Source organism: Eretmochelys imbricata, chromosome 1 (genome assembly GCF_965152235.1).
Source record: "Eretmochelys imbricata isolate rEreImb1 chromosome 1, rEreImb1.hap1, whole genome shotgun sequence".
Taxonomy (NCBI): Eukaryota; Metazoa; Chordata; order Testudines; family Cheloniidae; genus Eretmochelys; species Eretmochelys imbricata.
In genome coordinates, this window is record NC_135572.1 from 14,446,306 (window position 1) to 14,716,625 (window position 270,320).

Here is a 270,320-nt window from a genome sequence, read left to right on the forward strand (position 1 = left end):
ATACCTAACTCTGCCAATGTTTTGAAGCCCTGTTTATACAGAAACTTTCATTGTAAAGAATCACACAGCACTTTTAAATTAACTGTGCCATAATTTGCATATTGACAAAAAGGTCAGGATTAATAGCCTTGGAGAGTGAAAACCTTGGTTCATGCACAGAACGGGTACAGCTCAGGTACCTCAATGCAAGTACCAGAGGCAAACTGGGACACAGAGGAACCTTGGCAAAGGTTCCATGGCAGCTGGAGGCTGTGAGTGAAATAAATTGGGAGCCTTCCAATCAGTCTGAATGAAGCTGTTGCCAGGAGCGCTAGGAAGGATTGAGCGCAGAACACTGTAATTCATTAGTCCTGCTGCTGTTCAGGAGGTAATTCTCCCAGTCACCCTGAAAGACCAGTAAGTGATCGCAGCAATGTGCTGTTTCCACCTAAGGGCCGCCAAAGTCAGGGACACCTGCTAGCGAAAACACACAACAGAGACAGGTGAAGATCTGAGAGGGATTTAGTAAGAAAGCCTCCCTACTTCCAAGCCCCTTATAGAATTAGTGACTACTTCTCATTTACACAACTATCTAATCAGGACTCCCCTCTTCAGATCCCACTGTTGAATCCCCTTTAGGGCACCATAAGTGTAAACACATCTTTGCCTTAAAAGCCTTTCACAGCTCTACTCCTGCTTATATCTTAGACCTTGGATCGCCCCCATCCAGCCCTCCCATGGAAACCAGTGCCAATACCTCACTCGCCTGCTGCTCTCATCTCTGCACAGCCTTTTCCCACACTGCTGTCTTTGCGCAGAATTCAGAGGAACAGCCGTGTTAGTATTCGCAAAAAGAAAAGGAGTACTCGCGGCACCTTAGAGACTAAATAAATTGGTTGGTCTCTAAGGTGCCACAAGTACTCCTTTTCTTTTTGCGCAGAATGCCCTTCCCATCCCCACCGGACAAGCCACCAGGCCTCCCGCCAGAAACACACTTTGTCCCTAAGGCCCTGGCCTACGAGTGAGTTTACAACAAGCCACAACATTAAAACAGAACAAAACAAAAAAACAAACACCTTTCCCAATTAAGGTTTGGTTTCCCACTGCGTCCCACATTCTGGGCGCCTCGCTTTAGCCCGAAAGCTCACTGGACCAGGGATGATCTTTCCGTTCGCGTAGCTGAGCGCACTGCCCTCGGGGCAACCCTGCTCACCGCCAGCGGACAAACGGCAGCGCAACTTGCTGACCTGGGAGAGAGCAACCAGCGCTGCTCTCTCCGTGCCTGCGGCCTATCCCCCGCCCTGACCCTTCGCACCGGGTGAGTAAACAGCTATCCCATCACTAGGGCGGCCGCTTCCTCGGACACCCCGGTAGCTACAGCTCGCCTGCCCCGCTCCCAGGAGCGCTGCTACGCCGGCAGCTCCTCCGCTCAGGTGGGGCCCGGGCCCCGGCCACGGCCCCGGCTACCGCTAGCTGCGTCTGCAGCTCCCCCCTCCCGCCCCGCGCGCCAGCCGCACGTGCAGCCCCAGCCCAGGGCGCTCGCGGCACAGAGGCACCAGGAGGGGCGCGAGCGAGGGCCGCGCGGCCCGCGCGCGCGCACACGCGCCCCCAGCCGGCCGCGGCCTCTCGCGCGCTAGCCGCTGAGCCGAGCCCCGCCCCCGCCTGGCGGGGAGGCGTCCGTCCCGCCCCGCTCTCTATGGTTTTGCCCCCACGTCTACCCGGCTGGGCGGACCGTTGCCTGTGGCTGCCGGAGGCGGGGCTGGGGCCGTCCGGCGGGGTCTCGGCCGCGCCGCGGCGCCATTTCCCCACTGGCCTCCAGGGAGCGCTTCCCCCCCCGCGCCGGCGGCCGCGGCGGGGCGCTGCGGAGCCGCCTTCCCACCCTCCCCGCGGCCGGGGGCTGGCTGGGGGCCGGCCGTCCCCGCCTTCCCCGCTCCCCCTCCCCCGGGCCGGGACTCGCCGCCGCCGCCTCCTCCCAGAGCCGCTCGGTGCCTCGCCGCCGCCGGGCCATGGAGTCCGCGTGAGGGAGCCGCCCCCGCCCATCCCCGCCGGGCGCCGCGCGCCGCGCTCGCCCCCGCCCCCGCGCATCCCATCCCGGCGCCGGCTCCTCCCCGCGCTGCGGGGGCCGCGTCCCGCTGCTGAGCGGGGATTGATGCGGAGAGCGACGGCAGCGCCATGCAGCCCCCGCCGAGGAAGGTGGGAGCCGCGGGGAGCCGCTGGGGCGGGCTGCATGTGGGGGGGGTGGCACCGGGGTTCAGGGACCGGGGTACTGGCTGTGCGGGGGGGTTGGGGCTGGGTGGATTGGGGTGTAGTGGGGGTGGCACTGGGGTTCAGGGACCGGGGTACTGGCTGTAGTGGGGGGGTTGGGGCTGGGTGGATTGGGGATTGGGGATCGGGGTGGGGTGGGGGTGGCACTGGGGTTCAGGGACCGGGGTACTGGCTGTGCGGGGGGGTTGGGGCTGGGTGGATTGGGGATCGGGGTGGGGTGGGGGTGGCACTGGGGTTCAGGGACCGGGGTACTGGCTGTACGGGGGGGATTGGGGCCGGGTGGATTGGGGATCGGGGTACAGTGGCGGTGGGGGTGGCACTGGGGTTCAGGGACCGGGGTACTGACTGTACTGGGGGGGTTGGGGCTGGGTGGATTGGGGATCGGGGCATAGTGGGGGTGGCACTGGGGTTCAGGGACCGGGGGACTGGCTGTGCGGGGGGGTTGGGGCTGGGTGGATTGGGGATCGGGGTGGGGTGGGGGTGGCACTGGGGTTCAGGGACCGGTTACTGGCTGTGCGGGGGGGTTGGGGCTGGGTGGATTGGGGATCGGGGCATAGTGGGGGTGGCACTGGGGTTCAGGGACCGGGGTACTGGCTGTACTGGGGGGCTTGGGGCTGGATGGATTGGGGATCGGGGTGGGGTGGAGTTGGCACTGGGGTTCAGGGACTGGGGTACTGGCTGTACTGGGGGGTTGGGGCTGGGTGGATTGGGGATCGGGGTACAGTGGCGGTGGGGCTGGCACTGGGGTTCAGGGACCGGGTACTGGCTGTACGGGGGGGGGGGGTTGGGGCTGGGTGGATTGGGGATCGGGGCATAGTGGGGGTGGCACTGGGGTTCAGGGACCGGGGTACTGGCTGTACGGGGGGCTGGGTGGATTGGGGTATAGTGGGGGTGGGGCTGGCACTGGGGTTCAGGGATTGGGGTACTGGCTGTACTGGGGGGTTGGGGCCTGGGTGGATTGGGGTATAGTGGGGGTGGGGCTGGCACTGGGGTTCAGGGACCAGGTACTGGCTGTACTGGAGGGTTGGGGCTGGGTGGATTGGGTATAGTGGGGGTGGGGCTGGCACTGGGGTTCAGGGACCGGGTACTGGCTATACTGGGGGGTTGGGGCTGGGTGGATTGGGGTATAGTGGGGGTGGGGCTGGCACTGGGGTTCAGGGACCGGGTACTGGCTGTACTGGGGGGTTGGGGCTGGGTGGATTGGGGATCGGGGTATAGTGGGTGTGGGGTGCCACTGGGGGGTTGGGGCTGGGTGTATTGGGGATCATCTGGGTGTGGGGTGGCACTGGCAGTACTGGTGGCATTGGCTGTATTAGGTTTGGGGGGCTACACTGTGAGCATGTGGGGTGCTGGGTGTATTGGGGTAGGGGCATTAGCTGTACACAGGTTGGTGTATTGGGATGTGGGGGGTTGGTGTGGAGGTGCCGGGTGCCACAGGCTGTATTGGGGTGGGGCGCTGGGGGCTCGGGTGTATTGGGAGTGAGGAGTTGGGGGTTGTTTGTGTGTAGAGGTTGGGGTATGTGAGGGTATGTTTTTATCTGTATTGGGGGGTTTGGGTAGGGCTTGGCTTGTATCGGGCTGGAGGTATATCAAATAGGATTGAGAGCTTAATTCACCTTGCTGGTTGTGTGGATGCATGTTGGAGTATGGGGGATTTGGAATTGTCTGTATTGGGGTGAAAAAGGGGCTAGGGTTAGGGAATGGTCTCTGCTGAGGTACTGAAGTGAGCTGTAGCTCACGAAAGCTTATGCTCAAATAAATTTGTTAGTCTGTAAGGTGCCACAAGTACTCCTTTTCTTTTTGCGAATACAGACTAACACGGCTGTTACTCTGAAACCTGAGGTGATAGAGTATGGCTGGATTGTGTAGATGAGGGTTGTTGAAGTGGGGGAGTTGTGTTTTGATGGTTGTATGGAGAGGAGGTTCATTGGATTGATGTGGGAGATTGGGGTTGGAATAGTTTACAGTGGGACTGATATGATGATTATGTTGGTGTGGAGGGTTGGAGTTATATAGATTGGGGTTGAGAGGGTTATTCTGTGAGTAGAAGAGATTATGGGGGTTAGCATATGGAGTGGGATAGAGTTAATTGTGTATGTAGGAAATGGTTTGTGGGTGCCTGTGTGGAGGGAGTTGCGTGGGTGAGGGTTATTGGGTGGGGGTGTCTGTGTTGTGTAAACAGAAGGCTGCTGTTTGTCCATCTCCTGTCATTCTCTGGGCTCCCTGGCTGCTCTGGGCATCCAGCTGCAGGGGACTCCTAATGACTCTGCCTCTGTTGTTGTGAGGATAGACTCTGCTTCCTTTGAAGGATTCTTATTTATGTTTCATGGGATTTTAGTTTGCATTTGGCATTTCATTTATATTGCATGTGTGCTTTATGCTTTGCCTCTTGTATTTTTTACATGCAATTTTATTTTCACTATGTAGGTTTCAACATTTGTATTGTTTTAAAAAAACCTAAACCCCTTTTCTGCTTAATCAGAGCATAGGGTTTGTATGTTTTGCTGTATCTTGAAAGGAGCTGAGGTGTGAAACTTATCTTGCTGTAGTGCTAGGATTGGGGGTTCTTGTTGCTGGGGGATTATTTTTGGTGTTGAGGGGGAAGCTGTTGCTAGCAGATGAGATCTGGAGGGTTGTTTTGCTTTGAGAGAAAGGGGAGGTTTGTGGCAGATCCTTTCCTTCACCTCGTCCCTGTCTTTCTCTCTTCCCCTCCCCCATAGCAGAAACTGTTATTTATTTCCCCCTTCATGCATGCATCAGATTTTTAGATGCGTGGATGCTGTTTCTTTTTTAGGCTGGTACATAGATGCATCTTGGCATTTAACACGTTGATTGATCGAGATCTCTTGTTTTAAAAACCCCATGTTTCTGTGGCCAAGTCAGTCCTTTTCTGGGGTTAATGTTTATCACAACAATCCCTCCCCCACCCACTGCCATGCTATCAGCTATCACTCTGGTACCCAGGCTGTTGAAATCTTAATGCCATAAGATTCAAAACATAAAGCAGGTATATTATAGTGATAAAAAAAGGCACAACCTTTCTGAAGTCATACTGTTAAGGAGGGAGACTTTTGATCTGATATACTGGCAACCACATGACTGCGTTTAAAGGCATGTTCATGAAACCATTGTAGGAGTGTTTAATCAATGCACATTTCATGAATGTGTAAATTGTTTTTATTAAGTGTTAAATCTGCAGCAGGTTATTTCTTTCCCCCAACTCCTTTATTTGTTTCAAGCTGAACCTCTTTTGTTGTAGACAGGTTTATCCTCAGAGGTTTGGAAGAAGAAAACATGCATATTTGTTGTCAACAAGCAAGACACAGCTCTGAGGTGCTTGATGTATGAAATGCAGACACTGCAGGGTTAGATCCAAACAATATATAGTAAAATCAGTCTTTGGTTAAGTAGATGCATAGGGTTATGTTAACCAAGCAAAACAGGTTTACACATACTGAAAATGTTTAATTTGCACATTCTGATGGACAGTTAGATTATAAAGTTAGATGAAGGAAATCAAATATTTTTCCCCACTGAAATGACAGCTGGACCCTACATAAAATATATGATCTGTCTTTTTTGTAGGTAAAAGTTACACAAGAGCTAAAAAACGTTCAAATTGAGCAGATGACAAAACTTCAGGCCAAGCATCAGGGAGAATGTGATCTACTTGAAGATATGAGGTAAGGTTACAGCAAATGCTACCAAATTCCTGTAAGATCTCCTTTTGGAAGAACATTGGGTTACAAAACTCCAGGAACTGACGATGGAATTTCCTCTTGGATTTCCTGCTTTTAGGCTGTTAAAGTTTTGACACAGCTGGGAATTATAACGGGGACTAACACAGCGCAAATAGTTTTTTCTTCTCTTCAATGGGGCAAGTGTACAAATGTGTCATGAAGAAATCCAGAAAGTATTGGTCTGTTCAGCACTATTTTTCTTTGGGATAGACTCACAGTTCAAGTGATGTCTCTAGTGTTAAATACATTTTTTATAAATACTTTCATAAAGGTAGTGATGATTTATAGTTAGCCATAGGAAGTTTTAAAGAGCATTCACTACATGAATTTATTTTTTTGTGCAGAAAATATGAGTAAAAATATTTGCACTAGTACTTATAAAGCACTTTTGTTACATAACCTTGCACATTGAAATCAACAGAAAAGTTCTGCGTGTTTCATACGGTAGTTTCATTATTTATCCTTAAATAATGTGAATGTTTGTCTTTATCATTTATGTATGTTATGATCAAAGCAGGACTAATGGGCACCTGGAATTATGTGGCGAATGAATCACTAACCCTGTTTAGAAACTGTCAGTTTCTACAATGGGCATGCTGTGAAATAGTCAAATGTCATCAATACACCTATTGCTTTCCTTCTTTTTGGCTCCTTGTGCTTCACTCAGTAACTGAAAATCCAGTAAGATTACTTATCAGTAGAGAGCAAGTGAAGTGCCAGCTCAAAGTTTTAACTTCACAAGAGATTAGAATACAGTGAAGTTCTTACAGTTTCAGTCTGTCTCCTTACATCCCATGTCAATAAAACTTGTCAGATTCAGAAATGTATGCACTTTCCATCTTTGTCTGAACCCTGCTCTCTTTCATGGGTAGTGAAACAAGCTTCTGTACGGGAAGGATCACCACATCTGTTATTTTACAAGTAGTAGCTATACATTATTTGGAAAGTAAATACTGGTTAATGAGTAGCAGATTGGTATGTGAGGATTTTTTTCCTTAGATAGAAACTTAATTTTATTATATCTGCACCTGGTAACGCTGCTTTAGTTCAGGTTCTGTCAGCATTTCCTTTCTAGACACTTATTTTCAGAGGTTTGTAGTTTAAGCATTTATACTTGTTTTCTGCTGAAACATGGCATAAAATCTTATTGTCTCTGGTCACAGAAAAGTTACAGGAGAGCAAAAATGTTTTCTTGAATTAATATAATTTTTAAAACGTTAGTGTTACAAATTAAGAATCTGTATTAAGAGTCTGGTCACTGAGTAGACATAGTAGAGCCTTTCCATCATATGCTATGTATTACACATTTTATCTGTAAAAATCTGTTTTTTCAAAAGAACGCTCTTTACCACTTAGGTACAATAGTATTAAAAAGAAAAACATTTTAAAACAATTTTTTCCGTTCTTTACTCTTACGGTTTGCATGCAAGAATGGAAATGAAGCTCCTAAAGGGGGTACACCTGCCATTCTGTGACTTGACTAATTTTCTGTCTATGTAAGACTTAAATAGGTGTCTTTCCTATAGTATGAATATGTGGATTCTGTGTTGTCTTCTAAACTGGAGTTTCAGTTGACAGTACAGTGCCTTATTGGAATGCATGTGTGAAAACAAACACAGCAGGTTTTTAAACAGCAAGTTAGTACTCGGTCCTTTCACTTATTGGGGTCTGGGTTCAATTTTTGATTAGATTTGATGGTAAAAAACTTTGTGCATTTGATTCAGCATAGTCTTTTAATGGCATTTGACTGACTAACATTACCACCACACAGCTTTTGCAGTCTTTGCAGAAGAAGAGCTGGTATTAGAATAGCAGGGATGGTGTATGTTTGAGATGAATTTAAGCATGGTGAATAATGCACAGTGACTGATGCCTAGCTTTTGTGAAGGTTATCCGTGTATCTCCTTCATGAATTTGTCACTGTCCTTCTATCAAATGTCAGGGTTTGGAGTTGGCCCTTGAGCTCTGGCAAGTCAAGGTGTAAAATTTGTTGCTGACTCTTATTTTGTGCTTCAGCCACTCCTTAAATCTAGCAACTTTTAACCTTTTCCCTTATTTTTGACCTCTTCCTCAGAACATTCATTTGTAGCATCATCCTCTCTTCTGGTTTTGTGTTTCTTGAGCATTAAAATGACCAGCTTTCCAAGAGTAGAAGTAATTCTTGTGTTTGTGTCACTTTTCAAATATAAGGCAGTTAGTTGAGTGTGATTTTATAGGGACTATGCCTTTTCTGCAGCTCATGCCATGTATATGTAATTTCTCATTTGGAGATGGATGTCATTAAAAATAGTAATTGAAACTACAGAACTTCAATAGCAAGTGCAAACTATGCAATTCTTTTGTTATGGCTAGGCTTGGAGAATTCATTTTTTAAATAATTTGGACAGATATCACCAGTGTTTGTTTTAAACCATTTAAAATGATTTGATTTGCATTTTCACAATTGAAGGAAATTATGGGGCAAAGTCAGACTATGTAATGACAGTAGACATTAAGATTCAAAAAGTTAAAGCTTTATAATGGTTAAAACACAAATTGTCAACATCTCATGTCAAAACATACAAAAGTATCTTTAAACTCCAAGTTCTAAAGCAGCATTTTTTTCTTTCTTTGCCTATCTGTACTTTTCTGTTATGGATGGAAATATTTTTTCCTTGGTTTATGTGTGTGTATGGTGAAATTGACACCAATAAAACCTAATCCTTCCAAGTATATTAAAGGTATACAAACAGTCCTGTAGTTAGCCAAATAGAAATGGGGAGGCAAAGGCAATGTGAACTGGTGGGAAAAGGATGTGAGGTCAAGGGGACTTTCTCCACAACAGTTTAAAATGCTAAATAAAAGTTCCTGTCTAAAAGACTTTAAAACATCTCAAAACAAATGTGTGTGGACTGGGCGGATGCAGCAGGGGAAGATGGCTGCCTAAACCTGGAACTGCTGCTCAGCTCCACTAAAATCTGCTAACATCTGCTAAAGTAAGGCAAAGTTTTTGCCTCTGGGTGGTTCATCCTGCTTTTAACATCTTAGTAGCAGATGGATCTCATTTTGAACCCCCCTTCCTCCTGGGACTCCCCACAAATTGCAGAGAAGCAGAGGCTCTCTGACAGCCTTGTACAGTGCAGCATGGCACCACTCACAGTGGAGACCCTGATAGGCCTGTATCAGATCTATAAAATGCTAAAGCAGGTATCAGAAGAACAGATTATGCTTCAAAAAATATCAGAGGATATTTCTGAAATTAAAGCCACAGCTGCAGCACAACAGGTCAGTTTGCAGGAGCTATCCTCCAGGATCAGGGAGGGCTCTGTTAGGATCATTGTAGATCAGCACCTTGAATGAGGTCTTGCAATATGCGTTAACTACTTATGCTAAACAATCTGTTACACTTTGTATTCAGGTGACACTTTGACGACCTTTCCCAGACCTGTAGAATAGCTCTGTGTAGCTCAAAAGCTTCTCTTTCACCAATGGAAGTTGGTCCACTAAAAGCCCACCTCGTGTCTCTAATAGATGAGCAACAAAGTCTGATCCAAAATCTACAAGATAGAGTGAATGATTTGGAGAGCTGGTCCAGAAGAAATAATTTGAGAGTGGCTGGGTTCCCTGAAGATGGGGAAGAAGAGGGAAGTCTAGTAGAATTTTTGTCTAAAACCTTACTTGGGATCTTTCCTTACATCCCAACAGAGAGTAGGACAGAGAGAGTGCCCACTGCTTCCTAGCCACCAAACGCAGGGCATTTATATTAAAATTCCTAAAATACAGTGTGAAAGAATCCATCTTTAAAAGAGCCTGAGAAAAAGGAAAGTGAGCTGGAATGGGCACAAAATAAAGATTTTTTTCCCCACTGCAGCTGGGATGTAGTTTAAAAAAAAAAAAAAAGCCCTGTTTACTATGGCAAGGAAGCTGGCGAAGGAGAAAGGCGAGGCGTGACCTAATTTTATAGCCTTTCCGGTTATTTTTAAGGTCGGGCAGGGTGGCCAGCTCATTAGCTTCTCCAAACTGAGAAGCAGCAAAGTGCATTGCCTCCATATAATAAAACACATTAACCATATGTTGCCTTGGGATTTACCTTTGCTATTCAGCAGTTGTTGCCAGGCTGTTGTCACCAGCAGTAAAGGAGAAACACCCACCTCAGCTCTGCATCCCTATATGTGCCATCTTCCCTGTATGTAAAGTAAGGAGGAACCATCTGATGCTCAGACTCAAATCCCTCTGATTTTTTTCCAGCAGATTCTTCAGTAGTATCTGTCTTGTATGATCCTAACCTTTGATGCAAAGATATGTGTATTTTAGCCCCAAACCCTTTTTAAAATGTGCTCAAGATGTTCACCCTTCTTTCTCCCTTCCCCCAACCCCCCATCTCTGCTTTTGTAATGGAGAGGGGTTGGGGAATAATCATTTATTTTGCATTCGACATGGATACAAAGAGGATACGTTCATTTGAGCTGCCCCCCCGACCTGATATTTTTTCTCCCACTCTGACTTGAGAGCGTGGCTGTCTCACATCTTCCTTTTTTTACAGCCGACCTGTCGTATCTCCTCTCAACTCCTTTCAGAGTAACAGCCGTGTTAGTCTGTATTCGCAAAAAGAAAAGGAGTACTTGTGGCACCTTAGAGACTAACCAATTTATTTGAGCATAAGCTTTCGTGAGCTACAACCCCCTTCATTACATGCATGAAGTGAGCTGTAGCTCACGAAAGCTTATGCTCAAATAAATTGGTTAGTCTCTAAGGTGCCACAAGTACTCCTTTTCTTTTTTCTCAACTCCTTGTGCATTTGGCACTTACCCTCTTGCCACTCTGTTTTCTCTTCTCCCTCCTCTCCACCTAAACTCCTTTTGAATTTCCAAGAATACCCTTCATCCTGAACTCCTCACCCTAGTTATACCCCCAGGGTCTCGGTGGCATGACATAAGATGCATTTTGGGTTACTTCCCCCCCGTGAGTACCTGTGGCTAATTTCCTTACATGTGTTTCTGGGAACATAAAAGGAATTGCTTCCCTGTTACATACCTGTGAAAATTATGGCTGCCCTAGGTGACATGAAATTGGGTCAGACCCAGGACAGCTGCAATATGGTTTTGCCGCTGAATTTTACGTCTGGTTCAAAGACACCCTGCCTGACTCCCAGAATGGCTGAGGCTTTTGATGGAGGCACTCTGTGCTCTTTAGTGAATGAAACCCCGATCTCAGTCATTCTTAAGCCTGACAGATGCCCAGAACGTGCTAGCTATCAACCAATATCCTTAATCAACTTTGATATTGAAGTATTGTCTAAAATCCCAGCTGGGTGATTAGAAAAAATGAGCACAATACATCTGGACCAGGTGGGTTTTATACAAAAGAGACATGGGTCAGACAATACTCATTGGTTTATCAGTATGTCATCCTACTACCAAAACCCCTTGAAACTATTGACTATTTTGTCACTGAATGCAGGAAAAAACCTGCATCAGAGTTAATTGGAAGTAATTTGTTCCTCATTCTACAAAAAAATCAGATTTTGTCCATTTTTTGTGTCTTGGATTAGACTTTTGTACTCCAATCCTAGCTCCCATGTTGTACCCAATAACTACATCTCCCCTCTTTCAGTCTTTACCATGGTATGAGACAGGGCTTTCCCCTGTCCACACCATCTGTTTGATTTTTTTCCTTATTGCTATCGGCAGTACAAATTAAAGCAGTGGTTCTCAAAGCCGGTTCGCCACTTGTTCAGGGAAAGCCTCTTCCGGGCCGGGGTGGTTTGTTTACCTGCCGCATCCGTAGGTTTGGCTGATCACGGCTCCCACTGGCCGCTGTTCGCAGTTGCGGGAAGCAGCACGGGCCAAGAGACATGCTGGCCACCCTTCCCGCAGCCCCCATTGGCCTGGAGCGGTGAACCGCGGCCAGTGGGAGCTGCGATCGGCCGAACCTGCAGACACGGCAGGTAAACAAACCGGTCTGGCCCGGCAGGGGCTTTCCCTGAACAAGGGGCTGACTGGCTTTGAGGACCACTGAATTAGAGTATACCATGAATCCAGGGTCTAAAAACAGTATCCTAAGAAATTTAAAATATGTTTTCATAATTCTATACATCATCAACCCCCTTCAGGCAATCTCCAATGTATTACAAACTATTAAATTCTTTGGGAAAATCTCAGCATACAAAATTAATTTGCAAAGGTCAGAGGCTCTCAGTATCTCTTGAAGGGTGCATAATGTCTCCTTCTTAGAATTACCTTTTGCTGGCAGCAAGTGTAAATCGGGTAGTTGGGAGTCTTCTTTCCTAGAAATATATAAAAAAGTAAAAATTAGTCTTTTTATCACACAGATGGCTTTGGATTTACATAGATGGCAGGCCCTTCCTCTATCCCTTCGGGGCAGAGTTAATATATTAGAGATAAATGTCCTCCAGAGAATTCTATTTGTTCTTAATTCCTTGCAAGTTTATATTTCCTGGCTTCTGTTTTCCCCTGCCCCAGAATTAACATTTTTAAAACTTTCTTGTGGGGTATGGGCAACAATCCCAGGTTATCCTTTTAAAAATGCAACTGCCTATGAAGTCAGGTGACTTTGGGCTTGACTGTATTTCCTCAGTCTTGAGCCAAGTGATACAATGGCTAGCACCCCCAACACTCACGCCCTCCAGCCTGGCTGTACATGGAGAAAGCAGTTGTAGCCCCTTGCCACTAGAATCTGTTCTAAATAAATAGTAAGGCTATATTATCAATTTTTCCTAGAATAACTTGCCAGTTGCCACTGGGAATAAGATATTATGTTCTGTTAATTACCAGCATATAGGATTCACCAAAACCACAGGGCCCTAAATGCACTTGTGTATTACATAGAATCATAGAAATGTCAGAGTGGAAGGGACCTTGAGAGGTCACCTAGTCCAGCTCCTCACACTGATGCAGGACCAAATATACCTAGACCATCTCTGACAGGTATTAGTCTAACCCGTTCTTATAAACCTCCAATGACAGGAATTCCACAATCTCTTTGGAAGCCTATTCCAGTAGTTAACTATTCTTAAAATTAGTTTTTCCTAATATGTATCCTAAATCTCCCTTGCTGCAGATTAACCATATTACTTCTTGTCCTACCTTCTGTGGATATAGAGAACAATTGATCTCTGTCTTCTTTATAACAGCCCTTAACATATTTGAAGACTGTTATTAGGTTCCTCATCAGTCTTCTTTTCTATGACTAAACATGCCCAGTTTTTTAAACATTTCCTCATAAATTAGGTTTTCTAAACCTTTTACCATTTTTGTTGCTCTCCTGGGCTCCCTCTGGTTTATCAACATGGTTCCTCAAGTGTAGTGCTCAGAACTGGACACAGTACCCCACCTGAGGCCTTACCAGTGCTGAATAGAGTGGGACAGTTACCTTCCATGTCTTACATATCACACTCCTGTTAATAAACCTCATAATAGTAACCTTTTATGCAACTACATAACATTGTTGACTCATATTCAATTTGTGATCCATTATAACCCACAGATCCTTTTCAGCAGTAATTGCTGCGTAATCAAGTTATTGCCCATGTTGTGGTTGTGCATTTGATTATTCCTTCATATGTATCATACTTTGCACTTGTCTTTGTTGAATTTAATCTTGTTGATTTCAGACCAATTCTCCAATTTGTCAAGGTCGTTTTGAATTCTGATCCTGTCCTCCAACGTGTTTGCAATCCATCCCAACTTGGTGTCGTCTGCAATGTTTATAAGCATACTCTCCATTTAGTTGATAGTACTGGACCAAGGACAGATGCCTGAAGGACCCCGCTACTTATGTATCCCCACTTTGACAGCGAATCATAGATAACTACTCTTTGAGTATGGTCTTTCAATCAGTTTTGCATCTACCTTATAATAATTTCAACTAGACCACATTTCCCTAGTTTGCGTATGAGAATTTCCCAGAAATGTACTCAAGTATAATATATGAAAACGTTCGCCTCTTCCTCCATCTCTTTTGTCTTCCTTCCTCTGTTCTTGAAGTCTTTCCACCCTAACTTCTCTTCTTTAGTCTTCCCTTGCTTACTTAGTTTAGTCCACCACTCTTTAGTCCATTTCTATTCATCACTCCCGTGGTGTTCTTTCTTTCCACGTTCTTTCACCTTTTCCCCCTCATACAGTATGTTCTGGGTTCCTCCCTTTCTCCAAAATCCATTCTGTAGTTCGTCACACTTGCCCTCCATACTGAAAATCCATTCTCCACTTATGATTTCTGCATGACACAGTTCTATCTGTGTTTCATTTGTGTCCTTTTCCCCCAGTTCATCAAATCTTGACCTTGCATTTTTCTGCCATCAATCCAGTTCTGGTATCGCACACTCGAGTTCACTGTTCTTGTTGTCTACTCCCCTCCAAAGGTTTACCTCAACCAGCTAATATGTGTTAAGGCTGCAGGCTACATTAGCATTTTAACAGTGTTAGCAACCACCTTCCTATGTAGACAAGGTCTTTGTGTCTGCTTGCTCAACCCTTCCTGGCCAAGAGGCTCCTCTTTTGAGCATTCCCTGCCCTCTTGAGCTCTGTTATCCCATGTAGGATGCTGCATTTACTACTGCATTTACTACTACATGTTGCTCTTTCAGCTCCTCAATGGACTTTCTTCCACTTGTGCTCCACTGAGATGCGCAACTGGGGAACAGCTGAAGTAAAAGCTGGTAGTCTTCCTCATGGAGGGGAAGAGAGGAATTCTTGAAGGGGAAAGGGAAGGGTACTTTGGGGCAGAGAGGTAGAGGAGGGTAGCACAGGGTGTGGGAGAGGAGATTCTGGGGGCCGGAAAGAGAAGTGGATATTATTATTAATCATGTTTATTATGCTAGTGCCTAAAGACCAACTCGAAATGGGGTTCCATTTTGCCAGACACTGTACAATTGGAGCAGACACTCCCTCCGCCAAAGAGCTTACAATCTAAATAGATAAAACAGATGCAGGCTGGGGGGGAAGGGATATAGCAAATAGCAGAATGAACAACGTGATGACCGCATATGTCATGCTAGTTCTAGAGAAGAAATTGATTGCGGGTTTTCTGGTTTGGGGGCTGGGTACAAGGAAAGGGAGTAGCTGCAGTCATACGGTGGTGATGCTCCCTTGTAGTGACAGGACTAAGTATGACTGAACATTACAGATCTCAAGAAGATAAATTTGCATTTATGAATGCATAGTTATATCTGTAGATGTCTGGTTACCACTGATATTAACATGACATTTTATGTATTGAATTGTGTTCTGCTTAATGAAGTTGCATATAACCTTTTACTGTGATTTCACTTTACACTCTCCAGGGAACTCAGCTACACTTCTGTAATCTCTCGGATTGTTGGTAGCTGTGTGATAAGGTTTTTCGCAACTGGGGCTGAGAGTTAAACCTACTGAAGTAGAAACAAAGTACTAATTGCAGCTTCATGTATATTTTAAACATAGAGTATCTAATACAGCAGTTACAACTCAGATCATCTAAAATATTCTGATGTTAGGAAAATCCAATCATTCTATAACATACTGTGTTGCAAAACAGAAGCTGAGAAAAACAGGCCTTGAAAAAGCTGCAAGAGGGCTAAACCTTCTAAACAGAGGGAAGTGCTGTGCGGCCCACTATCCAGAGGCAACATAGTGATGAGAGGATTGGGCCAAAAGAAATCTGATGAGGTTCAACAAGGACAAGTGCAGAGTCCTGTACTTAGGACGGAAGAATCCCATGCACTGCTACAGACTAGGGACCGAGTGGCTAAACAGCAGTTCTGCAGAAAAGGACCTAGGGGTTACAGTGGACAAGAAACTGGATATGAGTTAACAGTGTGCCCTTGTTGCCAAGAAGGCTAACGGCATTTTGAGCTGTATAAGTAGGAGCATTGCCAGCAGATTGAGGGACGTGTTCGTTCCCCTCTATTTGGCATTGGTGAGGCCTCATCTAGAGTGTGGTGTCCAGTTTTGGGCCCCACATTACAAGAAGGATGTGGAAAAATTGGAAAATGTCCAACGGAGGGCAACACCAATGATTAGGGGGCTGGAGCACATGAGTTACGAGGAGAGGCTCAGGGAACTGGGATTATTTAATCTGCAGAAGAGAAGAATGAGGGGGGATTTGATAGCTGCTTTCAACTACCTGAAAGGGGGTTCCAAAGAGGATAGATCTAGACTGTTCTTCGTGGTACTAGATGACAGAGCAAGGAGTAATGGTCTCAAGTTGCAGTGGGGGAGGTTTAGGTTGGATATTAGGAAGAACTTTTTCACTAGGAGGATGGTGAAGCACTGGAATGGAATGGGTTACCTAGGGAGGTGGTGGAATCTCCACCCTTAGAGGTTTTTAAGGTCAGGCTTGACAAAGCCCTGGCTGGGATGATTTAGTTGGGGATTGGTCTTGCTCTGAGCAGGGGGTTGGGCTAGATACCTCCTGAGGTCCCTTATAACCCTGATATTCTATGATTCTGTGGTGAGAAGTCCAATATCTACCAGTCCCTAGTTGTTGAGAAGATGGATGATGCTGGGATTCCCACTAGGATCTCGTTCCCGAATCCTGTTTGAGGCTCCATCTTTTGCTTTAGTCTCTGGCTTTTAGGAATTGATACATTCTTAAGGAATGTATCATCAACTCCTAAAGGAGAACACTTCAATCTTCCTGGACATTCTATAACAGATTTAAAAGTAGTCATACTTGAACAAAAAAACTTCTGAAACAGACTTCAAAGAGAAACCGCAGAACTAAAATTCATTTACAAATTTAATATCATAAATTTGGGCTTGAATAGGGACTGGGAGTGGCTGGCTCACTACAAAAGCAACTTTCCCTCTCCTGGAATTGACACCTCCTCACAATTACTGGGAGCGGACTACATCCACCCTGATTGAATTGGCCCTGTCAACACTGGTTCTCCACCTGTGAGGTAACTCCCTTCTCTTCATGTGTCAGTATAATAATGCCTGCATCTGTAATTTTCACTCAATGCATCTGAAGAACTGGGTTTTTTACCCACAAAAGCTCATGCCCAAATAAATCTGTTAGCCTTTAAGGTGCCACCAGACTCCTTGTTTTTGTGGATACAGAGTACCACGGCTACCCCCTGATACTTGATTCCTGGAATGACTCCTGGAAAGGAGAAGCAGTTCTTTACACAGACACAGACACTCCGCTGTCCAGAGGCTCCTGGCAAGGAGGTGTAGTTGTCTTTGCTACTCTACTGCTCCTCAAAATTCCTGAGTGCTGCAGCAGGGAGGCTGTATCTGGACTACTTTATTCCATCTCCAGGGTTGTCATCTCCAGTGAATAGCTTTGTTGCTTGCCTCTGCTTCTCATAGATGTTTCTAAGCATCAGCAGAGTGAAAATTACAAGATTCATGTTCATTTCACTGTTCCCAGAGGTTCCAAATAGTATCAGTTTTTACTATCTTGCTGCTTGGGGAAGTGAGCAACAGCTGGAGCTCGCTAACTGCAGACTCGGGAAGAGTGTGTTGCTTCATTTTGCTTGTAGCTCACCATGAGGCGAGAAGATTTAATCTGGAAGTTTAGAGTCTTTAGCTGTTGATGGCATTTCTTTCCTCACCAGAGAGATTCCTTTTCGCTAGTGATGAGTATGTGTTGATATTTTTCAAGCTGTGCCTACTTAAAATCGTTCAGTAAGTGCAGCATCGTTCATTTGGTGTTCTAACATGAAAACACTTTCTTAGAAGGCAGTGTTATTGCTTCTGAATATTCTTCTGCCTAAAGTGCTGCAGAATTTGTGGTCTAGGTATGTTATCTATAATTAGGCAGTCATTTAATAACATACATTCTTGAAGGAATTAAAACCTGGTGATGTTTGCACTGGAACTGTTTGAAGGACTGGAATACACTGAAATAATTTTGCCTACCAGGCATGGAAATTTAGGTTTGCAGCCTGGAAAAAAAAAAAATTTCAATATAAACATAGCAACAGTGTAGTCATTCAAGCCAATCTTGGCACAGTGATATGAGCGACAGTTCTTTTAAAATTCGTGTTCTAACCTGGTATGAAGCAGTAATGGATTGCCTGCTTTAATACCGGTAGGTATCATCATAACTTTGACTAACTGACAAAGTTCTAGTTAATTCTGGAGTGCATTTTTTTTTTTTTTGTGATCTGAAGTGGAAACAATAGTAAAATACAGTTATGTTTATAGGAGGAAAAAAATAAAATGTATTTATTCTTCCATTTGGACTTGAACTTTGTTTTTTATAAGAAAGCTTTATTTAAATCTACTACACAGTGTAAATGGGGTTAGGTTAATGACATTTATTTTCCTAACAGCTTGCAGGAAAGCTCAATATTTTTCCATTAGTAGCGAGTGAGCAAGACACTTTTCGTCTGCTGTTGTGTTGAGCAATGACTGAAAATGACTCAGACTACTAAAGACTGATAATGTTTTGCTATTGGTTACATTTACAGTCTTGACTAGAAATTACTTCTCTTATAAAAATTATTCTCCATTCCTTAAGTCATTGATTCTCTTTGCGGCTTAACCTTTATAGGAGTAAAGGAGTAAGACAAATTCTCCTTTTTTCCTAAGATATTATTTTACTAGCTTTCTGGAGCTCTGACTTAGTTTTCAGAGTAGCGGCCCGGTTAGTCTGTATCCGATGAAGTGAGCTGTAGCTCACGAAAGTTTATGCTCAAATAAATTTGTTAGTCTCTAAGGTGCCACAAGTACTCCTTGACTTGTTCGTTCTTCATCCAGTGAAGTTGTGCAGAGCCTTCACTGTTACAGTATCCACAATAATAATGTGAAGTGCCCTCAAGTGAGCATATTTATTTATTTTTGTTTTGTAAAAGCTGCTTTCAAGCATTTAATATGGTTTGGGTGCCAGTTACATGAATTAGGATACATAGTACAAATAATGATACAATGCAGAGAAATGTACTTCCTTTTCCCACCACCCATTAAAGGACTTGATCCTGTAAGATGCAAGCAGTCTTTAGAAGTACTGAATATCCTCAGCTCCCACTTGTTTCATTGGGAGTTGAAGGTGTTCACCACCCTTCCTTTTCACTATCCTTATTATGGGCTTAATCTGGAATTGCACACACGTTTATTAAGGGAATGAATGAAGGCTGGTTTGATTTCCTGTTTTGGTAGAGATTCTGTTTGTTTTCCAGTTTTTGTATCCTAAGCTGGCAGTGCTCTCAGCTCTTTGCACTTTGTCTACATTAAGGAAATTTTCTAAACAATTCCCGCTGTTGCTTAGGAGACTTAATGTAACTGTTTTTAAACAATGTGTCTACCCTGGTCAGAGCAAGTCTAATTGACATGGTGCTGAAAACGGCTGCTGGAGTTTGAGAGCTGCCAACATTAGAAACGGTGGGAATTTTTTTGTACAAATTCCATAGTGTAGATTATGCTACAGGGTTAGAGAAGAAAGACTTCTCTGCACCAGGAAATTTATCTGTAAAATGTGTGACAGTAGCTGGAGTATCTGAAGTGATGATGAAAATAGTTAAATGATCAATGTAGACAGGACCAGTATGTATTCAGTAGAGTTTCAAGAAATGTGGGTGGATTTTAGGTTGACGTAGGTTAATGCAGGCACTTGATGGTGCAGTGTGTTGCTATGCCAGTCTTTCTTTTAAAATTTGGATTCCTGGCCTGGGTTCAAGTCCAGCTTTGGAGTCAAAAGAGAAAATGCGTTTGTCCTTGTCTCTAGTCAGGGCTTGAAAAATCTACATGCCTTGTCAATGCTGATGAATGGGAAGCTCGTCCTGGTGAATAAGGGGACCTACATCAAATTCTGCAGAATGTATGGCTTCTTCATGGGAGGAAAAATTCTGTCTGTCTTTGGTTTATATTCAGAAGGTTCTACTAATGTTGGGCTGTTTTCTTGAGCCAGCAGACGAACCTAGTTTGCTGCATCTACTGCTCCTGCTTTTCCCACTTTGCCACTGAATTATATTAATTCTGGTCAGTGTTGCTTTTGCTATTCCTAAGGAACCCTCCACTCAAATCCTCTTTTATGGCTGGTGGGTTTAGTTTTCTGTCTGGTAGGTGTCTGATACATACATAGATATTAGGGCTCTCAATTAAAAAATAATAGGATACCATTTATTTAAATATTTTTGGAAGTTTTCCATATTTTCAAATATTTTGATTTCAATTACAACACAATACAAAGTGCACAGTGCTCACTTTATATTTATTTTTGATTACAAATATTTGCACTGTAAAACAAAATAGTATTTTTCAGTTCACCTCATACAAGTACTGTAGTGCAGGTTCTTTATCATGAAAGTTGAATTTGCAAATGTAGAATTATGTACAAAAATAACTGCATTCAAAAATAAAACAATGTAAAACTTTAGAGCCTACAGGTCCACTCAGTCCTATTTCTTGTTCAGCCAAACATTCAGACAAACAAATTTGTTTACATTTTCAGGAGATACGCTATCTGCTTCTTGTTCACAATGTCACCTGAAAGTGAGAACAAGTGTTTGCATGACATTGTTGCAGCCAGCGTCGCAAGATATTTAGATGCCAGATGTGCTAAAGATTCGTATGTCCCTTCATGCTTCATCCACCATTCCAGTGGGCATGTGTCCACGCTGATGGTGGGTTCTGCTCAATAACAATCCAAAGCAGTAAGAAGAAAAGGAGTACTTGTGGCACCTTAGAGACTAACCAATTTATTTGAGCATAAGCTTTCGTGAGCATAAGCTTTTCATGTGATGCATCCAATGAAGTGAGCTGTAGCTCATGAAAGCTTATGCTCAAATAAATTGATTAGTCTCTAAGGTGCCACAAGTACTCCTTTTCTTTTTGCGAATACAGACTAACACGGCTGTTACTCTGAATCCAAAGCAGTGCGGACCGACGCATATTCATTCTCATCATCCAAGTCAGATGCCACCAGCAGAAAGTTGATTTCTTTTTTGGTGGTTCGGGTTCTGTAGTTTCCGCATCGGAGTGTTGCTCTTTTAAGACTTCTGAAAGCATGCTCCACATCTCATCCCGATCAGATTTTGGAAGGCACTTCAGATTCCTAAACCTTGGGTTGAGTGCTGTAGCTATCTTTAGAAATCTCACATTGGTACCTTCTTTGCATTCTGTCAAATCTGCAGCAAAAGTGTTCTTAAAGTGAACAACGTGCTGGGACATTATCTGAGACTGCTGTAACATGAAATATATGGCAGAATGCAGGTAAAACAGAGCTGGAGACATACAATTCTCTCCCAAGGAGTTCAGTCACAAATTTAATTAACACATTTTTTTTTAAATGCAGCTTTGAAGCATTTCCTCTGGAATGGTGGCCGAAGCAAGAAGGGGCATAGGTTTAGCATATCTAGCACCTAAATAAATAGCTTCAATGCTGGCTACAAAAGCCTCATATGAACGCCTGTTCTCACTTTCTGGTAACATTGTAAATAAGAAGTGGGCAGCAGCATCTCCTGTAAATGTAAACAGACATGTTTGTCTTAGCAATTGGCTAAACAAGAAGTAGGGCTGAGTGGATTTGTAGGCTCTAAAGTTTTTCAGAAAAACATCCAAAATATTTAGTAAATTTAAATTGGTACTGTATTCTATTGTTTAACAGTCCAAGTAAAACTGTGATTAATCGTGATTAATTTTTTAAATCACGATTAATTGAGTTAACTGTGATTAATTGACAGCCCTTCATATAAAATATAGTTTTTTTAACTTGTGTTAAGTACATAAGTATGTCCAGTTTTCCATGGCTTGTCCTCTTCTTGTCATTCTTGGTAACGTGAAAGGGACTTTGCATTTCACATTTTTATTCTGAAATGTATGAAAAATGAACTGTAAAACAAAACAGCAAAACCTGATCAGCTCTCAGCAATGACTTGAATGACTTGCAAAATTATCCTAGCTAGGTAGCTGCATGTATTGCAAATATACTTGGCAATGCATGTCTGATTGTGGTAGCTCTTAAAAGGACAACTGCCAAGAAGTTTAAACAATCAATGTAGGTTTTAAAAGTTTAGTACAAAATTACCAAACTGAATGTTAGAAAAGTTTTTATTAATTTAAAAAAAATGAAAAAGGAATGTTCACTTGCAATATTTGTAAACCAAATTTTACACCTTTATTAGTGCATAAGTAACTAGAAAGTGAAACTCACTAAAGAGTCCAGTCTCTTCTTGTACATGCTGACTGAACTGTGAAAATTAGACATAGTAGCTTAAAAGTTAGATTTTAAAGTTTTTCCGCTTTTAATACTCTTAAGGGGTTGCTAGTAACCACGTAAGGATCTTTTAAAATCTTTTATCCTGAGTATTCCTTCTCTCTGTGCCTCTGAGAATGTATCTAGGTCCAGTCTCCACATTCTACAGCGTGTTGTTCACACAAAGTCTCTATCCTCCTTCACTCTGTGCAGCAAGAATCCTTTTAATGTGGGAGAAAAAAGGCATCAGTGTCTAATTTTATGAGAATAGCTTGGCCATGCAGAAGACTGAGGAAGATTTATGGTGGTAGAGCCATTATATATAGCTCATTTCTAGCTCAAATGCCAGATGCAAGTCATTCAAGGATAGTGAATAAAATGTTTTCGCACTTGGGAGCATGTTTAAATACATATAATACCAAACATAAATTTGTTGTTTATTGGGTCTGGTATACTCTCTGTGCATATCAAAATAAAGAATTTCCTTTGAGAGCAAATACCTCATGGTGATCTCAGTTGAAAAGTATGTTTTTACTGGTCTTTGAGTGTAAGAATTTGTGAATTAATGAATGCTGTGTGAGAGCTTCCTAGCAATGTTTGGCAAATTTGGGCATTTATTAAATTGCTTAAAAACAAATGTATGAAAAACAAGTGTAAACGAGGTGTTCATTGGGCTTGAGTTGAGGATCTGCTAGAAATTGAGGTGAGGGGTTCAGTTTGACTAAACAGACTAAAAATGACACTAGAATATTAAAGTTTCTGATACCGTGCTAAAATAATTAAAATAGTGTGTCTTTCCTTATGGTGAAGTAATTGAGATGTAGGTTGTAGAGTTGAGGTTTTTATTGTGTTTTTGATTTACGTGTATTAGTGCTGATGTAAGGTTCTCTCTATCTTCTTCCATTTTTTCCTAAAAGAGAATGGGGGGGGACGACACAAGATTTCTGGATTGTAGCGGCTACTCGGGGAAAGATGCAAAACTGTTGGCACAGGGATTGTGGTAACTAAATTCAATTGTTGCCTACCTACACTAAATGCCAAGGTGTAAATTGGCTTATGATACAAGCAAAGTGGTTGTGAATGAGCGGGTGACTGGTTTTATAGCTGAACTGGGAGCTGTTGCTGTGTGAGTTAAGGTGTTTTGCTGTATACTTTCCTTTTATCTAATTATACTTCATCTCATAATTTATACTTTTGTTTTATCTAATTGTTTAATAATTCTGCAAGAAGCAGGAACAGTTTCCTGAACTTCACTTCACGCTTAGCTTCCCCTCCTTGCCACCCTGCAAAACACCTCCTTCGTGCTGGGTAATCTTTTAGATTTTCCTTTCTTTTCCCCAAACTGAACTATGAACTCAGAACAGTTACGTTTTTGAAATATATTGGTATTGGATCGCTTGCTCAATCTGCAGTTTTTCTGGCCCTATTGCTGTATACCCAGACCATTTCCGGATTGCTGACCTCTAAATTGCTTTTGCTTTTTTTAGGTGTGTTTTCATTAGTGAAACAAGGTTTTAGAAGACTGGTTTACAGCCATTATATAGTTTTAATTTGTTTACTACTTAACAGATTGCCTTTTGTATGGATGAGTTTGTATGTGACTAGAAAAGGTTATCTAAAACAAATAACCTAGTTGACAACAGTTGTATGCAGCGATCTTATAACAGTGGTTTCCTTTGCTTTTCCTGGCCTTTCCTCCTCTATTTGTTATGTAGCACTCTTGTGGCACTTCATTTCACTGTGTCCAATGGTTTGTAGGGTAAACTTTCTAAGTTTTCTGCATGAACTGTGTAACAGCGTGTGTGTATACGTAAAGGAGAGGGAAGCAGTCATGTTACTTTCAGTTAATTGTTAAGTGGTTACACAATTTTCAAATGTGACTTTCAATCATTTATTTAAATAAAGAAGTAAATATAATCGGGAAAGGTATAGTCAAAAAAGACACATTCAATATAAGTAATAAGAACTTAGTAAGCACAAGTCAGAAGTTCTGGACCCTTTTGGTTTTTAAGTGATTAATCATAACTACTTGAAATACGTCAGTGCTATTGTTGCATTGAAATATAATCCAGTTTACAAATGGCAAGATTACTCAATCTACTATACTAGTAGCTAGAATAGGCATTAAATATGCTTCAGTAGTACCTTCCCTGGGTCACCTAACCTGTAGGAATTTCAAATTCTGACGCACTATCTTCTGTGCCATAATTATTCCCTTAATGTCAACTTCTTTTCCTGAAAGACAGCAATATATAGCAATTACTAGGGCTGTCAAGCGATTAAAAAAATTAATCGCGATTAATCATGTGATTAATCACGCTGTTAAACAGTACCATTTAATTTTTATACCATTAAATAGAATACATTTATTTAAATATTTTTGGATGTTTTCCACATTTTCAAATATATTGATTCAATTACAAGACAGAATACAAAGTATACAGTGCTCACTTTATATTTATTTATTATAAATATTTGCAGTGTAAAAATAAGAGTATTCTTCAATTTACCTAATACAAGTACAGTAGTGCAATCTCTTTATCATGAAAGTTGAACTTACAAATGCAGAATTATGTACAAAAAATAACTGCATTCAAAAATAAAACTATGTAAAACTTTAGAGCCTACAGGTCCACTCAGTCCTACTTCTTGTTCAGACAATTGCTCAGGCAAACAAGTTTGGTTACAATTTGCAGGAGATAATGCTGCCCGCTTCTTGTTTACAATGTCACCTGAAAGTGAGAACAGACATTTGCATGGCACTGTTGTAACTGGCATCACAAGATATCTAAGTGTCAGATGTGCTAAAGATTCATATGTACTTTCATGCTTCAGCCACCATTCCAGAGGACATGCGTCCATGTTGATGACGGGTTCTGCTCGATAACGATCCAAAGCAGTGCGGACTGACACGTTCATTTTCATCATCTGAGTCAGATTCCACCAGCAGAAGGTTGATTTTCTTTTTTGGTAATTTGGATTCTGAAGTTTCCGCATCGGAGTGTTGCTTTTTTAAGACTTCTGAAAGCATGCTCCACATCTCATCCTGATCAGATTTTGGAAGGCGCTTCAGATTCTTAAATCTTGAGTCGAGTGCTGTAGCTATCTTTAGAAATCTCGCACTGGTACCGTCTTAGAGTTTTGTCAAATGTGCAGTGAAAGTGTTCTTAAAACGACATGCTGGGTCATCATCATCTGAGACTGCTATAAAATGAAATATATGGCCGAATGCGGGTAGAACACAAAGCAGAAGACATACAATTCTCCCACAAGGAGTTCAGTCACAAATTTAATTAATGCATTATTTTTTTAACTAGCGTCCTCAGCATGGAAGCATGTTCTCTGGAATGGTGGCTGAAGCATGAAGGGACATACGAATGTTTAGCGTATCTGGCACGTAAATATCTTGCAATGCGAGCTACAAAAGTGCCATGTGAACATCTGTTCTCATTTTCAGGTGACATAGTAGTGGGCAGCATTATCTCCCGTAAGTGTAAACTGACTTGTTTCTCTTAGCGATTGGCTGAACAAGAAGTAGAACTGAGTGGACTTGTAGGCCCTAAAGTTTTATATTGTTTTGTTTTTGAGGGCTGTTATGTTTAAAAAAAGGGAAAAAAAAGTACATTTGTAAGTTGCACTTTCGTGATAGAGATTGCACTATGATTCTTGTATGAGATGAATTGAAAAATACTATTTCTTTTGTTTATAGTTTTTACAGTGCAAATATTTGTAATACAAATACTATAAAGTGAGTACTGTACATTTTATATTCTGTGTTGTAACTGAAATCAATATATCTGAGAATGTAGAAAAACTTTCAAAATATTTAATTTCAATTGGTATTCTGTTGTTTAACAGTATGATTAAAACTGTGATTAATTGTGATTAATTTTTTTGAGTTAATTGCATGAGTTAACTGTGATTAATCGGCAACCCTAGCAATTACCTTTGCTGCATGAAGTTGAGGGAGGTAGATTATGATCTGGGCTACAATGCTATTTTACAGCTAACCACTAAGGTGTATTTCATGCAGAGCAGTGTAGTCTGCACCCCTCCAAATTAGTCTGAGAGCACTGGCTCAGTGACATCCCAGAGTGTGAGATTTGTGATGATTGATGTGAACCATAGTGACTCTCACAGTTCTACTACCAAAGCTTATTGAACTGGCTTAGTTTTTTTTTTTTCTTTTGTTAGTCTCTATCTTTGTGGTATTGGAAAAAATAAAACTTCCAAATCATTCATTAATAAGGCTGATTTTAGTTGATTTCTGGACCTGCCACTCTCGATCTCCACTTCCACTTGGAGTCTTATTGTGAATTTTCAAACTCATTTACATAGCATTAATGACAATACCAAGCCAATTTAAGTACTTTGAGGCAGGAGACTACAAAAAATCATTTCTCTTTCCTTTCATTATTATCTCTTGGTGCACTGCTGATGACAGAAATATAGACTACGTTTCTGGATGTTCAGTATTCAAGCAGAATATTCATGCAAAGTGCAACTGAGCAGGGAGGACCTGCTCTTTGGAGGATGCAGGGGTGTGTGTGTCTGTGTGCGTGTGTAGCAATGGGTAAACGGAATTTTTTCAGTACTTGGTTGCAGAGAATTTCTTTGAGATTACTAGAGCCCTAGGTTGAAGAGGGTTTGTATCTAGATCATGTCTCATCCTCTTTCTCCCCTTACAACAACAGCTTGATCAGCATACTAGAGGTGAGCTTTCTACACTTTGCCTTTGCAAAGTAACCTGTGGAAATCCAGAGAGGCAAATACAAAATAATTCAGCTAACAAAATTGTTTCCTTTTTCAAATGTGGATGTGGTGGGGATAACAGAAAAATATGCATATATGCAAGCAGAATAGATTTCAGTAGTCTATCTAGGTAAGCAAACTGTAGCAAAATATTTAGTACTTCTCTGAAAATGTAATTATTTTTCCAATCTTATCTGAGATTCCTCTGAAGCTTTGAGAAGGTGTAACAAATTGCTTAGTCACAGTGACATGCTGTGGGCTACGCTGGAGTCCAACAAACCATGTCATTTTATAAGAAATTTGAAAAGTCGATGCTTGCAGAGATGAAATAAAACTGAAATGCAAGCAACTAGATAAAGTCAGAATTATGTAAAGATGTTTCTTGGGTTTACTGCGTCTGTCCAAAATAGAAACGGGTGTAACTGTTGTTTGTTTTGATATACATGAAGAAAATGTTTTTCTTAATATAATTAATGTGTTAAAAGCATACACTTAGATAGCACTTACCTATCTAGTTGTTGTGTATGTTTTAAGCATACACTTAAATAGCAGGTTTCAGAGTAACAGCCATGTTAGTCTGTATTCGCAAAAAGAAATGGAGTACTTGTGGCACCTTAGAGACTAACCAATTTATTTGAGCATGAGCTTTCGTGAGCTACAGCTCACTTCATCTCTCTAGCTTGTGAGAATCCTTTTAAAGCAATACCTACTAAAGAAGAAAGCCTGGAACATACTAGTGGGTATATGATGAGTATTGTCCGATATCTTCAGAGTTCTAGGGAAAAAAATATTAATAGCTGCCTTTTAGTCAGCAGAGGAAACAAAAACACAATTTTTTGCAGGCTTCCACAAAAAAGTTATTAAACTTTTTTAACACTGCAGGAGTCTTTTATTTTAAATCTGGTTTTCTCCTAAGCTAGACCAAACATTAACTAAAACCTTTAAGCAATCCCTTTTTGAATAAAAATAGCCTGTATCTTTTAAAAATTGATTATTAACATAGCTTATTGAATATCGACTGTATTGTTCAGAGGTTAACTTCTGAATCAAGACAGTGAAGATTGGTTACTTATTATTTAGCAATTTTAAAGCTGTTTCTCCCCTTGCATGGGATAGATCCACTAAAGTAAATCAGAGAATTGAGCAACATATTGTCTTAGTTATGTAGAAATTATGAAGTTACTAAATTAGAGTTCAGGTTTTGACCCAGTCTATAGTTTTCAACCATAGCTGTGAACATACAAATAGCAAATGTAAGTATTTCAAGCAGAAACCAATAGTTCTTCACTAATGCCAAACTTAGTGTGTCTCTACTGAAGAATATGTCAATGGTTCTGTTTTGCTTGTTGACAAAAATTTTCAATTCATCTGTACTGTACAACTGTACTGTACTGTAGTTCTTAGTATGTAGTCAAACTAATGAAGGTTATAGTCCTGATTTTTTTCCCCTCATGTGCAATCCTTATAATTAATGTATTAAGTAATACAAATTCTTAGTGTAAGTCAGTTTATATCTTCTTTTTTCCCCACATGCATTCCCATAAACAAGTATTTTTATCAGTTTCATAGGTTGTTTCACAAGTTTCTCGCCATCTCTGCAATAATTTCTATCACAATAATAGGCAGTGAACAGAGGTTAGGGAGGGAATGCAGCAAACGTTTTGCTACCTACATTTATAATAATCTTGGCCCAGAAGGAACTCAGTTTTAAAGAAATACTATTTTTTTATTGGTGTGTGATTAATCTTGTTGGAATTTTTAGTACTAGTTACTAAAATAGTTATCAGTACTATTAGTTCTTCCCAGACAATGGCCGGTATATATTTCATGTTAGAAAAAGGTGATTTCTATGACCTTGGAATTAGCCTCAGAAGAGCATGGTAAACATAATCATATGACACATTGCAGCACTACTTCACACTTAAGATTACCCACTTAAGCAGTTAATTTGCACAGTTAAACATATATGTAGTACATTGTATCAATTAATGCCCAGTTTCACAGCTTTTAAAAATCAAAATACAGTTGTATGTACTTTTTTCCTTTCTATAAAACCAGAATGACACTTTTTAAGCCTTCTGTTTCTCACACTAATTGGTGAAATCTGCCGGCTTCTGTACACTTTGAATCACTGCATCCAGGAGTAGGATACCTGCAGCACTTTTTCTGCAGCTTGTTTCTCCATTCTTTTCTCCACAGAGAAATTACATATTTCTTTATATTAAGAAAAACATTCCTTTCTTGGCCACTTGTTGGTTAACTTTCATTGATAGACATCAGGTTGGTGTCGAAAAAATTCTTATGCTTCTGTGTGTATGTGCACTAAAGTTTCTTCATCTAGTCACTTGTGAAAAAATTCCTTTCTTCAGTTTCAGTGTTAATTATCTTATCTCACTTTACCATCACAGCAGTGGATAAAAGATGGGGAAAATATTTTAATTTCTACAATCTCTTATAGCACTCTGAATAAAAACTAACTTGTGTTTGCTAGCAAAACTCATGTACGTATTTGGAGCGGGAGTGAGGAGCCTAAAGATATCATGACCTTCAAGAGCGGAAAACAGGTTTCAGGTGTTTCAAATCTCATACTCTACGTGTAATAGACTTGTACAGTACAAGATACTAATTCGTATACATCATCCTTTTTGCTTAATGATTAATTCTTTAGTTTGCACTTCTTGTTTTCGGGCTGCTTAGCCAAAGGGTACAGTAGAAGCACTTCAGTGCCAATGGTTAAGGTTGACCAACACTTCTGTATTATAAGATCTTGTTTTCAGTTGTTTATACCCGCCAGATTTAAGCTGTTAAGGCTGAAAATCTCCATGTTGGGTTTCTGCCTGGGGCTGAATTTTTTGGGCAAGTTTCAACGAAAATGGTTCAGCCATTTCCAAGAGCGAGGTCAGGGTAAAATACGTTGTTTAGCCCTTGTTTAAAAATGTGTGTGTGTAATTTTTTTACAACTGTTTTCTTGAGAAGCATTTGTGCGTCTGTTCTGTGGAGGAGGGACTTAAAATTTGGCAGAGGCAGGGGTGTTGCTTATGAGTCTGGGATATGCCTTTTGCCGTCTGTGTGGAAATCTGCCCAAACTATAAGCCTCTGAAAAATCTCACTTCTCAAATGCTCAGTGGAGATTTGTTAGAGTTTTAGCTAAGTTCTTGGAAGATTATGTTTGCATTGAGCATGCTCCCTCCCCACAGCTCTTATGTGGTGACCAGACTGCACATACACTGTTTCCACAGTGTGACTGAGCATGCTCCATCCCAGGGCAGTAAGGGCTTAGCAGGACTTTCCCTGCAATTGCTCTTTCCTTAGGGGATTTGGTGGTGTTATGTGTATTACCTTAGTGCCTAGAATCCTTAATCATGGACCAGGACCCTTTGAACACAGAACAAAAAGATGGTCCCTGCTCCAATGGGTTTACAGTCTATGTTACATAGTCTACTAAGGACCATTGCACTGGCCAGAGTGACCACAGGTGGTGGTGTTGCACCAGGCATCATGTAGTGAAGTTTCCAGATTTGACTCAATCCTATGAATCCCTGAATCTCTGGGGTGGCCTTGTGGGTGGCACATGGTAGGGTCAGTGTCTGCACTCCTTTGCACGTTGATGGAAAACTTCTTGTTACCCTTGGTTCTGCATTACAGAAATGCTGAATGGTACAACTGCAACTGAGTTCAACGGGAATGGGATGTTGTTCTAAAAGAGCTGCTTTAGGAATTATTTTGGGGTGAGTTCTATGGCCTGTGCTATACACGAGGTCAGACTAGATGTTCACAGTGGTGGGGTGTGTAAAACAGATAAAAATAAAATGTTTTAATGAAATTCAGTTATGTCAGGGTGTCCTGAGCTTCACCTAGGCACCTTTTAGTTTTTGTAAATTGTGGCAGGGGAAACGTTTCTATGGATTGTTGGAACAAAAATAGCTGATACTGAAACTCAGTATGGCAATGGTCCTCGCTAAGGTTTAGTGTCTTTTCTTGGTATGAACAAAATAAAAATTTATTTAACAAAGTGGTCATCATTTGAAAATTGACAAGTAGAAAATGTAAGTCTTTGGATAAAAACTCATAAATGTGCATACCCAGCAGATCTAATTAAGACTCTGATTCTACAAGCGACTATAGCCATGCAGTGACCTACTGAATCAGCTTTCAGAATCACAGACTGGTAAATTCTAAGGCCAGAAGAGACCACTTGAACATATAATCTGACCTCCTGTATAGCACAGGCCACAGAGTTTACCCCCAAGTAATTCCTAGAGCAGATCTTTTAGAACATCATCCAATCTTGATTTAAAAATTGTCAGTGACGGAGAATCCACCACGACCCTTGGTAAATTGTTCCAGTGGTTAATTATTCTGACTGTAAAAAGTGTACACTTTCTTTCCAGTCTGAATTTGCCTATCTTAAAGTTTCAGACATTGGATCATGTTATACCTTTCTCTGCTAGATTGACGAACCCATTATTAAATATTTGTTCCCCATGTATGTATTTATAGACTGTATTCAAATCACCCCTTAATCTTCTCTTTGTTAAGCTAATTGTTAAATTGATTGAGCTCCATGAGCCTATCGCTATAAGTAGGGCCCTACCAAATTCAGGGTCCATTTTAGTCAATTTCACGGTCATAGGATTTAAAAAATTGTAAATTTCATGATTTCAGCTATTTAAATCTGAAATTTCACGGTATTGTAATTGTAGGGTTCCTGACACAGAAAGTTGTTGTGGGGGGGTGGGTGGTTGCAAGGTTATTGTGGGGGGGGGGTTGCAGTACTGTTACCCTTCTGTGCTGCTGCAGGCAGAGCTGCCTTTAGAGTTGGGCAGCTGGAGAGTGGCTGCTGCTGGCCCGGAGCCCAGCTCTCAAGGCAGAGCTGCCACCACCAGCAGCACAGAAGTAAGGATGGCAGTCAGGGCCGTCCTTACCCATACGCAAAGTATGCAGCTGCATAGAGCACCAGGAAACCTGCGCAGCTATGTGCTGCTCCAGCCCCCGCCTCTTCCCCGCGCTTCCTGCCCTGCCCCACCCCCGCCTCTTTCTGCCCCTACTCCGCCCCAGCCCTGCCCCCACTCCACCCCTTCCCCAAAGACCCTGCCCTGCCCCCTTCCTGCCCCTGCCCTGCCCCTTCCCCACCCCAGCCCCTGAGGAGTGCAGCAGGGCCGGGCCTGCACTCACTGGCAAGTGGGGGGGATGGATAGCTCAGTGGTTTGAGCATTGGCCTGCTAAACCCAGGGTTGTGGGTTCAATCTTTGAGGGGGCCATTTGGGATCTGGGGCAAAAACTGTATAGTATAGAGTAAAGGCACACAAAAGACCAGTTTTCACGGGGGACAACGAGATTTCACTGTCTGACACGTGTTTTCCATGGCCATGAATTGGTAGGGCCCTAGCTATAAAGCATGTTTTCTAGTCCTTTAATCATTCTCCTGACTCTTCTCTGAACCCTCTCCCATTTATCAACATTGTTTTTGAAATGTGGGTACAAGAACTGGACACACTATTCTAGCAGCAGTCACACTAGTGCCAAATACAGAGGTAAAATAACCTCTCTACTCCTACTCAAGATTCCCCTGTTTATGCATCCCAGGATTTCATTAGCTCTTTTGGCCACAGTGTCACACTGACAGCTCATGTTCCGATGATTATTCACCACAACCCGCAAATCTTTTTCAGTCACTGCTTCCCATGATAGAGTTCCCCAGCCTGTAAATATGGCTTACGTTCATTTTTCCTAGATGTATACATTTATATTCTTTGAGTGCTTGCACATGTCCATTCCAAAGTAGGTCTGTGTGCACCTGGAGCACAGTTGCTGGATTTTTTCCCTTAGTGTTATCCGTCGGGTTGGCTCCAACGCCCTCTGGTGCTGCGTGCTCATAGTGTCGGTATAAAGGCCCTGCTAACCCCACACCCCTTCAGTTCCTTCTTACCACTCATGACAGTTGATGGAACTTCCTTCATTGCTAAGGTAATTTCTCCCAGTGTTTTTTCTTTTTCTCGTGTATATAGTTATTGTAGTTTACTTAGTTTGTTAATAGTAGTTTTAGTAGTTAGTGAGTTTTGAAAGCCTCCGCACTTGGTTGGAGAGGCTTGTCTGCTCCCCAGTGCCAGGGTATGCCTTGGTCACCAGGCTTCAAGCCCTGCACTTCCTGTGGCAAGTTGATACCCTTGAGCAACCCACACTTGAGCTGTCTCAAGGGCTTAGGGGAAGCTCATTGGAAAGACGGTTGCCAGATCTTCAAGGATTTCAGACCCCGCACCAAGAAAGGCTGGAAGGTGAGATTGAAGATCCTTCTCATGGAGGCAGCCCTAAGACCAGTGTCAGAGCCATGCTTGGACTCGGCACCAAGAGAGTCCTGGCACCAGTCCTTCTCCATAGTGCCTAAGAAGCAGCACCGTAAGCACCAGAAGAAAGAAGAGTCATTCCCAGCGCTGAAAGGAAGCGGGCAAGGGGATCTGGATAGAGCGAGACCTGTGTCAGGCCACTCTCCCTTTCCGGTGCCTCAGCAGCCACCCACAGCAGCTTCGGTACCCTTGCAGGCTCTGCTAACTCCAGCATGGGAAATGTCATCTTGCAGCAGAGCAGACAAGCGTACCAGTCAGTTCATGGTACTATCAGCCCCAGAGGCATTTGTGGCTGCTAGAGACCTGCTTGGTCTCCCTGTCCCATGGTTCCTGGAGATTCCGGACTTGGCACAGCTGGTACTGATGAGCAGCAGAGAGCCAACCCCCAGCTTTTGCACAGCACCATGACCACTCCCAAAAGTCCAGTTGTTATTAAGCCTGTTGTGAATGTGTACCAGTGTAGTAATTCTGGGTATCCCCTAGGAATCTCAGCCTCCATTGGCACAGGTCTCTGTGTTTGGAACTGGTGTCCACAATTCAAGAAGGATGTTGATATATCGGCGAGGGTTCAGAGAAGAACTGCAAGAATTATGAAAAGATCAGAAGACATGCCTTATAGCGTTAGACTCAAGGAGCTCAATCTGTTTAGCTTAAAGAGAAGATTATGACTTGATCAGTCTGTAAGTACCTACATGGGGAACAAATATTTGATCATGATGGGCTAATCTAGCAGAGAAAGGTATAACAAGATACAATGGCTGGAAGTTGAAGCTAGACAAATTCAGACTAGAACTAAGGCATACCTTTGTACCAAAGGTTGTGGTGGATTCTCCATCACTGGCTATTTTAAAATCAAGTTTAGATCTTTTTCTAAAAGATGTTCTAGTTCAAACAGGAGTTACTTTGTAGAAGTTCTATGCCCATGTTATGTAGGAGGTGAGATTAGATGACCAGTCATCCCTTCTGGCCTTAGAATCTGTGAATACCTAGGTTCACCAAATTCTGCATATAGGTTATCCAGTCTTAGCCAATCCCATTTCCTATTATGAGCAGAACTCTTCTCTATGCCTTAGTGTCCAGAGGAAGATGAACAAGATAATCTACTTCATTTTGGAGGCCCATTTTAAAGGATGATCATCTTCCTGTTCTGGAGGCGTGCTTGTATGAAAGTCCCATTGTAATGGAACTATGGACCTTAGCACAAAGAATAGGAAAATGTATCTCTGCTTATCTGAAAATTTCCTTTCTTCGAGTAGTAGGGCCATAAACCTGGCCCATCTTAGAGACAAATGGATCATCTAGAATAGAGCTGGAATTTGATTCCCAAGTGTTTGGGTTTGATATTAGGTGGAATTTCCCATGCTCTGCAGTAGGAGAAGTTGTATTTTTCCTCAAAGAATATTAAACATAATATAATTTAGGAATTAGATTTGAACTGTCGTGGCTGTGGAAATTCTCAGCTTGAGGGAAGGTCAGGTGGCGGAGCACTCGTCTGCTGCCAGTGATGGACAGGTCTAGTTCTGCTCCCAAACTGCAGGCTGATGTACCCATTGTAATGAATCTGTGGATGCTGCACCAAAAGTGGGCAATGGAAGAAAATAAAACCCATTATCTACATGATAAAGTCCGGGTGGCACTTCCAGTATTCCTAAAACATGTGACAAATTAACCAGGTAAGAATTCTAATATTGCTACCTGCCACTAAATACTATACAGATCCAGGGTATAAGTAAACTCTGTTAATGAAGAACTTTGGTTTGAGTTCTGCAGGGAGCAATTAAGTAAAGTGATACTGTTCTGAGACAAAATCCTTTGAATTTCTGCGTCAGCATTTTCATAAATAAGATTATTATGGTTACCAGTCTTCTATCTCCCAAACCTTGACAATGAGGAGGATCAGTTTTGTGTAAGATCTAAAAATTATATTTGAATTTGTTGAAGTTGGATCATTTTCTTATTTCTTAGTTAATGATTTGTGTATTAACAGACAAACCTGATTCAGCTTACTTAAAATGGCCCTAATCAGGAAAACCAAGTCTTGGTGTTTTTGGTAAAGTCTAATACTGTAGCAGTTGTATAGAGCAAAGAGGGGGACTGATGTGAATCGCTTTTGTTTCCCCCAGCAGCTTTGTTAGCTTTTTTCCCCCTCTCTGAATAGGAAATGCTGTTGGCCTGTTGTTTTAGGGTTGTATTGTGTCTGGGTATGATGTCCCTCTAATCGTGTTCTGGACACTGACGTCTGTGTGACTGAAACTGGAATTGCAGCAAGGATTTACTACTTTTGGCGTTAAGAGAATTCTAGATACACAGGAACAGAATTGATTTTTTAGCTCTGTTGCTAATGGCAACTCATTCTAATCTCTAACTATATAGTAAATGTGATTTACAAGGAGTACAATGCTTGCTGTTTAATTTTGTCTGGAATATTTTTTTTCCTTTGTGTTCACATGTATTGTTAATTAAAGGAGCACTGTTCATGCAGCTATAGTAAAGAGATCTTATATCTTCTGAAAATAGTATGTATTAAGGGTAGCGTGGATTAGAACAGATCAATTGACAAAGCCTTAACTCGGAAGCATATTTAAAATGAAATTTCAAAGACAATTGCTTTAATCACTTTTGTGAAAGGACTATCCAGGAAAGGGAAGCTACTGAATTTGGATGCATTTTTCTGCTGCTGTAACCTCAAAAGGAATTCATTTTAAATTGCACTTTGTGAATTTGTGCATTTGTGCTTCTGTTTACTATGTATGCACTAATATTTTCCCATTTAAATCTTAGAGTATTTTTTATTGGATGGACTTTTATGCTCTGCATTTAGAAATAACCAGGTGTTAGAGCACTTAAGTATTTATACAGCAGCAGCTCCAAGTGACGCATAAGTGTTATCTGGACGAAAATATCAGTTCTTAGAGAATTTTTAATTAGTTTTGCATATGCTGTAAATATTTCAGTTAAACTACTACACCAGTGGGGAAGTGATTTAGACTTTTTAAAAAAAGTATAAGCTTTTTAGTAAGAAATGTAATTCTTGCACATAAGAATGAAGTGTTCGAAAACCTCCAAAATCCATGAAACTCAGAATTGGAGTGAAACTGCCTTAAATTCATTGGGTGGCTAGATGTAACATCTGATACAGACAGGTATCACAGGGCTTCAGAATAGAGAATCATTTTGTATCACCCTTGTGAGCTGAAGATCTATAGATGACTGTCTTGACTAAGGATGACTCTGGATTTTGTGGCTGAAGCAAGGTCCTAAATGTACTTTACTTTCTTTTTAGTAACTTTTTTGTGTAAATAGAACTAGTGCTTTTGGTTCCCAGAATTTATTCTGCCATAAAATTAAGGTTTGTTTCATCAGACAATTCAAAAGCACAGTCTTTTGCCCATTTTTCTTGCACCAGGCATTTTTAATGATCGGTTTTGTGCTGCTTTTAGTCAGTTCATTGGGCCACTACTACGGCCTGGAGGAGGGGAGAGAAGCAATTGGTATCACTGATGCTCTGAGTCCCTTCCACCTCTTAACCAGAAAAATGTCTTGGATTAATGAGAGTTTCCGTCTGAAAAAAGTGATGAAATTGTTTCAAGCTGTAACCCTGTTCATTGTATACAGTGTTGTAGCTATTGTGATCCAGGATATTTGAGAGACAAGGTGGGTGAGGTAATATCTTTTATTGGATTAACTTCTGTTGGTGAGAGAGACAAGCTTTCGAGCTTACACAGAAGAGCTCTGTGTAAGCTCGAAAGCTTTGCTCTCACCAACGGAAATTGGTCCAATAAAAGATATTACCTCACCCACCTTGTCTCTCTAAAACCCTATTCATTGACGGTCATATTTCATAGTGAAGCAATTGAGAAGTTTTGGCTTCTTCTAAGACAGTTGCCACTTATTCCCCCTTAGAGTGTTAACCCTCTGTGGCTTAATTACCTCTGCGTCCATTTCAGAACAACAAAGTCTTTGTCTGAGAAGAGTGTGGCAATGATCAGTAAGGTTATTCACTGGTTCTAGACATAGCTATACCTAATGAGTCTCTTGAGAGCATGGCTCAAGGTCATGTTCAGGCTTGTTTCTGACTTCTCCAGGAGTTTTAATTTCTTTGGAGCCTATGCATATAATTAATCGTTCAATTCCCATTTAGAAACCCTTCCTGTAGTCACCTATTAAAAAGGATTTCTTTGGCAGAACCCAGCTGATACATGATGACACAAATATCCGATGCCAGAGCTGATGCGTAATGACATTTTTCCAATATTCCCACACTCCTTCACAAAATCATCTGAATTTTTCCATCCATTTGAATGGGGCCAGGAAGAGAATGGGGTGATGAGAGCTGCTATTTGAGCTGACGCTCTCCCAGTACCAAATACTTATCAGCTGTAGAAGAGCATTAGGGCAACGCCTTCTCAGCAGATGATCCTGCCATTTCCCATTTTCTTGCAAAGATGTCCAGTACAACTAGTTTTGAATTTCAGCAGGTCCAGGAATCTGCGAGGGCCACTATAGAGCAAATGTCCAGTAAGGTCTTGGCACCCTATTTTGGACAGAATGATGAAAAAACATGGAAGATTTCTTAAATAGCTGTCCTTAAGAAAATAGAAAAGAAACACAAGGTTCTTGAGGATGCCACCAGCTACATCTCCCGCCCTTACCATGTGAGTCTGGTGGTTAAGGCTGCCATGGCCCAAGAGAAGACTGACTGCACTCATGGTACTGTCCCCCAGAATCCAAAGCCATGCTATTAGAATAGAATTTGGTGAACTTTATATCCTCCTGTATCTGATACCCTGTGAGTTATGGAACTATCAAACCTCATGGCTATGTTCAGGTAGAGTTGTGGGAAAAGGCTTCCAGTGTGGTCCATTTCATATCCTAGGAGAAATGCCAGGAACTTGAGAAGATTTTTGTCATGAAATCATAACATAGACTTCACCTGGTATCAGGTTCAGGTGGTCTTTAGTATAAGTGATAGTGGTAAGGCAAGCTGCCTCAGGTGGCCAGCAAGCAGGGCCAGAGGGTGTTGTGTAGTAGTTTTCACATAAACATACATCTACAAACCTGGGCTCTAAGATGTAGAGAATACCTTTGCTACATAACTGAAGATCTGATTTAACCTAGGAACAGAGTAGAATGAACAAGTTTGTTGCCACATGGTAGGAACTTGTTCCGTCACACTCTCCACTCAACAGGTCAACTTTCTTTTAATTAGGTGGTGTGACAGGGTTGGGCCAGATGGCTACAGGAGAGTGATAGAAGGCAGATATATTTGCCCCAGGTTAAGTAGGTCCCTTTTCCCTGGGTAAGGTAACAGGGAAGGTTCCAGAACAATCAGGAACTTCCTGGAAACAATTAAGGCAGACAGGCTGATTAGAACACCTGCAGCCAATCAAGAAGCTGCTAGAATCAATTAAAGCAGGCTAATCAGGACACCTGGGTTTAAAAAAGGAGCTCACTTCAGTTTGTGGTGTGCATGTGATTGAGCTGGGAGCAAGAGGGACTAGGAGCTGAGAACGCATACTGATGGAGAACTGAGGAGTACAAACATTATCAGATACCAGGAGGAAGGTCCTATGGTGAGGATAAAGAGGGTGTTGGGAGGAGGCCATGGGGAAGTAGCCCAGGGAGTTGTAGCTGTCGTGGAGCTATTCCAGGAGGCACTCTAAACAGCTGCATTCCACAGGGCTCTGGGCTGGAACCCGGAGTAGAGGGCGGGCCTGGCCCCCCCCCCCCCACCCCAAACCTCCCAACTCCTGATCAGAAACAGGAGGAGTTGACCTGGACTGTGGGTTCACGAAAACAACCAAACTGAGGGCTGCCGTGAATCTCCGAGGTGAGCCAATCCGCCAATAAGTGCAAGACCCACCAAGTTAGAGGAGGAACTTTGTCACAGTGGATTATCTTTGAGTTAAAATGCTTCATCTTAATTGAATGTCCAGTAGCTAATTACAGGAAAGCACATAGCAAAGTTTAGCAAAACTGTCCTATAGCAGCAGCGTTTAGCTGAAGGAAGGGGAAACACGTTAGAAGCTTTTAATTGCAGTATTGCCTTTTCAGGTCTAAAGCAGACTGTAAGAGTCATGTAAATGCTATCATGTTACACAAATGCGTAGACAAGAGGTAGCAAGATTTTCTCTTGTGATATTAATATTGAACATAAAATGTCACTGTTGCAGTGCCAGGATCCAGAAAGGGGTTTGTAAGTTTTGTTTGTTTAAAAAAAGGAAAAAAGTCATGACCTTCTACAGTGTGGGGGACAATGCTTTATGAAAATATTGGTATATTTTGCAATATTTTATTGTACCTATGGAAGAGGAAAGTCTTCCAAAAATATCAAGATATGTGGTCTAAATAATCAATCTGTAATAACTTTTATACTGTCAAAACAGCTAGCTAATTTATATTAATGGTCATAAGATCATCATATGTAATTATATGGGAGATAGTACAAACAGTACGTGTGTTAAAAGCAGGGCTTGAAAAATGTGCCAGGCATATTTTGGTGCTTGCCCAGAGTATTAAACACAAAAGATGAATGGGTTGGCCCACCAATGAGTGGAAACTGACTTGTCTTAACTTCATACTGCTGAGGCTTGAGGAAACTGAGCAACAGCAATGGCACGGAAGCTGAATGCAGACTTGGGAACCAGCACTGCATTTCTTCATGTTTGGAAGGTTGTCTTTGGATCCAAGAGGCAGAAATTTGTTTTCCAAAGAAGGCTTAAATTCTTCAGAAATTGATATATACATCTTCTCATCTGGCAGAACAAACATCCTCTTGTTAGAGAAAAGTGGATTTTTCAAGACCCATTTAAAGAATTTAAATACAAACTGATATTTTCAAGGTATACGTGATGTCAAAATCCCCAGGAAAGGTATTTAAAATATTGCAATTAAAAAATATCCTATTTTTCTTTTAAAAATGGAAAAGAATCATGAAAGTTTAAAAGTAGCAACAGTTAAGCTTTTTGCAATTAAGAAGACAAAAAAACTATAACTGTGCGTTAAAGTTTTGATAAGGCTGTACTGCATGTTATAATGTAAAGCTGTGCTTAAATTACAATGTATATTTAAAGATAGCTCTATTACAGCAATGTTGATTTCAGCACTAATCTCCTCGTTGGGGAGGAGTACAGAAATCGGTTTTAAGAGCCCTTTATGTTGGGGAAAAAATGGCTTCGTTGTGTGGTCGCGTGCAGGGTTAATTTGATTTAACACTGCTAAATCCAACATAAACTCGTAGTGTAGACCAGGCCTTAGTTTGTTTTGCTGTAACTACTAGTGGTATACATCTTCTCGCAGGACTGAGGATGAGCGTGCATGTGAGCTTCCCTCAAAAGTGCATGGGCAGTGTCCTCCTGCTAATGTGTGAGACAGGAAGCTTAACTGACCATCAAAAAAACCAAACTGTGAAACTATGTACACAGTGCGTAAAATGTTCAAGGCAATAAACAATTTTTTCTTGAGTATCTTTCAACAATTGTAATCTTAGATGTTACTTATAAGAATAGTAGGTACAGAATCTTGAGACAGAGGTGGTTTTAATGCTGATGGTGTCCCTTAAACTTAGCATATAATTATACGGTAGGTAATACTGAATAACAAACGTGTTTCTTGCAATGAAAGTTGGCAATTATTTCTACTCTTAAGCAAATATGGTTGTAGAGTAACAATGTACTACAGTGAAACACTTTTATGGAATCAGATGATGGAGCTGGAAAAGACCTCTGGAGTCATTAAACACAATACTCTGTACAGAGTTCTATATTTTTATTGTCCTAATGCCTCAAATATTTCAATTCACGATAATTCAGTATGTGGCACTCTTTTTTTTTTTTCCCCCCCTTGTTGTTGAATCAGTGCCTCATCTCGACTCTAGTAAGGCTTTTGATACTGTCTCTCACATGATGACAGGTTTCAGAGTAGCAGCCGTGTTAGTCTGTATCCGCAAAAAGAAAAGGAGGACTTGTGGCACCTTAGAGACTAACAAATTTATTTGAGCATAAGCTTTCGTGAGCTACAGCATCCGATGAAATGAGCTGTAGCTCCCAAAAGCTTATGCTCAAATAAATTGGTTAGTCTCTAAGGTGCCTCCTTGACTCAAGTCGTCCTTGTCTCTCGCATGACCTCATAAACAAGCTAGGGAAATACAACCAAGATGGAGCTACTAAAAGGTGGGTGAATAACTGGTTGGAAAACTGTTTCCAGAGACTGGTTATCAGTGGTTCACAGTCAAGCTGGAAGGGTATATCAAGTGGGGTCCCGCAGGGTTCAGTTCTGTTCTGGTTCAGGTACAGTCTGGTTCTGTTCAATATCTTCATCAGTGTTTTAGTAATGGGATAGAGAGTACACTTATAAAGTTTGCAGATGATACCAAGCTGGGAGGGGTTGCAAGTGCTTTGGAGGATAGAATTAAAATTCAAAATGATCTGAACAAACTGGAGAAATGGTCTGAAGTAAATAGGATGAAATTCAATAGAGACACATGCAAAGTACTCCACTTAGGAAGGACCAATCAGTTGCGCACACACACAAAATGGGAAATGACTGCCTAGGAAGGAGTACTGCGGAAAGGGATCTGGGGGTCGTAGTGGATCACAAGCTAAATATGAGTCAACAGTGTAACACTGTTGCAAAAAACAGCAAACATCATTCTGTGATGTATTAGCAGGAGTGTTGTAAGCAAGACACAAGAAGTAATTCTTCCTCTCTACTCCACGCTGATTAGGCCTCAACTGGAGTATTGTGTCCAGTTGTGGGCACCATGTTTTAGGAAAGATGTGGACAAATTGGAGAAAGTCCAATGAAGATTAACTAACAAAAATGATTAAAGGTCTAGAAAATATGACCTATGAGGGAAGATTGGAAAAAATTGGGTTTATTTTGTCTGGAGAAGATTGAGGGGGGGCATACCAGTTTTCAAGTACATAAAAAGGTTATTACAAGGAGGAGGGAGAAAAATTGCTCTCCTTAACCTCTGAGGAAAGGACAAAAAGCAATGGGCGTAAATTGCAGCAAGGGCAGTTTAGGTTGGACATTAGGAAAATCTTCCTGTCAGGGTGGTTAAGCACTGGAATAAATTGCCTAGGGAGGTTGTGAAATCTCCATCATTGGAGATTTTTAAGAGCAGGTTAGACAAACACCTGTCAAGGATGATCTAGATAATACTTAGTCCTACCCTCAGTGCAGGGGACTGGATTAGATGATTTCTTGAGGTCTGTACCAATCCTATGATTCTATGATTAAGCTAAGATACAGTGTGATGAATGAAACTGAGTTCTGATCCCTTTTGACATCTAAAGTTCTTACGCTGTTCTTTTTGAAAGAGCATTAGTGGTTTAGTCTAAGGTACAACTTGGTGAGGGCATTCTGGCTTTCATATGTATCTTTCATTTCCCTTTATGTTGTGTGTATAACCAGGTTTTGAAAAATTTGCCAGACATGTAATCAGAGGAGTAATCCAACTAGCCAGGGGTTGTACTCTGTTAAAAACCCAGGCCCCTCATGACTTCGAGTTGGTGTGATTGGAGAATGTTGGAATTTCTTCCAGGGCGCTGTCCTGTCCCTATTTGGGGGCTCCATCTTTCATATCTTCTGGTTATTAGGTGTCTAGTAATTTTGAAGCTTCATCTATCTCTAGCTTCTGGAAAAGATGAACTTTCTGCCCTTGGGAGCATCCTGGTTGTTGAATGGGGGAAGGATCTCTGCTCCATTAGCCCTCCTCCAGAATCTTCAGGCTGCTGCAAGGAGAAAGGGTCTGTTACTTCACCCCGTGTTCCTCAGCCTGCATGCTGAACAGGGGAAGTTCTTTTTCCCCCTTACTCCTGCTTGCTGGCAGGGAGAATGCAAGTGGTTTTTTCAAGCCCTATTGACGACATTTGTAACATACACTATGCTTTTCTGTCCTTGTGCCAATAATTACACATAAAACCATACAGAAACATTAAATTAATGTCTGTAAATTGAATACATATTTTTAATAATAGCTTATTTAATGTGGAGTTGGATGGATCGGTAATGAAACAATGGGAAACTTGAATTGTAGCCACACTAAATGTAAATGCCTATTTTCTAGTGGCATAAGACTAGAGAATCCTTGCAAAATTATGCTTATATGTTTATCCCAGATGAGTTCTTTTTGATGCACAAATACTTATTCTTGATCAGTATTATGGTCACAGTGGGCAAATGGATCTTGTGCCTGTTCCCATAAATTTAGTTCTGCAAGATTAAAATAAGAGGAAATGTGACATAAGGTTGCTGCTGCTGTAATGCTACTTCCCTGTAATTTTTCTGGACATGGTTGCTCAGCTGGTTCCTTTCGAAATGTTTGTTAGGGACTGGTCTGTTTGTTAGTTTTTGCATTGTTTTCTTGCAGTAACCTTCTAAAACCCTACACCAGACCAATACTGTATTGAATTTCAGTTACCCTTGCTTTACATTTCAAAATAAGTAGCAGCAGGGATCATTTGTGAATTTGAGACTGAGAGGTACTGAAAATAGGATGTGCAAGTAGATGCGCCAAGTTTAATTTCAGCTAACCTTCATAATCTGCCGAACAACACCAAAAGAGTCGTGTCTGAATAGTTTTAATGCTTCAAGTCCAGTCTCCAGCTTCCCTGACATTACTTTTTTAAAAACTCTTCTCTCCCTGTTTACCTATCTCTGCTTTGTTTTTCCTCTACCTCCCACCAGTTGTGAAAAATAATTCTGACCGAAATGTTCCTGCTGCATAATCCTTCCTCAGATAGGGGTCCAATCCAATACCCATGCAAATCAATGGGAGTCTTTTAATTGACTGTTGTGGGCTGTGGTTTAGGAGAGTGAAAATGACATTGGCCTCATTCTTTTGCCTCTACTACAATGCAGGACAATGTCAAACTGGGGAGGCAAGAACCCCAGGAAACAGAGAGGGAAAAAAGACCTTATGGGTAATCTGAGCAGTGGTGGATCATGCTCTGTCTACCCATCTATCCCTTGGATCCAGGGGAAGATGTTTTTCTTTTCCCCCATCAGATGATAGTGTTGGAAGTACTGCTGCTCCATGCCCTGATGCTCTGGTGAGCTCCAACTGCTTCAGTGCTTGGCCTGCTGCATGTGCTGTTTCTTGCTATTTCCAGCATTTGTGGGGTGTCTCAGATAACATCCAATAATGCCAGGTGTGTTTTGTGAAATGCTTAATACACTTGTGTCTAAAAAATCAGTGTTAATAAAATTACACGTTGCCCTTCTAGTGCTTGCATAATTGCCCAACACAAGTTGTATCATGTTCAGTAATTGCTGAAAAAATAGTATAAACTGCAAGAATTTATACTGTTCTACACAAAAAATATTTTCCCTGAGTTCTGTAGATAAAGCAGGTTCTCACAATACTCTGCAGGAAACCACAAACGACAGAAACAAGACCAGAAGGACCATGTTATTTTGTTGCCTATTGTATTGGAGATATTTTATCATTTGGTTGTTTTTTAATATGTGACTCTGGAAATTCTCTCTTTACGTTAATTTTAAAATACTTTAGTTTATATACATTTGAAGGAATATTCTGTTTAATATTTAGCAATTTGTATATATGTAACTTCCAAACTTGATTTTAGTAGAACATTTTGTTACTTAAAAAGAAACAAAATATTAAACACTTTAAAGCCAGCAAATTCATAAATTGGTTTAATAAACAACCTTAAAATCTTGTTATACCTGTGATTTACTTAGCAACTCTGTTATAGCATGGCTTTTGCATTCTTTCAAGAGGGGATGTAGGCATAGCATAAATGAGCAAGTTTCACGTGAGGTGGTAAACTGGCCAGAAAAGGAATAACTCTGCAAACTGAGTATAATCTACCTGGTGAGGGAATGGAAAGAGCGGGTCTCTCCTCTCACTTGTATCCTCCTGTTAGTTGCTTTACTTGATGTAACCGCTAACCCTTTCCATCTTGTCAGTGTTGCAAGGCCTGGTCTACACTATAAAGTTTTGCTTATGTAGCTGTGTCAGCTAAGGGTGTGGGGAAAAAAAAATCACACCCCCTAGCCAATGCGGATGTGCTGGCAAAAACGCTAGTGTAGATGCACGTATGCTGATGGTGTGTTGGCTTCTGCCTGCTTATGCTGCATCTACTCTAGGGGGCTCAAAACAGACTCCAACGAGAGACTGCTTAATTGGAATTAATTTGCAAACTGGATACAGTTAACTTAGGCTTGAATAAAGACTGGGAGTGGATGTGTCATTACGCAAAGTAAAACTATTTCCTCTTGTTTATTTTCCCTTCTACTGTTCTTGTAGAGTGCTGGAAATGGCCCACCTTGATTATCACTACAAAATGTCCGTGTCGTCTGTCCGTCCGTCCATTCCCCACCCCCCCCCACCCCCCGGCTGGTAATAGCTCACCTTTCCTGATCACTCTTGTTACAGTCTGTATGGTAACACCCATTGTTTCATGTTCTCTGTGCATATAAAATCTCCCCACTATATTTTCCACTGCATGCATCTGATGAAGTGAGCTGTAGCTCACGAAAGCTTATGCTCTAATAAATTCGTTAGTCTCTAAGGCGCCACAAGTCATTCCTTTTCTTTATACTGGCTAAGGCTCTGTAGTGTAGATGTGAATTAAGCTGTATTTGTTTAGCACATTCACCGAATGCTAATTTTTAGTGAAAGTTCTACTACTTTTCTAGTTTAGATGCTTCTTTTTTCTACCAGCATAGGCCCTGATTCTGCTTTCACAGGCCTTAACTTCCACATGTAGCTTACGCTATTGCTTAGCTCACTTCTGAATTTGTCCAAGACTTCCATGGGAGATGCGGTCACTTACAGCAGGTTTAAATTTGTCTCTATGTATTTTAACAGAGAATTATATGTGAATGAGCTTGACCACATATTTACTATGTACGTTTATTTTTTCTGCATTCAGATAAATTAACAGTTAGTAGACGTGCTTAGACATATTTGAACTTCCGTCATGAAACATGACCAATGTAGTTGAGATTAGCACTTATTGTATAACTACTTCAGCTTTTTTTCACTGTGCAATCCGTTTGTGAAAGAAACACATCCTCATTTATTATGTGATCAGGTGACATTGTCAATTACAGTATTCCTTAAATGTCTGTTATGATACAGCCTCATAATTCTAAAATGTGAACAATTCCATACTTACTGTGGATCTAGAACCTTAAAAATGTAATGTATTAGACTGTAGCACTAGAGGAGGTTCACTGGCTTGACTGATACTTTGGTAATGCTGGTGCAACAATATAATTCTAGAGCCACCTTTTGAATGTTTTCATTCCATCTTTCTTGTTGGGAAGCAAGGGTTCTGGAGAGACTTCTTGACACGACATTCTCTACTGATCCAGCTCCTTGCTTAATTCTCTTCGTCTGATCTATAACAAAAATGTTAAAATAAATCTTAATACAGCATAGCAGCCATTACTTTAAATTAGCTGTCGTCACATTTCTGGAACTTGACTTTCAATTGGCAGGTGGTACTCAAATGTGGTAAATAAAACCATAGGTCTAGTAGTATTGCAAGAGCAGAGTATAGTTATTGTTGTAGCTTTATTATCCTTGAGGTGGATTCCATTGTTAAAAAAAAAATCAAAAGAAAAAAGATAGATGTTTGTTTTAATATTGAGGAGGTGGTTTAAATGTTATCAGGGAGGCAAAATACAGGTAATGTAGAATAGAATAAAAGCCAACTCTCCCTCATTCTCAGATGTTCTTGTACTGTGTTTTTTAGCTTTATAAATAAGTAAATTAAAAATGTCGGTAGGAGCGTGAGAAGTTTATAAGGATAGGTGTGTGAAAGGTGGAACCTAGAAGGAAAGTAGTACATTTTGGAGGGCGGGTGGGGAGGACAGCAGTAATTTCCCTCTCCCCTGTTGTTTTCCCAAGTACTCGGTCACATATACAAATCACTCAGTTTTTTGGTGGAAGTGTAGAGGCTCTTTATGTATCCATTGGAGAGTGTGCACAGCTCTATACCTGTGTTAACTTTGCAATGCTGCAGGCTTTGGTTGTGGGGGAAGAATAATCTCAGGGCTCGTAATGTTTAAGTGGTAGTTCATTTGTTTTAATTATTACTGTAATAGACTGATTTTTTTAGGTGGATTTTAGGTGCCAGTGCTACAGTCACTGCTGTCAAACATTCACTGTTACTTAATTGTTGTCAATAAATTAGATTCATGATAGAATATTTCACTTTTTCATTCTCGTAATGATAGTAATATCATTTTGCTCTGAAAATGAATACAGGAGGCAGTTACTAAAGTTAAGTTAAATAGACTAAAATAAAATGCAGGAAGGATTGTTTCAACTCTCCAAGTATTGCTGATCCCAAGCATTCAAAAGCATGAGTCAGATCTCAAAAAAGTATCAGACTAACTTAAAAATCATAGGAATTATAAAAGAATAAATGTTGGGTTCTTTTATTTAATTTGAAAGCTTCAAAAACCAAAAGGCAGGTTTCATACTTTTCTTCGTAACCATGAAGGCTTGAAACTTCTTTTTTAAAAAATGAAAGCTGAGAGATTTACACAATAACATCATTCCATCAGTTGGGGCAAATATCAAACTTGCAATAAAATTGCAAGTGTTCACAACTCTATGATACATAGCTCCCATGTATCTACTGAATTCAGGTGTGCTAATAATTCTGTTATTTTATGTTCAGGAATTTTGAATGTATTAATTTATATTAGGCTTATTTCTGACAAATGTAGGGCCTCATCCTGAAATACGTATTCATGTGTATGCTTGCTTCTACATATACTCCTATTAATGTTTATGGGTCTACGTTCAGAAGTGAGCATACTTCAAGAGTTACTGTTTGTAGGACAGAGTTAAGTTTTACTTGCTAAATCTGTTGAAGATAGGAATCACGTATGCTCAAATAAATTGGTTAGTCTCTAAGGTGCCACAAGTACTCCTTTTCTTTTTATCTAGAAATAAGTAATTGAAAGAAAAATTTTAAAATATGCTCTCAACTCTAACCTACTTTCTTTCCTTTGTAACAATTACTTGATAAATGCATAAACAGGGCAGGGGGAAAGGGACAGTTTGCTCTGGGCCTCCATTTGAGAGGACCCCCACTTGCTGGGTTGCATTGAAATTTGGCCCAGCAGCCCTGCTGTCACAGTTGAGGGGCTGCTGATCCAAAACCAGGTGGCTCTGCCACGTGGGGCGAGTGCAGTGCAGGCTTGTGCTCCAGCACATGCCCTCCCCAGCCTCCTCTCAGGGTTAAATTTTTTGGAAGGTTGTAGGAAGGAGAGGGAGTGAAGTACTTCAATTTCAGATTTTACCCCGGGCCCCACAAAAACCTCTGTATAGCCCTACACATAAAAATAGTAATTGTAAATGCATGCCCATTTTTTAAAAACTACACAATACATTTATCTTTTTTCAGGGAACTAGCTTGTTTTCTTTCAAGATTTTTCTCACAATGTTGACATAACCCTTGACCTTATACAAGTGTATACATGGAAATTGTCACGTTTGTCAAGGTAGGAAGACATCAAATACTTTGTCAGTCAGTCTGCTTTGTTTCCTAGCAGAAGTTCTTTGCTCTCGAAAAAATTTGAGAACGCCATCTTTAAAGAACAATCTCAGATACTTACTCTTTTCCCACTAACTCTACTGAAACTCAAAAATTGAATCACTCTGTAAATTTAACTCTGATGGTCTAAAATCTGTTTATACTAAAGTGAATTAAATATTTTAGAATAATAGAATGGTGGGGCTTGAATAAAATCTAAAATTGCTTTTAAATGTTTCTTGCTACTGTACAACCCTTTTTCTCCAGCAAACTAGAGATTACAACCATTTCATTTGAAAACAAACTTCAGTGTTTCTATCAGTGTACAACTCATTCAGTCCAAAAATACTAAATTACTTTTGTACTAAATTCCACAAAAGTTGGTTTCAGTTTAGAATGAACGATAGTGCATATACTCTTTTTTACATCTAGATCAGACTGTAAATTTTCAAATGAGGCTGCCTGAGTAGAAACTAGTAATGGCATATTTTTGCTCTTGATTTTGAAGCTTACACTCTTTATTTTTGAAGGCTTAAAAACAGTAACTTGTTTCCCACTACCTCTTAAATGTTTATAGATTTCAGCAGTTCCTGTAACAGCGTTATTGAAGTCAGTCGCACTTGTTGAAGAAACATAAGTCATTTTGGAAGAATATTGCATTTTTAATAGGGCCATCAATCGATTAAAATATTAATTGCGATTAATTGCACTGTTAAACAGTAATAGAATACCATTTATATGAATATTTTTGGATGTTTTCCACATTTTCAAACGTATTGATTTCAGTTACAACACAGAATACAAAGTGTACGGTTGCTCACTTTATATTTATTTTTGATTGCAAATATTTGCACAGTAAACAACAAAATAAATAGTATTTTTTAGTTCACCTAATACAAGTACTGTAGTTCAATTTCTTTATCATGAAAGTTGAACTTACAAATGTTGAATTATGTACAGAAAAACCCGTGCACTCAAAAATAAAACAATGTAAAACTTTAGCACCTACAAGTCCACTCAGTCCTACTTCTGGTTCAGACAATCACTCAGACAAACAAGTTAAGTTACAATTTGTAGGAGATAATGCTGCCCGCTTCTTGTTTACAATGTCACCTGGAAGTGAGAACAGGCATTTGCATGGCACTGTTGTAGCTGGCATCACAAGATATTTACCAGATTCACTAAAGATTTATACGTCCCTTCATGCTTCAACCACCATTCCAGAGAACATACATCCATGCTGATGATGGGTTCTGCTTGATAATGATCCAAAGCCAAGCGGACCGACACGTTCATTTTCATCGTCTGAGTCAGATGCCATCAGCAGAAGGTTCATTTTCTTTTTTGGTGGTTCAGGTTCTGTGTTTCTGCATTGGAGTGTTGCTCTTTTAAGACTTCTGAAAGCATGCTCCACATCTCGTTCCTCTGAGATTTTGGACGGCTCTTCAGATTCTTAAATCTTGGGTGGAGTGCTGTAGCTATTTTTAGAAATCTCACATTGGTACCTTCTTTGCTTTTTGTCAAATCTGCAGTGAAAGTGTTCTTAAAGTGAACATGTGCTGGGTCATCTGAGGCTGCTATCACATGAAATATATGGCAGAATGTGGGTAAAACAGAACAGAAGACGTATAATTCTCCCCCAAGAAGTTCAGTCACAAATTTAATTAATGCATTATTTTTTTAACGAACATCATCAGCCTGGAAGCATGTCCTCTGGAATGGTGGCCGAAGCATGAAGGGGCATATGAATGTTTAGCATATCTGGCACATAAATACCTTGGAAACACCTGTTCTAACTTTCTGGAGATATAAATAAGAAGTGGGGAACATTATGTCCTGTAAATCTAAACAAACCTGTTTCTCTTAGCGATTGGCTGAACAAGAAGTAGAACTGAGTAGACTTGTAGGGTCTAAAGTTTTACATTGTTTTGTTTTTGAGTGCAGTTATGGAACAAAAAAAATCTAAATTGGTAAGTTGCACTTTCACGATAGAAATTACGCTACAGTATGTGTCTGAGGTGAATTGAAAAATACAATTTCTTTTATCATTTTTTATAGTGCAAATATTTGTAATACAAATAATATAAGGTGAGCACTGTATACTTTGTATTCTCTGTAGTAATTGAAATCAATATATTTGAAAATGTAGAAAAACAGCCACAAATATTTAATAAATTTAAATTGGTATTCTATTGTTTAACAGTGCAATTAATTCTTTTAATCACAATTAATTTTTTTGAGTTAATTGCATGAGTTAACTGTGATTAATCGACAGCCCTAATTTTTCGATATGCTTGTTATCATAGATGGAAGCTTGGGCTTTGATAAGAAAACTACTAAAGTATGTTGGTCCAATGTTACCTATAACAATACCTTAATGTACTATGTAGCATCTTTCTTCCAGAAGGATCCTAAACAACAATATGCAGGGATGATTTCACTTAGTTCTAAAATGGAGTCACTTATACGCAGCTGAAACTGCCAGGGAAATTTAGGTAGACCGGATGTGATAACCAGAGTTGGAATGTGGCCAAGCCCGCAGAGCTAATATAAACCTTACTCTTGAAAAGAGTTACATGGGTTCTTTAATGACTACAATTGGCCAGGACCTCTGTTTTACATCTTATTTGAAATATGGAACCTCTAACAGTGTGTTCTGCTGGCAGGAATAGAAGGCACCATTGGTGCTTATTCTGTTTTGACATTCTAATTTCAACTTTATGGGATGTTATTACAGGATACAGTAGATGATTATTAGTAGAAACATATCTGTGCTCTTCTGCTGTGTTGCTCCTAAGCGGCTTTGCTGTTATTGGGAGTGTCGATAACTTACAGTAGGGAAAGTGTTCCCAGGGGAAATGTTGTTCGTAAGAGGCTGTTGCTCTTATAAGGTGTTGCAGCAAACGGGCATCCGCTGTATTTACATTAACTTCTAGCTTGTCCCCATAATTAATTGTTCAATCTGTTTAAATAGAATTAAAGTCATGTGTTTTGTGCATAGTGCATTATTAATCTTAGTAGAAAAATGTGGAAATGCAGACCAAGGAAAATCCTATTGCTTGGTTGCTTGAGCGTAAAAAGAAAATGACTTAAACTATCAGAGCACTACTAGGAGTCTTGGTATGCCTAGACAGTTCTAAATCTGAGGAGGGTTAGCTATGGTTCAACCATTCTTCCTTTTCTTTGTGCTGCTGTAGTTTGGTTCTCCTAGTGCTACAAAGTACAGAGACCTACTGTATTTAGAGGGAAAGGGGTAGCATAATCTGTTTTTATTCTACAGCAAGATTGCTTCAGACTTGGAGCTTATAATGCAAAAGTATATTGAAAGCTTTGCGAATCCCATTTTTGCCAGAACATGATTGAGTAAAGTCACAGTGCCAAATTCTGCTGATATATTGTTATAAACTTGGCATGACTCATTTGAAGCATTTGTAATGACTCCAGGTTTATACTGATGCCCAAAGAGCAGAATTTGGCCCACAAAGCCTTGGTGTAAACCATGGGAAATGACATATACTGATTCTTCTGTTGTCCTTCTGTTGTTTTGCCCATCTCTAAAATCAATAATACTTGGCATTCACTTACACTGAGTGCTGGCCTTAGTTCAATAGTCTGTGGCAAGCAATTGGTGTAGCTGTACCACTACTGACCCCTTAGTATAGAAAGAAAAGGAGGACTTGTGGCACCTTAGAGACTAACCAATTTATTTGAGCATAAGCTTTCGTGAGCTACAGCTCACTTCATCGGATCCGAGCTTATGCTCAAATAAATTGGTTAGTCTCTAAGGTGCCACAAGTCCTCCTTTTCTTTTTGCGAATACAGACTAACACGGCTTTTACTCTGAAACTTAGTATAGAAAGTAATATAGGGGTTTAAACCAATTGAGCTAACTGTGTCCACGCTGATGTAGCTACACCGATTGCTAAATCAGGGCATTCCTGAGTGAAGATGGTGCATGAAAGTGAGATGACTCCTGCATCTGGAACAATTAGCCTGGTATGTTCAGATGCAGTCAGGGAGAGATGACTTCCCAGAAAAAAAGTTTAGATGCCTGAAGGCCAAATTTTGTTCTCTGATAAACCAATGTAAAGCTGAAGAGACTTTAATGAAGTAAATGGAGCTTGAGGGAAGGAGCTCTTAATCTATGGTGGCCACATGCAAGTGGTTGTTAGGCATTTAATACACAATTGTCAAACAGTTCAGCTCTTCTTTTGCTCTTCTGTTGGCTGTAAAGGCTGCCTGATGGTGCATTTGAACTGAAGTTATATAAAACTCCTTTTTAATTATTGCATTTATAGTATATGGTTGTGTGTGTTAATGGACTTCCCCCCCTGTTTTTTGTAGGACATTCAGTCAGAAGAAAGCTGCAATTGAGAGAGAGTATGCACAGGTAAGTCCTAGGATAAATTTGCCTTTATTGTCTAAGCCATTGTTCTCTGTATGTAAGGATACATTAACTGATTAGGAAATCTCCCACAACATTATTTTGCATTTTACATTGGCTGTCTTGTGTGCATCAAGAAGTACAAAATATCTCTCTTTATAATTTGGATCAGATATCCCTGGCTGTGCTGAACAGTCTCTATTCTGCAAAAACAACAAGGAGTCCTCCTTGTTTTTGCTGATACAGACTAACATGGCTACCACTCTGAAGCCAATCTCTATTCTGTATCCTGCTCTGAAGCCTGACTCGGGAAAGATCTAGGGAGGAATTGTTGGTCTTGGAAATGGTCCACAGCCACTTTTTTCAACTGTTTTCCGGGGTAGGAGTGGCAGCTATGTAATTAGTGGAATCAAATTGGTTAGAGGAAACAGAGGAAAAATCATTGTAGCAGCATCATTGCAGTAGCATCTTTGCATACTTGCGTTAAATATAGCCTTGTTAAGACGTGCTTCCCTTGGTCAGAAACAGACCAAACCTAGTGAGCTTCAGAGCATTCTGCAAGGCCCATCTATTTACCCAGGCTTTTGGTGAAGAAGAGGCGTGGTAAGGAGTGGGATGGGTATTGATTTAATGGATTTTGATTCTCCCTTTTGTCAGATTCCTTCTGGTTTGGGGACAAGGAGCATCTGCTGGTTTAATTTGTGACTTCTTAATTTATGGCAAAAGTTCTTAGAGCCTAGGTTGGCCTCTTTAAAATGTTATAAATCTTAAGAATAAAGAAACATTGAACAGGAGAACTTGCTATATTTCTATGTAGAGTGACTTTTGTAATAATAGGAGAGGCTAATTTTTCAAGACTTTAAAATTCTACCATACAAATTTTACTCATTGTGAAACCCTGCACATATAGTCTCATCCTGAACTAAATGGAAATGAAGCCTTTTTTATTTCAAAAACGTTGTATTTAGGTCAGTCTTTTGCTGTATATTCCAACAATACCTGTGTGCATATCCACAAACTGAAAACTAATGCAATAGCTCTGGATTTTATCAAAAGTCAATAGATGACTCTGATGCTATATGAGTATTCATTGATACATTAGGCTTTACATTACTGTGTCATTGATCACTTTGGCAGTTACACTAAAGTAACAACTTTTGAATAGTAGGATCAATATATTTTGTTTTAAGGCTTGGCATTTTTAACTAATGCTCTAGACCCAGGTTTTTAAGCTATTTTAAAGCTTAAGTCTCCTTTTCAAAAGGGATTTAGTTATTTAGGAGTCTAAATTCCACTGACAGTCAAAAACGAGATTTAGACTGTGTGAGGGAATGCACCCCTGTATTCAGACCTTATGTCGTAATCATCTTTGTGAAAAATATGTCTTGTGAGGCATCATTTGAAAAGTAATAACTCACTGGTGAATCATAATGAAATGTGTGTAGTAACATTAGATGTAAAGTTATTAATTCCACATTAATAGTGTTGGAAGCACATGTTCAAACCCATGTAGCCCTGATTAGTCAGGACTGGTCAAGCAGGTCTTAAACAAAGGAATGTGTGTGTACCTCAGTTTACATATAAGTAGTAAACAGGGTACTTGAAACAGTAAGAGGGAGACCAGATAAATCTGCATTTTAGCAAACAATAGCATGAAACCTCTTTCATGATGAGACCCCATGTCTCCCTCACAGCTGGAAGGAACTTTATCTAGGGATAACCCTCAGGAAAATACATTTTAAAGGGTGACTGAACTATAAAAGTGAGGGGCAAGTTCTCTCTCCTTTACCTAAAACAACAAAAGAATCAGCCTATGGAATTCGGGAGCAGATCCTGACCTGAAACTTGGTCAGCAGTGTTGCTGGGAACCTGTGGGGTAAGAATGTCACCTTGAACCAAGTTTCGTTTAAGTTTTATAAAGCATTTTATGTTTATTTCTCTTGTAACCATTTCTGACTTTAATGCCTTGTACTCACTTAAAACCTGTGTCCTTGTAGTTGAATAAACTTGTTTTATTCTTTAATTAAAACTAATCCAGTGTTGTAAATTGTTTGGGTAACTCAATTTAAGATATTGATCACCTCAGAGGGACAACTGACTTAATATAGTTGGACTGTCCAGGAGAGGGCTGGACAGTGTAGAACACATGTTTTGGGGAGAAGTTCAGGACTGGGAGTGTGTTTGGCATCACCCTGCAAGTAGTAACCAAACGCTGCTGAAAGCCAAAGCGTGGCTGGTGTTTGCTGACGGGCTGCTGGGGTCAGAGTTGCTGGACCAGGGCTGTAGCTATATACACACACTCAAGGTGTGACCTGCATGCTGTTTGGATGTTTGTGAGCAGCCCAGGTGGGACCTACAGCAGCAAAGCATTGTGGGGGACCCAAAGTTGCAGGGTAGGGGTGATGCAAGACTTCACTGGTCAGGATTGCACCCTGGAATGTCATAGACTCCTAAATCAATTGCGATGCTGAGTGCAGCAATGCCTAAACATCTGTAAAAATCTAGGCATTTGTGCCTAAGAGATGCTGGGAGTCTGAGCTCAGATCTTAATATATTTCTCTGCATTATCTAAATACAATGGTGAGTTATGTGTTTTTGTACTCATGAACATTTTTAGCATCCATTCTATATGGGGTGAAATCTTAATGAACTTAGGAAAATGAACAATTGCATTCTCAGAGTTCTGGAGCTATAACACCTGAGGTTTTCAGACTTTTTAGTAAAAAATGCAAATTTCCAGCAATGCAGCTGGCATTATTGGTTTAGTGACTGCCTAATCATATGAATAAAAGTTTGCAGGATTGCATCCTTGGTTTGGTGATAGGTGTATTGCCTGAAAACACTGGATAATTGACATTTAGAGCTTTAAAAAGATTTCTCTTCTGTGTGAAATTTTCTGACAATGTTTCCCAACAATACAAATTGTCATTGAACTAAATATAAACGCTCTCCCATAATGTGACATTTGTCTTTAAAACAAAGTTTTATAAAAGAAGCTGAGAATTCTCAGTAGTTTATTTTTTAAGTAAAACTTGGAAGGGCTTGTCTACAAGGTGAGTTACTGTGCAGCAAGCCAGGATATGAATCAACATTGCACTAGCTCACTGCACAGTAACATGCCATGTGGACACTACTACGGTGCGTTGAAAGCCCTGGAGTGCAGTGCTTACTGTGCCATAGCAGTGTCCACATGGCACGTTACTGTATGGCCATGCTGGCGTGCTGGAGATTCATGCCCTGGCTTGCCCACAGAAACTTGGTGTGTAGACAAAACCCTAAGCTGTTTTAATGTATTTCTTGCAAATAATCTAGTACAAATATCCAAATGCCTTTTGACACTTTAGGGGACCGACTAATGCAAGATTAAACTTTGACATATTTGCCGAGCTAGTCTATAGGAAAGAGTAGGCAAAACTTTAAAAACAATATTTGCACTCCTCCCATCATCTTGTTAAAAAGACCATTTTTGTATGATTTTGAAAAACTCTGTATGCTGATATACTGTACTTGTGTGCCATGTTTCTGCACAATACAGCTTTATATCAGGATGGAACCTGGATAGACCATAGTGTCTTGCAGTGGTGAGCAGTTTTTGCGGGTGTAGTGAATTATGCTACATATCTGCATAGAAATAGCATAAAACTTGATTTTCTAATATTCTTACTCCTTTTGTTTACGTGTTATACCTGCCCTTTCGCTAGGGGGTCTCACGAGAAATGTTTTGGTGGCCTCAGAGTGTGACCACCAAATCTTGCTGATGGCCGTTCTGACAATTTTTCCTAAAATACTTAATTAACTCTAGGAAAAACAAAAAAACATGCATTTGAGAAACACATTTGAATCTAAGCGCTATAGAGCAGGGAATGCCTTAATTACTTGTCTGTATGATGCCTAGCTCAGTGGACCCTTTATTGGGACTCTTAGAATTTTATTTGTATTATGGTAATGCCTGTATGCTCAGTCAGCCCTGTCACTACAACTTTGCAGCATTAAATAGTGCAGTACTCTGCGAAACAAAAACATATACATTTAAAAGTTTACCCTAATGGTCAGAACTGGAAGTGTTTACACAAATCCATTCTGCTAAAGAGATATCTAATGATATTGTTTGGAAGCAACAATGTTGCAAACTCCCCTACAGTGAAATCCTGCTGTGCTGGCTAATAGTCATGACTCGTGTGCTGGCTGCATTGTACAAAGTTATTCAAATACCGTTTCACTGAATGGAAGTGCAATTTTGTGAGAAGTTACTTTGGATACTATCCATAGAACATCTACTTTACTAATTCCTCTGAGCATCTGAAAGAAAAAATATTTTACCTTGTTGAGATCATAGTTGCGTCTCTACTGTACTTTTCATTATTATTTACAATTTATAACTCCATAGCACAGCTTTTCCCAGAGATTGTGGCATATGACCCTGCACAAACAGACCTCATTTGTTATTCAGAATATCTGCTTATTTTTAATTAATCTTTAGCCATTATAATTGCATAGTAAACCTTCAGAATGTGACCTTAGTGTAACCAGTTCAATGATATCTGCCTGAGTTTGCAGAGAGCCTGAAATAATAGCTTGAGCTGCAAACCACACCATTTAAATGAGTGCTAATTAAGATGCCAGTTATAATACTTTAACCGTCAGCATTATTAACTATTACAAGCATGGAAGAAAGGTGAGGAAGTACCATACCATGAAGGTCTACACCAGCATTTTCAAATGTGGGAGGCGCTTGTAATTGAGGATCTTAATTAAATGTAATGTATTTTTATGAATTTTTCTGCCTGAGTGTCGTAAGACCAAATTAATGTTTAGGAGGCAATATGAATACTGTCTAAAAGTTGTTCCCAAACTGTGGTCTGCAGAGCACTAGCAGGTCATATGGTGTTGTCCTCCTTGGAAACACATTGATACCTCTAAAAGCATCTGGAAGCAAAGAAGAGGAGGACACAGTTTAGCTTGTCTCCACTGTGGCCTGTTTGTACATATAAGTGAACATCCCTCAGAGACTGCAGCCACCAGTGAGACTGGTGTTGTGAATGCCAATGGGAGCTGTCAGTAGAAGATAAACCAGCAGGTGCCACTTGGAGAGGAATGCCCAGAACAGAGAACCAGGCAGCTAGACAGCCTTTCCAGGATACCAGAGGGAGAGGAGGACCCAGGTGGTTGGTCGTCATAGCCACAAGAGGAAGAGAAGTAGGTAATTGGATTGTATGGACAGAGGGGAGGAGGAACAAAAGGTAGAGAAGTGTGTGCAGGGGGAAGAGTGAAGGACCAAGTGCCAGAGACACATGTGCAATGTGGGGCAGAGGAATAGAAGTGATGGGAGGGAAGATGGAATTTAGAGCAAAACTAGTGTGTTAAAGTTTTTTATTTGTACGTTTTTAAAGTTAAAAACCACTTAGAATCATAGAACATCAGCGTTGGAAGGGACCTCAGGAGGTCATCTAGTCCAACCCCCTGCTCAAAGCAGGACCAATCCCCAATTAAATCATCCTAGCCAGGGCTTTGTCAAGCCTGACCTTAAAAACTTCTAAGGAAGGAGATTCTACCACCTCCCTAGGTAATGCATTCCAGTGTTTCACCACCCTCCTAGTGAAAAAGTTTTTCCTAATATCCAACCTAAACCTCCCCCACTGCAACTTGAGACCATTACTCCTTGTCCTGTCCTCTTCTACCACTGAGAATAGTCTAGAACCATCCTCTCTGGAACCACCTCTCAGGTAGTTGAAAGCAGCTATCAAATCCCCCCTCATTCTTCTCCTCTGCAGACTAAACAATCCCAGTTCCCTCAGCCTCTCCTCATAAGTCATGTGTTCCAGACCCCTAATAATTTTTGTTGCCCTTCGCTGGACTCTCTCCAATTTATCCACATCCTTCTTGCAGTGTGGGGCCCAAAACTGGACACAGTACTCCAGATGAGGCCTCACCAATGTCGAATAGAGGGGGACGATCACGTCCCTCGATCTGCTCGCTATGCCCCTACTTATACCTCCCAAAATGCCATTGGCCTTCTTGGCAACAAGGGCACACTGCTGACTCATATCCAGCTTCTTGTCCACTGTCATCCCTAGGTCCTTTTCCACAGAACTGCTGCCTAGCCATTCGGTCCCTAGTCTGTAGCTGTGCATTGGGTTCTTCCGTCCTAAGTGCAGGACCCTGCACTTATCCTTATTGAACCTCATCAGATTTCTTTTGGCCCAATGCTCCAATTTGTCTAGGTCCCTCTGTATCCTATCCCTGTCCTCCAGCGTATCTACCACTCAGTTTAGTATCATCCGCAAATTTGCTGAGAGTGCAATCCACACCATCCTCCAGATCATTGATGACGATATTGAACAAAACCGGCCCCAGGACCGACCCCTTGGGCACTCCACTTTACACCAGCTGCCAACTAGACATGGAGCCATTGATCACTACCTGTTGAGCCCGACAATCTAGCCAACTTTCTACCCACCTTATAGTGCATTCATCCAGTCCATACTTCTTTAACTTGCTGACAAGAATACTGTGGGAGACCATGTCAAAAGCTTTGCTAAAGTCAAGAAACAATACATCCACTGCTTTCCCTTCATCCACAGAACCAGTAATCTCATCATAGAAGGCGATTAGATTAGTCAGGCATGACCTTCCCTTGGTGAATCCATGCTGACTGTTCCTGATCACTTTCCTCTCATGTAAGTGCTTCAGGATTGATTCTTTGAGGACCTGTTCCATGATTTTTCCAGGGACTGAGGTGAGGCTGACTGGTCTGTAGTTCCCAGGATCCTCCTTCTTCCCTTTTTTAAAGATTGGCACTACATTAGCCTTTTTCCATTCATCCGGGACTTCCCCCGTTCGCCACGAGTTTTCAAAGATAATGGCCAATGGCTCTGCAATCACAGCCGCCAATTCCTTTAGCACTCTCAGATGCAACTCGTCCGGACCCATGGACTTGTGCACGTCCAGCTTTTTTAAATAGTGCCTAACCACCTCTTTCTCCACAGAGGGCTGGCCATCTAGTCCCCATGTTGTGATGCCCAGCGCAGAGGTCTGGGAGCTGACCTTGTTAGTGAAGACAGAGTCAAAAAAAGCATTGAGTACATTAGCTTTTTCCACATCCTCTGTCAGTAGGTTGCCTCCCTCATTCATTAAGGGGCCCACACTTTCCTTGGCTTTCTTCTTGTTGCCAACATACCTGAAGAAACCCTTCTTGTTACTCTTGACATCTCTCGCTAGCTGCAGCTCCAGGTGCGATTTGGCCTGGAGCTGCAGCTAGCAAGATTACATTACACTTATTACATTCAAATACATAAATATTTTCCCTTGAAAGTAGTTTATTAGTTGCCCCAGTAACATTGTGCAGTTTTGTGTGTACATGCATATCTGTATACCTTTCATTCTTTTGCATCCAAATACTTATTTGATTTTTGCTATGTTGCCTAGTTTCTGGATCTAAAAACCAAAGAAAGTTTCCAGTAATTGAGCTCAAAAAGGAAGTTTCCATTTATACATCTATCAGTCTTGGACAAGGAAGAAGTATTTCTAGGAGTTAAAACCCAGTTGCACTTTTAATGTGGATTTCAGGTTGACTGTTTTTGAATTGGATTGTAAATTCTTTGGGCAGGTGTTAGGAATCAGGAATTGTGTGCCCCACTGTCTCCCTAACTTGTGTGACTTGAATTTAAAATGTCCTTTGGTGCTCTTCATCATAGTATCTGAATACCTCAGAACACCCCTGTTAGGTAGGGAAGTATTATCTCTGTTTTGCAGATAGGGAATGCAGTCACAGAGAAACCTGAATGATTTTGGACAGAGGTAGGATGTCTGTGGTGGAGCTGAGTGTGGATCTTGGATCTTTCGAGTACATTTCCTTAACCACAAGACAGACCTTGGGCATGTAATTTAACCTCTGTTTTATCTGTTAAATGGGAATTCTTACCTTGTTTTGTAAAATGCTTTCAGATATACAGATGAAAAGCCCTGTATAGGCACATATTAGTACAGTGCCCACAGTGTAATACCAGAAAGAAACAGGCAAAGGATAACTTAAAAGATTATGAACAGTCTGCTTAAAAAATCCTAAAGCCCCCCTTTGCAGGAGTAATGTACAAGTTCTAAAACCTGAGATAACTTACAGCATTTAGGTAGTTTAACTGTCTTTTTTAAGTCTTAGGTGCATTGTAATAAAGATAACTGCAATGGGACAGAAGACACTGCAAAAATGAATATGAATGTATCTGTAATTGTAAAAAATTACATAGCCCTGTATAGATGACAGATTATCACTTTAAAACAGGCGTTATAAATGTCATCAGTTCAGTGCTGAACACAGGAGTAACTTCACTGATGCAGACTTTCTGCACAGATAAAACAACCGAATCTTAGAGAACACATGCCTTATGACAGCTGTTCAGGACTAATTAATTAATAGGGTGAAATCAAGTCTGGCCCCGGACTTAGCGGTTAGCTAACCGCTGGGGTGTCAGTAAAATAATTGGAGGTACTTGCCTTGACAGTGTTTACAAGCAACTTTTTCTCTCTTAGTTCATTCCATGTAGTCCTGGCAAAATGTTCCTCCTGGAGAAGGATACAAAAGATTATTGTGGCTGTAAAAAGAGGAGGAAAAGACTGCAGAGTAGAAGGGCGGATCTCTTCCTGGGGACAAACAAGAAGTAGACATGGATCCATTGGCCAATAGCCCTGATGTTAACTGATGCATTTCAGTAACGTTACCTATTTTTGTTCTCTAAAGAAATAATTTTATTATGGAGTTGGATGTACCACAGTTGAAAATTCATCATTAGGCTGTTCCAGCATAATTTAGCTATGCCTGCTTTGTTTTTATTTGTATGTCTATTAAATGCTCAGTTTATTTGAGTGGGAAGATAATTTTTAAAATGCATGCATATCACACTATTTTAAAATGTGGGGGAAATGGCCTGTCATTAAGACTCCGACGTGTGCTTCCTTTTTTAAGGAATTTTAAGGATTTTTTTTTTACTTCTCTCTATAAGCGATGCTAGCAATTTACTTGATAATAGTGAGCATTCATATGCAAATTGTAGTGTCTACCATGCTTGTAGGTTGTGAAGAAATTTGGCTATGATCCTGCAATCTATGCCGGCAAGCCTCTCACTCAAGTAAATTGGAGGCTTGCCTGTATAAGAATTGCAGTGCTGGGCTCTGAGAGAAACCCTTGACCATAGCATATTAGAAATATTGTAAAATATATTCCTTGCCTTTTAAAATGTTTGGGGGTTTTTTTTTTTTTTTTTTTTTTTTTTTTACTTTTTATAATAAACTCTTGGAAGCTTAAAAGTGACATTTGTTCCTGAAAGTGTTTTGTTGCATGTATACACAGGTTTTTATTTATGGGGTCTTCTACAAAGGCTGGTCTGCTCTTGTCTATTTTTTTTTAAACCGAAACAAATTTTAAATGTATTGTTTTAGTGAAACACTTCTTTTTCTGGGGACTTTGTGTGTAATCTCACTGATGGGGTTCAAGGCACCGGCACCATGGTGTTCTGGAAAGCCATGCCCAGTGAGCCTCGCATGAGCACCACCTCACGCCACCAGATGTTTTGGTTCCAGGCTATGTGGAAGAGTTGCAAGCCCTAACTGTCTTCCTTTCTTTCTGGCCACTATAGTCTGTGAGCATTAGAGTTATCTGTGTAACTTTTAGACAGTTTTACCTTTGTCTTATGAATAGTTTTATATATTGTTTCAAATAATTTTTCAATAGTTTTAGTGTCAGTGTAGCACAGATGAGGTTAAATTACCCATTTTTGCCCACACTTTTCCCAGGTCAATGCCACAGTTACCCACGGTGGAACTTAATGAAAATTTTAAATGGTCCACCTCCTGGTCATTGATATTTCCCTAGTCAGTTTGCTGGTGTATGATGCCTCTTTTGCTTAGGAGAAGTTTGTTTCTCACTTTGGACAGAAGTAACATTTGTTGGGCTTTTACACCGAAAGTCTCAACTTAGGTTCCACGCTTTCTTGCCCTATGGGCAAAATCAGCAGACCATGGGTTCAGGCTGGGGCTTTTGTGCATAGTCAGAATGGCTTTTGTTGGCATCAAAACCCTCCACCTCTCTGAGTTCCATAAACTGACTCAAGCATCACTGTTACTTTCTGTGGGAAAAGACAGGATCTGAAAAGGCTCTGAATCCAAAATCAGGGATGCTGAAGTCCTCCGGGACTACTTTCCTGGTTAGACTCCCTGAGCACTGGAGAGTTCCAAGTTTCTGCTCTCTCTCCAGCTTTTGACTCTTGCTCTGGATGGGCTCAGTTGATACCAAAATAGTTCTTGACACCCCTCCCCTTCTCCAAAGCTGACCAGAGCTCTGGACTTTGGGGTCAGTGCCTCACCTCAGAGGCCTAATGTGACTTCTAACTGGTGCTCAGACACTGGTGCCTATGCTGTGGTGCTGAAGATAAGCTGTATAGAACTCTCTCAAGACCATCTCCAACTCATCTGCTAGTGCCGAATGTCTGGACCTGCAGCCGTGCCGCCCCACGCCCTCCAAAGCACAAGGAGAGTTCATTGAAAAGGCCCTCCCAGTACTGAGTGAGAAATGCCATAAGGCAGAGGTTATCTATTAGTTACCATACACAGGATTTTTTATTAGTGGTGTCTTTTGCGAAGGCCGGGCTGCTGGTCACTAGTAGTTTTTTTTCAATTAAAAAACAATTTTGAATGATTTGTTTGAGAAGTGATAAATACTCAGTGTTTTCCAGACAGATTAATAAAGTTGGATCAAATTTTCACCCTGTTAACTTGTACAGTTATCTAGACTTACTGTGTTCTAAAGCATGTGTTATGCATAATCTTAGATTTTTTTGAAAACAGTGTATTTTCTTAATATTTTAGTTAGGGAATAAAAACCAATACAAAACAACCCAAATAAACGAACATTGAAAATCAAGTTCCCTTGCTGTAGTAGTTTTATAGAATATTTACTGAAACCACATCAGTGAGATTGCTCTGAAAAAAAAGGCACTTTAAGTGTTAACTTCTGAACAGATGTAAAGTAAGGTAAGGAATTGGACTGTTGTAGGACAGAGAGACTTACTCTGACAGTGAATTGCATATGTCACTGGCATGAAAACAATCACATTTCAGCATTTAATTACTCAAAATTGCCTCCAACACCCAATAATTGAGCTCTTAAAGCAGTTTTACGTTTGGCCTATTCTAAATTTGAGGTTAATTTTAGAATCCCCATAGTTTTAGGACATTGTTTTTGTTTCCAAATTGTGAATGGTGGAAACAACATCATGCTAATTAAAAGTTGTGCATAAGTATCTGGAAAAATCAAATGATTCTCTGACTTGTGAAATAGATCACGGCTGATTGTAGAAAGTTTCATGTAGGATTTGCATATTTCTTTACAAAAAAAAGAAATGATTAATAAAGATTTCATAGAGGCAATTCTGTCAGGAGGTCAGTATTTTTCAGTCAGCTCCTTCAAAACCAGGTCCTGGGTTATATGTGTGTTATACCATTTCTAAAAAAAACCCGTAAGTTATATGTATTGTTTCATTTGCTTTATATTGTCACTTAATACATATCTTTAAATTATCACTAACAGGTAGTATTTTACATTGAGATTATGCATGGTGAAAGAGTACTTCTCTGTGAAGCTCAGATTATCCATGAAGTGGAAGTCTATGCAGAATGCTTTTAATGAATCTAGGTTAGGAAAAAATCAAAGAAGAAATTTTTTTTTTTTTGTAATGAGTTTTGGAGAAAATGGCTGGGTATCAACCAGTACCTGAGAAAAATTGTTAATGTTGGTTTAGGTGAGTTTTCTTAAAAATCTGTACATATGAGGACCATGTTAGATCTGCTCAGGGGTTGCTTTTTGCAAACTTCTTAGTTTGACAGCATTTTGATGAAGGGCCTGCAAACTACTTCCAAGTCATTACATTGCTGTGTGAATTATGCTTATTGATTGGTCTGATCTGTTGCATTATACAACTTCATAGTCCATCAACAAAACTCCACTGGCTGCAGAAAAAACACTTGCTTGATACTACCTTCATCCTATAGTCTGTTATATTCAACCACCATATGCAACACTAAGAAGTTCAAGAAAATAAACTCTAGGACCTTAGTGGTTATTCACTTCATTCTTTCCAGCAAATCATGGAGAATGTGTCCATGAGCACTGCAAAGACATGATCTGCCTCATTTCATAAATGGTTAAGAGTGCTATTGTGAATTTTAGAATAACTTGTACAGACAAATTTGACAAATCAGATAGTATAGTAGGATTGATACCATTCTGCACTTGTCACAGTTCAGCTGCTTAGTGCATGTTTCCCCCAAAAGATCTTTAGAAACAAGATCTTTAGACCTCTGTATATGTAATTTGTTTAAATTTAAGATAAACTATGCACATAACAAAAAGATTACAGTTCCATATGTGGCAATCTAAACAGTATTCTTATGCAGACATGTCCATATCATCTTTATACTCTGTGAAGAGGACTGCATCAAGAAATATTTTAGTGTATATTAAAATGTCAAAGTATTGGTAATTCAAGAATCATTTGCTGGTGTTATGTGAAATGGACATCTCCTTTGACAGATCATCTCTTCCTCTTAGCTATAGAGATGAATTTTTTTAAAAAATACAAAATTAAATCAAATATCTGGTCTGCATGAAGAGGGGCCCTTTTGCACTGTTACACCAAATTTTAAAATGTATAACATTTAAGTATTTGGCCATTTAAAAAAAGAATCCTTTAAGGAGCTCACCTTTTTAAATACAAAACACCATACTATCCGCTACAGTTTTTGTGGAATCATTTAACTTAAAGCAATATTTCCATAAGAACAGAGGCATACTGTCAGCTTCTATTTTTTGTGAAAACATTTAAATTCCTTATAAAGTGATATGTAAACTTAGAACTACAGTATTTGTACAAAAAACAAAACCATAAAGAAACTACATTTTATACTGAAATGATGCAAGCAAAATTTCTTTAGCCTTCCTTAGTCATTTTTCTTTCCAATTAGTGCTCTCACAAAACAGCTTCTGCTTGGAATTTTGGTAAACTTAGGTGCTATACTTCCATCCTAAACATCTTGCTCTTTGAAACTATTCCTTTTTGCTTATTCTTCAGATTCCTGTGGGCATATCTGTCCTGATTTCTGCCTTGATTTGGGAAGATGGAGAAGCATGGGGAGATTCTTGCCTTCTCTGAAAGTCTTGGCTTGGGGCCGCTAAATAGGGACAAATGCCAACACCAGTCGTTCAGCCCACACCAGGAAAGTGTTCCTGCAGGCCTTTTCCTTCATGTTTTTCATCTCTCGCTGGGGTTCTTCTATATATCTTCTCTTTGAACCTTTTCCACAGCCCCTCCTGAACTGTGTGTTTCCCCGGCTCTCCTGATGTGGCAATGCCACTAGATCTGGTCTTGACTCTGTACGGGGAAGGCTGCTCCTTATTATTACCTGACATGCCTTACCAGTGTGTGTCTCAGCAGCCTACAGTCACATGACCTCTGGGGACTCCTACTAGAATGCTGGTCCTTAAAGGATCAGAACCTGGAGTAGGCCTGTGTTGGCTCACGCTTTCCATAAAAGGGACAGTGTTATGCAGAAGTAAATACTGACTTTCACCTAACCCAAAATATTGTATATCCATTTCTTCTGTCTCAAATCTAGTAACAGCTGTAATGTATCCCTACGCCAGGCGTGGCCAACCTGTGTCTCCAGAGCCACGTGCGGCTCTTCAGAAGTTACTATGCGGCTCCTTGCACAGGCACCGACTCCAGGGCTGGAGCTACAGGCGCCAACTTTCCAGTGTGCCGGGGGGTGCTCACAGCTCAACCCCTGCCCCTGCCACAGGCCCTGCCCCCACTCCTTCCCAGCCCCTCCCCTGAACCTGCCATGCCCTTGCTCCTCCTTCCCCTCCCCCCCCCGAGCCTCCTGCACGCCACAAAACAGCTGATTGGGAGGTGCGGGGAGGGTGGGGGAGGCACTGATCGGAGGGGCTGCCGGTGGGCAGGGTGTGCTGACGTATTACTGTGGCTCTTTGGCAATGTACATTGGAAAATTCTGGCTCCTTCTCAGGCTCAGGTTGGCCCTCCCTGCCCTATGCTATCTTGATTGGTTTGCAAGATGGAATCTTCTAGCATATGTTTAAGATTGATGATTAAGACAGAGCTTACATTAAAAGAGCCAGGATCCTTCACAGAAAACTAAGATCGCCCACACTCTGGGGCACTATAACCCAAGTGGTGCTTCCCTGCCCACACATCAGTTTCAGAAGCAGCCATAGCAGGCACCTTTGGACATTGAGAACTTTCCACAGTTTTGACTGGACTTTATCTCTCCCATGCTGAGTGGCTGTTTGCTCTTACACTCTCTTTCCCCTTTTCTCAGTCTCTTCCCCTTAGCTTCACTCCTCCACACCTGTCACTCTTACCATTTTTCCCCTTGTCCTGCCACCTTAGACTTCTTCACTTCAGTGTCCTCTCTCCCTTCATTTTTTTCCATTTAGCTTATCTCCTCCTAACTTAACCTGCTTCTCCCCTCTGCCCCCCATCATGGAACTAATATGACATTTGCTGCCATCGCATAGTTCACTCTGTTTCTGTTATACTTCTTTCCCCGACTCTGTGTCTGTCTTGACTGTTTACATTGTAAGCTCTTGGGGACAGGGACTCTGCGCTACTATGTGTTTGTACAGTGCCTAGCACAATGAGATCCCATTTTTGGTGGTTCCTTAGGCAGTAGCATCGTTAACATGATTGATTATTACAAAGCTAAAAGCTCTGAAGGCAGACTGACGTTTATTCTCAGCAATTTATTCTAGTGTTTTCTCTTTCCACATTTGGAGCATCAGTATAACTTGTTTGGAATAGACGAACTCCAACTAGCGGATGCTGTAGGAATGCATTTTTCTTTACTGCCAGTGAATTTGGTAACGGAGACAACCTCTGACCTCATGCATTTCCTGTTCCCACCCTCAATTTGACCAGAAAATTCTTTGTACTGTACATGTTTACACAGCTCTTATTATACTGTTTGTGGAAAAGTGAAAGTAACAAACCAATTGCCTTCAGTTCTGTATCAGATGGATCCCTCATTACACTGTTTGTCCCCAGCCACTCCTCCCTCTTGCACACACACCATATTACACCCAAAGAAAGTGAAAAGCTCTTGTCTGTTTTGTGGTGTGTGTGTTTGCACTCCCTCTTGTAAAGTAAATTAACATCCCCATGTTCATTCTGTAACCATCATAAATATCACAGTCTTTCATATTCCACTCCAAGTCCTGTTTCTTCCCACAAATCCTATTTCTTTTCTATAATGAGTAGTACCTTCTATAATGAATTAAAAGGTGAACATTTAGAAAAGTGAAGTCAACAAGTTACTTCAGACTCACTCTTGAGGGGTAATCAAAATGAAATTAATTAGTTGAAAATTCATTTTGCCTGAAAGAACAAAGATATACATAGCTGCACTGTTAACCTGTCAGAGTGAAAGAAGCTTATCTTGAAGTTCAGTTGGTCATTTCTCTTTTAAGTAAACCCCTCTGTCTTAATTGAAAGTTGTGCCATTTTCTTCGAAAAGCTGTTTGAAAAGCAGTGATTTGCTTTCTTAGTAAACTAAGCCAGTTTCCCCACAATAGGAAAACGAAAGCTATCATTAGGTTTCTAGTGTCAGTAAACAATGTTGGTACACCCTGATGCAAATACTTTGCAAACATCAGGTGGAATGAATGAGAGAGGTTGTGTAACTTCTCTTTATTCTTTTCTTCTGTCTGTAGCACTTGAAAGAACTTAGGGCTTGGCTACGTGGCTCTTCCCTGTGAACTAGACTGATTTAAATTATAGAGTGCTCTGTGTTGCATACTAACTGCCCCACGTAGAGCTTGCTGGTGTGAACTAGAAGGTACCTAGTTCACATGGATGTAATCATGTTTCAAACAGCGCTATATTAAAGGCCACTAGGTACCTTTTAGTTTGTGCCAGCAAGGTCTACATAGGGCAGTTAGAGTGCAACATGTTAGAGGATTCTACAGTTCACACAGTCTAGTTCATACTGTGATGCCATGTAGACAAGCCCTAAGTAAGTCTTCATTCTGTGCAGCAGACTAAAATGCTTTTGGACTATGCCTAAAAAATGTATTTACTTCTCTACATTTTTAGTTAGTGGTGTTTTAGAGGTATTAATATTTCTGAAGGAAAAATTCAAATACTATAATTTGTTTTTATACTCATTGAGGCATACCGACAGTCAGTCCCCGCCAAAGCTTTGCATTGCTTGGCATTAGCAATTAGGAAGTAAACAGGCACTGTAGGGCTCATTGAACCCTCTGCAAAAATAGTTAATTTACATTATGTTCAGTATATACTTCATAAAAAGTTATTTTAAGTTTTTTGCTTGAGAGGGATTTTATCAGCTTCAATCTGAAACTATCCCTAACTCTGTGAGCATGATTTTATAACTGGCACTAGCAAGTTCTTAGGTGGATGTAAGCAAAACTGGGCACAATAAGACCGCTTGGCTAATAGCACCATTTGTTGTAGACTGAGGATTATTTTAAAGGGTACAATAAATGTGTTCTTTACTGTTTTTAAACATTTTTCACTCTTAAAAGTGAGAGCTAAAATAAACAGAGAATGTTTGTCAAATGTACTATAAATGATTATTCAGTATAAGACTCTAAATATACAGTAGTTGACTTGTTTAGTTTCATACAGATAAAAGGCCTTTTATCAGCCAGTTTGGCCCTCCTCTCCCAAGAGAAAGCCAGAGGGAGGAAATGTAAGGATAGTCAAGCCAGTTGAGTAAACCAGTCCAAATGCCAGCTGCAAAGTAATAAAAGATGTGCTACTCGTCTGAGAAATATTTGCTATCAACAGAGAAGTGTTTCTATAGGACCTAAGATGCTCTTTGTACAGGTCACTACACTGGTAAATATATACATGAAATGCTAGTATGTTTCTTACCCAGTATAATATAAAAATGTCATCTGTAATATACAGTGTGTATAGTTCCTTTTGGTATGCTTTTATGAAAATGAGGCTGTATAACCCTTTCGCTCACTTGGATGTTGCTTAGTGCCAGAGCACACAGAGTACCTCTGTGAACAGAGTTTAAAAAAAAATCTCTGCACCCACTTTCTAGGGCAAGTAAAAAAGAAAAATATCACTGTCCAAGCCTGCAAAATCTAAGCTTTCATTTAAGAAAGTAAGTTAGTTTGTAGCCCTTGTTTTTGTGAAAATAATCTTCAAAATACAAATGAAGCTTAAACTAATGCCTTTCTAAATCTACAGATGGACAATTCTGCTGCTCTGCTACAGAGAGCTTCTGTAATCTGTGGCATTGTGAAAACTGGCAATGTTATACTAGTTTTCACTGTTTTTCAGATTCATGTGTTGGCAGCAAGGCAACTGGGTCAATTTCATTTGCTACATGTTGGAAAAATAATGAGTTATGGCCAAAGAAGAAGAAAAATCTTAGCAATACAACCTCTGAGGGCTAGTTCATGAAGTGGGTTAACATTAGCTACTGATCTCTGAAGATCTGGGTTCAAATCTTGTTTGGTCACAAGGAAAAGTAAGTTTATTGGTTTATAGTGGACAGCTAGCTGCACAGTTTATCATGACTAGCAGTCCCTACTAAGAGAGACCATGGAATGGTAATGCAAATCATGTTCTAGCCCAGGTTTTAGTCTAGAATATGGTTTTTAAAATACAATGCTAACACTGTTTAGGTCCTTCTATACACTGGCTTGCCCAGACCAGATTAAAAACCCGTTGTTCTTTGTTTTTGTTTGAACTGTAGTAAAACCTAGAGGCCACTGAATAAGGATCCAGGGCCTATGATGCGAGGCATTGTATGCATATGTAATGAAAAAATAGTCCATGCCCCAAAGAGCTTACAATGTAAGTATAAGACAAGGGATGACAAGTGGATAAAACAGACAGATAGGAGGAGGACAAGCTCATGTATATTAAGGGCTGGGACTGCCTTACAATAATTAGGGCATTAATGTTTTAAATCCTTTTCTTCCTTAGCCCAGAGGTATGTCAAAATATTGTGGAGGGATTACTACAAGATTGACAAAAACACTTCTAAACAAAAATCTAGAATGCTTCAGTGAGGACTCATTACAAAAACTTAATATACTACTACCGGCCATTTTCTAGTTGTACTAGAAGTATTATCTACTTTAATGAAAGGTACATTAAGTCTAGATTCTACGAAGCTGTTAAGCATGTGCTTTAAGGGCTTTGAAAAATAGGGATAGAGTTAAGGATGTGCCTGAAGTTGTTCTTCGATTAATTGAAGCCTATGTGAACAAATACATTTTGTGGTATAGATTCTTTGCTATTTTTATTTGTTCACTCTTTAGTTTGCAAAATTCTACATTTGTCAGTGGAGCTGCTAGTCAGCGTGAGTTAGTGATGATCTACTTAGTTCAGAGTCCTTTCATTTTTAAAAATATTTTCAGGTTTAATAGAGGTTTTTCTCTTAGAATTTTGAAGATCATCTCTTTACGTACTGATCTTGTCTTCCATGTGCAACTCTATGTAGATATTTTTATACCTTGCCAATCGCAATAGTATTAGGGTGCCTAGTATACTTGAAAATTCAGAGCTAACTTTTAGGTGTTCCCTAACAGTCTATAACAATTTGGCATGTGACTGTACTATAATTTATACAAATTAAATATGTAATATATTTGTTAGGGAAAACTCCATATATTTTAAGATAAAAAAATAACTGTGCACTTTTGTTACATAGGCAAACATGCTTTTGTATCAGTTGGTAGTTACTCAGTGACCTGGTTGTGAGTAGCACTATTTCACAGGAGTTAAATCTAGCATAAGTACTCAGGTACCAAACATTTACACAGGTCATGAGTTGTATTTTAATTTATATGTAAAATGTAATTTATGTGAATTCACATACTTACGATTTTGGTAAGTTAATAGTTTGTGTTCAACAGACTCTCTCTCTCCTTTCAAGTTTGACAGATATCCTTATACAAATTTTTTTACTAGCAGCATTCATAACACAGTGCCTTTTCCAATTTATGGTATCATTAGGTGGGTGACAGATTTTTGACAGGAATGAAACCATTTTTTATATTGATCGCAAACAAACTAATTGAATGGGAAGAAGTTAAAGTCTGGGGATTTTGAAAGAAGCTGAGCAGTTCTTTGATTGTGTGCAAACATAACTATTAGTAACACAACTCAAAGTTTTCATTTACTTTCTCAAAGTGTAAAGGGCTGAATTACAGGAAAATAGATGTTCATGTTCTTCTGAGATATAAGAAACTTATGAAATACTTGGATACCCATGATGTATTTCCAGTGGGATGTGAACTAAATTTCCCCTTTTTCTTCCAGGCCTTTTTTTCCAAATGTGCTCATGAGAAGATTGCATTTCCTTACCAGATTATTTTGCTTCTGTTTCAGTAATGTGTCCTGAAAGATAGGCATTATAGCTTTCAGTTGAAAATGTATGGAGTATTTTTACACCATATTATTTAAATGAATGCCCTCCTCTTAGTGTAGGTGGGGGCAGAGTTGTTGCAGTGTACTTGTAGAAGTCATAGCTGGTTAAGGAGAAAACAAAATGGCTATCTTTCTTCTTAGGAAAAAAGAGTGTAATTCCTTTAGTGTGCGCTTTTGTAATTTTGGAAGGCACTTAGATACCATGGTGATTGGCATGTGGAGGATGGGAGATAAAACGTAAAGTTGGACAAAGCTCTTCAGGTGATGGTGGTTGTTACAGAAAACTAATGAATCCAAAATAGTGTCCTGCCCCTTTAAGAGCTGAGCCAAATAAAGCCCTCCAAAGAGGGGTATGTACATAAAACAAAAAGGATGCTTGGCTTCTCCTATCCTGCCTTGACCATGCTAGGGCTTCCTCCACTTCAGGATTCCTAACCCAATATTATCTTTCACTTCCTCTCTGAGCCTGTTTTCTCTTTGGAGGGAGACTTGAGAGAGTTGCAAATTCCCCACTGCTGACCCTTATTCTTGTGCAGATCCCCGTGCAGCAAAGTTCTCTTGTGCCCCAAAGACTGACTTGTCCTTCCTTCATCTTAGTCAGAAACAAAAGATTGGGATAGCAGTATAGAGGGACAGGAGGGTTCCTGAAAAGATTTGTGGACCAAAGATCATGAAAAGTTCCCATAAGTGGCTTGATATTTTTTTCTGTTGCTTTGTGTGCTGTTAAATGATGTGCACAGTGTCAGCTTGAAGAGCATTGTTACTTGCTTATCCTTTGCTTTCTTAGAAAGAGATTCCATAGAGATCAAAAGAGGGAGACTAAAACACAACTGAACTCTTATCAAAATATTTGCTTTCTGTCCGATGATTCCTGTAGTATCACTAGATACTGTGTTAGACCTCTCCTCTTGTTTGGAAAACAAAATGTGGTTCTAGATATAGACACCACTTCCAGAAGCAAACTATTTCAAAAGTCCTTTGATGAGGTAAAACTCTTCAGCAAGGCCTTAGAAATAGCTCTAAGGATTCCTGTGATGTGAATAATAATATACCCAACCAATTTTTGGCAAGAGACGCTCTAGGAGCTTCAAGTCATTTCACCGTAACTTCCAGCTGTACCAAATCTTTCCAGTTTTCCACCTCTTTCAGTGCACCAAAACCAGGAAATGCTTTCCCAACACGAGCTGGGAAATCTGCTCCACAAGACTTTGTGACGGTCTGCTTTATTATGTCCATCTTTCCCTCGGAGGAAGATTCAAGAACTACTTCTCAACTTCAGCTAATAACACTTCTAATGGAGTTTCTCAGATAAAGCCTCAAACATTTTCAAGATCCACCCTTCTTAACTTTCCGTTGTCTACTTCCCCTCAAGCTAATGTGAAAAGACCAGGATTTATAGACTGAATAGCATCTCCTTTCCCTTTTATCAATAATAAGGTCCCATCTAAAGGGAGAACCTCTGGTTTCTACTCCAGATTCTTCCTGATGATAAAGATCTAGGACCTATCCATGCTCAGCTTCTCCATGCTCCAAACTGTATGATTCTTGAAATCATTCCCACCCCAAAGGTTTCTTAAAGTCTGACTGCAATCTCTAGAATATGTTTCATTTTTCTAATATGTACCAGTCACCGATGTGTCTTATGGGTAAGAATAACAAATGTCTGTAATATCTTTGTTACTGTATTATTTAGAGCAAACTGTTCCATAATATGTTTTTTAAAAGGGTATAGACTAATAGGATTCTGTAGTGACAGGAGCCAGTGTTATGGGAGGGGGGGGTTAAAAAGGCTTTGCCTTACAAGTATACCAAATGTTTCTTCTGTTGGTTATTCACGTAAGTCTACAGTTTTCATAAGCAAAGTCAAGATCTGATATTTCTTTTTTTTTTAATTATCTTTTTTGGCTTTGTACATATATTTTCTATTGTGCTTTGCAGTTCTGACTCTCTGACAAATACAAACAGCTACTATTATAAATTTTATTTTTTTTAGCACAGAGTATGTTTCTTCGGTAATTTTCTAATAAAGGAAGAAATGGACCCAGTCTGATCCAATATGGCATTTTACATTGCTAATAGGCAAATATGTCAACTCTTCAAAATGTTATTTTTAAGAAATCCCTTTCAAATTCATAAAAGACATTCCAGTGGTGTATAGTGTTCCATTCTTTGCTACATATATTTCAAATAGCTCAGAAGAGGAATTTAAAGATTAAATGAAGGACCACGTGATTGATAAGTTGTGTGTGTAGCTGGAACCTGCAAAGGATTGATGTAAATGTATTTGAGTACTGGCTCTTGTAAAAGGTTGTTGAAATGTTGACATAACTTCTAGAGGTAAGAAAAAATCAGTTGACGTTGCTTTGAAACTAGCTTTCTAGAATTAGAAATCTGAGAAAATTTGAGATTACATAGCAGTTTTACTAAAGTAGGCATAGATAGTATGTTTTGCTGATTTATTAATGAATTAGGTTTAAAGCCATCTAGCTTTAGATTCTGAAGATTGCATATGTTCAGGTAAAATGTATAGCTTTGTATGGAAGCTTTTGAAAAGAAAATAACCATGAACGCTGCAACCCACTGTATGACTCAGTAGAATCAGACAATTGCTACCTTTTAAACTTGTTGCATAACAGGAGGGCATATTTTAATGAAAATTTTGTGTTTGTAGTCATTTTTCACAATTCTCTGTCAAAGAATCTTGTTTAGATATCTCTTCTAAAGATATGATATATAAATACTTCCAGATAAGATTTTTGCATTGGAGCAGAGTGGTAGGCTCTCTCTAGTGCTGCTAAGATTTTTTTCCACAGACAGAAAAGTCAGAATTGCTGAAAGGAAAAGTGGTTCTTTTTAATAAGCAGAGACTGCTACTCAGTATGGGACCTGCACTCCATCAGTGCTCCAGAATTCACTGCTGGGCATCAGAGCATTAATTTTGTTCTGTGGGTTTCCATGCCTGGCATCACCCTACCTTAATGTAACACATTCCTAGGCTTTGCTGCAAAGCTTTCAGCCATGAAAGGTTTAAAGTCATTAATTCAATTTTTTACAGCAGTTTGTAGTGACAAGTATTCTTAAAAAGAGTTGTTCATTCTGACTAGCTGTGTTCCTATTTGGAGATTGCTTTATACGCCCCACAGTAATAGGAAATTGTCAGGCCATGTCAGAAGAAAGCCATGAGGCAACAGATATAGTTTAATTAGGCCACAACTTTCTTCAGCTAAAATATCTCAGTGTACAAGAGAATAAATTGTACAGTGCAGGTTGACATTCTTTCCTTAACCATTTCCATCTATTTGAGGGGGGACTGCTGCCAGCCCCTCTCCCTTTCCAGCCTGGTCCCAGTCAGCCCAGTGCTGGGACCCCACTGCCCTCTCCTCAGACTAGGGTAAAGGGGCTGAATGAAAAGGAAGGGGGCTCAGCTCCCTGATGTACCAGACAATAGGAGCCCTGAATCCCATCCGCGGCTTTCTTAAGGGATGCTTTCCTCTAAATCCTCTTCCAGTCCATTTTATCTGATCACTGTGTTCATTCCATAGCAAGTATTTGTGCTGGACATGGGCTACATTTTTTATTTATTTACTAAGTTGCAACATTTAAACCTAACCTCCCTTCCCACCTCACTGGGTCCCTCATGCACTGTGAGGAAGGCAAAAACACTCATTCCACTATGGCCAATCTGGGGGTGAGGGGAAAAATTCCCAGCCTAAAGGAAAAAGGGTGATTAGCATAATGCCCACAGTGTGGATCATGAAGAAACCCAGTTCTACTCCGGTTCCATGAGTAGGAGGGTGGGTGTGAACAGCCCAGTTGCGGATGGCTTCTCCAGAACTGCCTGAGAAATAAATACCTCCTCTCCGTGGGTCATCTGGAAGGGTAGCGTCCCCCACACCGGGTCTGGCCACTTCCTGTTCCACCTTGCCTCATTCATGTGAACCTTCCCGTCCTTCCCCTTTTGCCACGAATTTTAGAGGGAGCCCTTATGGGGTTCCCAGCCCGCACAGTGCCAGCTGGACAAAGGACCCATTGCATACAGTTGCTGTGAGCATGTTTTAGTTGTATTCCTATTCCATCCCTCACAATGGGTTTGAGTCTCTGTTTCCAGCAGGCAGGCAGGCAGAGGAAAATATAGAAATATTAATATCACTATAAGTCATTTAATTACAATAGAAACCAAAGGCACTAATCAGGATTGGGACCCAATTGTGTGATGCACTGTAGAAATGGATAAATGGACAGTGAGGGTGGGGGGGAGGTGTCAGAGAGCAACAGCAATAGATTACAAAGAATAAAATGCACAACTTAATGGTTCTGAATACTGTAAACTTTTGGAACAATATTAAAAAATTGCTATCAAATCATGTCTACCTGTGCCCCATTAACAGTCCCTTCCCACCAAAATTGTGAAAGAGTGACCCTGGGCTCACTTGCTATTATCCTAATGTTAATGCATTCCACTGCCTACTCTCTAGCCTGTCCCCAGCTACCCTCTACCTAGAATTATTAGATCTTTTAAAAATATCCATCCCACAGCTCTATCAGCTGATTGGGCCCCCTTCATCTACAGAAACACTCCTGCGTCTGGGGTGTTTGTTGTAGATCGAACTGAGAGACAAGCAGGTCCACTACTAGGGTTCTCTCTGATTTATGTTGATGAGAGGCATGGATATGTCCTTTCAGGTGTCAGTTTGAAGGGAGCAGAAAGTCCATTGATCAATCATGAGTGCACATTATGATGCCACTGGTATCCAGGGCTGTGAAAATACCACTGGGGCCAAGTCATTACTTAGCAACCCTGTTACCCCTTCTCTCCCACACCTTGCTCACCCAACCATCAATCCTGCAACCCCACAAAACAGCTGAGAGTCTGGAACTGCTAATATCATTGGTTCTCCTGAGGCTGGAAAAGTGCTACTGAATATTTCCTACCTGGACATTCTAGAGCTTTCTTAAAGGGCCACTTCCCCATGGAAACTCTTTGGAGGGCTCTAGCCCAAGTGGTATTCCTGAGAGGGAAGAGAATGGCTGCAAGACTTTTGTGCTCCCAAAGTCCTTTCTCTGTTTCGTCCCCTTATGATGGCAGCAGTCATTCCTTCTGAGTCTATACTGGGGACAGGACCAGCTCTAGGCACCAGCAAAGCAAGCACATGCTTGGGGCTGCACATTTCCAGGGGCAGCATTCCAGCCATTCCCCGCCCCCCACCTTTTTTTTTTGAAAATCCACCAATGTACAGGGAAAAAAACAAAAAACATGAAGATCAAAAAATCTCCAGTAGTGCGATAGCAGCATGATGTGAAAAATATCGTGTCACGTTGTGACACGGTCACTCATCATGTGAATGTACCTAAATGTGTAAATGTTAATGGTATTGATTAATTAAAAAAGGAATCACGGTTACTTGTGTGTACTGTGCCGCCCTATCAGCATCATTCACGCCAATTTCCTTGTCGCTAGTGGTTTTAGGGCTAAAATGCCGGGACGAAAACGACTTTCCGTGCTGCCTTCCAGCAACAAAGAGAGAAACGGCAAAAAGAATTAGAAAAACTATCTCGTACTTCAAATAAGTATTTTTAAAAAGTCGATAAGGAGAAAGCTCTTTTGAATTTTTATACAATATTGGAAATATTAAAAATCAGTTTTCCAAAGACGACCTCATGAAGCACTGCCAAGACCTACATTTAGCGCTCAGTACTGATAACGCTGCTGACACTGATGGAGTAGAATTGTATGATGAATTAACAGCTTTATCTGAGCTAATAAGTCCTAAAACTTCTCCTCTAAAAGTATTAGAATTTATAGCAGGAAATTTATTTTTTCACTCCAAACACTGCTATAGCATTACTCATTCTTTTAACATTACCAGTATCAGTGGCTTCTGGTGAGCGCAGTTTCTCAAAACTGAAATTACTAAAAAATTATTTGAGGTCCACCGTGTCTCAAAATCGTTTGTCAGGACTCGCATTAATTTCAATTGAAAGTACCATTGCAAAAAATTTAGATTTCACTGAATTATTAAAAGACTTACACAAGTATAAAAACCAGAAAAATTCAGTTCATATAAATTCTTTTAATTTATGAGAAACTGGGTGCACCAGAAGACACTAACGTTTTTCATTACAGTGTCTAGTTGAACCAAAATTGTTTGTAATTATGATTTTGTTAAAATTAAATGAGTACACTAGTAGGAAATTGTTTTATTTCACTAACTACAAATTCTCTGTGTTCATTTTTAAGAAAATTTTAAACAGTCAAAAAAACCCCAACAACCCCCCCCCCCCAAAAAAATTGCAAAGTGCAAACACATGTAAAGGCCAAAAAAAAGGGGGGGTGGGGGCTTGCTTGGGGCAGCAAAAAACCTAGAGCCGGCCCTGCCTGGGGACTTCTTAAAGGGCGACTCCACTTAGTATTGTAGAAGGTATTTTAGCTGCCAGTTGTTCCCTATCTCAATCAGAGAGAAGATATTTTAGGCTATCAATTTTTTGTGTAAATGTTGGCTAAATTATTTTTCTCCTTGTAAGATTTTTTTTAGCTATTTTGAGGAGTCTAAATAAAGAAGGGCCTGTTTGCCTGCCACTCAGGTTTCAACTCCCCCCACCCCACACACACTAGCCAGAATATTACCACACTCAGTGAATATTCAGTCTAGTTGCTAAATCCTGTCAAGTAAATGCAGCAGCACAGAAGAACCTGTGTCTAATGGTTTTGTTGTTCTGCAAGCTCCACAGGCAATTTGGCTTGAGTAGAGCCCAAGTAGAGTAGGAGATCAGGGCTTCAGCCCTGTGGGGTGCACCTGCCAGGCTTCGGGGCTTCAGCAGGAGTGGGGCTGAAGCCCTGAGGGCAGGTGTGCCCCGGCTCTCAAACTTCTGAAGATTGTCTCATGTGGCTTGGAGGGCCAGTAATTTTGGCCACCCCTGACAGCCTATGAATGAATTTTGAAGGATGTCTAACTACGTGAAAAATCTGAAGAGGTTAAACTTTTTCAGCTTGAGGGATACAAACAAGATACAATTTCAAATTGGAGTATTTTTTGAATGATCAGTACACCAAAAAAAGTGATCAATTCTTCTCAAACTTTGTGGAAAAATTTTTTCTCTTTCAGAGTAAACCCTGCATGGTTCAAGGCCAAATTTTTTTCAAAGGATGATTTTAATGAAAATTATTTAAATAGTGAAAAAGACCCCATAATGTCAAAAGTGAGAAAATTACAATCTTTTAAACTAAATGTGGAGGCTTACTCATACATACCTAATAATTAAGCTAGAGAAGCTATGATGAAGCCAAACAAAAAAGGAAACAGAAAAGCAAAGGAAAACGTACACACTTTGGACAAATAGCAAAATGCTGTGCAAGAGGTTTTTCAAGCAAAACAGGTATCCTTCAAAATGCAGAAAAAATAGCCCCACTGCAGCCTGTAAAAAGGAACTGTTAGGTGGAAATTTAGAAAGTTAAGAAGAATTGTGAAGAGCAACTAGCTAAAAGACAAAAATAATTATGAAATTCTTTAATTGAATCAGAAGCAGGAAGCCTGTGAGATAATCCATAGGTCTACTAAATACACACATGATTAAATGATTTCTTTGCCTCAGTCTTCAGCACAGAATAAAGTTTGGATATTACTGACAGAGACTGAGGTGTCAAAAAAGAAGCTGGAACAAACTGATAAATGAAACAGCGACAAGTCACTAGAACTGGATGGAATTCAACCAAGAGTTCTGTAAAAACTTATGAATAAAGTGGCAGAGCTGTTAACAAAAGATAAGTACTCATTAAAATCTAAGACTATACTATACTGTGGGGCTGGAAGGTAGCATATGTTGTACGTATCTTTTTTTAAAAGGTGCTTGCTGTGACCTTAGGAACCTACAAAGCAATGTGTCTTGCTTCAGTACAAAATGCGTGAAAAGATAGTTAAAGAGTTACTAAATGCCTAGATGAGCATGATATGATGGGGACAAAGTAGCAGTTTCTGTAAAGAGAAGTAACTCCTAGCCAATCTTTTTCAGAATCATTAAGTTTCAACAAAATTTGAGATGAGGCTGAAAAAATTAGGACTGTTTAAAAAGGAGATTTATAGAAGGGGATGTAATAGAAGTACACAAAAATAATAAATGGTGTAGAGATAGGAACTTCTGGTTTACCATTTACCATCTCTCATAATACAAGAACAAGGAATACCCTAAAAAACTGAAATACAGTGAACTTATAACAGAAAAGGAAGCACTTTTTTGGTAAGTACATAATTAATCCATAAGACTCACCATAACAAAATATCATTGAGTACAAGAATTTAACAGGATTTTTAAAAGCCTGAATATTTGTGGACCATGGAAACATCCAGTTATAATAGGATAAAAAATACAATATATAAGAATAAAAACCTTTATGAAAAATTAATTGCCCGTGGTAAGCAAGAAACTTCCCTTATAGACAATTTATTCCATAACTGTCCATCACATGGATTCTCATACCTTCCTCCGAAGCATCTAATGACGGCCAATGTTAGAGACATACTAGATTGGACAAAGTGCTGGTCTGATCTAGTTTGTCAAGTCCTATGTTCTTACCCACAGAACTACAGAAAAATCTGCACTTTCACTCCGCTTTCTGACTGGTGGTTTACTGAAGTTGGTAGAGAGATTTATTCTGTCTGGGTTGTGACAGTTCAACTTTAAAAAGGCTGCCTACTTTTATGTGCTGCTTGTTATCTGCAGTAACTGCTGTATGAAAATATTGTTATCCTTTTTTATTTGAACAATTTTTTCTTCTAGGATGGTCCATAGAGGTACAAATTTAATTATTAAAAATCTTCTAAACAAATCATTGTAGAAGAAAAATCAGCTCAATTTTCAGTTCTCATTGCAAGGGTGAGCGGTTTATTGTTTGTTAGGGGAGGGTGGGAGGTTTGCTTTTGCTTTGTTCCACCCCAAAACAAACTGCCAAAAATCACAGGATTCCCCTATATTTGTCAGGTCTACAAAAGTCCTATTCAAAGTCATACTTTTTCCCAGAAGTACAAGCTTGATCCTTTTTTTAATAGCACTACTAGCAGTAGCAGTTGCATTTTCAAAGGCAGATCTGCACATTGGTACATCTCCACGAGGCAAAAAACTGAAAACAGCTGAGATGCCAAAAACATACTGCTGCTGAATAGGGAAAACCATGTTCATATCAAAAGAAAATTGTTAAAATATTAGTGATAAGCTAATAAAAAATACTTGAGATGGAAACTATATCTGTATACTGTCTCTGGATACAGATATAGGACAGGATATGAACTCTTCATCCTAACTCCCCCAGTCACAGATTTGCATCTATGTCCAAGACTCTCTGACACTCATCCTTAATTTAGGATTTCCTTGATTAGAGCTTTCACTGTTCTCAATAACCTTTGTCCTGGTCCTATATTGAAAAATTGCCAAATGAATATTTTTATGAATTGTCTGGTAGACCAAGGATGAAATTCTGGCCCCAGCAGAGTCAGGAGTTTTGCTACTCACTTCAGTGAGGCCAGGATTTCACAGCATATGTTTAATCATCAACCTCTGATTATAGTTTTAGTTTCAATGACATTTTCTGGGCCAAATTTGGCCTGGAGGTGACAGGCTAGTGCTTTGCTCAGTCAGGCACTTTGTCGTTCATTATACAAGTAAGAATTCTGACCTCATTTATGTACTGCTTTATATTTCATATGTTTGATTGGTATTCTTTGGGCCCAGAGCGTATTCAGTTTAAATCAATCTTAATGATAAATATTTTCATCTTCAGATATTAAACTTCAGTGCTAGGATTTGATTAGTTTTGTGTTTTTTCTTTGGAAAGACAGCAACTCTGCTTAAGGAAACCTTTGCAAGAAGTTATGAGTTTATTTCATTGCCAAATGTTAAATCCTAAATTGTAACAAATAAATGTAATTGCATTTCTGCGGTGTCATTGGACACAACATATACCATTGCTTCCCCATGCTCCCTTTCTGCCCCAAGTTTACAAATTTCATCTCTAGGTCTTTTAGGAAACTAGACTGTGCTAGGGCTGGCTCTTCCATCAAAACTACACCACCGCCAATTCTGCAAATGCAATAGAGAATAGCTTATCTTATTAAGTTCCTTTCACTGCATAAGTGGCAATGTAGTTGGTAACTGAGTTACTGAGGAAGAATCAAAAGCGGAGTTAATTTTAATTAAATGCCAGTTGGCAAGGTGCCCAGAAATGGGACAGTGGGGAGAGAAGATGGATGGTGAAAACTAGTAATGAAAACGGTTGTCCTTGCTGCATTTCAGATTCCAGGCAATGCAATTTTTTCCTGAATGTGTAAGTCTTGGAAAACCCAGGTCAAATATCTGTCTCTGCTGGTGCCGTATAAAAGTTACCTGTTGTAAGTACTTTTCGTAATTTGAGAAGGAGTTACAATCCTATAATATTCAAAGAATAAATCTTTATCTTGCGAGATAGGCCACATAACCAGAGAACATTATATCCGTGTGGTACAAAGAAATGTCAAAATCTGTGTAAAGAATTTCCTTAAAAGCACAGTAGAAGAAACCGTTTGAGTCCTGTTGACTTATTCGAGGGGTGGCCAACCTGTGGCTCTTTAGTAGTTACTATGCGGCTCCTTGCACAGGCACCGACTCCGGGGCTGGAGCTACAGGCACCAACTTTCCAATGTGCCGGGGGTGCTCACGGCTCAACCCCTGGCTCTGCCCCAGGCCCTGCTCCCGCTCCACCCCTTCCCGTCCCCTCCCCTGAGCCTGCCATGCCCTTGCTCCTCCTACTCCCCCTCTGAGCCTCCTGCATGCCATGAAACAGCTGATCTGGGGGGGGGAGGTGCTGATCAGCGGGGCTGCTGGTGGGCGGGAGGTGCTGGGCGCAGCGGGGGAGCGTATGAGGGGCTACTGTCATATTACTGTGGCTCTTTGGCAATGTATATTGGTAAATTCTGGCTCCTTCTCAGGCTCAGGTTGTCCACCCCTGACTTATTCTGTATATCCAAACTACCTTCTTTGCAACATTTAATTACTTCTGAATTCTCATAAAGCAGTTGAGTTTCTTAAAAACATTCCCCACCCCCCCCCCAAAAAAAAGATTGGACTCCCCAAAGTCATCAGTGACGACCTGCTAGGTCACTCCCTTATCTTCATATTACTTGATCTGTCTAGTACCTTTTACACAGCTGATCACTCTGGTTTCTCTCTTCCTTTAGCTTGTATGACTCTGTTCTCTTGATTCTGCCCTACCTTGAGCATTTCATTTAATGACTTCTGAGCCACACTTTTTACCCTTATCTGTTCGTGTGCACCCTGTGCACAGGGTTCTGATATCAGTCCTAACTTCCCTTCTTCTTTGGTTAGTGTCCCAGTGGGTGCTCCACTTCAGGTGCGCATGTACCTCTGAAGCTATTGATTGGAGATTTTCAACTAGCAGTGACCATTTGGCTTGCGTATGTGCTCTAAGCCTCCTTGTGTCAGACACACAGGCTATGTAGGGGGGTGTGGGCAAACTGCCCTCTGCATAGAACTGGAAGGGCCCTTGAGAGGTCATCTAGTCCAGTCCCCTACAGTAACTCCTCGCTTAATGTTGTAATTATGCTCCTGAAAAATGCAACTTTAAGTGAAACGATGTTAAGCTAATCCAATTTCCCCGTAAGAATTAATGTAAATGGGGGGTTAGGTTCCAGGGAAATTTTTTTCACCAGACAAAAAACTATATTATATATATACACACACAGTATAAGTTTTAAGCAAACAATTTAAAACTGTACACAGCAATGATGATTGTGAAGCTTGGTTGAGGTGGTGAAGTCAGAGGGTGGAAGAGGGTGAGATATTTCCCAGGGAATGCCTTATTGCTAAATGATGAACTAGCATTTGGCTGAGCCCTCAAGGGTTAACACGTTGTTAATGTAGCCTCACACTCTGCAAGACAGCACAAACGGAGGCAGCGTGGCAGACAGAGACACACACCCTGTGTGAGAGAGAGGGAGCTGCGCATTTCCCCTTTAAGTATGCTGACCCCATTCTAAGTACACTGCTTTTTTAAGTCGATCAGGAAGTTGACAGCAGCTGTGGCTATCCTGAGTCCTGTCGTGTCTCCCCCCTGTTCCATATGGAGAAGGGGTAAGTGGGGTACAGGAGCGAGGGGAGGGGGACACCCTGACATTAGCCCCTTCTTCCCCCCTCCCCCGCACAGCAAGCAGGAGGCTCCCGGGAGCAGCTCCAAGACAGAGGGCAGAGTAAGTGATTGATTAATACCTGGGGGAGCAAACAGCTGTGCATATCTCTCTATCAGTGTTATAGAGGGTGGACAATTTGAGTTTACCCTGTATAAGCTTTATTCAGAGTAAAATAGATTTATTTGGGGTCTGGATCCCATTGGGAGCTGTCTGGGTGCTGGAGATAGGTGACTTGCTGAGCAGTTTTTGGTTAAAGTCTGCAGCTTTGGGAGCGTGGACTAGACCTGGGTCTATGTTGCAGCAGACTAGTGTGTCTGGCTCAACAAGGCAGGGTTCTGGAGACCCAAGCTAGCAATGGAAAATGGGCTCAGAGGTAATTCCAGCACATCAGGTGACAGCCTCAAGGGGGTCTCTGTGACCGAACCCGCACAGCTCTTCCACTTCCTCAATAGGTAAACCCCATCTCTGCTTAGCAGTCCTTCCTGGAACAGCATCCCATGGTCAAGGAAGCCAAAGTCCTCCTGGCAACACCAATTTTTCAGCCAGGCATTCACCTCCAGGATGCATCTGTCTCTGGCTAGGCCCCTACCCTGGACTGGAAGGATCGAAGAGAACACCACCTGCGCTCCGAACTCCTTCACCTATACTCCCAGAGCCCTGTAGTCACTTCTGATCTGCTGAGGGTCATACCTTGCAGTATCATTAGTGCCCACATGGATGAGTAGCATGGGGTAGTATTCAGAGGACTGGATGATCCTCAACAATCCCTCTGTAGTGTCTTGAATATGAGCCCCTGCAGGGCAGCATACCTCCCGGGATGTCATGTCAGGGTGACAGATGGGTGCCTCCGACCCAATAGAAGAGAGTCACCAACTACCACTATCCTACGTTTCCTCCTCGGAGTGGTGGCTGCAATCCTCCTGGCCTTGGGGGTGCATGGCTTCTCCTCCTCCTCTGGGGGTGATTCCTCATAGCTTGTTGCTAGGGCAGTATATCAGTTTTCCATTACCGTGGTGAGTGGGTTGGGAGTAGGGATGGACCATTGCCTGCTGCCAGAAGTAACCAGCTGCCAGTGGCCTCCCTGTGACAGAGCCATATCCTCCTCCCCCATGGTGTGACAGGAATCCTCTGTAGCTGGATAGCTTCCTCTGTTTGGATGTCTCCACATGAATACTCTCGTGGAATTCATCGTGGGCATAGATGCGCCTCAGTTTAGCCGCTTCTTCCTGTAGCTCTCTCACCTGCTTCCTGAGAGATTCCACCAGCAGGCACCTTTCACACTGGATGGTCCCCCCAGCCTGGCTTTCTCTGCAGGTCCACGCCAGGATCTGGGTAGAGGCATGCGTGGTTAGGTTGTCTGTCTGGATACAGGGGCAGGAGGAGAAGACAGGAGCAGCACTGGCACTGGCAATGTGGCCCTTCCTAACCATAAAGATTATATTACAGCTCCCTCTCAGACTCCCGTCCTCTGTTCGCTAGCTCTCCTCGGCAGCTTAGCCTCTGGCTTTTAAGGCCTTCTCTCCTAGGTCAGCCCTACTCCTTCATTAATCACACAGGGGGAGGGTGATTACAAGGCTAATCGTGGATGATCCAGGGAACAAAGGCTCAAACAGTCCCCAGACACACAATCCCAACTCACTCAGTAACTGAAATAACTCGAAAGAGAGAGAAACACAAACAGCCAAACAAGCGCACTCACCCCAAGGTTAGTACTCGCACCTTGATTCATAGAATATCAGGGTTGGAAGGGACCTCAGGAGGTCATCTAGTCCAACCCCCTGCTCAAAGCAGGACTAATCCCCAGTTTTTACCCCAGATCCCTAAATGGCCCCCTCAAAGATTAAACTCACAACCCTGGGTTTAGCAGGCCAGTGTTCAAACCACTGAGCTATCCCTCCCCCATATTCCTTCTCAATCACCTCGGCCTGAGACAGAACCATAACATGTCCGCCTTGAGCGTGCCTCGACCTTTCTGTTTTTCCTTAGTGCTAAGCTTCTTAGTCTAGTAGCAACTTAATAGTTGGTAGTATAGTTAGTAGTGGTTTGCATAGGTATTGAGGGGATTGTTTGTTCTCTGCTTCTTTTTTCCTCTAGGAAACTTGTTTACCTGGCAGGGCATGTCTGGCTCACCAGGCTTCAAACACTTTCCCTCCTGCCAAGAGGCTATTCCTGCAAGCCATGGACACTCTAAACATGTCTCTTGCTTGTGGGAGTCCCTCATCTCCTAGAAATGTAACTTCTGCTTGGTCCTCAAGTCTAGGGCAGGGAAGAAGATCAAACTAAGATTATTTCCGATGGAACACTCCCTGTGACCATAACCAGGTCAGGAGACCACCCACCCTGTACATTTGTTCCTGGACGAATCCAGTGCCTCTTCTTGCCTCTTGTGGCAAGCTTCCCCTAAGGAAGGGAAGACTTTGGGGGCTTCTGGGAAGACTCCCCAAAAGAGGAGTGTGGACTCACTGCAAAGAGCCAGCTCCAAAAAGCACTAGGTTCCCAGTTAATCTGCTGTCTCTGAGGATACCATTGAGGCCACGGACTTCACCACTGGTACTGGGCAGGCCATGAAGCCCTGGAGCTCCAAGAAGAAGAGATATAGCTCTGAAAGGGTCCCAGTAACCTCTACCGGCAAGGAGAGTAAGCATAGGGCACCAATACATCTGGCCCAGCAGTCCGTCTTCAACTGCAGTGTGTTCATCATTGGTACCATCAGCTTCAGCAACCGTGGCCTCGGCTGCCACATCAGTACTGGATCCCTTTAGTACCACAGGAATTCCAATACTCTTGAGGACCTTTTGGTATTGGATGAATCAGACTCCATGTTTCTTATGGGTACTGAGTGCTTTATTGGTATTGAGGCCCCGGTCTCTGGGCTACTGTCCTCTGGCACCGCAGGACTCTCCACCATTTTCAATGGGTGCCTCTCCATGAGATGATGGGGATTGGTCCTGCTTTGAGCAGGGGGTTGGACTAGATGACCTCCTGAGGTCCCTTCCAACCTTGATATTCTATGATGTGGAGGAGGATGAAGGGAACTTTCAATCAGTCTCCTCTATTTTGGTCAGGGTCCCAGCATAGCCCTTCAGGAATCCCTTTCCAGCTAGTCACAGGCAGTATTGTACTGGTCACCGAGGGTGGTGGAATCAATCCTGCATGCCACCTCCACTTCCATATATACCATAGTGGCCATTCTGGGACCCCTGGGTGGCTTATTGACAGCAGTTTGCAAGACCACCGGTACTGTCTCTTTGGGAAATCAGGGTTATGCAACCTCCCCCTCCCCAACCAGCCCCACACAGGACAATTTGAAGAACAGGAGGCTAGGGTGGATGAAAAGGTCACCCCTGAAACTCCCGTCTTATCTTTGTTGCCACATGACGTGGTCATGCCTCCACCACCTTTCATAGCTGACAACTTGAGACAGTTTCAAGTCCTCATTAAGAGGATAGCTCACCCTCTTCAGATTCCTCTTGAAGAGGTCAAGGGTCTGCAGCATAAACTGCTGGATATCTTGCAGTCAGTAACACCTTCCAGTGTGATGTTACCCATCAGTGAGACACTTCTAGATCTGGGTAACACGGTATGGGAAACATCTGCCACTATTCCGTCCACAATGCTTCTTCCTGATGTCATCTTTCCCTTCTTCAACTGCATTATCCCCCCTCCATTGAATCCTATTGTCTTTCTCTCCTTTATAGCATAATAATCAAGCTCCTCCTCACTTGCAAAGCTTTATATAATCTTGACCTCATCTGCTTTATATTCACTTCTCTCTACTATCCACTTTTCCTAGCTTCTTCACAGTCTTCTCATCTTCCTGCGCGCTGAGAGTATATCTACACAGCATTTTGGAGCTAGCCTCCTGGCCTGGGTTGACATTCTTGGGTTAGCAGGGCTCACACTAGTGCTCTAAAATTGCACTCTGAAGCCTAGGGAGTGGGAGTGAATTTTAGAGCCTGAGCCGCAACTTCAAAGCACTGTCTGTACAGCTTTTTTTAGAGTACTAGCACGAGTTCCGCTATCCTGACTCTGTCAGTGTGGGCGGGGAGGCTCACGCCAAAATGCTGTGTAGATGTGTTCTGTGTCTCACGTTATCGCTCTCTGCTTTTTACCTTCCGTCGTGCTACTCCCTGTTCTTGGCATACACAGTCTCCTCTTTAAGTAGTCTTTTCTTCTCAGTCTCCACACTTTCCATCTCACGAGTTGTCATCCTGGGTTCTTACTTACGTTTGTCTGTTTTATTTAAATCAAGGTGGATTGATTTAAATCAGCAAGCAGGAAACCTTGATTTTAATAATTTTAATCTTGTTTTGCATTTATACTTTTTAGTTATTTTCATAAAGAAAGGTTGATTCTCATTGGCTGTTAGATATTCAAATGTGCAGTTAGAGCTAAATATTACCTTTACTCTAATTTTGGTACTTCTTTTTGCTAACCAGGAGGATAGACTATATCTATATACATTTAAGTACTTACAAAGCGTAAAATACATTTATCCAGATTCTTAACTTTTACCTTTTTATATGATGTTAGAAAATGGTGAATGATGCATTTTTATTTACTAGATGATTAATTTTTTTACTTGAAGTTTGTGTCAAGTTGCATTTGAATAAAAATTGGAAATTAATTAAAAAAGCAGAAACAGCATTTTTAGTATACTGGATACATAAGAAGAAAAGGTAAGTTTACCAAAACATGTTTTGCATTTAAAACTGATCGTTTAAACGAAAGACGTATTATCTGTAGTTAGTAAACTGAACTGATTGTTTCTGCTCACCTTGTTCTTCAAAATGTTAGAACTGGTAGATCCTATCTTCTGACACTTCATTTTTTGTAGATTAGAAGAAGAAAATAAGCTTTTCTGCTTTTTCAACTCCCAGTTGGTTTTTCAACTTTTAACAAATTAGCTGTTGAATTGAACTCATTAAATTGAAATGAAAAAAATATTTTCTGCAACTGCTGTCAAAAGCTGGTTTAGTACTTCAAGAAACTCTGGGTACAGGTGCTTAAGCTAGTCACTTCCACCAGTTCCGTGGTTTGGCTTTCTTTAAACTTCAGCAGTAAATATGTACTGCTGGAATATATATTTTTAATTTAAATGATTGTAATAATTATAGTAAGTTTAGGCCTTAATATAGGTTGTCATAATTCCAAATAAATTCATTTTTAGGTTAAAAATGTATTTAATTTAAATAAAAAAATCAAATTGAAATAAAATCAGTTTTTAATTTTTTAACTCACCAATTTTTATTCACCCTGATTTAAATAGTAGGTGCTTCTGAGCAGGGAACATGTCTTGTTCTATGTTTGGAAAACACTATATACATATTTTATAATAGTGTGAAATCAACTGAGGTTAATTAATTTACACACTGGGATGAATTTGTTCCATTATGTTCAGAAAAACACAATGTATTTAACAAAGTAGGAGTCAAAATGAAAAATGTGAGTAAAGAAAGATTTGAGTGGAGAGGATGAGACCTGACTACAGATTTGAAACTTCTTGTAGAGGAAATAATTGGTTATTTTAAAATCTGTTATCGAGCCATGCTGATATTAATGAGCGTAGTTCATTTTGGTTCTGATTCTGTTTCAGAATCTTTTTAAAAATAGATCTGTTGCCTTTTCTTAGGAGAAATTTATTCTTGATGTGTTAGTGTAAAACAAAGCTTTAGAAAGCTAATCTGCATTTTTCAGTCATGTATATACAGTATTTTTTTCTTTCTGGCTTTGGGCATTCATGTGAACAGCATTTTACTTTGCAGAAACTTAAAATTTTAGCCACACATTGGCCAGTGTGTAAGATGCAGTACCAAATTAAGTTAGTTTTATTTCTCTAAGTGATCTCTGTAATTTCCCTGATATATCTCAGTTTGAAAGCTTTATTCAGATCTTTGTGTCTGGGATTAATTTGATTTGGCACATTCCAATGTCTGTCTTTCAAGACAAGATTATTTACAATGAATTTCTTTTTTTTCTTTCTCCCATTGGCTTATAGCTAACATAATTTCTCTACATTGTTACAAGTAATATATGAGCAGCAAAAATATTTTAGGAATGAATAGCTGAGTTACCAGTAACTAACAAAAAGAAAATGAGTACTAGTGGCACCTTAGAGACTAACCAATTTATTTGAGCATAAGCTTTCGTGAGCTACAGCTTCATCGGATGAAGTGAGCTGTAGCTCACGAAAGCTTATGCTCAAATAAATTGGTTAGTCTCTAAGGTGCCACTAGTACTCATTTTCTTTTTGCGAATACAGACTAACACGGTTGCTATTCTGAAACCAGTAACTAACAGACATTCAGATGTGAACTGATAAATTATCCTGTTACTTGTCCAAAAATGTAAACCAGAAATGTACTGGTATCTTGAGCCTTAGAATGATAAAGAATAAGGCCACAATCTATATATTAGAATGAAAGTATTGGGGCAGGGAGCTAGAATGGAACAAGAAGAGTTTACAAGAGTACATTAATTATACACTAAATGAACTGTAGGGATTTTTGCACAACTACAAATGTACAATACATTTTTATTAGTCTTTTATGTATGCATATTATATATAATATATGTATGAGAGAGAACAGACAAGGAAAGATGACCAACTGATTTGAAATTTAAAAAAACTTCAGAAGATAAAATATCCTTTCCTAATGTTGGCTTTTCCAGGTGGCTCATAGAAAATGTATTTTCAGTCCAATCCCTTCTTTGGATTGGGCATAGTTTTGTTTCCGCCTGTCTGCTAACTTTGAGTAAAGAGCGTGATTTAGAGGGAAATGTCTAGAAGAAGGCAGTTTGCTTGAAACAACCTTTGTGAAGAAAGCATTTTGTGAGCTCTTCTACTTTTTGGCACTGCTTTTCACTGAGATGAGACAGTATGTCTGGAACTTACAACTGCTATTTTATGCCGTAGGATTCAGTAGAACTTCCAGCTGAGGAGAGCTCAGTATGTAGTAATAGTCTGATAAATCAGAATATAAACGGGAGAATTTGGGGCTTGGCTAAAGTAATAAGGTACCTAGAAGAGGGCAAGAAGAGATGGAGAACATGAGTGAAGATACCAATAAGGGAGCTCAGTTCTTTTAGTATGTACAATACATTAAGCAAAATATCACATATGGTCCTTTTCAGTATAATCTTCATGACACTACAATGAAATCTGCTAAGTCTTAGTAAATGTCCCAGTTGGTCATGAGGTACCAGTGGTCATAGATCCCTGAAATCTATGTATGTGGAAGCTCAGCAACTTCACCAAAAATGTTCCACTGTACATGTAGAGCACTCATTTATGTATCAAAAACATCTCAGCCAGGCTGCATGAAAGTAATTTTTGAAGTGTAACCTCTCCCACAACCCCATTGTCACCACCATCAGATGCTTTTCTGCCTTCAGAATCCAGGGAAGTAGAGATCCTATACTAATACATTTTTCTGGGCAGTTCATGTGGAAGAGCAAAATGTTACATAAATACGTTGATTAAAATTTGGAAATGTTACTTTTTTAACCCTGTTTGTATATGTGCTTAAATGACTGGAACCCATAAGAGGAGAGGCAATTCTTGATTTAGTCCTAGGTGGAGCACAGGGTCTGGTCCAAGAGGTGAATATAGCCAGTTATAACAGATCCATGCGAAAGTCTGTTCTACTTTCAGGTGATGTAAACAAGAAGTGGGCAGTATTATCTCCCGCAAATGTAAATAAACATATTTGTCTGAGCAATTGGCTGAACAAGAAGTAGGACTGAGTGGACTTATAGTCTCTAAAGTTTTACACTTTTATTTTTGAGTGCAGTTGTTTTTTGCACATAATTCTACATTTGTAAGTTCAGCTTTCATGATAGAGATTGCACTACAGTACTTTGTATTTGGTGAATTGAAATACTATTTCTTTTGTTTTTTAAGTGCAATTATTTGTAATAAAAATAAAGTGAGAGCTGTACCCTTTGTATTCTTTGTTTTAATTGAAATCAATATATTTAAAAATGTAGAAAAGATTAAAAAATATTTAAGTAAATGGTAGTCTATTATTGTTTAACAGCATTATTACTCGTGCGATTAATTGTGATTAATTTTTTAAATCACCTTACAGCCCTAATAAGACAGAAAATATCATATTACCTCTATATAAATCCATTGTACATCTACGTTTTGAATGCTGTGTGCAGATGTGGTCATCCCATCTTTAAAAAAAAAAAAATTAGAATTGGAAAAGGTTCAGAAAAGGGCAACAAAAATTATTAGGGAGATGGAACAGCTTCTGTATGAGGAGACTTAACAAGACTGGGACTTTTCAGCTTGGAAAAGAGACAACTAAGGGGGGATATAATAGAGGTCTATAAAATCATGATTGGTGTGGAGAAAGTAAACAAGGAAGTGTTATTTACTCCTCCTCATAACACAAGAACTAGGGGTCACCAAATGAAATTAATAGGCAGCAGGTTTAAAACAAACAAAAGGAAGTATTACTTCACACGATGCACAGTCAACCTGTGGAACTCTTTGCCAGAGGATGTTGTGAAGGCCAAGACTATAACAGGGTTCAAAAAAGAACTAGGTAAATTCATGGAGGATAGGTCCATCAATGGCTGTTAGCCGGGATGGGCAGGGATGGTATCCCTGGCCTCGGTTTGCCAGAAGCTAGGAATGAGCGACAGGGAATGGATCACTTGATGGATTACCTGTTCTATTCATTCCCTCTGGGGCATCTGACATTGTCCACTGTCGGAAGACAGGATACTGGGCTGGATGGACCTTTGGTCTGACCCAGTATGGCTGTTCTAACATTGTAAAGAATCAGTTATTTTCTCATAGAAGGAAATCAAGTGAGTCTGGAATTATCTCCTTTGGTAAATCCATGTGGCGTTACAACCCCTTTATCACTTCCCTCCCTGAATTTAATTATTCTTTCCTTCACAATTTTTTCTAAAGCGTTGCATACAACTGAAGTCAGGCTTACAGGTTTGTGGCTGCCTGGATCACTTTCTTAAATATACGGACAACATTAGCTATTCTCCAGTCATTTGGGACTATCCTGGAATACACAGATTTAATAAAAATCCCTGGTACCAGACTGGCAAACTCATGTGCTAGTTCTTTCAATATTCTAGGATCGATATTACCTGGTCCCCCTCATTTGAGCTTTAGGCTTTTCTTCCACCTCGGGTGTGGTAATTTCTATTTCTATACACATTTCCATCAGATGTCCTGCTATCGTGCACATGTTCAATATTATCATACTTATTGAAAATTGAGGCAAAGTATTCATATAGTTTTGGCACTATATGTAGATTATCTTTAATTTCCTTCTCATCCACACTGTATAGCAGCCCAACTGCATACTTCCCTATTCTCTACTTATTTATATAGCTAAAACACCTCTTCTTATTTATTTTAATTTCCTTGGCAGGAGCTAATTCATCTTGACTTTTAGAAATTCTCAACACTGCATTCCTACATTTTCTAACCTCCAAGATGTGGCTCCCCTCCTGCCCTGTGATCAATCCCTTTTTCCATGCCCTATAAACTCTCTGTTTACTGCTAATACAATTTTGGAGGTGGTTATTCATCCGTCTGAGTCTGGAGCCTTTCCCTACAAGTTTTTCCACCTTGCGTGGAATGCTAATGTCCAGGTAGTTTTTGTACAACTGATTCGAAGAAATTCCAAGCCTCCTCCTTGAGCTCTTCAGTTCAGATGATATCTCTTGATTTCTCTAATTTCTCTAATTCCCTTAATTTACCAAACCTGCCCTTTTAAAATAAAAAAACATAGTTGATCTAGTTTTGATTATCCTTTCATAACTTGTCAGATCACAAAATTATATTATTCATATTAAAATGTAATATAAATAAATTAAATAGGGAGATGTCAAATACAGCAGATTTCAGTAAAATAACCTGGAAGTGCTAAAACACCTTGACCATTGTGGCCAAACCTTTATGTAAGTGGAAGGGGTGAATTCCCCAATGGGAAGTAGCTTTTTTCAGTTCTCATACTATCTGCTTATCTTGTCTAAGGATTGAGTCCAACAGGATCCTGAAGCTTTACACCACTTTGAGAAAGTGGGTCGGGTACCTGGGGATGGACGTGCCTTTGATGGAAGGGCAGAACAAAGTTCTGGAGCACGTTCCAGTTCCAATCATCATTTTCTTGTTTATGATTGGTTTTAGCTTGAGGTACCTGTTCTTCAACTAGGTGCTCATTTCCCAGTACTTCCTCCATGTTCTGACCTGATCTGAAGCCTGGTTGTAACATCCATGATGTTAGCAGATATGTTCTTCAACGTTGGTTATCACTATTTTCTCAGTGATTTTGCCTAGCAATGTGAGTTTCAAAATCAAGTGCTAGCTGAAAATGTCTTCTGCACTGTGCGTCAGCTTTTTGACATTAGGAAGATGAGTGCATTTTTCAGGAAAGATGGCAGTTTCACTTCTCTGAAAACAGTAGACGATTTTCTACATTAGTTTTCATCAGTCAGAAAGACCTTGGATTTTTTTATTTTATTTTATTTTGGGGTGGTATAAATATGTCTCAGTTCTTCAGTATGTGTGAGGGGGGTCAAATTCTCCCTGGGTGGCAGGGTGGTGAATACAGAATGGGCTAATTTAGTATTTTCTACATCAACAAATAAATTGTATTCATATGATAGCCATATTCTAATTGGCAAGGTTTTACTCTGGAGGCAGTTTTGTGAGGGAAGAAGCCTCTGATGACTTTAAAGAATATACCTTGATTTAAAACAAACTCATAATGGAAATATCAGCCATCCGTCATTGGCACAGTCAATGAACTAAAATAACATAATTATTGATCTTTAAGAAACTGTCTTAGATACATAGATATGCGGTTCCTGGCCAGTGGGAGCTGCAGAGCTGGCACTCGGGGTGGAGGTAGCACGCAGAACTGCCTGGCCGCTCCTCCGCCTACGAGCTGAGAGATGTCGCTGCTTCCAGGGAGGCATGGAGCCTGGTAGGGAGCCTGCCAGCCCTGCCAACCCCCCCCAGCACCAGCAGGTGTTTGGGGCCATGTGCTGCCTCCCCTCCACTCCCCCCAGCACCTGCGGTGGTCCCGGGCTGCCTCTCTCTCCCCCTACCCCCTCCCCAGCACCAGTGGCAGTCCCAGGCTGTCCCACGCACAGCACCCGCGGCCCGCCCTCCCTCCCTCCCTTCCCCGAGCACCCACGGCACTCCTGGGCTGCCCCTCCCCGAGCATCTCCATCAACCCTGGGCCACCCGTCCCCCCCCCCGATTTAGTCAGGGTCATGGGCCGTGAATTTTTGTTTACTGCCCATGACCTGTCCATGACATTTACTAAAAATACCCAGGACTAAAATGTAGCCTTAGCTATGAGCCACCAATGTGATGCGGCTATGAAAAAGGCAAATGCAATCCTAGGATGTATCAGGTGAGGCATTTCCAGTAGAGAGAGAGAGAGAGACATATTAATGCTGTTACGCAAGGTGCTGATAAGACCTCATTTGGAATACTGTATACAATTCTGGCCATCTGTGTTCAAGAAAGATTAATTCAAACTGGAACAGGTGCAAAGAAACTTCCAGGGTGATCATGGGAATTGAGGACCTATTTTATGAGAGGAAACTGGAAGAGCTTGGGTTGTTTAGCCTTGCACCATGAAGGCTGAGGATGTGATTGCTCCTTAAAAATACATGGGAGGTGGGGGTTAAGAAAAGGTAAACCAGGGAGGTGAAGAACTATTTAAGCTAAAGGACAGTATCGGTACAAGAACAAATGAATATAAACTAGGTATGAACAAATTTAGGCTGGAAATTAGAAGAAGGCTTCTGACCACCAAAGGAGTGAGATTCTGGAACTGTGTCCCAGTGGGAGTTGTGGGGGCAAACAACTTAATTAGTGTTGAGAGAGAGACCTGGACAAATTTGAGTGTGACTATATGATGGGGCTGGCTTATCATGGTAAAGGGCAGGGTTTAGCAGACCTGGGGCTCACTTCTGTTTTTGTCTTGTGTTCTTTAAAGCTCATGCTTCAAGGCTTCAGCTGGCCACCTGCAGGGGTCAGAAAGTGATGTCCCCAAAATGTATTCTGGGGTTTTTGGGGGGTAGGGGGATGGGGGGGGATCTCCATCCTCTGAAGTATGAATGGGGGTGGGGGTGGGCAGTGATCTGAGGCAGGACTAAATATTCCTTTTCTCAGGTGTTGGGCTGACTGGTTCTTGCTCACATGTTCAGGGTCTAACTGATTGTCGTAGGTGGGTTTGGGAAAGAATTTGCCCCCAGGACAGATTGAATAATCTTTAGGTTGTTGTCATAAATATAAAGGGAAGGGTAAACCCCTTTGAAATCCCTCCTGGCCAGGGGAAAGCTCCTCTCACCTGTAAAGGGTTAAGAAGCTAAAGGTAACCTCGCTGGCACCTGACCAAAATGACCAATGAGGAGACAAGATACTTTCAAAAGCTGGGAGGAGGTAGAGAAACAAAGGGTCTGTGTGTCTGTCTATATGCTGGTTTTCTGCCGGGGATAGACCAGGAATGGAGTCTTAAAACTTTTAGTAAGTAATCTAGCTAGTTATGTGTTAGATTATGATTTCTTTAAATGGCTGAGAAAAGAATTGTGCTGAATAGAATAACTATTTAGAACACTGGAATGCGTTACCTAGGGAGGTGGTAGAATCTCCTTCCTTAGAGGTTTTTAAGGTCAGGCTTGACAAAGCCCTGGCTGGGATGATTTAACTGGGAATTGGTCCTGCTTCGATCAGGGGGTTGGACTAGATGACCTTCTGGGGTCCCTTCCAACCCTGATATTCTATGATTCTATTTCTGTCTGTGTATCTTTTTTGTAACTTAAGGTTTTGCCTAGAGGGTTCTCTATGTTTTTTAATCTAATTACCCTGTAAGATATCTACCATCCTGATTTTACAGGGGGGATTTCTTTATTTCTATTTACTTCTATTTTTATTAGAAGTCTTCTTGTAAGAAACTGAATGCTTTTTCATTGTTCTGAGATCCAAGGGTTTGGGTCTGTGGTCACCTATGCAAATTGATGAGGCTTTTTATCCAACATTTCCCAGGAAAGGGGGGGTGCAAGTGTTGGGAGGATTGTTCATTGTTCTTAAGATCCAAGGGTCTGGGTCTGTAGTCACCTAGGCAAATTGGTGAGGCTTTTTACCAAACCTTGTCCAGGAAGTGGGGTGCAAGGTTTTGGGAAGTAATTTGGGGGGAAAGATGCGTCCAAACAGCTCTTCCCCAGTAACCAGTATTAGTTTGGTGGTGGTAGCGGCCAATCCAAGGACGACGGGTGGAATATTTTGTACCTTGGGGAAGTTTTGACCTAAGCTGGTGAAGATAAGCTTAGGAGGTTTTTCATGCAGGTCCCCACATCTGTACCCTAGAGTTCAGAGTGGGGGAGGAACCTTGACAGTTGTTTTTGTCTTCTTCTGCAGCATGTGAGTGCAGGTCACTTGCCAGGATTATCTGGCTATATCTCACTTAATAATTTCTCTGCCAAAGCAGAGGCCTTGGTGCATCTTTGTCCCTCCTATTCTCTCCTTGTGGCATAGAATAGTCTAGTCTCCTGATGGCAGTAATTCTTTGGTTTAATTTCAGTTGTTGGGTTTGGTGTGAGGATGCTGGGTGGTGGTGGAGGCCTGTGGTATATAGGTGGTCAGATTAGATATCTAGTGGTCCCTTCTGGCCTTAAACTCTGTGACTCTGTTTAGTCTTATGCTTTGTCGCTAATGATATTTGTCTAGTTAGAGGTACATGGAATTATTTCACTGTGCAAGAAAAGATTACAGTTTGGATGTACTCATATAATACTTTGGTGTGGTGATTAAGGTACTTATTAAATGATTTCTGAGGGAGTAAGGTACTTGATGTGCCTGGGAGAGGGATGCCCAATTTCAGCCCCTTGTCTGTATTGAGGGGGTATGTCCTCCACCATCTGGATGCCTCCTTCCAGCCCAGAAGACATGCAGGATTTATCTGTTGACTTGGGAATTTCTGCATGTTGTCACCACCTACTGGCTGATTTGCAGGAGGCGAGGGAGCAGATTGGCTCCATTTGACCTGAGGTACCATCTGAGTGCTCAATTGCTGCCTACTCCTGCCTTGCAGGTTGTTTTAGTTGTCAGAGATGGGTTTCCAGGCTTGCTGTGAATCTGATTAGATTGCTTTTTTTGAGGTGAGGAGGGGTTGGTTTTTTTGCCTCTGGGCAAAATTGACAAGGTGTCTGTTTTTTTTTTTTTTCACCTTAATGACATCTCACAGGCCTCTTTGGTTAGGATAAGGGATAGCAATTGAAAAAAGAAGGAAGAAAATTTACAAAAGGCTAATAAATGGAGTAACTACCTTTGCAACTTGGGGCATGCATCCAGTGCAAGTGAGAGATTTGTGGTCCAGTTTCTGGGGTAAACTTCTGCCGGAGGCAGTTGGCATAGCTCCCATTAGCCTGTGAAGTGTAGGAAGGTTGTAAGTCTCACCCAGACTTTGGCATCCCTTTTCTGTACCCTTATTTCCCCTGAGGAGTTGGGGGGTGTTCAGTAGCTGGGCTGAATGGTCTTCATTTAAAGAGGGTTATGCTGAAGGGGGCAGACTGTCATTTGCTATGGCTTATGGCCAGTTTATCTCCACATTGGGTCTACTTAATGCCTGATGGCTTGTGGGAGGGAGAGAGGTAGTCCCTCTCATTAGTCTATTTAAAATTAATAAAGCTGCGCTCTGCTGTTTTAATTGCATCTTTTTGTATAAAGTTGCGTCCCGATTAATCCTGTGAGAGAAAATCTTCCCATAATCAGCAGAGTGATAGGTAAATACTTTCCCCTTATGTGTAGGTGAATGATTGACATTTGTGTGAAGTAGAAAATATTTCATTCAAGTCAAGCATTTTATATGATGCATAAGGACCATTCGAGCTGTTTAGGTGCACATTTTACATAGGTTTAATGTTGTACGTTACACACAATACAAGAAAATGTTACACAGACACAGTTTTCACATTTTAGTGTTGTACAACATAGGAAGGGAGGGGGGTTACAATCTTTACATTGTTCTGTTTTGTTCCTCAGTGGAATCCAAGGGGAAAAGGCTTAATAGTTATGCATGAACAATGCATTTCCTGGGGTCGGAACACTCCCTTTGACCTCTAGTATTAGCACTCCTATATGGAAATACCAAGCATCACTTCTCTTATGATTCCTTCTCTGATGATAAATGTTTGAAATGTAGCACAGCAGCAGAAGACTGGACTGGTAAGTAAGTGTGTGAGTGTATATAGTTATCTCCTGTGCACATTCCCTCTCTTGTTTCTCCCCTTTGGGCAGGGGGAAATCTGCTTGGTTTGTTTTTCCACATGACTAGGAAACAATTGCTTCTTCCACACGGAGCCTTCTCCCATTCCTGGGAAAATAGCAGGGAATAGCGATCATTTGCATAATCGTCTTTAGTGCTATTGTGGGCGGGCTTTGGCTGCCGGCACAGAGATGCAGACTGGCCACCTGTCCAGAACAAATGAACTTAGCCTTTGTGTAACATTATCTGGTTTTCCACAGTGTTATTTCTGTGTAATGAATAACTTGATTAAAATATTATAAAACCCATCATTCAGTAAATGTTTGTATTGGGTTTAAATCCCCCTTTCAAGGCGAAAAAGAATTTCCTCCTTCTGTGCTACCATAACTATATTTTCAGGCCCCCTCTGACATAGTTTTATAACTGCCTTTGTGAAATTATCCTCATGAATATTAATTAGGGGTGTGGGAATAAAAACCCAAACCTCAAAATGATTTGCATTCTCCCCTGTATAAATTATAAATTAAGTGTTGTCTAATGTTTTCTAATGGTCCATTTCACCTATGTAAAACAATTAATTAAACAATTGAGTTCTTAGCAAAGGAAGTAGAGGAGGGTAACAAAGGTTACTGAAGAAAGTTGCTTTACAACAAAAGTTAATCCTATGTGCTTCACACATTTCTTTGGAGAGTGCATATAGTGTTGCTATTACTGTTCTGTATTCTCTATTAAATCAGAACAGTGACAAAATATTTTCAAGTTTCAGTGGAAAAATTAAAGGTACACTATTTCATTGAGATTTGATGTAGCTGATAGCCAGCCAGGTTATATTAGATTTAAATGGAGGACTGAACTGTTGTCTAGTTAGTGTATTTACCATTTTGTATTAACATTCTCTAGTGAAAGATATACACAGTGTAGACTATTCCGTGAATTTCACGTTTAAAAATACTGTTTAAGGCAAAAAATCCTCTGAGCTTCATTTCCTTTTTTCTGTAACAGGAATGCAGGCAGGCCTTCATGGTAAGATTTCCCTAAATATACCTTTGGTATTTACATCCTTTTTTTGCCAGTTGTTCTTAATAATTATTATATCTTATAAGTGGTCTTTGATTATTTTCTTTCTATATTTAAAAACAGTAAAATCAGCAACATTGAAAATATTTGGTTAAAATAGAAATGCACTCAGAAAAAAACAACAACCTTGTTTTCTCAGTTCTTCTCAATAACAGCTGTGGATAACAGAATTGCTTCCAGGGAATATAATGGCATGGTGTGAAATCAAGAATCACTGTGCTACAGGCTTTCCTTGAACTTTCATTTATGAACCTGTAATCCTCCTCTGTGTTCTCTGGAGGCAAAGGCTCCGAACCCTTGACTTGACATTTATGATTACTTTTTTTTTTTTTTTTTTGGTGAGGGTAGAGGAGAGAGAGGAATCACTTCCTTCTGCATCAATTAGAGTTACATTTAAGTAGTTTAGACTTGATTCACATTTCACTTTTTTGTATTGTGTTTCAACAGAATGGTATTCAATTACTGCTATACACTTATGACTACTTGTGGTGATGGGACTGAGTGGCTTCCTTAGGGTATGTCTACACTACCCGCAGGATAGGTGGGCAGCGATTGATCCAGCGGGGATCAATTTATCATGTCTAGTCTAGATGTGATAAATCAACCCCCGAGCACTTTCCCGTCGACTCCTGTACTTCAGCTCGGCGAGAAGCGCAGGCAGAGTCAACGGGGGAGCGGCAGCAGTAGACTCACTGTAGTGAAGACACCGCGGTGAGTCGATCTAAGTACGTCGACTTCAGCTACGTTATTCACATAGCTGAAGTTGTGTAACTTAGATCAATTCCTCTCCCCAAGTGTAGACCAGGCCTTATAGTTCTTCCTTTATGCAGTGTTGTTATAGCCATGTTGGTCCCAGGATATTAGAAACACGAGGTGGATGAGGTAATATCTTTTATTGGACCAACTTCTGTTGGTGAGACGGACAAGCTTTTGAGCTTACACAGAGCTCTTCGTCAGGTCTGGGAACCTTAGTCTTTTTTTAGTTATCTGACAATCTGGTGTAAAATAGATTTAAGATGAATGTTGCAGTTCTGTGTATACAAATAATAGTATATCTTGCTCATACAGTGCAATACAGTTGGATGATTGTGGATTTTTATTGTGAAAGTTGCATTAGGAGACTGGCTGATGCATTCCTTAAATCTTTTTGTAGATCAGTAGTAGTGGTAAGGAGAAAATTAGTTTTGTGTGTGTGTGTGTATATATATATATGTGTGTGTGTGTGTATATATATATATATAAAAAAATAATTTTTACTTGCTTTCCTCTTTGAAAACCTACTTTATACAGGAAAGAAAGTAAAATTTTTAAATTAAATGTTGCTATAATGAAAGATAATTCAGAACTAAAGTAAAAAAAAAATACTATTAAGCAGGAACACAAATGTCCTGTGGGGTTTGGTGTTCTCCAGAGAATTCAAACCATGAAACACATCTGGAAGAATGTAGGGAATTGAGAACTACCATTAGTTAACAAGAGGGGAAGTACAAGGCCTTGATGTGTCCATTTTGAAAAATTATTAACCTTTCCAAACATCTGTTGGTTTCTTTAAGTTAATGATTTTTTCTTTGACAGGGATACTGTGAATAGTAGGGAAGCTCTAGCCGTGATACATCATGATTTTAGTAAGGCTTTTGACACAGACCCACATGACATTCCATAAGCAAACTACAAAAAAGCATTCTAGATGAAATTATAGTAAAGTGGAGTGCAAAGCTGGTTGAAGACTGTACTCAGAGAAGTTATCAGTGTCAGCCTGGGAGGATGTATCTAGTGAGGTCCTGTGGGGCTCTGTCCTGGGTCTGATACTATTCAATATTTTCATTAATTATTTGGATTATGGAGGAAAGGGTATGCTTATAAAATTTGCAGATAACACTAAATTGGGAGGGGTTGCAAGCACTTCGGAGGACAGGAATAGAATTCAAAAGGACCCTGACAAATTGGAGAATTGTTGTGAAATCAACAAGATGAAATGCAGTAAAGACAAATGCAAAATCTATACTTAAGAATAAAAAATCAAATGTACAACTACAAAATGGGGAGTAACTGGCTAGGTGGTAAAACTGCTGAAAAGGATCTGGGGATTATAGTGAATATAAACATATTGAATATAAACCAGCAATGTGTTGCGGTTGCTACAAAGGCTAATATATTTCTGGGATGTATTAACAGGAATGTTGTATGTAAAACAATTGGGAGGTAATTGTCCTGCTCTGCTCAGCACTGGTGGGGCCACAGCTGGAGTACTGTCTCCAGTTCTGGGCACCACATGATAAGAAATATGTGGATAAATTGGAGAGAGTCCAGAGAAGAGCAATAAAAATAAGAGGTTTAGAAAACCTGACTTATGAGGAAAGGTTAAAAAAAAAAAAATTGGGCATGTTTAGTTTTGCGAAAAGAAGTCTAAGGGAGGACCTGATAAGTCTTCAAATCTAAGTGCTGTTATGAAGAGGACAGTGAGCAGTTGTTCCCCATGTCCATTGAAGGTAAGACAAGAAGTAATGGTCTTAACCTGCAGCAAGGGAGGGTTAGGTTCTTTTTTAAAAAGTGGTAAAGTAGTGATTTCTGAACTGAAAATTATACTTATTAATCATCAAGCATATATGGATTTTTAGCCTGTGCTTTTGAACACTTTTTCTGTCCCCTCTGGAATGATTGGAAATTGATTTTTACATGTGCTATTATGCTCTGACAGTAGACTGAAATTCCATTTTTTTAGATTAGATTTCTGAGTTAGAAATGTGGTTCAAATCAAAGTGGGTGGAACGGTTCATTCTGATCATATTCAGGCTTAGAATCTGGGGGATATAGAATCTGAAAGTTCAATATTGATTTGATTGATTGTTTCCTCCATTACTTATTGATGAAGTTTCCTAGGTTTTTCGATGTGCATTTGCTGATGTGGCCTCTAGATTTAGGAATTTATGTGAGTGTGGGAACCTTGGTCTTTGTTTTATTATTAGGAGCCTGACCTTCGGTACCTCATTTTAACATTAGGGCGGACTCTTGTGAATAATGGCCTGTGTTCAAAGTGCAGCCAACTGGAATTGCATCTTGGTGTATGAGGGTGGGGAAGCTAGAATCTTTGGATGCCATCATGGGGCAATTAGACAAGCTACTTAATTCATAGGTTGCTGTCTTAACAGTTGATGTAAGCATTCTGACTGAAAAGGTTTTCATGTAATCTTTCAGATCTTTCTATGAAGCCCACATTTAGTTTAGAAATTAACTTTCCATTGGTGAAGAGTAATTGAGCATACAGACCCAGATACAATAAAAAATAATAAATGGCAAGATTATGTTGCAAATAAATATAAATTTACTCATGTCTTTTAGGATTACATTACTTAATATTGTGAAGACATTATCCATGATTAAGAAAAAATGAATACATCATATTTTTGAAAAAAATATTACTTGGCAAGGACAGTTCTTAATTGCTTTCCTTTTAGTTGACTTCTGCACTCATTAGTTCTTATTTTATATTTATAGTAACTTTCCATTGATACATCATGAAAAAAAATCTCAAAATTCTACTTTAAAATTTTTACCTAGACTGAAAAAAGCAGTGATGTTGTGGTTTATATCTCATGTCCTTTGTGCCTAGATATTGAGAGTTTCAATAGTGTGAGCAATTGTGCTTATAAGCATATGACATTTATGACGTGCTTTTGGCCATGAATCATAAATTGCTTTACAAATATTAAATCTCAGCTCCCCATGCAAGGTATGTAAATTTTACACCCATTTTTTCAGGTGGAGAAAGTGAGGCAGAGAGAGAGAGAGATTATGACTTACCCAAAGATGCACAGTGTGTGTCAGAATTGGAAATAGAATCCAGAACTCTTCATGCACAATACCAGTCCATAATTTTTAACTTCCTTCACAATAGAATAAATTAGAGGGATTTTTTACGTTGGCTTTTTAATCAGTTATTCTTTATATAATTATTACATACAAAGGTTACAGGTAACAAAATGTGGTGAATAACTTGTATGAAATATTATCATTGACAATGTCGAGAAAAATATTTGAAAATTAGTTAACTTTTGTATGTTTCCTTTGCCCTTTAATGAGTAGGTACTGTTATGTGAATTCAAATTTAGAAGATACTTCTATTATTATAACAATTGAAAATGAATGACCCCAACAGTGCAAATTTTATGATCTTAAATCTGTCTAATTTTCAGCTGACTCAGAATTCTGTATATAGACTGTTTTCTCCAGAACCAGAACATTATTTCCTCCATCGTCCTTTGCCTTAGTCTTCGCAGAATTCAGTTTTTATTTTTTATAATTTTGATGGATATCCGTGTTTGTTTTTAAGCATTTTTTCAGTTTTTATCATTTTCAGTTTTCACAGTTGTGGGAAGTTACAGGGAGGAGGGTCTGCCAAAAAGGGAGTCCGACAGTAATTATTTAATGACAGTAGAAGTTCGGATTCAAAAAGTTAAAGCTTTACAGCAATTAAAACACTAATTGTCAACATCACATATCACAAGATACAAAGTAAACATCCTTAAATCAAACTTCAAGTTCTCAAGAAGCATTTTCCTTACTTTTCCTATCTGTAAATTTCAGTTATTGAGGGAAACATTTTTTCATTGGTTTGTGTGTGTATGGTGAAAGCAACGTTTCCCAACATTTACTGATGAAAATGTAATCCTTCTAAGCCTACCTATCCCATACACCTTTGTATGGCTTCCTGGTTTTCAGAACTATTCATGGACTAACTTCACCTTTTCTTATTTTAATTCCATCTACTCTCTAATCATCATCTTCAACCTTATCCTCCTTCTCTCTCCTTCCTGGGACTTTCCATATTTGTGAATGAGTCTTTGAATTGTGCTGCTTGCAGTTATATCCTGAAGTACCTACTTTTCCCTTGCCCGTTGTGAGATAGGGTATAAATGCTTCTTTTTAAATCTCACTTTAGACTTTCTTTTCTCTTTGATTGATTGACTGAGTCCATGTTTAGTGGTATTGTATATGAGTAATGCTGTGGTATAATTTGGATTTTAATGTGCAGAATATTTCATTTGCGTTGCATTGTGTCTTTTGAAAGTATTAAAGTGCAAATACAAGACTACGGGTCACTTCCATTGACATATTTGGTATATGGATTGATGAAGTCACCATACAGTCTTAGTAGAATGGTTTAGTGAAAGGTAATGTTCTCTGAATTAATCATGGCATAGGAGTATCAGTGAAATGTCTTAATTATGGGTAAAGAAGTGGCTAAGAAGTCCATTGTTTGTTAGCACTTTGATGGACCAGTTGGTTATACTGACCATACTTTTTGGGCAGATGTGTAAATCCTTATCACAGCCTTTGCCACACAGTGGATATACATATTTGTGATGGGAAGGGAGTTAGTTGTTTGTGGTTCCCTAAACTCATCTGCACCAGATTACTGTGAGGGGATAAACAGCAGTAGCTGGCGCTAATAGGTATATGCTGTACTCCTTAACGCTGCAGATTCACCATATCTTTAGCATTTATCTTTCCCATTTAGGAATATTACCTACTTCTGGAAGTTGGTAATGCATACAAAAATAGTGGAAGAAAAAGCTCAACATTAATGAACATTGTACCTTTGACAAAATAATGGAACATGCTATAGTCCGAGATGCTGCAGTTACATGTAATTATTGCCTAATCTTAAAAGTTTTAAGTAAAGTTTAAGCCAAATGCAGAATGGGTCAAAAGCTGATAATGGCTGATTTCTCTGTTTTGTAGGTAGAATTGAGCAGTCCTGTTTACCAGTAAAATGACGAACTTGGTGCGTGCCAGGCACCATCAAGTGAAGGAGTGACCAATTTCAAATTGTTAAACTTTGTTATTCCCTAAAATGGTCACCGCACTGGTGGAGTTTGGAAAAGAGCTCAGTTTAGCCTCCTGGTCAGTTAGTTCTGTTGACATGAGACGTAGGGTGGGAGAGATAGTAAGTGGAGGGAAATTTTCATAGTATAGTTTGGACCTTAGTGTTTAGCTGTACATGGTTCTGGATTTCACAGTTTAGTTTAAACCTTCCTGCCTGGAATGCTCTCCTTGTGGGAGTGGGTTGGGTTAGGGCGGGGGTAGCCAGAGCTGTACTATAGGCGTAGCGCCAAATGATGTTTTTGTGGGTGTAGAAACCATGTGCTGTAGAGGATAGCCAGGAATACTTTTTTTTTTTAAATGTAAAATCTCTTGATGTCCTTTCTCCCACCACCTTTTTTTAATGGTAATATAATTGCAGTGAAATGTGCTAATGCTCAAAACTAGCTTATCTCCCTGGGATTGTGGTAGAGGTGAGAAACACTTCTCCTTAAGGGGAAGGGGGAGTTCTTGCATCTAGCAATTTCCCCTTCATTCCCACTCTTAGTTGATTTCAGGAGCCATGTTGATCCCTCCTTAGCCAGAAAGACAGTAAGGACTGTGCTAGAGCAGAGAAAAGTGAAAGCATGTTTAGTTGGAATAACTTGGATGTTAGAGCAGGAGGGGGGAGGAGAAATAATTGTTGTTTTTATACTGCCATTACTTTTAAGACCGTTTATTTCACTGAAACATCTGAGAAGTGGTTATCTTCTATAGCGATACAAGAATAATAACTGTGAAATATGAATCTGTTTTCAAGTAGCTGGTTTTGGTTCTTTGCTAAAAATTCTTCTTTAATTTAAAATAAAGCATCATACATGCTACAAGTAGTGGCTTTCAAATTATTTTACTTTTTAACCATGACCTCAGATTTCCCTATTGAAATTTTGTGAGGTTTCTTGTCATTCCATTCAGTCATGAATAAACTGAATGTTTGGAAAATGAAAAAAATATATACATTGTATTTGGTTATTCATAAATTTTAAAAGACAAAGGTTAATGTTCGTTTCAGAGTAACAGCCGTGTTAGTCTGTATTTGCAAAAAGAAAAGGAGTACTTGTGGCACCTTAGAGACTAACCAATTTATTTGAGCATAAGCTTTCGTGAGCTACAGCTCACTTCATCGGATGCATAATGTTGGTTTAACAACAAGAAACTAATTCTGAAACTTGACAAGTGTTCTCTTGAAAGGATGTAAATATTTTGTTGAACTATTTCAGAACCAGCTAAATCGCTATTTTTTTCTTTTGACCCAATTTGAAAGTAGATTGGGAAATTTGTTTTTTCTGCTGTGTGAGAACAGTGTTAGTTTTTGAAAGCAGAAATAGTAAGACAATCTTTTTGGAAGATTTAACCAAAAAACTGTTGAAACATTTCAAAGCCTGCTTTGGTTTAATTGCTCCGCTTTCTCTTTCAAAGCCAATCTAGTCTCAATGCAAAGAATTCTGAAAGATTTGGTTGGGTTTTATTTTTGAACAATGTGAGAAAAAGTTCACACACAAGCTACACTACAAGGCTGTTAAGGTTGTGACACAACCAGAGAAGGGCAAGGAAATATACTGTGGGGAAATGTACCATATGTCTTCCAATACCTATCCAGTAAGGGCACCACTTTTAAACAGCTTCCTTTATGTACCCTATTGTGCTGGGGTGTTAGAGAACATATGGTACACATCCCTTGTAAATGTGCATTTCCTTGCTTTTCTCAGTTTATGTCACAACCCTGAGTCTTTGAATGTAGTTTCGTATGTGAATATGCGTAGACTTCCTATGATCAGATTTGTAAGTTTGTTGCAAAGGAGGCTAAATAATTTTGCATTGTGAAAATTTGAACACAAACTTTCTTCCTCTTTAAGCTGTTTTTACCAGTGTAATTACTGTGTGGTAATTTTATTTGAGATATGCTTATTGTAAATTTATTTTTTTAACAATATAAGAAGAAATGTATTTATGTGACTAAAGACTGACTAAACTGAACCTAGATTCTCTTGGCAGCTCACATGAGTTTAGCTGACTTTGCAACTTCAGAAGAAAAATATTTTCAAACAGATTTTTTCTCAGTGAATGTTTTGGCACCTAAGAGTGTCTGTATCCTGGGGTGTAGAGCTCATTACCATTGGTACTTGATGCAAACACAAGCTCCAATACATCTGCAGGTTTCAGAGTAACAGCCCTGCCTGTTGTTCGGGTAATCTCTGAGAGAAACAAAGTGGGTTTTCATTGTTAAGAGAAGACCCTAGGGTTTCTTTGACTACAGATGTTGTAAAAGGAGATTTGCAAGTTGTTCAACCCTTACTTAAACTTTTACATAGTTCAAATATTTAAGTTTATGGTATACACTGTTAACCTGTCCACTCATACTGTTTGCGATGGAAGGACTTACAAGACTGAGAAATCTGGTAACTGTTTGGAGGGAAGTTAAAAGAATGTTTGGGGGTTTTTGGTGGAGGTGTGAGATGTCTTCTCCAAAGGATTACTGCATGATATATGTAACCATGGGTTCTATGGGGGAGGAGTGTTGAAGGACTACCCTTCACTTAAAACAACTTATTTTTAAAAGTACAAAATAAATAGCTTCATTCCAAAGATACACCTTACTTTCAACCTCCTTCTTGCAACCTGAGCTAATATTAGAGTGGCTAATTTGAGGAGGTGCGATCCCCTGTAGTAAGGATCTGGCTACAGGAATTACGGAGAATCCAGACTCTAAAAGCACCTCCGCTGATTTTAAAAAACAGGAAATAAACTTCAGAGCCAATGAACCCTTTGACCTGCCTAGTTGAATACTGGCATCAGTAATGTAAATATCCTTGACAGATTTTTAAATGATTTAGAAGGTGATTTGACTGTTACGTTCGCTAGTGATCTTTTCAGTACAAACCTTTTACAGTATCGTCAGTGGTGTTCGTATTATTTCTCCTAACCATGGCCTGTGCAGCTATTAAAAGGGATCTTAAGGAGGACGTATGGTTTTAATGGACTTAAAATGGGTTTGAACTTATTACAACACATCAGTTCTGTGGGTCTCTGGACTTGTGTACATAAGGAGAAAAATCATTACAAAACAAAATATTGATTGGAACATTTAGAACTTGAAACACCTGAACAACATCCTGCCAGGTCTTTTATGAGTGTTAACTGCACCAGTTGGTTTCTGCAACCCCTGGAGTATCATCTCCTGCCAAGTCTGGCTGAACTGGTAGAGTCTCCAATGGTTCTCCTCAATCTGGACAGGAAATCACAAAAGGTACAGTTGCACTAATTTGACCGTTGATCCATTCTATGATACAGTTCCACCTGTTTTGAGAATGGTCAGTGGTTTTATTGTAAGACCAATCAAACAGACATTTAATTAATTGGAACTGAAATATTAGATCAGAATAGACTGTTTCATGAAATGAACAGAAATGTTGAGTCTTGGTTGTAGTAATTTGTGTGACAGTGATTTACCCCTTATGTTGGTTAGCAGATCATTGGGTTACAGGTTCTTCAAAATATGTTAAATTTTAGTACCAACTCAACTGGAATGTCAAACAAATTGCTGTCATAGTTAAAAAATGTTAATTTCAAACATCAAAATTGTTCATGGTAATTAGACGTATATTGCTGTGAAGTGTGTGGTAGAGATTGGGGTGTGAAACTGTGGGAAAGGTGGAATTGGTGCTATTTCAATTAAATTCCATTCTTGCTTGGAATATCTTTGTAAAATTTTGCTCGCCCAGGATAAGTACATTTTTTTTTCTGCATTCCCAGACAAAGGTTCACTACAGATAGGTCTGTCTTAAGGATTTGCAGATCCGTGGGCAGAAGCTGGCCAATCAGAATCATGAAGAGTTTTGGTGCCCTCTGTTGGATTTCTCCTGTCATGTTAGTGCTTACACTAATCCCACTTTGTCAGAAAAACTTCCCAGAAGGTGTTTAAAGTACTGTAAATGTAGGGAGCCTCTATGTTGCCTGACACAGCAGGACTCCTCTGTTCTGTCTGCTTGTTTTTTGGAATGAATGAAAGGGAGCACTCCAATCCCCCTTTATGAGGACAAAATGTACTAGCAAAGAGAAGGCAAAAAATAAGAGATGTTGCCGTTTTACGGGGCTCCAACCCTGTGGAGGAACAGGTAAACTGCTGCAGGCTATGACTCAGGTACAAAGGCATCAAAAAATGAGGCAAGTGGCTTCTCCCAGCTCTTCCGGCTTCTCCCAGCTCTTTTGCCAATGGAATTGGCCTGCAGATTCGTCTCACCCCTTCAGGTGACAGAACAAGAAGCAATGGTCTCACGTTGCAATTGGGAAGTCTAGGTTGGCTATTAGGAAACACTATTTCACTAGGAGGGTGGGAGGGTGGTGAAGCACTGGAATGGGTTACCTAGGGAGGTGGTGAAATTTCCATCCTTAGAGGGTTTTAAGGCACGGCTTGACAAAGTCTTGGCTGGGATGATTTAGTTGGTGTTGGTCCTACTTTGAGCAGGGGATTGGACTAGATGACCTCCTGTGGTCTCTTCCAACCCTAATCTTCTATGATGCTATGCACACAGGCAGGAGAGTGGAAGGGGAGTCCTCAAGGGCAGGGAGGCCTCTGGATAAAGGAAGTGGGAGCGAGGACTCATATCCTTTCTCTAGCCCACCTCACCGGGGTAGTGCAGAGGCCAGGAAAATTCCCCACAAGGAGGGAGGGCACCTAGAAGTTCCACATGTGCGCACCCATGCGCTCAGTGTCTCCTTCCTAATGCTACTGGGCAATCCTGACCAGCGTCTGGCCAAACAGAATCATCATTATCACATACACATAAAAGTGTGTAAATAGATATTGTACTTGGTCTAACAAATTTTCATGATTCGTGTAATGCTAGTTTTAGTATGTATATGTTCATGTCATAAAAATAGAAAATGAAACTACTGAACTAATAACTTTTAAACTTAATGGTTGAACCAGACTGTATTAGTAAAGTACAGTTATTTTATTTATTTAAATATGCAAAAAGTTGGCTTGGGAATAAACAGAGAATCTTTCAGCCTCTGGAAGCATTGTATTAGTCTAAAGAAAATAAGCCTGTCCCGGCCGGGGGAGGTCATTGAACAAAACTTGGAAATGACTGTCATTTCAACTATTACATTTGATAGATTTGGTCTTGTGCCTCCCACATGATAATTTAAATTTATTGTATAAAGTACTTAAGTGTTCTCATCAACATCTGTATTGTATTTAAACATTTTAGCTTGGTCTTAACAGGGTATCCTTTTCTGCAGCGAGCTACACAGCAGTTTGACCCAGAGGATGTTTTATTTGCACTATTTCTGTTTTCTGCTAAAGTTGTAGCTTACATAGACAAAACTCTGTATTATAACTCATATAGCATGCCACCTCTCTTAGGCTACTTTGTGATATGTTGGTTTAATATGGCACTGTGATGGAACTGTCATAGTGATAACGTTCGCTAGACTAGAGAACTCTGTATGCAGATGAATTCTTCTCATTTTATTACATGTTTTATGAGGTACTGATGAAAATATGCGCTTTATTTAATAGTAACTAGAGATGGAGAACAATTGGGTCAGCACATATAATTGGAGAAGCAATCACTTAAGAATGAGAAGAATTACTTTTTAATAATATTGTGTGAAAGAATTTATGGTATAGGATCTAACTTCTTTCAACAGTGTTCAAAATAAGATCTTTTGAAAGTTAGGTGCATAAAGATATAGTTGAGAAAAGAAAGGACCTTTTAGAATCAACTATTAAGAAAGACGAGAAAAAAGTTAAATACAAGTTTTGAATAGCCTCTTAATACTTCCATGTGGAGAACAGTAAAACTGATGAAGACATGTCATTTTGCATTCAGAAACGGCAGCTGTACTTGGATTTTAAAAGTCAAAGTATCTGATCCAGCTATGCTGTAATCTTATAAACCACCTCAAACAATGTCTTGCTAGCCCTTTACATTACATTTTGGTTGGTTACATGTTTCATCTTGATTGAGAATCGCAGAATCATAGAAATGTAGGGCTGGAAGGGACCTCAAAAGATCATCCAATCCGTTCCCTCATCCTGACACAAGATTAAGTATACCTAGACCATCCCTGACAGGTGTTTTTGTCTGAATGTAATAATAAATGACAAAGTCAAAGGAAAGAAAATATATTGTTGAGCATGGATGTCTTAATTAGGTCTGTGTGAATAATTGGGATTTTTTTGGAATGCTGGATGTGAAGAATAAAAATTCTGTTTGGGTTTAACCAAAACTGATTTAAAAAAAAAAACAATTCAACAAATCAAGATAGTATAAAAACTTTGTTTTGGGTCAACAAAAGTGTCATTTCAATTTTGGGTAATTAAAACTTCTTTAATGAAAGCAAAGGGCCAGATTCACGGAATTGGTTGTGGTGACTTTGGAGCAGGGACTTGAACCCATGTCTCCTCCTCCCAGGTGAGTGCCCTGACCACTGTAGGGTATTCTGAGGTGTGTCCCTCAATCTCTCCTGCAGAAGCTGTTCCACTTTATATAAAATACTTGAATAGTCATTGGGCCAGCGAGAGAGAATGAGAGCTGGTCTACACTGCAAAATCCTTGCCCCGGAGAGACACCGCTACGTAGCCCTAACCCCCATTCGACCTAGCTACTGCCTCTGCTTTCCTTTCTGTCTCTGCAGTGAGTGTCTACACTGAAGTGCTACTGTGGCTTTAAGTGTAGATATAGCCTGAGATAGCCTGATGGTTAGAACACTCAAATGGGAGATAGGAAGACCTAGGTTCAAGTCTGTGCTCTAGAGTGGGGATTTGAACCTGGGGGTCTCGCATCACAGGTGAGTGCCCTAACCACTAAGCTAGTGGGTATAAGGATTCCTCTGTTTGTATTGTAAACAGTGCCTAATGGTGCCTAAGTCCTTCGTGAATGTAGTGCCCTCTCCGAACCCAATGCCCATTTTTTTTGACTGAAACTATTGGCAAATTCGTATCAAATTTGCAAATAGTTTGTCAACCCAACACTGCATTTTTTTTTTAAATAAAGTATTAGTCCAAAACATTTCAACCAGCTCTAGTCTTAATTTGATTCTAGTTCTAAAAATAGAGAAGTTCTGAAGTTGATTACTTAGCAGAAAACGTATTGCAACTGATAAAATAACCTCTAAATATTAAACTTAAATGTATTAACCAATTCGACAGCCTCTCCATGATGGCAGCATATGCAAAACTTGTTTGCCAGCCATTTTAGAATGGAAAGAAATTAAGGCCTGGACCACATAAAACATGAGGCTACATAAACGATTTGTAATTCTGTGGGAACTACTTAGTTAAAGGTTCACAAGATGTAAAATACCAGCCTGTTCAGTTGTGAAGAGGCCAAAAGGTGAATAATAGCAAGCCACCTCCAGAATTAACTAGCAGCTGATCTTTACAGAATGCAACAAGTTCAATATTTTTTTTTTGCAATATAAAATGAAGTGGAAAATATTTATTCTAACACAATTTATGAAGAATGAGAAAATTGCATTGCTTCCAGCCATTATTTCTACTGATATAAAATAGTTTAGACCATTCTACAGAACACTGTACCTCTTTTAGACTATTACATTCAGATTCAAGAATTACTATATTGCTAACTTTTGGAAGAACAGGCTTCCATAAATATTTTGTGGAGTACCTCACATTTGGAGACTTGGCATAATTCCAATACCTATCATGACATTTAAGATTCTCTCACATTTGCTGTAATAATGCCTTTATAAAATAGTTGTGCTTTTTTTTTAGTGTTTGATATTTCCCATGCAAAATGCTCACTAAATAATGGAATAATCCTCATGTCCTGAGATTCCAGAGAAGTCCTTTTAAATCAATCTTTATTGTCTTGAGACTTTTGATTTATATTTAAATAAAAATAGTTAAGCAAACGCAACAAGTCAAATAAGTAAGCTTAGAGGGTCATAATTTAAGGATACCCGACCCCCCGTAATGCCCTTGAAGAATGGTAGGTTCAGTTTTCAAAAACTGACTTACATCATTGACAGTCATATTGTCCCTTTTAAAAATTTTACACAATAAGCCTAGTGCCAACATTCCTACACACTATCACTTTAAGTTAACTCCTAATTATGTTCAAACTCCCCTCCTTTTTTCAGTGATACGTATGTTATAGTGGCTAAATTTTAAAGTGAACAAATATGTTCAAAGTCCATCATAATTAAGAAGTATATTGATTCACAAAAATGTTCAAAGTACATTGTAATTTAAAAATATAACAATTTATACACACCCTCTTAACAGGAGCATAATTAGTTTAGTCAACCATACATTTCTTTAGTATTATCATGAGAAGTAGAAAATGAAGAAGCATACCCCCATGACACATCTCTAGCCAAATCCTTCCACACGGCAGCTTACTTAGCATTTACTAAGCCTATCTCCCATTCTTTTCTGATGATAAGCAAGAACAACTTGATCCTACCCTTTGACCTAGGCTGTTAAAACTTAACTGTACTGCACCATTTGGCAAGCCACCCTTCATGTGTGGCTATGGACCTTGATGTCATTATGGCGTATGTAAACTAATTAGACCATGGTTAGTGTTAGATAATGCCTGCCTAGCAAGAAAGAAAGTAGTTTCCACATTAGGTCAGTACATGCAGGCAAACATCAGTTTGTTTGCACTTGTGTGTGTTCTTGGGATTTAATGACTTATTTAATTGTTTGTGAAAAGTGCAATACGCTGTATAAAGGATTCTAGAAACGTAAGGTATTTAGTACCATAGGCCATTTTGATGGTTACCTGACCCATCACTGTCTCTGAGAGCCAAAAGTCCACATCTGTCATTCAGTTTGCATCTTGTATTTTTCGGGTATATTCCCTGCATCATTCTCATTAATGTTATCTAACCTATTTTTAAACTCACTGATCCCTCTTGAAGTTCTTAACAGTTAATACTATCAGTTCTTTCTTTGTCAGCCAACATTGTTAATTAACCAATTCATTTAGTTTGCGCCACACTATACTGAATGTTTTGTTGCTGTCCACTGTACTAAATCTGTTGTATTTGCTGAATTAGAAATTGCTTCCAAGAAGACTGTTTGACTTGTTTTGGCTGATTTTTCATAGACAATGTGGTATTGGACTCTCATACACCATTCTTTAAATGTTAATATATCTACTCTTTCACAAGTAAATGTCGTGAATATTTTGCTTAGGTTAGACATCAGACTGACTAGACAGTAGTTTCCTCGTTTTTCCTTCTAGTGCATTTCTATATTCATTGCAGATTTTCAGTTTTTGTCTGTAGCTTTTAAAAGTCTGGTGTATTTTAAGACAAATTTGATAATAGAGCATGTTTAGTTTTTTCTGGTATTATTGTCATCTCTGTAGTATGGGCTCTTTAATTAGTAATGTTAATAATTTCTCTTCCTGCACAAATTTTTCTAAGTTCCTTATATATCATCTTGAAAACTGATAAAAGATGGCTATTTAAAATATAGGTAAAAAATGTTCATATGCTTCCCTGCCTTTAATTTTTTCCCTCTTAATTCATATATAGAATCCTTTCTGGCAACTGCTCTGACTAGATTTTTTTTCTTTGTAGTGTCTATTACATCTGCAAGCTTTGACAGCTAGTTTTAGTCCCCTTATGTTTTTGGTTTTTATATGTTTTTTTCCCTCTTATTTATTTCACTAACCTTGGAATTGGCCACATGTGTTTTTCAGTCTTAAATAGTTAATAGTAGAATTTAGTTTTGGAGCCTTCCTTTACTGGCACTCTGTTTCTGTGATTATGGAAACTGAGTTAGTTTTACTCTGCTTTATATTTACATTTATTGACAGATGCATTTTCCAACATCTAACTGACCCAATTTTTGTAAAGAATCTTTTTAGTCAACTATCTAAGCAATGACCAGGCCTGATAACAAGGATTTAATTTAGTAAAAATATTAGTGACTTCACTGCAGAATAGATTGCCTGTTTCTAGTGATGCTTCTACCTGAAAGCTCTTAATTGTAGTCTTTGAGAAGAACAGCTTTCTTTCAAACTTTTCTAGTGTTTACTAAAGTGAGTTGCACTGGGAGTAGCCTTGTTCCTGCCATAGGAGAGCTCAAGATTAAAAATAGTATGTGCCCTAAGGTACAGTGTTTGATAAATAGAATGGTGCCACATGATTCCAAAGTAGTTTAAGGTCACATATTTTGCAAGTAAGTCCTTTGACTGACATTGCTCTTAAGGACCAACTAAACTGACTAGCATGCATACGTCTTAGAGACAGGATTATTTTCTTTACAGTTACTGGTTCAGGACCAGTGCTTGGGAAAGATTACTGAATCACTGGGTGCTAGAGATTGTTGAACTAAAATAGCATTCCATGCTGTTTCCTGACCCTTTTCCCATCTCTTTCCAATTATCCTTTTCATGATACTCCTGACTTTCTTTTGATGTGGATGGACAACGTCAGCTCAATCCATAATTCTTTTACAAAAAATTATAAACTAGCAGTTCAAATAAATGTGACATAATATACCTTTTTGAACATTTCATAAAAAAAGGTAATTGCCGTAAGCAAATGTACTATTTTCAGCTAAAGTAGTACAGTAAATTCACATTCCTATTCAAAAGAACACATTCAGTAAATAGCGCAAGATCCTCCTTGTTCTTTTCTTAATGACACTTGCTGTTTTGCCTCTCAAAAGATCACCAAAACAAAGAATACCACTGTTCAGCTCAAGCTGGGAAACCTACTGATTGTTTAACCTTTGGCCCAGTTAGACTTAGTATGCTGCTTAGGAGTGTGCTCAGCGCTTGCTCACAGATCACACTGCGCTCTTCTCTTAATTCAAGAAGTTGAGATTCTAATGTTTAAATGCAGGAAAAACCATTAAGAGACGTCATAACTGAAGTCTATAGAATTGTCTGACTTGTAAATGATGTATCAAAAGGTTAATTATTTATCATTTTTATATAGTTTCATAGAGATGGATGGCTCTTCACTGGACAAATAGAGATTCTCTACAAGAGTTTACAATCTAAGGACCTAAAGCCTGTTGAACTCAATGACCCCATTGACTCAATTAACTTTGATCAGAGCCTAACTTAAGACCTTTAGGTCATGTTCATAATTCTACTGACCAAAGCCAATAGTGTCTGAAATATTCTTTCATATTTATGTAATCAAAGTATCGAGAAGCCCTATTAGGATCGCCACAACACTGTGCAGGCATTATACAAACACACAACGTGAAAACCATAATTCTTGTTACAATCTTAGAAATATCAAAGCAGGTTTTACAAAGATACAATTTTATAAAAGTCTAAATTTACAAGACTGAACTTCCCAATCCTCATATAAAGAACAATAAAGCTATTCAGAAAAAAGTGACTGCTGCCTTTCATGAAGAAGGCTTCACAGACAGAAGAGGTTTAGCTAACAAAATCCAAGTTTACTGGATCCATAAATTAATCTGCTGTCCCACAGTGATTATGACTGGAATACAGTCCATTTCTACCAGGGTAGTATTATCATAGTATTTGAATCAGATCTTCAGTAGATTTTAGATGGCTTTAACTATAAAATTTGAGTCAGTTCCATTTATTCATAAAAGCCTTAACAAAACGCATTGGTTTCATGAGCAAGGATTACAATTTCTAATATGGGGGAGTAAAAACATTGTAATAGTGTCAATATATAGTGGAGCACAACAAAAACCAGGAGTAACCTCTGCTTGCAACATGTTGAAGATTCAAATGTGCAGTGCCTGGTGACTTTCAACTTTCAACTTCCAGGAAAGCAAACTCTTTTTCTTTTTTTTTTTTTAATGACAAACATAAAATTGTCTAAGCCTAGATTTCGAAGCTAGGATATCCCATTTACGTTTTCAATACTGGCTCCCTCTAGCAAGACACTTATCCTCTTTGTGTCTTGGTTTCACCCTCTGTAAAATGGAGATAGTATCATTTTTCAATTCTTCACATCATAAATATGCCAGTCTTCCCTTTGGGAGAAATTTTAAGACTTTATGAAGTACAGAGCTTGAAAAAATTGCCATCTATTAGCCAGAGGGCAGTATGAACAATGTGGATTAACCGTGTGAAGTTACCCAGGGTAATGCCTGTACTAGTCGGCATATTACGGGTTAAGAGCTCAGTGCAAAATTCCTTCTACTTAAAGAAAACAACATTAGAATATCTACAAAATAGAAAGGCAAACTGATGTTTAATCTATATCGGAATAAGTTTCCAGTGCAGTCACCACTATTTGACTTTCCACGTCCCCTTATATTATCTAAGGAATTATATAGAACTATCTAAAGAATATCTAAATGCTCCACAGAGAGGCTAAGACTGGCCACATAAGGAGACAGAAAAATAATTGGAAACCATTTGCCATAAAAACAAAAGGCTGGACATTAACCAGACTTTGCCATATTAAAGAAATAAACCAATTAGAATAAACTGGGTAACATAGGAGGAAAAGAAGACGTTTCAGACATTTATTTTGGTATTCTCCCCCCAAAAAAAAAGAATATTGGGAAGAAATCAGATGATCTTAAACACAAATGTAAACAATTACTTTCAAGGGGATCCCAAGATCTTTATTTTTCAAGAGCTGAAAGATGCTAAAGACTTAAATTACTGGCTGAGTACTTATTTTGTTAATAAACATAATTTTACATCACTGGCAAATAAGTTGAACAACAAGGATTGGGCACAATAAAAAACATGATGTACAAATCTCTGCCGTCAGCCTTACAAGAACAGTTCACATACAAGTGATGGCTCTCGAGGCATAGAACCACTGCTTTTCAGCAGAGTCACTGGAAGAGAGCAAGTTGTCCATTAGCACCTGAGACATAACCATTGATCAATGGCAGAAAGCACTTTAGAATCCACGTAAGGTAACTGTTGTGTTTCTGAAAGTACATAATAGGACAACGGCTGCCTTTTTTTTTTTTTTTTTTTTTTTTTTCCAGTATTAGGGGAGTCACTTGAATAGGAGGGCATCTTTTTTCTGTTCCAAAGCATTTCTTCTACAATTGTACTTGTGATTGATAACATACCACCTCTGTTACCACTCCAAAACTATACTCTGTTTGAAAAATCCATTCCCCAAATAGATATGCTGCCAAAATGAGAAAAAAATTCCAGGAATGTTGTATTCTTCACTTTACCTCTTTGTAATCAATCTGAGGGCCATTTCTGGGCACACCTGTCTTTGCAAAATATTGCAAAACCTATTCCTCCTGATGCATCCGAATGAACCTTTAAATCTGCCTCTATCATCCATTTCTCACTTCAAAAAGACATTCCATTAAACTGATCAAGAAACTGTTCCTCTCCCCCCAAATCTGCCTTTATATCTTCGTTAACCCTTATAAAATGGCTGGACTTTGCTGTTCCCACAGTTGCACCTGACGGACTGGTGCAAAATGCCCTCCATTGAACATCCACTCATAATACAAAGTTAAGATGCCCAGCAACAGTTTGTAGCTCCTGCAGTGTAACCTCCTTTGTTGCTCTAGTCTTGATAATCAATCCCAGAAGTTCCCCAGCTTATTCTGGAGGAGTCTAGATATACCAACCCCCATCTCTAACTCAATCCTGCTATAGGTCAGCTTGGTATAGGGCCCCTGTGTTTTTTCATCGGTACCCCTGCCTGCAAACAAAAAGTCATCCAAATAGTGTATCGCCTGGTGTAAACCAGACTCCTGCACCACTGCCCATTTCTGTAGTGTACTGAATTTTTCAAATAATGAGCTGGAGATGGATAATCACAGTGGAAGTGACTTGTCGAAATAAAACTGGCTCTCAAAACAGAAACCCAACAGGCTAAAATTGGAAGGATGCATTGGCAGTAATAGAAAAACTGACTTGATATCCTATTTTGCCAACAGCCAGCCTTATCGAGGTAAAGCGGGCCCCTTTGTGGCTGCATAGAATATAAATACCTGCCCCATTTCTAGTCAGCAGGAAGGGAAAATGCAATGACCTTGTCTTGACCTGGTCCAAACCACTTCCTGCCCTTCCTGTCCATCCCTATAAATATTCCTCTTCCCCACCTGCTGTCAGGGAACCCTTTTCTTCCAGCTAGCCCCACAAAGACTTACTTGCGTAAAGATTGCAGCGGTCATATTGTTTAAGCGTGGTTCTACTGAAAAATGACTCAAAAACAGGGCTGTCAGTTAATTGCAGTTAACTCAAGCAATTAACTAAAAACAAATGAATTTGATTATAAAAATTAATTGGAATGAATTGCAGTTTTAATTGCACTGTTAATAATAAAATCCTAATTTAAAATAATTATAAATATTTTTGGATGTTCTATGTTTTCCAAATGTATTTATTTCAGTTACAACACAGAATACAAAATGTACAGTGCCCACTTTGTATTATTTTTATTACAAATATTTGCACTGTAAAAAAGGTAAATAAAAGAAATGGTATTGTTTAATTCAACTCATACAAGTACTGTAGTGCAATCTCTTTATCATGAAAGTGCAACTTACAAATGTAGAATTACTTTGTTTTGTTTTTAGTGCAATAATATAAAAAAATGTAAAACTTTAGAGCCTACAAGTACATTCAATGCTAAATCTTGTTCAGTCAATCGCTAAGACAAACTAGTTTGTTTACATTTATGGGGGCTAATGCTTCCCGCTACTTATTTAGAATGTCACCTGAAAGTGAGAAGAGGTGTTTGCATAGTACTGTTGTAGCCAGCGGTGCAAGGTATTTATATACCAGATACTCTAAACATCCGTATGCCCCTTCATGCTTCGACTTGTAGTTTTTCTTTTTTTACAGAGAAAATATTTGTAATCAAAAATAATAATATGAAGTGAGCATTTTACAGTTTGTATTCCACATTGTAATTGAAATAAATATATTTGAAAATGTAGAAAAACATCCAAAAATAATTATAATTAATTTAAACTGGTATCTTGTTGTTTAACAGTGCAATTAAAACTGTGATTAATTGCAATTTTTTGAATCTCGTGATTAATCTTGATTGATATTTTTAATTGTTTGACAACCATGTTCAAAACTGTGGAAGCTTTACATTCATATTGCCTCACTGATTTCCATGTCATGTGTGCTCAGTTCAGAAATAAATCACCAGCCCAACAACCTCATGCTGCTCTCTGACCTTCACGTTTGTTTCTATCTCATGCATCACCAGCAACAGAATATCCGCAAGCCAAATTATGCTCTGTTTTACCTATGCATCCAAAATAATTATTTGTTGCATTTAACGTATACACGAATTGCCTTAAGTAGCTGATACATTTTCAGCTAACTGTGCTCTTATCTTTAACATTCATTCAGTAATTTGGCCTTTATCATGCTGGATGTCAGCTGCCACAGGAAGTTTTGACACAAGTTTCATTAAACCCATTGTCTGTACATCCTAACAGAGTTGGCATGTATCCTGTTTGCCACTTTATTCTTCCTCTGGCACTCATCTCATGAAATCAATCAAGTAAAAAGTCAATACATTCTGTTGAGCAGGTTCAGAAGCTGAGGGATGGAAATCTTGGAAAGAAAACCTTCTCTCTAGCTGCTTTCCCCCAATCTGTTGACCACTTCTGCATTTAAAGGGATACTGAGTAACAGCCGTGTTAGTCTGTATTCGCAAAAAGAAAAGGAGTACTTGTGGCACCTTAGAGACTAACCAGTTTATTTGAGCATAAGCTTTCGTGAGCTACAGCTCACTTCATTGGATGCTGTAGCTCATGAAAGCTTATGCTCAAATAAATTGGTTAGTCTCTAAGGTGCCACAAGTACTCCTTTTCTTTTTAAAGGGATACTGTGAATCAAATTTGGTCCAAAAATTAGATTGGATTTTAAAAAAATGCAATAAGACCTATATAAATGATTCCGTATGTTTTAAATTATAAGGGAAGTGATTATTTTTTACACCAGAGGTTCCCCTTTGGTGTTTGCAAACCAAACGTAACTGCACTGAGAACTTGAACATGAAACTGATGTCATTGATGTGCAATGTCCAAGATGAGCGTTCCAGAAAGTAAACAGCATAAATAAATAAAAGTAAACTGTATGTTTCAAACTCCAGTTTATAGGCATCTAAATTGATACTGAAAATTAGGGCCTGATCCTGTCAGGAATTGAGCTCCCTCAACTTCCGTTACCTTCAATGAGAGTTGAGGGCATTCAGTGTCTTGCAGGTCTGAACTCAGTTAAAGAAATTTGTTTCCAGCATCCGATTTTAAGCTGATGGTTGTTAGTTACATATTTGTTGTGTATTTTTTATTATATTTTTTATAAGAAATTTGTTATTGTATTAGGATAACTTATACCTGTATAATTACAGTAGATATTTTTTATTAATCCATAACATCTGAATTTATATCTATTTCATGCTACTTATTTTGGTCGCACACATTCTCCATGTTGAATATTCTAATGAATTCTTGTTTGTCTACAGAGAGATTAGGATCGTATATATAAAACAAAGCTAATAACATTACCATAAAACCAAATAAAGTGAATCAACATACCTCAATACAAAGCAAAAATATAAGAAGATATATGGGGAAAGAGGCATCGTTTTGCATTACATTAGTTTATTAAAATGATAGATTACTGGGTTGTTTGTTAAAATGTCAGATGTTTTTTATTTGTGTATGAGATTACTGTAGTGAAACTCCTTTTTATAGTACATTTTCTTACTTGTTTTTAACAGTCTTTTTATTTATTTTTTATAGGGCATTCAGAAGTTGGCTAGTCAATACTTAAAGAAGGATTGGCCTGGAATAAAAACAGATGAGCGAAGTGACTATAGGTAATTTAACAATTGGGTCTTTTTAAATAGCTGTACTTACATTGCTAATTTGTGTAATTATTCTACATAACAATGAAGAACCCTTTCTTCTGTAACTGAAATTAATGTTCTTAGAGTGCTTGCTCATGTCGATTCCATTGTAGGTGTGCACGTGCCCACGTGCGCGGTCGTCAGAGATTTTTGCCTTAGCGGTATCCATAGGGCCAGCTGTGGTGCCCTCTTGAGTGCTGTGCTCATGCATTGCTATATCAGGCACTCCTGGCCCTACATGCTCTCAGTTCTTTCTTTCCGTCTGTGATGGTTAGTCAGAGTGCCTTTCCTTGCATAGCAAGGGGTAGCGGTGGCTAGCGGTTTCGTCTCTTCTGACTTCAAGCCTAGGGCTTTGTAAATAGTTGTTTATAGTAGTTAGTGTTAAGTAGTTTTTAAGAGTCAGAAGTTAGAGTCCCAGTGGGGACTTCATCCCAGGTGGGGCATGCCCTGGGTCTGGGGTTTAAGCCCTGTGCGAACTGTAACAGGCCTATGCCTGTAAGTGACCCCCCATAGCGGCTGCCCCAAGTGCTTGTGGGAATCACATGTGAAGAACAAGTGTCATATTTGTAAACATTTTTGACCCAGGACTTAGAAGGAGCAGGATATTCGTTTGCGGGCTCTCCTCATGGAGGCTGCCCTTCATCTGACTTCCGAGCCATCCTACCAAGACTTGCCTAGTACCTCGCTCTCGGTGCACAGCACAACCCCGTCACTGGGCTCCGCCCAGCATCGCTCCCCATCACCAATGCCCAGAAGAAAAAGGAAGAAGCATGGCTGCCCGGCACTGGGCAAGAAAGGCCATGGGGGCCTGGTTCGGGCTACCCTGCCACACTGGAGCCATGCGGATGTGCCTCTCCAGTTGGGGCCCTTAGCCCCTTAAAGGATCCGCCACTGACTCCCAGGAGCAGTAGGGGACACACACTTCTGGTGGCATTGATGCCTTCTCAAGCTCCCCCCGGCGCTGAGAGAATACAGGCCTCTGCCCGCATGTGCTGCAGGAAGCAGCAAAGGTTCCCTGCGAGGGCAAGCCAGCCGCTAAGAGTGTCCGACTCTGTAAAGCAGTCCATACATTAACAGTGTTTTATAAATGATTAGTAGCAGTAAAAGTAAAATATTCCTGTCTCCCTTTTTCCCTTTCTCACCATCTTTTAATGTTTGTTTGTTTGTAGGAGCATGTATCCAGTTTGGAAATCATTTCTAGAAGGCACAATGCAGGTGGCCCAATCCCGGCTCACTATCTGTGAAAACTACAAAAACCTAATTTCTGAACCTGCCAGGACAGTCAAGTGCTTTAAGGAACAACAGTTAAAAAAGGTATTTTCTCTCTTTTTTTTTTTTTTCTTTGTTGGGAGTTGTTGCTTTTACAAGTGTGTTGTTCAGGACTAGTAGGGATTGTAGGGCAGTAGAAATATTTCTAAAGAATCTGTATTCCTGTTTCTGCCTGTTCAGCTGCATTCCTTTGTAGAAGTTAAATCATGAGTGTATATTGAACCAGTTGTTCATAATAATGAACTAAATATTCCAGACTGAAGTTTTTTTTAATGGACTTGAGGGTCAATTAAAGAGGGTCAAAAACTCCTTTGCAAATCTAATTTCATGCTTTGGCAATCAGACTGAATTGATCCAGTGGTGACACAAAAATAGAAAAAGTAGCCCTGCTTTGGAAGTGGCGTTGACTTTTCCCAGATGCGTTTTCAGTAGAATAGGCTCTGACTTTAAGCTGCAGTGCATTTTAAACCCGGGGGAGTGGCGCATGCTGCCACTAAAGATGTTGTGGAAGTGGAGAAGACTCGGTCACATCCTGTAAAAGTTGGTACAAGAGGCAGTCTCATGCATTAATCCGTACCGAAAAATTCTTACAGTTAAGAGAGAAAGTAAGTTGACTTTCATTTTAAAATGTTTTATTACTTACTACACCGATATAATGAGATTCCAGGAATGTCACTGTGTCACTCTGAAGCCTAAAATGTCTGTAAAGTAAGAGTGATGTGATGGAAACAGCTACAAGCATGGTTGCAAGCTCTTTTTTGTTTAGAATATCACCAGGTTCAATCATCGCTGGGTTTCACAGTCTGTTACCATCCAGTTTTTATGTTATCAACCATTTTTGTCTTTTTTACACACAGGACTTTACAAATTACACCCAGGCAACGCACAGGCTTTCAGCTAGTTATTTTAAAGTGATCTACACCTTAACATGTGCAGTGAGAACAGTTCAGTATTCAGTATATTTTTAATCAAACCTTATGTGGAATCAGCTTTTATAGAATGTCTTTTTAAATACAGGGCTTCTTGGTTATGTAAGCTGAATAGTTTTCATGTTCTAATGAGCTATGTATTATGAAGAGAAGTTAATTATGTATCTCAGTGACGTTTGGGACGAGCGCAGTTGTAATTTGAGGACTGCTAAAATGAAGTTTTAAAGAGGGAGCACAGAGTATAAATATCAGCATAGGAATGAGGAATTTGTGTCTAGAAGTTACCAAAAATGTTACCTGCGGATGCGCTCTATATAAGATAGGCCAAAGGCTGGGGGGGAGGGGGGGGCAGGAGGTCAAGTGGAGGGTGTGCTGTTTGAACACATACAGCAACTGTCTAAAAAACTGCTTGTGGTTCAAAATGTTTAGTCTGCCATTTAACAAGAATGTTGCTCATTTAGTGGGGACTACAGGTAAATTCTTTATTTACATTGTACCCAGAGTTTGATCATATGGTGTTTGTCATGTTTAATTTGGAGTACTCCAGAGCCTGTATCTTTCTCTCTCCATTAAAGAAGTGAGAGTTGTAGTGTTCTTAGCTGAAATGAGCTGACATCCCATGTTGTAACTTTTCAGATGTGCAGGGTATAAACTTATGTATGTCTCATCATAAGCTCAGTTGCCAATTCCTTGAGATATTATTGTAGTGGTCCACCCACTATGTAAGACATTGATTTTTAAGGAGCTCAAACTCTCTCATTGCATGTGTGTATTTTTCTGTGGAGTTTTCCAACAAATATTATGGTAATTTCTTATGTTTTAATTAGTTTGGTAAATGGCTCCTGCTACTGCTTCCTTAAATACTGGAAGTTCAGGGAGTTTATGAATCAATGGCAGAGGTAGGAAAGGAGGTCTTTATTTTATTTTAAAAGTTTGTAGTAGTATTTTTAAGAGTTCCCTTTGTCTATCACTTCTTCCTCACCATTCGTCCTTAAGCCATGATAACTGTTCTTCTCGCTCCCTCTGGAATTTATTCACCACTTCTGAATTAGTGGGACAAGTCCTTGGAGGAACGATGCAGACCTTCCAGTCTGAGCTAGCCTGGGATCATTGTACTTTTTGTATCGCTCAGAATAATCATCTACTATGGAGCATAATTAAATATTTTCGTAACAAAATTAATGTTTTAAACAGTGCAAGTGAGAGTAAAGTACAGCATAATTTGCTGGGAGCCAATTGTTTTCTTGGATTTCCAAACAGAGTTAAACACACAGTTGTTCTTATGATATTTCTGACTTCTGTCCTGGTTAAAAAGACTAGTGAATTTCAAACCTGGAGCAGGTAAAGCACTTCTGATACCATACTGGAAGGCATCAAAGTAAACTTCAGCTTGAAACAGTGACACTTGAGATGCTGTCTTGTCTACCACATATTTTCTCCCAAGCTTCTACCTCCTTGATAATGGGGCCCTCAACAAGAAACTTCACCTCAGCTTTTTCTGGGTCCTGATCATGCTAAATTAGGGCAACTGCAGGCAACTTCAAATAAAAGTTTGTAAAGTTTAATAGTTAGAAGGTTAGATGCAGGAGTCTCAAAGACATATAGGTAGAGGTAAAAATCATTGATACAGAGAAAATGAAACAAAAACGCACATCTCTTCCCAAATGTAAACACAGTTTTTGCATGTTTGAATTAGTCTATAACTAGAGGAAATCATATTGTATCTAGTGAGGATAGAGTTAGTTACATTGGCTTCATTAAACCTCCAGAAGAGGCAGTTTGAGATGCTGATTAAGTACCTTTGCCTTTTTGTTTTTCAGTTCCTCTGAGATTACATAATATTACAGTGTCAGATTTTAACTTAGATAAAGTCATTTTTCATTACTCTTCAAAGATTTTCTCTAGATTTCTGGGCAGTAAAGTTCAAATACATATTAAAATCAAACAATTTTTTAAAAGTATACAACTCCCCGCCTCCCCGCCCCCCGCAAAAAACCACACCCAAACCAAACAAATGCTTCTGGAGTTCTTTCTCCTGTGAAGTTTTTACTCTTCAGCAATAAAGGCCCCTTACACATTCTACTTCATTTTATTTTTATATGTATCTATATAGGTATAAACATGGTCAAGTCTTACATATTTGCATTTTGATTTAAATATTTTAAAGAAAAACTGCCTATGTAAGGGTCTAGTCACCTTAACCCTAATCATTATTGCAATAAAATCCCAGTAGTCTAAAATAATCATTCAGACGTTGTGCCAGCCAGCCACCTACAAAAGTTCCTCCTCCTCCCTTTCATCATACTGGGGTGTCCGCCCTCAGCGCTCTCCATAAATTCTATCAATCTTATATTAAGTCCTGTACTTCATTGGTCTGCTCATTTGAGGTGATAATTTTAATCTGAACAGACTAGATTTTCATTTCCGCTAGCCAGAAGGAAATCTCAGGTTATTAGTGGGAGAACAGGTTTCTGTTAAGAAGGGATAAATTAAAAATCCCTTGCTAGGCACTTGAATTCTCCGCAGATTTTGAGGAGAGAATTGTACATATCCTGGGATTTTTGTTGCTGTTGGATATTTTCTCTTGAACTGATAGAACTTTTTCCTTACACCCATATTCAGTGCAGATTTCAACCAGAAAGGAAGTTGAGTTTAAAAACTGCCAGTACTGAGAGGAGGGTGGTATAATTTGATGAAAGTTTATACTAAGATACGTGACATTTTAACATGTAATAACTGCAGATCTTGAAAGCTGTAACAAGTAACTGTTACAGGTGACAGGCAATAGATTTTGTTTTTTTTAAATGGTTGACTGTTCTGCCTTTAACAATATGTAACTAAAGTATGATGATTATAAAGGCTGATTATAAAGGAAAGAACATGGGTTTACAAAACAGCCTATTGGTAATTAGTATAGTGACAAAGGAAATGTAGAAAGCATTTGAATGCAATAATGAGTCTTAGAAAAATACATTTTTAAGATTGTCCTACTGTGGCATCAAAACTTTAATTCAGATATTAATGTTCTAACAGGTTTTTCCGCATTCAAAGGACAAGTCAGAATGTTTGCATATAAATGAGAAGATGCATAATGCTTTACTATAATAGGGTTGTTCATATAGGGTCTGATCCAAAGTCTGTTGAAACCAGTGAAAAGACTCTGAGATATCAGTGGACTTGAACCCACATACTGTAATATTTGTGTGCAAATCTTGCGTACTCGAAGTTGAACAGGTAGTTTAAACAAAAATAAAAACATGGATTTATTATGTTATGAAGCAGGATATAATTCTGGGCATTGATGTCTTCTAAGTTATTTCTGGGGCAGTATGTGTTTTCTCCCATTGAACAATTTCATTGCTATTCGTGCTGTTTTCCACACACTGTTTTCTGTCAGATTAAAATGTACATTATCAATGCTGATTATATTCTTATATTTTATCCATGCAAACAGATGAAATTTTTATTTCACCTCTCCATGAAAAGCTATGAATTTTAAGCTTGAGGTATAAAGAAAATTGCCTTTGTGCTTGACTCTAATTTCTGATTTAACCCTACACATTGGAAAGCTCTTAACATGCAGCTTGGAACAGAAAAAAACAACCACATTTAAAATAGTATTTAACAATTCAGAATTAATCCATTGTATTTCTTTCTTGGATTCAAAGAGAGTATATTTTTTTCTCTTTGGGGGAAAAGGAAAGAGATTCTCAAATTTTGCAGGTATTCTACTAGTATGATTTTTTTTGCTAACTTTTTGAAAGCAAGTTATTTCACTGTGTTCTGTCAAGTAGACTGATACTTGCACCCATCACGTATTCTGTAATGGCTTTTGTTGTAAAAATATTTTCTATACTGCAGTGCATGGTTTTAAATGAATGTTGGTTGAGTTGGGAACAAGAATGTATAGTAGGAGTATGAAATGCCTTTGTGACCTTTTAAAAATTAAGATGGAATAGAATAGTTGCATTAATTTACAGTTCTTAGTGCTACCTTTGGTGCTTATCCTCAATGTTAGAAATGATAGAGGATCGCTTAAGCTACAGAAGTACAAGTGTAGTGATGCTTATTTGCTTGAAGTCACTAGTCTCTAAGTAATTTTCCATATCCCTTCTGGCTGAAGTACCTTTGGCATTTCCATATTGCATCTAGGTTACTGCAACTACTTTCCCCATTAAGAGCTTTCAAATCTTGTAAGTATAACATTTTAAACAGAGAGACAAGGTGGGTGAGGTATGTAATGTCTTTTATTGGACTAACTTCTGTTGGTGAGAGAGACAAGCTTTCGCGCTTATACAGAGCTCTTTAGGTTTTCAGAGATAAGCTTTTGAGCTCTGTGTGAGCTTGAAAACTTGTCACTCTCACCAACAGACGTTGGTCGAGTAAAAGATATTACCTCACCCACCTTGTCTCTCTAGTATCCTGGGACCAATGTGGCTACAACAACACTGCATATTTTAAACATTGTGAGTTAAATAGTTGCTGATTTTTTTTAAAGAGCAATTGAGATAAAAAGATGTTGATTCTTTGGTTTGGTTTATTTTAAAAGGTGGACTGAATCTATAGTTAACCTAGAAGAACTTATAGAGCATATGGATCTGTGCAAGATTTATTGAACAATAATAGTACAATGATATTAATTCTATTATAAGCTTGTTTGTTGTATTCTGTTTTGCAGTGTGTAGACCAGTTGACAAAGATCCAGGCTGAATTACAAGAGACAGTAAAAGATTTAGCTAAGAGCAAGAAGAAGTACTTTGAGACTGAACAGATGGCTCATGCAGTGCGGGAAAAAGCTGATATTGAGGCCAAGTATGTACTTATAATAGCAACTCTATAATTAATTATGTGTGTGTAAATATCGTATTTGTCTTAATCATTACGCTCAGTTTTGTTGTAAGAGCAGGATACTAGCTCTGAATAAGCTTGTGTTGAGGTTTGCCTTACTTTGCTTTCATACATCCTTTTGATCAAGCATGCATCTTGCCTCACAGTTGAGTATTGTTCGGGAAGTGTTGTTTTGCTTTTATGAGGTTATATCTTTGAGGCTGTAGCTTTTGAATACCTCTTGTCCTGTGGAGGTAATCTTACCCTTCCTTTCACTAAAACACATAACTTGCATGTTTCCATTTTGGGCTTTGGCCTGTATTTTTCACTGCCTGTTGCAATTTTATCACTTTTTTTTTTTTTAAACATCCCTCAAACTTGTTCGCCAAGAATGGCAAAGTTGTGTACATGGCATCTTTAAAAAGAAAGTAATTACCTGTTATGCATTTTTTATAAGGTAATGTAAAAGGATGCCCACTCACTTCTCCTTAAAGTTTGAAGTATTTTCTTTTATTATTTTTCATTTTTAAGAAAAAGTTATTTAGAAAAAAATGTTCTTCAGGGAGCTCTTTCCACACAATTCAGGAACTGGAAAGTTCTGGAGGTGGTGACATACAACTGGCTGGAGGGGGTGGGAATATCATACGCTATCCACCCACTTCCTCAAAAGATCAAAGGTTGAGCTAGGGGAATTTGGCCCAGTCTCACATTGGTATTGTAAAGATTAAAATGACAGACTATCATATGGTATGCAGAAGGCCTGCTTCTGCAGGCAGATAAAATCCATTTTGCATTAGATTTGTACAAATAGTTGGCCTTGTGTATACAGTGCTGTTTTCCTCCAGTTTCTTAAATGAGCATTTTATGAAGGCTGGGAGTATAACATAAACACTATCAAATTCTAGATATCCTTTTTATACTAGAATTTACTGACATAAGTTTTCAGCTTTTCGTGTGCACATTTTGTTTTCTAATTGGAACTAGAAAGTTATCCAAAATATTGGTGGTTTGAGGGTTTTGGAAAGCTAAGTTTGGATGAATGTTATAAACAACTAAATGTTATAATGAATGTTATAAACAGCTTTATGCAATTAGTCAACTAAAAATCAAGTGTAAATCTTAGAAAAAGCAGGAAAAATGTAAAATATTTTATTTACCACAAGTAAGGGATTGTATCCTTCTCCATTTATAAATCTTACAGAAAAAAACACAGCTTGGGACAATCTAATTCACCTGGGAGTTCAGAGATGGTGCTAACTAATGTGGATACCTTTTGCAACACATTAATTTAAAAAAATAAAAATAAGAGTAACAGTACCAGAAATAAGAATAACAGTACCAACTATTAATCACTTTCAAATTGTGGGCAGTAAAAGGGCATAGTTAGAGAGCCCTCCATGAATCCAAGAATTCTTATGTTTGTGGGAAGCCCAACAGGGCTTTAATGAAGCCTGAGGCAATCTTAATTTTTTCACAGAAATCTCTCCTTAATGTAGAGTTCCCCTTGAGAGGGATTCCAGAGACCAGGGTGGGTGGAGGAAGCCAGGCTACAGCCATGTTGCCAGAGAGCTGGAAGGAGCTCCAGGGGCCCTGAAGTTGCTGTGGAAGCAGAGGGCATTCAAATTGAATGGGCAGGTCTCAATCAGATCTCCCTGGATCCTGGAGGCCAATTACATGCTCTTTCAATAGGGAGCCCAATACTCTTTGTAGAGCTTTCCTTCTCCTGCCCCCTACTTGGGGACAGGCCCGCCGACAGCAATTCCACGCCCCAGGGCCTTCCCTCAGGGGACATGGGGCTTGGGGTGGAAGTGACGAATTCGTCACTTCTGGGACCAACCGTGCTGACCAATCGCAACTGGCTGACGGAGGCCCCCAAAGCACGAGGCCTGGAGCGGTTACCTCGATTCTCCGTGCCCTAGGGACGGTTCTGCCCAGGGCAGAACAGTCAATGGGCCCCCTAGAAAGGTCCTTCTGACATTTGGGCAGTGCTGCACCTGTGCTGGCTGGTGCCCAGCGAGCTGCTGCACCTGAGCTGCTGAGCACGATCTTCCGGCATGGCCAGGGCTGCCACATGCCCGCCTGGCTGCCTTCACTGCTGCCGGAACCCCCCTCACACGCCTAGGAGCCCTGCGGCCCGCCCGGGGCTCCTGGCCCCTTTTAAATTGCCTGGACCCTTAGGCAGTTGCGCCCTTTGCCCCCCCCCCCACCCATCCCCATCGGCAGGCCTGCTCGGGGTGGGAGGGGTCTACGTGGCCTCGATTGGCAGCTCAGAATAGAACAGCTATTGTGTCTTGGGGATGGAGGTCTTCTTAAAACAAGTATAGAAGCTACCAGTCATTGAGGAATCCTTTTTCTTACTCTTCTGTCCTCCACCTGACACACCAAACAGTCAATATATGCCCATTGGCTTTTTGTGGTAACATTGCATCACAGTAGTTGCCAGCTTCTTTAGAATAGACTTAGGCCAGGTATAAACTAATATAGCTATATCTGCAAACCCTCCTAGTATACACAACACTTACCTTGAAAAAATTGCTTTTGCCAGTATAGCTTATCCTGTTTTACTTTAAAGCAAAAGCCCTCTTATGCTGCCACAACCTTATATACTCTAGGGCTTTTGCCAATATTGTAACATAATTAAAAAAATTCTAGCCATCATTACTATCCCCGCTAAAGTTTCTAATGTAGACCCAGTTTCTAATATAGACTTAGTGGGAAAACTGTACTGAAGTTAAATGAGAGTAGTGAAGGTACTTATCAATAGGGATGGTATGGTTATATATCATATCATCAGAATCAAATGTAGCTAAAGTTGGTGTTTTATCAGTTTTACGTATGAAATTTTAGAAAGCTTTTTAAAAAATTGAACAAAGTTATTTTAATCAGGAATAATTTTGTCCATGGAAGGATGCTCCAGTCCCACCCAAAAAGAATGTGTAATGTTCTCTTTATGTACAACAGTTATTTAGGGCTGTTGTTATTTACTCCATTTCAAATGCCATCTTCTTGGGTGGTATTTATGGATGCTTGTTGCTCATAAAGTGAGATAAAACACAAGGTAAAATTTACAGTTATTGGATAATGTTTTATTTCTGAGAACATTGGTTGTTTTGACCTCTTCAGGGTTAATATGTTTTCAGAAAGCTTAGCTATCATCTGATTTAAAGCATTAGTTCATAGTGTCTGTTTCACAATTTTTTTTCTCCCTGTAGTATAAACAGAATAATGTTTCAGAATTCAAGTGTTCATGATTTTAGTTAAGTTTTCCTTCATACCTCATTGCAAATAAGCCTGATGTTCTTAAGATGCTTGTATGGGTTCTGGCATTTTTTTTAAATGATTAACCTGGAAAAAACAAACAAACTGATTCCTACCCTCTGATCAAAGTTTCAAAATTAGTCTAACATCTGCTTTAAAAAAATTCTTTGTGGGCAGACCTCACTCAACCTTACCTGAATTGATTGCTGGTGATTTTACATTGCTACCCCATTAGAAAGCAAGTAGCTCAAGTTTGCAACCCTGGCTATCAAATGGAAGACTTTCAAATAGCCAATAAGCAACAAACAACAAAAGAACTTGGAGAGTTCCTGTTGCAACCAGAGCTTTCTGCCGTGTTGTATTTAATCATTGTTTGAAAATTAGTGTAAGACTGAGCAAAACATTTCAGAATATGCAGTGAAGATAGCTGATTATGCAAATGAGCTTGTTCAATGTGTGTAACCACTTCCTAAAACCCTTAATTTTTACTCTTGAATATAAAAATAAAATGTTTAGCCTAAAAAATTGCTATTGAATTATTTTACTGCATTTATTTAACCCCAAAGGAAACCTCCCCCTTATCAGATAGCCTATTTATGTCCCTATCTGTCCCAGAGACAACTTCTGATATTAATCTATTCTATTGACTTTTAATACAGGTCCAAGCTTAGTCTTTTTCAGTCAAGGATAAGCTTACAGAAGGCAAGTGTAAAGGTGAGTTTAAAAATAAATTATCTACTCACTAAAACTATAGTAAAGCATTATGACAGGTTTCAGAGTAACAGCCGTGTTAGTCTGTATTCGCAGAAAGAAAAGGAGTACTTGTGGCACCTTAGAGACTAACCAATTTATTTGAGCATGAGCTTTCGTGAGCTACAGCTCACTTCATTATGTCACTTTCATGGGACACATAACTAATGTTATCTTGAAATCTAGAAAGGCCTCATGTTTTATCAGGCATACTGTCTTTAAAACGACTGACCAGTTGGTACAGAATGTTTCCCCATAATCAAGTACAAGCACATTATGGATCTGTTCAGCCATTCACAAATTTGTGCTGGAATTTTGCCTAATGAAAATTGTATAAAGTATATGTACAAATAATAGAAATATTCTTCAAAGCAGCAACAAATATAACAACCCATCTAAAGCCATATATATTTTAATGCTTTGTTCATAGTATAAAAGTACAAAATCAGCTGCCTTATATTTGATTTCCTTTTTTTAAAATATAGTTAAAAGCACGACGGTCCGAGTGTAATTCAAAGGCTACCCATGCAAGGAATGACTACCTTCTCACTTTAGCAGCTGCTAATGCACACCAGGATCGCTACTATCAGACAGACTTAGTGAACATTATGAAGGTAAGGGAGCTAATGTAGTTTGATTTTCATTATCGGGGTGGGGATGAGGATTCATGAGATACAAATATTGTTTTCATGAAATACATATGTTGACATCCATGTACTTTTATCCAAATATATCAGGGTAGGTCACAATATTAACCCTCCTCTATGTTCCTGATCACCATCAACCCCAAAATAAGAGAATTTGGTAACGCCCTTTCCATTCCCCTAGTCTCTCTGGAGACTGGTAAACAGAAGCTACTAGAGTTAGACATTTTAAATCATCAGGTCCAGATAACTTGCATCCAAGAGTTTTAAAAGAGCTGGCGGAGGAGTTTGCTGAATGATTAATGTTAATTTTCAAAAAGTTGCGGAGCACTGCGTACGTTCCAGAAGACTGGAAGAAATCTAGTGTTGTGCCAATATTTAAAAAGGGTAAACAGGATAACCTGGTAATTATAGGCCTGTCAGTCTGATATTAATCCCTGGCAAGATAATGGAGTGGCTGATATGGAACTCAATTAAAAAAGAATTAAATGAGGGTAATATAATTAATGCCAATCAACATGGCTTTATGGAAAATAGATCCTGTCAAAGTAAATTGATACCTCTTTGATAAGATTATAAATTTGGTTGATAAAGGTAATAGTGTTGTTGTAATATTCTTAAACTTCTGTCAGGCATTTGACTTGGTACTACATGATATTTTTATTAATAAACTAAAACTATATAAAATTAACAAAGCACACATAAAATTGATTAAAAACTGGCTAGCTGACAGGTCTCAAAATGTAAGAGAAAATGGAAAATCATTATTGATCTGGTGTGTTTCCAGTGTTATCAGTGAATGGAAGAAAACAAAATCATCACTGATAAAAATTGGGAAAGTGGTAAATAATGAAGAGGGCAGGTTACTGATTCAGAGCATCCTGGATCGCTTGGTATATATCTAGGAACAAAGAATATAGACTATACTTATAGAATAGGGGCTTCTATTCTGGGAAGCAGTGACTCTGAAACAAAGATTTGGGGGTGGTGATGGATTATCAACTAAATACTAGCTGTCAGTGTGACTCTGTGGCCAAACAAGCTAATGCAATCCTGGGATGCATAAACAGAGTCTCTGTTTGACACTGTTGCGACTAGTTCTAGAATACTGTGTCCAGTTCTGGTATCCACAAATTCAAGAAGGATGTTGATAAATTGAAAGGATTCAGAGCAGAGAAGTAAGAATGATTAAAAGATTAGAAAGTATGCCTTATAGTGATAGACTCAAAGAGCTCAATCTATTTAGTTTAACAAAGATAATATTAAGGGATGAATTGTTTACAGTCTGTAAGTATCTACATGGGGAACAAATATTTAATAATGAACTCTTCAGTCCAGCAGAGAAAAGTATAACACATCTGGAAATGTGTTATATCTGGAAATAAGGGGCACATGGTGTATTCTCCATCACTGATGATTTTTAAATCAAGATCGGATTTTTTTAAAAGATCATAGAATCATAGAAATGGAAGGGACCTCGAGAGGTCATGTAGTCCAGTCCCCTGCACTCAGGACAGGACTCAGTATTATCTAGACCATTCCTCACAGGTGTTTGTCCAACCTGCTCTTAAAAATCTGCAATGACAGAGATTCCACAACCTCACTAGGCAATTTATTCCAGTGCTTAACCACTCTGACAGTTAGGAAGTTTTTCCTAATGTCCAACCTAAACCGCCTTTGCTGCAATTTAAGCCCGTCGCTTTTTGTCCAATCCTCAGAGGTTAGAGATATGCTCGAGCAATTATTTTGGGGAAGTTCTATGGCCTGTGTTACACAGGAGGTCAGACTAGATTATCACAATGGTCCCTTCTGGCCTCAATCTATGAATCTATAATTTTTTTCCTTTCCTAGCTAAGTTTCCAATCTCCATTGCTATGGGACGTAATGTTCATAGTTTGCTTTTAAAAGGGTACCTCTTGGATATGACAGTAATAAAAAAAATTGGCAGGTATTTATCTTTTACGAAAACATTAATGATTAGACCTTTGTTGTCTCAAGTGGAAATTAAACACATATGGTCTATTAGACATCCAGGAAAAGCTACCAGAGTAAACACACCTGTGGGCTATGTCACAAATATCAACACTCTCCAACAGGCACACCAAGTACATCCAGATTTGAGAACTGACCTGATGACACAAAATAACATGAAACATTACTAATCCTATGTAATCTAAAATATTATCCATGTTCTATTTTGTATGCTTCAACTACTAGTATATTGTCTGTATGAATTTAACAAATGGCATTTTTGTACACTTTGTTTATTTGGGGAAAGTTTAATCTTCAGATTTAAAAAAAAAACGCACAAAAATTCAAAACACTTAACTGAGCCATCTATTGTTTCTTTTTTAAAGTAGGGCTTCTAAGAGTGGGGAAAACTCACTAGTTGGCCATCCTCATTCTATTGTGAGTTTTTTAAATGCAAAGGGTCTTATATGCTCTTTTTCTAGCAGAGATATTTTTAAAAAGCAGTATTCAGGTATAAAAATAGTTCATATTTGGTTTAATGTTTGTTGCTTTGGAATTTGTCTTTGGATTTGGCTAATAGCCGTCCTGTGCCTACTCTATCTGATGTTTACACATTTTCTATTTATATTATTCTAAAATGGTATAAATTTCCAATGTTTTAACCAAATGGATACACTTTACAAATGAAAAATGGCTTGAAAATGTTTGTTCATTATACGTTATTTCTATGTAAGAATGTAAAGCTTGTAGCTTATTTGCAAATGTTTCAAAAACTGCAGTTCTTTTGGTGTGTGATACTGGCTTTTTGTGTGTTTTTAGCTTTAATCAGTTTATTGTTTCCAGAATAAGAATTTGCACTGTGTATTTTTAGTGTTGGGACAGTGGTCTACTTATCTATTTCACAGTGCACTCATTTGATGCCCGACTTGCTTGGCTGGAATACATCCAATCTGTTGTCCTCAGTGCTGACGGCTGCTGACTCACAGTTTTTATAGTCGTTACTGTAGAACTCTGTGCAACTCCCATTGCAGTGACCTTGCAGTTTCTGAAGCTTTATCGTGCTGCTTTGAAAGCTTGCTGTTTTGTTCTTGTTTTTTATATGAAATCAGTTTCATATGTTAGTCGGTAGAGCTGTAAAATAAATGGCCAGTTATCTTTGCTATTTATTTACATTTATTCCATTCATTTATATTTATTTTGAATTACCATGCATAGTTTTGTCTACTGAGAATGTCAATAATTAAGTCATACCATTCTGAATATGGCAGCTCAAGATGTAATTTTAAATGTTTTTAAATGCATGTTTTTATATTTAGTCTTTCAATGTATGTAATGTACCTGTCAGAGATCTCTAGATGCACATACAATTTGACACACAAATTTCATAAAATAAATACATTTTTAGCTTAAGCTTGCTACAAAGATATACAAATGATTGTTAGTGAAAGCACCATGTGTAATTATGCTTGTTTCTTCTTTGTGTTAGAAGCACCAGTAAGGATTGAGGAGCTTATGTACTAGCCATTGTACAAAGATATTGAAACACATACAGTACTACCTGCCATGAAGAGTTTACACATTTAAAGACAAGAGGAAAGTAGATGTCACAAATGAAAGGAGAGAATGGGAACATTTATATGTGTGACTCTGAATCACTGAATATTTTCTTTTTAATTGCTACAAAATTACAAGTGTTTTAAAAAAAGCTAGGTTATTATGCTCTAGAATCTAATGTTTAATATTTTTTTTTTAAAAAAAATTAGCCTCTGGCCCTTAAAAGTGTGAACTGAATGTCAACTGATGACAGTAATGTGTACCTGAGTCTGCCAACAGCCTGCAAAGTATCTCATTCATCTCACTGGGTATTAATAATGAAATTTGATGAAAAAAATTAAATGCCAATATTAAGGGCTTATCATTTAAGTAGAAATATCAGGCTAATGTTACGTGTAGTGGCAGAGATGGGGATGGGGTGGTGGTATAACTAGTAGCTTTCAATAGATAGTGAACAAGAAATTTAATCCTCCTTCTTCAACGTTAGAATCAGTTGTACACCAAAGAAAAGACAGTGGGCCGCCACAGGACCCACTACAAAGCTAAGTTGCTCAGGCTTTGGTTTCAGCCTGAGGTGACGGGGCTCAGGGCCCCAGCCTTCAGCCCCATGCAGTGGGGCTTCGGCTTTCTGCCCTGGGTCCCAGCGAATCTAATGCTGGCCATGCTTAGGGGCCCCCCTGAAACCTGCTCATGGCTCCCCAGGGGGTCCCGGACCGCTGGTTGAGAACCACTGCTCTATATTATTAGAGTGAACACGATTCCAATTTGTTTAAATGGAAGACAAAAAATGTATATTTTTTTTTATAAATTCCATTTCACTTTTAAGATTAATTTCTTTTCCAGGGAATTGTTTTGTATAAAATCTTATCTGTCTTTTTACCACTGGTTAACAAGATTTTAGCAAAGCTTTTGATACAGTCTCCCACAGTATTCTTGCCAGGAAATTAAAGAAATGAGGATTGGATGAATGGACTATAAGCTGGATAGAAAGCTGGCTAGATTGTCAGGGTCAACGGCTCGATGTCTAGTTGGCAGCCTGTATCAAGCGGAGTGCCCCAGGGGTTGGTCCTGGGGCCGGTTTTGTTCAACATCTTTATTAATGAACTGGATGATGGGATTAATTGCACCTTCAGCAAATTCACAGATAACACTAAGCTGGGGAGATAGGTAGATACACTGGAGGGTAGGGATAGGGTCCAAGTGACCTAGACAAATCTGATGAGGTTCAACAGGGACAAGTACAGAGTCCTGCACTTAAGAAGGAAGAATCCCAGGTACCGCTACAGGCTGGGGACCGGCTGGCTAAGCAGCAGTTCTGCAGAAAAGGACTTGGGGATTACAGTGGACAAGAAGCTGGATATGAGTCAGCAATGTGCCCTTGTTGCCAAGAAGGCCAACAACATATTGGACTGTATTAGTAGGAGCACTGCCAGCAGATCGAGGGAAGTGGTTATTCCCCTCTATTCAGCACTGGTAAGGCCGCACCTGGAATACTGCATCCAGTTTTGGTCCCCCACTACAGAAGGGATGTGGACAAATTGGAGAGAGTCCAGCCGAGGGCAACAAAAATGATTAAGGGGGCTGGGGCACATGACTTATGAGGAGAGGCTGAGGGAACTGAGGTTATTTAGTCTGCAGAAGAGAAGAGTGAGGGGGGATTTGATAGCAGCCTTCAACTACCTGAAGGGGGGTTCCAAAGAGGCTGGAGCTCGGCTGTTCTCAGTGGTGGCAGATGACAGAATGAGGTGTAATGGTCTCAAGTTGCAGTGGAGGAGGTCTAGGTTGGATATTAGGAAACACTATTTCACTGGGAGTGTGGTGAAGCATTGGAATGGGTTTCCTAGGGAGGTGGTGGAATCTCCATCCTTAGAGGTTTTTAAGGCCCGGCTTGACAAAGCCCTGGCTGGGATGCTTTAGTTGGTGTTGGTCCTGCTTTGAGCAGGGGATTGGATTAGACGACCTCCTGAAGTCTCTTCCAACCCTAATCTTCTATGATTCTGTGATTACCAGGCTAATCTGCACACATTGCTGATTAAGCAATGAATCCATTGTTTGCTCATTCAAAAATAAGCAACGGCAAGAGAGGGATACGCCTTTTACTGTTAAAGGTGAACCGACTGCTACCTGTTGCTGTGAAAAATTCTGAAATAAACGTTGCTGTGGCAGTTGGCTTAAGCTAAATAAAAATGTTCATTCGCACGATGTCTCCCATCACTCCTGTGAGGTACAGGGAAACAGAGACATGGAGTGGTTAAGTGAGTTCATTCAGTCACACAAGTTTCTGACAACTATGAACAGAATGAAGATGTCATGTCTCCTAGTCCTGTGCCTAACCACAAGATTATCCCTAATAAGAATAGTTTTTTTTCAAAACACAGTTTATATAAAACTTCTTGAGAGTCAGTGGACAAGTCAGTAAGTCTTCGGTTAAGATCCTTATTAAAGTAGATAGTTATTAAACGTTGGCTGTTGTGACAGGGTCAGGTCAGATGGCTACAAAAGAGTGGTCGAAGGTAGATACATTAGTTCCAGGTTAAGCAGGTCCCTTTTCCCTGGGTAAAATAAGAGGGACTATTCCAGAATACTCTGGAACTTTCTAGAACTAATTAAGGCAGGCAGGCTAATTAGGACACCTGTAGCCAATTGGGAAGCTGCTAGAATTAATTAAGGCCCATCAGGACACCTGGTTTAAAAAGACTCACACTCCAGTTAGTGAGGTGCACGCAAGGAGCTGAGTGAGAGGGCACGCTGCTGGAGGACTGAGGAGTACAAATGCTATCTGGCATCAGGAGGACGGTCCTGTGGTGAGGATACAGAAGGTGTTGGGAGGAGGCCATGGGGAAGTAGCCCAGGGAGTTGTAGCTGTCACACAAGTGTTACACAAAATGCTATAGACAGCTGTGATCCACAGGGTCCTGGGCTGGAACCCGGAGTAGAGGGCGGGCCTGGGTTCCCCCAACTCCCTCTTGGGGATACAGGAGGAGTTGACTTGGACTGTGGGTCCCACCAAAGGGGAAGGTCCCTGGCCTGTCCCCCGACCCACTAGGTGGACCAGCAGAGACTGTGGGGATTGTTCTCCTTCCTTTGCCCCATGCTGGCCAGTGATGAGGTTATCTGAGTGAACGGCAGATTTGAGCCACGAAAGTGGCCAAACTGAGGGCTACTGTGAATCTCTGAGGCGAGAAAATCCGCCAATAAGCGCGGGACCCACCAAATTAGAGAAGGAACTTTGTCACACTGTACATATTTTCATTGTAGTGCGCATTTTCTTCGTATTGCAAGTCACAAAGGGGTAATCTTTTGTTACCTTGCATCATGGACTGGAGTCACAGCTCTCACTAACATTTAATGGGCCTTGCATATTTAAGACAGTATGCAGAGTGCTGGAAATACACCCCCTAAAACTGTTCTCCTTATGAAGAAACATCAGAGTGCTTCTAAGTCCTTCTGCTTGAATCTTTTTTCAGTATCCTATTTGTAATTTTTTATGCTTCATTGCTGTCTTCTGGCCTGTTTTCCCCGTTATACTTCAATACTGGTGAGTAAGATGTGTAACATATAGATATCATTAAGAAGAGATTTTGGTCCTTCCACATTTTTCTATGTCAGACCCAAAGGTCCAGGGGCAACACCATCCCTCCCTATGCTGTGTTTTGTCCTAGCTGACATTGCACCTTATATTTCACGTGGGTGCTTTTTCAGCTCTGGTGCATTCCTCCAGTATGTGAGAAGAAAGGAAAACCAGGAAAGTTACATGGAAATCATTCAAGAAATCCAAAACAGCTATCAGAAAAACCTGATGATAGCCATCCAACACAAAAACAAAAAAATGGAACCAACTACAACTATTCTACTACCCACAGAACACCGCCTCCGGGAGAAACCAGGGCACCAGCACCCACCACATGGACACCACACAACATTTGAACATCATCGGTTTATCTAGACTACCCCTCGCTGGAGCTGAATTGTTTGTACTCTCTCAGCCCCACCACCAAACCTGATACAATGCTAACGTGTAGAACTAGAAAAATTCTTCCACTGACTCCACGTCAAAGAATTCTTTCATAATGACAACACTACTCACAATTACTACACCCCGGCTGACAATTATAAGAAAAAAAATCATCTGACTGGACCCCACAGAGTGGAAAAACCACGTTCTTGATCATTACATTGATTGCTTCGGGCAAAAAATTGGCTGTGAAATTCTTAACAAACATCACATCCACCACAATCTTTCAGCAAGTGTGAAGATTTGATCTCTACAGAAAAACAGGAAATATTCCAATATAACTTAAAAATCAGAGACATGGTAAATTATTTATAACTCACTGTTTGTAGAACTCTTAGAGCTTATAAATTTCTGCCTAAATTTCTCCTTCTTACCCCTTTTAAACTTTTTTTCCTATGTTTTGGATGGACTAACAAACGGGTTATCATAAAACATACTCGATGGAGATCTGTGACGGGGTGTGCATACCCCGCACTAGACAAGATAGGGTTAATCTCACGTTATGGACAGTGGAAGTCCTGCCCCTCACACTGTGCTGGGCGTGCTCCAACTGCTGCCTCAGTATAAAAGGGAGCAGACCAACTCATTCTAGACTGACTGCTGAGGAGGAAGGACACTTGGTGGAGACTCCAGCCCAGGAGCTGCCTCAGCCTCTGAGTGCAGGAACCAGAGATTCCGCAGACCTGTTGCCTGTGGCCGGCTGACTGGAGTCGGAATCCCAGCCAGCTACCTTCGCTGAGGAGCTCTGCACCCCGATGACTAACAGACCCCAGCTTTAGGACACACGGTAGGAAGTGGCCCAGAGAGGCAGGGTCAGTAGTATCTCCCACCTGAGGAGAGTCAGCATGTTGCAGTAGGTTCCCCGCTGGCTGGGTGGTGACCACACTCACCACAGGGAGGGTCCAGGTCCCCCTGCCCCATCCCCACCACTCTGGGTGGCGGCCCCTTATTCTGGCCCTTTGGCTGCACAGCCCTGACATCAAGGGCAGTTGTACTGACTCTGGTCTTTGGGCCAAACAGTCCTGAGCCCAAGGGCAGTTGGATTGACTCTAGTCATTAGGCCACAGAGCCCTGATCCCCAGAGCAGCCATACTGACTTGGGCCATTGGGCTGTACAGCCCTGACTCCAAGGGCAGTTGTATAGACTCTGGCCACTAGGCCATGCGGCCCCGAACAAAAGGGCATCTATATTGACTCTGGCCATTAGGCATCATTGCCCTGCATCCAAGGGCAGCTATCTTGACTCCGGCCACTGAGCCATGCTGCTTCCAGACTAGGGATAGTCTGGTAGACTGTAGTCATGGTGGTATCACAACTCCAACCCTCCCGAAAAGAGGACGGGGGGTGCATACCACACAACAGGATCCTACCCTGATATAAATCTTTCCTGAACCCCCACTTACAGCCTTCAAACAACACTCCAGCCTCTCCAAGCTTATCATCAGATACAAGCTCCCCACTGACTAGGACACATCAACTCAAAGCATCACCAGACCCTGCCAGTTAGTCTCTAAGGTGCCACAAGTACTCCTTTTCTTTTTGCAAAACCTGTAGTGTATCTCCACTGCTACAGTGATCAACACCCCGCACAACACACCTTTCAAGATTCATGGTTCCTAGACATGCATATCACAACATGAGGTATACCTCATCCATTGCACTAAATGTCCCAATAACAACTACATACGTGAAACCAATCACTATGCTCTCAAATGGACACTCACAGGAAAAAGATAAGATAAAAACACCCTATCACCTGTGGTGAACATTTCACAAAGCCATCTGACCTTTCAGTCCTCATCCTCAAAGGAAACCTGCACAACACTATCAAAAGATGAGCCTGGGAGCTTAAATTCATAACTCTGCTAGACACTAAAATCATGGACTGAACAGAGATACTAGAATTATGGCTTATTACAACAGTCTGTAACCCACTAGCCCCGCACCCTTTTGATCTATGACCACAAAGGTGTTAATGGGCCACTCCACTTTGAATGGTCCCTTAGAATATGCGTTAACTACCTACATGAAACAAAAGTGAGCTGTAGCTCACGAAAGCTCATGCTCAAATAAATTGGTTAGTCTCTAAGGTGCCACAAGTACTCCTTTTCTTTTTGCGAATACAGACTAACACGGCTGTTACTCTGAAACCTGTTCCACCTTGTGTATCTTTCCCAGACCTGAAGAAGTGAATACCCTTGTAAGCTATTTTACTCTTTTAAAAAAAATTGCTCAGAATGTGTGCCTCATTCACAGAAGATGGCTTTTGAATGCTTCTGTTTTAAAGTAAGGTCTTTAAATAAGAACTGCCTTGAAAGTGCAAAAGCATATTGGAAACAAGATTGGGAATAGAACTACAATAGAGTCATGAGTCATATTACAGAATATAAGAACAGCCATATTGAGTCAAACCAGTGGTCCATATAGCCCAGTATCCTGTCTACCAACAGTGGACCGTGCCAGATGCATCAGAGGGAATGAACAGAAAAGGACTCTTCTGAGCGATGTATCACCAGTCATCTAGTCCCAGCTTCTGGCAGTTGGTGATTTAGGGACACCAGGAGCCTGGGGTTGTGTCCCTGACCGTCTTAGCTAATAGCCATTGATGGACCTATCCTCCATGAATTTATCTCATTCTTTTTTTGAACCCAGTTATACTTGGGACCTTCACAACATCCCGTGCCAACGAGTTCCACAGGATGAGTGTGCATTGCATGAGGAAGTATTTCCTTATGTTTGTTTTAAACCTGCTGCCTATTAATTTCATTGAGAGACCACTGTTTCTTGTGTTATGTGAAGGGGTAAATAACATTTCTCCTCTTATGGAAGCTGTTCTGTATTAGTAATCATTTTTGTTTTCCTTTTCTGCATCTTTTCCAATTCTAATATATCTTTTTTGAGATGGGGTGACTAAAATTGCATGCAGTGTTCAAGGGGTGCGTTCAAGGTACTATATGGATTTTTATATAGTAGCATTTTGCTATTTCCTGTTTTATCTCTCTTTTTCCCTAATGGTTCCTAACATTATTTGCTTTTTTGACTGCGGCTGCACATTGAACAGATGTTTTCAGATAACTATCCATGATGATTCCAAGATCTATCTTTTGTATGTATAGGTGGGATTATTGTTTCCAATGTGCATTACTTTACACTTACAGATCCAATTTTATCTCCCATTTCATTGCCCAGTCACCCAATTTAGTGAGTCCCTTTGTAACTCTTAGCAGTCAGCTTTGAACTTAACTATCTTGAGTAATTTTGTATCATCTGCAAACTTTGCCACCTCACTGTTCAGTCCCTTTTCCAGATCATTTATGAATATATTGAACAGCACAGATCCTTGGATAACCCACTCTCTCCATTGCGAAAACTGACCATTTATTCCTACCCTTTGTTTCCAATGTTTTAACTAGTTACAGACCACGAGAGGATCTTCCCTCTTATCCCATGATTGCTAACTTTGCTTAAAAGCTTTGGTGAGGGACCTTCTCAAAGGTGTTCTGCTATATTGACTGGATCACCCTTGTCCACATGCTTGTTGACTCCATTGAAGAATTCTAATAGATCTGTGAGGCATGATTTCCCTTTCCAAAAGCCATGTTGTCTCTTCCCCCAACATATTGTGTTTATCTATGTGCCTGATAATTCTGTTCTTTACTATAGTTTCAACCTGTTTGCCTGGTAGCGAAGTTAGGCGTTTTTAAAAATTGGCGTTATGTTAGCTATCATCCAATCATCTGGTACTGAGGGCGATTTAAGCAATTGGTAACATACCATTGTTAGTAGTTATGCAGTTTCATATCTGAGTTCCTTCAGAACTCTTGGATGAATGCCATCTGGTCCTGGTGACTTACTCCTGTTTAGTTTATCAGTTTATTCCAACGCTTCCTCTATTGACAACTCCGCCCAGGACAGTTGCTCAAATTTATCACCTAAAAAGAATGGCTTGGGTGTGGGGATCTCCCCCTTATCTTCTTCAGTGGAGAACAATGCAAAGAATTCATTTAGCTTCTCCATAACAGCCTTGTCTTCCTTGAATGCTACGTTAGCACCCCAATCATCCAGTGAACCTGCTGACTATTTGGCAGGCTTCCTGTTTCTGATGTGCTTAAAAAAAATTGCTATTTGTTTTTGTGTCCTTAGGTAGTTGCTCTTCAAATTCTTCTGTGGCCTACCTTATTATATTTTTATACTTGTCGGAGTTTATGCTCCTTCTATCTTCCTCGGTAAGATTTGACTTCCGGTTTTTAAAGGATTCCTTTTTGCCTCTAACTGCCTCTTTTAAGCTGGTGCTTAGCCATAGTGCTGTTTTGGTTTTTTTTCATTTGGGGTATACATTTAGCTTGAGCCTCTATTATGGTGTTTTTAAATAGTCTCCATGCAGCTTGCAGGCATTTCATCCTTGTGACTGTTCCTTTTCATTTAACTAGTTCTCCTTTTTAAAATTAAATGCTGCTCTGGTGGTATTTATGTGTTTTTCCCTCCATATGGATGTGAAACGTAGTTATGTTATGTTTGCTATTACTGAGCTGTTCAGCTCTATTCACCTCTTGGACCAGACCCTCTGCTTTACTAGGACTGAATCAAGAATTGCCTGTCCCATTGTGGGTTCCAGGATTAGCTGATCCAAGAAATAGTCATCTATGGTATCTAGAAATTTTATCTCTGCATCCCTTTCTGAGGTGACACATATCCAGTAAGTATGAGGACAGTTGACGTTTTCCGTTGTTATTGCGTTTTTTACGTTTGTAGCCTCTCTATTCTCCCTGATCATTTCACAGTCATTGTCACCATCTTGGTCAGGTGGTCCGTAACATATCCCGACTGCTCTAACTTGTTCTTTGTGATTTTTTGAGCATGTATATCAGAATGAAAACCTTGTGCTTTGTTTAATAGCAAGGGACTATTTAAAGATATTTGTGCACCTTTCATTATTAAAAAAAAAAAAAAATTCCTTTCACAGCCTGACAAACCTCACTAGGTTGCATGACTAACTAAAGCACTTTTTCCCTCTAGTCAGAGCCTCCATAGTGTGCTAAATATTATGGCATTGGCTTTTGGATGAATTGGGGGAAAGCGGGATAGTTTCAATAGACAGAATACTTGATATTCTTTGACATTGTGGTTTCATTTATGGGGATTTTCTGTGTATCAGTCACCTGTTACATGCCTTCCCTATTTACTATGTACTTTCTGGCTTATTTTTGGTATGAGGAAGTAAAATTGTTTAGACTGGCTGTCTTGTGCTTGATTAAGTTTCTTGTAATGTTGCAGACTTAAATAAGAAACCAGTTGTACATAATTTTCCTTTAACGTCATATTTTTACTTCTCTTTTATCTCCAGTGTGTTTGGGTGCCATTGCTTTAGTTTGAAAAGGCAAAATTCCATACAGCGTAGGTAGATCTCCTGCCTACCCCTCACTTCTCTGAAACTGGAGCAACTACATTAACTAAAGATGCTAGGATGGACCACAAGGGAAGAGGCAGCTTCTGTGGCTGTCTGCACTAAACACGTTTTTCAAAAATTTCCCACCAATGCGAACACCAGTTTGCCTCCATCACTGTTAGCAACTTTGGGAGTCCTGAATATTCAGCACTGTGTCATCTAACCCTGTTCACAGCAGTTCTAACTGTCAGTGTTTAAAACAGCATCAGCAACTGCCATTTAATCTACTCTCGGACTCGAGACTTTGCTAGCAGCAGTGGAGCTGAACTGGTGTTAGCAATCGTAGAAGGGACCTGAAAGACCGTCTAGGGGCTTTATAGATTTTGGCTAAAGCCTTGAGTTACACACAGAAATTATTTGGCTGCCAGTGCAGTGTCAGACAGCAAAACCAGCTCCCATGCCTTCCTGAGTGCCAAGACCTGAGTATCCTCTACCGAGCTCTACCAAAATGTCCACCTTTCTCCATTTGACAAGGTAGTTACTTGGTTCAGTGCAAAAATCTGCAGTGCATTTAACATTGTAAAATTTGGAGCAGTGAGATGTAAATTAAGGAGAATATCAAAATTAATGAGTTACACAAGATTGCTATATTGATTGGATTGGAGGGGGCAGTTGAAAAGTTGAAGTTAGCCAGTGTCAGTCAGTCTCCTCCTCAGCATATTAATGTACCCTATTCCATTGCACACAGATACAGAGAAATGAGTGGCTGTGCAGCTGAGCACCCCTTCCCCACTGTTCACTACATCTTTTTCCCACTCCCATAATTTCTCCTTACTTGCCCTGTGAACTCTGTCATTGATGTCCCTCTGAGAAGACTGAGGGAATCTTCAATCTTAGCTTTTCCTCTTCAGACTGACAGGGCACCCATCCTTATTTTATCTGAAGATGATTGATTGGGAAACCCTTCAGTTCTGATTGATCAGCTGGGTGACTCACTAATGATCAAGATAATCCCTGGTCTGTGGGGACAAGGCCCCCATTCACAGGCCCTGATGACCGAAGTTCTAGGGAACTAGAGTAATTGAAACTAAACCATATAAATAGTAATGCCTAGAGCAGCTGTCGCTAGATTAGTCTGGGTACTTAAGCATTTTAACTAGAGCTGTGCAGGGGGTGGAAATTCCATTTCACAAAGGATTTTGAAATTTCAAAATTTGGCTTCATTCCAAATTGGAACAAAAACTGAAAAATTTAAAAAATTCCAGGAAAAAAAATTCCTAAACATTTTTCATTTTGGATTGAACTAAATAGAAACATTTCATTTTGATTTTTGACTTTTTAAAGGTGGGTGAAATGTCTTTTATTGAGTCAACTTCTGTTGATGAAAGACAAGCTTTTGAGCTTACACAGAGTTCTTATTACCTCACTCACATTGTCTCTCTCATATCATGGGACTAACATGGTTACTACAATATTGCAAACAAATGTAAAATATAATAGAATACAAAATAAAATTTCAAAATGAAAAGGAGGTTTAAATTGAAAAACCAAATGTTTCCAGTAATGTTGTAATGGGCCATTTCAACATTGTTGGAACCTTTTTTCCATTTTTCTTCTCAACAAAATTTAGTGAAATCTATGCAGTTTTTGCAATTTTACAGTCGATGGAACTCCATTTGCCAATGGGAAATGGTCCAATCAAAGTTTTTCTGAACAGCTTTAATTATAATTAGGGCCATCAATTAATTGCAGGTAACTCAGTCGATTAACTCTAAAAACATTAATCGTGATTTAAAAAATTTATCATGATTAATCGCACTGTTGAACAATAGAATACCAATTGAAATTTATTAAATATTTGGATGTTTTCTGCATTTTCAAATATATTGATTTCATTTACAAGACAGAATACAAAGCATAAAGTGCTCACTTTATATTCATTTTTTATTACAAATATTTGCACTGTAAAAACAAAAGAAATAGTATTTTTCAATTCACCTAATACACGTAATGTAGTGCAATCTCTTTATCATGAAAGTTGAATTTACAAATGTAGAATTAAGTTAAAAAAAACTGCGTTAAAAAATAAAACTATGTAAAACTTTAGAGCCTACAAGCCCACTCAGTCCTACTTCAGCCAATTTCTCAGACAAATAAGTTTGGTTAAAATTTGCAGGAGATAATGCTGCCCACTTCTTGTTTACATTGTCACCTGAAAGTGAGAACAGGCGTTCGCATGGCACTTTTGTAGCCAGAGTTGCAAGGTATTTACGTGTCAGAGATGCTAAACATTCGAATGCCCCTTCATGCTTCAGCCACCATTCCAGAGGACATGCTTACATGCTGATGACGCTCGTTAAAAAAAATAATGGCTTAATTACATTTCTGACTGAACTCCTTGGGGGAGAATTGTATGTCTCCTGCTCTGTTTTACCTGCATTCTCCCATATATTTCATGTCAAAGCAGTCTCGGATGATGACCCAGCACATGTTCGTTTTAAGAACACTTTTGCTGCAGATTTGACAGAATGCAAAGAAGGTACCAATGTGAGATTTCTAAAAATAGCTACAGCATTCGACCTAAGGTTTAAGAATCAGAAGTGCTGTCCAAAATCTGACAGGGATGAGGTGTAGAGCATGCTTTCAGAAGACTTAAAAGAGCAGCACTCAGATACGGAAACTATAGAACCCAAACCACCAAAAAGGAAAATCAAGCTTCTGTTGCTGGCATCTGACTCAGATGATTAAAATGAACATGCGTCGGTCCACTCTGCTTTGGATCATTATTGAGCAGAACCCGTCATCAGCATGGACACATGTCCTCTGGAATGGTGGTTGAAGATGAAGAGACACATGAATCTTTAACGCATCTGGCACGTAAATATCTTGCAACGCCTGCTACAACAGTGCCATGTGAACACCTGTTCTCACTTTCAGGTGACACTGTAAATAAGAAGGGAGCAGCATTATCTCCTGTAAATTGTAACCAAATCTGGTTGTCTGAGCGATTGGCTGAAGTAGGAGTGAGTGGACTTCTAGGTTCTAAAGTTTTACATAGTTTTATTTTTCAGTGCAGTTATTTTTTGTATATAATTCTACATTTGTAAGTTCAACTTTCATGATAGAGATTGCACTACAGTACTTGTATGAGGTAAATTAAAAAATACTATTTCTTTTGCTTTTTTACAATGCAAATATTTGTAATCAAAATAAATAGAAAGTGAGCTGTCTTGTAATTGAAATCAATGTATTTGAAAATGTAGAAAACACCCAAAAATATTTAAATAAATGGTATTCCATTATTGTTTAACAACACAATTAATCGCACGATTAATTGAGATTAATTTTTAATCACTTGACAGTCCTATTATTTATTTGTATTACGGTAGCACCCACAAGCTTAGCCACTGTCCAGATAGATAGTGAGGCACCGTACCTGTCTCAAGTTGCTCACAATCTAACAAGACTAATGAGAAATAAAAGAAGGAAGAGAGGTGAAATAACATGCAGTCCATTTCTAGTTTAAATATCCACCATCCCAAACTTGGCCATTACTTAAGCCATTGTAAGTTGACAGTTTTTTGTGGGTATCACGGTAGATTTGGGTCTTTAAAGAGAGGGTAGTGCTCATGTAGACTAATTCATAGAATCATCCTGTATTCTGAAGAAATTTAATGACTGTTAGTCATTCTTATTTCATTTCATGTAAGCCTTGTCCTATGGTTCTCTGTGAAAGCACCTACAGGAAAATTAAATGGTATTTTTGTAGTTTTTTGGAGAGAGCTGCAGTCCCACAGTGCATATTACTTATATATTTCAAAATTTTCTAGTTTGTTCCATTAACAGCCTGGGTGTGCAAGTGGAGGGAAGTTACTTCACAAACAGCTTTTTGCAGCTGCTTTCAAAACTTAACATTTTATATTAATTTTGATATTTTAATAGTTGATCTTTCTAGTAATTTAGCCTCTAGAATGCCTCTTGTGCTGTTAATGAATGTTCCATTCTGTATGATCTAAATTTAGATAATTTAGAAGACTTTTGTTAGTGTTACTTAAATAATGTGCCAGTCACTATGATCACTAGATGAGTTAATGACATGAGACATACTGTATGACTGAGTCTGTTGAAACTGCTCTGTTTTGGACTGGGCCTGAGTGGGTGATTATATTGTCCTTTCACCTCTGACTTTTAACCAAAGCCACAGTGCAGACATGTAAAAGCTTAGTCTCATCTTAGTGCCTAGTAGATATTTGTGTACATTACAAAATGCAGCCATGCACTCTGCACGTCTGTTCATTAGCTGGAATAACAGGACTGCAACGAATAAGCAGAGCTGTGCATGGAAGTTTACACAGCACCTTGTCTGCATGGCTACCAAGTTCTCAATTTTCATAATTCAAGCAAATGCACAAGAGTGATGTGGGGGTGGGGGGGAGGCAAAGGTGAATAAGTAGAATAGACTAAAGTTAAGCAGGGCATGAATCTTGAACTTGATACAATAAAGGATGGGAAACTATTGGGGAAGTTTCAGAGTAACAGCCGTGTTAGTCTGTATTCGCAAAAAGAAAAGGAGTACTTGTGGCACCTTAGAGACTAACCAATTTATTTGAGCATAAGCTTTCGTGAGCTACAGCTCACTTCATCAGATGCATACTGTGGAAACTGCAGAAGTGATGTGGTCAAAATGACTGACTAGGAGTATGTTCCTCACTGTAGTAGCTTATATGGAGAAAGCAATGCAAGAATTGAGGAAGTCAGGGCGGAGGTGGTTACAATAATCAAGACAGGAGACTGAATGAGAATTTTAGCTTTCGGGATTGATGGAAAGGACAGATCTTAAAAAAAAAATTGGAGGAAGAGGAGGCAGAATTTGAAATGTGTGCCTGTGAAACATGTTGAAAGAGCCCATTCTGAGTTGAAAATAGGAATTTACCAGCTTGTTTAAAATCACGCTGAAATGCGTTAAGAGCAGTTACCAAAATGCTTTGCTCTGCCCACAGTTAGCCTGTGCTTCTTGGAGTGGAGCTGTAGCTAATACAAAGAAATATCCAACTGCAGGAAACACCTGGGTGTGCTCCACTTGGGAGGCAGGTGGGGCTGAATCTGAAAGTTTTAACTGGAAACATTCAACATTCCTGGATTAGAAGTCATGGAAACAGACATCCAGAAAAGATTATTCAGCTTTTCATTTTGCAACACTCATTTTTTTTTGTTGAATTTTAAATCCATTGCTGAAAACAAGTGACAGAAAAAAGAAACTATATTGAAATATCCTTATTGTTTCCTTGGCATCTTGGCTTTGGATGTTATTTTGATATCTTTGATTTAACTGTTAATGGCTGACCAGCAATTAGAACTTGCGGCTATTCATTCACAATTAAATTTTCCCCTGTGCAGAGAGCCTGTACAAAGTCTATGCACCACTACTTCAGTGTTACTTAAGTGGTACTGGTGGATTTCACACTAAAGGAATAATCAGAAATTATTGCCTTGTTCTTTTAAAATTTATTGATGAAATTCTAGTAATTTATACACTTTAATGGTAGTTAGTAGAATTTCTTTGTATGAGAACTGGGATGAAATTTGCTCATTCAGTGGTTGCTTAGCACACAAGCCATAGTGGGATTGATACCTATAATCTTCATATAGCTGTTTGGCTGACTCAGGGTGAAGGAGTGTAGACCAAATGTTCTACAAGCAGCAGGAGAATGTTTGGTATATAACAGGAATGAAATCTCGAGGTACTATAGTGGCTGACTAGTATTTATGACTGCAGGAGAAAACATTGTCCACATTGGTATGAATGGCACAGCAATCAACTTCCTAGAATTTATATGGTTTCAGAGTAGCAACCATGTTAGTCTGTATTTGCAAAAAGAAAAGGAGTTCTTGTGGCACCTTAGAGACTAACAAATATATTTGAGCATAAGCTTTTGTGAGCTACAGCTGTTTGTTTATTTATTGTTTATTTATGCTCAAATAAATTTTTTAGTCTCTAAGGTGCCGCAAGTACTCCTTTTAGAATGTATATGACTCCAGAGACCTTGGTAGAGAATTTGAATAGGATTGTAGAATAATCTTTCTAGAGTTTCTGCCATTTCCAAGGACCAAGGAAATAAACTAATAGCTGAGGAGGTGGACAAAGATTGGGTTTCATGAATCATTTGTTGTCTGAAGAAAGGGGACTGTAAAGATTAATTGTGACTTCCATTTGGACAGCAGGGGAAAACATTTCCTAGGGGCTTGAAACTAGGAAGAAAGCTGGAGAGGCACAATAGGCGGGAGATAAGATCCAGAAAGGCAAATGGGCAATATTACGGTATGGACAAAGTAACAGTAAGAATACACTACGTAGAGCATCACACTGGATATAAACCATGGTTATAACTTAAGAAGTGCTAAAATAAAAATGGCTTGTAGTGTACTGTTTTTTTCTTAATGGCTCGATATTTACACAATTTTAGTGAGACCAGAGTGAGAAGGATTAGAAATCTTATAAAAGCTCATGAAATTTCTAGCCCAGTTTTAAAGACTCAAGAAAGATTTGGGGGGAAAGCAGAAGAGCGGTATCCCAAACCCCTGTGAGACAAGAAGCTTCAGAGGGGTCCCTGGATTCTTACACTATTTTGTACTTTCCCTTCATCAAAGTTATTGACTTCCTATTTGAGGATGGCTTGGCAGGTTCCCATCAGAGGTGGTCTAGTGTTTATTCCCCTGTTTGGGGTGGATGAATTTGTTAGGGTGTAGTCATTTGCTTTGCCACCCTGTCATTTGGGATTCTGCTATTCAAATCCCATTTAATCTGTACTGATGGAAATTGGTCCTTAAAAAGCAGAATTTCTTACCTTATATTAATTTCCATAAGATCCGCTAACGTAGATGCCTACCAGTCAGCCTTTGTTGCTCAAATGGCTGGCTGTTCAAATTTGAGAGTTAACGCATGACATAAGGTATAGCTTCCTCTTTGGAAGTCACTGAGCAGTTCAAGATCTGTGGGGAAAGAAGGCTGTAGAGTCCAGAGTCTGAAGGAAGACATGTAAAAAAGGGAAGGAGGAGGATCCGGGGAACTACAGGCCAGTCATCCCTGGAAAAATCATGGAGCAGGTCCTCAAGGAATTAATTCTGAAGCACGTCTAGGAGAGGAAAGTGATCAGGAACAGTCAGCATGGATTCACCAAGGGCAAGTCATGCCTGACTAATCTAATTGCCTTCTATGATGAGATAACTGACTCTGTGGATGAGAGGAAAGCAGTGGACGTGTTGTTCCTTGACTTCAGCAAAGCTTTTGATATGGTGTCCCACAGTATTCTTGCCAGCAAGTTAAAGAAGTATGGGCTGGATGAATGGACTATAAGGTGGATAGAAAGCCGGCTATATCGTCAGGCTCAATGGGTAGTGATCAATGGCCCCATGTCTAGTTGACAGCTGGTAGCAAGCGGAGTGCCCCAAGGGTCAGTTCTGGGGTTGGTTTTGTTCAATATCTTCATGAATGATATGGAGGATGGTGTGGATTGCACCCTCAGCAAGTTTGCAGTTGACACTAAACTGGGAGGAGTGGTAGATACACTCGAAGGTAGGGATAGGATACAGAGGGCCCTAAACAAGTTAGAGGATTGGGCCAAAAGAAATCTGATGAGGTTCAACAAGGACAAGTGTAGAGTCCTGCACTTTGGACAGAAGAATCCCATGCACCGCTACAGACTAGGGACCGAGCGGCTAGGCAGTAGTTCTGCAGAAAAGGACTTAGGGGTTACAGTGGACGAGAAGCTGGATATGCGTCAACAGTGTGCCTTTGTTGCCAAGAAGGCTAACGGCATTTTGGGTTGTATAAGTAGGAGCATTGCCAGCAGATCGAGGGATGTGATCATTTCCCTCTATTCGACATTGGTGAGGCCTCATCTGGAGTACTGTGTCCAGTTTTGGGCCCCACACTACAAGAAGGATGTGGAAAAACTGGAAAGAGCCCAGCGAAGGGCAACAAAAAGGATTAGGGGTCTGGAGCACGTGATTTATGAGGAGAGGCTGAGGAAACTGGGATTGTTTAGGCTGCGGAAGAGAAGAATGACAGGGGATTTGATAGCTGCTTTCAACTACCTGAAAGGGGGTTACAAAGAGGATGGATGTAGACTGCTCTCAGTGGTAGCAGATGACAGAACGAGAAGTAATGGTCTCAAGTTGCAGTGGGGGAGGTTTCGGTTGGATATTAGGAAAAACTTTTTCACTAGGAGTGTGGTGAAGCACTGGAATGGGTTACCTAGGGAGCTGGGGGAATCTCCTTCCTTAGAGGTTTTTAAGGTCAGGCTTGACAAAGCCCTGGCTGGGATGATTTAGTTGGGGATTGGTCCTGCTTTGAGCAGGGGGTTGGACTTGATGGCCTCCTGAGATCCCTTACAACCCTGATACTCTATGATTGTTATTGTGGTCTCTTATGAGGGGAGCTGAATGCAACTGGTCTCCACCACTGGAACTGATCCACAGAAAGGAATCATCAGCTTTTAGTATTTACAAATTGCTGAGATAATTGTTTGGAAAGCTGGCTGAAAAGAGCCTTCTGGCAGGAAAATATTCTGCGGTATGATTTATCCACTTGCCTACCAGTCTTCATACAGAAGAAATGCACATCTGTTCAAATTGTCATCGCTGCTAGACAAATTTTATGGGTAGGGGGAATCCCATTTTCAGGAAGGAAAACAAGTATTCCTTCTCAGATTCTGTAGATGTAGAATGTCCAGTTACTACACCTCACTGGAACAGAATGTAGTCAGATTGATTGAGAATATTGCGCAGTGTTTTACATAATTATTTAAACTCAGAATTAATTGCTAAACTGTCCATAAAGTAGTGTTGGTTTCCAAACTGAAATTAATACATTTTAAAATTCTGAACAAATTTTACTTAGCTCCATGATTTTAAGAGTCTGCAGCTTATGGATTCTAATCTAGCTGTGCTCAAATGGTACAGGAACACACCTGCCCAGGTTCTGGTAAATTCCACAGCTAAAAAAAATTGGGAGAAAATACTGTTGCAGTTAAATGTGTTTGAAAGATACAATCATGAGGTGAGGATACTAGTCTGAATGCTGGGATCCATGGACATTCAGATTTATTCTTAATAAAATTATCTTCAGAGTATATGGGGAATCACTTTTAAATGAGATTTAGAGCTGGTCAGAAAACAATATGAGATTTTCAAAAAGTCTATTTAATCTAAATTCAAAATGTTGATGAAAAGTTTTGTCAGTATTTGAATTTCTCTACTAACAACATTTGACTTAGTGTGCAGACATCCCACTCCTCACCCAGCTCATTTCTACTTCTGATTTCCCTATCCACCTGACTTTTCCCTTTACTTTCTCTCATGTCCTCCATTAAGAGAGGGATTGTAGTTATGTCAAACCTATATCTTTAGGATTAAGCATAATATGTAACAAATTGATCAGTATGTGCTTTTGGAATAACTAAATTTTGAATGTTAATCAGGTTATGATTTTAGAAAAAATATCAGTGGAACCTCATCCCTTATACTCCTTCCTAAAACAGTGGAGCTGGGTATTCAATAGATAACAAGATGACCCTAGTGCACCTTTTGTGTATGTTTGTGTGGGTGTCCATGTGTATTAAAAATTTTGTGGTCTTTGATATGAGTATTCCATGTACCAGGTTCCTTACTCTCTGGACAGGTAGAGCAATCATGTGTTTAGCAATCTAAAACAAAAATAGACCTGAGAAATAAAAGTTAATACAGTGAATGTGGGTATGTGTTTGTTAGCAAAGAGGTACTGCTACAGGCACCCAAAAAGTTGTAACAGATTCCCAACGGGTAAGACATTACAGCGGGAGTCAGGATGCCTGGGTTCTAATCTCAGCTCTCTCTCACTGACTGACCACCTCTGTGGCCTTTGAAAAGTCACATCACTTCTCTGTGCATATGTTTCTCTTCCCATGATTTCTGTCTTGTCTGTGTAGATTGTAAACATTTTGGGGCAGGGACTGTCACGTGCTGCATGTTTATATGTTTCCTAGCACAATGGTGCCCCAGTCTCTTTCGAGGCCTCCAGGCACTACTGTAATACAAATAATTTCTATGCTGTCCAGTATTTAAACATTGTTCCCTCATAACCAGTATAGCACCAGTTTGATTTAAGTTGATCCAGCCTTATCAGATAGGCATGTGGATAACATCCTCTCCTTTTCTCCAGTCAAATTGGCTAACTCAAGATATAAATAACAGTGAGCTCACTTGAATGTAGTTTAACTCATGAAATGTGGTCATCAGAGCAAAATATATTTAGAAGTTTCTAACCATAAGTATTTTTTTTATTCTTGCTAAATATTAATTTGTTCACATCAACTAAGAATTCTATTAAATTAACTGGTTGATCCACCCATCTACCCACCGCTCCTATTTTTCCCTGCCCCACAGTTATCAATGAAAACATGCTGAAGTGTGTTTGCTATATATCAAGAAACTCGTACTGCCACACATCACCACAGTATCTTAAGTTCACAGATGGTAAGAGCATGACAAAAGGCGAAAAGTTGTGGGAGGGGGCAAATTTTACTAATCAAGTTTATGGAAACTTGATCAGGCAAACCCATTTTGAGTGACCTCATGAAGGCAAACTGCTTTCATGAAGGTTCCTTTATAGCAATCTCTGAACTCCATATATCTAAAAGGGGACAAACCTTTCCCAATTTTTTTGACCACAAAGACCGAGTGGTACATTGTAAAATGTCTTTCTGTCCACTCTCCCAATGGTGCTCGGAGGGATTGCATATGTACCTCATTAGCATTACTCCCCCATTAATAAAAAAAGAATAAGTTATCATTGACATGCCGAAGTCTCAAGTGATATTTGGGAAATAGAGTTTAATCTTTAATGCTGCAGTGCAGCTGCTATACCTTGGCATGCACCTATATTGTTTTTTCCTCATTATTCAGCTACTACAGTGATTGCAGTACCATGGGGCTCAAACGATTTTCCTTTAACGGGCTTATTGATCATTTGTGTGAACTGCAGAAGTAGCTAAAAATAGTATTAAATTGATTTTTTCCCCCATAGTACTCCTCAATTTTAGTAAAACTAGCATAGTTTTATAACAGATTTTTTTAAAAAGCTGAGTTGTGCACATTAACTATACCCACTTAATTCTGTTAACTATCTGTTATTTAGCATGAATTTATTATTTTGAAAAGGCCCTGTGCGATTTGAATCAGATTGGTAACTGTCAAATCTGTGGGACACTTTGAAACATCGTTATATATGGTTAGTATGTTTATATATCGTTAGTATGCTTAAATCTTAAAAAGATACTATGTACAATTTAGAAGAAACCCCACTGACGGGAATTTAAATAATTTGTATTTTTAAAAAAAATATTGCAACTTAAATCCTTTATACCCAAACTAGACAGATTAAGGGAGCATGTTTACAAATCCTCTAAGAGTAAATAAAATAGATTGTAAACCTACAGTGACCAGTATTTGGGTTCCTTCTGTTAACAAATGAAATATGTATAGGGGTAAAGAAAAGAAAACAGGGAAATAAAAAAACATATAATTGGTAAGTATGACGTATTGTGTGTGGGGGGGGGCTTTTCATAAACTATTGAGTGAAATTCAAGGTTTTGGTCCTTATCTTCAATGTCCAATGTCTTGGGCCCAGGATATCTAAAAGACCACCTGAAGCTCCTGAATGAAAATTATGGTTGACAGCTCCACTCTTCTAACATAATGGTCCTCTACAATAAAGGAGAAAGTTAATCTATGTGGGAAATGGCTTTCTTGGGGCTGGTGTGAGACTGTAGAATGAGCTCTCATAGGAACTGCGGACTTATCAGTCATGGGGGAGAGAAGATGGGGAGGGACAGTTTTGTCTCAGGCCCCCTGTTTGAGAGGGCTCCCAAACCTAGTGGCAGTGTGACCCTGGTGGACGGGTCACAGTGCCATTTGAGTTTTGCCCAGCTATCCTTTGTCATGATGAGGAATGGCCAGGCCAGGCCAAATTTGAGTGAGGTAGGTGTGCCAGGTCGCAATACTCAGGTGAGGAGTTAGAGCCAGCCCCGCGGCACAGGAGCCATCACTGTGGGATGACTACAGGGTGCACTCACTCTCCAAATCCCCCACCATTCCCCTGTGGCCTCCCTTCTGTTATTGCACCTGTTTTTTGGTGTGGGTTGGGGTTTTTTTGATGGGCTGGGGGGCCTCCGTTTCAGATTTTTTCCCAGGCCCCACAAAATCTTTGTGGCTCTGATTATCATGGACATAACCACCTTCCACTCTCAGTGCAAGACGCACTTCTTTAACCTGCCTTCTCTAGTATAAACATATGGCAGCATGTATATAAAAAAACCCAACAACAAAAAACTTACCAAAACAGAGCACTCACTGCATGCACAATTTGCATTCAGCAGAGAGAATGAGAGAACAAACTACAAATGACAAATGTTAGCCACATCACTTAATGCACTACCAGAAGGCAGCTCAGATACTATAGTGATGGGCATGGTATAAGAATCAGTTAAGTGCTGTTCGAAAGAGGACAGTGATCAATTGTTCTTCATGTCCACTGAAGGTAGGACAAGAAGTAGTCAGCTTAGTGTGAAGCAGGGGAGATTTATTAGGAAAAAACTTTCTAACTATAAGGATAGTTAAGCACTGGAATAGGCTTCATGGGAAGTTGTGGAATCCATGTTCTTGAAGCTTTTTAAGAGAAGGTTAGACAAACACCTGTCAAGGTGGTCTAGATATACTTAATCCTCCCTCAGCACGCGAGGATGGACTAGATGACCTTTTGGTGTTCCTTCTAGCCCTACACTTCTGTGATTTATAAACCAGAATAATTTATTTTTTAAAAGTCTGAAAACTGACAAAAGTCCTGGTCCATCAGGTTTATTCCAAAATTATGAAGGAAGTGGTAAAATAGACCCGAGAACTGCCAGTACACAGTGTCCTCTTCGGAAACAACAGGTGTACTGATGTACTCTAAAGAAGCTAAGATGACCCATATATTCAAGAGAGGCTCTTAAGAAACTGAACCTAGAAGGCCTGAGTCTCCACTCTTATACCAGTGTAACTCCATTAACTTTAATTGAATTATTCCTTATTTATACCTAAGTTAATATTTTATATAAGGATAGTCATAAATAGAAATTTATGACTACTCTGAGGCTCTGAAAAAGTTCAGATAAGACAAATAATGTTCATTTGACTTTAGGAAAACCTTAAATACCATAGTAAACTGAAGCCATCGGGAAGTTACCTTTAGAGTGGATAAATGTTGGTTTTGTTATTGAGGGAGAAAAGAACTGTTGTGAGGGAAAGTGGTTTAGGATGGAGGAAAATGAATGGATTGCAATGAGAATCAAAGAATAATTGTGTTAACTTTATTGCCATACTTCCAGTTTTTGCAGAGCCAAATTCTATTGTTACATGCCTTCCTTTGTATAAAAAAATGAAGAATTACTTGTACAGACTAGAAGTTCATGGTAGTGAGTGGATTCTACAGTTCAGTTTACAGAAATGCACAATTAATAAGACTAGAAAACATACATTAAAATGGAATAAGTCCAATGAATAGCATAAACATTAAAAGGTAAAGGAGTATCAGGGAAAGGAGGATAAAACACATGACTTTCTGCATTATTTTATATAAAGCTGAACACTTTGGGAATACTGCATTACTGGTCATGTTATGAGAAGAAATGGCTCTTTGTCTATATAAAGAAAAGTTAGTCCATGGAATAAACAACTAAAGCAGTTTTTGAAAGAGTTGGGCCAATATTTGGAGAAAAGAAAATTGTGGAATGCAACTGTTAACTAAAAAGGATGGGTTTTCCTGACCTTCCTTCCTTTCTTTCTTGTTGTCTTTGGCTAACGTTCTCATGTAGTGCTAATCAGAATACTGCTAATGTCAGCCAACCCCACTGAGTTGTGTTGAATTCATTACTGGTGAGTGAGTTAGGGGATTTTTTTAATGACGACTTGATCATCCTTATTTTTCTTAATCGTTAGGTGATAAAATTTTGAGAAATTCTCAATATCAGATACAGTACAAACTAGCCACCAGCACCAAGAACCGTTAACAAACTGTGACCCATTAGCATTCCTGGGATAAATATAAAAAATACAAAACAGGATTTGCCTTTTTTATATTTGACTTCTCACAAAAGGAGCTGAAGTGTGGTGCTAAAATTAACTGGTGCCTTAATCAATGTGCATATTGCTCTGAGCAGTTCTAGCTCTTACTATATGTATAATGAATTCTCATCATCTTACGTTTTGCTGATCACAAACTTCTGTGCTTCTTGCAATACAGTTTAACCTTGCAAAAAGAAAAGGAGTACTTGTGGCACCTTAGAGACTAACCAATTTATTTGAGCATAAGCTTTCGTGAGTTACAGCTCACTTCATCGGATGCATAAAGTGGAAAATACAGGGAGGAGATTTATATACACACAGACTATGCAAAAATGGATGTTCACTCTCCTTACAATGTGTACGGTAATCACTTAAGATGAGCTATTACCAGCAGGAGAGTGGGGTGGGGGGAGAGAAAACCTTTTGAAGTGATAACCAAGGTGGGCCATTTCCAGCACATTTCCAGGAGTTAACAAGAATGTCTGAGGAACAGTGCGGGGGGCGGAGGAATAAACAAGGGGAAATAGTTTTACTTTGTATAATAACTCAACCACTCCCAGTTTCTATTCAAGCCTAAGTTAATTGTATCAAATTTGCAAATTAATTCCAATTCAGCAGTCTCTCGTTGGAGTCTGTTTTCGAAGTTTTTTTGTTGAAGAATAGTCACTTTTAGATCAGAAATGGAGTGATCAGAGAGATTGAAGTATTCTCCGACTGGTTTATGAGTGTTATAATCCTTGACATCTGATTTGTGTCCATTTATTCTTTTACGTAGAGACTGTCCAGTTTGACCAATGTACATGGCAGAGTCATTATACAAAGTAAAACTATTTCCCCTTGTTTATTCCTCCCCTCCTCTTCCCCCCCCCCCACTGTTCCTCAGATGTTCTTGTTAACTCCTGGAAATGTGCTGGAAATGGCCCACCTTGATTATCACTTCAAAAGGTTTTCTCTCCCCCTACCCCACTCTCCTGCTGGTAATAGCTCATCTTAAGTGATCACTCTCCTTACAATGTGTATTTTTTCATGGTCTGTGTGTATATAAATCTCCTCCTTGTATTTTGCACTTTATGCATCCGATGAAGTGAGCTGTAGCTTACGAAAGCTTATGCTCAAATAAATTGGTTAGTCTCTAAGGTGCCACAAGTACTCCTTTTCTTTTTGCGAATACAGACTAACACGGCTGCTACTCTGAAACCAGTTTACCCTTGGTTATCTGAAACTCCCAGATATCTAAAACTGGGTCACAATTCCCAAAGACATTATGTTGAAAATTCCTTTGATTATTGAAAACTACAACATCCGCCAGAATATTTGCATGATCAAAATTATGTCATATATTTAATGGGGTAAAGGTATATTTTGTTTTGAGCCAAACACTGAGAAACTTTTGTCCCGCTTGTGCACTGTGCAGTTTAAAGGGGCTTGACCTTTTTAAAACTGTTAGGAAAGTAAAGGTTTAGGATAGTTTTAACTTGAGAAATTTAGACAGAAAATGATGAAAATAATATTTGTAAGTTTGTGGCACAACATAGGAGGTGAGTTGTTATTTATCAAGTGCCAACAGTGTGCTTGTACTCAAAGAAACATAAAGAAAAACAGCACGGCCCAGTGAATAGTGCATGCGACTGAGTCAAGAAACCTGGGTTCTGTTCTTGTCGTTTTCATTAACCTGCTGTGTGACATTTAGCAAGCCACTTCTCCCTCTGTGCCTGTTTCTCCTTCCACTTTTTTCTTGTTTTATCTGTTTTTCCTGTAAACTTGTCGGGGCAGGACTTTCTCCAACTAAGTCTTTGTACAGTGCATAGCAATGTAGGGCCTAATCTCATATGGGGTATTTAGGTGCTACACTAATAAAAATAATTAATAAAAAAAGGCACAGTCCCTGTATTCCGATGAGTTACAGTTTAGTTCGGATACAAACAGCGGATCATACACATATACATATGGTGTGCTGATCTGAGCGGGAGGGTGGTGTAAGAACCTAGCTTTGGTAATTTTTGATACACTGTACCTAAAGAAGAAAGACTTGGGCATCTGTTATATGAAAGTACCTTTATAGTTTCTTTATTATTAAACAGGAAAACCTGTTATACCAGCATAATGTAATACCACTGAGGTAATAGATAACATACAACACAATTCATTTTGTTTAGTTCATTTAAAACTTTTCCTTAAACTGCATTCCAAAAATGAATGGATAAGGCAGGTCAAGGTCAGGTCTAATTTTGTTACATTACCTCCACCCATGTAAGGAAATTCTAGCCACCAACATCAACTATATTGTTTCCTGAACTTTGTAACAGGAAAAAAAAAAAAAAAAAGCACAAATAAGTTGCTGAGTAGTATGGCGTATGTGACACCAACAGCCAAAAATAAGCAATTATAAATTTAAACTAGCATTCCATCCATGAATCATACCATTAATCCCGACAATAGGTATTGTCATATAGTTACCCTGTATTAAAAGAAAAAATAAAGATTTTTCTTTTAAAAAAGAAAAGCTATATTCTGTGTTCATTAAAGGGCTCAACACTGTAAACCAGTCTAGTGTCAATGGGCACTATGCAAGCTTGCAGGCATGTGTTGCAAATGTTATTTACTTGGTGGGGAAGCTAATATGGTCCATTAGGTTAATACACTAAATTTTCATCAGCGGAAGCTTGTTCATATTACAAAAACACACACATTTTCAGCAATCTCTGCTCAAGATAAGATCATAATTAGAATAGCAGGAGTGTTTCAAGTAAGGATTGAAATGGACTGGCAGAACTGTCTGGGAAGCCAAGTACTGCACCTGTTCACACTATGCCTGGCTCAAACTTTCTATTTGTCCCTTGGAATTTTAGGGGGAAAGAGAGAGTAAAAAATCAGGATACACTTTTCTGAGCTTTCTAGGAATGCTAATACTCTTAAAATGTTTCTGGTTCGTGATTTAATACTTAAATACTAGTTTTCATATCTAATATAATTGAGGCCTATGACTACTACAGTAAAAGAGACCACTAAATAAATAATTACTTAAATGAACATGAGAGATATTCAGCGCATGATATGTCATTTCTCCTGTTACATTTTTGAATGGCTACAGCAGGCGAACATCCAAATATACTTAAAATATCTGAAGTTCAGTTCCACTTAAATCTTTGGGGAAATGTATAACGTAATATAAAATTATTCAAACCACTCACTACAACTTCTAACTAGAGAGAAAGAAGAATTAAAAGGAAGCTATGATATTGACAAACTCATGAAGTAAATTAGAACTAAGAAAATTCGTATCCTCTTTATTAGGAAGCCATTTAGAATCAAATATTCTAAAGTCTATTCAAAAACAGAATATTCAAAACATTCTATTTTTCAAACCTGTTTAAACATCTGTTAAATTAAAAAATATATAGAATTTAGTTAAGCAGTTTTTAAATTGTCTGATTGAGTGATATTTAATAGGGTTTACATTTTCTCATCTTTAAGATGGCAGTTTATCTTAACGGAACAGATTTTATATTAAACATTGCTTGTGTTCTTGGAAAACTTAATTCTGCATTCTATAACTTGGTATTGTCTTGAGCCCTGATGATGTCAAAGATTAAGTGGGAAGAATCACCTGATGTCTTTTTACATGGGTATCCTCATTTGGTACACAATATTTAATGTGGTTTTAATATGATAATAGCCTGTTGAGATACAGAAAGGGGGACGAACACCGTGATTATGCAATTACTGCCTTGTTGGTTTTTCATCTTCCTCCTGAAAAAAAATCTGAAAACAGGCACTATTTTTCTAGACTGATTTAGTTAAACCGGTTTTAGAGTAGCAGCCGTGTTAGTCTGTATTCGCAAAAGGAAAAGGAGTACTTGTGGCACCTTAGAGACTAACCAATTTATTTGAGCATAAGCTTTCGTGAGCTACAGCTCACTTCATCGGATGCATGAAGTGAGCTGTAGCTCACGAAAGCTTATGCTCAAATAAATTGGTTATTCTCTAAGGTGCCACAAGTACTCCTTTTCTTTTTAGTTAAACCGATGCAACTTTGTGTGTGGGCATACACATTTATATCGGCTTAAAGAATATACACCAGTTTTAAGATGCTATAAGAATGTCTGTACACACACAGTTGCAGTGATTTAAATCAATTTGCCAACGTATGTTAAATTAAACTGGCACAACTTTGTGTGGATTAGGTTTTACAGTGTAATTTTTACAGCAGTTAACACAATATGGCCATTGAGGTGTGCTTTAATGTAATTAATAATAGTTTGCAACATGAATGATAGGCAGTGCTTTTGTGCAGCTGATATTTGTGTGCATGGATAGGTTGTGTGTGTGTGTGTGTATATACATAAATATATATAAATATAAAAATACATATATATATAAAAAAATAAATAATGGACACCTGGTAGTTCTTGCTGTAGTCAATATTATCTGTATTTCAGATTAGGACTTTTTTATTTATTAATCGCTCCATGACAGCATTTAGAATGCTTCACGATAAAGTACATCCTCTGCAGTAGAAGCTACATGTCCTTTTACTTGCAAGGTCACTTACTTCTCATTGAGAACATATCTCTAAGCAAAATCATTTATCCAAACCTGACCTCAGCATTCTGCTATGGATACATTACATAACTGGATGGAAAACATATTTATTGAAATACACATGTTGTTATAGTGCTCTGTGGTGCCATCTAGTGGAATTAAGACAATGACTTTGCTACTATGGCTAGTGAAAGATGTTCACCCTTCCAGGCCATTCTGATTATTGTGTTTAAAGAATTTGGATTATAAATCTAAAAAATTAATATAAAGCAAATTATCCTACACACTTTTTAATTATTTTTATTTTATACTTCTTCCCCTCTTTATACAGGCTCTTGATGGGAATGTATATGATCACCTTAAGGATTATTTAATGGCATTCAGCAGGACAGAGCTAGAGACATGCCAAGCTGTACAGAATACATTCCAATTTTTATTGGAAACTTCCAGCAGGGTAAGCCTTTTAACTGAATTATCCTTTATAGCTGAATAGTTAAAACATAAAGTAAGTTATTGGTCTTATCTTTTGGGCACTAGAGATTCATTCCCAAAATATATTGACAAATATATGGAATTCTTAAGGTGTATTATATTTCTGTTCATCCCTGTATTGCATTCAATTTGACAAAACTTCATGGAAGATTTCTGGGAAATTTCCCTGTTGCTGCAAAAGTACTGCATTCTCTTGAATGAATTTGCATTCTACAGATTCTTTAGGATCTGCAGCAGCAATTGGGAAGTGTCCAATTATGTTCACTCTACACACCTAGAAAGAGAAACTGCACTTCACTCTACATGAAGGTTTTGTAGCAGAATTAGTCATTTGTGAAACAATAGCCGTATGAAACTGCTTGGATCATTTTTTTAGTCACTATCAATTTAAAAAACAAAACACCATAACATCTGATTCTTTTTTGGATTTGAAATTGGCCAATATAGAAAACGGATTAGAATCTTGTAATTCACATCTTTGTTTCTTTGCCCCAAGTAACCAAAATCAGAAATAGGGCTGGGTCATTTACAAATTCATTTTGTGGCATGTCAACTTGCATAACCTCCTTTCCTGCAAATCCTGAGTACTATTAAAGATGTCCAATAAAACGCAAGCCAACTAGACCTCAGGTATTATGGTTTAATTGTAATATTCCTTGTATGAGCCATATTATTTATGCACCTCTGAATGTTGACTCAGATAGAAATCAAACTACATATTTCTTTAAAATCATTCCCCATTCATTTTGTTATAGTCGTTTTGGAGCAGTGAACTCACTTTTTATTAGCTGTAGAGTGTAATGGACGGATTAAAAATGTACTGCTATATTCTAGCCAGTTTTGAGTTTATTTGGCAATTTCAGGGTAGAAGATGAAAATACCATTTAGCCTTCTGCAGACAAAGGAGTTTACTTTAATAATTTGCTTTTGTATGTATCATAGTGTTGCTTAAAGACATTATAGTTGACCTGTTGTTGATGCTCTCCAAAATTAGTATAATAGTTTATAGTGGCCACGTGTTTATAGAGTTTGTGCATATTAATTCATTTTTACAGTATTTTAGTAAATGCTTCATAATCAGAATGCAGGGTGCAATGCTTTGCTTTTTTTTCCTCTGAATTGACTGTCTAAACTGTCATTTCTAAAGGTCGCTTGCATAGAAAATACCTTTCTTGTATTTTTTATGGAATTTAGCTAGAGAGAGAGCTTGTGCCAGCAAGCTTCTACTCAACCAGAAGTCTGTGGATACATTTTATTTTGTACAGTAACCATTTTCTGCATTGTATCTGGAATAAATAGTTCTTTTTTCAGCCTCTCCAAGCTATCACAACACCTGGAGAAGCAACAAAAGAGTAACCACAGCAGTCATGTCTGAAAATAACTTCTACAGCTGCTATCTAGTTCTTTATGTTGGGGTTAACTCATTCTTTTCTCTCTTCCTTTTCTTTATGCTTAAACAGAAAGATTGTATTACATTACTGCTTTTTGTGTGTGTATGTGCTGGTGTGAAAATGCGATACGTTTGTTCTTTACATTTATACAAGAACCTATCCAATACTAAAGGCCTGTATCAGTTATTAAAATTCTGCTGATATAAAAACTCAGCAGGTCAGAATGACAGTTAAAAAAACCCTCCAAACTCACTGAAGTATATCTGCTCCCCACCCTCGTCTCTTCTCTGCCCTTCAGTGTGTTTTACGGGGGTCCTGGCAGGACTCAAACAGACCGAAGATGTGAATTCCAGAGCTGAGGACATTTAACCAAAAGCAATGGGATGTATTTTTAAAATATTTCAAGAGCACCTAGAGCAGTGATTCTCAAACTTTTTTACTGGTGACCTCTTTCACATAGCAAGCCTCTCTGAGTGTGTGCCCCCCTTTCCCCCCCCCCCATCAATTAAAATGCTTTTTTATATATTTAACACCATTATAAATGCTGGAGGCAAAGCAGGGTTTGGGGTGGAGGCTGAAAGCTCATGACCCCCCATGTAAGAACCTTGCAACCCCCAGTTTAGGAACCCCAGACCTAGAGCATATGAAAGTGCACCATTTTTAGCATTTCTATACATCAAAATAAAGTAAAAGTAGCCTGCCATCACCTCTTAAGTAGTCAAGACCTTAACCATTTATTGTGTACTTTGACTGCCTCACCTGCCCTTTGCCCACTAATCCATCTTTGCTGGAACTACTACTAACATTCTAGACCTTTGAGCAGCTTTAAACAGCTTCCATTTTTTAAAACAAAAAGCAAAATCTGCTTAAAAAAAGTTTAATTCCTCCTCCACCTAAAACTGCAATTCAATCCTGGAGCAGTGGAAACTTTAGGATTCCATATCTTGTGACCATCAAGTCTAGATATGATGAAAAAGAAGAGATTCCTAGCCTTCCATCCTTCCTTCTTGGTAATTTTCTAAATACCAGACCTTAAACATACACATGGAAAAGATACCTTAAGTCATTTGTAAAGGTTTTCTAAAATTTATTAGTTACACCTTTCCGGCTAAATTGTTTTTCTATAGAATGGAACTTATACATAGTTCATGGTGCTGTGATGTGTTTTGGTACAGAGGTTTTATTCATGCTAGTTTGAAAAGACCTGCATAACCTATAATTCAACTTGCTTTTTAAATGCCTGTTCTTACTCAAGAGTTTTACTTTTTGGACTTAAATTTTCCAAACTTCAACTCATTCTAAAGGTTAATTTTCTTTAGAACACTTTGGTAAAATCCCATTAGTTGTTTCTGAACTGCTGAATTTCTGAGATCTAGTTCTACTGAGAAGCTACACCAACCCAACCCAGATTGCAGTGTCAGTTTTATAATGTACACCAGTAACTGCATTATGTAATTGGTATTTCATACTGCCGGGTTAAGCTAACATATTCTAACCATTTGGCTTTTAGGAGGTGGACCAGAGAAAATAATATACTGAATTGTAATTTACTGCATCTGAAGGATTTGCATTAGGGAGGAATCCAGTTAATTTCTGAATTTAAAAATACAGGTTAATTTTGAAGTGTTGCTGCTGAATCCTGAAAATGTGCTGCTTAAGGCAGTCTCTTTATTTTCAGAAAAATTGCCAGATACACTGTACATAATGCCCCAGAAGTGTTTATTTGCTGGACATACAATCTACTGTAACAAGACAGTAATAGTAATATAGTTATGTAGTCGTCTTCTGTCATTCGTAACTAAATAATCATCCTTTTGAGAGGAACTCTCTCCTGTATGGTCTTGTTGAGGTGAATTTTTTCTTTGGAAAAAGTGATCCACTTTTGAGTTATACAAGGGTAGAGTACAAGTTGTTTTCTACATTGAATTAACTTGAAAAGCAGCTTTGTCGCAAAATTTCCAGTGTAGAATTTATGATGTCCTCAGTAAGGAATACTTTGCTAAAATCAAAAAATGTTGGTTTTAAATAGTTACGATGTTTGAAAATGGTATGCTCAGTATGTGTGGTATGGTCAGTCTCCAAGCCTCTATCAAGAATGGTATAAAGATGGACCAGTTGTCCTCACTTCCCCTTAATCCTTCATAGACACTGCCTTTTTTTTTTTTTTTGAATGTGCATTTACTAGATGATAAATTCAGAACAAGTGCATATGTAGAGTGCATTAAATCTGAATTAAGTGACTGGGAGACTTTCTGCCTGTCACGGGGTGCTCCACTCATCACAGAGATGGTGCATCCTCCTGCTTGTTCTGCGGATTAGCTCTGCAAGGCTGACACCCGTTCCTGCGGTTGCATGCTATCTCCCTGTCAGCCTGCGGCCCCCTCTCACTCCAAGAACTGCAGTGTACTCTTCATCACTCGGCCCTCCAGCCAGGTCACTCAGCATTCCCCTCTCCCCCTTTCTGGGGTTTAGTCCTTCAAAGTGTCTGTCACTCCCACAGTTACTCAGGCAGTCTTCCAGTTCACTGTCCTGACAGTGCCCCTTCCAGTCAGTTCCGCTGTTCAGTCCCTGACCTTGCTGCTTCCTACCCTGCATTCCACAGGCTCTCTTCTCCACCATGATCTCTTCAGGGTATGCCACTATGCCCTCTTTCTGGGCCAGGCCCCCAGAGTCCTACTCTTCCGTGGGTTTCCTCCTTCTCTCTCTATTAACAGAGGGTGACCACCAACTTCCTGCCAGCAGCCCTTGCTGCTGCCAGCATCCTGGGTTTATACTAACCCAGCTCACTTCTGTCAGGTGAGCTTCCCTCTAATCCAGGCTCTTCACCCAGCCTATATCTCCCTCATTTGCTGCTTGATTGGTAATTGGCCCATCTGGCTTCCATTAACCCCTTTAGGGTACCCCATCACATGCCGGACTTGGCTCTTTCTGATACCATCTGAAAGGTGAGAGTGAAAGGTTAGTACTCTGCCTCCCCATCCCTCACCACCTTAGGAATATATCAGAAGGGGCCAGTGGGCCTTGGCAGCCTTTTGGCTGGATCTTCTGCCATCTTCTGGAAAGCCTGTGCTTTAAAGGATCCAATGCCTGTTGAATCTCTGAATTCAAGATACCCAGTACGTTATATTTAAATGTGCAAGCTAATGATAAATACCGTTAGTCTGATTATGTGATCACAATATCACATGCCATGTAAATGACCTCACCCCAATGACGAATACTCAAACCCCCCCATCCCCCCAAACTGCAAATTATTCATTCTCCAGTTTCAAAACTACCAACACCTCTCAGCTATAGAAGCCCTAACTAAAACTCTCAGCTCCTTTCAGGACCGAGAAATCTAGAACATACATATGTTTTAATGCAGGGGTGGCCATCCTGTGGCTCCGGAGCCACGTGCGGCTCTTCAGAAGTTAATATGTGGCTCTTTGTACAGGCACCGACTCCAGGGCTGGAGCTACAAGCGCCAACTTTCCAATGCACCAGCAGGTGCTCACTGCTCAACCCCTGGCTCTGCCACAGGCCCTGCCCCGACTCCACCCCTTCCCTCCCACTCCCCTGAGCCTGCCATGCCCTCACTCCTCCCCCTCCAAGCCTCCTGCATGCCATGAAACAGCTGATCAGGAGGTGCAGGAAGGGAGGGGGAGGCATTGATTGGCGGGGCTGCCGGTGGGCGGAGGCGCTGGGAGTGGCGGGGGGAGCTGATGGGGGGCTGCTAACATATTACTGTGGCTCTTTGGCAATGTACGTTGGTAAATTCTGGCTCCTTCTGAGGCTCAGGTTGGCCACCCCTGTTTTAATGTGTTCAGGTTAAACTGAATGTATTTAATTATGTAATCTGATCACACATTCAGATGTTAAAATGTACACGTGTATGTACATGTGACTTACTCTCATATTCAAATATGCGCACTGTCATGTACTAGTGCACTTGGCTCCTGTAGGAAATGAGGATTGGGGAAGGTTTTTGGAGCTAGAAGAAGACTTCCGTTGGGAAAGGGTTTGGCCACAGGAGAAGAGGTAGATTGAGCCCTCGTCACTAGGGAAGGTTGGGTTGAGAACTCTTGTCACTTTAATTCTTTTCTTTCCTTTTTTAAGTTAGGAAATTTCATTAATGTTTTCTCTTTCATGTAACTTTGAGACTGAGAATATAATCACCACAAAATCAAAAATTTAGAAAAAGGATGGTTCAGAAAACAGAAGCATTCACTAGACCATATCTTAATGTTGCACTGTAGCCTTCTAATATAGAATGATCTAACTATGGAACAACACGGGCTTCCCTTTTTATCCTTTGTTTGGCTGATAATACATTTCTGAAAAAAATCTTCCTTTGGTCTTAGGCTAAAAGTTAATATTTTAGTTAGTTTAAGGAATGTCTATTTGGCTGGTTTAGTTGTCCAAGCATGAAAAATTATAAAAACTTTTTTATAGTTGGGTCATTCAAAAATTACAGAAATGGAAAATTTCTAGATGAGTAAATTCTCTTTAAGGACTAGTCTCAGACTAATCTGGAAAAGAAATTGAAATATTTGAGTTATAAGAAATATAAAAATCACTTTTCCAATCATGTAATATGAAATTTCCTCTAAATGTAGAGGTGAAATACTTTTTTATGGAACTTTGGAGCATTGTAAATACATTGTAGTATAATAGTCCTTTTAATTTTTCTCTATTTCCCTGTCTGGACACATTAGGTTTTGGTGTCAGTGCAAAGATCCCTATATTTTCAACAGTACAAAGTGAAATAAATACATTTTAGTGTCTTAATCTCATGTTAAAAAACCAGGAAAATGAAATGCAAAAACTTATTAAACACTTTTCTCAGGAAACGTAGGGGTCACAAATTGAATTTGTCATCTGCACTTTACATAGGGTATATTTGAGATTAGTATTTACACAGTTGCAGTAAATGTGTACCTTATTATCAAATGTGAGTGAGTTATTGTTAATAAGGAATACTTTTACTTACCTTTCTTGACTTAGTTAATTTTTTAACCACTCAACCTTTCAGCGACATAAATTTCTGAGTTTTAATATATTATGGAATACATCCTACTTAGCAGCATAAACTATCATCCAAAATCCTCTCTTTTGCAGTGTGGCCAAATGAGTATTAACTGTGTAAACATATTTTGAATCCCCAGATAGAAATCTGCATTTAAATTGTCAACCTTAGTAATGTATATTTGGCCATATAGTTACACATAAATGTGATAAACATTATTTCCACCAGTTAAAGTACTAAAATCGCAGTTCAGCAAGTAAAATTTTTTAAAATCAAACTGTTAAGTATTTGTCTGAATGCACACTGACTGTGATATGTAAATACTTTGTTTAATGTTTTGGAAATTACGGGTTAGTGATATGTCTTTAAGTGTAGCCAAAGCAGTTTTTAATTGGCACACTATTAATGGTGTAAAAGATATGCACGTTTTATCTGACAATTTTTCCATCTATTATTTCTATTCAGTTATAAAGAACTCAATTAAAGCTTCATTTTTCAAATGGTTTATTAAATGGTTTCTAGGGATCCTATGGTTAATCAAAGTTTGACTGTTTATGGAAAAATATGGCAGCATTTCAATTTGTTAAAATACGAATTGTATTTGGAGAATTGTCCATAAAATAGTCAAGTGTTTGTGTAACTGAAATGTTATATATTTGTCTCTTTGCTTTGTTCCCCACTTTTCCTTTTGCAGTGATATTTTCCATTGGATAATCTCTGGTACTTATCTAAAAACAAGGTTAGATATTTATTTAGAACTCAGTCCTTCACTGGATAGCACCCCACAGAGCCCTTGTGAGCAATCATTTATATGGTCATTGCCTTAGGCCTTGATTCTGCCGCTTGTTCCTGGGCACAATTCCCGTTGAAACCAATGGGAGTTCCATGCATGGAGCAGCTGAAGAATTGGGCCCTATTTGAAGTACAGTGTGTTAATTTTATCCTTGCAACACTAAATATATGTCCAAATTCTACAAAATAAAAGATTAGTCTAAACTGGAATTTGTTCTCTTTTCAGGTGGTACGGGATTACAATCTTCAACTGTTTTTACAGGAGAACTCTGTATTTCACAGACCACAACCCTTCCAGTTCCAGCCTAGTGACAGCGACACCGTAAGGGCATTCATAAATTCTATGATTCAGTTATTCCAGTTCTGTTCTTAACAAGGTTTTTTGGGGGTAAACTAGTAAAAAAAACTAGCCTTGTTTGCTAATCTGTCAGTGTTCACTAACACAGCTAGTATTCCTGGAATAGGTAGAGAGGTCACTGACCTGATTTCACCAACTTTGCTTACAATAGGTGTGTAATTACAATAAAGCTCCGAAAAGATGCCAGTATTGTCACCTGCAAAAGACCTGCACTATTTTTGCCTCCTGCCTGCGTGACTAACATCCTGGATTTCTGTTTTGAGCTAACAGTTTTTGCTAAACCTATTAAACTCTGTTATATTCTGTTGAGGTTCTCCGAACATCCATAAAGGTAGGGTTACAAATAGACAATTTAATGATTTGCCAAATAAAATGCCCTATTCCCTTCAGTTTACTGGAGAAATATATACACTTTTTGGTTTAAATAAATAGGATACAGTTGACATGTATTCCAAAATGGTTTCTAAATACATGCAGGCTTTTAACATATTCCACTTTTAAAGCAGAAAAATCACTAGTGAAATTATAGTTGAGTAAATCACAGTATAATAGATAAGTTCCTGAAAGGTTTTTTTAAAATAGAAATTGTCTATGTTGATTTTTCATTCTCCTAGAGTTAGGTATAAGTACTATTTTGAACTAAGTTTAGGTTTAAAAAGAGAGAACCTTAAATAGCTTTTTAATTCCTTGGTTCATACTTAGTAAATCCTGCTTGGGGAAAAAAGGCCTGGCCGTCACATTGAATGTTTAAATGCAGAAACTGTGTTAATGGATATGTTATGGACTGTATGAGTAACTTTGCCAGAAATAAAGACTAATAGCTATAACAAAATCGCCTTTGAAATTAAAATGTTATCCTTTGGCTTTCCATCTTAACAAATCATAGAATACCAGGGTTGGAAGGGACCTCAGGAGGTCATCTAGTCCAACCCCCTGCTCAAAGCAGGACCAATCCCCAATTTTTGCCCCAGATACCAAATGCCCCCTTTCAAGGATTGAACTCACAACCCTGGGTTTAGCAGGCCAATGCTCAAACCACTGAGCTATCTCTCTCCCCAAAATGATAAGCAATTCTAACTTCTCCACAGAGCAAATTGTTTACATAAAGTGCTAGATTGTTCATAGTACCGTGTGCTGAATTTCCTCACTTGTGTGTGCATTGTAATTCTAATTGTATGCTCTGTGTTTTTGTCCTTGTGCAATCTTTGTCATTCAGAGTTTTAATGCAGTTCAGCTGGTGGATATTGAACCTTCACCTGTCAGTGCTATGAGAATGACTATAGCAGAGGTATATGGTAGTATTTGTCATCAGTGTTTGGCATTTGTGGTATTACTGGTGTGCATGCTAATGTGAGTGCTAAATTCGCTGTCATGCATAAGTAGCAACTGAATGCATAATATATAAGGACATAACTCACTTGCTCCATTTTGAGAACTAATAGTTAAATTACCATTTTCTTCTTTCATGTTATGTTAATTGTATGGATCAGTTTCTCACTTACAGCTTCTTGCGTTCTGAAGTATTTGTGCTTTTGCACATCATTTGTAATTAAAATTTCACAACTTGAGGAGATACAGTGAAGTGTGTAATTGTCACTTCTCTGACATGCATAGAGAGGCTTATCTCAGCATTTCATCTTTTAATATAACTAAAGATATTTGTAATACATACAAGACAAGGGGTCTTCAACAATATTTTTTTAAGTAGATACGTATCAGTTCCTTGCTTTCATGTGTGATATCAGGGTGTAGGAAACCCGGGCATGTACTAAATAAAAGAATGTAACTCCCAACTGATCATTTGAGAAAAATACCTGTAACTCTCTCTGTCAACGTAAAATTAGACTGAGATTCATAACATACAAGGGAGCCACTAGCATGTGCTGATAACCAGCCCCCCCCCGCCCCAAACCACATAAATTCTCCCCTTTTTCTAGAGAACTACCCACATCTGAAATAGAACCTTAATTTAGTTTCATAAAGTCCCCAACATTACAAATAAGATTCTTCTTTGAGGTGTCACTGTGTGTTCTGCCTTGTTGAATATGCATCTCTGGTGATCTGAGCTTCAAGAACTTTCTAGAAAAAGCAATGCCAGAGTGTTCAAAGCCAAGGATGTAAAACGTCATGCCTCAGTATTTCATAGACTGTTTGTCTTTCACTTGCCTGACCATACCCAAATTCAGGATTACTCTCTTTTTTTTTCCCCCTTGCACGCCCTTTCCCTGGAGTTTTAGCTGTTTCTGAAATTCTCTATTTCCCCAAGAAAATCATAAAAAGCTTTATGTCTTGACTGTCAAATACTTCTCACTTAATCTCAAGAGTGGTGACTAGAACTGTGTGAAAGTGGGGACAATCTTTTTACATTTTAAGTTTTCACTCAAGATTTTTGCTTCTGAATTTCAGTCAGAAGTGGTACATTTTCTAGTAAGTCAAATTATAATTAAGACTGAAGGATTTATAACTATTGTGCATTTTTTGCCACTTATTTCCTGCCATTTTGCGTGGAAGATTTTCTGAGATACAGTGGGCTTGTTGCTTTTTAGTTTTAATGGGATAGGCATGATTATTTTCATTCTAAAAGGTTAAGAAAATATACTGCAGAGTGATCTGCCATTCTTAGCTAAAATACTATTTTTCCAAAGGACAGTTTTGAGCTTCCTTGCAGAGTAAGTTCCTGACACAGCGGTGCTCTGGTCCCCTTCTGTTTGGGGTTTTTAGGCGCTGCTATTAGATGAATTATTTTCTGGTTTTAAATATGAATGCTTGGCTTGTCTGTTGAGCTTCCCAGTACAGTGGAATATAAAGGATTGTCATACAGTCTCTGAGTTGTCCAAAGCTCTCAGGAGCTAAGAGTGCAGCAAAGCTAGTGCCTTCAGCCTCTGAAAGGAAGGAGCTGATAATTCTCTCTCTCTCAACACACAGTCATTGACAGTAGCCATGAGAGGTTCTTAGTAGAGATAGGTGGGGAACTGTTTTCCTGACCCATGAGAATTTTCAATACTTCAGAAAATTTTGCCATCCTGAATCAGGGTAAAAAGTAAACATCTTCACAATTTTTGTGAACCAAAATTCTGCAAAAAAAATTCTAATTAGGTAATTTGAAATGTTTGTTTTGTTAATTTCAAAACATTTCATTTTGATTTTGACTTTTTTACATTTTTCTATACATTAACTTAAATTTCTAAACAGTTGTTTTGACCCAAAAACCAGAACTTGTTTGTTTCAAAAATGTTGAAATGGGGTGTTTCAACAATATCAGAAATTTCAGTTTTGATGAATTGATTTTTTTTGTTTGTTTGTTTGTTTGTTTGGTCAGAAAATATCTTAACCAGCTCTAGTTTTTGCTCCTTTCAAGAGGGAAATTTACAGATGCGCAAGGCCTTTCAGAATGTGTAGCAAAAATAAATGCATTTTGGGGGACACTTTTTTCCTCCAGAAGAAAAGGAATTCAGTTAACCTGTGCAGTGGATCTAGATGAAGAGTGTTACAGCTAACATAATGGAGAGTTTAATCATCAGGACGTCTGTTTAGAGGACAAAGTGAACTTCTAATCAGAAGTCAACAAAGTTCATTGTACAGAATACATATTGTCCATCCCCACAATACTTAGATAAGCATATCTTTAAGAACATGGCAAAATATTAAAGAAAATTAGCCAGCTTTTTTTTGTACTTCCTGTTGGAAAAAGATCCCCGTCCTTGAACTACATGTTATCGTGTGAGAAATTGCAACAAATAATGAAAAGCATCTCCAAAAAAACGAGAATAGTGGCAACAAGGAGCTGACACTAAACTTTTGAAGCAATTCTCCTTCCTGTTTTTCTACTCACTGCCTTTGTAATGACAGTTGTCTCCTGTTACAGTATTAGGATTGTTGTCTTTCTCTCAGCCAGGTTAAGCTAATGCTAGTTGGCATTAACATTTATTAACTTAACCAAGTTTAATTTTTTGAAAAAGTATTTAATTTATAAGACGCACTTAAATATACATTTTGATGTTAGTACATTTTCGGCATAGGTGTAGTGCAGGAAGTAAACTTTGAATGTTCCAGTAACATTAGTGGGTATTCCGCAGTTTAGTTCCTTAAGGACCATGCTGAAGATTATAACTTTTAAGACCTGATGTCCTAAATTGTATTCGGGAGCAGGGATAATAATTTCACTGTTTTCTTGAATGTGCAGGTGAGTTTGTCCACTTTTGTTCCGACTCAGACTAGAAACATTTTCTCGTTATAAAAATATATGGGCCTGATTCTCATTTCCACTAAGGGCCTCTTTACACCACTCTGGCAATATAAAAGGACCTTAAAGTGGGCGTAAATTAAATTAAATGGACTTACACTTAAGGCACCTTAGTGAGTCAGTGAAGAAAGAAGGAGGACCCAGTGATGTGCAGTCCTAGCTTATATGAGTAGCTCCAAGTCCAGTTAGACTATTCTGCACAGTCTGCAAAATGAGGCCCTAATTTTCTACCTGAAAAGGTCTAAAAAAAACTGTCCTACATTTTAAAATGGTATAAAATAGTTAGATTTTTTTAGATGTAGCTTTACTGGAAATTAAGCAAATGTTGATATGGTTAAATGTTACCACTTCAGGTGTTATGAATTGCTGCTGAGAAGTACAACCATTCAGTTCGATAGGTGTTGTTAATAAATCGTGGTGTCTTGCCTAAGTGGGGGCTTTGTAAAGCTGTAAAATTATCCATGTAATTTGACATATCCTGTGTGTGGCTGATGTCACTGAAGGTTCTTTTGTTTGAGTGACCCTCCTTAGGGGCAGGTTTACAGTCTGGGGCTTGTGATATGGTAATCATATTTGAAGTTTATTAAAAGGTCAGTTGTGAAGAAAATTATGGAGAGTTACAAAATCAGTCATCTGCTCTGTGAGCTGTGGCTGAGTTTTAACATGGCTCCTGCCTTACTATGCATATGGGGAAATTAAAATGTCTAACTACATACATTTTTGTGGAATCTAATGACCATGCTGATAGCAGCATTTATTGAATTCAATAAACTTTGTCCATGTCTGATTCTGAACAATTGGTTAAAAACAGGTGTAAGTTGTTAAAGTAATATTAAGACAAAGAGACCAGTTACACAGATCTTCTGTCTACTGATAGTTTTCAGTCACTACCAGAATAGATGACCGTAGAGTCGGTATCTGTGCGAAGACTAATTCAGAAGATCCCCCTCTTCATTGTGGATACTTGATGAATAGCCATTCTTCTGTATTTCTTCTTATAAGATAATGTGTTGTATATGGGAATAGCTAGAGCGAAATGCAGCTGCTAGGATAGTTGGCTGTCTGCACAAAGTGAGGAATTGTGAGTCTCTGTGCAAATTTCACTCTATACTGTACCAGAAAATTAAATTTTCTTGTAGTTCCTTCAAATGAATTTGAGTGAGCGGGTATGAATATTTTTTAAATAAACAATGAAAAATAAATCAAAGATTCAAAATTCAACACCAAAAATTAGAGTTCAGAAGTATTTCAAATCCAGTCATCTGAACTAATGAAGTGATTTAAATCTGTAAGTAAGGAACAATAAAGAGAGGAGCTCAAATCGCTATTGAGGTCTAGTAGTGCTATTGATCACCAACATCTGACAGTGCTATCCATGATGGCAGAGAAATTAGGAGTTCCAGAAACTGAAACTCTAGACAGTATTTGAGAACTATTTCTAACATGCTCCATAAAGACAAAGCAATTTGAGATTCCACCCTTTCTTTTCCTAAAACAAACCTGGAGGCATAGAGCGGCAAAGCAATAGCTTGTCCATAACTCCATCCTAAAATGCCTGGCCTCGGCTGCTTTGACAACCCCTGTGTGTGTTTAGTGTATTAAAGAGAAAATTCATTGCTATAGAAGTTATCTGAAGTGAAACTGTGATCCCAAAAAATGGATATCACATTGCAATCCAAATGCACAATAAATAAATATTCAACTCCCTAAAGGAACTTACTCAATGAATTGTTAATTTCGACAGTACAGAATGTCTTTACAATTACTTCTTCCATATGAAAAGTGATTCAAATAAAGACTATTTCCATTATGCCTAGTCTCAATGGACAAATAAAATGGAGCTTTATTTGCCAATAGTAAAATATTTTAGTGTCGAGAATTTACCTTTAGCCAACAATTTATGATGGATTGTTATTTTCCCAAGATTGTCCAGAGGCCCAGATGACATTGGAAAGCCTGGAACCCCTTTCTCCATGCATACATCCTTGAATCAGCCTCTCTCTGATGAAAATGGGGTCTTTTATTTTTAATTGACTACTTTGTGTTGCCTTATGTTTGATGGGGTGTTCCCCTAGCCTTTCACACACCATAATGGTAATTGGTATGTATAGAGAACTCAGGCTGATCCTCCGGTGTTGCTGGGATAATCTTGCTTCATTGCATTTTTCACCCATGCTTCTCTTCCTTGGCAGAAGAAAGAATTGAACTAGGGAAGGTAAGAAGCAGCACACTACTGGACATAAGGTGCCTCAAAATATGTGCAATTAAAAAAAACAAAAACCACACCCCTCACCATATGGGCCCTTCATATAGACGCCATGCGCTAATCTTCCATATGGACTTTTCCCTTTTTTTACTCTCTCACTTGCCAGTATAACCCTGCTTCTTATTTTAGCAAGGAGTTCTGAGATTAGCAGTAGTGAGGTGATAGAAAAAATTAGGTGAAAGCAGTTTTGGAAACAGACACATGCTCTTTATTTATTAACAAGGTGAACCAAAAAGGCTTTGAACAATAAGGCAATAAATTATTAACATTAAAGTAAAAAATAGGGATTGTAGGTTAAAAATGTTCAGAACTTATTGTGATAAATTAAAATAGCAGAATCATGCATTTAAATGAACAATAGTGACTAAACTAAGCCCTGCTTTGGGTTGTTTTTACTTTTGACTTAAAGTATGTATTATGTTTCAGTTAACCCAATAGCAACAGGTCAGGGTCTTCTTTGAAGCTCTTGATCAGAACAAAATAATGTCCTTGGAATTGTTTAATGTTAAACTATATGTCTTGTTCACAATCAGGGCATTGCTGGGGGCTTCCAAGGGCTATAGCCACCCCAAAATTTGCCTCAGCCACTCCGCAGCAGCTGCCGCTCTCCGGCCACCCAGCTCTGAAGGCAGAGCCAAGAGAGCGGCGGCTCCTGGCTGGGCACCCAACTCCAGCAGCAGCAGAGAAGTAAGCCAGGTGGGGGGCCCAAGAACAGTCCCCAGCCCATGTCCCCACCTACTGGGGCTCTGCCACCCACAGCAGATGGAAGGTCCAGGGCTCCCCACTGCGGCCTGTATTGACCTACTCCGGCGTGGGCTTCTGGTCCCCACCCCCTGCAGTCGCTGCTCCCTGAGGGTTCAACCGGAGCTGGGTGCCCACACCTGGGCAGTGCTTATCGGCTGTGAGCAGCCAACGCCCCACGCTGCCTGGCTCTGGCTTGCAGCCTCTGATCTTGCCTCGGAGGGGGGCCAGGCCTTGTGGCAAAGGGGGGCACAGCCTCCCCAATTTTCTGTCTTGCTCATCTCAGCTCCCACACTGGGAAGAGGTTGGTGCCGCTCCTGTTCACAATAAAAAAAGCCATCTTTCTGAAGTGCAAGGGCAGTCCCAGCTGACTCTTAATAACTAAAATTAAATGAGTTCTTCTATATAATAACAAATCAGACACCAAATTTGTCTGATGCTTTTCTTGAGTACTACTATTTAGATGAAACTTAAGTCATGCATATCCCAGAAAAGAGTTTGATCATAAGGTGGGTCTTGCAATGTGCCATTGGCATGGTAGCATAGTATTTTGAACTTTTTAAAAGTACTGGCTGAGATTTTTAGGTGTGCTTTGTGTTAGTGGTTTGCATGTAGTGTATGTTTACTTCTTTCTATTCTTTGTCAAACAGTTATTTTTTGTAATAGGCTAGAAAAATACTTTGAGCTTTTATTAGGTTCAAGGGAGTCAACATTTCTTACTGCCAAAACTACAAGTGTGCAGTCTGAATCCAGCATAATTGCATGTACGAGTATATACAAGCTGCATACTTGCCTCTGTAAGACAAATCCTGCACCTGTAATAGCCTTTTGGACAAAAGTTGGAGACATAACTACAAACTAAATACAGTAATTTTTTTGAGAATCAGCATATAATTGTTAGTCTCTCAACTTTGCAACGAGTCAGTGACTTCATGTTCTTTAGATGACAAGGTATTTTGTTTGCTTGCTTTAAAAGACTGAGTTTTAGCACTTGACACTGCTTTCACTGTACTCCAAGCTGAGAGACTAAAGCAGAAAGTTCATCTGTATTTAGCTCAGCTTGTTGGGCCCTTTCTTTGCTCTCTAGCCAGTAGAAGCAGTTTAGTTTTCCTTTTTGAAAGAGATTAAATCAAGTCAGATACCTTGCAACAAATGAAGACCCCAATCCTAAACACTTGGCGCTTGTGAGTGGTCCCAGTGAAGTAACTGGAAATCTGTGGGATTGCTCCCATGTTTAAAATTAAGCACCTTAATTAAATGTTATTTGTATTATCATGATGCCTAGGAACCCCTGTCGTGGACTAGGACCACATTGTGCTAGGCGCTGTACAAACACAGAACAAAAACAGTCCCTGCCCCCAAAGAGCTTCCAACCTAAATGTAAGACAAAAGAAAACTGATCGATATAGACAGACCTACGGGAGTACAGAAAACAATGAGACAGTATTGGTCACCTGATAGGCAGTAACCCCCGCACACCAGTAGCCTGACTATTGTCAAGTGTGTTTTTGTAGGCTTTGTGGCAAAGGAGAGTTTTAAGGAGGGATTTGAAGGAGAATAATGAGTTAGCATTTTATGGTTGTCTCCTCTCAAGTGTGAAGGGCAGCATGGGAGAAAGCATAAAGGTACTTGTTAGTGAATTTAATGAGCAAGGGATAGAGGCTAATATAGTCTGCCACCATCAGATGCGGGAGGCAAACTTTCAATACTGTATGAAAGATAGGTAGGGTGGAGATACGTCATGAAGGGTCTTGAAAGTGAAGACAGGTAGCTTATATTTGATATACTAGATCAGTGGTTCTCAACCTTTCCAGACTACTGTACCCCTTTCAGGAGTTAGATTTGTCTTGTGTATCCCCAAGGTTCACCTCACTTATAAACTACTTGCTTACAAAATCAGACCTAAAAGTACAAAAGTGTCACAGCCACATTATTACTGAAAGATTACTGACTTTCACATTTTACCTGTATGAAAGTTTAGTTTGCTAGTGCTATTTATGTAGCCTGTTGTAAAACTAGGCAAATATCTAGATGAGTTGATGTACCCCTGGGAAGACCTTATTGAGAACCACTGCAATAGAGCACATGCCTAAGTATTTGCAGGACTGCGATCTAAGTTGAAGACTTATGTGGTAAAAAGGATTTGAAAGTTAATGTTTGTAAATGTTTTTGACAGTGTAAATGAGATTGTAAATTTTCTTCTTAGCAAGCTCTTCTAAGGAAGCAATGTGTCTTTGTATTTGTTCATGCAGCACAGCACTTGATTGAGGTGTCTGGGTGATGCTGTGGTATAAATATTTAATAATAAAGAATTATATAAATGCTGAGTATAAATTAACTTGTACAATATCTAGTTATCATTTGTCAGTGAAAAAATTAATTTTATATAAATATTCCCTCTAATTTTAGGATGGAAGGTTCTGATCCAGTTAAGATGCTTTTTGAGAAATGTGACCTGCATGATTTTTTAAAATAAAGCTCTGTTTTTAATTAACTATTTTTATGTTGGTATTCTTCAGTTCTTCAAGTCAGGATGAGGGCTCTTTGGAAACAATACTGTGTAATAAATAACCAACTGGTATAACCATCACAATCCACTAACAGTCCATACTCAGAGGGCCAGCATCTAAATTTGCTTTTATATTTTCTATTCAAATACTGTAATAAAAAAATAAAAACACACTTAAGATAATGCAAAATGTTATCAAGCAATTGAAATGGAGAAGATATATTTTATCTAAACTAGATATGCAAGGGAACCAGGACTATAGGGAGCCAATCGGTGGGAACTTTGGTAATTTGTTACAGAGATGATTTCTATGGGTAACAAGGAAGGCAAAGTCAGACATGGTTCTTGATGATACCTTACTGGCTGTGAACTCTGAGCTATGGAAGGAAAGTTATAACAAGAAAGGTTTAAGTAAGAAAGCATGGGAAAAATGAAGTGGTGTGCCACTTTTATTATGCTTTGTAAGCACCTGGAGTAGATTCACAGGACCTATGCAATAATCTGTTTGCAATAGGTGATAAGGACATCATCTAGGGGCATATTTTGAGATGGATAATAAATTGGGGTGTGTTGTAAACACTGAGAGAAATCATTCAGAGGTACCTACAGAAATTAAAAATACATGCAGAAGGCAACTGCATGATAATGAACCTGGAAAAAAATCCACCTTTTCCTCTCTCTTTTCTTGTTGCAGACAAGCTCTATCCTTCTACCACACAGGCTTTCAAGTTCAGTCTTATGTAAATTATTTCCCTCCTCATCTTTCATGTCCTCCAAAGCTTGGTTCTTCAAATCCTGTTGCTCTTACTGCTCTGTAACAGTGTGGCTCTCTGTCCCCTTCTAGGGGCTGAACTATATAAAGGTTTGATTTTGCCTCTGGCTTTGTGTTAAGAGAACTACTGATTGTGGATGGCTCATGCTTTTAGATCCAGAGGTCGAAGATTCAATCCTCACCACAAGTGACCCATCCAGGAGTGATGCATTACATTTACCTTTCTTAAAATTACTAGTAATTGTATTGTATCACAGTGTACATGACATTGTATGAATGTCTGTGCAAATCACTTAGAGGGTCTCTCCCTTGAAGGCCTTATAATCTAAAGGTGAAAAATCTTTCTCCTTTTTCACCTCAGTGTTGCCACTAAAATCTTCTTCCTTTCCTGCCACACAAATCATGACACTCATCCTATTAAATCCACACACACTCATGTCAAACTCTGCATCAATTTCACACTTTTCATATATTCCCTAAAAGAACTGATCAACTCATTCCTTGTCTTTCTGCTCTGATTTTCTCCTAATCTCCGTCTTCTCCCAGTCTGCCCTCCTCAAAGCCTTGCTTGTTTGCTTCTTGTTTCTTCTTCACACTTGTTTTTGTATCTAGTTCGAAGCCGCCCCTTAAGTCTGAAACTCCTCCCTTCTTGTGTACCACACAGCTTTCTTTTTTTAATTGAAATCTCTTGATAAAACACACTACTGCTACTATTTTCACATGGCCTTTGAGGCAACAGCTATCTTCTTCTAGTTTGTGTCTAAGGGTGTACAAAACTAAATGGTGTATAAGGTTACACTAATGAAGAGAGAATGTTTTCCTATGGTACTAGGCATAGAATGAGTTATGGATTGAAATTAAACAAAAATATTAGACTGATCAAGAAAAATTTTCTGGTAGTGAGATCCATTGGACTGAGGCATAGTCATCCAAGAAAGCACTAGAGAGAGTACTATGAGGGACAGTTCTGCACTGACAGTGGAGGTGAACAAGATGACCTAAGCATGTTTCTTCCATCTCTAATTCCTGTTTTTTGGAGGGAGGGGGGGATTGAGATTGAATCAGAAAGGAATGATCTCTATAGGGTTACCACTATTCAGTATAGGAAGAGCAAATTTGTCCAGAACTGGATAAATAGTTAAGGAATATCACAAGATATACTTTCTGGAAAGGATTGGGACTGGGTAGGTGGTAAAACTTAGTCCTTTTTGTCCTAAATGTATTGATTTATACCTAAATTCATTGAATTATTTGCTATGCCAGTTATGCAAAAAAAAATTTAAAATGGGAGACAGAGATGATAGGTAAATATGGAACAACTTGTCTCCTATATCCAGATTGAACAGGATCAATTCAGTACAAAACTGGGAAACTTTCAGATTCTTGACTTCTGATTTCACTTTATCTGACACTTTTTGGGGTGGGGGGGAGAGATTTACTTTCTCATTTACTGGAGCAGGTATGAGTTGACATAATGGTAGCACAGTATCATCAACAAATATCTCTGGTGTAGAATCCTTCGTCTGAAACTTGGCATGTATAGTACTGGTGGAAGGATAACTTTTTGGTCCCAGGTAAATGTGTGTACAATATTTTGTTAACTCTTTAAAATCCATATGAAATTGTAATTTGATTTTCCAATTTGCTTTTTTTAAAAAAAATATAAATTTTTTTTAAATGCCATTTTTTGAACAAAGCCTAAATGATCCATCACATCATATGAAATGCCTGTTTTTAAATACTGCCTAAAATGCATATGTATCTGGGAAACTAAGGATAGCAGTTTACTTTGGGGGCATTTATTCTTATTCAGCTCCATGATATTGTGCCGTGATGAATAATACTTCAGTGTTCTACTTCAAGAATATGTTTCATTTAAAAAAAAAAAAATCTCCGTCTGGCATTGTCTCCATGGTAAAGATGACTTCTCTTCAAAATAGTAAATTGTAAATTCTTTTGAACTTCAATTTGCTTTTATAGTCCGTTTTCCACAACACAGTATCATGACAAAGCTTATGAAAAACAGTGCTTTTCCCTCTTCGTTTGTTGTCTTATTTCATACAAACAAGGTACCAAGCAAGGAATTTACAAGAAACTGAGCATTATGAATTAAATAAAGTTGTCAGGTTGCTAAGTAACCATATTATACATGGAGACAGCCCCAAAATCCTTAGCACACTGATTTGTGTGCTGATTGTGTTCCAGAGTCGACAACTGGAATCTGAAACTGGGACAACGGAGGAGCACAGCCTAAACAAGGAAGCCCGGAAATGGGCCACCCGTGTGGCACGTGAGCACAAAAACATCATCCATAATCAACGGGTAGGTTGAAAATAAATAAATTCATCAGGTGACATGAGAAAAATGCAAACAAGCTGAAGAGATGCTAAATTAAGATCTATTACATGGATTCTAATAACTTAAATTTAATGTTGAAGAGCACAAGAGGGACGGACACCTTGTATCATGTCTTAGTGGGACTACCAGCAGCATTGACTTGACAATTTTTGTGATTATTTTTTTCACTGGGGCTTCAGTTCACACTAGCACTTCTATTCACATTAGTACTTAAGCATACGCTGAAGTCAGAGGGGTTTAAGCACATGCTTAAAGTTAAGCAAATATTTAAGTGCTTCCCAGAATCAGGGAGTTATTTTGTTAATTTACTTTGAGGATTATTATTATTATTATTTTATTTTCTTCAGCTCTTTTTTAATCCTCTCACCCAAAAGCACTTTGTGCTCTTGCAGACATACAAATCTGGAATGCAAGTTGCCCCAACCAGTCAATCCATACTAACACAAAATAAATCACCCATCCTACTTTGTCTTACCACTTATCTCTTAACTCACTCCTTCAACAAGCACTGTAAAGTATGTGGGTTTTGATGGGATGGTCTTCAGGTGTAAAGATCATAATGAGAACAAGAGTGTGAACTGTCACTTGAATGTTAGATCATAGTTGTAACATCATGATGCTTTACTAGGATTTTGGGGCATTTTCAAATACAGTTTTCCTAAGATATAATTTTACTCATAAAAGATTGAGCTTTTTGAATGGGGTTGCATCAGTCTGCAGAGTTTTTATCCTGCAATGTAGCACTGTTCATCACCCTGGCATCTGAATATGATTAGTACCGTGAATTGTCACAAATATTATCTTATAGACAGTGCATATGAATGTACCAAATGTATCTTTCTATTATTTTTGATAGGCGCTTGAGGAGTTAGAATGCCATGGACCTGTGGTGTCTGAACAAAGCCGAGCAGAACTGGAACAGAAAATAGATGAAGCCAGAGAGAGTATCCGCAAAGCTGAGGTGAGAGAGAAATTATTCTGGCATGGTTTTTGCTTCCTTAGGCAGTGGCACGTATATTATAGCAGCTTAATTTGTGTGTGAAAATCCAGACTTCTAGCATCAAAGGAGCAGGGAACTTTAAATTAAAACATGGCATTTCTCTTTGATTTCATTCCACTAAAATCATGACATCAATTTAGTGCAAGGCTCAAGAGATTAGATGAGCAATAAAAAAATAAAATAAAATCCTCCTGACGATATGGATGATTAAACTTACTATATTTTTTTTTCCACTGTGCCCTGATCAAGAAGGCAGGAATGTCAGCCTCTGTCTTCTCTCAAGTTACATAGATGGTAAAACAACCTGAAATTTAAACTTTTTCGTCAGACCTGAAGGAACTAATATCAGAAAATGTTAGTCATAAATCTGCCTTTAGGTTTGGGGCTTTTTGTAGCAGCTAACCATATATCCACTTGCACTGACTATGCAGGAGTATTTAGATGGATGGGTGGAAGGAAAACAGCTTAAGTAATCTTTCTGGTATCTCTCTGCATTTTGTGCTCCCCAAAGATACTGTTTAAAAGGTTATAGGGGGTTAGGGACCCGTTCCAGATTAATGAAGAGATTGTGAAGAAAGGAAATATAGTGCCTTCATTTTTAGCTAGGCAATATTATGTTGCTAAAAGTGAACTTGTATGGTCACTGTCAAGGTTCCTCCCCCACTCTGAACTCTAGGGTACAGATGTGGGGACCTGCATGAAAAACCTCCTAAGCTTATCTTTACCAGCTTAGGTCAAAACTTCCCCAAGGTACAAAATATTCCACCCGTCGTCCTTGGATTGGCCGCTACCACCACCAAAGTAATACTGGTTACTGGGGAAGAGCTGTTTGGATGCGTCTTTCCCCCCAAAATACTTCCCAAAACCTTGCACCCCACTTCCTGGACAAGGTTTGGTAAAAAGCCTCACCAATTTGCCTAGGTGACTACAGACCCAGACCCTTGGATTTTAAGAACAATGAACAATCCTCCCAACACTTGCACCCCCCCCCTTTCCTGGGAAATGTTGGATAAAAAGCCTCACCAATTTGCATAGGTGACCACAGACCCAAACCCTTGGATCTGAGAACAATGAAAAAGCATTCAGTTTTCTTACAAGAAGACTTTTAATAAAAATAGAAGTAAATAGAAATAAAGAAATCCCCCCTGTAAAATCAGGATGGTAGATATTTTACAAGGTAATTAGATTCAAAAACATAGAGAACCCCTCTAGGCAAAACCTTAAGTTACAAAAAAGATACACAGACAGAAATAGTTAGTCTATTCAGCACAATTCTTTTCTCAGCCATTTAAAGAAATCATAATCTAACACATGCCTAGCTAGATTACTTACTAAAAGTTCTAAGACTCCATTCCAGGTCTATCCCCGGCAGAAAACCAGCATATAGACAGACACACAGACCCTTTGTTTCTCTCCCTCCTCCCAGCTTTTGAAAGTATCTTGTCTCCTCATTGGTCATTTTGGTCAGGTGCCAGCGAGGTTACCTTTAGCTTCTTAACCCTTTACAGGTGAGAGGAGCTTTCCCCTGGCCAGGAGGGATTTCAAAGGGGTTTACCCTTCCCTTTATATTTATGACAGTCACTGATTCAAAAGAACCCATTGGCAACAACAGAAACTGATCTGTTAGACTTTCATCTGAGTAGGCTGCATAATTAAAGCTGTAGAGCAATCATAATTATTTCATTTAAATGGCTTCTTATACTGCCAGGCAGTCAAGGTACCTGCTGTGATTAGAAATGTGACTATTTGGGATGTGAGGTAGGAGAAACTTGAGTAATAGGAGTTCCCTGTTTATGGTCTGATAAGCTTCCAAACTTACACAGAGCTCTTCTTCAGGTCTGGGAGTGTCTCAGCTAAATACAAGATGGAACACATTGTTTAGCATGAATAGTTAACACATATTTCAAAGGACCTTTCAAGGTTATATGGTCCATTAACACTCCTCCAGTCAGAGGGAGGGAAGCATCTGGGCAGGGGAGAGGGTGTTAATGGGGTATAGATTGTTATAATATCTATGGCTTCTGTGTAATAAAGCTTGTCTCTCTCACAGAAGGTGGTCCAATAAAAGATATTACCTCCCCCACCTTGTCTCTCAAGGGAAGGGCAGTTCTTCTGAAATACTTAAATACTAAAACAATTTTAGACTGAAATCACAAATTGACTAAGCCAAGGCACAGGAGGGATTACATACAATTGAAGGTAGAGATAAAAGGGCCAAGAGGCAGAAGATATATAGGAAAAAAAGCCGTGGGGTGAGAAATGAATCTTGTAGTATACCATAGAGGAGAATGGTCTTGTCCCAGAATTGGAACTGTTGGCAGAGAAAGCTTGATTGTGCAGGAGCAGAAGCACAGCAGGGGGGAACTACATACCTAGCTATGAAGGTGACCCATAACGACAATGAAGAGGAAAAAGAAAGTTACAAGTTCCAGTTTTACTTCACCTCATGAGGAACAAGTGGAGAGTAATGTACACATGACACACTAAACACTAGAAAATAGAAGAATGAGTAGTGTGTGTACAATATTATTTTATATAAGATGTGATACACTGTATCTGCTACAAAGCTAACACTGGCAACCCCCATTTTTTCATGTTCTCTGCGTGTATATATATATCTTTCTACTGTATTTTCCACTGCATGCATCTCATGAAGTGGGCTGTAGCCCACGAAAGCTCATGCTCAAATAAATTGGTTAGTCTCTAAGGTGCCACAGGTGCTCCTCATTCTTTTTACTGAAAACGAAAGTATTTGCACTGTCTCCTCTGCTTCCTTAGCAGAGTCTGGTATTTTGTAGCTGAGACGTTTCTCTGTCCTTCCCAGTGTGAGATCACATTCTGTTGTACAAAAGATGATGATGAAAGTGCCAGGTCCTTGAGTCTAAGTATCCTTCAGTGGTTAGATGAGCTTCCCTAACTCTTTCTTGCTTCTCTTTTGATGAATGCTTTTTACTGTATACACCAAAGAAATTTAAAGTGCTCTCATAGATTTCTTGAATGGTGGGTATGTAAACTGCTTCATATGTCTGCGAACCTTACGTGTGGCCACAGAATTTACTTAGAATTCAATGAAAAAGTTTACCTGAGCCCAAAGAATTGAGCCTTTAAACTTTTCAACTGAATTTTCCTCTTGGCCCTTCCCTTTTGTCATCTGCAGTCCTCAGCAATCACCTGTCCATGTCAGAAATCTTTAAAGGGGCACTGTCAGGTAGTTTTAGACTCACAATTTGTTGGGTTTTTTTAAACAAAATCTTTGAAAAGATAAGCTGCAATAGAAAAATTTCCATGAACTTTAAGTTTTCAGTGGAAACATCTCTTGCAGCATTTGAAACTCAAACATTTGCAACGCTCTGCTAATTCAGGAGAACCAGCAAGTAAGACTGATAGAGGCAAACTGTAAACCAAAGAAGTTGAATCAGTATCTGTAATTGCCCCAGTAAAGCAAAAAGTAAACCCAACATCATTAGGGCTCTCAGATGTATGGGATTATGTGACATTCCATTCAGTTCAGTTCACTCCAGTCCCAGTCCTCCCATACCAATTTCTCAAGCAGCGTACCTCCAGAGAACAAGTTGCTGTTGGCTTGTAGGTGGCAGGAGAAGGAGACCCCTCCTGTTATAGCTTTGTGCCCCATGCTTTTCTCTGTCCCTCCTCTCCTAGGAACAAAGAAGGGGTCTAAAGAGCTGGTAGGAGCCAACAGTAGATTTTAGATAGGGAGGGGCAGAGAAGGGAGCCATTCTGCAGGGCCCATGCATAATTCACAGGAAGAAGGAGCATTCCCTTCCCCAGATCTCCAGCAGCCCCCTCCAACTCACCCTCAGCCTCAAATGACCAAAATGTGACAGCTGCATTTTGTTTCATGTTCACATGATACACTACAGATCTCACTGATTTTTAAGGATCAAACTAGTTTTTAAACAATATGTTTTTGTTGTATGACTCAAACCCATTTTGCAGTACATAACAGGCCAGTGTAACCCTTCCATCAACCTGTAACACATTGCAAAAGCTGACTTATTGGATTCACCCAATGAAAAAAATCTATTAAAAACTGTTCTTTTTTTTTATTTAAACATATTCACATTTAACTCTTATTGAAGTAATTGGATCTCGAGGATGCTCAGCATATTGCACCACTGGGCCTTATGTGGGCAGCCCAAACCAGATCTCTCTTATGCACTGAGATTCAGTATATTATCACCTTGCCAAATTATATCCTTTCTTTTGCAAAACTGTAGGGAATGCTGGGGTATTTGTAAGCAGGACTAATATTTATTCTGCCACCTCCTGAAAATGTCTAATATCAGCATAGGGATTATAACAGGATAAGTCATATTTTAGATTCAAGTTATCAGTCAATGGACTTTGCTTGCTAATTAGACAAGAATGAGGTTGGTTGATGCTCTATAGTCAGACTGGTCAGTGCTTAGAAGTGGGGAAAGTCCCACCCCTCCTAATTTAGTACAACAATCTCAGAGAGAGTAGTCAAGCTAAAAAGTGTATAAATTGCAGGAGAGACCAAATTAGCTACCTTCATAAAAATTTGGGATCCTTTCCTTACAGGAATAGATTAAAAACACCCTTCACTGTCTCCAAACTAGAGTGACAAGAATGTGGAGAATTGCAACTTTCTCCCACAGTAAGATGTGGAGACTGGACCGAAAAATTTAGATTGGGGTTTATCACTGGTTTAAAAAAAAAAATACTTTAATGGAGTTTTTCTGCACTGGTGCAGGATATTTTTAGAAACTTGTTCAATTTATTTACTCATCCCTTTTCCCTGGGGCAGACTCCTGGATTAAGTCAGGGAAATCAGAACTCACCCCCAAATTGTTCTCATTTAGTTAGCGAATATACAGCAGCTCTTTTTAGTTGCTGTAAAACACTTCCTTTGTTTGTTACCATGTTCCGCTTAAAGATGAACAAAGTTCTAATAGCAATTTGAAAATCAGAACATGCCTGATGTGAGCATCCGCACCGAACAAGATGTTCTATCCACAATGGTTGATACTTAGGGCTTGGCTACATGGCAAGTTACTGCACTGCATGTCAGAGTGTGATTGCTGCCCAGGAATGTTCTGTGTGAACGCTGCTACACCACAGCAGAAGTCCCAGTGTGCAGCTGTGCATACTTCTACTTGAAAGTATAGTATGCTAAGCCTTGCTATGAGACTTCCGCTGTGCTGTAGCAGGGTCCATGTTTCATAGTTTCATAGTGTTTAAGGCCGGAAGGGACCATTAAATCATTTACTCTGACCTCCTGTATTTATGTGGGACGTTACTGCTCCGCAAGCTTGTGCATTGTAGATTCACGCCCTGGCTTGCTGTGTAAACAAGCCTGGATTCTTAAGGCGTAGATTCTGGGGAACTGTGTAAAAATCTATTGAAGGAATTCTCTCACAGGCAAGAAAAGTCTAAACCACTCTTTACTTAAGTGATGGTAAAAGCTTTCCCATTTGATTGTGACAAAGAAAACCACATATAAGGCAAAAGTGTTTTAGTTTGAATAGAAGAGAATGGAGATACATGGCTGAAAAGGAGTATTTTGTTTGTTTGTTTGTTTGTTTGTTTTTAAGTGCCTTTGAAATTCTGTTGCCCTATACTGTCACTTAGGAAAATAAGATGTTTATATTGCCTCTTTGCACTTATTCAACAAAGGGAGGAAAATATGCCAGAAACAACTGTATATTAAGTTTCAGAGTAACAGCCGTGTTCGTTTGTATTCGCAAAAAGAAAAGGAGTACTTGTGGCACCTTAGAGACTAACCAATTTATTTGAGCATGAGCTTTCGTGAGCTGTAGCTCACGAAAGCTCATGCTCAAATAAATTGGTTAGTCTCTAAGGTGCCACAAGTACTCCTTTTCTTTTTGTGTATTAAATGCTCATTTTTGACAACATGGAGGAAACTTTCTGGGCTTTTTATAGCTTTTAGTTCAGGCTATGAAGGTAATCTGAAGGGGATCTGGTTGTCCTTAAAATAGCTTTCCTTTTCTCCCTAGACTGCATCCCTTTACCTTATTTTTTCCTCTCCATTTGACATTACTACATCTACTGATCTGTACTGCAGAAACAAGTAAGAGGTGGTAAAATCTGAAGCTGTTCACTTAGATTCCCTATTCTTTTTTAATAAGATCCTGTCTCCTGGACTCTTCTGCTAGATTGCTTGATTTATTTCTCCTTTCTCTCACTCTCCTCTCTGTCTCAGTCAGAATATAGAGCAGTGGTGAGCAACCTGCTGCCCATGGGCTGCATGTGGCCCGTCAGGGTAATGCACTGTCGGCCCGCCAGACAGTTTGTTTACATTTGCATGGCCACCGACAGCTCCCAGTGGCAGCGGTTCACCATTCCCAGCCAATGGGAGCTGCAGGAAGCAGTGGCCAGCACGTCCCTGCGACCCATGCCACTTCCTGCAGCTCCCATTGGCTGGGAACAGCAAACCGCGGCCACTGGAAGCTGCGGGCAGCCGTGCAAATGTAAACAAACTGTCTGAGGGCTGCAGGTTGCCCACTACTGATATAGAGCCTCTCACTTAGATTGCCTTTTGTTAGGTATCACCAAATAATATAACTGGTTGTAAGACTAAAGAAATTTCTATTGACCTGGAAGAGAGAATACCCATCTGTGCTGAGACACCTTTGCTCTGGTAGGAGAACAGCGACTCCATAGCAATTAATCCTATTTTCATTTACATTTTGCCTCATAATTAGAATATCCATAGCTGTCAAGAGACTGTTTGTACCAGATTAGATTTGATTAAGGCTCATTATGGTGCTGTTTTCTTCATTTGATTAGTTCAAGAGTTTAGTAGAGCCAAACACCACTTAAATCCATCTTTAATTGTAAATTGGGGACTACTATTCCCCTCCCCTTATTTTAGTTCATGGATATTTATTAAGGTCTGACTGGAACAATTCTGTTTTACTAGGTGTGCATCTGCTATTGAAACCCACACACCTCCTGGGTGTGGTGCTCTATTCCATCTAGTGGCACCAAGACCGTTAGACAGAGTTTAATGAGTTTGCTCTACAGCTGGGGTTCTCAAACTGGAGGTCGGGACCCCTCAGGAGGTTGCAAGGTTATTACATGGGGAGTCACAAGCTGTCAGCCTCCACCCCAAAACCCCGCTTTGCTTCCAGCATTTATAATGGTGTTAAATATATTAAAAAGTGTTTTTAATTTATTAGGGGGGCTTCACTCAGAGGCTTGCTATGTGGAAGGGGTCACCCGTACAAAAGTTTGAGAACCGCTGCTCTACAGCCTTAACTAATAATCGCCATGTGGCGTTTAGCTCATGCGGCTTTTAGCTCATGCTATACAGGCTCATGCTTAGCTCCAGAGGCCACAGGTTCGACCCCGCCCGCCAACAACTGGGGTCTGTCGGCGTTACACTATCTCAGGATAAAATTTATTAATTATGTGCCACTTGTGATTTTACTGTATCTCAATTCATATATCTACATTTCAGTGATCAGACTGTTATTGTTTGCATGTTTTTGCTACTGTATCTTTCCACCTTACTGCTGATTTAAGTGGTGGTGTTCTCAGCTCATAATAATTGTGAGAAAATCTAATTCCCGTTGCTTCTGCCAAAAGAATTAAGTGGAATAAGGAAATCAACAGAAAATTCAATTTGTGAAATATCACTTGCTTCTGTCGATGGTTTTGCTAAGTAACCTCACGCTTAGGAGAATAGTGTGAAGTAAACATATTGCCCAAAGTTACTTTGACATCTACAGTTCATGAGTTTTGAGTTGGCTTAGTGGGAAATAGTTTAAGTACAACTAGACAAATAAGAATTTTATTTTAAGGATGATATGGTCAAAAGTTACATCATGGTATTATAAAGAGGTATAAATAAATCTGCAGTACTTGATCAGCTCTCATCTTGGTCACAATATTGCAAAAAATCATTTACTGTGTTTGAGAATCCATGACACCTTGCAGTGATAAACTTCAGTGATGATTTTTTTTCCAAGTAGGTGCTAAAAACAAGATGCTTCTAGACTATGTAGACAATGATTCCAAACCTTGGTAAATATTTGACACTATATCTTGTTGATACCCAAATTTAGAGACAGGTTTGCCAACTAGGGGAGGAGACCTTGAGGGATTTATGTGGCTCAGTGAGAATACAGTTAGGTTGTTCATCAGTGGACATTCCGCAGCTGAAAGTTGATTTATTTCTGAAGATTAATTTTTTATTACAGGCGTGGCAGGATGTTTTCAAGTTGGTAGAAGATAGATGAGACTTAAAATATTAAAGATGCATGGAGAGAAAACTGTTAAATTGTTTGTCTGCTTTCTTACTATGTGCTTGAGTGCTAGCTACTCTTAAATCCACCTTAAAAACAAAATGTTCATTTATTCATGATTAAAATACTTTGTGAATTGATGTGCCAGGATGGATCTCGGTACTGCAAAACTTAAGCATCACTGTTCTAGGATCTCAAGACTACAGGGAATATCTCAGAATTTCCTGTGTTCTTGTAAGTGCATCTGGGATTAGTCTAGTCTAAGATAACTATTAAAATAGCTTTTTGTGTAATTCTCCTTTCCTGTAATGCACATGAGAATTTTTGACTTTTGGAGGATCCTTTAGTGTAGTTCTTTCCTTCATCTTTGGAATATGGATCATGGTTTTCAGTGCACCCTTGCTTCTCAGATACATAGTTTTAATTTGGCAGTGTTCACTTTCAGTTTGTGGTGTTAAAAATACAGATTGTTTGAAGACCTTTTGTGCCTTTAGCATATGGATCTTCTCCAAACCCTCTTGAGCTGCTGGCTAACTTACTGTGAATTCCTGTTGAAGGAATGGTTTCAGAGTAACAGCCGTGTTAGTCTGTGTTCGCAAAAAAGAAAAGGAGTACTTGTGGCACCTTAGAGACTAACCAATTTATTTGAGCATAAGGTTTCGTGAGCTACAGCTCACTTCATCGATGCATCCGATGCTTATGCTCAAATAAATTGGTTAGTCTCTAAGGTGCCACAAGTACTCCTTTTCTTTTTGTTGAAGGAATGGTATTTCCAGTTTTGTGTTCTCTACAAAGCCATCATTTTTTTGAAGTGCTAAGTTGATTCACATTTCTTCATCTGATTTTGTTTTTTAATCTTAAAGTAGTATCCTTTAACTGTCTCCATTTTCTGTACAAATGCCTCAGATTGGCTATAGATGTGGAAATAATTCTGAGAACCCTCTGTGTTAAAAGTAAATATAATGTCAATAATTCAGAAGTTTTTGTGACCTGTTTGCCACATTCAATTTCTTTCTAAATTGATAATTTTAGAAAAACAACCTTTTCTTGCTTGACACCACAATTAAAATGTTACAGAAGACATGGAAGACGATAGGTTAAATCAACTGGTTATGATACCGTTTGCAATAGGACTGTTCACTTTATAAATAGTCACAAATAAAACTTAAAAAGAGCATTCTTCATTTGGAAAGATCCAGTTTTTCATTGTGGTTCCAATGTTGCTTCAAGATGTTAATCAGAGTTCTTATTTACATTGGAAACTGAAGCGAGTTCACCCATGTAGTCATTCATTTTTCAGTTGTTCAATTTTTAAAGCTTTCCTTTTGAAAAGCTCTGTTGCTTTTCATACTGTGGAAATCATTCTGTTGAGGAATGTCCAGAGAAACATCAGTTTAACTAATGGTTGTGCTGCATAGACTTAAAAGTAACTAAGGCTGGCAGTGCACCAGAAGGGTTTTGGAACCTCTAACAAACTCTGTATATTTTTATAAATGACTGTCTAAAACAAGTGGTTGCACCAATAAAGGAAAATAGTTTATATAAAATTTAGCATTTTGTAATTATATTAAGCTATTGTTTGGATATTCCAATAAAATGCTAATGAACAGGAAGATTAAAGTTTTTCAAAAGATAACTTCAGAAGACACAGTACTTTGGGGACAGTATGGAAAATTCATAATATGGCTTGTACACCAGGCCTTCATGATCCCTGCAAAGCACACAATTGCAGGCCCTTCACTTCCCCCAAATTTAAGTGAGTAAGAAATGAAAAGGAGAAATCTGTGGCAGAGTTGGCGGGGGCAGGAGAGAAGTTTACTTTAATGGAGAGCCTTACAAGAAGAGACTTGTCTTTTCTTATTTGTTTTTATAGGGCTAGCACTGTGTGGCCTTGACCTACAATATTACGGCCTGCTACTACAGTATTATGGAGATGCTGGCTGTGACTTCATACTTATGGTTGAGTTCAATTTTGCTCTTAAAACAGGGATTCAACCTCTTTGTTTTGTATGAAAAATACAAAGTATGTTCCACAAACTTGATTCATGACATCAGTAGAGGACAGAGTTAAAGTTGTTTGGGTGTCTTAACTGTGCATTCCTTACCTTAACGTCTTTAAGTTTCTTTTAAGTGTAACCTGAACTCTGAATGTCCTGGGTATATATGCTGGGTTTTGAGATAATTACATTACACCCCATAATGCTTTTTACTCTTACGTTACTGATATAGACTCTCAATCTTAACTTCATCTTAATGGGTTTTTTATGTCTGGGAGTAAATAATAAATATATTTGCTTAAAAATAAAAAATATTTATAGTGTGACTAGATTCTCAGGATTAAAAAAGCAGGACCCTTCTCCTGTGGGAGCAGAGTTCAAAGAGGTACAGTTTTAGTAAGTGTCAGGGAAGTCTGCATATTAGAGTTTGCAGCTGGGAAAGGAAAAGAGAAGGCTTTCCATTTGTCCTCCTTTTAAGAGAGCCCCTGGTTCTGACTCACAGGATGTCTTTTTTTGTTTTGTTTACACAATAACTTTTGTTTATGAATAATGGGCATCCGGCAATAAAATATGGCAGTTCAGTTCAATTAAACAGTGTGTGTTACAATTTTATAACAACGTTCCTTCAAGGTGCAATGACTTGGAATTGCAGACACGCCACAGGATGCTGCTAGTTATCTCCCTCTAGCCCACTAGGGACTCAGGTATTTTCAAAAGGGAAAAATAGGGCCCATAAGAGGGGCAAAATGTCATCTGGGAGGATAGTACGATTCAGAGAAGAAATTTTTTTTCCATCTTGTTCTTTCCTCCTTTTGTCATAGCAAAAAATGAAGTGCAAAAAGCAAAATCTTTATTTTTCTCTTGCTTTTGTGATTTTACAGGGCTGAAACTTATTCACAGTTAATCAAACACTATAGTTGTAACAGATTTTTAGCACATACAGTAGGTCACCTTTTCTGGAATTCTGTAGTTGCTTTTTTTTTTTAATTCTTTCAAAAGAAACTATTTAAAGAGACTTGTCACTAAGGTGTTTTGGGGATGCAAATGAACACTTGGTTTCCTTCAGGCCCTTTTCTTGCATTATTTATTACCTACACATTGTTACATTACTGTTCAGAAATATATTATTTTGGCTGGTTATTCACAGGAAGCTGTGAAACTTATTGTTGCTGCTTTTCATTTCTTTAGTTTTGAAGCAGGAATTTATCCTCATTTTTTGCAAATTATAGATCCAGATGCTCATCTTTAATTCACACAGGAGTAGTAAATACACAACAGGATTTCTTCTTCCATGCAATACAAACATGGGAAGCACATGAAATATAAATAAAACAATATTTTATCTTCAGTCTTATTTTTCTTAATTTTAACTTTATTTCTTTATTATATTTTCATAACTCCTCATCAGGAAGACGTAGGTTGTACAAATAGGCATTGTGCAGACCACTATTTGTTAGCCAGCTTGAACGGTTTACGACTTTTGAAACTGGCATAAAAACATTCTAATTCTGAGCTATTAGACAGTCCTTGTAAAAACACCCATGTTCTGTACTGAGGCTTAATTAAAACTTTGAAATATGGGTAATGTCCAGGTTTCAGATGCTCATGTTTAGCATGCTGGGGTATTAAAGCTGAGGTGCCTCCCAAAGGTTGTTCAGGGTCATAGGAAACATGGATAACTACTTGGTAAACAAAAGATACTCCCAATACATGAGCAGCATGAGTGTCTGTCATAGAGGGTGCCATTTGGGGCCACTCACCCAGAGCGGAAGTATACCACATCCATCTCCTGGGGAGAGGATTCATAAGGGAAATGTTAAAGTACAGAATCAATGGTTACTCCATGACTAGAACTGTCTGGTTTCCTACAGGTAGCGGAAGTTTGAGAACTACTATATCACTATTTTAACAGTTGATCTTGATCTCCCCCTTAGGTAACAGCGGTTTAGTAGATGTGGTACTGTGTGCATATCAAGAAGTAAAACACTTCTCTTTACCTTTTCATATATTTCTTCTTACTCAGTTTTCAAATCAAATGCACTTACTGAAAAAGCTGTTCCTGTATGAGAAGGGGGAAATAAGGCCATGTCTACACTGTGGCAACTATACCGGGTTAGCTATGGCAACGTAGTTATCTTGCCATAATCCCGTAGATGAGACACAGCCTCCAGCGACAGAGGAGTGTTCTCCATCAGTACTGGGTATATCTACACTAGAAACGCAACAGAGGTTCTTCCATCACTGTAGTAAAGCCACCTCCCTCAGAGGCAGTAGCTCGGTCAATGGAAAAATTCTTCCATTGACCTAGCGGTGTCTACACGGGGGCTTATGTCCGCATAACTGCATCACACGTGGGGACACACATCTCAAGGAACCAAGGTGAGTGACTTCTTCTGTTGACCTAGCTACATTTACGCTGGGGATTAGATTGGCATAGCTATGGTGCTTAGGGGTGTGGATTTTTCACCCTCCACCCCCCCCAGCACTGTAGCTATCTCAACCTAAATTTTACTTGTAGAACAGGCCTAAGCTAAACTGATAAGTCACCTTTATACTGGTATGAACACGTCCACACTAGGTCTTGGGCCAATATAACTATATAGGTTAAAAAAAAAAATCACACTTGTAACCAACATAGTCATACCAGTACAAGTTTCAAGTGTAAAGCAGGCCTAATCCTGCAAGTATTCTTTAGGTTTGTCTACGCTAGGGAAAGCAACAGACGTTTGTGTCCTGGAACAGAAGTTTGTGGAGTGTTCAGACATTCATAAATCTGTTGGGTAGCTTGAGTTAATTGATTGCCAGTTAACTTGCATTAAAAACTCTAGTGTAGACTTAGCCTTTGTGGTATAGCCCTTAGGGCCAGTTTATTTTACAGGCTTTTTCTTCATCCTGTAAGACATTGGCTTAAGCACATTAGCATAAGCAAAGTTTAGGTCTGTGACCTTTAGCGTAGTTAAAGTGGCCTAATGTTCACCCTAGATTTTGGGGGACTGGGAGTAGTTTGCTTAAGAGAAAAGTTGGCATAAAATGAGACTAGGCAACTGTAGGGACACTGAACCTGTACTAAACTTTGGTATTTTCGGCTAGGATTGTTGGCAGATGTCTAATCACAAATTTGCTTCTGCAATATGGTAATGAGTAAATAGGGATTAATATGCTATCCTATTAGGTAAAGGCACCCCAATATTATGAGGGTGAGGAATTTGGATGTGGATGGTGGAGACTGGGTGTTTGTATGAATATTCGTGGTGATTTCCAGGCCCTATATAAGTAAGAATCCACATGAAGAAGGAGCTAGTCCTCCGCCTTTCAATATTTTAATGCTATAATTTATCACCTATCTTCAAACATTGGGGATCTGGACCATCAGACCCATTTGGCATGCCAGAGATGGGCTAGTCCTTTGTCCCTTCACTTTTTACCACCAGATCTCCAATAAAGGGGTGTGAGTATGTAAGTCTGTGAGCATACGCTATGCAAGGAATAGCCTTTAAGATTTCTCTAATACTCTATTATTTGTATTTGCTTATGTGGTTTGGAGCTTTCTTGTCTCTATTAATTGTATTAATAAAGGAGGTTAAGGTTGAGTTTTGCTCTGCATGTGAGTGCCCTTGCCATATACCCCGGGGTTCCCTACAAGATATTGAACTTGTCGATTTTGATTCTGGGCAAGAACCTTAGTATACTCCTCTCATTAGCTGACTACCAATTGGCATTTATTATAGGATCAGGCTACTTTGGGGACAGTCATGGGACTCAAAGTGTGACTTGTGTTAGCTAATAGGTTTGTAAATACTGGCCTAGACCAGCGTTTCTCAAATGCGGCCACCATGGCCGTATATGGCCACCAGGACCTTTTCTTGCAGCCACAGCCCCCTGGGCTGTGATGGGGGCGGGCGGAGGGAGAGGGTGGAGGAGGTGCAAAGCAGTGGCCTCTCTCCCAGGGCTGCTAGCAGCAGTTGGGCCCTGCCCCCCTCCGGAGACAGAAACACTGGGGGTGCAGGCAGCTGGTGAATTCCCCACATTTCCCGCGGGTAGGGGAGGCAGGCTTTGGCCATGGGGCTTCGGGCTCCGTCCACACAGTGGCAGATTCTGATTCAGGCTTTGGCCCCAGACTTACCGTCCCTACCACCCCCACCCGCCCCCCATTGTCCCTAGCCCTGCTGCTTCCATGCCCAGCTCCACATCCAGGGCTTAATTTGTCCCAGGGCTTGCTGGGGCTGAGTAAGTCTACTGTGAAAAGTGATACAAGTCTTAGGGAAAAAAAGCTAGCAAGTCTTAGGGAAAAAAAGCACAATGGAAAAAGCAAAAGAAACAACAAAAAAGACAAAAACATGCGAAGCACCTTATTTGTGTTTCTTCTGTTTATGTCCAGTAAAGAATAGAGACAACTGTAAATTATTTTTATTACCGAGTCTGAAAAAACCCTACATAAATAAATTACAATGATTTGGACATGTATATGTGCATATTTCTTTGTTTTTCCTAAAGTTAATGAAATATTTTAGGAAAAATTGTCAGCACGGCCACCAGCCAGAGTTGGTGGCCGCACTCTGAGGCCACCAAAAAATTTGTTGTGAGAACCCCTGGTCTAGACAGTCATAAGGACATAAGCATTTGTGGTTTACCATAGTCTGAGGCGTAGTATAAACCATAAATGTTTGTGGGGTACCTAGATTAATGTTTATAACTGTGTAGTTACCTCAAGTTAATTGAGAATAAGTTAAATTAAAACTGCAACAAAAATTTTGGTCTAAACATATCTTGTGTCATTTTTCAGGGCATGGGAAAAGTCTTCATGTTGTAATACCGTATTAAAATGTGTTAGCATTTGGTACAACAACATTGCAATGCATTATGGTATGGTAAAGTTGCTCCAAAATTGTATGCATGTGAGAACCCATCTTAACTCAGCAACATAATGACTTGAAGAAGGCGTTTGTCACATCTCACAAACTAAGAAAAATGGCAACACTGTGGGGTGTCATTAGAAATGTGTTTGGCTTGAGTAGCACCAGGTAGTGAATGGGCAGCTCCAAATAGAAGAATGGATGAATTCCAAAGAATCCCTTCTGATGGACTAGAACTCACCTTCCCCCAGTGTCTGTAGGGAACTGGGGTCAGGTGTGGTTAGAAAGTGTTGTAGTGTGTTAGTCTTAGACCTTGTTTACATGAGAAAGGTATACTGGTTTCTACATCAGTTTAGTTAAGCTGGTGCAGCCCTCTTGTACAAACACTCTGATTTCAGTTAATCTCTTATCTCAATTTAGCCTAATTTGGTAAGGAATCAATTTAAGATACATGGATGTAAACATCTTTGACTGAACTAAGAGCGTCCCCACAAGGGGATTTATTGTTTTAGTTAAATCAATAGTTCTTCTGTCTGCACCCAAGACTTTAGAATACTCAGATTTGCAGCGTTGGGTGCAATCGTAAAGAAACGCACAGGTATGACATGTTCCTTAGAATTGCAAGATTCACCAGATCTGTCTGGCAGTCCTGGGAATTCCAGATTTACTCTCATTTTACTGTTGTTTATGCTATAGAACTTGTTAAATATTAACAAGAGTACAAACAAGCGCTTCAGTGAGTGATTGGTCGGCATTTTAAGAGATGCTTAATGCTGTGGTAAATTGGAAGGACCCCATTTTACAACATAAAATAATAGATGCGGCTCCGTCTTCAATTCGAGTGTGTCAGGGGAGCTCCTTTTCCCTTCCTCTTCTATTCAAATCAGTATTCTTTGAAGTTTAATAACATGGTGCATGTGGTGCATGTTAACATCTTTAATTTACTGTTTTCTCAGTAGTAAAGTTTGCATATGAGAACTATATCCACAGTATACATTAATCATTCAACTGATGGCTATCTGATAACGATCTTTAACTTTTTAAGCATGCTTAACTGAGAAATAGAAACTCTTCGTGGTTCAGTGGCTTTGGTCTTTTCCCATGGAAAATGTGTTCTGAACTCCTCCTGCCCCAGCCTCCAGTATCTGCATCTAACAGCATCTTGGCAGATTCTGCTGAACTTCAGAATTTCTTCTAGGTCCCCTGTTATATTTGTGTGCTGTTAAAAAATTACCTTTACTTTAAAGAGCATTAAATGATAAGTAGTAGAGTATATACTTTTGCTCCAGTAGCTCCTTAAAACCCCATATCCCATGATGACTGCACTCATGTTTAAAGTAAGAATTTTTTTTAAATAGTCCTGTAATTTGAAACAGAATTATAGTTACCACTGTTGCTTCTTTTTGATCAGGGTAAGAATGTACACCCAGGCAACATAAAGTTCCATTCAGTCAGATTTCTAGATGTTATAGCTACAGTTTCTCTTAGTAATGCTGCAGGTTTTCTGATTTATCCTCTTTATTAAAAGTAGGATCATTGAGGATCCAGACCAACATCACACTAAATCAAGATACATTATTCCAAATCCCCATAACATTGTTAATACTTACTAGGCCTATTATTTTACATCCAAGAATTATTACTATCTTGTAGAGTAAGCTAGTGTTCTAACACAGAGTAATACAGATTCTTGGTACACTCAGCTGTGCTTCCACCACAGAAGGAAGGAAGAAGAAGGAACAATAGGTCAGCCTAGTTGGTTTGTACCGTATAGAAGTAGCATTGCATAATGAGTCATTTAGGAGTTTTCCTGTCAGTGGTGACACAACAATATTTTAGCTGGGTACACAGAATTACTTTAGAGAATCAGCAGTTAAACAGGGTGACTGTTTGTTTATGAAAGTGTACAATTCCCATTTCAAATTAGGCTAAACAGTGAACACTGAGCTGAAGAAAATGGATCGTTATCCAGAGAAGTTTTAGTAAACTGAAGATTGAAACAAATCATTAGACCATTTTGGTTCGCCAACTCTTGTTCTCTACTTCCCTTCCCATTATTACTGGTGATTTACCAACATGTTGTATTTGAAATAGAAACTTTCTCCTTTCTGACTGGTTACCTCCTGATTCATTCAGTGTTATCAAAATGTATTGTCTGGAACCACAGTGGAAGACCCAGGCAAGAGAGAAAAGAGAGCGCTTTTTTCAGGCGCAACATGCTAAGAATTAACAATGCTGTGAAAGGAAATACAGGAAAAACTACAAGATAGTTAAATGGGTTTCCACTCCCACCTCTGTCACTGAACCACTCTGTAACCTTTTGTAAATCACATAATCTTTGTTTCACAGCTTCCCCAACTGTGAAATGCAAACAGGGTAGTCTGGTAGCTACAATACTGGCCTGGAAGTCAGGTGACCTGTGTGACTGTTGGCAAGTTGCTTCATCTCTATGCCTCAGTTTCCCTTCCTACCTTTTTACAATGGGGCCCTGATCTCAGGTGGAACCGCTAGACCTCTGTAAACAAGTAGTAATAATTCTAAAGCACTTGGAGCCACAGCATTAAATGCTAAGTAGTAGTATATGCTTTTGCTGTAATAACTCCTTAAAACCCCATATCCCATGATAACTGCACTCATTCAGAGAGCTATCTATTTCTCCTGGTGTACTGGTGAAACCACAGACTCTTCCAGTTTTAGATATGAGTGAACTGAAGGGGGAGGGCCATAGGGGGGTTGTTTTTTGTCTTTTTAATTTGTTACTATGAAAGGGATGCGGTCAACTTGAAATTGTCAGTTAAAAAAAAGGAGTAGTTTCAGGTACTGCCATTGTTTGAGTTCGTCCATCAGTTTTTACAATCACATTTTCCTATTTTTATAAACATTTTCTCTCCCCTGTTCCAGTGCAAAAAGTCTGCACAAAGGAGGGGGAACTGTATTTAGTATTGTCTAGTATTCATTTAGTATTGCTAAATGCATAAAGTAAACTTACAGAAAAAGTAGAGAAATATTTTTTCTCCTATTTTTCAGTTCCAGTAATTCTACATCTTACATGTAAAAATTTGGTTTGAAAATTTGATATTTTTTTAGATGACAAACTTCCCATAAAATATACGAAGAGCAAGTTTGTATAAGTGAATCGACGTGATGTTGAAAATCCCATTTTGTGGAATCTGGATAAGCTGGTATTTTGCATCTCTGCGGGCAAAAAAATTAATAACTGGACTTGTTTCTAAAGTGGAACTGATTTCTAAGCTTCCTGTATAGTCTAATTGGTAGACTAGAAAAGGGTGTATTTTAATTATGAGAAGAAATTAAATCTAGACGTGAAACAATTTGGATAATATTTTCCGTGTTTGTCTTTTCAGATAATTAAACTCAAAGCAGAGGCTCGTCTTGATCTGCTAAAGCAAATAGGGGTGTCTGTTGATACATGGTTGAAGAGTGCAATGAATCAAGTGATGGAAGAACTGGAAAATGAACGCTGGGCAAGCCTTCCTGCCGTGAACAATAATGGCTCTTCACACCTGGTACTGTCTCCATTTTGTAACCTTGATCTCTTGTTTCCCTTTGAACCTTAGCTAATGTGCATCCTGGACACTGGTACATAGATCACAATTAATGCGGGATAAAACAGGAAGAGAGAAATTTGAGGAAGTGTAGCTGTTTGACAGCTAACGCTAGAAAACTTCAGTGTAACTTTTATGTACCTTGATTTCCCTATTGGATGTTTTATACCCATCTCACATGGGTGTTCAAGTTTAATCAATGGTGTATGATACTCTTTGGGATAATTGAATGAAAGGGAGCATTGATAAAATTTAGAAAACACCTAAATGATTTAAGAGCCAAAATCCTATTTTCAAACATGACTGAGGCACTTAATCTCTTAAATTCCACCGACTTTCACTAAGACTTGAACTCCTAAGTGCCTTTAAGTCCCTTTTGAAAGCGGGAGTTGGGCTCCAAAGTCATTAGATGCTTGTGAACATTTTACCATATGTCAATAGTTTAGCTACAAAGCAATTAAATCAGGCCAATCCAAAAATACAAGAATAGGTTTGTATAGGCTATAATTAAGGCTACATTTATGTCACGGCGGTCATGGAAGTCACAGAATCCATGACTTCCAGAGACCTCCTTTCAGAGTAACAGCCGTGTTAGTCTGTATTCGCAAAAAGAAAAGGAGGACTTGTGGCACCTTAGAGACTAACCAATTTATTTGAGCATAAGCTTTCGTGAGCTACAGCTCACTTCATCGGATGCATACTGTGGAAACTGCAGAAGACATTATATACACAGAGACCATGAAACAATACCTCCTCCCACCCCATTCTCCTGCTGGTAATAGTCCTTTTGGTACGATGTCCATCTGCTTGACATTCTCTGCTTCAGCCCCAGGGGCTGCAGGACTCTGGAGCTGACAGCCAGTGAGGCCCTACATCCAGCTACAGGTGACAGAATCTTGAGGGGGCCCTCCTGAGGGTTCCAGCGACGGGCGACAGCCTCGCCCAAGGGTAAGGGGGACACCTCAGGCGAACGGCTGGGGGTGTCCCATTTTCTCTTTGGGAAATACGGTCACCCTGCAGCTCCTAGCCGCCGTGGGCAGAGGGGGAATCCCACAGCTCCCAGCCACCATGGCGTTGGGGGAAACCATGAAGCTGTAGCAGCAAAACTCACAGACAGGTCATGGCTTCCGTGAATTTTTGTTTATTGCCCGTGTCCTGTCCATGACTTTTACTAAAAATAATCATGACAAAATCTTAGCCTTAGCTATAATATACATCAAACTTTCCATTTTTTTATTGTCCACAGTTGTTTACAGAGTAGGCAAAGTAGGCCATAAAACACTTACTTGGATGTTCAACTTTGGAAGAGATTAATTTTTTGATCTAATTCAAGAAGCAGGAAAAGTTAATAATTTTCTTTTTCCTCTCACCCTGCCCAAAGAATAATGTGCTTCAAAATAAACACTGATAAAAATTGCCTAAACCAAGAAATCCTATTTAAAAAAACAGAAAGAACTAAAAAAGAGCTTTTAATCTTATTTTTCTTACATGGCATGCAATGCTGAGATGTCACCATTGGCAGTAAAACTAGCCAGTCTGTTGCTCTTCATTGGAAGCAGGCAAAAACAAAATTCCTGTAAGTTTAGTTAGTTTGCCTCAAACAGAATGTCAGATTTTATATATCCCCTTAGCATATGGCAAAGCACGTAAAGTTCAAAGGCTTTTACAAACTTGGTCTCAATGGGGGAGGGGGCGCGCGTTAATTGCAGTGGGCAAATGCCTTTGCTATTTATGGTTAAATTCACACTTTATGTTAATGTTTTTGACAACTACTTGGAGTATAAACAAAATCTTTTTGTGGTGGGAGGGTGGATTTGTAGTGTATGGCCTCATGCCTTTGAGAACAGGCTTTCCTTCCCTGGCAGCCCACAAGAAACAGGGCCTGCTCTGCCAGGATGCAGCATTTACACACACCCATCTCCTTACCACCTTTTCCTGGCTCTGTTGTATCTTTACCGTTTTCTTGTCAACGGTCAAGTATTCTGGTAGCAAACCCTCACAGATGAGTCTCTTGTTGGAAATTCAGAACGTTGTGTCTGTATCCACCTAGTTTCTGCACAAGAAGCAGAAATCCAGTGGAAGCCTTCTGAATTCACTCTCTGTGCATTGTGCTTTGTCTTCCAGAAAATATTGGACTTATTCTCCAAACTTTATTCACAGTTATTTATACTACAGGCTATTTACAATCCTTGTTCTCACAACTCTGTCTCTGGGGCAGAGATTCCCAGGGATGGTGTTACAATTAGAGACTCGAGTCTCACAAAATTCAGTGCCAGGTTTTAGACTTGCCAAGGCACAGGAGCGTTCTCATCCGGGTTTTGGTTTAGGCCCTTTCAAGCTATAATAGATGAGAATAGCTACATTGCTATGTTTAACTGTATTTTTTCCCTTTCTTCTCCTTCTACCCCACCTCCTTCAGCTTCCTGTTACAGAAACTGGGTTCTTCCCAGTACCCTTCCTCTATCCAATCAGACACACAAACAGTTGGCTCCACATCTAAAGCTAGTGCCAGCCCCTTGCAAGCTGGCAGATGCTACAGCGTGGGAGGATAAAATGTAATTTCCATTTTCCCCCTTTACACATACACGCACCCTTGTGTATAAAGGATTGTATTGACCTTGGCAGGCCAGATGAGGACAGCCCATAGATGGTATTTCTTAAAGCTGTTACAGACATTACTTTGTTTACAATTATAAAAGTTTACTGCTCTGCTTTTCATATGAGATGCACTTTCACTTCACTCCCTAGAAGCAGGCAGTTTTTAATGTTAAGGATTCAACCTTCTACCTGTGCTTTGTCATGCATAGCTGAGCAAAATTTGTGTTCTTTGTGTCTGGTCTTGTGATGAGATCATTTGTTCACCCAAACTCTCAATGAATTGTCTCTTAATAAGTTATAAATAAGAAAATAGCATAGCTGAAACAGCTTGATATCTCAATATTTATTTAACCTGCTAAAAAGATACAATAGTGTAAAAAGCCTAAGGAATCAATGTCACCTCACATAGCCAGCTGTCTGTATTGTGTAATGTAGAAATGCACAGTTTGGGAGCAGAATACTAAATACTAAATAGAATACTAAATTTATTCTACTTAGGTGCCAGCTAAATCTTTTGTCATAATTTAGTGATTTAATGCCACCTGGAAAATGGGTTTGATACTGCTGTTCTGTATTAGTGTAATTGGGGTGATATAGTCTATTTATCCTATGAAAGAGGAAGAGAATGATGCCCGGTTTTGGTAGTCACTCATGACTCTCAACTCCGCTGAGATGGATAATAATCAAAACTAGTGTGCAGTTTAAAAAAAAACAAAACCAGAAAATAAAAACCAACAAACAAACAAGCATGAGTGTACTTTCCAGGTGTCTGGTTAGCTGTAAACATGGAACTGTGATTGCTTGGATGATTGTAATGGGATAGTATCTTTCACCTTTTAGGTTCAAATTCAGCCCATGTTATCATCTGATAGTTTTTCAGCAGCCTGTGTGAAATGAGTCATGGTCTCAAGCCAGAGGTGCCCACATCACAGTTGCCACTGATGGACACCTTTGCAGTTTCAGCAGAGTTGTCAAAGGAGTGAGTGGATATGAAATCTCAACTCCTCTCACTCCTAGAAGTTGTTCATCCAAGTCAGAATAGAGGTGCATTGATGTGAAAGCTTTTTCTGCTGCTGATGGAGCTCTGTCTGTTCTGAGGATAAATAAAAGACTTCTAGATAGTAATTAAGTCACCAGCACTAAATCTGCCCAAATATATGTGTGTATATAGTTGAGACAAGATAATTAAATTATCTAACATACTGTCATGTAAATGATGCCCTGTTACTTTTTTTATCTGATTTTATTCTTGTGTTGGGTTCAGTTTGTGTGCCTTTGGTGTTCCTGCTGCTGACATATTTACTGTGTTTACATTGTCATTCATTAGCAGATTTTGTAAAGAACAAAAAGCTATATAAATCAAATCATTAGGGATTCTGTATCTTGAATGTTCCTCCTCCTATTTGTGTTCTAGATCTCTACTTTGCAAATAGATTCTATTCAAGGGATTTTTGAATAGTCACACTGTCAACATTAAAATGTATTTTTCTTCTTTATATTCGAAAACCAGGACCAGATGTTTTATGAACAAGTATTTCTAAACATGATATGCTACTTTCCATGATGTTTCATATGGCTCTCAGTTGCAGGTTCAGCAGTGGCTGCTTTGAGGGAGACCAGGCTTAACAAGTGACATTTGTAGGAACTGTGCAGAGCTTGAATTTACCTTAATCTACAAAATGTCAAATTAAAAAAGCCAATGTGTTAACTAGATAGAATATTAAATACTTTTTGTCACAGCAGTCTCTGTTAACATTCAGTCAGAATGGATGCAAACTGGACTTCAGTGGAAAGGACCAGTCTAAATTCATATGAATTATGAAGCTATAATCCGGTCAAAATAATTAATACAGTGGATTTAGTTAGTGCACTACCTTGCTTCAAATATGGCTGAGGTAAAATGAGTTGGTTGCTCTCAGGCAAAGCCATAAACATCAGTCTGTATCACAAAATCACCACATCCTATGTCATTCTGCTCAGGCCATGACCAAGATTAGAATAGCAAGGATGTTGCAGGTGTGGCCTGAAGTGTTTTGGCAGAACTGATTTGGGAAGTCTGCACAGTAGCTGTCTGCCCTACACCTGGCTCTTTGCTGTGTGGCCTGCCTTCTTGCTTTCATGAGGGAGCACAAAATTCACTAAATTAAACAAATTAAAAAGAATAAATAAAAAGTTAAGAATTGTAAAATCTAGCAGTGTTGCCTTTGGTTTTGAAAGATGGTGTTTTTTTTCATGAGGTAGAATGTTTATCCAGTGTTTAGTCCAGGCACAAAACCAAAGTACAGTGCGTGTCATCACTGCTCAAACTATGTTTACAGAAACTTGTATTTTTTCCAGCCTATCCCCTTCTGCCTTTATTTAGCTTTTTATAAATACTTTTTATTTTAATTCTTCTTCCCCATCGACCTTTTTTCATATAAACTGTACTGAAAAACTGAAGAGATTACTTTGTCAGCAATACACTTGAAGGAAAGCTGGTGTTTTTGTCTGGTTTTGTTTTTTAAGTTTTAGCACTTCATTCTTAGTGCAGCTTCATTTTGTACCTTAAGGTCATAGGCTCACCGTTCTTTTAGCAATGTGGTTCTTCAGTACATTGTTCTTTCACCATTAAACTTTATATGATAATCTGAAGAATGGCTACTGTACTTTGGACTTGTCACTACTTCAACACCTCCACTTATCAGTACTCTTTTCTAAACGCTTGAGCCCTACATTCCACCAGTGTTCTTACAGTGAAGGTTTAGTGTATGTTTAAAACACAGGTGACTGCTCTTCAATTAAGAGATGCTGTTGAGTCCGACATAAATGTTATTTGATAACTTGCATTCTTTGCTTCCGGATATTTGCTCAAACAGATTACTACTTTCCTGAAGTTATTTGGAGAACAGGTATATTGATTTCTAGTGGTGGCATTTCTCCTTTGGTGTTTTTCCAAGATAGAAACTTAAATTGTAGCACTACTCAGTCACCAGCAGATTTGGAATCTAGAATTTCAAGTAGTTGGAGTTACTATAGAACCTAAACCATTCATTTTACTATTGTTTTTTCATCTTTTTTATAATCCAATACAGTTACAAATTAATTTCTCTTAATAGCTTAATGCTGATGCAGAAAGGGAGGAAGGGGAAGAATTTGAAGACAGCATGGATGTTTTTGATGATAGTAGTTCCAGTCCTTCTGGAACTCTACGAAATTATCCACTGACCTGCAAAGTTGTTTATTCATATAAGGTTTGTATTTTTTTAAAATCTCAGTATCTTGTCAGTAGGTGAGTTATCACAGAAACATGTAATAAACTTTATAATAATGATGTCTGTGGGAGTTTGCCCAAGGAAGGACCTCAAGAGTTAGCCCAGTAATAATACACATTAAATGAGTAAAGTCATAGCAATACTATAAATGTATTACTGTAAAAGTTAATAAACTTTTAGCAAGCTTAATAAAGTTGTTAACCACATCTAGGCTCCAGTTCAGCAAGGTACTTAGATTCATCTAACTTTAAGTGTGTAGGTAGTCCCATTAACTTCATTGGGCCTACTCACATGCTTAATGTTAGACACATGTATGCAGTCTTTCACATAGTGTCTTTTGTACCAATGAATCACTAAACGTTTTAGTAATAAATTTTACAGAATTAAATAGGCATGAGCATAGTAGGTGTAGTGGTCTTGGACAGACTTGCTCTCCTTGACTGAAAAACTCACTTATAAATATCAGTAAGAGAATAGAAAAACCCTTATTAACATGTTTTCAAAGGCTTTAAAAAAAAAGAAAAATCCAGGACATACTTTATATTTTTTTTTTAAATTAGTGTAAAAAAATACTGAGGATGACAGTTTCCCTTTAAATTTCTGGTTTCTGTGATGGGCACATACCTGGCAAGTAACATTCTTCATTTGTATATGACTTCTGTACATTCCAGGCTTCTCAGCCAGATGAACTGACCATTGAGGAACATGAGGTATTGGAAGTGATTGAAGATGGAGACATGGAAGACTGGGTAAAGGTATAATTTTCCTTGCTCATTTTCCTTCCTTTATAGCATTTTGAAAGGGGACTGGAAGATCTGTTTTTGTTTCTCATTATGGTCTTTTACAGCAGCATGCAAAAACTTAATACATTTTCATCCGATTTACTTACAGGCACGAAATAAAGCAGGCCAAGTGGGTTATGTGCCAGAGAAGTATCTGCAGTTCCCAACATCCAACAGTCTGTTGAGTATGCTGCAATCACTTGCGGCGTTGGATAGTCGGTCACACACCTCAAATAATTCAGCTGAAGCTGAGCTAGTCTCAGGAAGCCTAAATGGAGACTCCAGCGGTAAATACTAATAAATAAAACATGCCTGTCAGTTTTATTCTTGATAATGTTCTTTTGCTCTATATGAATGGTATGCCCGTGGATTGGGGCAGGTATCTCCTTACCCAAGGGCAACCATTCGCATAGTACCCGTGTCCATGTCTAGAATCTACCAGATGTGTCTAGCTATGTCTCTGAAGGCTCTGATTGTCAACATTAGTCACACTAAAGTAAAACTAAAGTCCTTTTCAGTTTAGCAAAGATGTATACTGTGCATTTTTAAAAAATGTAGCTCATTCTGATTACAATCCCTTTCATCTCCCAATCTAGTCTGTTTTGTAAAAGCACTTTATGATTATGAGAGCCAGACGGATGACGAGCTGTCCTTCCCAGAAGGAGCAATCATCCGTATCTTGAACAAGGAGAACCAGGATGATGATGGCTTCTGGGAGGGGGAATTCAATGGTCGTGTTGGGGTTTTCCCCTCTGTGTTAGTGGAAGAACTTACAGCCTCAGAAAATGGAGAGACGCAGTGGACTGGAGATATTCAGGTATGTGAAAAATGAAGCATGGCCTTGGTTTGCTAGTGTTCTGCATTACCACACAGGGGACCCAAGCGTTTCTGTATAGTATCCTCTTCTCTCCATTAGTGAAGAGCTTTGACAAGCTCCAGTGTCTTTCTTGTTGGAGGATGGTGGCTACTATAAGGACGTGGGATTCAAAGCAAGGGAAAGGGGAGAGGGCTGCAGGGACCCTCCTCCCCATTCCCTTAAAAAAAAATTAACTGCTTTCCTTTATTGTGTGACCCAATATAATATTCATCAAATGCTGTATTGTGGCAACCATAAGAGATCTGTGCACAGAATAAAGGGATGGTTAGAGGAGAAGGGAAATGAACCAAGGAGGAAATTCTCAATCTCCTTCCTGTAATTAATTTGTGGAGTAGATCGAGAGATCAAACAGACCCTGGCAAAAACAATCTTATCAGCTCAGACAATCATATTTTAATGCTTTCATAACTAAAGCGGTACAATACTTTCACAAAGTTTTAGAGGGCAAAACATTCAGCTGTAGGATTTTAACAAGTACATCCTCAGCTTAGTGCAATATTATGATCTAAAAATAGACACTAATTGATATTGTATTTAACCAATTTATATCATAATAAAGAATTAACTCTTATTTACAGAAACAGTGTTGCTAGAAATCAGAATTCAGTGCCTTCACCAGAGAGTAATTTATCTAGTGCTTTTTATTGGTTCTCTTTGAGAAGTGACCATATAAATTGACAGGAGAAATAAGTTGTGACAAGCTGCTGGGGATACCCTGAGCTGTGAGACACATGCTATCTCTCTCAGCCTCAGCAGGTGGGAGCTTTGCTGCAGCTATGCAGTGAGACAACAACTCCTGACACACCAGCTTGTCTGCCTTGCCAGCAAACTCCTCAGGGCTCTCCCAGCCCAAACCTTGCCTAGCAGGTAACAGCCAGTGAACTCCACCCCTGAGTTCCTCAGAGATGTCTCTCTGCAATGCACAGCCCATATGAGTGTACATTCACAGAACATTTTAAAGGAGCTGCCAACTTAATGAGACAGAAACAGCAGTTTGTTATCTTGACCAGAGTTAACAATCACTTCAGTTCAATCAAAACACACTGGGTTTGTTTAGATAAAAAGTAAAACAAAAAGCTGTTTTAAGTGAGTTCAAGTACAAGGGATAAAGGACGAAAGGGTTATAAACAAACAAAAGTAAAAATACGCTTTTTAATGGCTAGGATCTATCTTAACAAGCTTTACAGTCTTTGTTCAAAGTAGTTTCCTCACTAATCTTCTTTTTCCAGCAATGGCTGACTAGCTCTCACTCAGGAGCACCACAAGGTCTAAGGCTGTGGTTTTCTTTGTCTGCTCAGATGAAGGATAATTTAGGGGTTCTCTGCCCCCTCTTTATAGTCCAGTAAACCTTTGAAAAATATTTCTCTAAAAGTTCATTGACCCTGCTTCAAGAGGCAGGAAGGCTTCCTGGGAGTGCAGTCTCCCTCCCCTGCTGAGATTAGGTGATCACTTTTTCCCCACTTGCTCTTGTGATGGTTTTGTTTGCCTGGCATACAAATGTGCTTTTCTTTGTCTTTGGTCACACCTTGCTCAATGTACATGGGAGACACATTCAAGTGGACAGAACCATAGTCCTTTGTCTGGAAAAAAATTTTATCAACTCCCCTTGGCATTCCTGGTTTAAACACAGTTTAGTCATAGTTGCAACATATCTGTATAATCCTTTTTTGGTTGTCCATACATCTATAATGCAAGAATATTGATGATCAGTGACACATTACATGACATCTTTTAGATACAGATTATAAGGATAAGTGAGTAGGGGTATACTGAGTTGGTCAACCCAGCCTAAATTCACTGGTAGATACCTGGGAGCCCCTTGCCTTCTGGCACAGGGATGCTCTTAGAGTCAGCTATGACTTATTTCTCCGGATGGAGCCATGCAAGAGCTTGGCAGAATCAGACATAAACATGTCAAAATGCAGGCTGTGTTGCAATTTGGTAGGAGTTGCAGGTTTTTATACAAGCAATTTTTTTCCTAGCTTGTGATAGTCATTAAAAAGACAACGGTAATACGTTCTAGACAAATGGGTAATGAAATCCTGCTTTCCTCCATACCACCCCCTGTGCTTGGAACAGTCTCCCAATATTAAAAAGCTCCCTCCTCCTCCTCCTCCTCACCTGTTGCGAGAAGCTTATCAGCAATAATGGGCACATGCCAATGTGTTTGTTCACTGCAATGTGCCCACTGTTCTTTCAAATTATAAGCAGTGTGTGGTAGGGTTTAGCATAGCTACCTGTTGTAAAGCATCGGATGCCATTACAATGCTATAGAAAACTAACTTCTACTTCTTACTGATGCCTTATTGCAGTAAAGTGCGTGAGTTTCATTATTCCTACTTTTTGTTCCTCTCTGCATTTAAATGACTTACATGCTGTCAAGCAATCATAAAATTCATGATCATGAACATTATTTTGTGGAGGTGTATTTGGCAAGATGTGCTCAGTAGGATGATATGTTTTTAAAACAACCTTCAAACAAAACCTGTCTAGATTACAACTGCTGGGGAAATGAGGAAAAATCTGCTCGGAATAGCCACCTGTGATTTTTTTTTATCACTGTATTATATCCTCTCTCTTCTCCCCAAATACAGCTGATAAGCACTTTTATCTGACAGATACAACTTCTCACTAGATGAAAGCAATTGGGATACCAGTGTATCAGTTAGTGAGTATATACCTGTGTATTCATTGAACTTGCTGAAGAATGAATCTCTGCAGCATCTCTTTTCCTCTGTAACACAGATATCCCCAAAGCCTCACAATTCCCTTCCACTCTTGCCGCTGTATGACCAGCCACCGATTAGTCCCTACCATAGTCCTGATAAGAGAGGCTCACAGTACTTCCCTAGGTCACCATCAACTAACGGTAAGAGATTTTTTGCTAGTACAAGAAACGTTATATCCAAATGTTTGTTTTAATTAACATTTCAGATTGCAGTGGAAACATTTTCTTTTCACAATATTCAGCTCGTTCAGTAACACACACAATGTGTTTTTATTGTTCACTCTTTCAGAAAATAGTTTCAGCTCAGATTCTCCTGGATTCTCACAGCCTCCACGACCTGCTCCTGAAGCCTCATATGGCAAACTGCGACCTGTAAGCTTCAAGTGTTGCTGGGTTTAGCGGTGTGGTGGTAATATATAAAGCAGGCCAGATCCTCAGATGATACAAATCAGCATAGCGCCATTGAAGCCAGTGGAACTATGTTGATACCCCAGCTGAGAATCTGGGCCACCATATTCTTCACATCCTATTATAAATCCTATCTGTCAGATTAATAAATACGCAAACATATTATCCCCAGAAAAAAAATATCCAAAGGAAGGCTTGTGCACATGTTGTGGAGTGGAACACAGACGTGTCAAAAAGCTACATGATGTGTATGACAGCCAGTTAGATAAGTAAATAGCACAATAAAACAAAGCTGCACCTAGTTACACAATGGGTCATTATGTGTTTAACGATGACCTTGGATCTTATTAATAATTCACTTTCTGCCTTATCTGAGTGTTGATATCTGCCTTCCTAAACTCAGTAGCTGTGCACCTAGATAATTAGACTTTGAATCATGGAAACCAAAATCAGAGGTTTTCAGATCTACAATAATAATAATAAAAAAAAAATAGATGCTAGTGTTAATCTTATACTGCTACTTCAAGCACTGGAGGGCTGTTTCCATTTTTCCTTAGCCAGTATTCTCTCTCCACGAGTAATAACCTAGAGTCTGTGCATAAGAGTGTAATATATAAATAATAGCATTAAAAGACTGAAAAGGATAGATGCAGGAGCAGCTCGGTCCTGTACTTTGTACACATGTTTTTCAGAGATTTTGTGTTGCAAACCACAAAAAGTGTTTGGCAGAAAAATCTGTTTGCCAGCAGTCTGTCTCAGCATGTGGCCCTGTTGGCGCCTTTACATCAGGGTTAAGCTCATTTGTAACCCCCCCATGGGTCCTCTGATGAGGAGCTCCTCATACTAAGATCTAATATGTTTTGAGACGTCTGTGCTACCTACAAAGAGATTTTGCCAAACGAGGAAGGAGGGAATTTATTAACTAAAATATTCAAAATCCATATGTTGGGATTACTTTGAAATCAAGAGATTTGGGGGTTTTAAAGTTATAAATGAAGCCACAGTTAAGTTTAGACAGTCATATTTTCATAGCATTTTTGATGACCAGTGCGGTTACAGACAATAATGTCTTTAGGATTTCCACCCTTCTGTACAATTTAACTTTTTAGCATATGGAATTGTGGCTTCTTGACTATGGTTTTATGCCAGCATTTTCTAAATTGGGTACCTAAATCCATATTGTCAAAGGTAACAAGCACCCACAATTCCAAGTGAGTGGGTTATATGCATAAACCAAATGTGTTGCACAGTTTAGTGGTTTGCCATTATCCACTAGAGACACGGGATCAAAATAGCACTGTCTCATTAAGAACTTCAGTATTTAAGAAACAGATCTTCTCTGACCAGCTTCTTCACATCAACTCACTCCCACTGATAAAATTACTGGGTCTTTCCTATTCCATGTTGTAGATTTTCCTCATCACACTAGTGGGCTGTACTTTTGTTGCACAGCATCTTTGCTGCTGGCAGTCTGCCTGAGACAGCATTGTAGTGTAATGCCTCAGTAAACAAATGTTTTGAAGCAGCATTAAAATTTAAATACCCTTCTTTTAATCAAAATTTGAAGCGAGGTATATTACTGACAGCCAGTCGTAATCTTCCACTTCTCTCCAGCGTTGTGAAGCCATTTTGTGTTCTCTGCAGTTCTTGTTTTACATGGTAGTAATGATATTGAAGCCATTTTGAGAGCATGTGATAAAACGCATTAACGTTTACCATAATGCTCTCAGAAGAGCTGTAGTAAGTTTATTAATGTGGTAGAGAATCAAAAGGACGTGTCGTTGGAGTTAAAAGAACTGGATGGTTTCATAAGCTGTCTGTTGACTCTAAAAGCTCACACACAATATGAAATCAATGAAAAGATACAATTTTTCCTTTTAAAAAATTACTGTTAAAGCAAAAGTTCATTAAACAACAAAAAAATCTATATTTTAACTAGTAACTGACTAGATATAAGTAAGCTGCTTATTGCAGCAAGAAGTTCTGTTATCCTCACGATCCACGCAAGCTCCATTCTTTTGATCTGTGGTGTCACCTGATCCCTGCAATAGAATTACAAGTTTGTTATTCAAACTGGATTTATTTATTGACTCTGAACCACACTGTAGTACAGAGTGACTATTCCCCGTTGCATGTTTATGGTATCGGGGCTGTTAATCATTCTTGAATAATAAAAGTTTATAATCAAAACAGTGACAGCTGGAACAGTTCTAGGACAGATATCAGTGATGGCCTCATTGCATGGGCCAGATCCTCAGCTGGTGTAAATAGGTGGAGCCTCATTGACTTAAATAGAGGTACACCTGTTGACACCAGCTTGAGGGTCTGGCCCAGTGTTTCTGTTTTTAGTCTACCTAAGCCATGGAACTTCACGTATATAGTGTTGTAGCCGTGTTGGTCCCAGAAGTTGATTCAATAAAAGATAGTATCTCACCCACCTTACAAAACTTCATAATAAGTCTTCTGATAGTTACAGGTGTGTGTTGCTCATTTCAGGTACGAGCTGCTCCTCCGCCCCCTACACACCATCACAGGACGACGGAGAAGATGGAGGATGTGGAAATTACTCTGGTATAGTGATTGGACTAGTGAAGTGGTGGTGCTACAATCAAGGCCAAATGTGGTGTTTGGTCAATCTTCTTTTTAGGCACCTTTGCATGATGAAGACTTTTCATAGAGCAAGAAGTGGGGAGGATTATAGGTGGCAGTGACATGGTGGATTCCTTCCCTCAGTCATGAATATTTTGTGCCTTTTTTGTTTTTATATACATCATCCTTCCTCCCTTAGCACAAACCAAGATGGGCCAAACGGTGAGCAGAGGAATGTGTTGGAGCAGGTTTCTCTTTTGGCTACAGATGGTCAGTTTTTATATGGAGGACTAGGAGAGAGCCTCATTCATGCAATTTAGTCACAGCACACTTATACCATGTGCATTAGTACAGTATATTACTGTTGCTGTAGGAACGTGTTAAAGGTTTTCAATTCAGCTAGCATTATGTGTCTGATTAAATAGTAATCAGATTTTATGGAATAAAAAAGGGAACAAAAGAATAGGTTTAAGAAGAGGCTGGCTCCTCTTTCGTCCCCACAAAGAAGGAAAAAAAAGGAAAATAATCTTACAGATAAGGAAAAGTGCTGCAGATCATATGGCATTAATTGCATTAATGCACACCTCTTCGATAATTAAAAAACAGAACAAAATAGTCTTTGTATTAATATTTATGCACTTCATTTAGTAATCGCGTATCTAATCCGGAGGTGCTGAATTAGTAGCAACATCTTGTTCTATAGCATAAACCAACCAGTAGAAAAGTGACGTTTTGTCTAGATCTGGAAATTGAGCTTCATTTTTTTTCTTAGCAGATTTTTTTTTAGTAGATGGGTCACTTTTATCCCAGTTATTGCCGTGTACTTTATTATCAGCATTATCAGTATATCTTTGCCATCAAAACATCTGGCTAGAGTTAGAAGTGTCATTCAGAATACTTACATGCATTATTTAGTGTCCACTTTGGATAGTCCCATTGTATTTCTCCATGCAAAGCCCATTGACTAGCCAAGACCAGAGAACCAGGAAATCCATGGCCTACTCCAGTCCTTCAGAAACCATCTTTAGGGGTGAAAGGAGTAGAGGAGATTAAGAACTTTTATACAAGATACAGGAAGTACAAGGACTTCAAGGGTAATTTCCCACCAGGTTTCTCTAAGAAAGGAACTGTTGATATTTTAGAAAAAATGGGGTGGTTTGTGTTGCAACATGAATAAAAATGGTTAAGGAGAGGAGGGGAGCCCTTCATCCCAGGGGGAAATGGTTGTTTCTCTAAATATGATAATTAAACTGTTTTGAAAATCGCAATACCCAGAGGGTCAAAACTTCAGTGAAAAACCATCGACAAAACATTTAAGAGCTATTATATGGGTTATAATGAATGCACTTTTGTGTATTCCTATTTTTCCTAAGCCAGTAAATTGTCTACATTAAGTTAACTTACAAGGGCTTTTTTTTTGTTTTTGAGGCTGCATTTACGAAATCATTTTACAACATTTTATCATAAACTTTGCACATACTTGTAAATCACAACCCAAGCTGGGTATCTGAAACATTAGTATTTGCCAATCTCTTCTCCCAGTGGGATGTTAGCTAAGAGCAGAGCTGTTTGAAGTAAAATGTCATCGGTCAGTCATGAAATCTGTGACTGTCCATTGAAGATTCTTTTCCATGTTTTTCATTCTTTTGCATCTCTCGTCCTGTTGATCTGTTTGAGGTCTTTTTATGTGTTTATCAAACTTATTCTTAAGTTTACAAAAAAAGTTTTTTAAAAGATTTAACTGTTGGCAAAAAATTTTAAAAGCTTCAAGATGCAGAAGAAAAGCAAGTATTGCCATAATGTTAATGTTCAGTTTTCTTGGCCAGTTTTTCTGTGTCCTTCATACCCGGACTTTCAAAATTCAGAAAGTGTTATATTAAATATCTTTAGTTGTATTTTAAAATATTTTCTGTAAGAGCTGCTAATTTTATTTAAAAAAAATAAAAGTTGTAAAAATATGCCTCCTTTTTAACTATGACTTCTTCATACAGGGCATGTATTCGACGCATCACCATGTACAGTGTCAATACACTGAAAGCATAGGTGCAAATGCTTTCTTTATATTGGCTGTAAAAAGTTTGTATTTATTATGTATAAAATGTTGAATAATAAAAAAGTGAAATTAAACCCATGTGTGTTTCTTGGTACACAGCTCTGTTACAAAAATGGCAAACTCATACAGAAGATTTACTCCAGATTTACACCAGTAACTGAGAGCAGAATTTCACTGATGATATGATGGGAAACATCTTCTGATGCAAGGGATTGTTTTGTTTCTTGGTTTATTTTTAATCTGTCACTCTCTTACCAAGACATTTAAGTCCTGGTTCAGCAAAGCACTTGCATGTGTGCTTAAATCCATCTCTATTCAGCAGAACACACAAGCTTAAAGTTAAATGACTTCATAGGGATTTAAGAATATGCTTAAGTGCTTTGCTGAATAGGGATGGATTTAGGCACATGTGTAACTTTTAAGTGCTTTAGTTAATCAAGGCCTTATAGCATAGCCACACTTCTGGCCAGACTTGGCCCAAAACCATTAAAAATCAGCCCGTCCCTTCCCATTCTTACTTGCTAAGCCCTGATACCTGGGTTATTTACCCCTGCAGCAGCTGATAGCATCGCTAGTTCCTAAAGCAGCATAAAGAATGCTGCTCCTTCCAGCCCAGGGCGTTAGTGATAACATCTACTGTTGCAGGTGAAACATTGGGCCTGGGTCTTAGGAAGTAATGTGTCTTTCAGTTCACCTGTCAACTAACAAATTCTGGCGCCATTCCCATCAGGTATTGAGCACTTTGCCAGAACTAGGCCATTGTTCCCAGAACTAGACTGATATCACTGATCCTTAGATAAATAAGCAGGTGAACAATTCTTTGCTCAGCTGGTGCTCATTCCATAAGACACATAGTGGGAGAAATCAGCAATTTGCCAAATGTTGAAGAACAAAACTGCTAAGAAATGTTATGTTTGCTTTCAAGCTTCTGAAAGAGTATTAATGTACCAAGAGTGGTGAGTCAGTAAAAAAAAATTCTATTAAAATGATCGCTGGGTGTCCTTTATCAGGAGAGAAAGTGTTACAACTATTGTCAAATACATTTGTCCTGTAATAGAATGACATGGTGTATATGTTTGTGAGAACAGTATAAATTCCTCTCTACCACAGCCCTGTCCTCATCTTTTGGATTTCTCTATGCCATAAGAACAGCCATACTGGGCAGACCAATGGTCCATTTAGGCCAGTGTCCTGTCTTTGACAATGGCCAATGCCAGGTGCTTCAGAGGGAATGAACAGAACAGGCAATCATCAAGTGATCCATCCTCTGTCCATCCCCTGTCATACACTCCCAGCTTCTGTCAAACAGAGGGGCTAGGGACACTGAGAGCATGGGCTTGCCTCCCTGCCCATCCTGGCTAGCCAGGATGCGGGTAGTCTTGGTGATGTTTTCTGATGGAACTAAGAAGTCATTCCAAGTGTCTTGCTTTGCTAAGTACAACTGTTCTCAAAGATGGCACCCTTGTTGCACTGGGAACTAAATTATACAAAGAAAACCACATTTTGATTTGATTCTTGACTTTTTAAAGCTCTTTGACAGCGACAGTCGGACTGTCATTTGCTGGGATTGCACAGCACCTAGTGCCATGGAGCTCTGACCTGGTTGGCCCCTAGACACTGCTGCAATATAAATGTTTAAATATTGAAGATCTGGCCTTTCTTCTCTGTCCACACAGCTAACACTCGTATCCAGGCCTTTCAACTATGGCAGCCTCCCCCTCCTCAGGCCTTGACAAGTCCCATCGTGCCCCACTTAACATCCATTCAAAACGCTGTTGCAAAGATCATTTCATTGGCCGCGTCACCCTCCCTTTCCATCCCTCCATTGGCTCCCCCTTTCCCACTGTATCGAACACAAACTACTCACCTTCACTTTTAAGGCCTTTTTGCGCGGCCTGTCATCTCTTGGGTGCTATTAAGCTGTCAGTTCCTGACTCTGCATCACCAATGATGCCCGCCTTAATAACCCCTTTTGTTACATTTTTAACCAGCACTTTGCTGCTTTGTCTTGTGCTGCCTCTTCATGTCTGGAAAGAGCTTCCCCCTGAACATCTGCAAAGCCACATAATTGTCCTTCTTCAAGTCCCTCCTCAAAGCTCTCCTCTGTCATGGTGCATACAAAAAACTTCCACCTTACATCTCATTACTCAGAGTGCAAGCTCTTTGTGTTCTGTGTTTGTACAGTGCCTAGCACAATGAGTCCCTGATCCATGACCGGGAACCATAAGAATTAGCATAATACAAAAAAAACGTTATTTTTAATTGACTTCATGAACAGTAACTTCTAAAAAAAGAAAAGGAGTACTTGTGGCACCTTAGTGCCACAAGTCCTCCTTTTCTTTTTGCGAATACAGACTAACACGGCTGTTACTCTGAAACCAGTAACTTCTAAATAAAATCTCCCTTCTTTATTCCTCATTTCCTTTCATTCTCCCCAAGACAGGCATATTTCTCAAGAGCTTTCGCTTTGTGAATAGGATTGTTTGCGCACTGAATTTTTTGATAGTGCATTTAATTTGTAACAATAATTTACATTCAGACAGATCTCTTCGTCCCAAAGTGCTTTACAGAGTGAATAGCTAGCTCTTGGAAATGAAAGTGAGAAGCAGCTGCTGTTTCAGGGCACACCGCAGTCAAGAGCAAGCAGTGTGGTGAGTGGAAAGAGACGAAACCAGGTTAAATAAGGAACAACTGTGGAATATGCTGCTGGGGAAATGTAGGTAGGCAGAATATGGAATTTAGTAAAGATGAAGGGCGAAATCTGGCCTCATTGAAGTCAGTGGCAAAAACTCCCATTGGCTTCAGGAAGGCTAGGATTCTACCCAATGAGTCTGACAGGTCTAATCTTACATGAGATTGTTACCGGCCATAAGTGACCTGGGTGTTGCTGTGTAGCAAACAACGTCATAACTCGCTGAGTTGAATTGTGCTGGGGTTTATTCTTGGTTTTCATAACATGGAAGTGTTGCTTAACAAAACTCCGGACGGATGGGTCTGTTCTCTCCTCCCTCAGGGCTTAGATCTCTGGCTGGCTTAGGGGTCTCACTCTTCTCTGCATGTGAGTAACCTGCATTGGGGACTGGATGCTCTGTGGGCACTCCCAGCATTGGCCTGCAGATCGCGGTGGGTGTGCTGGAGGCCAAGGCTATCCACATGGAGGCCCTTACTCAGGACCAAGAGGAATCTGTGTAAGAGGATGATGACTTATTCAGTCTTAAGTGAGTTGCCAGCAAGCCTGGGGGAGAAGGATGCTATGGAGAATGTCAGTCCCAGGACTTCCCCCTTCCCCCCCCCCATCTGTAGGTCTGGCTTCCTGAAGAAAGACTACTGTGGAGACAGAGGAAGCATGCTCTTCCCCCACTTCTGTGCCCCCAGCCAGATGTGTTTCTGCTCTTCCATGCCCCCCAGCTAGCCCCCTGTGTATCAGCTCCTCTCCACTCAACTGGGAGGGGCAGGGAAGGTGTTTTGTCCTTAGTCTGGGATGAGCAAGGAGGTTGCAGAAAGATTGATTGGAGTTTAAAAAAAATCCCCAACCTGAATTCAGGGCCACAAACAAGCCACTAAAGCAAATTCAGCTAGAAAAATGTTGACGTGCTTAGTATTGCAAGTAGCTTCATACTCAAAGCATTACCCAGGGGGACTGAGAATTACAAATGTGATTGAAGGTTCATGGGAGTGAGTGAGCCTCTGCATTGCAGAAGTGAAGGTCATTTTTACCGGAAGATAAAAGCGCTGCAGTGATTCCAGCTCTGAACCGGGTAAGGTAAGTAAAATCTGCCGTCTTCAATTACCAGGGCTGGATTGGAATAGACAACTGGCATCTGCAGTGAACAGCCACCTCTCTCTCTTCACAGTACTACTTGGCAATGAAATGGCAGTGGTCACTCTGTGCAAGTACAATAGCCCACCACTGAAATCTATCTCCTGGGGTGGAACACGAGTGTTTGACAGTAGACAGCAGCATCAGTTTAGTACAGAAAGTGAAGAATGCTGTCTGCAGTTGAAGCTGCAGGGGGACCCATACTACCGTTGAACACATTGAAATTTGGTCAAAATCCCAGAGAGATAACACTTACAAAAATGCTCTGGGATCTTAACGATTGGTAGCAGTATGAGCCTTGGTTTTCTCTCTTATGAGTGTTGCAATGTCTAGCAGCACAGCACCCCTAACAGGGCGGCTCAGTCTCCGGGAAAAGAGTATTTCTTAGGACTACTTCCTGCATACAGAACCGTGGATTTTCCTGGGAGGTTTTTCATCTAAGTGCTACAGTTTGACCCGGCTTTGTGTATGAGATCTAATGAGATCCTGGCCTGAACAAGAGAGAAGTGAGCTGATCCGTGATTGATTTAGATTCTTATCCCATTCTCTACTCCTTCCTCAGAGCTTATTTCTTTAAAGAAGAGGTCTTTAAATGGACCCAGAAACCTTACTGAAGTGAAACTGGACTGAGCTTTCCCCAGTGATGTCTCTGGTTTACAGGGGTGCTTCAGTTGAGTTCCAGCCGTTTAACATCTCTTAAATCTCCTACAAGTGACAGGTGAGGAAGTTGTCTCCTTGCTAGCTGTTTGGATACGTCAATGTGGACTCCCTGCAGGCTCAGAAGTCTGACTGTGAGATCAGGGCTTCAGCATGCATGCTCTTCAAGGCAGGCACTGTGTCCCTTAATCATCTCTGAAGGGTCATGTACATGCTTGGCACTGTATATACAGGGTAAATACAGCATAAAAAGATGTATCTAATCCACCAGCAAGCCATACACCAGTGGGACTGGATTGCTCATGGGTTTGCTAATGGACTATGAAACCTTTTCCTTCTAGGTTACGAGTTCAAATGTGGCCCAAGTCATTAGTGAATGGAAGTCATTTCAATCTGACTGCATTGGTCGCCTGTGTAAAATTTATCCACAGACCCATTTTTCCCTTCCCATTTCAGAATTGTTCCCTACAATATATTTCCCACTACTCTAGCCAGTCTTAAATGTGTCCAGCAATAGGGCTTCCACCACTTTGCTTAGAAAACGATTCCACAATCTAACAGATTCCACAGCTGAGAGATGAACGGTACACAGGAGCTAGAACTGGGCTGGTGCTGCCTGTCCAGGTTCTTATTGAACAAGCGTCCAAGTCCCAGAAACCATCACTTCGCTTGGCCCCCTTGCTTGACAGCCTGGACAGGCCTAACAAAAGGTTTTGAATGCTCTGATCGTTTCACCCTCCATGCTAAATGTTACTGTGTGAATATCTAAACCGGAATTTCCTCCTGAAGGCAGATACGGTATTTGGTGGTGAGGTAAAGAACAAGAGGCGCTATAAGAGCGAAAGCAGATAAACAAGGTTTCCTTTTTCAGTCTAAAGAAAACAAAGTGGTGCCGAATGTGGGCATCCTAGATGAGAAGAGAACTGGTTGGGCTGGAATGGGAAACAGCAGTTGGAGCTCGCCTGGGGCTTGGGAGCTCAGAAGTACTTGGGAACGTCTCCCCTCAGATGAGGTTTGGGAGATGTCTCAACAGCACTGGCGGTTGGAGAAGCTTGTGAATCCCCAGAGCAGGTACCGCAGAAGGCAGTGGGTACCCTGGCCTGAAGAGAGATGAGTTCTTTCTGCCTGCCCCATTCAGTCCTTGGTCTCTGTTCTGAGGTTGCCAACGAGTGTGCTAGTCATGCCATGGATGTTGGTAGTTAAACTTGGCTCGCCACTTCATTTTGCACACAGGAGCCCTGAAAAGCCACTGGATGATGATAACCTTCTGGCATGAATGAAAGGCCCAGGACTGAACCAGAAATCTGCTCCAGTCCCCCCCAGTATGAGCCAGTATTTACGGCCAACAAATGACCCTTTCCATTAGAGCAGCCTGTTCTTGTGCTGTGTTTTCAGAATTCACAGCAAGAGGGATACGGAGATTAACTGGATATTTCAAAGCTCCAGGTGAGACTCGAAAAGCAACGTAGCTGGCTAAGGAATAATAATAAATATATGTATCTATTTAAATTGTAACAGGCAACAGAGCCCTCCTGCCTCTATGGCAGCAGGTTCTGTGGGTCCCAGTCCTGCTGCAGGGCTCTGACTGGCAATGCAAAATAAATGGGCTGGTGCTATCACAGAGCCAGGATACACATCAAGTTGTAAGGTAAACAAATCGATGTGACTGATCAGAGGAAGGATGGCCCTGTGGTTAAAGCACTGGGGTGCAACTCAGGAGACCTGAGTTTAACTTCCAGCTCTGCCAATGACCTGCAGTACAATGCTAGGTAAGTAACTTCCTCTCTGTCTGCCTCACTTCCCTGTCTGTAAAATGGGGCTAACATCTCCCAGGGGAGTTGCAAGGGTAAATCCATAAATAATTAGAGCTGTTTAGATAAGAGCCTGAGAGAGAAACCCTATCCCAGTGTGAAATTATTTACATTCCAGCCTGGAGTGCTACAGAAAAACTGCACATTTTAAAAAATGTAGTTACAAGAATGATCAGTATGAAGGATGGTTCTGTTTTCATGGTAATTAGTTTCATCTGTTGTAACGGCTGCTCTCTTTTCCCTTGTTCACTGAAAGATGAATGAATCTCCAGCTCTAGTTGCAGAAGGGACACTCGCTGCAGATGTTGTAAATCCCATGGCACAGCTGGTACCTTTTGTGTTCAACTGAATCCTGCAAAGTGGGTCATCCCTGGAGCAACCCCCTATCCCCCAAATCAGTGCATTGCAGGCAAATAACTGGGCTAGACCAGAGATGCTCACTTCTCCCATACCGGGCCTTTAATATTTGTATTACTGCAGTGTCTGGGAGTCTGAGTCCTGGACCAGGATCCCATCGTGCTAGGCACTGTACAAAAACACCAAGTAAGGGATGGGGTGAAAGTGAGCATGAGGGAGATCAGGAGGAGGGATGCAGTCACTGGGACAAGTGGTGGGGTTGACAGAGGATAGGAAACAAGACGCTTCTGTGTCAGGGGAGGAGGAAAGGAGCAGTGGGGGGTAGAGGAAGGTTCTGTCCTATTGTCAGTTTTCTCTTGGAAGAAACGTTGCGATCCTGTGAAGAGAGAAGTGAGGGGAGGGTTCGGGAAGCGAGTCAAAGGTGGAGAAAAGGCAGCTGGGGCTGTGGGCAGGAGATTCAGTTAAGTTGGTGAGGGAGAGGTGCTCAGCAAGGGAGGGGGCAGAACTGAAGAAGGGGAGATCAAGTCTGTAGTGGAGGAAGTTGGCCTGATGATAGGATTTCCCTCAAAGAGGCTCTGCCTCACAAGAACAGGAGCGGAGGAAGCAGACATTGTGGGTGATCTAACTGGAACCCCCCTTCCATTGAGCAGTATTGGAAGGGCAGGTGGTTGCGATCCCCAGTGCTGTTTTGAGACCACCACACCTGCCACCGTGCTAGTCAACTCCATTCTCAGTTTACAACAGTTCGTAGACTCCCAGGCCAGAAGGGGCCATTGTGATGATCTAGTCTGACCTTCTGCATCACATGGGCTATGGAACTTCCTCCAAAACAATTCTTAGAACTTCTCTCTTAGAACAACATCCCATCTTGATTTAAATATAGTCAGTGATGGAGAATCCACATGACCCTTGGTAAATTGTTCCCATGGTTAATTAACCTCACCGTCAAAAATATAGGCTTTATTTCTAGTCCGAATTTGTCTAGCTTCAGCTTCCAGCCATTGGATCGTGTTAGACCTTTCCCTGATAGACTGAAGAGCCCATTATTAAATTTGTGTTCCTCATGTAGGTACTTACAGACTGTGATCAAGTCACCCCTTAACCTTCTCTTTGTTAAGCTAAATTGATTGAGGTCTTTGAGTCTATCAATATAAGGCATGTTCTCTAACCCTTTCATCTGTCTTGTGGCTCTTCTCTGAACCCTCTCCAGTTTATCAACAACCTCCTTGAATTGTGGGCACCAGAACTGGATGCATTATTCCAGCAGCAGGTGCTTAAGCACCATATACAGTGGTAAAACAATCTCTTTACTGCTACTCAAGATTCTACCGTTTATTCCTCCCAGGATCACATTAGCCACAGCATCTTGGCCACAGCATCTCTCTGGGAGCTCATGTTCAGCTGATTATCCTCAATGATTAAGGCTACCATTTTGTCATGGATATTTTTAGTAAAAGTCATGGACAGGTCACTGGCAATAAAGAAAAGTTCATGGAAGCCCGTGACCTGTCCCTGACTTTTACTAAAAATATCCATGACAAAATGGGAAGGGACTGGGCAGCTGGGAGCTCTGGGGCCCCCACCACTGGTTGGGGCTCAGTGCTCCAGGGTCCCTCCCAGCCACCAGCAGTGGAGGGGAGCTTCAGGGTCCCTTGTCCCCTCCCCAGCGTCAGGGAGCTGCCGTTATCCCCCTGCCACCACTGCAGTGGGAAGCTGCAGGGGTCCTCCTGCCGCCGTGGTGGTGGTGTTAAACTGTGGGGATCCACCCCCCACTTGCGGCGGTGGCTGGGAGCTGCGGGGCACCCCCACTGACTATGGTGGCTGAGAGCTTGGGGGCCCGCTGCCTCAGGCTGCAGGGTACCTCTCCGCTCTCGGCCACTGCGGGAGGTGGCAGGACCCTGCAGCTCCCAGCAGCCAAGGCTGAAGTCACGGATTCTGTGACTTCCATGACCTCGGTGACAAAACCGTAGCCTTAACCATAATCCCCTAATCTTTTTCAGTCACTGCTTCCCAGGATAGAGTCCCCCATGCCTATCCTATAAGCATGGCTACATTCTTTGTTCCGAGATGTATGTGTGTACATTTAGCTGCAATAAAACATATATTGTTTGCTTGTGCCCAGTTTACTAAGCAACCCAGACTGCTCTGAATTAGTGACCTTATTTACCACTCTCCCAATTTTTGTGTCATCTGAAAACTTTATCAGTGATGACTTTTTTTTTTTCCAAGTCATTGATAAAAATGTTGAGTAGTGTAGGGCCAAGAACCAAATCTTGTGGCAGACCCCAAGGGAAACAGACCTGCTTGATGACTATTCTCCATTTATAATCATATTTTGAGATCTATCAGTTAGCCAGTTTTTAATCCATTTAATGTGTGCCATGTTAATTTTACATGGTTGTAGTTTTTTAATCAAAATGTCATGTGGTACCAAGTCAAATGCCTGACAGAAGTCAATTACGTCAACAGTTTAAGGGCGTGGACCCAGCGCTAGTTCGTCTTGTTGCCCCTTCTAAAGGGGTTTGTGTGCAGTATGGTTAGTGAAAGGATTTGTATTGATGTCTAATTGTCTATATAAAGTTGATGATATTCTACATTTGACCATATGTGCATTTCCTTCCCACTCCCGTGTGACTTGTTCTACAGTCTGTCTTCGCTATACTCAGATGCTTGGCACCTGAGTCTGTGCAGCTGGGTCAGCCTAGCCTGTCATGACCTGGGCATGAGCAGTCAGGCCTAGTGGTTGGAGCAGGAGCCAGGAACTGGAGTCAAGGGTCAGAGCCACAGTCAGGAACCAGGAATGAAGCTATAAATCAGAGCAAGCAGGGCTGGAGTGGACTGGAGCAGGACAGGAATATGGTTGGGAACAAACAAGGCAGGGGCTTGGCTGGGAACAAGGCAGACACAGGAGCAATCACAGCTGTGGGCATGAGCACTGTGAGCAGCCAGCAAACTGCTGCTGGGCTTAAAAGCAGATCTGTGGCTACCTCAGCTAATTAGGCAGGCTGGCCAAGCCAGCTGAGCTCATTAACAGGCTGGGCTGGCTAGCGTTCAGGTTTAGCTGAAGGAGGTGGAGCTCACTCCTGACATAGCTGTGGTGTGAACAGCTACACTGCAAACCCTACCTGAGTTACTGTGTCCTCACTGACGCTGCACTCCCCTGTGTGTCACAAGGACTTCTGGGGGTATGTGCTTTGGGCTGCACGCAGCTGAGCCGCTCTGATTCTTTCCCCGTGAATTGTGGGTGAGCTTGTCTGTCCTTCTGGGCTTTGGAGGCCTATCAGCACTGCGGTAGTTTAGCCTGCGTCCTCACTGCAAATTGGGTGGCTATCAGCCTGAGTGAAAGCGGGACCCAGGCTCTAACCCACCCCCACAGCCAGGCCACTTTGCCCAGGTTGTTGAAAGCACCAAACTCAGGTGAGAGGGTTTTTCTTTGTGGATGGGGCCAGGGGGTAGGCTAAAACCTGGGTGAGAGCCTGGGTTAACTGTGCAATGTAGACATACCCTTAGACTTCAGCATGTAGCCCGCGTGGAGCCAGTGAAGGAGAGCCTGGGATAAAGCAGGGGATGCTGAAGGCCAAGTCAGTGCTGCTTTTGAGAGGGACTGTGCTGTTGGTGTTCGTTTGGAGAGCGAGGCGGTTGCATTTAGAAACTAGCGGCTCCCGTGGCTGCCATCAGAAATGGCACAACTCTGACCTCTTCTTTCGTAAATCCTGCACACAGTTCTCAAGGTCTGCATGCTACTTGGCCCTGAATTGCCACTGGCTTTGCAAAGCGAGAGAGCTGTGCAACGTCTAAATCAGCAACCCCTCACTCCTCTGAGACCACCCGAAACCCCAGCCTTTGCGACAGACAGCAGCAGAGGCAGAGAAAGAACTAAAAGCCTCGCAGCTAATGTTTCTGGAGAGGAGCCCAGCTTCACACCAGGCTCTCAGAGGAACAGAAGCCCACTGTTAAGGTCAGTGCAGATTCTTACAGACGGGCCCTGACAGGGCGTTTGATTATTTTCAGATAACAAAGGAGATTTCATGGTAGTTAATCCAGAGGAGATAAGAATTGCAATTGTTTCTTCTGAAATCATCTGAATGGGCTAATCTAGTTCTGGGGATACAATTGATTGTTAAATGAAGCCCAGACAGGGCTAAATGAAAGTAATTCTGGGGTGCTAAACGTATTAATCCCCTCAAAACAGGAGGGGTAAATGCTTTCTGTGTATCTGGTAAAATGAGGACTGGTACATTTCAGTTATGCAGGATTATAGTTTTCACATTTTAGTTAGAGAATTGCCTGGCTGTGAGATTGAAATAAGTGCTTCGGGGGTGACAAGCTCTGCAAACCAAGGTTTTTCCTGAAACAAAATAGCTTGTTTCCGAAAGAAAACAGCCACTCGGAACAGTAAACTGTGTAGGGCTCATCCTTTCTGCAGTTATTTTTCAGACCTAAAAGGGGGATAATCTGCAGTTCAGGATTAAAAATTTGAGGCTGTTTCTCTCAACTCTGATCAAGTGGCCACTGGCCATTGATGAGTCAGACTTCATGGGTCTCCTGCTAGCCAGCTTCTAAGAACTTTGATATATTGTCTGTCAAATAACCCTGTGCTTGAATTAGCAACCATGTTTGCCACCTGTTGGCCTCTTGCTGTTTATTGAGGAGTCAGTGCTACACTGTGTGCACGTGGCTTTGTTATTGTAGGGTTGCTTCTGAGTGCAGGGCAGAGCATGCACCAGTTTGTTGTAGGGTTACTTGTGAGCCGTTAGCAGCACCTGTACTGCTGTTGTTCGTAGGTCTGCTCAGAAATATGGGGCTGCATGTATCCTAGAATCTCAGGGTTGGAAGGGACCTCAGGAGGTCATCTAGTCCAACCCCCTGCTCAAAGCAGGGGACCAATCCCCAGTTTTTGCCCCAGATCCCTAAATGGCCTCCTCAAGGATTGAGCTCACAACCCTGGGTTTAGCAGGCCAATGCTCAAACCACTGAGCTATCCTTCCCCTGCCCCCCCCCCCACTGGGCCAGTATGCTGGCCAGTAACTATGGCTGCTCGTTCAGGGTTAAGAACGGCCATACTGGGTCACACCAATGGTCCCCTCTACCCCAGTATCCTGTCTTCTAACAGTGGCCAATGCCAGGTGGTTCAGGGGAAATGAACAGTACAGGGCAATTATCAAGTGATCCATCCCCAGTTGTCCAGTCCCAGCTTCTGGAAGCCAGAGGCTTAGGGACACCAGGAGCCTGGGGTTGTGGCCAGTTTTCCATCTAATATTTCCCACGCACGTGCTGATTAAACCACAAAAAAGCCACGATAAAGCAACATTAATGCCTTAAGCCAAGCCCACAAGAACAGGGAGATTCAGAGCTAAGGCTGCAAATCCAGGCTAACGCTCCTCCGATGCCTGCTGAGATGTTGCCAAGCATATGGTGTGTGGCGCTACGTGCTGTGCTCAGAACCCTGACGTCCCAATCAGCCTGACAGCGTCCTCTAACGATGCCGGCTCTGCATGGGATTTCGGCTTCAACGTTGAATCTCTGAGCATCTGATTTAGCTAGGACTGGGGTGGGCACCAGAACACAGTGAAGGGGGATGGGAGGACACATGCTGCTAGGAACATACAAGAATGCAGGTGCCCATGTGTACAACGCTGGCATTGGCAACACAAAAACCGACACACTTACACCCTTGTTGAGCAGGGCAGGTGCCCACACATTCTCATTTGCAGATCATCACACTTTCAGGCTTGTGATAAGTTCAGGCTTCTCTGGGCTGTCCTTGGGCAATGTTTAGGTGCAGGGGCCATCAGGAACACTCAGGAGGAAATTGCTTCTCCTTGCCAGGTTGCAGTAAGTCACAGAGGCAGCATAGCGCTTTTGTAAGAAATGCACAGGAAGCTCCCGGACCTGGAGTGTAATTATCTTGGGCTGTATTTTTGCTGCTATAATTATTGCTTTTAATCATCTTACTGCAATACAGCAGAGACAGCTCTGAGTTGCAGGGCTCTGCACAGCGGGAAGATGGTGCACGGGGATTTCTGGCTGTATTTTGCACCTTGCTAGTTGCATTAGAATTACCTCCCTCAAGAGCTAGTTTCCCAGAGGGAAATCAAGTGGTAGATGGGCAGCTAGTGGTGTAGGGGGGAGGAAAGCAGCAATAGGGGTGGACCCTGATCATCCTAGGGTAGAGTGACCAGATGTCCCGATTTTATAGGGACAGTCCCGATTTTGGGGGCTTTTTCTTATATAGGCACTTATTACCCCCCACCCCCGTCCCAATTTTTCACACTTGCTGTCTGGTCACCATATCCTAGGGCTGCCAGTCAGTTTCAGAGGCTCTTTGTCCAGGTGAGCTAATGAACGAACTGGCACCTTTCCACCAGCCATAGTGCTTAACCTCGCATCGTTAAGAACCTGCCTTGCGTGCCGCAGAGCTCGGTGTTTTCACTGGGCTTTTTTTTTTTTAATTTGAAAAGTAAAATATACGGCCCCAAAAAAGTCAGAAATTTTAAAGCCAAAGAAAAAATTCACGTCGAGGCTCTTCTGCGAAAAAGAGAGACACACGTGAGCACGCCAGGCAGGCTGACTGCCATAAGCAGGTCTCATGACGTGATCTGGACTGGGAGTCGGGACACTGTTTCTGGCTGTGCCGCTGACCCACTCGGAGACCTTGGGCCAGTCACTTGCCCCTCTGTGTCTCTGTTTCCCCTCCTGTCCTTGTCTGTCTAGTCTGTTTAGAATGTAAGCTCTATGTGTATGCACGATGGAGCTCTGATCTTGGTTCGGGCCCCTAGATCCCAAGTGATCGGACCATTGTTTGGTACGTTACCTTCTGCCATGCCAGATGAGCCCCCGGGCTTTTGAGTGGCCACAGATTCAGGCTTCTGAGGAAGGCAGAAACCGGCAATGCACCTGACCAATTCTAAAATACTGTACATAGGTGAAAACAATTCCTTCCTGACCCCTGCAAAGATCCGCTTATGTCCTGAAGCTTGCAAGTTGATTAGCCTTGTGTCGTTCACTTAGGCTGAGTGGTTACAGATGCTGTTACCAAGGCAGTTGCTCTCCTTGAACTGCCTGTCAAGGTGTCATTTTGTGGCCTTTGCATGAAGACAGGTGAAGCGGTAAGGTTTGAACGTGAGCTGTTGGGATTGCCCGCGGTTAACATGCGGTAGGCTCATTAAAGAGTAAACAGCTGAACAGTGTCAAGCTAAATAGTGCATGGAGCTCTCTTTTTCCCTTTCCTGTGTTCAGAGAGGAGCTGTTTAAATTATTTACTGGTGTATTTAAAATCCTTTCTTAAGTGAAACCCAGCTGGGAAGCGAAATCTTGTTTACAGGGACAACCACCCAAAATAAAAGTGTCTGAGTCTAATGACCCCATTTGTGAGCAGTTTCGTGCTGCATCCCCAGCAGCTCATCAGCTTTCACACATCTGACAGGGGAAGGTTTTAAAAACTGGGTGGTTAAAGTTAGGCAGCTGGGTCACATATAAGCACTTAACTCGGTGGCCTGGTTATTAAGAGAGAGTGGCAGGGCGGCCTGATGGGCACTGGGCTCGCAGTCAGGGATGTTGTGGTCTGTTTCCTGGCTTGGCCACTGAGTGGCCTTGGGAAAGACACACTGCAGAGGAAGGATGGTCCAGAGGGTAGGGCACTAACCTAGGGCTTGCAAAACCCTGGTTCAAGTCCCAGCTCCATCAGAGACTTCCTGTGTGATCTTTGGCAAGTCACTTCATCCCTGGGCCTCAGTTCCCTGTCTGTGCAATGGGGATAACAGCACTGCCACACCCCACTGTGGGGAAGGTAGGTATATTAAAGACTATGAGGTGCCTGGATACTATGGTGATGGGATTCTCAGACCTTAGAGAGATACTTAACCGCTCTGTGCCTGTGTTACTGTGCCAGGGAGTACTGGGCTATTTGAGGCCCCCTGCTGGAGGCCTCATGGTCCTCCCAGTCCCAGAAAAGGAGCAGTAAAGGTGGGTCCTTCAGGCCTGCCTAGAAAGGCTGCAGGAAAGCAGCCAATCAGAGTCCAGCTGGCTCAGTTAAAAGGCGCTCCAGGGTCTGATGAGCAGGGCAGTTGGCTGAGACCAAAAAGGGGAAGGAGAAGTGGAAGACAGAGAAACGCTCCAGGCAAGGCCTGGGAGAGACCCTGCTCAGACAGGAACAGACGGAGAACCCAAGGAGGTGGTGGGACTAAGTCGGAAGTGGCGCAGGGAAAGTAGAAGCAAATATTAAAGAAAGCAGCAAGTAGCTGGGACCCTGAGTAGTGGGCAGCCACCAGGGAAGGGCCTAAGCTCCAAGGAGGGACTAAGACTCAGCACTAAAAGCCCGAGAAAGGGGCTAGAATTTAAACAGGCCTAGAGACGGGGCCGAAGACCCCAAAGAGGGCCAACCGTTCGTTGGCCAGTGTTACCGTGGAAGGGGTTCCTTCATGCGTATTAACTGTGTGACATAGCTAGAGAAGACCCACCTGACGAGGACAACAGCGGACAGGAAGCACCGTGAGCAGAGAGAGTGCAGGTTTGCACCCAGCCAACAGGAGGTGCTCGTGAGATGTGAGTGCGCCCCATTGCAGTTACCCGTACCGCGCTTCGTCTCCCTCTCCTAGTTAGCCTGTGACCGCTCTGGAGCAGGGACGGTCAATACGCTGCCATCAAATTGTATTTGTACTTGCACTTGCATTGGCCTTCATTTAAGGCTAAGATTTAGTCATGGGTATTTTTAGTAAAAGTCCTGCACAGGTCACGGTCAATAAACAAAAATTCACGGCCCGTGACCTGCCCATAAACACCCCTGACTAAATCTTAGCTGCCTCCGGGGCCCCCGCTGCTCTGGGGGGACCCCCGGGGTCAGTGACACCAGCCACTGTTCGGGCGGTCCCTGGGTCAGCCACACAGGCCGCTGCAGCTGTGGAATTTCACGCAGGTCGCGGAAAATCACAGAATCCGTGACTTCCGCGAGCTCCGTGACAGACTCGCAGTCTTAGGCTTAATGTATCGGTGTTTCCGGAGGCATCATGCTAAAGACCCAGTGAGTCAGCACTGACGCAGGAGTTCTACGTGTGCGAGTACCAAAGGGTTAAAAAGTAAGTTCAATTTGCAGCTCCCTCCAAAGTCTCCCTCCCAGTCCTTCCTTGTCTTCTCAGCTTATGTACCCTGAGAATCCCCTGCCCTTCTCCTTGCTCTGTGCACAGCAGTGAGGGGGGCAGTTCGTGGATTACCAGCTGTGAGATGAACAAGATGGGAAGAGGGTGGGAGCGTCTGGAAGGGACAGAAGGATTATCCCCATTTGTAAAGGAACAATGAGACCCAGAGTGGTTGTGACTTGCCCGGGGAGCATCCTGGTTTAGGGGATAGGCAGGGAATGGAGAGTCCATTGAATAGATGAAGCCTGGCTAGGGACTTTCAGAGGGAGTGAGGTGCCTGTATCCCACTGACATTCCATGGCAGCTGGGCACCCGTAGGCCACTTTGAAATGCCAACCTCAGAGGTGCTAAGCAGCAAATGGCTTCTATTGAAGCTGAGGGAGTTACCCTGGACTTGCACCTAGAGATAACTGACAGCGGAATCTGACCCACAGACTGATAGTCAGTGACTGAGCTGTGGACAGAACTGAGGAGTTCTGGGCTCCCAGTCTAAGTCTAGCAGCTGTAGGGATCCACCACCACCTCCTTGCATTGCATAGCACTGTCCCAAGCCTCTGAAAGCGCTTGTTTGTGTCTGCTGGACTTTATCTCCCCAACGTTCTACGAGTCCATAGAGCAAAGGAACAGCAGATCCTCCACCCCATGTTTTACGTGTTTTCAAAATGTACAGAAACGCAAAATTAATTAATCCATTTCCTTCAAACAGGGCTCGTCCCGTAGATCTCAGTGCGCTCTGCAAATCCAGTCCAGCTTGATAAATTGGTTAATCCATTATGTATATAAAACACCTAATCAGGGCATATGTACCAAGGGCTGGGCTCCTTTCAAAAAAACCAAGATTAAAGGCAGCTGACTGGAGTTTGGGGAAACTTTCCAAAAGTTTGTCAATGTTTTTATCAGCAGTTCACCAAGGGGGTTTATAACAGAAGTGGCAATTCAACCCTAACTGCAGCAGCTGCTCCAACTCCAACTACAGTAAAAAGCAAACTATAATATTCCAAGTCTAACAATAAAACTCAAGGCTGAGTCCAACTTCTCTCAGACTTTACAAGTGGCATTTGCATTTGATATTCCCTTCACTTGAATGACAGTTACCTGGTCTTGATTAGCACCTGGATATTGTCTCTCCTGTATACATTTCCAGAGAGGGCCTAGAAATGCCTGTAGATATTTAATCAAAACTCTTTCTAATCTCATGCATCTATACCCTTGGTTGTATTTTCCATAGCTACTCACTGGGAAAACTCATTCACTACTTGGTGTGTCTGCTGAAATTGTTAGTTGTGATGGTTTTTTGATTTGGACATTTTTCTACTAAGAACCTAGGGCCTCTATTCACAAAAGCGCTTAAACACATGATCAACTTTAAGAATTAACTTCAGTTATCACCTGTTGTTTGTACCCTGATAGCATCTCGGAGCCCTAGTTATGAACCAGGACTCTGTGGCGCTAGATGCTGTACAAACACAGAACAAAAAGACAGTCTCTGCCCCAGAGAGCAAACCGTCTAAGCGATGGGACTTAAGCACGTCCTGAATCAGGGCTTAGACTAAGCATTGCCAGCCTGGTGCCCCATTCTAAGCTCCTGGGCTGGATTTGAACGGCCGACCGCGCAGGAGTTGAGGGTCTGTGCTGCGTTTATCAGTCCTGTGGTTGTCCTCCCGCACTTCCACTCTATTTTTCGGTACATTAACACTTCCGTTTAGAATCCATTAAACCACTGGACCAGTCCTGAGTGTCTGCAGTGGAAATCAGATAAAGGAAAGCAAGCGCCGGTCATAAAAGTCAAGTAGAATAAATGGCAATGAGTGAAACTGGAATTCATTTGATACTTGACTTAAACACGCATACTTGAGCAACTCCTCATCCCATAAAGCTGAGGCAGCTGCCCCATTTGCCGGCCAGAAGAGTATGCTCTTCTACCCTTTCCCGAGCGAGGAAGTTCACTCTCCCACTTTCCTTCATCCAGCCCTTCAGTCGGAATAAATCATCAGAATGTTTGTTTATAATTCAATAAAAGCGGTTTAGGGGAAGGGCCCTTGTAATAAATAAGCGCTAGTTGAAAGGGAGGCCATGGGGCCTAGTGGTGGGGGTGATATTCCACATGTAAAGAGACAACCATGTACTTTCAGCTGTGAAGAGCTTTTACTTCAGCTGAGGGGGGAAGTGCCTCTAAATCTTGGGTTTACCAGGAGAGTTACCAGATTATTCCAGGATGTCCCAGAAGCTCTCCCGCCAATATAGCGCTGTATGCACCTGGGGGTTAGATCAATGTAACTACGTCACTCAGGGGTGTGGATTTTTTACCCTGAGGGACACGGTTATACCGGTAGGCCAGACCTCAGTGCTAGGCCTTAGACCTGCCGTGTGTCTCAGCGGAGGAGGCTGCCCAGCCTGCCCTAGCAGTGAGGTTCTGTTGAAATCACGGAGCGCTGGGTCAGTGGTGGGACCTCAAGGGGTTGCCTTGCAGCGCCCACAGCAAAGCCGCAGGTGGCTGCAGAGACACAGCAGCGCAATGGCGGCGGGTGACTGATGGCGCAACGGCCCGGGGCCGCGAAAGAGGGAACAGCGACCACTGGGGGCCAGCTGCAGCAGTGCAAGCAGCCGCTGAGGCAGTGTTCGATGCCTTCCCCCTCCCCGGCCCTGAGGTGGGAGGTGAACTCACACGAACGCACCTCTGAACTCTGGGCCTTCGCTGACCAAGGGCAGCGGCTGTGAGTGGGGGGCAATGGAGGGGGAGGGGAGGAGGGGTGTGTTAAAATGCCACTTGTTTGTCGGATTTTGACACTGCAGGGGGAGAAACTGAGGCGAAGGACACGGCCCAGTGTGCTCTGGGGGGAGGTGGAGTTTGCTTATGCTCCCATGCGTTTAAAGATGGTTGTGGTTGGTTCCCGTTCCTTTTTTAGTAAAAGTTCTCGTTTGTTATGCACAGCTTGCGAGTGGGGTAATGTGGCCCCTTAGCGGCACCCAGGGTAGTGTTACATTTCCCGTTGCTGGGTGAGAGCTTCAGCTGGTTTTGTTCTGCGTTGTCAAGAGGAAACCCTAAACTTGAACGTGGCCCTTGCTGCTGCCGACTGCACGTGGCAGAAGGGTTCCACACGCTGTGGGGAATGAACAGTCAAGTGGAGGCAGGAGCATTTGGTCTGCTAGAGTGAGAAGTCGAGCAGAGAGACTGGCCAGGTCTGTGATACCGCCTACTTCTGTATAACTTACGTTGCTCAAGGCTGTGAATAAGCCACCCTTCTGAGCAAGGTTAGTTACAGCAGCCTAAGTGCAGGAATGCAGAGCGCTATGTCGATGGGAGAGCTTCTCCTGCCGACATCACTCCCTTCTCTCGCGGAGGTGGATTTATCATGCCGGCAGGAGAGCTCCCTCCTGTCTGCATAGAGCATCTTCACCAGACGCACTTCAGGGGCAAAGCGGCATCAGTGCAGCTGCGCCGATGTAGCGCTTCAAGTGTAGACCAGCCCACTGTCAAAGCTGTTCCTTTGCTCAGAGCAGTGAGTGTTAATGACCCTGGTTCAGTTTTTCATGATAGACTCACTGAGGTATGTCTACACTACAGGGGATACAGGGCACAGCTACAGCACTGCAGCTACACCGTTGTAGTGCAGACACTTACGACAGCGCCAGAAGGGGTTTTTCCATTGCTGTAGTAAATCCACTGCCTTGAAAGGGAGAAGCTAGGTGGAGAGAAGAATGGGGTTCAGTCAACTTAACTACATTGCAGAGGGCACAAAATTTTTCACAGCTCTGAGCACCGTAGCCAGGTGCACCTGTGTTTTAGGCGTGGACCAAGCCTGAGTTACTGGAAATTTTTAAACAGTGCACTCTTGGCTCTTGTACGAACATTTCACACCCCTAAAAATGTCACCACAGAAATTGTCCCAGTTTATGATTTTGAAAGTACGATCAGCTTAATTAGGGGACGCATCAGTCAAGTCTGCGGGAGAAAGCAAGGTGTGCATCTCACGTGCTGCCCCAGCTCTGACCTCACAAAATGGCCACGGCATCACAAAACAACAGACTCCTAGAAACACAAAGATGCAGTCCCACAGGGAGCAGAATTCAAAGTTACCAGCTCTGTACATCAGTTATCCAAGTGCTACCAAATGTTCAAAGTGCCCATCGTGGGTTCAAAAGGCGGTCTTCCATTTGTCTCCTGCCCTGATGCACAATAGGTTAGAAGCACAGCAGAGATCCAGTTTGGTGAAAATTCTGACCAATCACACGCGCTCTTGTAACCCCCAAGATTAAGGGCAGGGCACACTGGTTTCGAACAGTCACCTGGTTTCAGGCCCAATAGTCTATGCCAAGGTGTAGTATTCTGTCCTTTTCTTAATGCAAAGAACTGGAGCCCCTGTTGGGGAGGTGGCGTGCCGGACGATGGCGTTGGCCAGGCTTTCCTGATGTACGCCCACACGGCTGCCAGTTCTGGCTTGGACATGACATAGACTTGAGATCGACCCTCCGCTCCCTGGGAATTTACACCCCAGTCCCAAAGAGGAAACACCAGAGCAGGTGCACAGGCCAAGACCACCCACTTCATAACTATTCTACCACCAGAGCCAAGCAACAGACTTCAAAGACCTCAATTTTCAGCCCCCTCTGCTGCCACGACCTCCACCAAGTGCTACCCATCTGCTAAGAGCTATTTTTGAAGCCTTGGTCAAGAACCACTTGCCTTTGATGATGCCAACCACTTTTCTACTCACCAGACCTCCATTTGAACCTTAGCCACCTGCTCTATGTCCCACCTTTCCATGAAGGTCGTATTTTTAGTTGCTATTACTTTGCCCAGGAAGGTGAGCAAGATGGGAGCACTCACGGCCAACTCACCAAATGCCATCTTTCACAAGGAAAAGGTCTCCCTTTGCCTTCATCCTAAATTCCTCCCTAAGAAATTTCTGAATTCCACGTCAACCAACCGATCCATTTACTGGTTCTTTTTCCGCAAGCCCATGCTTCCACTGACGAAACAGGACTTCATTCCCTGATGAGCCCTGGCATTCTACCTGCAAAGGACCAAACCAATCGGAAAATTACCAAGATTTGTCGTGATAGCAGAAAGGTCATGAGGATGAGCAATATCTTCTCGGAAAATCTCTAAAGGGATGTCTGATTGCATTATCACTTGCTACCAATTAGTGCGTATCCCTCTCCCGGAATGGGTAAGGACCCATTCTACGAGAACACACATCTCTTGTTTCCACAGCATCTCTCCAGGAAGTCTCAGTACTGGACATACACAGAGCAGCTACCTGGAGCTCCAGTCACAAAACATTGCTAGTTCAGGACTCCACTGCATACATAGGGACTACCATGCTTCAGTCATTTTTACTGACTGCATCCTCACACCCTCCTCCGGTCTGAATACTGGTGGTCAGTCGCCCACACATGGAACACACACTCGGACCAGCACTCGAAGAAGAAATGGAGGTTGCTTACTTGTAACTGGAAGTTCATTGAGATGTGTGATCACTTTTCCACTACCTGCCCTCCTTCCCCTCTGCTTCGGATCTTATCTGATTCGTAGAATCATAGAATATCAGGGTTGGAAGGGACCTCAGGAGGTCATCTAGTCCAACCCACTGCTCAAAGCAGGACCAATCCCCAACTAAATTATCCCAGCCAGGGCTTTGTCAAGCCTGACCTGATTCGCAGTAAGAAGAGGAACTGTACATCTTGTGCTCCACACCAAAGGCATGGGGAGAGCAGCGTCCATTGGCCCGCACATGTGCTGTTGCTCACTAAGAATCTCTGGATTCAGGCACATGGTGCACCGGCGTACCCCGCATGTGGCATACAGATAGGAACCACGCATCTTGAGAACTCCCCGTTTACAGGGAAGTAACCCCCATTTTGGATTTGCTGTTCAGATTCCATCTGTAATAGAGAGGTTTGAGCTGCAAACATGGATCTGGATGGGTGTTCTCTGTTTGGACCTTGCTCTTTTAATTGGAGAAATCTTCAAAGGGAATTCAGTCTCACGTTGGTATGTGATTGGTGTGTATAATTCACCAGTGCAGGTGGTCGGAATTAGACACTCAGGATTGGGAAACTTTCTGACCAATAATGTGAGTAGTTATTCAAGCTAAGATAAAGGCAATCAACTTCATGCTTCAGGGCATAAACTGGTTGCTGTAGGGGTCAGGAAGGAGTTCCTCCCTAGCATGAGGGGCAGAAGGGGAGAAAAACACAAAGGTGTGTGTTTGCAAATAAACCAGTGGGCAGTGGAGGTTGAGGTGGGCCGATCAGAGGTGAGCATCCACATCTGATGGGGGAGGTTGGGGACTGACTGTGAAGGGCCTTGGAAGGGAAGACAAGGTGCTTACGATCGATGTGACAGAGAAAGGGGAGCCCGCAGAGGGGCTCAAAGAGGGGGCAAAGCGATGGGTGAAGGAAATGCAGCAGCAGCAGCTATGAGGGGACAGGATCACATTCCTCTAGGCCAGAGAGAAGGATGCTGCGGTAATCGAGGCGCCAGATGATGACACCAAATTCAGCATCAGAACCTGGGAACTTCCATGCTGCCCCTAGCAACACCAGCCACCCCCGGGAATCAGGGTCTGATTGGGTCTATTGAGGGTGAATATAAGTGGGGGCTAATGTGCAACAGTGGCTGGCATTCAAGCTGCAGTCACTTGTCATCAGAGTTGGGATGAAGAAGCTGCCTCTTAACAGCTGGAGTGTGGAGCAAAGTGTACAAAAATAAGCAGCTCTAAGTGGGCAAAGGATGGCAGATTTGAGTGTGATTTGGCTGGGCGGGGGGAGCCGGAGTTCAGGTTCCAGGGTCTCACCCAGTGCCCGGAGCAGGTTCTGATCTGATGGGGCCACAATCTCATGAGCTTGTCTCACCAGACTGTGGCCCCAAATGGCAGAAATCTCACTCCCCCAGCTTGTTCTTGTGGGATAGGCGCAGTCACCAGTGGTAGAGATCTGGCAAGATCAGTGGGCTTGAGAGAGACTTTGTGCCATTTTGGGGCTGTATCCAAACTGGCCAAGAAAAAGGAGCTTCCTTTCAGGTTTTGGATCTAGCCTGTGGAGGCGGGCGGAGCTGGAGGTTCTGAAGTATAAGACACTGGACGGAAGAGATGGCTTTTCTCCCCTAGGGCTGGACATGAGCACAGCATGGAAGCAACTGAATCAGGACATCGCAGGCAGGAGAGAGTGACTCACCAAGCAATGCAGGAAAACTGCCTCCTCAGAGAATTATCGGAGGCTGTGCCCAGTCAGCCACCCAGCAAGGACATCCGGGGTGCTCTCACTGGCTGTGTTAGCAGGCCCTCGTCACACCGCCTGGGAGAGCAGACACAAATCCCATGCAAGGAAAGGGGCAGGGTGGGGAAGAAGGGAACCCCAAAGAAGAAAAGAATGACAAGTGAAACATAAAAAACCCACATTGTGCTATGCATGCCAGGCAGCCATCCCCCAGCGGGAGCGGGGGAGCTAGAAAGTCAAAGCACATCATGCACTCAGACACACATCCCCTGAGAGCACAGCTAGCTAGGGGGAAAAAAGGCAAATCGAATGCTCTGTGGTTAAAGAACCTCCCAAGAGGTACTGTGCACTAGGGGAAACTAAAGCGGGGGCGGGGAAACATTTAAGCTTTTTATGACAAGTCCAGAAATGGGGGATCATATTCTCTCTTGATTCTCCTCTAATCTGTCTTGCAACCCATCCCTGTAGTATCTGAGTGCTCTTACTCCTGTCTCAGGACCCCGAAGATCTGAGAGAAGGTGTCTCAGTGGAAACAGCAAAACATTTGTAATGAACACATTAGGCGGTGCCGCAGCTTTCGCTGGGAAGTAGCGATTTACAAGTCTGAAGTGCTGCACAAGCATCCATCCAGCTCTTCACTGATCCTTTTGGTTTTTAACCATCTTCTCCATTTCAGCTCCTGCGGGACTGTCTAGAGGCTCCGGAAATAACTCTTCGGAGGCTCTGAAACCTCAGGGCCATGAGGATCTTCACAAGGTGAGTGAGTTTCCTGCATTTAAATGCAGCAACCCTGGGCCACAGAGCAAAAATGATCATTAGAGTGTATTGATTGTTAGAGAGTCTTTCACAAAGTGCTTTACGAAATACACTAGAGGCAGCATGTGCTCCTGATCTGAGGGCAGGGCTGGGAGCCAGGGGCTACCGGGTGCTAAATCCCGATGCTGACATCTGTTTCTCCTGTGGCCTTGGGTGTCACGACTGGGGCTTGGTCGCTCAGGCCTAGTGGTCAGAGCAGTCGCGATCAGAGGCCAGGAACAGCGCTAAAGGTCAGAGTCAAGGGTCAGAGCCAGTGTCAGGCGTCCAAGAGCAAGCCAAGAAGCAGGTCCCATATTGTCACACAAACAACTCCTGGGCTTAAATAGGGCACTTGGACCAGTCAGGGGCCATGAGGGAAGCTGTGAGTCCAGCTTTCCAAGATGGTACTTCCTGGTGTTTATCTTCACAGGGTCTGCGTAATAATGCCATATGATCCTCTCACAGCTGTTGGGTAGCACGGCTGTTTGCATCCCTCAGATCCGGGTTCTCGTCCCCTTCAAACCTCACATCAGGGAAATCACTTAAATTCTCCATTTCTTTGTGTGTAAAATGGGGATAAATCACACAAATGCTGATATTTACAGAGCGCTTTTGGGAAAGTGCTTTATAAGTGCTAAGTAATAGTACATGGATTTCAGCACCCTCGGGGGCGGAGCATAGAAGCCATTATAAACATGCTAGTAAGGCTAGACAGTGGTTTAAGGACAAGAAGTAAAAACGCTGTGTCCGATGAAAGCAACCTGGGAATGTGAGGAGGAGGGATGGAATTATCCATATGGGTGTTTAACCTGGATATACTCACTCTTGAGAAGACCATCTTGGGCTCTTCCATGGCCCCAAATAGCTCAGGACCTTGGCTTAATGTCCCATTGGAAAGACTGAACTTTCGATACTGAATCAAAGCTTTCAAGATTACATTTTACAGGCCAGACTGGCATAAGTTGTCACAACCTTCAATCAAGTCTGCCCGCTGTGAATTTGACCCTACATGCTCTAGGACAAAGGTGCTCAAAACACCTTTGCTCCTTGTTTCATCATCCTTCAGGTTTTTTCTTAATGCAGGAATGTTGCTAAAAATTGTATATTAGGGCCCCAGCATGTTCTTAAAGCGCCTTAGTTATTCCCTGGTCCATTTCTGAATTCAGCCCTAGTCTGCAGTGGCTGCCTGCCAGAATTACTTTCCTCCCTCACCACAGCAGCCCCTAGCGCCTCATCCACCCTCACAGTCCCAGATGGGTTAAAACTAGAGCAGGCCCAGAGCCCAATTCTGTTGTGAAAATGTTGAGGTTTGGACACTTGTTTCACGTGGGAATGAAAAGGGGACCTTGCCAACGCTTTTGTGAGATGAGAGAGAGAATCTCTGAGTGTAGCCTGCTGGGGAGGGCGCCAGCCTGGGATATGGGAGATCCAGTGTTTTTCTTCTTGTTCCTACATCTTTACACAGCATCCCTATTCTCCGTGATTCAGAAAAGGGACTTGAACCTGCGTTAGGGCTGGTGCCCTGATCACTGGGTTAGAGAGGTGTGCACACACGTGCACCCATCTCTATAACATTTTTGTCGAAACCAAGACATTTCCGCAAAACACTTCCGCTTTCGCAAAACAGCCTTTTTTGGGGCTGGAAAAAGTTTTGCCACACCTTTTTTTTTTTTTTTTTTTTTTTTTTTTTTTAAACCTTCTCTCTTAAAACCTGACCAGCCACTGGGTTACAATGAGAAAAGGAGTACTTGTGGCACCTTAGAGACTAACCAATTTATTTGAGCATAAGCTTTCGTGAGCTACAGCTCACTTCATCGGATGCATACTGTGGAAAGTACAGAAGATCTTTTTATACACACAAACCATGAAAAAATGGGTGTTTACCACTACAAAAGGTTTTCTCTCCCCCCACCCCACTCTCCTGCTGGTAATAGCTTATGTAAAGTGATCACTCTCCTTATAATGTGTATGATAATCAAGATGGGCCATTTCCAGCACAAATCCAGGGTTTAACAAGAATGTCTGGGGGGGGGGGGTAGGAAAAATCAAGGGGAAATAGGTTACCTTGCATAATGACTTAGCCATTCCCAGTCTCTAGTCAAGCCTAAGTTAATTGTATCCAATTTGCAAATGAATTCCAATTCAACAGTCTCTCGCTGGAGTCTGGTTTTGAAGTTTTTCTGTTGTAATATCGCAACTTTCATGTCTGTAATCACGTGACCAGAGAGATTGAAGTGTTCTCCGACTGGTTTATGAATGTTATAATTCTTGACATCTGATTTGTGTCCATTTATTCTTTTACGTAGAGACTGTCCAGTTTGACCAATGTACATGGCAGAGGGGCATTGCTGGCACATGATGGCATATATCACATTGGTGGATGTGCAGGTGAACGAGCCTCTGATAGTGTGGCTGATGTTATTAGGCCCTGTGATGGTGTCCCCTGAATAGATATGTGGGCACAGTTGGCAACGGGCTTTGTTGCAAGGATAGGTTCCTGGGTTAGTGGTTCTGTTGTGTGGTATGTGGTTGTTGGTGAGTATTTGCTTCAGGTTGGGGGGCTGTCTGTAGGCAAGGACTGGCCTGTCTCCCAAGATTTGTGAGAGTGTTGGGTCATCCTTCAGGATAGGATACCAGCAGGAGAGTGAGTTTGTGTGTGTGTGTTTTGGGGGGGGAGGGGGTGAGAAAACCTGGATGTGTGCTGGAAATGGCCCACCTTGATTTTCATACACATTGTAAGGAGAGTGGTCACTTTGGATAAGCTATTACCAGCAGGAGAGTGAGTTTGTGTGTGTGGTTTTTGGAAAGGGGGGGGAGGTGAGAAAACCTGGATTTGTGCTGGAAATGGCCCACCTTGATTATCATACACATTGTAAAGAGAGTGGTCACTTTGGATGGGCTATTACCAGCAGGAGAGTGAGTTTGTGGGGGGGAAGGGGGGCGGGGCAGAGGGTGAGAAAACCTGGATTTGTGCTGGAAATGGCCCACCTTGATTATCATACACATTGTAAGGAGAGTGATCACTTTACATAAGCTATTGCCAGCAGGAGAGTGGGGTGGGGGGAGAGAGAACCTTTTGTAGTGGTAAACACCCATTTTTTCATGGTTTGTGTGCATAAAAAGATCTTCTGTACTTTCCGCAGTATGCATCCGATAAAGTGAGCTGTAGCTCACGAAAGCTCATGCTCAAATAAATTGGTTAGTCTCTAAGGTGCCACAAGTACTCCTTTTCTTTTTGTGAATACAGACTAACACAGCTGTTACTCTGAAACCTGGGTTACAATGAGTCTCTCCTGGCAAGGTAGAGCGGGTACTTCTCTGCCTCATCTCCAGCTCTGTTAGCCAATTCCTGCATTGTCCTGTTGGAACCGGGCTCTCCTGAGCAGTGCAGCAAGGCATGTGAGATTAGACTGCCCCCTGGTGTGATGCTGGTGTCCCACTGGGTCCGGTTCATCTGCCTTGCCTGAATGTTGGATGGTACCAATCATGACCCTGCCTGATAAAGCTGTTTTAGGCTGATGGGCTCCATGTAAAGTTGCTTCCTTGCAGGGTTTGAACAACTGACTTGCTCAACAGATGAATTCTCAATGAGGAGTTCAAGGGGTTGTGCTGTGGATCTTTGCCCCAGGCTACACGAAGCTCTGCCCTGTGCAGTGCGTCTTGGCTACAAACCATTTGCAGAGGAAGAATCTCGGGCTGAGGAGCTGGATTGCAAAGCATGCCGAGAGCTGCTTTCGGGGGCATGCACAGCCTGGTCGGGGGAGGGGAGGTTGCCCGTGCCAACACGAGTACAGCAGGGAGCCAACCCGTGACAACGTCATGTCATGTGAAGAGAGAGCACAGTGCCTCCCTGGGCAAGGAATGCAAGGCATGAAGTTGGGCAGAGAGGGCGGCAGGCTGGCCAGGTGCAGATCTGGACTGTCTGCACCATCCCAGAGCTGGGGAATGTCTGGCTGTTCCTGCATCCCTGCTCCCAGCTGTGGTGGGCAGTGCTGAAGTCCAGTGGAATCACCACCACTGAGCTGATTGCAACAGTGTCGAAGTCCAAAGAATTACGCTCCAACATTTAACTAGTCTGGGAGTGGGGGGTAAGGACCCTTCCCCAACTGACTGCTCTCCCGAGTCCCCCAGTCGGACGGGCTCCTTGCCACAAGCTGGAAATGCTGCTGTGAGGTTCCTAGGAAAAGGGTTATTTTTGCCAAGCTGCACTATTTGCCATGGAATCGTTCCACATCCCAGCCATGGAAAGGAGCAGCAGATATCGCTTCCCGTTTGGGGTGGGCTGGCTGAGGGAGGAAAGCAGAGTCAAAAACAGAACAATCCATCAATGCAGGGCTGGGGAAAGAGGCTGATTTGACAGCCCGGTGTCTGACATCCTACTTATCCAGGGAACAGGTACAGTATGGGCAGCAGCGCCGCAAGCTTCCTCCACATTGCCCTCCGGGGTGGCACACCCCAGTCAGTTCTGCCTCTGTGCTGAGGCTACCAACCAGGAAGCAAATTGTGATTGTGGACGCCTGTCTGCTAGGCACTGACCTGAGACACCCCTTTATTTCACCGAATAGCCATGGCACAGTGGTTCGTCGATTCCAGGGCCAGAAGGGACCATTGTGATCATCTGGGTCTGATCTCCTGTGTAACACAGGCCAGAGAACTGCCCCAAATAATTCCTGGAACAGATCTTATAGAAAAACACCCAGTTGTGATTTAAAAATTGTCAGCATCCACCATGGTAAATTGTTCCAGTGGTTAATTACTCTCCCTGGTAAAAATTTACACCTTCTTTCCAGTCTGAATTTGTCTAGCTTCAACTTCCAGCCACTGGATGACGTTAGACCTCTCTCTGCTAGATTGAAGAGCCCATTATTAAATATTTGTCCCCCATGTAGGTACTTACAGATTGTAATCAAGTCCCCCTTTAACCTTCGTTTTGTTAAACTAAATAGATTTGAGCTCTCTGAGTCTATCACTCTAAGGCACGTTTTCTAACCCTTTAATCAGTCTTGTGGCTCTCCTCTGGTCCCTCTTCAATTTATCAGCATCTGTCTTGATATGTGGGCACTAGAATTGGACACAGTATTCCAGCAGTGGGCGTTCCAATGCCAACTACAGCAGTACGACAGCCTCTCTGCTCCTACTTGAGACTCCTTGGTTATGCATCCCAGGAGCGCGTGGGCACTTTTGGCCAAAGCGTCACACTGGGAGCTCATGGGGTAACTTCTGCTCACTCTCAAGCTGGCCAGATCTGAGCCAGTGACCTATAGGGAAAAGGCCCTGCATCCCCAGTCAATCCTGTGAGCCATGTAATCAGAGAGAGGACTGGGAGATCGGCACATGCTTGCTGAGCAGCTCTGTTCTATTGTTAATGGGCTTTTGGCTGCCAGAAATTATGCCACTTTATCAGGAACATGGGGAAGAGTTTTCCATTTGTCTACTGGGACTAGTGTAAATGCCTGGTACTTCAGTTAGACTTTCCCCATTGTGCAAATATTGAGCCAAATTCATCCCTGTCAAGACTCATAAACTTTAAGGTCAGAAGGGACCATCATGATCATCTAGTTTGATGCCCTGCACTTTGCAGGCCACAATCTCACTTACCCACTCCTGTAATAGACCTCTAACCTCTGACTGAGTTACTGAAGTCCTCAAATCATGGTTTAAAGACGTCAAGTTACAGAGAATTCACCGTTTACCCCAGTTTAAACCTGCAAGTGACCCGTGCCCCATGCTGCAGAAGAAGGCAGAAAAACCCCAGGGTCTTGGCCAATCTGACCTGACGGAAAATTCCTTCCCGACCCTACATATGGTGATCAGTTGGACCCTGAGCATGTGGGCAAGACCCACCAGGCAGATACCTGGGAAAGAATTCTCTGTAGTAACTCAGAGCCATCCCCATCTAGTGTCCTGTCTCTGGCTGTTGGGGATTTTTGCTACTGGCAGTCGCCAATAGACCACATGCCATTGTAGGCAGTCCCATCACATCATCTCCTCCATAAACTGATCAAGCTCAGTCTTTAAGCCAGTTAGGTTTTTTGCCCCCACTGCTCCTGTTGGAAAGCTGTTCCAAAACTTCACTCTGATGGTTAGAAACCTTTGCCTAATTTCAAGCATAAACTTGTTGATGGCCAGTTTATAGCCATTTTTTCTTGGGTCCACATTGGCATTTAATTTAAATAACTCTTCTTCCCTCCCTGGTATTTATGCCTCTGATGTATTTATAGAGAGCAATCTATAAATTTCAATCTCCCCTCAGCCTTCTTTTGGATAGGCTAAACAAGCTAAGGAGCTCTGAGTCTCCTCTCACAAGGTAGGTTTTTATTCCTCAGATCATCCTATTAGCCTTTCTCTGCACCTGTTCCAAACATTGGCTTCAGATGAGATCGGTCCACATTCCTTCCTCCCCTTGGTGTATAGAATGTGTGTGTCTGATGTTAGTATATTACATGAGAGAATTGAACTGACCTAAATGCTGCTAGCTAGGAGACATTGTTAAAATGCCTCTCAGCAGGGGGACTAGATGGCTTGTGGGGATTAATAAGAAGTCTTTCAAGTCCAGTTCACTGATTCAAATCTACTTGATGCTGGTAGTCATGTGAGCTTATTGTCATCTGACAATGGAAGGGACTGGAATACGCTGGTGGTCTCAGTTCAGTTCTTGGGGGCTGTGTCAGACTCCGCCACAGCTGAGATGCAAAGGACTCAACCCCACTCTCTGACCATTACTCATGCTGGCTGCGAGTCAGAAAAGCATCCCTGCCCAGGACAAAATCTAAGCACGTGCTTAAGGCCTGTTATTAAAGTTAAGCATGTGCTTAAGTACTGTCCTGAATAGGGATAGACTTCAACATGAGCTTAAGCGTTTACTGAACTGGGGCCAGTGACAGGGCACTGTTGGAGAATCATAGAAGATTCCACCACCTCCCTAGGTAACCCATTCCAATGCTTCACCACCCTCCTAGTGAAGAAGTTTTTCCTAATATCCAACCTAGCCCTCTCCCACTGCAACTTGAGACCATTTCTCCTTGTTCTGTCATCTGCTACCACTGAGAACAGTCTAGATCCATTCTCTCTGGAACCCCCTTTCAGGTAGTTGAAAGCAGCTATCAAATCCCCCCTCATTCTTCTCTTCTGCAGACTAAATACAGTAACTCCCCACTTAATCTGATTAGCTGTATTACGGTAGTGGCTAGAAGCCCCAGTCATGGACCAGCACCCCACTGTGCTAGGTGCTGTATAAACACAGAACAAACCTGGTCTTGCCACCATATGTGCTTTACCTATTCTGTGTGTGACAGATACATGGTCGAGTATCACTGTGTTTAAAGACACTGAGCAACAGGCTCTGATTTTCCTTGACACTGGCTTCTCCAACCAGCCCATGCTTCAGCTGAAATCATTTTGGGCCAGATTTTGGTAACCTTAATGTGAGTTAGCACCGTTGTCTGTGCGTAGGCCCGTTGAAATCAGTGAGACGGCTCCTGGAATAAAGTGCTACACGCCATAAGGCTATCAGAATCTGGCCTTTAATAAGGGCTTGGAAAATTTGATGTTTTGGTCCAACTCCCTACCATAAAAGATACATATTTAAATGCCACTAAAATCAATTTACTGCCAACTGAAATTCCACTGTAGCATTTTTTCTTTAAACTCCTGAAAATGATAAGCAGGATTAACAACTGGGCCCACGTTACAACCTTAACAATGGAGAAATTATTGATTTGGTGTAACAGATGCTGGTGGGGAAGCATCCGGCGGGGGGATGTTAAGGCAGCTGTTCGCATCCTTCCATTTCACAGACAAGATACTGTGTCTGGGGCTTATAATGGGCTTGATGGCTACTAAATTATTATTCGCAGCACCTAAAGGCCTCTTTGAGGTGGGTGCTGCACATATACATAGGAAGGGACAGCCCCTGCCCCAAGGGCTTATAATCTGAATATACAGGACGTGCTGAGCAAGGGAGAGCAGAAGGACTATCTGCCCCATTTTATGGATGCGGAACTGCGGCATGAAAGGACTTGGCTGAGTCAGTGGCAGAGCTGGGAATTGAACCTGAATGTCCTGAGTCCCAACTCAGTGCTTTAACCACAAGGCCAACCAGCGGTTCTGCTTCTTGGTAGCCTGAGCAAGATGGTGTTCTTCTGTCCCAGGGGAGGGTTCCTCAGACTGAAAGGGTGAGATTTGTGTTAACGGTCCTTCCGCTGGTCAGCGCTTCCTTCCCCACTTCCGAGCGAGCAGCAGAGGCCAGCAGCACTGGGGCCTGATCCGACCCCCCAGTGAAGTCAGTGGCAGCTTTGCCTACAACAGGAGCAGGCTCAGGCCTAGAACTTCAACCTTCCTTGGGACGTGTGATTTGCTTGCTACCCACTGCCATGTCCTCTGAGGGCCTGTGACTTTCCTGGCAGTGGGCTCTCCGCCAGGCCAGCCTGGGTGCCAAAACACCGCCGGGGAAGTATCTTGGTTCCTCCCCCATCTGCCTTTCGCTGCTGGAATCCAAAGCTTGGCCTGGCCAGGACTCTGCCTGTGTACAAAGAACCAGCTTCTCATTCAGCAGGCAGGGCATGCCCTCTTGTGGTTGTGTGGTGCAAGGACAGCCACAGGGGTGTAGCATTGGCGCTGTGTCATTCCTCGCTAGGCCTACAAGGAGAATTATTGCCCTTAGACAAAGCTGGCATCTGTCATTACAGAGAGCTGTGATCAGGTGAGAGACGGGGAGGTGAACCCTTAACTGTCCCCCTGCAATGCTGAAGATCTGGTAGAGACATTCTCCTCCTGCCATTGGGGGAGAAGATGCAGCTAACTCTGCCGCTGGGCATGTGTGATCCAGATCTCCCGCTGGGTGGGCTCACAGAACGCACCATTGCTACAAGTCCCCCCTGCTGGCTGCTTCAGCAGCGGCTAGGGGCTGTGTGGGTCCTTACTGAGGTGGGATGAGACACAATGATGGGTGCTAGGGAGGCAGCATGCACAGCTGGTGCCGTACCTGAGAGCTTCACCCTTGGGGGCTGGCATCCATTCAGGAGTCCTCGCTTCACTCTGGGGAGGCAGGGAAAGCAACTTCCTGGTAACTCTGCTTGTCGGAGTGTGCCACACCGTTCCCACTCTTGAGCCTGGGCTTCCTGGACAAAGATGGGTTGGACCTCCCCAGGCTCTGGACTTTCAGCCTTCTGGGGCACTGGCACGTTGGGCAAGAGCACAAAATCCCCCTTCCCCATGTCCCATTCCAGCCGCCACCCCCTAGGCTGCCTGGGTCAGTTCCACAGCGTGTGAGCAGCTCCCACCTGTGCCAACTGCACACGCCTACCAATGGGGGCGGGGGGTCACTGGGCATCCACCAATGGGGCGGGGGGTCCCTTGAGAACTCACTGCGTGACATGACCATCTCCAGTATGGAACTAACCTACTGCCTCAGACCTGCATGCTCGAGCAGCAATGGGCGGGTAAGCAAGCATTAGCCAGGTTCCATCCATAAAATGGGTGACATTTTATGCAAACTTTTTAATAAGCTAATCTGCATATAGGCATAAGTTTGGGTGGATTTAGTGCTGGACATGCTCTCTGCTCATCTACAGAGCAAGGTTCCCCCCACACTGGCCTGGCAACATGCCCTATGAAGTTCCTCTAGGGTTGTTCAGTCTCTGTGCCCCAGCAGTTCCTGGTGCCTCCGCTGTGGCTGCCAATCAGTGCGAAGCGTAGAAGTGAGATGGTGACGTGAGAGCTGGAATCGAGACCCCCATGAACTCAGATGTGGTAGAATGGAGCATTTGGGGAGAAGAGTGTGTGTGGAGGGGGAGGGAGGTTGTAGGCCTCTCTGCCCCCTGCTCCCCATTAGCCTTCCTTATTCTGCCAGGCAATATCTATCCCTGTACTGGACTCCGTCCTCATCAGCTCCTGTGTGTTCCCCTGTCCTCTTTAGTGTCCCTGGCCCCACTGGCTCTTGTGTGTTCCCTTGTAAATTTGGGAGGCCCTGTCCCCCACCCCCATTAGTTACAGGTGCAAATGCTGTTCCACGGTGGGCTATTAGAGATCTACAAATACCACCCATGGCTCTGAAAAGTGACATGAGACCAGTGGCCTGGCCTTGCAAGGAACTGAGTGCCTTCAGTGTTAGCCAAGGGCACTTAGCCTGTCAGAGGAGCCACAAGGTCTCTCAGCCAGACCTGGAAAGCACCCCACAGCCCAGCCAGCTGGCTAAGCACCTTGCAGAAAGGGCCATTAATATGGGTCACTAATAGTGCAGCTCACTTATATCTGAGTGCGCAGCTGAGCTTGTCAGGCAGAGCCGCATGGTGCTTGGACTAGCACGGCATTTTCAAATGTCCATTACTGGTATCTAGTGTCCGTAGCAGCTTTGGCACAAAGCACCAAAGCATTTGCCATCTCTGCTCTTCCGAGCTGCCAGACGTACCATGCACACAGAGGGAAAGCTGAGATCCCAGCCGGCCTTGTGGGATAGGGAGGAAGCCTGAGTTACAATATGTACAAGGGACTTGCATTTACCAGCTGGAAAGGGCCCTCTCTGAGCATGCGGGGTTAATTGGGCGAGAGGCAGGGGGCACGTGGGCCTGATGACGTAACCAGTTTACACCAGGGCTGAATCCTGCCCCAGGAGCAGGTTGTCAAAACAGCCCGGAGTGCTGACATAGCACATAGTTTATCCTTAATAAGGCATAAAAAAGCGGTTTACGTCAGGACTGGGGGTTGTTTTTTTTTTCAGAAACAGAAAAATGTTGGCCCAGCCTCCAGTTGATGAACTGATTGAAAAAGAAATCCCTGCCCTGTATTTACGTGCCCTGTGTGATATGTTCTATCGTGCTGCAGCCAGCCCCGTCCCTTATCTCCTGTCACTGCCCTTGCCTTCATGGCTTGTTAAGTAAAATGATGGTGTCTCAGGCCCTGAGTCTACAAATGCTTAGACACCCGCTTAGCTTTACAGGAGTGGGCCAGTTGAAGTCCATGAGGCTGTTCCCAGGCTCAATGTCAAGCACTTGCATAAATGGTTGCAGGGTTGGAGCCCTAGTGAATGGGAAAATTCACCCCGAGTTCTTTGACCTTTGTTTTTCCCTTGTTTAAACAAAAAGGCATGAACATGGGATCTGACGCTGCTGAAAGATGCTATAGTCAGGGTGGACTGAGCAGTTGCTGGGGATACAGGTGTCCTGGGTTCTGTTCCTGATTCTGCCACGGGATCACTGTGTAACCCTGAGCACATCTTTCCCTTCTCTCGGCCTCAGTTTACCCAGTTGCAAAATAGGGATAATACTGCTTACCCACCACTGTGGAGCACCTGGCTAGCACTATCTACCTTGGGGACTTACATGGCCCTGTTACCCTACCATTTGTGTGGCTCACAGTCTCTAATGGATTTATTCTCACAATGCCTATGAGGTAGGGAAGTGCTGGTATCCCAATGGTACAGATGGAGGACTGAAAGACTAAGGGCCAGATTTTAAAGGTACAGAGATGCCCAGTCGGATTTTCAAAAGCTCTGAGGCCTCTTAGTCCCGGGTTAGAGCCTCCTTTTTTAGCCACTGAAGCATGTTTATTGAAACCATTTCCATACATCTTATACAAATCGGCCACTAACACACATTGCCCCAATACTTCAATTTGTGCATTACACTTGGTCTTCTAGATGGGTTTTCGTCATGCCACCCCTACTCGGTTTGTCAAACTGACAATAAATGAAAAACACAGATAACCAAAAAGCAAAGCTACACACGTTACATGTTAAAATCAACACCTGCCGTGTCACAGTGCCCAGGATTGGTGTTGCACATTATGAAACTATCATACAGCGGAGGAAGGGAGGGATCAGCAAGGAAAGCTACCTTATTGAGGTCAGAACATGTAGGGATAAAGTGAGACAGGCTAAAAGTCAAGTAGAGTTGGACCTTGCAAAGGGAATTAAAACCAATAGTAAAAGGTTCTATAGCCATATAAATAAGAAGAAAACAAAGAAAGAAGAAGTGGGACCGCTAAACACTGAGGATGGAGTGAAGGTCAAGGATAATCTAGGCATGGCCCAATATCTAAACAAATACTTTGCCTCAGTCTTTAATAAGACTAAAGAGGATCTTAGGGATAATGGTAGCATGACAAATGGGAATGAGGATATGGAGGTAGACATTACCATATTTGAGGTAGAAGCGAAACTCAAACAGCTTAATGGGACTAAATCGGGGGGCCCAGATAATCTTCATCCAAAAATATTAAAGGAATTGGCACATGAAATTGCAAGCCCGTTAGCAAGAATTTTTAACGAATCTGTAAACTCAGGGGTTGTACCGTATGATTGGAGAATTGCTAACATAGTTCCTATTTTTAAGAAAGGGAAAAAAAGTGATCCGGGTAATTATAGGCCTGTTAGTTTGACATCTGTAGTATGCAAGGTCTTGGAAAAAATTTTGAAGGAGAAAGTAGTTAAGGACATTGAAGTCAATGGTAAATGAGACAAAATATAACATGGTTTTACAAAAGGTAGATCGTGCCAAACCAACCTGATCTCCTTCTTTGACAAAGTAACAGATTTTTTAGACAAAGGAAACGCAGTGGATCTAATTTACCTAGATTTCAGTAAGGCGTTTGATACCGTGCCACATGGGGAATTATTAGTTAAATTGGATAAGATGGGGATCAATAGAAAAATTGAAAGGTGGAAAGGAATTGGTTAAAGGGGAGACTACAACGGGTCCTACTGAAAGGTGAACTGTCAGGCTGGAGGGAGGTTACCAGTGGAGTTCCTCAAGGATCGGTTTTGGGACCAATCTTATTTAATCTTTCTATTACTGACCTCGGCACAAAAAGTGGGAGTGTGCTAATAAAGTTTGTGGATGATACAAAGCTGGGAGGTATTGCCAATTTAGAGAAGAATAGGGATATCCTACAGGAGGATCTGGATGACCTTGTAAACTGGAGTAATAGTAATAGGATGAAATTTAATAGTGAGAAGTGTAAGGTCATGCATTTAGGGATTAATAACAAGAATTTTAGTTATAACCTAGGGACGCATCAATTAGAAGTAACGAAGGAGGAAAAGGACCTTGGAGTATTGGTTGATCACAGGATGACTATGAGCCGCCAATGTGATATGGCTGTGAAAAAAGCTAATGCGGTCTTGGGATGCATCAGGAGAGGTATTTCCAGTAGGGGTAAGGAGGTTTTAGTGCCGTTATACAAGGCACTGGTGAGACCTCACCTGGAATACTGGGTGCAGTTCTGGTCTCCCATGTTTAAGAAGGATGAATTCAAACTGGAACAGGTACAGAGAAGGGCTACTAGGATGATCCGAGGAATGGAAAACTTGTCTTATGAAAGGAGACTCAAGGAGCTTGGCTTGTTAAGCCTAACTAAAAGAAGGTTGAGGGGAGATATGATTGCTCTCTATAAATATATCAGAGGGATAAATACCGGAGAGGAAGAGGAATTATTTAAGCTCAGTACCAATGTGGACACAAGAACAAATGGATATAAACTGGCCACCAGGAAATTTAGACTAGAAATTAGACGAAGGTTTCTAACCATCAGAGGAATGAAGTTTTGGAATAGCCTTCCAAGGGAAGCAGTGGGGGCAAAAGATCTATCTGGCTTTAAGATTAAACTCGATAAGTTTATGGAGGAGATGGTATGATGGGATAACATGGTTTTGGTAACTAAATATTCATGGTAAATAGGCCCAATGGCCTGTGTTGGGATATTAGATGGGGTGGGATCTGAGTTACCCAGGAAAGAATTTTCTGTAGTATCTGGCTGATGAATCTTGCCCGTATGCTCAAGGTTTAGCTGATGGCCATATTTGGGGTCGGGAAGGAATTTTCCTCCAGGGCAGATTGGAAGAGGCCCTGGAGGTTTTTCGCCTTCCTCTGTGGCATGGGGCACGGGTCACTTGCTGGAGGATTCTCTGCTCCTTGAGGTCTTTAAACTACGATTTGAGGACTTCAATAGCACAGATACAGGTGTGAGGTTTTTTGCAGGAGTGGTGGGTGAAATTCTGTGGCCTGCGTTGTGCGGGATGTCAGACTAGATGATCATAATGGTCCCTTCTGACCTACGTATCTATGAATCTATGAAGTATTCTCCGCTCTGTCCCACTAACATTTGACACCAGTGAGTTCCTTCTACGCTTCAAAGTAAAGAGAGAAACTTAATTCAATTCCAGTGTAAATTGTCCATTTCTCTCTCTTTTCCTCTGCTGCAGAGAGCAAGGATACTTTTCTAAAGGGCCCCAGAGTTTTAATTCTAAGTTTGTTTTCACATATTAAACTTCTGCAACCTTTCTTGGCTGGAGCTCTTTGCCCTTATATTAAACCGGATGCGTTCCCATCCCACTTTCCCAGGCTTTTGTGACTTTTCAGTTCCATAAGAACAGTTTCGGAAATGTTAGACTTCTCTACCAATTAAAGATTAACTTTCCTAAAAGGAACCAGAGTTTGCCCCTAAAACGATTTAACCCCAGCTGGTATTCTCTTCTGTTTCCTCTCAGGGCTGACACTGGTGAGAGTGATACTGGACTACCCGTCCAGTTCTCGTGGCCACATTTTAAAAAGAATGTTGAAAACTGGAGAAAGTGAAGACAAGAGCCACAAAAATTATTTGAGGCCTGGAAAAAATGCCTCAATCTATTTAGTTTATCAAAAAGTAGATCAAAAGGATGAATATGTTAAAACCAGAAGGGACCACTGTGATCCTCCAATCTGCCCTCATGTATTAACACAGACCATAGAATCTACCACAGCCTGATTTGCTGGGCTGGAACACGTCCAGTCCGTTGTACTGACTGCTGACCGCTGCTGGTTTATAGAGTCACAGATTCCAAGGCCAGAAGGGACCATTGTGATCATCTCGTCTGATCTCCTATACAGCCCAGCCCACAGAACTTCCCCAAAATAATTCCTAGAGCAGCTCATTTAGAAAAACATCTAAAGATTGATTTTAAAATTGGCAGTGATTGAGAATCCACTGTCTCCCTTGGTAAATTGTCCCAAAGGTTAATTACCCTGACTGTTAAAAGTTTGCCCCTTATTTCTAGTCTGAATTTGTCTAGCTTCAACTTCCAGCTATTGGCTCTTGTTACATCTTTGTCTGCTAGATTGAAGAGTCCTATATTATCAAATGTCTGTTCCCCATGTAGGTACTTATAGACTGTGATCGAGTCACCCCTCAACCTTCTCTTTAATAGGCTAAACGCCTTGAATTTTTCATATAAATCCCCCCTTTCGATGGTACACTCTTTGCACTGATAAACTGTTTCCTGACCCTTGCATGTTTCTCTCAATCCATCTTTGTTATTTGAAACAAATTGCTATTTAAGCCACAATGGCCAGTTAAAATTCAACATAAATCCACTTTCCTTCTTCTCGTCAGGTCGTGAAGTCTATAAGTATTTTTGACTCTTGTGTGTTTTTCATGGACGTTTCCCCCTTTCTTTCTGTTGCCCGTATTTCTTGCCATTCCTCTCTTAACTCATTAGTAATTAGATTTTTAGACTCCAGTTTACTTAAAGGGATCAAGTTGCTTGTGTTGGACAGCATTTTTTGTCTTCCAGCTCATTACCCATCATCCCTACATGCGCTGGCATCCACGTACTACTGTGATTACACCCAGCTGCGTCAATTCTCTCGTTACCAGTGATATTTCATTAAGTATATCATCTCTGCAACCTGAAGTGCCATTTCTGATTGCTAGTAATCCTGAGAAGGAATGAGACAGGATGGCCAAGGCGGCTGGGCGCACATCTGTGACTCAATTTAATACCAACATTATACCTGACAATTCAACCATCAGAATGGCAACCAAATTGATAGCCTTAGAGTTTTCTTGATTCCAAGCCAAAAAATGTACCATGCTGTTCCCTTTCTTCCTGTTCTTACATCTTTGGAGCTGTCAGCAAACATCTGGGAGTAGCATGCCCACTTATCACCAGTGTATGGATTTGCTGTATCTTGCCTATTTAACACTCTCCCCTGGGTTTCTCCTTGACCCTGGCTAACTTCCTTTCCTTCTAGGCAATGACTGCAACCCGCATCCCTACAGCCCCTTCCTCCTCTTCCTTCTCCTCCTTCCTGTGTTTTATGGCAAGGCAGACCCACTTGCTAAGTCTCTGACCATCAGGCACTCCTCAATGTTCTCACTTATACACTGCCCAGGGGTGTAGTTGGTGGGGGTCAGGGGGAGCATTGCCCCCCAAACAGGGCTGGCCTTATGGGTGGGTGCCATGGTCCGGGGGACAAGGTTCAGTGTATTTAACTTAATGCACCAGGATGGGCCCCTTCCAGCTGCCCCCTGACCTCCTCCTCTTCCTGGCCCCCCAGCAGCTCAGGGTGCCAGCTGTTTGGTGGTCCTGGTGGAGCCCACGCTGCCGCATGTCTCTTTGCATCGTGATGGGGAAGCAGGAGCCCAGCATGCAGCGTCCCCTGGCACCATGAAATACAGGGTGGGGGGGAGGGCCCACAGCCCAGCAGGAAGGCTGCTGCAGCAGCACCAGGAGGCACCAGAAAAGCAACAGCATCAAGTCCAGCTACAGCAGCCAATGCCTGAGTGGCCGCAGTTCCCACGCTCAGGTCACCACAGGGGGCAGCAGCAGCAGCTGGGGCTCCCCCGCTGAGCCATCCATCGCCCCAGCACTGGCAGCCCAGGTAATGCACAGCTTGGAGAAACATGCCAACATGCAGATGGTGGGAGGGATCCAGCGAGTCAAGGGAACACTGGACCCTCAGATGCAACATGCCACTGGGTCAGCCCCTCTCTCATACTTCACGTTTCTCACACCCTCACAGACAGGGACACACGCAGGCTCACACGTGTAGATACGCACGCACCGCACCACTCACTCATCCTGTCCTGGCATAGCAACTTGGAAGCTACAGCAACATAACCAAAGGGGGACGGAGACTGAGCCTTCAGGGTCCCTGTGTGAGACCTAGGAAAACACTGGGCCAGGTGCCTGGCCCCACAGGCCAGCGGTGACCCCACCGTGACTCCCAGCACCGCAAGCCCCAGGCAGGTGTGGAATTTGCCACCCCCTGCCCAGACCCATTGGCCTGGGTGGAGCTGCCCCCTACCCCAACTATAAAGTCAAACTATGCCAATGACACTGCCTATTTACATATTCCACACTTTTGTTGCTAAAGAGTTCCCAATTGGGGTTTTTTGTTTTTTTTTTAGATTCCAAGTAGGGGGACAATCATATTCTTCAGTATTAGCCTTTCCTTGACATATAATGAGTGTCAGGAAGTGGTCATTTCCCATTCCCTCTGCTTTATAGATTTCCCAGCTACATTTACTTGCTACAGTTGCTTGTGGCAATTCCCAGGTCTAGACAAGAGAAACTTCCACCAGCTGCATTAAATTTGGTAGGTGCTCCATCATTCAGAATTACTAAATTATTTGCATCAATGAATTGCTCTAGATATTTCCATTATCATTTTTCCTACTTCCCCCCAAACTGTTATGGCTGCATAAATCTCCACACACAATAGATGAGCTTGTGGCACTGCAGTTCTCTCTTTCAGGTCCTTGGCCACTTGTTTTCTGCATGGGTTGTACACGTTATATATTCTTTATGCCGTGAAATTATTTTGCATCGGAACCTCAGTAGCATTATACTCAATGTTAAGCCTTTTCACCTGCACTTCAGAATAATTTAGGACATTAGCAGCAGGGAGGTGAAGGACTCAGGGGCATCCAGGACACAGGGAGAAGCAGAATGTGGGATGGGTTCCAGGCCCCCTCTGCTGCCAAAAGCTGCCCTAGCTCTCCCTCCAGTAATCTGGTTCCCACAGATTTCCCTATCCTCTCCGGTCACCCCTGGTTCAACCACCTACGCTCCACCCCTCTGTAGGGTGCAAGGGAAAGACATCTGTGCCTGCTGCTCAGGACAACTTTCTCATTGGTGAAGAATGTCACCTGAGGAGCTGTACAGAATGGGTCAGCTAAGCGTTTGACACTCTGTGTGTAATGAGTTTGGCAGGCCTCAGTCCAGTTCCTAGCAGACAAGCATCCACATCTTAGCACTAAATGTCCTCCTGTTGGCAGCCTCTTGCAGAGTGGCCTGGGACTGAACTGGCCATGACAGGAAATTAATGAGCCTCTCTCTCGTAGAGATGGCATCTCCGGATTAGGGATGAGGTACGTTGGCAGAACGACTTGAAGAAAGCTTGCATTGCCTTGCCTGTGGCTTATCCCCAGTCTCCAGGACTGTCTAGCAGGCATTTTTCACCAGCACTAAAATCACTTAAAAATAAATAAATGAAGGCAGAGGAACGGAGACAGGTCTATCCTGCCTCCATCCCAGCAACTGTCTTTAGTGACCTCTAGTGGCAGAATGGGTGAATACCTAGCTACTATGCAGTGCTTTGAAATTGGAAAGGCAGCAAACATTTCCTTCCATTTCAGTGCACAAATGTAGTCTGGTGTGGTTACCCCATACACCAGCCATGGTTCTCACAGGTCAGTGTATGTGAAGTTGTGGTTTTCCCAGGGCTGGCACCTGTGGCGGGGAGCTCAAATGACGCCCCCCATACCCTCTCGCTTGGGCCAAAACTTTGAAAGGTCTCAATTCTGCCTTCTTCCTGTTCTACTCCTCTCATGGTACAGCTCTGTTACCTACCCCAATAAAAGGAGAACTAACAACTTAAAATGCCTTGTTCAAAAATTTTAAGTAACACTTAACTTTCAAACGCCTGAACAGCAAATGTAACTTTTCTTGTCTGCATAGTAAACACTGGCATTTTTATCTGTTTGAATAATCAAAGTGGTGCTTTCCGTGCCCTCTTGGTTGCAAAGATTTGAACTGCTTCCTGCTGAATGTCCACAGTCTGGGCCAGCTCATGCTCTATTGAGATGGTTGCAAGGCCGACCAGCCTCTCCTGTGTCATTGTGGAGCGTAGATGTGTTTTTATTAACTTCAGCTTGGAGAAGCTGTGTTCTCCACTGGCAAATGTCACAGGAAGTGTTAGAAGTATGCGCAGAGCAACAAAAGCATTTGGAAAGAGCGTGGTCATCTTATTTGTGCACATATATTCCAGAACAGCCTTTGGAGTTGATGCTGCTGAAATGTATTTTGAAAGGGCTTTCAGTTCATCACCTAAATCACTTGCATCAATATCATGCATGTCATCATGTGTCAACACTGCATTACTGGTGTAAGTCTTCTTCAGGTATAGTGAGGAGTTTTGGAATATCACACAACATCCCAAATTTACTGCTGTGTTCCTTGACCTGCATGAAACGTTCTTCAACTGACTGTATTGCACAATCTAGCACCTGGTTAAAGAATTCAACTTTGAATTGTTGTTTGGGGTCTCTTATGGGATTATCCTGTGCCTCATAATCAAAATGTTGTCTTCTTTGGTGACTCTTGTATTCTTGAATGGGTGGGAAAATAGCTTCAGTGCGAAGTTCCTCTGCCAACTTCTGTGCACTCTTCAGAACGTTTTGAAATCCCTCATCTGACCGGTAAGACTGTAGGTATGACTTTGCTTTGTCCAGTTGTTCCATTGCTCCAGATATGTCAAGGTCAACACATTGGAGTCTCTTGCTTACAAGATTTATTTCAAACAGTATGTCATGCCACAACACTAAGTCACACAGAAATTTGAAGTTATGTATGTTTCTGGTGATTCCATTTCCCTCTGCCACTGTTCTCCCACGAACAGTTCCTGTCATAGCGTTATCCTCTATAATGGCAACTCTGGCATCATCTATCTTCCCAGTTTGGTGTTTGATAGGCTTTATCGCCTCCACTCGACTTTCCCATCGTGTGGCACTCAGTGGTTTCAGTGTCAGAGAGGATGTTCCCAGATGTTGCTTTAAAATTTGCCATCGATGAGTTGATGCAGAGAAAAATACATAGATGCTTTGAATTACATTAAAAAATTCAGCAGCCTCACTGGAAGCTGATGCTGCATCACTGACCACCAAGTTCAATGAATGAGAACTGCATGGGACAAAAAAAGCTTGAGGGTTTAACTCTCAGATCTGTGTCTGCACTCCTCTTGTTCTTTCCTCTCATGTTGGCACCATTATCATAGCCCTGACCACTCATGTCAGCTATTGCAATTCCCATATCTTCCAGCTTTTTAAGAAGCACATTTGTCATACCAGCTCCTGTAGTATCATCAATGTCAATAAATTCTAGAAAATGCTCTCTGACCATCACCATTGCAGGGACATTTTCACTAGGTTCTGTTGTTGTTATAAAACGCACCATTAAAGTCATTTGTTCCGTATGGCTGATGGCAGGTGTGCAGTCCTGAATAACAGAGTAATCTCTTGCTGACTTCAGATCTGCCACAATCTTCTGTTTGACTTTTGTTGCCAGTAACTGTATGACCTCATTTTGAATTGCTTTTCCAAGGTAGTGGTGTGTGTACATTTCTTGGGTGGTGACTCTTCTTAGATGCTCCTGGAGCACAGCATCAAACTCAGCCATCAGCTCTACAATTTTAAGGAAGTTTCCATTGTTTGGCTCATACAGCTGATCTGACGTGCCACGCAGTGCTTGGTTTTGGGTAGCAAGCATTCTCACAATGGCAATGAGCCTTTTCAGAACATTTTGCCAGTAAAGAGACTCTGATGCAATCTTCTCTTGATGCTGATCATCTATGGTGGCCTTTAACCTTAGTCTCATCTCAAGCTCCTTCCCCCTATGGAATGCTCTCTGGTGATTTGCTGCCTTCTCATGGCAAGCCGGATTTCTAGCCAGATTTTTCCAATCCTTTGTTCCTGTAGAACCCAATGTGGCTGGAACATTAGACTGGAAGAATTTGCAACAAAAACAGTATGCAGCATTCTGAGTTTTTGAGTACATAAGCCATGGCCTCTCCACTTTGTCACCATTGGGGATTTCACGCCAGTAATGTGTTGAATGGAAACTTCTATTTTCATTGTCTTTGGGGATCATGAAGTTTTTCACTTGCTGTGGCCCATGCAGTACAAGGAAGTCCCTCAGGCTACTGCTCAAGTGGGTCCACAGTCCTGGAACATCTAGACTTAAGGAACTAAACTCAGCAGCAGCTGTTTCTTGCACCTCCACCACATTCTTCTCTGATCTACACTTTTCTTCAGGAATGTGCATGGTTACATCCATTTGTGATGGAGATACGGATGCTGCAGTAGCTGCTAGGTCACCCGCACTCTGACTAATTGGAAGATCAGGCATCTCCTCACCACTCACATCCTCACTGGGGCCGGAAGGCTCACCGTGAACATTTGTGTCTGTGTATCTCAGGAGAGCTCCTTCCTGCTCAGGTAGAAAAGCTTCCTTTGCTTTCTTTCTTTTTCTGAATGCTGCCCCAGAGGGGCGTTTTCTTCTTTCACTCATGACTGCTGTTCTGTGCCAGCTATAGTGGCTCTCAACACTCAGTTGAAAGGGACAAATAAGCAGGCTGGTAGCAGGGCCTGAGTGAGGGAAGATATCAGCTTCTTAAGGGCCTAACTGGCTCCTACTACTTCAGTTGACTGCCTGCTCTCCTCAAGTGGGTTCAGGGAAGCAGCAGGAAACAGGAAGCTCCCTGAGAAGCTAGTGTTAATCAGTCCAGGCTCCTGTGGGTGTGAGAGAGGTACGGAAGAGGCTCCTCCTCCTCTCTCTCCCTGCAGCTCCTGCTGCTTTCTGTTATTCCCTCTCCCCTTTTCTCCTGCCTGCCTGTTATGTTTCTTGTGCCCTCCTTCCTCCAGCACAGCACTCCACCATCTCTGCATCTAGAGCAGAGAGAATACATATGCAACAGCACCAGACACAATTTTCTACACTCTGGGTCCTAGTAGCACCTCCCCCACAGTCTGGCACCTGATGTAGCCGACTGCCTCAGTTCGCCTCATGGTAAGGCCAGCCCTGGGTTTTCCTGTCTGTCTCCTGGCGTGGAGGGATGGGGTAACATGTGGAATGTTGAGGAGAGTAGGGAGTTGCCACCATGGAGTTCTCCAATAACTGCAAAGGGTGGGGAGTTCTGGGATTTCTGGACCTGTAGGTCAGCTCAGGTCTGCAGCATTTGTTTGCTGCCTGAGAAGCCCCATTATGTCCTAGTGCATCTCCCTCTCCTTTTCCTGCACCTTTCTCCTGTCCAAGCTTTCCTTCTTCCTGCCGTTGGCCATGTTGGTGTTCCAGGCATGGGTGACGAGTGCACCCCCCCCATTTGGGGAGGTTAGCCCCCTGCTCTGTCCCTTCCGCCTGAGGTCCTGCCCTCCCCCAATTCTCGCTAGCTGGCTGGCCGGTGCAGCCCCAAACCCCGGCGCCCAGAGCAGCCCTGAACCCAGGCCAGCCCATCTGTGCCTGGAGTAGCCCCGAGCCCGAGCCAGACCACCAGCAACCAGAGCAGGCCCGATCCCAGCTGGCCTGCTGGCACCCAGAGTAGCCCTGAGCTCTGGCTGGCCCACTGGAGCCGCCCTGAACCCAAGTCAGCCTGCCGGTGCCCAGAGCAGTCCAGAGCCCTGAGCCCAGGCCACGCAGAGGACTGCTGAGCCCTGCTGCTGCTTGGCCCTGTGGCTGTGGTGGGGAGCATTAGTGGAGGTTTGGGGAGGCTTGGCCTCCCCCAGTCTCCATTACCCACAGCCCATGCCTCCAGGCCCTTTCTTTCTGATCCGACGCAGAACTGGCTTGCAGGATCTCACTGGACACAGCCTCCCTCCTTAATCCTCTTCTTTCTCCTCTTCATCATGGTAAGGCGTTCTGTGGGTGTGGAGGGGGTATCCCTTAAGGCTGCAATGACAGCAGCTGCTGATAAAAGGGGACAGATGTATTACTGCATTTACAGTCACAGTGGAAAGGGAAAGATACGTTTCAAAATTTCCTTCCTTTATTCCCATAACACCTTTTAATAAGACATGTTTATTGACATTTCAGCTTCGGATCAGAATGCCTCTGCACAGCACCACTCTCCAGCCCTGGCTATGGTGAGTATGGGACAAGGGGTAGGAAGGAACTTTGGTTGCATGAAACAATACAAGTATAGGGAATGGCACTGAACATTGGCACTATTTAATGCTGGTGGTTTTAGCTGATATCTCACTCCTGAGGATCACAAAGGCACAGAAAGCAAGACTGCTACTGGTGTCTCAAAGCCACCAGGCCCACATGCTCCTAGCCTGTTTTATTGCAATGATGCCAGCCAAACTCATGGTAGAGAGGTGTGGGAAAGTATCCTACCACAAAGGAAGAAATAAGGCAGTCATCCCGAGAAACCTTGTGAAGAGGACTGCAAAGTATCTCCATGAAAGTTTCATTGAGTTCTCTCATGTACGCGAACACACTGCTCCACATGCCACCCCATCCCTGCCTAAGTTGGTAGCTGAGTTGTTAACTTATGGATGGACTGGGCACCATCTTAAATTTAAACATTGTAAGAAAAAATGCATGCACACACTTACCCAACTCCCCTTCATCACGCTCATCCATGTTTGCCTGGTGTCATCTCAAACAGATCCTGTCTGTTCCTGGCCAATGGGAGTATGAACCTGGTGCTCAGGGAGGGGGCAGTGCGCAGAGCCCCATGGCCCCTCTGCCTAGGAGCCGGGGTACAGTGCAGTGCCAGCCATGACAGGTAGGGACTAGCCTGCCTTAGCACTGCAGTACCGCCAACCGGACTTTTAACGGTCTGGTTGGCGGT

The 270,320-nt window shown here is 40.9% G+C and overlaps 1 protein-coding gene across 3 annotated transcripts; it reads left to right on the top strand.

Annotated features, from left to right (window-relative positions):
* Positions 1-1,951: 1,951 nt before the first annotated feature.
* On the top strand, positions 1,952-222,996 carry FCHSD2 (FCH and double SH3 domains 2). 3 transcript variants are annotated; one of them, XM_077840751.1, is made up of 20 exons: positions 1,952-2,172; positions 5,830-5,927; positions 53,071-53,116; positions 123,648-123,724; positions 124,924-125,068; positions 130,631-130,764; positions 134,697-134,751; positions 135,273-135,401; positions 167,370-167,492; positions 174,948-175,043; positions 187,816-187,932; positions 188,825-188,929; positions 207,436-207,597; positions 213,330-213,464; positions 214,157-214,234; positions 214,377-214,554; positions 214,864-215,084; positions 217,890-218,013; positions 218,162-218,244; positions 220,777-222,996. In XM_077840751.1, the coding sequence occupies exons 1-20, from the start codon at positions 2,152-2,154 to the stop codon at positions 220,855-220,857; spliced, it is 2,208 nt and encodes a 735-aa protein (XP_077696877.1). In that variant the 5' UTR covers positions 1,952-2,151; the 3' UTR covers positions 220,858-222,996. The 3 variants fall into 3 exon arrangements, with proteins under 3 accessions (XP_077696877.1, XP_077696805.1, XP_077696929.1); XM_077840679.1 differs by having other exon boundaries at positions 1,953-2,172; positions 214,157-214,240; XM_077840803.1 differs by lacking the exon at positions 167,370-167,492 and having other exon boundaries at positions 1,953-2,172; positions 214,157-214,240.
* Positions 222,997-270,320: the final 47,324 nt, after the last annotated feature.

Excerpts from the sequence above, each read along its gene's own strand:
- FCHSD2 (XM_077840679.1), top strand. The coding sequence starts at position 2,152 with ATGCAGCCCCCGCCGAGGAAG. Across the intron at positions 53,117-123,647 it reads TTGAGAGAGAGTATGCACAG|GGCATTCAGAAGTTGGCTAG; the intron begins GTAAGTCCTAGG and ends TATTTTTTATAG. Across the intron at positions 135,402-167,369 it reads ACTTAGTGAACATTATGAAG|GCTCTTGATGGGAATGTATA; the intron begins GTAAGGGAGCTA and ends CTCTTTATACAG.